The 280,755-nt window shown below is 51.5% G+C and overlaps 17 protein-coding genes and 1 long non-coding RNA gene across 66 annotated transcripts in view; 11 read left to right on the top strand and 7 right to left on the bottom strand.

Moving 5' to 3' along the window:
* LOC122393038 (uncharacterized protein CG3556-like) overlaps nt 1-37,273 on the top strand; it is a 49,020-nt gene extending 11,747 nt beyond the window's left edge. The window contains exons 2-11 of the mRNA XM_043388600.1: nt 4,096-4,149; nt 24,419-24,617; nt 25,540-25,638; nt 26,822-26,925; nt 31,604-31,750; nt 33,261-33,418; nt 34,579-34,756; nt 35,003-35,204; nt 36,022-36,176; nt 36,598-37,273. Coding sequence (XP_043244535.1) covers nt 4,098-4,149; nt 24,419-24,617; nt 25,540-25,638; nt 26,822-26,925; nt 31,604-31,750; nt 33,261-33,418; nt 34,579-34,756; nt 35,003-35,204; nt 36,022-36,176; nt 36,598-36,659 — 1,356 coding nt within the window. The 5' untranslated portion in view covers nt 4,096-4,097 and the 3' untranslated portion in view covers nt 36,660-37,273. The remainder of the gene's footprint in view (nt 1-4,095; nt 4,150-24,418; nt 24,618-25,539; nt 25,639-26,821; nt 26,926-31,603; nt 31,751-33,260; nt 33,419-34,578; nt 34,757-35,002; nt 35,205-36,021; nt 36,177-36,597) is intronic.
* Nucleotides 37,274-53,561: 16,288 nt separating this feature from the next.
* On the top strand, nt 53,562-63,486 carry LOC122393036 (homeobox protein zampogna-like). The gene is made up of 3 exons (XM_043388596.1): nt 53,562-53,819; nt 57,825-58,033; nt 61,983-63,486. Exons 1-3 carry the CDS (start codon nt 53,624-53,626, stop codon nt 62,412-62,414), a joined length of 837 nt encoding a protein of 278 aa, XP_043244531.1. The 5' UTR covers nt 53,562-53,623; the 3' UTR covers nt 62,415-63,486.
* A 25,372-nt stretch (nt 63,487-88,858) lies between these two features.
* Nucleotides 88,859-94,382, bottom strand: LOC122393035 (venom allergen 5.02-like). Its single transcript, XM_043388595.1, has 4 exons — nt 94,078-94,382; nt 93,355-93,442; nt 91,849-91,993; nt 88,859-89,981 (listed from the first exon to the last, which is right to left on the bottom strand). Exons 1-4 carry the CDS (start codon nt 94,357-94,359, stop codon nt 89,318-89,320), a joined length of 1,179 nt encoding a protein of 392 aa, XP_043244530.1. The 5' UTR covers nt 94,360-94,382; the 3' UTR covers nt 88,859-89,317.
* A 5,118-nt stretch (nt 94,383-99,500) lies between these two features.
* On the top strand, nt 99,501-113,095 carry LOC122393034 (sodium-dependent dopamine transporter-like). Its single transcript, XM_043388594.1, has 14 exons — nt 99,501-99,732; nt 103,186-103,320; nt 104,230-104,384; nt 104,792-104,907; nt 105,261-105,399; nt 106,333-106,467; nt 107,934-108,037; nt 108,933-109,057; nt 109,445-109,557; nt 110,240-110,368; nt 110,935-111,034; nt 111,344-111,444; nt 111,667-111,834; nt 112,125-113,095. The coding sequence occupies exons 1-14, from the start codon at nt 99,579-99,581 to the stop codon at nt 112,284-112,286; spliced, it is 1,836 nt and encodes a 611-aa protein (XP_043244529.1). The 5' UTR covers nt 99,501-99,578; the 3' UTR covers nt 112,287-113,095.
* A 4,236-nt stretch (nt 113,096-117,331) lies between these two features.
* LOC122393032 lies at nt 117,332-125,161 on the top strand. Its single transcript, XM_043388593.1, has 8 exons — nt 117,332-118,239; nt 118,729-118,902; nt 120,070-120,289; nt 120,664-120,807; nt 121,357-121,580; nt 123,402-123,530; nt 123,733-123,813; nt 123,967-125,161. The coding sequence occupies exons 1-8, from the start codon at nt 118,010-118,012 to the stop codon at nt 125,051-125,053; spliced, it is 2,289 nt and encodes a 762-aa protein (XP_043244528.1). The 5' UTR covers nt 117,332-118,009; the 3' UTR covers nt 125,054-125,161.
* LOC122393033 lies at nt 125,108-127,284 on the bottom strand. Its single transcript, XR_006258614.1, has 3 exons — nt 126,504-127,284; nt 125,630-125,690; nt 125,108-125,343 (listed from the first exon to the last, which is right to left on the bottom strand). It is a non-coding gene; the product is annotated as an uncharacterized LOC122393033 (long non-coding RNA).
* A 211-nt stretch (nt 127,285-127,495) lies between these two features.
* LOC122393028 (histone-lysine N-methyltransferase, H3 lysine-79 specific-like) lies at nt 127,496-143,843 on the top strand. 2 transcript variants are annotated; one of them, XM_043388582.1, is made up of 16 exons: nt 127,496-127,865; nt 131,710-131,756; nt 132,115-132,189; nt 132,433-132,496; nt 133,059-133,199; nt 133,987-134,172; nt 134,415-134,682; nt 134,975-135,123; nt 135,284-135,401; nt 136,396-136,644; nt 136,786-137,018; nt 137,324-137,530; nt 137,730-137,927; nt 140,238-141,555; nt 141,795-142,274; nt 142,453-143,843. In XM_043388582.1, exons 1-16 carry the CDS (start codon nt 127,770-127,772, stop codon nt 142,479-142,481), a joined length of 3,858 nt encoding a protein of 1,285 aa, XP_043244517.1. In that variant the 5' UTR covers nt 127,496-127,769; the 3' UTR covers nt 142,482-143,843. The 2 variants fall into 2 exon arrangements, with proteins under 2 accessions (XP_043244517.1, XP_043244515.1); XM_043388580.1 differs by having other exon boundaries at nt 131,707-131,756.
* A 91-nt stretch (nt 143,844-143,934) lies between these two features.
* Nucleotides 143,935-177,085, bottom strand: LOC122393029 (vinculin-like). 4 transcript variants are annotated; one of them, XM_043388583.1, is made up of 22 exons: nt 176,745-177,085; nt 163,844-163,951; nt 163,304-163,449; nt 162,012-162,207; nt 156,821-156,971; nt 156,367-156,572; nt 155,357-155,521; nt 154,638-154,862; nt 154,257-154,402; nt 153,551-153,680; nt 152,743-152,895; nt 151,992-152,169; nt 151,697-151,790; nt 151,183-151,286; nt 150,821-150,912; nt 150,440-150,524; nt 149,874-149,993; nt 147,107-147,267; nt 146,706-146,921; nt 146,225-146,315; nt 145,647-145,691; nt 143,935-145,091 (listed from the first exon to the last, which is right to left on the bottom strand). In XM_043388583.1, the coding sequence occupies exons 1-22, from the start codon at nt 176,799-176,801 to the stop codon at nt 144,925-144,927; spliced, it is 3,036 nt and encodes a 1,011-aa protein (XP_043244518.1). In that variant the 5' UTR covers nt 176,802-177,085; the 3' UTR covers nt 143,935-144,924. The 4 variants fall into 4 exon arrangements, with proteins under 4 accessions (XP_043244518.1, XP_043244519.1, XP_043244520.1 ...); XM_043388584.1 differs by lacking the exon at nt 145,647-145,691 and having other exon boundaries at nt 176,745-177,024; XM_043388585.1 differs by lacking the exon at nt 149,874-149,993 and having other exon boundaries at nt 176,745-177,024.
* On the top strand, nt 177,023-189,430 carry LOC122393031 (MAP kinase-activated protein kinase 2-like). 4 transcript variants are annotated; one of them, XM_043388589.1, is made up of 7 exons: nt 177,023-177,064; nt 182,022-182,216; nt 182,731-182,935; nt 183,565-183,672; nt 184,662-184,836; nt 185,300-185,510; nt 187,701-189,430. In XM_043388589.1, the coding sequence occupies exons 2-7, from the start codon at nt 182,061-182,063 to the stop codon at nt 187,938-187,940; spliced, it is 1,095 nt and encodes a 364-aa protein (XP_043244524.1). In that variant the 5' UTR covers nt 177,023-177,064; nt 182,022-182,060; the 3' UTR covers nt 187,941-189,430. The 4 variants fall into 4 exon arrangements, with proteins under 4 accessions (XP_043244524.1, XP_043244527.1, XP_043244523.1 ...); XM_043388592.1 differs by lacking the exon at nt 177,023-177,064 and adding an exon at nt 177,330-177,481; XM_043388588.1 differs by lacking the exon at nt 177,023-177,064 and adding an exon at nt 177,589-177,654.
* Nucleotides 189,431-189,617: 187 nt separating this feature from the next.
* LOC122393030 lies at nt 189,618-194,345 on the bottom strand. Its single transcript, XM_043388587.1, has 3 exons — nt 194,281-194,345; nt 193,449-193,495; nt 189,618-191,923 (listed from the first exon to the last, which is right to left on the bottom strand). The coding sequence occupies exon 3, from the start codon at nt 191,860-191,862 to the stop codon at nt 190,447-190,449; it is 1,416 nt and encodes a 471-aa protein (XP_043244522.1). The 5' UTR covers nt 191,863-191,923; nt 193,449-193,495; nt 194,281-194,345; the 3' UTR covers nt 189,618-190,446.
* A 301-nt stretch (nt 194,346-194,646) lies between these two features.
* Nucleotides 194,647-219,783, top strand: LOC122393021 (pre-mRNA-processing-splicing factor 8-like). Its single transcript, XM_043388540.1, is given in 30 exon segments — nt 194,647-194,833; nt 198,187-198,418; nt 198,615-198,784; nt 199,112-199,276; nt 199,620-199,835; nt 200,114-200,326; nt 200,515-200,640; nt 202,720-202,798; nt 202,800-202,826; nt 207,856-208,384; nt 208,631-208,857; nt 209,088-209,231; nt 209,533-209,715; nt 209,925-210,131; nt 210,354-210,644; nt 210,890-211,085; nt 211,416-211,603; nt 211,945-212,219; nt 212,405-212,666; nt 212,947-213,123; nt 213,390-213,833; nt 214,193-214,402; nt 214,819-215,528; nt 215,814-216,008; nt 216,255-216,406; nt 216,703-216,836; nt 217,107-217,901; nt 218,226-218,405; nt 218,698-218,956; nt 219,197-219,783. Coding segments are annotated over 29 exon segments (7,095 nt in total). The 5' UTR covers nt 194,647-194,833; nt 198,187-198,232; the 3' UTR covers nt 219,352-219,783.
* A 544-nt stretch (nt 219,784-220,327) lies between these two features.
* On the top strand, nt 220,328-227,237 carry LOC122393013 (dnaJ homolog subfamily C member 30, mitochondrial-like). Its single transcript, XM_043388503.1, has 6 exons — nt 220,328-220,369; nt 220,761-220,946; nt 221,291-221,355; nt 221,837-221,846; nt 223,952-224,374; nt 226,417-227,237. Exons 1-6 carry the CDS (start codon nt 220,328-220,330, stop codon nt 226,633-226,635), a joined length of 945 nt encoding a protein of 314 aa, XP_043244438.1. The 3' UTR covers nt 226,636-227,237.
* A 24-nt stretch (nt 227,238-227,261) lies between these two features.
* Nucleotides 227,262-235,689, bottom strand: LOC122393027 (vacuolar protein sorting-associated protein 37B-like). 4 transcript variants are annotated; one of them, XM_043388576.1, is made up of 6 exons: nt 235,665-235,689; nt 235,208-235,320; nt 234,952-235,100; nt 228,774-228,948; nt 228,377-228,450; nt 227,262-227,855 (listed from the first exon to the last, which is right to left on the bottom strand). In XM_043388576.1, the coding sequence occupies exons 3-6, from the start codon at nt 235,093-235,095 to the stop codon at nt 227,478-227,480; spliced, it is 771 nt and encodes a 256-aa protein (XP_043244511.1). In that variant the 5' UTR covers nt 235,096-235,100; nt 235,208-235,320; nt 235,665-235,689; the 3' UTR covers nt 227,262-227,477. The 4 variants fall into 4 exon arrangements, with proteins under 4 accessions (XP_043244511.1, XP_043244512.1, XP_043244513.1 ...); XM_043388577.1 differs by lacking the exon at nt 235,665-235,689 and adding an exon at nt 235,648-235,664 and having other exon boundaries at nt 235,208-235,396; XM_043388578.1 differs by lacking the exon at nt 235,208-235,320 and having other exon boundaries at nt 235,665-235,685.
* Nucleotides 235,690-235,850: 161 nt separating this feature from the next.
* On the top strand, nt 235,851-253,719 carry LOC122393026 (tektin-1-like). 25 transcript variants are annotated; one of them, XM_043388575.1, is made up of 8 exons: nt 235,851-236,147; nt 250,235-250,424; nt 250,604-250,791; nt 251,074-251,197; nt 251,503-251,651; nt 251,958-252,180; nt 252,452-252,687; nt 252,937-253,719. In XM_043388575.1, exons 2-8 carry the CDS (start codon nt 250,257-250,259, stop codon nt 253,055-253,057), a joined length of 1,209 nt encoding a protein of 402 aa, XP_043244510.1. In that variant the 5' UTR covers nt 235,851-236,147; nt 250,235-250,256; the 3' UTR covers nt 253,058-253,719. The 25 variants fall into 25 exon arrangements, with proteins under 25 accessions (XP_043244510.1, XP_043244487.1, XP_043244505.1 ...); XM_043388552.1 differs by lacking the exon at nt 235,851-236,147 and adding an exon at nt 243,315-243,410; XM_043388570.1 differs by lacking the exon at nt 235,851-236,147 and adding an exon at nt 249,364-249,391 and having other exon boundaries at nt 250,211-250,424.
* On the bottom strand, nt 236,955-249,192 carry LOC122393025 (nucleolar protein 56-like). The gene is made up of 3 exons (XM_043388547.1): nt 249,018-249,192; nt 243,301-243,389; nt 236,955-238,771 (listed from the first exon to the last, which is right to left on the bottom strand). Exon 3 carries the CDS (start codon nt 238,760-238,762, stop codon nt 237,218-237,220), a length of 1,545 nt encoding a protein of 514 aa, XP_043244482.1. The 5' UTR covers nt 238,763-238,771; nt 243,301-243,389; nt 249,018-249,192; the 3' UTR covers nt 236,955-237,217.
* On the top strand, nt 239,193-242,584 carry LOC122393024. The gene is made up of 2 exons (XM_043388546.1): nt 239,193-239,814; nt 240,129-242,584. The coding sequence occupies exons 1-2, from the start codon at nt 239,707-239,709 to the stop codon at nt 242,541-242,543; spliced, it is 2,523 nt and encodes an 840-aa protein (XP_043244481.1). The 5' UTR covers nt 239,193-239,706; the 3' UTR covers nt 242,544-242,584.
* Nucleotides 253,648-269,833, bottom strand: LOC122393022 (rab5 GDP/GTP exchange factor-like). 5 transcript variants are annotated; one of them, XM_043388541.1, is made up of 14 exons: nt 269,604-269,833; nt 268,936-269,107; nt 268,534-268,694; nt 265,546-265,747; nt 264,484-264,848; nt 262,505-262,647; nt 261,059-261,179; nt 260,496-260,723; nt 259,985-260,244; nt 259,580-259,714; nt 257,942-258,052; nt 255,722-255,853; nt 254,931-255,613; nt 253,648-254,689 (listed from the first exon to the last, which is right to left on the bottom strand). In XM_043388541.1, the coding sequence occupies exons 2-14, from the start codon at nt 269,094-269,096 to the stop codon at nt 254,353-254,355; spliced, it is 3,039 nt and encodes a 1,012-aa protein (XP_043244476.1). In that variant the 5' UTR covers nt 269,097-269,107; nt 269,604-269,833; the 3' UTR covers nt 253,648-254,352. The 5 variants fall into 5 exon arrangements, with proteins under 5 accessions (XP_043244476.1, XP_043244477.1, XP_043244478.1 ...); XM_043388542.1 differs by having other exon boundaries at nt 269,389-269,820; XM_043388543.1 differs by having other exon boundaries at nt 269,764-269,813.
* Nucleotides 269,834-270,123: 290 nt separating this feature from the next.
* On the top strand, nt 270,124-274,841 carry LOC122393020 (ras-related protein Rab-35-like). 11 transcript variants are annotated; one of them, XM_043388533.1, is made up of 7 exons: nt 270,130-270,178; nt 270,356-270,442; nt 271,048-271,112; nt 271,439-271,613; nt 271,814-271,938; nt 272,279-272,403; nt 273,514-274,841. In XM_043388533.1, the coding sequence occupies exons 3-7, from the start codon at nt 271,061-271,063 to the stop codon at nt 273,640-273,642; spliced, it is 606 nt and encodes a 201-aa protein (XP_043244468.1). In that variant the 5' UTR covers nt 270,130-270,178; nt 270,356-270,442; nt 271,048-271,060; the 3' UTR covers nt 273,643-274,841. The 11 variants fall into 11 exon arrangements, with proteins under 11 accessions (XP_043244466.1, XP_043244468.1, XP_043244473.1 ...); XM_043388532.1 differs by having other exon boundaries at nt 270,165-270,227; XM_043388539.1 differs by having other exon boundaries at nt 270,174-270,220.
* The last annotated feature ends 5,914 nt before the right edge of the window (nt 274,842-280,755 follow it).

Below are 280,755 nucleotides of genomic sequence, written 5' to 3'. Positions count from 1 at the left end.
TCTCATCTGCCCCGGCCATTACCTGAAATAATTGAACGATTCCCTCCGTTTCAAGCCTGGATTTACAAATATCGTTAACGCTTTCTAGGTAGGTCGTTTGACGTTCCAAAGAGACACATGAAGCTGTTCACACATTGACAGAATTGGTTTATTTCTTTTACGGCTTCCACCGGCGGTATGTTGCAGCAAATAAGTTCAGATGCAGGCAATTCAAGTGCACAGCAAGCATTTCAACAGGTAGATTCCCAGTGGATCGAATGATTGTCGAAAATAAGTAATTTTGATTTAAAACTTTTAATTGGCATATAATTGTCCTAAATTATATGTTTGAAATAAATTCAACATAATTTTATTTTAATGGCAGATAAATGCTTCCGATGCCTTAAGTCCCTTTTGTGCCTCGCAATGCAGACATGTGACGCGGTCTGAGGATGTCGAGTCATAATCACAGCTGCAGATTGAGCGTGTTCAAATGTTACTCGTTTCAGCCACCTCCCTTGATGTTTCCTAATTTATGCGCACCTCTGAACGCAATTTCATTTGGAATGCGACGTCTCCATAATAATTATGCGGTTCTATCGACTAAGACGGTGGCGTGTGTCTCCTGCCGAATGCTGATGAATGCCAGCGCACAGCATCGTCATTAGGGTGTGCCGTGTCGCGCGCGACGGCGGCTTTGTTGTCAGCGCCACAGGCGCAGAAAACACGCCGGGTGAAAATCGTCCAACTCTACACTCGAACGGAAGACTTTCACTTTTCCGCCACGCATAGAGAAACGCATGGATAAATTATTGTTTTCTCTTCTATCTCCTTCCCTCTCTTCTTTATGCATTAGGGCTCTAGCACTAGTGAGACGCCTTTAAAATTGCATATAGAGTCAAGCATATAAAATATGTTTTTTTTTTTTACAAAAATACACTTTCTACCTCACCATGAATGATAACCTTGTTTAACAAGATTCCTAGAAGTAATGAATGCAAATATCCTTACGGGAGCGAACCTGTAGCATGTTATTTCAGCCGGTCTAACTTTATAAACCACTGCTCCGCCTCCGCGGCATCAATTAGAGCACATCTCAGCTCTGCATACTCGGCCAGCAATCGCTGTTTTGTACCGCTGTTCTGCCAGTTCTGCCAGCAGTAGTGTACCTGTACGCTCTCGTGTCTGTCCGTACCCCGTCCGTCCGCGGTCGGGCGAGGTCGGCCTGCGTCGGCGCCTGCCGCTCGGCCAGGGAGGTCTGTGGCCCGCCTGGTTCATGTCACCCGCTTCTCTGATGATGGATACCGCGGGTCCGCCCGAAGCATGTCCAGAGCGAGACGGTATCGCCCCCAGCACAGTCGGCACTCGGCACTGCCCAGAGGGCACCGACACGGCCGCATGGAGAGGCGGAGAACCGTTCCCGTTCGGGCTGCCTCAGGGTTCACTGATCGACCCCGTACTCTTTATCAGGCACTCGGCAGAGGGACTGATACACCTCTCGGCCCGTATTATTCGGAGGAGGGGCCACCAGGGTCTGCAGCTTAGGCTGTGGAGCTGTCCAGGGTATATTGAGGGGCGCGTGGGGTGCGAACTGGGCTGCCGCAGGGTCCCCTGGTCTCCGCACTGGCTGGCTAAAGCGTAATCAGCCTTTTGGCCACAGCGTAGTCATCCTCCGGCCCCGTACACCACGTGTACCACTTGGCAGTGCTGCTGCAGTGTGGTCCTCTGGTCGATCACGGCAGGCTCTGCCTCTCGGCCCTGTATTACCACGCAGTGCTGCTGCAGCAGGGTCCTCTGGTCCACCACGGCAGGGCTGCCTCTCGGCCCTGTATTACCATGTAGAGCTGCTGCAGTGTGCTGGTCCTCTGGTCCACCACGGCAGGCTCTGCCTCTCGGCGCCGTATTACTCGCCAGCCGGCGATGGACGGCCGCCGGGATAATGCTCCTCAGCCCAGCGAGGTCACGAAGGCCACAAGTTACGAGCCCGGAAGTTTGCTGATATGAAGTTGCGTTATAGGGTGTGGTGCGACTGATTAGATGGCCGGCGCTGGAGCTATTGAACCCCTGCTTGTATGTGGGAAATGGACGGCTGTCATCATCAGACTCTCGTACGAAATACCACGCCCGCCACGGGTAGTTAGATTGGAATGTTCCTGAATTATTCAAGCTGTTGCTCAACGTTTGGAGAGATAGATAAAGAGAGATAGATACTTTTTAAAGATATGCCTTAAGTTTTTCTTGCGGAATTGTATGGACAGATATAATAAAGTACCACCTTTAATTTCTGGCAGCAAAATTAATTTTTAAGTAAATAATACCAAATAAGAAACTTTGGTGTTATTGCAAAATGCAAAATAATAGGTAATCCAACTCAACCCTTATCACCTATGAGTATCTTTCTTGTGAAAATCTTGCTATTCGCTTAACACTAAAGAGCTGTTTGATTGAGCCGAACCGGTCCTTTATTCATCTTTCTTTTGGTACCTATATTTAGTATAGGACATCCCGAACTGAATAGTTATCCTGAAAATTATCGGTTTTGTATTTGTACTTTCATACATCAGTAAGATCTTTGGTTTTCGTTCAAATTGGAAGCTATCTATGAAGACACTCAGTTCGATTATATTTTTTTCTTTTTCCTTCCCCGTCTCTGATCGTCGCTCCGAAACCAGTTGAGCTCACCTGTGCGCCACGTTTATGAGTAATTCGAGCAGTGGCGCGCCGGGCCTCACTCAATCAATTACGACAGACGTGCCCTGAAAATCCACCTCCTGTCGGCCCAAATGTATCTGACGTGATCAGCATGAAGGCAGGGCTCGGCCGGTCTGCCAGTGAAAGAAGCAGCCACACGCTTTTACCATGTAGCGTTCAGCGTTAAATGAAACGGAAAATGAAATGTTTGCATTGCTCCCTGAGATGACTCGCTTGATTAAAATTTGTGATGTTGCATTAGGGCGAGCAATCAGCATGAATAAGACGTTTGCGTATAGTCATGCCTCAAACTGTGACATGATATTGTGAACCGGCCTGAGGTCAAGGGAGAGGGACTTGATTATGTAAGCATTTGCTCCAAAATCGCAATTGGTTCTCTTTCTCTCTCTCTCTCTCTCTCTCTCTCTCTCTCTCTCTCTCTCTCTCTCTCTCTCTCTCTCTCTCTCTCTCTCTCTCTCTCTCTCTCTCTCTCTCTCTCTCTCTCTCTCTCTCTCTCTCTCTCTCTCTCTCTCTCTCTCTCTCTCTCTCTCTCTCTCTCTCTCTCTCTCTCTCTCTCTCTCTCTCTCTCTCTCTCTCTCTCTCTCTCTCTCTCTCTCTCTCTCTCTCTCTCTCTCTCTCTCTCTCTCTCTCTCTCCTCTCTCTCTCTCTCCCTCCCTCACTCACTCACTCACTCACTCACTCACTCACTCACTCACTCACTCACTCACTCACTCACTCACTCACTCACTCACTCACTCACTCACTCACTCACTCACTCACTCACTCACTCACTCACTCACTCACTCACTCACTCACTCACTCACTCACTCACTCACTCACTCACTCACTCACTCACTCACTCACTCTCTCTCTCTCTCTCTCTCTCTCTCTCTCTCTCTCTCTCTCTCTCTCTCTCTCTCTCTCTCTCTCTCTCTCGTCTCGACGTGCGTGGCGTGACTTGCTTTTTGATTATTTACTCTGGTGGGCTGGGGTAGTGGAATCATTGAACAGTAATTCGCTGGGAGTGAGAGCCACGATTCAATGCTGTTTGGCTCGGCAGAGATTTCCCGTTCCGATCAAAATACCTGCGATAGAGGCACCGGTGATGGTAATAGGATTCTAGGTCGCGTTGTTTTGATGTGTGATTGAATTTCGGAGGAAGCCTGTAAACAATTTAATTTTAAAGCCGCATCAGACTGTTTGTTTTTGCACAAAGCCGATCGTCATGATCTGTTGATTGGATGGCGGGGCTCGCTTTGAGCCTGGGCTGGGCGCGTTCTCGTTGTTTGGGGACGCTCTTTGTTTGTTTGGATGGTGATACCGTCTGTTACCCCACATGGCCGGCTGGTCTGCAGTCAGTCAGTCCTCACTGCCCGGCCAGCTAGCAGGCCGTCTGCTAATTGACGCCGCGCCCGTCTGTTCCAGAGATGAAGGCGGCATTGAGCATCGCCGTCGCCTGCTTGGCCCTCGCCCTCACAGGTGAGTCTCGTGAGCAAGTCATGACCAAGTAATGGCCGTGTAGAGTGAATAATACATGCTATTTCTGGTATAAAACTCACTGCAGTTCAAACAAAACTTATGCATACATATTGTTATCTTTTTCACGCTTAGGTACTTTCGGAGCACTGTGACTCGTTAACTTCTCCCTCAACCAACTCCATTACATTTCAATGTAGAGAATATGGAAGGCATGCATTTAATGGGTAAAGACATAGGCAAGTATTCAAACTGTCAGCTTCCGACTACGCTCTTTACGTTTGTTGTCAAATCCGAGTGTTGCTCTGAGCTGATCCCGAGAGGACGCACTTAGCGAGTGGGCCGCTGAGGATCATATTTGCATGATCGGCTCCGGGCCTGCCAAGCCCGTGTCAGCTAATGGACCAGAGCGGAGTGTTGTCCCGTGACAGAGCGACACACAGTGCCGGCAGTCACGGCGCTCAGTGGGGCGCTCCGGACGCTGTGCCGCTGTGGACAAGCCTCATGAAGGAGGGAGTACCTATCTTGCCGTCATGGTGTGACTCGTGCCTTGATTGACGGCTTTTTGAAAGCGAGTCGCTGTCAGTGCCATTATTGGTGGGGTGACCGGGTGAGTTTATAAGGTATGACACCCAAGCCATCGGTAAATGCCTGCAGTGAGTCTATTCAAACTAGTGATTTATCTGCCGTGAGTCGCCTGACGCGAGTGGCTCTGTATGTGCCCGCCCGCTGTCGTGAGTGAGCGTTCTCCGAACAGCAGCGGTAAGGGAGGTGGATTGGACACAGTCGACTCCGTCACCGCATTGAGCCATCAGCGGCCGTGCACTGCAGTGATGGACGAGGAAGCCAATGCACACAGGGCCGATCGCCAGGTCTAGCACGACATGGGTAAAAAAATCGAACTTTGTGGATGTGCAATGAAACCTATACCAATTTGTTCAAAAATGATCATACTACATTGCTGTGGTCTTTGTTTTCCAACACAATGGCTATTTCATGGCGAAAACTCAGCTTAAACACGAACTTCGGAATCGTTTGGACCGAACTCGTCCCCCGCACTCTTCGACAACGTATCTTTGATCCACGAAAACAATCACAATTTGAGGAGGAATTCCACATTTATGTACATCAAACGATAGCTCCGGGTCTGCAGAACACACCTAACCACATGAAAATGGCGAACTCTTACTTGGTTATGATGTATTGGCACTGCAAAGATTTAAAGACGAAAATATAATTTCACATAATTGATGTCACACACAAATAGACTTTAAAAAAAGTACCGCAGAGTACCGCTTCGAAAATCTCGCTACATGTCAATGATTCATTGCACTACAAGATCCGAAAGTCATTTTTTGCGACTTTTTGCGACTTTGGATGTAGCAGCCAAACATCAACCCGCGCCGGACCGGTGCTCGGCGTCAAACGCGCCGGGCCGGGAGGTGTTGATTGAACACTCCCCTTCTAACTCGGCTCTTGGGCCACATAGCGACACGTAGTAAGTGGCATTCGAAAAAGCGCCCGAAATTCCAGATGGAGTAATTAGTCATTTCTAGGTCAGGTCAAAGGTCACGTCACTAGAGGTCATCAAAGGTAGAATGTTGCATTTATCAACATTTATCGAAAACCGGCTCTTACATCAGGGACCAATAGAGCTACATCGTTGCGGAAAAGTGCATTCAATTGCTCTTTTAGCGGTCTTTCTGAAATAAGCCCTCAGATTTGGCTTAACCCTCGCCCCTAATGGTGTTTTTCCAGCCGCGAACGTATAGAAGGGGTCCGTTGGACCCCCGCCGTTTCGCCCCTGATCGAGCTAGAGCTTCGCGGAAAAGACGAGCGTGTTGCCCGTGACAAGAGGAAGCTGATGATACCCAATTGTAAGGTCCTAGGTCATCGATTGACCTTCCAGGTCAGGTCAATGACCCAAAAGTCGGGAAAATCGGGACCTGTTAGAACGTCGTAAAGGGTGGCTGCTATGGGTTTTTAGGGTGCTGATCACGAATATAATATTATTTACGGTCATAGATGATGTCTTCATACATTTAGGCCAGGTCGGGTCAGGTCAGGTCAGGTCAACTAGTAAGGGTTTTGCCGGGTATTTACAGTAGGTGGCAACCGCCTCTGACAGCTTTGTAACATGTTACGAAGGCACCAAAGCTACATAGTAAATGTTCAAATGGTTGCTAGATTCGAATTCAGCTCCAAAAACTAGCCTAGAAACATGTAAAACTCGAAAAAGTGAACCAAGGTCATCAAAGGTCAATGACCTTACCTGACCTTCTGGTGACCTTGAACCCATTCTAATGCATGGGAGCAACATAATATCCCATGTTTGAACGCTTTAAACCAAGAAAAGACTGCAAACCCGCGGCTAATGCGAGCCGACATACGCTGAATCGCCATTCCGGCCAAACATGGTCTCGAAAGAAGGTCACAGGTCAAAGATCACGAAGGTCAGGGTCATGAAATTTTCAGCTTAGCTGTAAAAGTAGTTATCGCGAGGGTACTGAAAGTTTCGTTTGGATCGGCCGCTTTTTACGTGAATTACTCGCGAAAAACCAAGGGTTCCGTTCGAAGATTCAGGCCCTGTCGCGCTAGAATGGCATATCGGCCCACTGTGCAATTATCTATCTTACTATTTGAGGAGGGTGCGTCTGTCCGTTACCGAGGTCCCGACTTGGTGCTGCTTTGCGTGGACTACAGACCAGACCGTTGCACCGAGCCCGGTGAAATTTGCACAACTCATAGATCAAGGATGCGCGACGTGCCTTTGAGGGGTCTCAGCTCGATCGGGTCGATAGGGAGCGCGTGGCGCGTGCCCAAAAAGTGCAAACTCGCGTCATAGACTTAACATGTATAAATCGGCGTGCGAAATCGGGCAAAAAACGGCTAATTTTGGCCGACACGGGTCCAGTCCCCGTGCAATTTCTTGGTGACCAGGGATCCGACCGGCACGGGAAAAACAGCATCGTGTAGAGAATCGAACGGGCTATTGAATGGTGTGCGGTGCAGGAGATGGCACGCGCCGCGTGCACCCGTAAAGATACTTTTATTGGAAAAATTGCGTTTTTTTTTACGGATTTTGGAATTAATTTTATTTTTAGGTGACCGTTAAATGGAGCGAGTTGAATCAACGCCTGTTGGCAAGAGAAATGTACCGCCTCTCATATAAAAATTGTGAAAAGCTGATTGATCCAAATTAAGGTGGTGCAAATCACGGGAGAAAATGGTGTTTGTCAATGATGTGCCACTTTATTAATTACACGGGTTTTGCTGCATAACCTGATACCTTTGGCAATTGAATATGGTACCATTGGATACAGCATTCAATTCTGTCCAATATTCACTCTTCATTTTTGCATGATGAGCAACAGTATTCTTAAAAATGTAAATGTTCCAAACCATTACATTGTCATTTTTAGCGAAATTCATCGATGGCCCTCAAAAGACTTCACGCCAGTTTTCGAATCATTCTAAAGTAGAACGCATGATAATACGACACGGGCACCTCGATGCGATGTATCCTTTTGTCTTCTTACAAAATGCTTGGCCGTCAAAAAGCAATCGAACGAAATGGATATCTACCAACCAAATCGACACAGACCAACCCAATACCCACGGGTCAAAAAATCCCCCCTTCGCGTTGCGGAGCACGCGGGTAACCCTAGTGGTTCACTAAGTCAGCAGTTTACAGCTATATGCTGTTGACGGTCCATCAAGGTTTTATGCTAACCACACGCGCCTGCTCACGAATACTGCCTCAAAGCCCATTACCAGGCCCCTATAAATTACACAACGCAATGCTGAAACATGCCGGAATAGTTCTAAGAACTAGTGTTCAAACTCTACTGGGCCATCAGGAAACGCCGTTACAGTTTAGGCGTTCAGCCTCACACGAACACGGAAAATAGACAATTGCATGCGAATATGTAAATGCTCAGTTTCGATGGAACCAAAGCCTCCAAGCTAACCCGACACAAGCGAAACAGAATGAATGCACGGCAACGACACGATTTAGTATGGTGTTTCCATCTGGTCAGTGGGCATTCATAAACTTGTGCTCAGAAGTACCAGCTCTGCACGGACGGCCACTGACAAAGGCATGCCCGATGGGTTGAGTTTTGAACACAGCTGTGCTATGAACATTGAACGGTCTGAGAACGGTCACCTCTGACCTTTTATACCGCCCGGGACGGCAGCGTGACATGACACGTCCACACGGGCAGGTCCACCCGCTCAGTGGACGGGACACAGTGACATTAGAACACCGACCGCCTGTAGAGAAACAGAGAAATGTACAGGTGAAAATGTTTTGTTGGAGCATTGAGAGCATTGTTAAAACCTGCATAATTATCGACAAACCAAGCGTCGACTGGCGGTGGGTTCTCTCCGAGATCTGGTCACCCCATGGACGGACAGATATCTCCCCCGACACGATATTGCGCACACTGCTCACTGCTATCCGATGGATGCGGGTAGGAGATTGAGCGCATTTGCCGCCCGTGATTGATGGAATATAAATCCGCCGGTACAGCCGGCGACCGGCCCAGAATAAATAGAGTACCTACAATTGGGAATGCCTACATTCATCCGGGATCTGCGCTTCATGGGTACCTAGTGGAAATGGAACGCTTCAAAAGGCTCACACATGAGTTTTAGGCTCTGGAAATAAAACGTTATCAGTGGAGGATGATTTATGGTGTTGTGTGCGAAAAACAATCCGGTGAACTGAATAGCAATCAGATAACTTTGGTATCCAAACAACCAGGTAGCGCGAGAATCCTAGCAAACTTCGATTTGACAACCACCGGCATCAATATTTCGCCGTGAGCAGTTTCATACGATGTGATTAGCTTAAGTTGTGATACAAAGTCAGAATAGTCTGCCAGCAATGCAAGGGTGTCTGTCTGTCTGACGTGGAATGACTTAGGAGGACATTTAAGTCAACCAGTTCTTCGCCCCTCTCCTGGTACGAACTTACATACCTACTAACAATATAAGGCTTAACCTCTAACGAGGCAATATAAGTTGCAACATTTACCGATGTCAGGCGAATCAAAACAAAATGCCTATATGAGAGAGAGTCAAAGGAAAATAGAATAGGACGTCGTTTTGTGGTCGTTTATCAAGTAGGTAACCCATATGAAAATAATATAAGTGACGTACATCTACCTTATCACCAAGTCGCCTGAAAGCCAGCTAGCGCTGGTCGACAGAGACCCGGCGCTCTATTTCTCGGCGATCCCCGGCAAATGCGGCTGTTTTTGCCCGCAGTGTGGTGCCGGAGCCACCCTATCGGATCAGCGAGCAGCCGCCCAGCTGTTCGGTGTGCCGGGCCGGCTATTTTCCCTAGCACTGGAGTGGGGTGCAGGACACGATCTACCACACCACTCGGTAACTGAATTACAGTGCGGCGACCCGCGCGCAGACCCTGCACTCCCCACTGCGACCGCCACTTCAGCCAGGCGTCGGCACAGCGCGCTCCTCCCCCCCCCCCCCCCCCCCCCCCCCCTCCGCCGCCTCCCCGGCGTACCATCGGTAGCTGTCGGCCGCTGGCGGCCGGCTCAATTCAGCTCGACGCTCGGTCAGATGATAGCTGTGGTCTGCTGGTGGTGTCCCACGGGGGACCTGCGCGGCTGACTCTGCCACGGGCGGCTGCAACATCGACCGCCGCGCGGTGGAAAACACGGCTGGACCGACCGGCGGCGGCGGCGGCGGCGGCGGCGACAGCGGCGACTGGGGAGGCTCAATTAGACGGCCGGCGAGACCACTCGGCGGCGACAGAGGCCAGTCCCCAACCCCCTCCCTCCCAAACACTCGTCCCGGCTGGAGATAGTTCCACCAGCCGCAGACCGAGCCGAACAGAGCCTCATATTAGTTTGTCTAATGTGATGCCGTTATATAACATGGTTAAAGTAAAACGTCCGTCAGTTCAAGTGACGGCACTTTAGAGGTTCTAATTTACGATACCGGGTATACTGTTGTCACTTTTGAGAGCTGGACAATCTGATAAAAAGCAGTCGTCTGGTGACGTCCAGTTTATTCCCGAATCTCGGCTGAATCATGTTTTGAGATGAATAACGTGAAACCTTTCCGACTTCCGAGACGAGTCCCGCCATTAAGCCCACACACATCGTTCGTGTTTTGCAATTAATTAGCAATTTGTCAGCGCTTTTAGCGGTTGCCATTCGCCTCACGCCTTCCATATTCACCTGAGCCAGGCCCTGGAGCTTCAACCGAGAGTCCAGCACCAACGGCATACAAAGGCCCTTCAGTCACGTCACCCTCTCCGCTTAGAAGGCCTCTCTCATCTACAATAGCCTCCCTAAGCCGCCTCACTGCACTGTCTGCTTCCATCGGCATTCGGCATCGTGCCAAGTCTTAGCTACGTCTCCTGGCCTACCCGCTGTCCCGTTCACCTGTTCAAGTACTGTGTCATGACCGCTGTCCCGTCCACCTGTCCAAGTACTGTGTCATGTCCGCTGTCCCGTCCACCTGTCCAAGTACTGTATCATGTCTACTGTCCCATCCACCTGTCCAAGTACTGTGTCGTGTCCGCTGTACTGCCCACCTGTCCAAGTACTGTGTCATGCCTGCCGTCCCGTCCACCTGTCCAAGTATTGTGTCATGTCCGCTGTACTGTCCACCTGCCCAAGTACTGTGTCGTGTCCGCTGTACTGCCCACCTGTCCAAGTACTGTGTCATGTCCGCTGTCCTGTCCACCTGTCCACGTACTGTGTCATGTCCGCTGTCCTGTCCACCTGCCCAAGTACTGTGTAATGTCCGCTGTCCTGTCCAAGTGGCAAGTATTGTGTCATGTCCGCTGTACTGTCCACCTGCCCAAGTACTGTATCATGTCCGCTACCCTGTCCACCTGCCCAAGTACTGTGTCATGTCCGCTGTACTGCCCACCTGCCCAGCTACTGTGTCATGTCCGCTGTCCCATTCACCTTATCAAGTACTGTGTCATGTCCGCTGTCCCATTCACCTTATCAAGTACTGTGTCGTGTCCGCTGTCCTGTCCACCTTATCAAGTACTGTGTCGTGTCCGCTGTCCCGTCTTATCAAGTACTGTGTCATGTCCGCTACCCTGTCCACCTGTCCAAGCACTGTGTCATGTCCGCTGTACTGTCCACCTGCCCAGCTACTGTGTCATGTCCGCTGTCCCATTCACCGTATCAAGTACTGTGTCATGTCCGCTGTCCTGTCCACCTTATCAAGTACTGTGTCGTGTCCGCCGTCCCGTCCACCTGTCCAAGTACTGTGTCATGGCCGATGTCCCGTCCACCTGTCCAAGTACTGTGTCATGTCCGCTGTCCCGTCCACCTGTCCAGGTACTGTGTCATGTCCGCTGTCCTGTCCAAGTGGCAAGTACTGTGTCATGTCCGCTGTCCCGTCCACCTGTCCAAGTACTGTGTCATGTCCGCTGTCCCGTCCACCTGTCCAAGCACTGTGTCGTGTCCGCTGTACTGTCCACCTGCCCAGCTACTGTGTCATGTCCGCTGTCCCGTCCACCTGACCAGCTTCTGTGTCATGTCCACTGTCCCGTCCACCTTATCAAGTACTGTGTCATGTCCGCTACCCTGTCCACCTGTCCAAGCACTGTGTCATGTCCGCTGTACTGTCCACCTGCCCAGCTACTGTGTCATGTCCGCTGTCCCATTCACCGTATCAAGTACTGTGTCATGTCCGCTGTCCTGTCCACCTTATCAAGTACTGTGTCGTGTCCGCCGTCCCGTCCACCTGTCCAAGTACTGTGTCATGGCCGATGTCCCGTCCACCTGTCCAAGTACTGTGTCGTGTCCGCTGTCCCGTCCACCTGGCCAGCTACTGTGTCATGTCCGCTGCCCTGCCCACCTGCTGCTCCCGGCACCTGTCGGTACAGTCCCTCGGGGACCGACTGTTCCTGGTACCGAGTCATAACTCACTTCCTGGACATTGCCGCCGCGCCGAACGTTATTGCATAAATGAGAGGGCCGTGAACGAATCGGACCGAGGTTGTGTCCGGTGAATGACGTGTGACTCGCGAGCCGGACACGTCATCCAACTAAATATTTATTACAGAGCTCAGTGAGTTGTTCAAGGACAAGTCGCAATAACTGTATGCTTGCTGTCGATCCACGTTTTCAGTAATACCAAATGCAATTGCATGTGTTCTCATCTCATATTCGTTGCTGTAGCCAGTAGCCACACTGGCATTTTGTATGTGTCTGGCTGAAGTCTATCGCTGCACGGCGGCGCCAGCCACCGTTGGGCAGTTAGGGCACGTTCTTTTTCAGTCCGCCCGCCGACCGTCCGGACGGAAAATTGCCGCCTGCTCGGCGGAGCAGTGGAGGGTGGGAGCTGAAAGAAACGGCGCCCTCGGTGTCTGGAGTGCGTCAGGCGACGGCCGCTGAAACAATTCGCTCCGGACTGAAATTCGCTACCAGTAATTTATGCTGATAGGCTCGGCCTTCAAAAACAGCCAGCCACTCATTTTCAGTGCAGCTCACGCTGAGTTTGCTGATGAAAGAGTTTTTCCACTCATTAATTACGTAGAACTTTCCATCATTTTACAGATCATTGAATATCTGCATAGTTAATTGTGATTTAGTCCCCAGTGCAGTTACGGATGATTTAAAAATTTTGTTCCAATTTAACCATTTTTCGTGTACTTACAAGATTTGTTCCAGTTTGAAAACACGCATCTGACCAGATAAAGAAAACGACTGCAGACCGCATTACCTCGGGAAAATTTGAACAATCGCCCCTAGTTGTGCACGTTTGCTTAAATGCACCCTCATACTTCGTTGCGTGCTTGCATTGGTTGCTTATAATTCGCTATTGAAATATTGCTGGCCTCGAGGCTCGAAGTTTAGCAAAACCCGACGGGATTTTCCATAGAAATGCGAAAACGGCACTTAAAAATCGCGTGCGCTACTAAGCAAGATTTGTGTAGATTTTCTGTTCTTTTCATCCCTTCCACTGTATTTTTCCGCCGAGTCGATGTTCATGACCCATTCCACAGTCATTCTTTACTTTATAGCCACTAACTTGGAATATCACAGCACATATATCAAAATATATCATCAGTACGACCCGGAGCGCGCGGTGCGGAGGTCACCGCCCCTCCTCTGTGAGCTCCCATCAGACTGAGGTCGGCTTCTGACCTCTGACCTCTGCGCCCTGCCGGTGCCGGGCGGAGCACTGCTGTGTCCCGCAGCACTGCTGTGATCGACTCCAGTCACCTGGTAAAGCCCCCGGCTCGCGGTGTAATCCCGCCCTAACCAGTCGCTGCCGTCGACCGGCGAGTCAGCAGCGACGCGCCGCTACCGCCGCCGGTGCGCCGCCACCGCCGCTGATTGGTTGTGACGCGCCGGCTGATTGCAGCCGTCGTCGACCTCGGCGCTCCTTGGCCGGCGCGTCCTCGCCTCGGCCGCCGCCGCCTCGCGAGTGTTTGACTTTCTCGGCCGACTGGTCTCCAGTTTAATAATCAGCCTGCCATCGACCGGCGCGTGGCCGAGCGGAGACCGGGGACTGACGAGTGGGTAGACCGGCCGCCGCCGACCGACCCTTCTCCCCGAGTTCGCAACCGGAGAGGCGGAGGCTGCACTCGCTCACTGGGCACGTACAGCGCACGGCAATTTTCATAGATGTCGCGCATCTGCTTGCCGTCCACGATCGCCATCCAATCTCGTTCGGCTGAAATACTGGCCGGCTGCTGATTAAATGCGCCGCGCCCTGCGTGCAGCGGCCCGGCGAGGGCTCAGGAAGAGGTGGCGGAGAGCTGTCGGCTCGTTGTCCGGTCGTTTCGCGCGGCGTAGGGGGTAGGGGGTGACAGGCCGTCGGCGCCAACGAAAATGAGGTGGCCGGCCGTCGGTCTTCGTCGCCTTCGACGCAGTTATGTGGCGGGGCGATAGAGTGTGACGAGCTCTAAAGAACGGTGCGTCTCCGCGTCCGCGGACTGTTTTCCTCGAGTCAGTGAAAGCCATTCGGTCAAAAGTACTTACGGCAGCAATTGTCTGCCCGGCTCTAAGGTGGAGGGGAAGAGATCAGCCGTCTCCAGAGTATCAACAAACAGGTCTGCTTGCGAGGAAGTATTGAGCTTTAAATTAAAGTATTGTCTTCCTGAAACCATTTCAACTTTAGTACGTGTTTGCCCCGAATGCATCTGACACATTCAAGCTTTTATCACAAGGAGTCACGCAGAAAAGAAAGCGAAGTTAGCTCTCTCTCTAAAACATGTCCTACCAGACAAGTGCCTTATTTTTCTAATATTATAGTGCCTAGGTAACATAGGACCCCGTAATACGCCATCTGATGGTGTGTTGTCGAGTGTAGCCTACCGCCATCGGCGCTCTCGGATGTTAATCGCTGGAAGTCGAAGACGTTTCTAAAGACGATTATCTTTAGAAGTTGAAGAGGAGGAGATGTTTTTTATTTGCACAGTGCCAGCAACCAGTGGTGCCCGAGACTGTCATCTGCATGATCAGCTAGCTCTTTGGCGTGCACAGTGCACACTGCTTACTGCTTAGTGCACATTGGAACAATATAGAGAATGGACAATGGACAGACAGGCGGTTACGAATTGGCGCCCATGGATAATGGACTGGACAGTGCGGGACAACCGACGACTGGCGACCCTGGACAATGGACAAAGCCAAAGGACAGGTAGGTATAACGGTGACGACCCTGAACAAAGGACAGGTCGGTCCGTCGGTCGGTCGGTCGGTCGGTCGGTCGATTATAGCCCTCCCTTCCCAGGACCCCGCCCCCTGACCACGCCCTCTCCGACGGGTCGTCACCCACTACCCGGCCGTACAGCACTGGCCACGAACCAACTCACCGCACGTCGCCACCACTGCACTCCGTGATAAATGGAAACGGATTGTGCGCCTCCTGTTTGCTTCCCGCCTACTGATGACAGGTCGCCCAACGCGCCGGAAAACTGAATGGATGGTTAATTAACGCTGCCATAGTGAGTTGGCAGGAAGTTTAGCCACCTGCCGAGGAACGAAAATGTTTGGAGAGATTTTTCTCAAACCAGAATCTCTGGTAATGGCGCAAGTAATCTAAGTTTGACAATGCTGATAATTAGGTACCATTCCTGAAAAAAAAAACGAAAGAAAAGCGGTGCTCGAAACGAATCTTGACTGATGTATATTTCCTGATAGAAATAAGTGTGTTTTTTTTTCGCTCACTAGCCCCGACCGCCCTGTCACTTCCAACCCTGTCCCCACCTTCTCCCCAACCTGTCCCCACCGCGCCCCCATCGTCCCCACGGCTGTGTTTGTCACCGCAGGTAGTGTTGGTCCTCAGCCGCTACAAAAGCACCCCAAACTGTCCGTGACAAGAAATGGCGCCATTGTGTGTGTCGCAGATGGCATTTGTCAGCTGGTCACCAGGGAGCCGCAGGGAAAAGTAGCTGAAAAATTGTTCGGTCTAAGAGATCCAACAATAAAAGCTCACCAAGCACACGCAGAGAAGCTGATGTCAAAGGTTTCGTCGTGCGTCTTTCACATTTACACAGTTGAGACTTGCAATAGAATGGATTGTCATGAAATTAATCACAACCTTTCATCTACCTCACTATTAACTGGCGGAAATGCTCTTCAGCCTTTTATCTGTCTTCGAACGTCATTAGCCTGCGCCCGCCGGCGTCACAGTCAGGAGCTGTGGTCTGTACGGTTATTGTTGGTGGCCACGGGTCTGGAGCCACCATATATGACGCTCCCATGTGGCACGTGCCGGGCATAACCAGCTGACCCCGCTCGGCGACACGTTCCTCGCCAGCCGAAACTGCAGCGCCGGCAGTCGCTCCCCAACGAACTGCCTGCTCTGAGACCCGCCGTGCCTGAGAATCTCAAACGCTACGACACCGTGCTCGTGGAAAAGGGGGACTTCGAGGATAAGTGCTCCCTCTCGCAGGTCGCAATCTGCCCTGAGAATAGCGAAGTAGGTTACACTCAAAGCCAGAAAATAATGTTACCAATTTCGAATGCATGTGTGCTGGACATGACTGAACAAGTGACTGTCTGCAATAGGAAGGGCCCCGGTGAGGCATGTAGCTAATTTCGATGGCGGTGGCTTGCCGCTCCTCTGCGGGGCCCTGTGGGATGACATATTGTGAGCCTTATTACCCTCGGTCGGGCCAGCGAACCGCGATTTAGCGCCCGCTTTACAGCCGCGGGACCTTTCAAAGAGCGGATATTAATCTCACGTAATGTGTAATGTTGAGCCGACCCACCAAAGTCGGCCGATCGCTCCTTTCCCAGCGCCGAGAGCGCCCTGTTTTCCAGCGCTAAAATTGAACTGTGGTGGAATTGATAGTTGGAGAGAGTATGCGCCATTTCCACCGTATCGGAGCAGAACGTGCGCTATGGAACGGAACATTTCCGCCGTTTCCGAAAGGCGGCCTGTTTTGAAAACACGGAAGATGAAATGTGGGCGTGACACGACTAAGAAAGTTGTCGATGCGCGAATTCCTACCATGGCACGAGTATGATTGCATCAATTTCGTGAATGCGTGATATGTGTAGCGAGTTGTATAATTTGGTTGCGGCGACTTATACCTGTTCCCGCCAGGGTGAATGGCGCGGCTGCGGCTGAACTGTCGTAGCGTGGGTTGTTGAAGGACGCGGGGGTCGTGAAGAGGAGGAGATTGGTGATGTGGAACGGCGGTGATGTGTTTGAGTGGATAATATAGAGGCTCGCTACCAGAACCAAAGAACGTGAAATGTATCAAGCTGAATCAGCAGTAAACACGCGTGTCCAGAGATCCAAAGAAGAAAACCCTTTACAATGGTGGCAGTCGGTGGGGTCTCTGGTGCGGTGTTTTTGATTGATTGTTTGATCTAAGTGAAGTAACGGACTAGATAATGGCTGAAAAAGATATTGGACTCGAAAAGTTCAGTGGCACAAGCGCCAAAGAATGGGTGGTGTGGTTGGAGGACTACCGCATTTTTGGTGGACTGAAGAAGTGGAGTGAGGAAAAGCTGGTGGCTAACTTGAGATTTTTTGTAACTGGTGAAGTCAAAGACTGTGTGAGGCAGCTGTGCAGTGAGAATCTGCCGAAAGAACTCGATGACCTCGAGTCAGAGGTGTCCAGCTTCTTGGGGGAGCTTTGGATCCGGTGAGTGCTGTGCAGGAGCTTGACAGCCTTGGATATCTGGGTAACGTGAGGCGCACCCTGCTACAAATACAGGCACTGATACCTGCTGCATACCCAACTCTCATGAACAAAGCCGACAGAGATCAGATGTCTCTGCTGCATCTGATGAAGCTTCTCCCACCCTCCTGTAAACATGAGCTGGTCAAGATGGGAGTGACAACACTTGACACAGCTGTCAAGACAGTGGCAGGAATAGAGAGAGCTGAGAGGGCACTGGGAGACCACACTGGTGCTGGTGTTCACAGAGTAGTGGCACCAAAGGACTGTGACAGTGGAAAAAAATCAGGCATGAACTGTTATGTTTGCGGTCTGATGGATCACATAAGAGTGAACTGCCCCTTCAAACATGACATCTGCGGAAACTGTAATAGAAGGGGCCACCTCAGTGTGGTGTGCCGGCAGGGCCAGAGCAGCCGACCCAGTGACATACCTGGCAGAGGTGGCAACAAGGGAAACGGAAGGGGGCCCGCCAGGGGGCAGTGGCAGGCCAGAGGCCCAGGACCTGCCCCAGCACTACAGCCCCTGCAGCCAAGCACACAGCAGCAGCTGCCAGCACACCCGTGGCCTCAGAACCAGTGGCCACAGCAACAGTGGCCGCAGGAACAGTGGCCGCAGGAACAGAGGCAGATGAACCAGTGGCCACAGCAGCAGCCTGCGGGAGGACAAGTGACCCCAGCAGCGACTGGCTCCCAGCAGTAAGGCACGCAGTAACGGGCAGGTATGTGGACATGTTGGTGGGCCAACATGAGGTCACTGCTCTGGTTGACACTGGGGCGGACACTACTGTGGTGCGCAGAGACATGCTACCTCAGAACACTCAAATCCTGCCAGTGACCAAGCCTGTACGCTTGGCGGATAATGCACAGTGTGACAGCATCATTGGGAGAGCAGTGATTGAGGTAAAGATTGGCGCTTTCAGGCAGCAAATGTGTGTGTATATAGCTAGTGCTCTGTGCGAACCGTGTCTGCTAGGTGCAGATATTTTGTCAGCTACAGGTGCAGTGCTAGATTTAAGTAACAGTGAGATGACAGTGTTGGGCCAGAAACTGAAGCTCAAAAGTACTCCATCCACCCAGTCTCATCGCTTTTGTAGTATAGGTAGGGTAGCAGTGTCAGAGACTGTGTTTGTACCAGCTGGCAGTGAGGTACTAGTGCCAGCAGTGGTCGCACTGCCAAAATGCCACTCAGGAAGTGCCAAACAGCACTATGGGATTGTTGAGGGGCATGATGGTTTTGTAAATAGCTCTGATTTGTGTGTTGCTCGTCTGGCAGTGACAGTGCAGGATGGTTCGGTGCCAGTCCGTGTTGGTAATATGTCTGAGGTAGGGGTCACACTGCACAAGGGGACGCACGTTGGTGAATTTGAGGGACTGGATGACAGTGCATTTGGTGCACCTGTGGACACAGGGACACCAGTTCAGGTTGACACTGCTGTTCAGCACCTGGAGGAGCCGCACCGCTCCCAGTTTGCTGATCTGCTCACCAGTTATCAGGATGTGTTCACTGGTCTGGGCAGGACGAATGTAGCAGAGCACACCATTCCCACTGGGGACAGCCAGCCGGTGTTTCAGGGTCCCAGGCCGACACCAGGCCACCTCGCTGACCAGGTCAAGGCTCAGCTGGATGGGCTGGTGGATGCTGGTGTGCTGGAAGAGGTAGAATCATCTCGTTGGGCTAGTCCTCTGGTGATTGTTAAGCGCCCCCACGGAGGACCGGTCAGGGTGTGCGGGGATTTTCGTAGGGTGAACCAAGTCACGGTCCCCTCTGTACAGGTGATTCCCAGGATGGATTCGAGTCTCCAAAAGCTGAGCGGCGCTGTGTGGTTCACGTCGCTTGATCTGGTGCAAGCGTATCACCAACTGCCGGTGGCAGAGAGTGATCAGGAGAAAACCACTGTGGCGACAGAGTTCGGGCTGTACAGGTACAGGACGGCACCGTATGGCCTGAAGGGGATCCCGCATTCGTTCAACAGGGCGATACGGATGGTGCTCGCAGATGTTCCGCCACATACTTACGTGCAGTACTTTGATGACCTGTTGGTGGTAAGTCGAACACTGGAGGAGATGCACACCCGTCTCGAGCGTGTGCTGGATGCACTGAGACAGTCGGGGCTCACCCTCTCCCTGGGTAAGCTAAAACTGTGTCGGAGGGATGTAAAGTTCCTGGGGTTCCAGGTCAGCGCTGCGGGTATACAGTGTGACCCGGATAAGACTAACCTGATCAAGGAGTGGCCAGCGCCCACCTCAGCCAAGGAGATCAGGGTGTTCCTCGGCTTGTGTGGCTATCTCAGACGTCACATTCGCGGGTACGCTCTGCTGGCCAAGCCACTCACCAAATTGACTGAGAAGCACAGGGTCTTCAGCTGGGGCGCAGAGCAGCAGACCGCGTTCGAGACGCTCAAGGCGGCCCTCGTTTCGGCACCAGTTCTCGCATTCCCTGTGTTCGACCTCGCAGCTCCGCCATTCCTGCTTGACACTGACGCGAGTGGGTCCGGGATTGGCGCCACTCTGATGCAAGGGGACCATGTCATCGCGTATGCGAGCCGGGCGTTGACGAAGTCCGAGCGCCAGTACAGCGTGACTAAGCGCGAGCTGCTCGCCACGGTTTGGGCAGTTCAGCATTTCCGATCGTTCCTCGTAGGCCGTCGCTTCGTTCTTCGGACTGACCACGCGGCGCTGCAGTGGCTGTTCGAGATGCAGGACGCCGAGGGTCAGATGGCGCGCTGGCAGTTCTTGCTGCGAGAGTTCGACTTCGAGGTCGTTCATCGCAAAGGTACACAACATGGGAACGCTGACGCCCTGTCCAGGTACCCGCACCCCCTCCAGACAGACGAAGTCAGGTACAGGTGGGTCTGTGTCCCTGTCGAGGAGGACCCGACACCTGAGTCGCGGATGGCTTCTGATGGGTCACATGAGGTGGCGGTGGTTTCTGATATCGCATGCCCGACTGCCGAGGAGGGTGACAGACGAGAGACAGGAGTGATCCTGCCAAGTTAAGCGGTGAAGTCCGTTGATACTGAGGTACCACTGGAAGACCGGGTATGTACTGAGCAGCCGCCACCAGAGTCTGTGGACTTGGCCGCTGCGAAGCTCCCCGCTGACGCGGCGTCCGACAGCGTGTCTCACTGTACAGCTGCGGTGGTGACGGGCCCTGCCGAGGTCGGCGTCTTGACACTGACGATGGCAGAGTTTCACAGAGAGCAGCAACGTGATGACGGCATTCGAGAGATCATGACGTGGAAGAAGCGGCGCGTGCGACCCAAACAGAATCACTTGCATTCATCAGGCGCAGCACAGTTGCTGCGCGAGTGGTCCAGACTGGTTGTCCAGGGGGACGACAAGCCTGTGTTGTACCGCCGAGTGCAGCCCGAGCGGGATGCTCCGATGTGTCTGCAGATTGTGATGCCGCAGCACTTGCGGCGGGAGCTGCTGGAGCAGAGCCACGCGGGCTTCGGCGGAGGCCACCAGGGCACAGCCAAGCTGGAGAGCATGGTGCGCCGCCAGTTCTACTGGCCGGGCCTTCAGGCCGATGTCAAGGCCTTCTGCCGACAGTGTGTGGATTGCAGTCTGCGCAAAGACCCTCCGCGTGCGCCACAGGCTTCTCTCGGGTCGCTCCAGGCCGCCGGGTTCATGGACCGTCTGGATATCGATATAGTGAGCGGTCTACCCGTCAGTGACGATGGATATCGGTACATTCTCACTTGCATAGACGCCTTCACGAGGTTCGTTTGGGCTTTCCCCCTGAAGACGCAGGAGGCGACTGAGATTGTCCAGACGCTCATGGACGGGATTGTGGCGGTCTTCGGTGTACCTAAACGGGTTCATAGTGACCAGGGGAAAAACTTCGTCGGTAAGGTGGCTTCGCTGTTCTACAAACGTTTGGGCATACATCAGAGCACCACTACTGCGTACCATCCACAAGGGAACGGGTACTGCGAGCGGAGTCACCGATTTCTGGTGGACACACTCGCCAAGCTCAGCAGAGACCACCAGCGTCAGTGGCCACGGTACGTCAGTGCCGCCGTGCTGGCGTTCAACGCGAACGCTAGCGCATCGACCGGCTTCTCGCCGTACGAGAGCGTCTTCGGCAGACCTCCGCCGCTGCCCACTGACCTCGCGTACAGTCAGGTGCGCAGTGCCGGTCTGACAGACGCTCAGGCACCGCCTGATACGCTGCAGTACCTATCCAAGCTGCAGCAGACACTGACACGCACTGACCAGCTCGTGATGCAGGCCAGCGTGGCATCACACGAGCGCAACAAACTGAGACATGACGCGAGAATCGTGGAACACACGTACGCTGTGGGGGACCGTGTGTGGATGAGGCGCCGCGCAGTGACAGGCGGTGAGGTGCGGAAGCTGGCTTCCCACTGGGAAGGTCCGTATCGTGTCGCGAAGAAACTCCGGAATTGGACTTACTCGATTGTTAAGGAGGGAGGTTCAGCTGCCATGACCGTCCATCACAACCGGCTGAAACCGTGCCGGACGGCACCAGTTCCCCTCAGAGCGGCTCCCAGGCCGCCGGTGACAGGCGGTCTGAATCCGTCCCGGGCACAACCCGCTGCACTCGGGACGACGGTGAAACAGCCAGGGGCGACCCAGTCAAGGCACCCCTCTGCCTGTGTCCAGAGACACCCCTTGAGACCCAACCCGGTTGGGGAATGGGACCAGTCAAGGCGCGGCCAACCCACTAGCCGTGCCCAGGACCGACCCTCTGCGAGCGGCGAGTCCGACTGGGACCGTGAGGGGCCTCCAAGCAGCGACACAGCAGGTACACACACTGACGAGGACACGGGGCGGCCCACCATCCATGCAGACGAAGGCATGGTGGGTTCTGCAGGGGACCAGGAAACGGCTCCCGAGAAACGTACACGTTCCGGCCGAGTAAGCCGTACCCCTACCAAACTGACAGACTTTGTAGTGGGCTGACGGTGTATGATGTTGCCTGCCGGATGGTGCGTCGATAGGGTTAGCGTTATAGTTTAAGTTGCTTGTTTCAATGTCCATGGTTAGGATATCATTGTTGTCGCGTCGCTCTGCCGTGGGTTCGTGGCTTGGGGAAGTGTTGGTTACTTTACATTGCTGCATCTGTGTGATATTTTAGGGCCCAAAATGTCGCTCGGATACACTTGTGTAAATGGCTTGTAAGTGGAAGAACCGTTTGAACCCATCTTGTAGAGTCGCCCCGCACAATATTCTCCGAACCAGATATGTAGGTAACTTTTGTTGTTGTTTCCGGGGCGGAAACTTCAGCGGAAGGGGGTATTGTAGCGAGTTGTATAATTTGGTTGCGGCGACTTATACCTGTTCCCGCCAGGGTGAATGGCGCGGCTGCGGCTGAACTGTCGTAGCGTGGGTTGTTGAAGGACGCGGGGGTCGTGAAGAGGAGGAGATTGGTGATGTGGAACGGCGGTGATGTGTTTGAGTGGATAATATAGAGGCTCGCTACCAGAACCAAAGAACGTGAAATGTATCAAGCTGAATCAGCAGTAAACACGCGTGTCCAGAGATCCAAAGAAGAAAACCCTTTACATATGCGGTGAATTTGTGTGGGTTTAAAGACGGTTTTACATAAAATTAAAGCAACAGCTCGTATTGCAGCACAGGCAGTCTCTTCATTCGCTGCCGATGACTGTTTTCGGGCGAATAGACACCTTTGATAACCAAACCCCATCCAGTGATGCGGTGACTCATCAGCGTCTCAGTCTCCATGGCCCGGGTGCCCTGCAGCTCATTATCGGTGCAGTTTGGGCGACACTACCCGGTAACTGCGGCGGTGGGCGATAAGCGGCCGCTGCTGAGCCGACAGCGGACCGATCACTATACGCCCGTCCGTCTATCGCCGCGGGGCGCCCCGCCGTTAAACGTCGGCGGCGTGAAATCACGTCAGTCGCGCGCCTCGCGCCACCTAATGGAAGTGAAATAGGGGCGACGGCTGCGCGGTGGGACGCTGTTGTCGGCAGATCGAAGCTGCGATCAGTTAAAGTGGAGCTGGCTAGAGCGGTGGACAAAATGGTCTTTGAGGCCTTGGGTAGCACTCGATGTACAAACGGAGGTAAATAGCGGGGAAACATTTTATCGAAACCGCGGAAATTTGAGACATTGGTGAACGAATTTGAATAGTTACAAGAAAATTAGGGAATTTTAATTAAGATATCACAAACAATTGTAAAGGTTCAATAAATTAGTGCTCACATGCTTTCCAAAAATGATTCTTTTCTGTCTAGAAAAACTCGGATGTCACCTGTTTTGAATGATTATGATATACCTACGAGCAGTAGAACGAGCATATACCTAAGCATATGCCTAGCATATGTACCTAAGGCTAGAATTGACGATACACACTTTCATTATAGATTTGAACTCGTAGCATATTCGTCGGCTATCTGTTGAGTATTCGACGTGCAACGATCGTCTAAGAAATTACGATACGATGCGCTGCAGCGGTAACACCCAGCATCAATAGCTTTCTCTTGCTACCGGGAAGCCTTTAAGGTTTAAGTGCTATAATTTTGTCTAGATCGCACAAAATTATATGTTTATAAAACAAATGCTGGCCTTCACTCTACCAGTGCACTTTATTTTGCATTTGGCAATGCGGGAAAACTGGCTGAATGACATTTCCAAACTGCACAGAGCGAGCATTTTGTCAAAGTTTGGGCGTAAACGACCGTATCTCGGCAAACTTCGCTCGCTCTAACATGAATTTACGTTTACTGCCAGTCCGTTGGTAGCTGCATAACTTTTCACCGCATTGGCACTGAGCATACGTGACTAAACTCTGAGATTGGTGCCTTTTGAGATAGCTCAATATGGGCCGTGACCAGAATGAAGATGCTTCTCGAGCTCGCTTCTGAATTTGGTCGCTATTGATGAAAACGTTAATATACTGCTTGACGCAAGGTCCCAATGACCTGACGGAATACCAATCTGTGTTTGGTTGCCCAAGCAGGTGCACTGAGGAATTAGATTCCAAATCCGAGCTTACACGAATTGATTTGATTCAACCTCACTCAGCCCTGCCCGACTTGATCTTCTGACCTGATCTGACCTGACCCGACCTGACCAGACCTAATCCGACCTGACACTCTGACCTGACCTCCCCGACGTTTCCCGTCCACAGAGGGCTCGGTGGCCGATGACGCGGCCGGCCGGGCGCTTTCCTGGGTGCTGGAGAGGCAGGGCGACGACCACGGCTGGGCCACAGAGTCCTCCAAGGCGGTGATCGCAGTCAACCTGGCCAACTCGACGGCGCTGAGCGGTGTCGAGAGGGAGCTCACCAGCAAACAGCTGCAGATCAACTTCCTAGTGGACATGTGGGGGTGAGTCCGGCCTCTGGTCATTGGCTGACGTCCGCACTGGCATGTGGGCGCATACTGCAGCGTGGATCGACCATGCAGTATGCGGTGTGGGAAGTAGAATGTTTTATGAGAAAGTGGGCAGTAGAAGTAGGTCAAAACACGCTTAGATTAGCTAGCATGCATTTTATCTATGTTGTTTTTTGCTTTATTGTATTGTTGCATTGCAGACTGCATTGTAGTTAATAGTTGCTTTGCATGACGCACGATGGATGTGGCGCACTAATTAGTGACTATGGGCAATAGCTTAACATAAGCTCAACAACAACCTATCTTATCTGATTCTATTAAAAAACGTCTGACTGCTCACATGCCTTAGTTTCATGTATATATTCAGTGAGTACTGAGTAAGACATCTGACAAATGATATTTGTAAATTTAGTCTCAGGTGCCGGTGACTTGACGTCATCGGCTCGAGGTTTAGCCGTCTAAATTATTTCCAGCGGGGACAAAATAGCCCGTGCTGTCGCTGGAATCTCGCAGAGATATCCCAGCGGCGCCCACCATGTAGGCTGGTCCCCTGACGCCAAGGTGGGAGCGGAACACATGGGCCCGCGTGTAGCAGGAGCAAGAGGACACTCATGGCAAAGCAGTGGTGGTGAAAAGACACACTGTTTTGCTTGGGTTTCACTTGTATTGCATAAAATCATTTAAAATGCAAATTTACAATGGCACATTGTTATTGCACCATAACCTCAAAGCATTATATGTGTGTCATACTGGCGTAAAAATGCCAAAGTTAAACCTGGCACTGATGTCTAGACTACTTTATTGGTAGATACCCCTCTACTTTTGACTTATCTGTACAGTTCTAGAAAAGTCTAGAGACTTGACTGTTTAAACGGCAATTATTGCTTTATCGCTACCAGCAATGTCGCATTACCAGCTTTCAGAAGGATGAGAAGAACTGGGGCTGTGGCCCTCGACCATCCAACATGACTGAAAATGGCACCACGACCACCCGCAAACCTTACTACATATGCAGGTAAGCAGGTGTTGCTAACATATAATTACACGAAACGAAAGAACTACATAATAGGTCATGTTACATATCATCGATGAATTTGAATTAATGTTGCTAGATCATGCAGCAACTTCCCAACTTTGAGCTGGCATATAGCTGGCAGTTTACAGCACATCATCGGTGCCATGTCTGAGCTGTGAGGGCACCACTTCCTGTCAGTGTCGGACAATTGTGCGGGAAATGGACCCGGAACTCCGGCCCCACGTCCCGGCTACACTGCAGACGGCAGACGAGCCCCCCGGGTCCAGTCCGGCGGCACTTTATTGCCCATTCCCAGACATCAACCTCACCAAGCGCCAAAGATTTCGGGGCCAATTTTCTGGCTGTTGTTAGCTTTCATTGCGGCCATTCTAACCGGATGAAACTATTAGAAGTCCATATCATTGTGGTTATTCTTGTACTCTGTTTTGGCAGTTGCATAAACGAGTAATAAATTATAGAGGCTGTGAATCTTGCTCAATCTTTATTTTATAAAGATTGATGCACACTTATTTGTGTATTGCTTGTTGTGGCATGTGCACGCGCATAAAACACCCTATGCATGACTATGGCTCTGGGATTTAATGCAGCAATGCTCCGATACCAAAGTTTATACTACCGAAGAAACTACATAAGCACGTTAGAATGTATATATCATTTGCCATGTATTACTTACATAAGTATGCGTTATGCAAGCATGTAACTAGGTTCTGTTGGAGTAGGGTATAATACTATGGTTTTTCTTATACCTCATTTTCTAGGTACCTACCGATTTTTGCCATGACTGCATTCTGTAACGATCCAGGACAACACATTTTGCTTCCACCGTATTTTACTTTGTACACTATTTTTTTAATTTGTGGAAGTACCTTAGTTCTACCTATAAAGTGTCAAATCCGTAATCACGTAACTGTAGCGTAATAAGTGTACCTAATCGTTGAATTCATATATTGCTATGTATTGGGAATGAGATCACTTGTGACATTGAACTTTCCATGCATTGTCCGCTATTTTATGCTATCAGTTGTTCAGGGACATCGGTAATAAGGTTCTAATCCAAAGAGCTGCCCTCTAACGAGTAATCTTAATTTATCGTCTCTCCTCCGTCATTTGGAGGGACTGCACCCATTTATCGACATATTTTAATTGATATTCTCTCCGTCAGTCGGAGGGACTATCCTCTAACGACGGGCCGGATCGCCGAATACGTGCTAGCCTTCGTCAGCCTCTGCTTCGACGTCCGCAGCTTCCACGGCCGCGACATGACAGGTCAGTGCGCAGGTCAGGTCAGCGACATAACAGGTCACTACGCAGGTCAGGTCAGCGACATAACAGGTCAGTGAGCAGTTCAGGTCAGTGACATGACAGGTCAGTACGCAGGTTAGATCCGCGACATGACAGGTCACTGCGCAGGTCAGGTCCGCGACTGGTCATGTCGTGCAGGTCTGGCCCACGGCCGCGGCATGATATGTCATCGGCCATGAGTTCTCAGCACAATGTCCATCAGTTCATTGCGCTGAAGCTGTGACCGGAACAGACCGATGAGTGGGTGTCAGCCCGCGGCGTGATGGGTCCAGCCGTTCAGCCGCTCTCTGCAATACGTATCTAACAGCATAAGTGGGGAATTCTTCTATTATCTGGGCAAAAGATATTTGTCCATGAAACGCAATCGGGTATTCAAGTCTGTTTCTAATTAAATTCATTGGATTGGTCATGTGAGCCTTTGTGTCTCCCGACGTAGACCATTAGAGCTTCATATCAGTTGGGGCAGGCTACTTGGGCTCGCGTCCCAGGTGAGGCGCTCATTTTCAGCCTTTTCTCCGCTCTGACTGCAGGATAATACAGTCGTCTTTTCTGCAGAGACAGCTAATATTAGAGCTGCCGTCTTCCGCGCGGCGGTCCATTAGAGCTGCCGTCTCTGCGGCAGTCCATTCCCCGAGGCAGAATTTACATGCCTGCTGATTGCGTCCCGCCAGACATGGGCGTTTGTCATGGTTAATGGTGTCATTTCGTTAGCGAGATTCCAGGCCTCCCGGCGATTTGTTCTCGTCAAGGTGAAGAATGGCAGAGGCATGCGGAGTTTGGCGACCCAATTTTTCAGCCGTGCTGCCCTTTGGTGAAATTCGCAAATTTGCGGAAACAATAGATTGCATCGTGTTAATGGTATGCAGTGCGGCCGAAAACTTCGGCATCCGGTATCAAATTACGGAACTTCATGTTCGGAAATGTTGTAATTCGTCATGTCACAAAAAGTTACAATACTATTTAGTTATAATGCTGCCAGTGTGTAACTTATTTCCCTTAGCAACGAAGCCCAACCAAACTGCATCCAGAATCAATTCAGACTAATTAAAACCTCTGATTATCTATGCTGAATTGCTGGGCCACCGACTCGATTGCCCTCGGTATCACGCCGGTCAGCTGATCGTTCCTGCCCCTGTCGTGGCCGGTGCGTGGCCCCGTCTGGTATATCGTCCCGCCGATCACCGTCGTCCGCTGTATCTCCGGCTGCTGTGTCTGACCACACGGCGCTCCGCCCTCTCCGTGTGGGCCGGCCGCCTAATCGACCCGTTCGCTGCTCGGTCAGGGGATCAGGGGTCGTCTCCGGTCCGCAGCGCGTGTCAGTGGCTAAATACTGGCCCGAGATGGGCGCGCTAGTCAGCCGGTGATTCGATCTTCACCATCGCTGCGTATGTATTTATGCCACTTCGCTAATATGATAAATGGACCTGGCCTACTCTTCTCCCTATTGTTGAGCTCCATATCAACAGCTGGCCATTTATTGAAAAATGGAAGCCTTGTAAAACCTTAAAAAGAAATATTGAAAGGTATATTAATACACCAGCAACTTAACCCTTAAACCTTAATGGTTGGAAAGAGCGATCCGTTGGGCGGTCGCTCATTAAAACGACGCTAAGCTAATAGCATTGAACCAACTGTTCCGCATCTCCTGCAGAATATCATGCTTTTGTTGCATCTGCCAAACAATGTATTTCTTTGCTTTTCATTATATTTACGTCCATCGTTCCGTCTATCCCGGCCGTCCACACTCACAGTGTCCACACTCCACACTACACACGGTCCACACTCACAGTGTGGACCGTGTGTAGTTGCACGGTCGCCGTCGTGCAACTATAACACGGCCGGCGAACAACCATAGCACGGCCGGTCGTATCTTATGTACAGCCCTCTGCAAACTGCGTGGTAGGTATTCTTTTTTCGACAAAACCGCGAATAACGCGAATACTATGCTAACGGTCACTCGGAAATCGTAACAGCAATACGCGTGAGACTCCGCACCTTAGATTGGGCTTATTTTGGTATACATTTTCCATCTAGTTTGGCAGCAACACACTCAAGTTTATATTTGCCCCCAAAACAAACTTTTGCATTTTGTTGCTACACTAGGCGTATACTTTGTTCAGTGATAGAACCAATCGAATTATCGAAGGAGTGGAGCATGGCGCATCTATATGCAATGAGATCCGACCGACTGATAACATAGCCTTTGAGTTATTATCAGTTTTGTCGAACAAAGAATACCTACCACGCAGTTTGCAGAGGGCTGTACATACATACGACCGGCCGTCGGCGTCTGTCCCGCATCATATTGGTGCCGTCGGCGGGCGGCCAGCACTTTGTCATCAGCTCTGCGTCGTCGCCTTCTGACGGCGCGTGATTGCCCCGAGCTGCAGCTGCGGCGCCCTGGTCGCCGACATATTGAGGGTAGCGGCCGACACGCCCGGCTGGCGTTCAACTGGGGGTTGAGGCAGCGGCACCTCCGCTCGGCGCGGCGACACAGCCCGATCGACCGACCGAAATGAAGCCGCCGAAAACAGGGCCGCGCGATGAATGGGTGAGCTGCCGACTGATGAACGGCTGCTGTCTCCGGGACCGGCGGCGGTCGCCGCTCTGCGGCCAGACCACTCAGCAGGACACGACTGCGGCCTTACGCAGGGGACGCTGCCGAGGCGCGTCGATTCAGGCGGAATGGCTCGGCCTGTACTGGTCACATGAACTCAACTCACTGAGGCAGCGTTAAGGTTAAGCTGCTGAGGCGCCGCGGTCGTGATAGAGCTCCGTGACCGTTAAATGTCTCCGCGGCGGCGGCTGAACAGCACCGGCTCCATTAGGGCTTCTCGGGCCGTGTTCGGCGACACCCCGATCGACCCGGGCCAGCTAAAGGCTTCAGATTTTGTCCCGATGGCTTCACCGCATCAGTTAAACGGATTTTATCCAGTAACACAAAACGTTGAATGTATTTTGCAGTCGGTGAAGCCAACTAAGCCGGTACAAGTCATGTAGCCAGTGCTGTATTTTTTCCTGTATTTCGCTGTTTTTTCTCGTTGTTTGATCGCAGCAAAGCTGTGATTCGTTAGACCAAGGTGAATCTGTTTTAATGTATCTTTCATATCGGCAGGACTACATTGCTATTCTTTTAATTAAATCGAAGGCATTCAAATAAGATTTACAGTGCTCAAATAAATACGATGGTTGTGCAGAACTGCATTTGGACAGGACCGCATTCTTTGTTGCTATGTCGTTTTTGAACACCTAACGGCTGAGCGCTGGGTCTTTCATCACCCGTGTTTGTCGCGCGTTTGATGCTGGTGAGAGTGCTGGGGAATGGCTGAATGCAGCATCGATCATCCGCCGCCTCTGCGGTGCTGCATGTGGGTGTGTGCCGGCATTGATCTTGATAAGCACGCGGCTTACAGTCCAGGCTCCGTCCGGCGATATCGTGATTATTCGTAGATGATTATTATGGCTTTGCCTCGTCGATAACCTGCACAGAAAATATAATTCGCTTTGCAAGCAATTACTTCATAAAAAATCATTGAGTTCAACATGCATATATGCCTCGTAGGCTTTCCTTTTGCCTTATTTTCTAAACCCCATAGACGACCATGTAGCCCAGATATTGTACGTCTTTCTAGAATAGATTGTCATTCGGAACAGAAACCAGTCAGGCTGAATCAGCAATCAACCACACACATCATTCGGAATTGCCGCGAGTTGCTGCGGCCGCCAGCGATAAAGAGCGACTGTCTCGTAGCGCCGGCGTTCGGCCGACTGCTCTGTGTTGTATGAGCGGCGTATTTCGTGGCTAACGAAGCCGGGAAGCGTCTGGTCGCCGGCCGGGCCGCTGCAGTCCCGAGGACGGGGCCGTGGCGGACCGATACGGGGCAGCTGATGACGAGTTACGAGCGCCACACGTCTCAGATCGGTCGGACAGAGGCAGACGGCCCGGCCCGATCGGAGGCGGGATGTGCGGAGACCGCGCTCCGGGTGGCCGGCTTTTGGTAACCGGATGTCCCAGTGACGTATGGCAGGTCGCACCAGACCAACTGCAGGAGTCATTGTAAAGATATTTCATATAATAATAAAGACATTTGGGTGGTCAATTTGCATACATTTAAACATTTTCCTTTACTATTCTGATGCATCTGTTGTGGGGAATTACTATATGAAACTTTGGCTGCCTTCTTGTAATCACATTTCGATTTATATGCAAGTCTTACATAACCTCGTTTGACGTTAGTAGCCATTTACCCAGCGTGGAGCGTCGCGAAAGTTGCCAGAGATAGCCCTGATTTATTCTCAAGAGGCGTTAAATGGCCCATAGTCCCTAACGTTAATCAACACGGCACACCGTGAGATAGCCTTTATCCGACCACTGGAGGGCGCTACAGTGGATTATGCGGTTACCAACCGGAGTCAGAAACGCCGACGAGCAGTCGGCTGCCGCCCTTAAAAACTAACCCACTCGAAACAAAATATCTCTTGTCTCTCATGTAGATTTCTAACCTCACCGGCTGAAGTGACCCGTGGACCGTGGACCGTCTGTTCAGCCCGCCTCCCGTGCCCCGCTGGCCGGACTCCCGGTCCCTCCGTTCCTCCCCGCCGCACCCCAGTGGCGCTGACCAGTACTCTGGTGCTCCGACAGCGATTCTCCAGCACCACCCGGGCGTCATGGACTATGAGTCGGCGTTCGTGGTGCTGGCCACGTGTGCGGCCGGCGCCCCGGTCCGGAGGCGCAGCTACAGCAAGCTGATGACGGTGGCGCACGACCCCAACGACCTGCACGGCACAGGTCAGTCCGCCCGGCACAGGTCAGTCCGCAGCCACCACAGCACTGGTCAGTCAGCAGCCAGCACAGCACTGGTCAGTCAGCAGCCAGCACAGGTTAGAGTCAGAGAACCACAGGTCAGAGTCTGCCCGGAGCTCACGGCCGATAGACGTAACTGGGCGGCTTGAACGCCACCGATTGGTGACCTTTACGGTAATAAGGGTTAGAAGAGCTGTTAAAGGTCGGTGGGCCTGCCTAGAGGAACAGTAACGCGTGTTTCGCCAAAGAGAGAGGGCAAACGTTCTATAAAACGTTTCCGCTGGACCAAAGGGGTCCTAAATGTAAATATTCATAATCTTCTGCTTCACGAGCTCCTTTTCTCAAATTCTTTATCCATGAAGAAGATTTAGTGAACTCAGCTCTGAACCGTTGAAGCAGACGCTGAATCCGGCAGTAAAACAGCCCTGAAGGAATGCTCGGCTATGACCGACCAAACGGTCTTGTTGGACTTGAAACGTCATTCTTTCATAATCCTTGAACTCCTCAGCGAAGTCATATTTCAATCCGCTTAGTGCTGAATATGGATGCTATGGTAATACAGCAGATGATTATATTGGATATGAAAATCAGTGTTCACCGTCCAGTTAAATCAGAATCTAACGCGTGGTAGTGTCATGTGCCATTCGCATTAAATGGCGGCGTTAATCGTGCTTTACGGGCAGGGTGTGGTCTCGTTTTGAACGGGCGTTTCCAGGCTCTGTTTGGATTTGCAATTGCCACTTGCCGTGATGGGGTCACCGACCGGGCCATCAACATTTATAGGGCAGCGTGCCGAATCCAATTCCGTTGAGAATGGTGGTCGCATCTGGACCCATGCGGGCCTCATGAATACCGCTGTGGTATTGTAAAATTTCTCAGACTCTACCTGCCTGGTATATGAAAAGCACATCTGAAAAAGTTTCTGCTTTCATTACATTACGTTGTGTCTGCGGGAGAGGCGGAATGTGACGGAGGGCACATGTCGTTTTCACAAGTTTGAGAATGTCATGTCATTACCTGCCGATCATAACTCTTCTGACATGTATTTCAGTTATGGTGTACGTCAAAGTCTAGTCTCCCGCTGCAGACGCTCTGGCCCTGTCCTTGCTTGCGCTGCGCTGTGTGTCTGTCTGTCCGTCTGTCTGTGTGTCTGTCTGTGTGTCGGTCTGTCTGTCTGTCTGTCTGTCTGTCTGTCTGTCTGTCTGTCTGTCTGTCTGTCTGACACTGTCCTGTCTGCCCTGTCCATTCCAGACACTCTGGCCCTGTCGTGCTGGCCCTGCGTGTCGTGTCTTTCTGTTCCTGTCTGTTTGTCTGACACTATGTATTGTTTCAGACACTCTGGCCCTGTCCGTGCTGGCGCTGCCCTGCGTGTCTTTCTGTTTCTGTCTGTTTGACACTATGTATTGTTCCAGACATTCTCGCCCTGTCCGTGCTGGCGCTGCCCTGCGTGTCTTTCTGTTTCTGTCTGTTTGTCTGACGCTATGTATTGTTCCAGACACCCTCGCCCTGTCCGTCCTGGCACTGCGCTGTGTGGCCGAGACCACTAGTCGCAGTGTGGACCGCCACCTTAGCGGCCCGATTGCCGCCCTGGTCACCCGACAGGAGGCGGACGGCGGCTTCGGCAACTTCCACTCCACCCTGCTAGCCGTGCAGGTGGGACATGGGACGCTCAGTGGGACAGGGGACACACGTGGGACAGGGGACGCTCAGTGGGACAGAGGGCACACGTGGGATAGGGGACGCTCAGCGGGACAGGAGACGCTCAGTGGGACAGGGGACGCTCAGTGGGACAGGAGACGCTGAGTGGGACAGGGGAAGCTCAGTGGGACAGGATCTGCACGTCCAGTTGGAAAGGGTCCACAATCAAGCGTTTTACTTAGCTTCAGTTTTCGACACAAGCTATACTCGTAGTATTTTCATTTCGACGGTGAAAAACCGTGGTCAGTATGCAGCTTGGCGTGCCAAGCTTGTCAGCTAAGTGGTATCGATCACGTTGGCTATCCTCCTAGCTGTTATGGAGCTAGCTTCCTGGCTTTGATAATGATACCCTTGTGTCTGAATCGGGGTTGATAGCGACTTAGGTGTGAGGGCAACCTAAAAGTTGTATGTTAAAGTGGCCATTTGACTGGCAAAACGTAGTAACTTATCATTCAGACGTGCATGTACTTTCGTGATGAACTCAAAGGTATAATCAGAGGATGTTAACACTGAGGGACTCAGTTGTCAAACATTTCATGACTTCACTGTCTTGGTTTCGGTTATATCCGAGAAACTAAACCAGCTTCATTTCCGTTCCTTCGCTTATCATCAATCTATGCATATGTATTTGTTGTCCATGCAAGCCGATCTCCCATTGCGAAATGCCCGGCTCGCGGTCGATGAGCGCATTGCATGGCACTCCACACGCGACACCACCAGTGTTTGGAGTGAGCGTACCACAGAGTGACGCAAGAGTTGACCGTCTTACTGCGCCTGTCCGTTGGGAAACCGACCACCGCCCGTCCCAGCCATAAACACACACGGGCCAGTCGGTCCGCGGAGACTCACTTCCTTGTGGCGTGAGCTGCGACCACATTTCTCCGACCTGCGCCGCTGACTGGTGCCAGAACTGCTCCATTTCGTCACTTGCCGTTTCACGCGACAAAGGCAAGGAAGTGTCAAAGGTCATAGTGACCTGGGCCGGCATTTATGCAAAATATGTATCACAATGAATTTGGGAAAGAAATCTTTGTAGGTGGGAATGACAATTGAAACGTCTTCCCAGCTGATCTCCGCGCCCGAGTCTCGCTCTGACCGCCTCCCCCTGCCGGCAGGCGCTGCGGTTGGAGCGGGAGCAGGGCTGGAACGAGTCGGCGGCCGTGGCCTATCTGCTCTCTCACCAGCAGGAGGACGGCTCGTTCGGTAACCTGTTCGACACGACTCAGGTGCTGCCCGTGCTGCTGGGCCGCACACTGCTGAATGTCACCACCACCGACTGCCACCGGGACGGCGGTGAGAGGGGTGCGCTGGGGGACAGAGTCGAGCGCGCGGCGCCGGCGTCGGCTGTAGCTGGGAGGGGGAGTTCCTGCAGCTGATTAAGACGGGCCTCGGCTGAGTCAGGTGTATTTCTGAGTGCCTATGCGTTAGCAGTATATCATCTGAATGAATGGAGGAGCAGGCTGACGCTATTAGGGCTACGATCTCGCATCAAGTGCCACCTGGCGACCTGACGAAAACGGGCTTGTCTCCTGTCGGCAGGGGGCGCTGAGGTGACGGAGGATCCACCGACGGTGCCGCCACCTACCACTACAGCAGCGCCACCTACGCTGATCAACTTCACCCTGTGGCTGTGGGTGGGCCCCGACGTGAACAAGACGTTCAGTCAGGCGTTGACCATCCCGCAGAATACCAGCCTCTTCGACGCCATGAAACTGGCCGCCGAGCGTGACAGCAACTTCGAGTGAGTGCAGTCAGTGGGGTCAGAGGGCATCAGTTCAGCTCCCGCCGAACTAGGTCAGGTCGAGGTGTCAAAATAAAATTTGGCCGACCTAACGAAAGACAAGTTCTGCATGAATTTCATCACCTTTCGCTACGTAATTTGAAGCGTCTGGTGCGGATCTTTTCGACTTGTTATGCTCAGCTAGAAATGCAGATGCCTAAATATTTTGGATCATTATTTCACCATGATGTTGAGTGTTGACAGTCCTACGCCAAGCCCCATCTAACGACCATCGACAGCGCGGTAAACGTATTTCGACTGGATATCAAATGACCGCTGTTGTTGTTCGAACTCTTTCCTAACATCCGAAAACAAGTGATCGCGGTATTTTACAAGCGGCTGAGTGGCAGCTAATGTGTGCTCTCTCGGCCGCATACTCTCACCCACACCTGTTACTGTTTATCTGCGCTGACTAGCGCCTCAACTGGTAACCTCTGAGGAATGGCAGAGATGCAGGATGTTTTGATACTTAGCGTCTTGCTGGACTTCACCAGGTGCTGCTGAATACGATATGTTTGTAGATACCTACATCCCGGTGCAGTGCCGTTCCCATGCTGAGGCTTGTTGATTGGTGGTGGTTCATTTCAACACCCAACGGGCAGAAATTTGAGTTTATGTGTTTAAAGAGCTTACCCCCTTTACACACATATTTGATATGTTATCATCTCTTGCTCATAAGACCATAGAACATAAGAAGCAAAGGCATAGCGCAATTTCACTACCCTAAAAGGATATCTTTCTCGCACTAATCTCTCCTGCCGCTTCCCCTCATATTCAGGTTTTCTGCCACGGTCTGGCCCAACGGGCACTACATCCACACGATCGGCGGCGTCCACGAACAGAAGGTGGGCTACATGTTCTGGCTGCTCTACCGACTGAAGGCGTCTCCGAACGTCGAGAGCAAGCCGGTCAACACACAGCTCTCCGCCACCGGTGAGGGACGGAATCATAACGCACTCGAGTGCTGCAGGGAGTGTTGGAGGTAGCTACCAACACTTGGGTGACTATAATAGAATAGGTTTTTGACTAGTCTGTGTGTACATTTATTTAATGGAAGTAAATGACAAAAGTCAAATCGTTTTACAAACGGATTGCACTGATAATTTACTGGCTCATGTATCTCCGGTTGTGCTTACCTGTGACTTCTGAAATGTCGTGATATTCAAACATTGCGACAGAAAGCGCTGCATAATTTGCCGACCTAGCTGGTTAACTTTTAACGTTTCCGTCCGCCTATAAGTCACATTGTAATGTGTTGTGCGACATTTCCCGTAACACGCTCGGCACCTTCTACCATAGCATTGGTAGGATGCGTATAACGCTGAGCCGCCGTTCACCGTGTCCTGGTTTGCAGGCGTGGATGACGTGTTCCCCGAGGAGGGCGAACACATCCTGTTCTGGTACAAGAAAATATAACCAGCCAATCTTCCATGGACGCAGCGATAGCCGTGCTAAACGTCGAGCTTCTGTCGACGACTGTGACGAGCGAGTGTGGTTGACGGTCAGCGGTCAGCGCCGGCGGCGGTCGGCCCGCAGGGGAGCCCCGGGTCTGGGGACCGGGGACGTGGGGGCGTGGTACGGACCTGACGCCTGTGTACAGAGTGTGGCAGTGAGTCAGTGAGGCGCCGCCACTGCGATCAGTGTGATGCAGTTGTGATGGGATGTGTGCCGAGCGGTGTGGCCGTCTTCTCCGTGTCAGTCGTGACGAGAGGGCGTGGGATGCGATGGGAGCGCAATACGACGATTTTGCGATACTGGAGGGCGATAAAATTGGCGCGGGCGCTACGGAGGCATAATAGTGGATTGTTTTGTAGTTGTGATGTTTCGATTGTGAAGCGAGCTTAGCTTGACGTTTGGTGAAATTATACGTCCGACTACTATTCAAGTTACTGGAAAATGGTCGCAAAAGGCGAACTTTAAACATTCCTTATTATGTATCTAGCGTGCCGCTTACGTAATATCTTCGTAACTGTTGTTATGATAACGATGGTTGCACTGGATGTCATCTGATAAACATTGTTCATACATAATGTTTTTTATAATCGTCTGAAGAAGAAGCTTACCATGCAACGATTTTCCATTTTTGAATGGCTATTAAAAGATAATTATTAGATAACGCCAGCGCATTACAGTGAGCACGATTATTATCAGAAAGATAGAACAAAAAACGTACGGAAAGTATACAGTAGCCGTTTTTACGACATCTATCTGGTACACATTTGGTGCACATCGGTGCATGTTTGGTCGAGTTAGGTTCATTTTGCTTGTTAAAAGTTAGCAGTCTGGATTGCACAGTTGCTTATATGCCTGATTTTTCAAATTATCAGTCATTATTTTCGATTAAAACACTGAAGTAAATTCATGATATGAGATAATTGTTCGCCGAACAACCCGTCGTGAGAACGGCTAGCGTAAACGGAACGTTGCCAATCTGGCAGATTGTCGCACTGCTACCAGTTCAATTGTTCCAATTTCCAATTTGACACCTATAAGATCTACATATTATGTATATGCTTATATATATGCTCTATATTGTTAACATCACAGGACAAAGACTTTAACTAATGATAATGCAGTTGCACATTTCGACCTGCACGCGAGAGCGTCCGTCGCTGACCGGCGCTCCACCAGCTCTCCCCCGGCCGAGCCACGGCCAGTCGGCGTCACCTTGCCCACGTGACCGCCGCGGGGCAGGTCGGCCGCCGGCCTCCCCACGCGGCCGGCTCGACGCCGGTCGCCGGCTGCCGGCCGCGTCGGCCCAGCGTCAGTTCATACATACTGCACTACAATATCTTTTATACATAAGTCTCTAAATGTAAATATCTACCGAGACCTCAGTTCATGACCAGGAATCACTAATGTGTTTGAAATCGCGGTTGCGTTAAACCAAGTGTTCTTTGTAAAACCTTTTTTCGTTTCTTAGGATCACTTACATGTGAAGGTTTGTTGCGGCCAATCGGCTCCAGAGCTGGATCCAGCCGTGGCAGCCAATCAGTCCCCTCCCTCGTCGTCCGTGAGTCGACCGCGGCCGAGTTGGCTCGCCGAACCATTAGAGGCCGCCGCAGCGGGCGTGGTACGGCCGGCGGCGCCGTCAGGCGAGCGGCAGATAATCCGGCCTTTTGCCGGTCCCGCTCGGCGGCGGCGGCGCTCGGCGGCTCCATTAGGGCGGCTCGCCGGCACGCCAGGTCACCGAGTCACCGAGAGAGGTGCGTGACACGACTCACCGAGCCGAGCGGCTGTCAGCGAGTCCCGGCTCAGACCCCACTGAGCCGCCAGTGCGGCAGAGGACACGTGCCCCACCGGCGCTGCCGCGCTCAGCCGGACTTAGAGCGGAGCGCACAGGCAGTGCGTAATTAAGTTGTCGGCGACGTGAACCGATCAGAGCAAGATCCCGGACCTGCGAGTCATTTACCTGTCGGATAAGAGATATACGTCCCTTAGCAAATGCGCAATAGCCCTCCAAGAAACCTCGCCGGGAGAGCGAGCTTGGCCTGGTGACTGACTCGCTAGAAAGATGGGTCGCGGGTGCTACAGGATGTTAGGGGCGGTGGCTTATTGCGTGCCCACTGACCAATTATCAGCACCCTGCTCATGTAGCCCGGTGCGAAGCCTTCAATCACGTTCCACGAGTGGCACCTCTCGCGCCATCGATCCGTTTCCGCTGGCCGTGGGAACTGCGTCCGTATTCGTTTCCCAGTGTTGCGTGAGGCGGAGGCTGACATGCCCTCTGCCGCCGGCGGCGCGGGACACGTGCGCGCGCGCAGTGCTTACCGCATAGTTAGCCGAGCACGCGGAAAAATCGCAGCCCATCGCGGCGTCCGGGGTCACGCAACAGGAAGGGGTGGCTCTTGGCCTCCACTTTGGCAGTGTATGAGCGTGAGAACACGCGGGGTGTTTATTTGAAATGCTGACATGTTGTTCTAACATGCATGGAATATTGTCCACCTTACATAGCTTAGTGAAACTTCGGTCGCTTACAACCGATCCGCGACACATTGCCGTTCAGTAAATACAAATAAACGCATCTGTTGGTGGCTTTCATGACGGACCTAAGGTCGACATTTACTATACAAACTAACAGGGCTATCTTCATTGAAAAAAGCATACATATACACGGGCTGTTAAGTGTTAGATAGCATTCATTATAAATATTATAGATCATAGTTCCATACATCATACATGAAGCAAATATATATATAAGAAAAGGTTTAGGTGTAGCCTGTTGCTCATAGCATATTGTAAAGTTAAGATGGAATTGATAATTATATTTCGACCACGGGTCCTCATCACATACATGTAGCAAGGCTGTAGAAAGAGTCTAATGCCTGAAACAGACTCTTTCCGCAGTCAGGAAATCGCATGCGAGAGCCTATTCAAATACATGGAAGCACGCTCGCATCAATCGCACGCACCTCCCGCAAGCGATTGATGCGAGAAGAATTATAATGTATTTGAATAGGCTCTCGCATGCGATTTCCTGAACGCAAAAAGAGTCTGTTTCAGCCTTTAATAAACAACGGCGCACATCCGGACTATGTATAAAGAAAACTAAAGAAAAACATTTCACTCCAATTTCAAACCTTTGCTGCCGTAATTTAACCACATCTGCACCAAATAGGTGGTTACCACTAACCAGATAAGATAACCCGTCGGGAAACTGTCCTTAGTCCGTCGCCTCAGCGCCGACGCCTAGGTAGTAGGTAGGTCCTATGTGCAAGTGTGGAGCTTTGCGGCACAGCATATTCAGTCACTGGACACTATAGAGAAGACAGAAATGATTCTCATTTCTCACAGGCGCTACTACCGAACCATGTGGTGCAGCAAAGTGCAAACTTTCAGCCCAGGAGTCAGAATAGGCTGATATCTAGCGGTTAAAAATGATGCTACGGAGCCTTGCGGCACAGCATGTTCAGGCGCTGGATACTAGAGTCATCTATTGGTCACAGGCGCTACTACAGAGCCGTGCGGCACAGCAGGATTTCAGGCGTCAGACTAGCCTGACATCTAGCGGCTGCAGGTGCTACTAGAGTCTTGCGGTACAGTATGATTTCAGGCGTCAGACTAGCTTGACATCTAGCGGTTACAGGTGCTACTACAGAGCCTTGCGGCACAGTTTATCCTTCAGGCGTCGGACTAAGCTGATATCTAGCGGCTAAATGTGCTACTATTGAGCCTTGCGGGCTGCGACACAGTACGCCCTCAGGCGTCAGACGAATTAGGCTGACTGAGCGGCTGCAAGTGTAACTACTGAGCCTTGCGGCACAGCATGGTTTCTGATCAGGCGCTGCACTGACGGACGTCTAGCGGCCACGGGTGCTACTCTACAGATCATAGCGGCACAGCATGAATGGGTACCTACTGGGCAGACATCAACACGAAAATGTCCATCGGCGCAGGCCGCAGATCCTCAAACCATCCACACACAACTGATCGGCTTATGGTATACAGTGTGAAAAGATCAAAGATAAGAATCAGACGCATTAATTTTGCAATTCCGTCAGATACACCGAGCTCATTCCAGTACTCGGAGCAAATCGTAATTCTGATGTCGCTCTATGCAAAACTCGTCCCGAGACGCAAATCCACGCTGCAAAATCTAGGCAAAGCCACGTTGACCCGTCACCCGACTTTGCCCACTCCGGCATTGTGATCTGATTTTGAATGACAGTTACGTATGTATATACCTAAACGTAGCGTAGAAAGGTGCTAGCCGTCTCTTTCTATGTAATGGCTAAATCGTGGCCGGTCCTTCGAGTTAGGAGTGGTTACGCAAGGTTCTGGCTCAGGCAAATTTGAGTCCGTATTATTTCTGTACTGCATTCGCACCAATCAACAGCCGGTATCCACTCATAGAACTGCTGGCGGAGTGTCTCTCCTTGTCTTCCCTCTCCTCACCAGCCTCCTCTCCCGGAGTCGCCTGCGCCCCTCCCCCCCGCTATCACCACTCTGTCCGCGGTGAGGGGGAGGGGACGGGGATGGGCGGGGGTCAGCGCGACTGGTCAGCGCGTTAGCCCGGCCGACATCGCTCCAAGTAATGGGTCATCAGTGTGTTGACGCACGGCGCCGAGTGCTGGGTAATGGTTTTGCCAACACCCGCCGTATACGTCGGCCGCGGCAGATGACTCTGCAAATGTTTGAGCAGAAGTTAGTCGGCACACGGCCCGGAGCGATCAGGAACAGGATATCCCGCGGCCCTGTCCGGCGGCTCGGTCTCTCGTCTGCGGAGGGCAGCAACGGATAAGGGGCCGGTCCGCAGAAACTGGATGGAGACGCGCCATCGAGGTAAATGGCTAAATTTGTGCGCATAAAGTAACCTGTACGAGTATTTTGAGTGTTTCATCAATGCGTGTAAATATATGCAAGTAAAACCTATGATATGATTTCAAGACTTCAGGCTCACGAATACGAACTGCAAGTAGCCATTCAAGTATTCGTGTTCAAGAGTTGTAACATCCTAGAATGATGTTTTGATCAGCCCTTCTTGCACCAGGAGGAAATGTTCTTTTTACTGATTCGTTTTTCAGTACATACGAGTATAAGGCCACTACTGTCAAATCCTTCCACATCTCCATCAGCCTTAGATTTCTAAATCGCACTCTATAGCAGTATCTAAATGGCGGCTGGGTTGAGACGGCTAATTCGCTGTAGAAGCCGCCGATTTGCCAGTGGTCTCATCCCGCGCTGTGGAAGGTGGGGAGGCGACCGGGCCGGCGCCGGCTCCGAACGGACTTCGGACCGGCTCCGGACGGGCTCCGGGCCGGCGCCGGCTCCAGACCAGCTCCGGGCCGGCTCCGGGCCCGCTCCGGTCCGGCTCCGGGAGGAATTCCCGCCGCGTCGCCGGCCGGTGGTTATTCGGCTCCGATTGGGCGCCACTGGACCGGAAGGCGGACGCCAATCCTCCTCTGATTGCTCTTATCTCAACAGGCTTTCATAAGAGCTAATAACGCGGAAAATGGTGGCCAAAAAGGCGGCGTGCTGTGGCCGCAAAATCAGCCAACTATGTGTGCAGCCTCGTCAGCAGAGCGCCGGAGAGCTCAGCTGAGCTGGGAGAGAGCCGGGCTGCCTCTGGGGAGGGACCCAGGGCGATGGCGTCCCAGAGAGCTGGGCTGCCTCTGGGGTGGCAGTGCAGTGGGCCTAGGGTGGTAAAAGAAATGGATGTAGCTTGAGCTGGCTGCGGAATCTAATGATGAATTGAATGTGCATGGATGTTAGCTTTTGATTTTTCAAATATATCTTTGTTTGGCTTTTCATCTGTTGACGAAGCGATATTTCATTCGCTTTCTAAATTAAAGATACCATCATCAAATCCTCAGCATTCTTCGGCATATTTAGTTATTATTGGCACGTACACTGTTTACCTGTAACCTAACCCAAACACGTGTCTTTTCTGAATATGGACCCCCTATTGATACCAACAATGTTTCCTGTTTGACGCCTGTGGTGACTGCCGAGGCCGACCCGCCGTGACCTATAGGTACAGCAGACCACGACGTTTCCCCATCACTCAGACTAACTGCACTCCGGAGCGACATGGCCCGGCCCATAAGGCGCCTGGCAGCCTCTGGCTGGCCGGAAAAGCGCCCTTACCGCGTGTCGACGTGCGAAGCTCATCACGGGGGGGCGGCACGTGCGGGCGGCGGGCCGGCGGCGGCCATACCGCTGCCGTCTGTCTGCGGCCCGTGACGAATGCCCGCCCAGACAAACACCGAAGACGAACCTCTCTGACCTCCCCCTCCCTCTTCCAAGGGAGGTGGGTCAGCGAAACAGGACGACGAAAGGCTGGGAGGGAGCCAGAGGAACGAGGAGAGAAACAGGATAAACACTACTGTACGGCATTAAAATGGAATACGTGTTTTACCGAATATTGTCATTACTAGGACGTGGTTATATCAGTGGAACAATGCAGTAGGGTTTCATCTATCCGTTTCCTTTTGTCTTGTCACTTGCATCGTAGAAGGAAAACTCAATAAATTAAATAGTTAAGAGATGGTTGTGGCTGGTTTCTGGCTTAACAAGACGCTAAAAAGTGAAATAGAAAATTATGTCTTTTCTCCGCACGTTCCGGCGTTGACATCATTACGAACATCTTCCAAAAGTGTGCAATGTTGGGGTCACTGCGAGCAGAGAAGTATCATCCGCGTACCAAAGGATTCATGAATCATGCTTAGCGCAACAATGCTAACATTTCTCTAACCACTAGGTTACAGCCGTGCCGATGGACCCAGAGATCATGGATGTACTTACATACTTGCATCATATCTAAAGAATTTAAATCCGGACAGACTTGACTAAACGGTAACCTACCGTCAAACCCGTCAGTTTACTGGCTTAAGTGTCGGGCGTAGGTTTTTGCATTTCTGCATGTTCATACCGGAATTTCTATGCTGAGGCTAGCGACGCGTTCTGCTCGTTTTTTGTGATCTTTAACCCGCGCATGATTGGGGCAGGGCTCCACAGAGCGCCCTTTCCCGTTTTTCTGCAATATCTTCTGAACCGCCGGTCCTGAAGCTCAGTTGGTAGAGCGTTGGACTCCGCGTGGTGAGAGCACGCGTTCCCGGTTACAACTGTCCGGGTTCTAAGCGCGACGGGCGCTTGCCATTTATGGGCTTCCTGACAGGTATGGTTGCGGTTGGTGGCAGGTCGTAGCCAGGCGAAGTCAGTGAGGGGACCGGCCGTGCGCGGCTATGTGCGCACGTTAAACTTTGGACTCTAAATTCTGCCATAGAACTGGAATTGTGCGATCCGAGGGTAGAGGGCAGGGTCACCACAACAAGCTTTGCTTAGCGGTGGCTCTGTCCTTGTGAATCCTTCCTATCAAAAGTTTCGGACTAAATTTATATATAAAAAAAAACGCTGGACATGTCAACACGAAACTTGCAGTAGCTCCGGCTGCATCCATGTGACACGGGCCCAATCTTACTAATGCGCTAAATAGGATATGACCGCACTGGCTAGAGTTACCGGCAATAATATCAGCGGTATTATTTTTATTTACGCTCAGCTAATCTTGTCAAATGAGTTAAATGACGTGAATGGTTATAAGTGTTGCCTGTACGAATTAATAAGTGAATGTGGAATAGTTGTGAATGCTAGCAAATGCCGTGAATTCACGGCATTTAGTAAGATTGGGCCGTATCCAAAGGAAACTTTCGTAGCTGCCATAGATCGGCCGAAAATGACGTCAGAGTGACGTCATGTCGGCCGATTTTGATGCAAAATTTTAAACTACGGCAATCGCTCCCAAAAGCTCAGTTTTAGGCTAGAGCAAATTTATTTTCATGATAGTACTCAAAATACACAGGGCTATCAAACAGCTCTCTAGGATTTTCAAAATGGTGAGAAAGAAAAACTAAAAATTTCCCTACAAAATCTAAAACCAGTAAAACGCCTTTTGGGCGAAGAACGAGCGAGCGAGATAGTGAGCCCTGCACGTGCGGAAGGGCGAGAGGGTGCTTCCAACGGGCTTGCGCAAAGCACCCTTCTAACTGGTCGCTAGTGGTGTGCCAAATTTGAACGCAATCGGCCCAGCCGTTCCTGAGATCTGGAAGCGGCATTCTGCACGTGCGCACGTGCAAACGGGGTCCAAAATGACTTTTGCACGGCACCCTACTAACTGGTCCCCAACCGTGTACCAAATTTGAGCGCAATCGGCCCAGCCGTTCTCGAGATCTGGAAACGCCCCCTGCACGTGCGCACGTGCAGTAGCACCCTAACCGCAACACATGGGAATGCATTGCCTGGTGGGTGCCTACCTGTATGCCAAGTTTCAGCGAAATCGCCCCAGTAATTACCAAGTTACTGAAATGGGAACAAATTTGACACCTCTTATTGTTGTATTTTGCACGTGCACTGGGGGTGACCCACGTGCATCGAGAGTATCCTATTTTGGGTAGAAGGGATGCTGCTACCCTATAAAAATTACCGCAAGTCAATCGCCCAAGCGGCTGCTGAGATATGAGCCTCTAAAAATCACTACTTTTGCAAAACAGCTTGAACACCCTTGACTTTTCACGTGGCACGTGCCACGACGGTCACTGAGATGTATCAAAAGTAGTCAATTACGGGGTAGAAGGGATGGGGCTACCCAACAAAAAAGACCGCAGGCCAATCGGTCCAGCGGTTGCTGAGATATAAGCCTCTCAAAAGCGTTACAGGCCGGGCCGGGCCGGGCCGGGCCGCTCATACTGAGATTTTTCCGTTATATTGAAAAGACTCACTTCGCTCGCTGCGCTCGCTCGCTCGTAAAAACATATTTTTTCCTTTTTTCGAAAAAAGGAAAAACGGAAAAGCATTTATGACATTTATAAACACATACCGATAATCTACCCTAGAAAGTTTTAGCCCGATATCTTTAAAAACAGCCCCCTACGTATTACCTATAGTCAAAATATAGATCAATTTTTCAGTACGTTTTGACATCTTACACCAATATAAATAGCACCATCGTGTTCTTGAGCTCAAACTGCATCCAATATACCTATGTCTTTTTTTTTAAATAAACCTCAAAAATTGACCTTTTGACCTGAGGCTGAAAGTGACCTGATCTCGGCTATATTCAGCTGAAAATTGCCTGAAATGACACAGACGACGTTGAAATGGATCATAAAACATGTGTAACGTGACCGGCACATGACATAAAATTTCCGTGACCTAGGATGGCCTGGCCTTGACTTGAAAAATTCGAACTTCGAAGATCAACGGTAGCCTCACGGTGACAGTTGGGGCATTCCACGATAGATCGTACCAGGCCCGTCACCCTCATCTCTCAGATTTTAATGAAAATCGGTCCTAGGAGTAATCATAGGCCCCAAAGACGCCTGGCAAAATATCAGGCTTCTCAGATCAAAATTTTTTGAGTTATACTGCATTACATTTTTTTAACTTCGGTATGTAACGGTGAGTTTGATGGCCTATAACTCAAGAACGGGTTAAGCAACCAACAAAAAGTAAACAACATTAAGCTTGCGATGAATCAAAAATTAATATTACCATTTAAAAATTCCAAAGAAAAAATTTCATTTTTGAGCAAATACCTTAATCTTTTTTCATTTGCCTCTAATGACCTTTGGGACCAAAATTTTTCACATTTTTATTTTTTCAAAATAAACTTCATGTCATTGTAAATCGACATGCAAAAAATTAGAAAGGTGTTCTTTCTATAAATTCCTCATTTTCCCGCAAACAAAATGGGTTTCGGAGGGGTTGATACGACCCCAGCACGCCGTTTCGCTTCTAATAGAGCTAGAGCCTCGCGGAAAAAGCGAGCGTGTGTGCCGTTACAAGTCGCAGCGATTGGTACCCGATTTTAAGGTCTCAGTTAACCGGTAGCGTCTGAGGTCAGGTCACGTGACTGAAGTTACGGGCTCGGTTTTTAGTAAATAACTTCGCAAAAAAATGGCCGCAGAGCCGCGATCTTGGCATCATTGTGTTCGCCTAGCTCAGGTGCACCGAATGGTATACTTCTTGCTAGGGTGAGGTCAACTTAAGTAGTTGACCTCGGGTCAAGGTCAGGTCAGAGCCCTTCAGGTCACGAAGCTGGGCAAAGGGTATCATATGGCATATCATTCGATTCGGAAGGTCTTCCCGAGTCCATTGGTGGCTTTCCCGACTCTCTAGCTCCATTTGATCGGGAGTTATTGACGAAAAACTCGTACGACCCTAGTGACGTCATAAATGACGTCACGCAAGGTTAACAATGCAAAAGTAAAGCATTGGACTTTGCAAGGAGTGCATGAAATCACGATACCATGTACGTGGGATAGTTTTAGATCATTCTCGGCGCCAAAATAACAGTTTTTATATTTCCCCATTGATTTACAACAGTGATGTCACGTGACCGACCTGACCTCATGTAACCTTGAAAAATCCCCAGATATACAAGTTGTGAGACCTCTGGAGGACACCATGTATTCGTCCTGTAACTTTCATCTCGGACAGCTATGGTCATTGGCGTCCAAAACAATGTCAGAACCAAACAGCCTTTTTCACCCTCGCGCTTATAGGAAAGAGGGTTGGATGAACCCTCTTTTCGCTTTTTTCAGATGACTCAGACTTAAATGGAAATTTCAGTAACCCGTGATGTCACTAGGCAGCTTTACCACGCCATTTGTAAGCTCCCCTCCCGAAATCAATATTCGAAACCGTTATCGTGACGTAAAATAAGCACATTTATAGAAAGAACACCTTCCTAATTTTTTGCATACTTCTTAACAATGAGCCAAATATTTTTTTTTAAAGAAATAAAAATTCAAAAAAATTTGGTCCTAAAGTCCAAAAATACAAATGAAAGAAAACTCGATATGTCATATATCAAAAATAGGGTATTTTTGGAAATTTCAAAAATACATATTAATCTCTGTTTCATTGCAAGTTCAATGTTATATAACATTTGGCATTTGAATAACACTATGCAACAGTCATTTTGTTCCTGAGTAACGACCGATTTTTTTGGACTCATTGGGTCCCATTATAACCGAAATGGGCATTTTTTTTATCTGAAAATGCTTTTCCGGTTTTCAGAGACGATTTTCGATTTTTGGCCCCGAAATTCGGTTTTTGGCCCACTGTGTCCGGTGTAATTGAGTAATCGACTCGCGGTAACTTTCATCGCCCTTCCTATGCCACAAGCTTTCGAATGATATCCGGTTTTGCAAATTTGCGTGTAAAAATAACGTCATAAATCTATGTTAAAGTAAGAAAATATTGAAATTTTGTAAAAATTTGACTTTTTTCGATTTCATTTCAAAATAGAGAAAAAAACTAAAGGCCCTATCCAAATTCTGAGCCCAGTTCCTTGAAGAGCATTCAATTTCCGTTCGGAAGGTACTATTTTAGTGCATTTTATCGGTTTACTGTGGCGTCCAGATTGAGTCACTTGAAAAACGGGCCCCCAACAGATCAAGATTCTGAGCGACAGGACTGCTCAAAAGTAAGTTCCTGCGTGTGACCCGAGGTCACAAGGGGTCAACAAAATGACCTCAGTTGACCCCTCGTTGATCCTATGGCGTTAACATACGTTATCAGGTTAATGCTATGTGATATGACTTAGGATATGTGTTTAGGTTAACTCAATCTGGACGCCACAGGAATCCGATAAAATGCACTAAAAAAGGTACCTTCCGAACGGAAATTGAATGCTCTTCAAGGAACTGGGCTCAGAATTTGGATGGGGCCTTTAGTTTTTCCTCTATTTTGAAATGAAATCGAAAAAATGTCAAATTTTTACAAAATTTCAACATTTTCTTACTTTAACATAGATTTATGACGTTATTTTTGCACGCAAATATGCAAAACCAGATATCATTCGAAAGCTTGTGGCATAGGAAAGGCGATGAAAGTTACCGCGAGTCGATTACTCATTTACATCGGACACGCTGGGCCAAAAACCGAATTTCGGGGCCAAAAATCGAAAATCGTCTCTGAAAACCGGAAAAGCATTTTCAGATCAAAACTAATGCCCATTTCGGTTATAATAGGACCCAATGAATAAGAAAAATTCGGTCGCTTTCCAGGAACAGAAAATTTTTCATTTTTTGTTGCATAGTGTAATCCGTCTTAGAGTTAGGTACAGCCCGCCAAACTTAGCGCTGCAAAGCAAGATCAAAAAAATGTTATACACCATAACTCAAAAAATACTTGTCTGATAAGCCTGAAATTTTTACAGGTGGATTCAGAGCCCCTGATTACCCCTGAGACCAATTCTTGTCAAATTCCGAGAGATGAGGGTGTCAAATTGGAAAAAAAGTGGTACGATCTATCGTGGAATGCCCCAGTTACCAAGGAAGTGTGCAAAAAAATGAGCCCAATCAGACTTGTTAGCGCGTGGCCATAGCCTTAATTGTGAACAAGCCAAAATGCTGATAATTTTTATTTTTACCTGACCTGTGTCGTCATCAGTGGCCATAGCCATAAGCCATAAGCGTTTATTAGAATTCTTCCACGTGGTGGCTAATACGAATTCGGTCGAGTGGTTTACAGAAAAAGCACAAATGCCCAAATTTAAACGATCCTTAATCAAATATACATGATTAAACGTGCTGTACAAGTTGCGTGTAAAAGACTGGGAATATATCTAAAAGCGACATGGACGACACGTTTGAAACACTAAAATATAACAGCGTTTTAAAATACAACCAAATGCATCATCATCTTGCGCCTATCCCCCTAGTGCCTAATGTGTGCGGCTTGCGCTCCACGCCGACACGGCCCTTTAAGCGAACTCCCGCTGGGTTTTCATGGGAACTCCATTGGCCTCGAGGTCAATGAAATTAGGCTTCGTTCGACAGTTTTTCTAGGGGTATCAGACGCCGTTTCAATTTTGATGATCGGCCCAGTAGTTTCGGAGATAGCAGAGGGCTCTGTAGAGCCCCCCCCCCCCCGTCAAGTCAGCCGCGGCATGGAAAATGCCCCATGCATGCGCGGGTTAAACGAACGGACGCTTAATTCAGACATATAAACTTTAACAGGAACGAGCAAATAAAATGGAACACGTGGGTGCACTCTCACACTATGTATGTAAGAATGCTTATTTTACCGTCCAGCTTATGTGCCAATTGTTCAAATAATGCGTCAAGGTATCGCTCAAATGTTCATGGATGAGGTTTATTATGCCCAAAGCTCTGGTTCGATCAACAAGAGTGGGAAGGTAAGAAGGTAGTGGAAGAGCGAGCCTGTTCTCCGGAAGCCAAACAAGGAGAGCATTTTGGTCAGAAGAAGATGACTAGAGCACTAAGATTTCACGTGACATTTTGGTCGTTGCATGATATCGTAACCGAATGCTTGTTTGCAAGCTACCTGAGCTGCGGTGTCACTAAGTGCCATCCTAGAGAACCTACCAGCTAATACACCTTTTTGCGTTGTTCGATGGCCAATCGTCATAACCACTTCGGCATCAGTTTGGACAAGCGTCATTCAGCATAACCCATCGGCGATGTGCATCACTGTTTGACGGTCGGCAAAACAGGCTGGACTCCATTTAACTATTCTGCATAACTCATTGTCCTTGGGCGGAATGTTCGTCACGGGCAAAACACTTTGTCAGATTGTGATAATGCTTCAACATTTCACAAAATGGTTAATCGATGTGCAAAATTCATCGGTACTGTGCGTAAACAATGACTGTTGATGTAAAACTTTCGTCAATGATCAAAATGTCAATGAGGTAGTGCTTATCTAGTCATATTAGATGTTAAACGTTTATCACACATTCATGGATGAGGCTTGCGACATGTTCCAGCGCAATTTGCATTAATTGGCCTCTGACCAATTAACTAATCAACCATTAGATTCCGAAAAAGGCAGTAGGTATACGATAGCTACGAGGAGACTGCCGATGCAATATCGAGTAGAATGTAGACGGTCGAACGTCAGACTCCTAAGCGTTTCGATGTAAACTACGAAGCCGGCCGTCATCATCGCGTCACTGTCCGAGCGATGTCATGGGACGACGCCTCGGGCGGCCGCGCCGGTCGGACTCGCGGGGAACGGCTGACAGATGGCGAGCCGGGCCCGGCCGGCCCACCGCCCAACACCTTTGTTTGAGGCGGGGTGGACTTATCAAACGCTCTGTTGTTGCCTGTTCATTGTTCAACCAGTCGATATCGTGTCAGCTACGTCCATGTGCATTGTACCTATGGCGCTCATGAACAGCTACCGATTCTTATGTGAATAAATGACCTACGAGTTTCGCCACCTATGCCCAAGGGCGGCGCCACCGTGGGGGCAGTGGGGGCAGACTGCCCCCACTGGCAGGAGGCCGTGGGGGCAAGACTATGTTTTTGCCCCCACAAAATTTGGCTGATGTTGAAAAGGGAACAGAAGACCGGTGCAACATTCATGATAGGCGGTTAATAACATAATAGTACGCCTGTTTTTAACCGTCCCCGTATCAAGTGCATCAGCAAAACGTTCGTTCTCGGACCGTCTGTCGCATATCTCCTACTCCCACTCATTCTTCTACTCTTTTTCATTTGCACCAGAAGGCTGCCCTCGAGCTTGACCTCGAGGAGGTTGAGAGGCAGCTTGTCAAAAGTCGGCCAGAGAAGAGATCTTTTGGGAAACCTTAGACTGAGACTGAGCTCAGGAAGGTATGACAAAATGTGATGGGTATGTATATCCGGGTTATCTGGAAATGTGTGTGGGTCGCCCTAATGGAGCTTATTCTGGTATCAATCGTGTGTGAGAGAATCGCACATACATATACATACGTACTACGGGAAAAAAGAGAACTAGGTACGTACCTACTAACTATTGTTTGGAGGAATACACCATTTTACATCTCAACGAACAACATAACGTTTTCACAGGTTTGTGTCTCGCAATCTAGTTTTATAGTTTTATTTGCTCGCGACCTTTTAACCCGGCCGGGCCCGGGGGTAATCCCAACCACCGCAGCCCGGGGGTAGCCCCCCTCCCCCCACCTGTCTAACTCCGTAAATAAGGCAGCTACGTAAACAAAAATGGTACCAAATGAAAGATATCTACGAGAAGATTCTTGAAGCCCCTAAACCTTTTGACCTCAGGTAAATTTTTAAGGCCAGAAGTCAATGTCAAAGGCAAAAACCGGCACTTTTGTATAGTGGTCTCAAAGTACGTGTTCCAGACAGGGTTGTGCTTGACTCATGAGTCGAGTCAGAAATTTGACTCAACTCTGACTCAAATGAGTCAGATTTGAGTCGAGTCGGATAAAATGTTGAGCTGTTGAGTTGAGTCAGAGTTGAGTCGGACAAAAATATTAAGGCGTTGAGTTGAGTCAGAGTTGAGTCAGTAAAATAACTTTTGACATTGAGATGAGTCAAACATGTAGGATCATGATTCAGCTGACTCAACTTTCCATAAACTATAAGTACATATAAGCTTTTCATCCCCCCCCCCCGCTTAACAACTTAGCCCTGGCTCTGCTGCCGTATTTTTTTCACCCCCCCCCCCCCCCCGCGCTCAACAACTTTATTATCTGAGTCAATTTTGAGTCAAGTAACTTGTCAACAAAAAATTTGAGTCAAGTTTGAGTCGACTCATATTTTCATCGAGCCGCTTATTTTTGGCAGGTGGTTGAAGTTCACGTCTGTGGCGCCGAAGTTTGCCTAGAGAAATCGGCCCTGAGACGTTATCAAGGAGACTATGTCCAATTTTTTTGCTTCAAAAAATGTTAAATTAATGGGTGATAAGGTACAGCAAATTTTGGCTTTCTATCCCTAAGCGTTCGTGAGGTATCTCAAATATTCGCCAGGGGGAGGCGAAAAACGCCCCCCCCCCCCCCCTCTCTTCCGCGCGGGCCCGCGGGGGTTAATGGTTCAGCTCAATACGTATGCATGAAACCTGAAACCATAATAGTTTTGAATAGCAACATCTAGGGGCAAGGTGCTCATGGATTTTGCAGATCGGCGTATCAGACAACAGTCGGGTCACCTCAATCTTGCCCCCACTGGCGAAAATTCGTGGCGCCGCCACTGCCTATGCCTCGCACTGCACTGTATAAACGCGGTCATATTTATACTTGTCTGTAAAGGGGCGATCTGTTTTTAGTTTTGACGAAATGTTATTATGAATGCCGAAATTAGCATGGTGATGTTTTGGCGAACGACGAAGGGCTGTTACTGAATGACGAAGCATTTATCCAAATCGTCAAAGGTTTTGCCGGAATTCAATCAGTTATGGCGAATAGCGAATGTTTTACCAACTGACGAACTGTGGAGTGGGATCAGCATTCCGGTTTGCCCATATGCTGAAGGTTTTGCCGGAATGCCTCTCACTGGCGCCACCTATGTGCTGATCGGACGAATGGGTTTTGCTGATAGGCCATCGAACAACGCAAAAAGGTGTAGAAGCCAATGATGCGACCTTCATGAGGTTTTTGGATGGCGTTGAGCGCTTAAATGGCGTTGAACAGAAAATGGCTTTATAAGCCCATGTGCATTATTCTATGCTTGACACACCTCATCCTGCGGTAGGCAGCTATTGTCACTGATAACCGACAGAAGCGTCGTTCCAAATATCATCCAAACGATCTACATCCGCCGGCTCGCGGTGGAGCTGTTGACGGCTAAATCCGGCGGGTGAGTCCCCCACCGGCGCCGGTCGCTCCGTCACAGCGTCGCGGATAAATGGTCGACGCAGTGAGCAGTGACAAATTGGTCATTAAGCCGTGCGTTAAACACACGGGTCGGCTGCAAAACACTCCTCCTCCGCCCGCGCCGCGCGGCCGCTCCGCTCAGACCGGGCTCTGATTGGGCGCCGCTCAGCTAGGCCCCGCCCCCGGCGGCCGCTCGGGCGACAAATGAGCTGCTGAGCGGCGGCGGCGGCCGCCCAAGGACCGGCTCAGTAGCGCCCGAGGGGGTCTGTCGGCAGCCGCTGTCCGCCGCCGCCGCGACGAGCTCGTGACCATGCTGGCCGTGACGGAGGCGGAGACAGCGCCGGCGCTGCCGCCGCCCTTCTCCGTGGAGAGCATCCTGGGCAGGCGGCCGGAGCGGGCCGGCACGCAGCCTCCGACCCGGGCCGGAGCCGAGCGGCCCGGCGCCGCCGCCGCCGCCGCTGACGACACCATCGATGTCGACATCGACACGGAGGACACCGAGACCGGTGAGACGGGACACCAGAGTCTGACACGTTCCCAATAGTTCCCTGTAGGAACATCAGTTCCCGGGGGTCAGCCGCGCTAAACGTGACAATGATCCGAGTGTTGGATTAGATCTGTGATCTTAGTGGATCTCAAATTTAACGTTAAGATTTATGGTTCTATTGGATCCAGTTTTGAAAAACTAGCCCGGATGTATGATCTCGTGAAATTTGTCGACCGAGCAAGGACAAGAATCTTGTCTGAATCTATCATCTGTATGGATCCCACAATATGCAGCCTGTGAAACCTGATATCTTGTTTTTGACATGATGCGTTTTAATGTTTATTAGCGTCACAAAACTGTGAATTGAGGACTGCTCTTAAATTGCATCCCTGAAACAGAACCGTTGAAACCTGCAACACATGTACAGCCCACCGCTAAAGTAATGTAGGGTTTTACCAATCTCAACGGTTGGCTTTGACTGGCGATTGTTTAATGCGGAGCGATCGAAAAGAAGATGTCAATAGCTGAAATTGGAGCTGCAAGGGTGACGATACATATAAGCTACATTCAAAATTTCATTGTAGTCTGGCTAATCGTTCCTAAGCTTCAGAAGCAGAACATACCCGTGACTGAAACCCCATGTTACTTCTGCTGTGGACTGTACCTATCTTCAAACAGTACTCACGAATTATTTCGACGAAACCTAGACTCAAATTTGGAATCCCAAGAGATTTCAACAAAATAAAAGACGTCCATGATTCCATCGGATGCAAGATCGAAATCCGTGGGATCAGACATAATACCCATATCCTCGGGTCTTTTCATTGCTTATATCTGGTGAACAGATTGTAATTTGTAACGTGCCACGCAGTGCTTCAAGTCTAAAGATCACATAGAAGCAGAACATTCCCATCTGAAAACACACTGTATAATGCATATATCTAGGACCAATTTCACACTGTGACCAGCAGATAATTCCACTAAGATCCTACATTCGTTTCGTACATTTACAACGGTGTTTGAGTTTACCACGCGCAGTAGAATGGTTCCAAGAACTACGTCCAGTGTGGGGGGGGGGTGAATGCCCCCCCCCCCTCCTTTGATCTCAGCTCTTATCGAGGCCAAAAAGACGAAATTTGGAGACGTGGATGGGGTGATGGGAAACTCGGCTTGCGTGTTAATTTCATGATGCTACGTCAATATCTTCCAGAACAAATGAGGTGAAACGGGATCACTTTGCCAGATGAGGGTCTATTTTGTGTTTACACGCCCATACCTCGAAAAGTCAACAAACGATTTTCTCATTTATTTCACTATACGACGGCACATTTATTTTTTAGCAATAATTGCCAATCTAGTTAATTCAGCTATAATAATGGCAATTAGAACTCTGCTAAGGGTAAGATATCTTCCGGTTGAGGCGGGTTGCAGCCGCCGCGGGAAGCTTCAGTCACAATTTTGTGTTTACATACTCGTAAGTCAAAATGTTCCCGGCTGTTCTTCGTGTTTCTTTCACCATAAGATTGCCTGCACGCTACTCAGTCTTCACAAAGATCTTGACGCGAATCGAGCAACAGAAGCGGTAAGCAGCGCAATGCAAAGGCGGAACCGTCCGGCGCCGGCAGCGAGAATCGGCCACCGCTCCGGCGTGATTTTTTACTTAACACCCTTGTAAATTGTAACTAAAGAAAAATGAGGACTGATTTACTTATTGCTTGCAAGGAAAGGTGTGCGATGTCATTTAAGGCGGGTGGTGACAATTTGACGTAAATAGAATGATTATGGCGTGAGATATTAGCGAAAAACAGGAAGGTGGGCCAAATTTGCCCCGCCCCCTATCCTACTGCGCGTGTAAAATGATGGATCTCGATACGGAATCATGCACAAAAGTGGCGACAGAAACGGTCTCTACAAAAGGGCTCTGTATGTACAGCCCGCTCCCATTTTTCTGCAATATCTTTAAAGCAATTAAAGGTGTCGTCACGAAACGCTCAGTTCCTTCACATACATTAATTAAACACATTGTGTTTACAGAAGAAAAAAACTCTTAGCTACCATAGGTCGGCCGGATATTAAGCTAACACCAATTGGTTTGCATGGGAAGACACAAGATACTCAGTGCTATCAAACGTCTATCCAGGGAACAATTTTGACACAACACATAAAATAACAATTATCTTTTTTAATTTTGAGCTATTAAATTAAAGCTTTTCAAAAACAAAATGGAACATTTATGATAGAACACATAACGACAACATAGTCTAGAAAGTTTTAGCCGTATATCGTCACAAATGGCAAAATTATCCAGCTTTTACATCCTACCGCAGTAAATTGGGTAATTTAAGTGCAATTTTTAGTACGTTATAGACATCCTAAACCAATACAAATAGGCTTATTGTGTTCCTAACCTCAAACAGTATCTGACAGGGACGTTTTTTGTTGACAAATTTCAACTATAAAACATGACCTTTTTTACCTGACCGTGGCCTTGGCATCGCTATAATTAGCTGAAAGTAGCTTAAGACGACAAAGGCGACACTATTTTCTAATTTTATAGCCAAAATGATATGTTACATAACCTATACAAACTTGGAAATTTCCCATTTGTGGCCTATGCTAAACCAGCCATGAACTGAAAATACCGCGTACAAACTCGATAACCACAGGCTATCTTCAGCACACATTTGTGTAAACCAAATATGGGCTCGATGTGTTTGTGAAGTATTTGGCGGCGACCAGAGACCGAACTGTGAGCATGTCCAAATATTGCTAGTCTTCACTTTGACCGGACCTGTGACGTCATCGGTGACCTTGAAAGAAGGCCTCGGACGAAAGTTTCTCCAATCTTATCAAACGTCGTTTGAATTTTGACAATCAGACCAGTAGTTTCGGGGATAGGAGCACCCTCCCGTAGAGGGGGAGGGGGGCTCTGTAGTCTCTGTAGAGCCCCCCCCCCCCAGTCAATCGCGTTATGGGATATACCTGGTTAATGCGCTGGTTTATTTAGATATATTTTTGACATGGCTGATACTGGTAACTACACTTTCATTAGTTTGAACTCTTCATTATTTATATCGTAGTTCTTATCTTAAAACAAAAGGTGAACTGCCAATGTCGTTGACATCATCGTTGGCAATGCTGGTGACTCATCATGGCATGTGTAAATGCAAGTGCACAATCAGTCCAAAGTTGGTCCCGCTCAAATAGAGTATTCTGGTAGCGGAGTTCCACTACGAATGAGAATCAATCAGAAAACAATGCACCTCTGCACTGACCTGTTACTGGTTACTGATTAACCAGCCTAACCACCAAACACTGACCACTGACAATCCCCCTCCGCTGACCGCTGACCAGCGATCAGTGGCCAGTCAATGATCGCCACCAGCCCCACTATCTGGTATCACAAACACTATCAGACCCGGATGCTGCCACCGGAGCCCGCGGCACAACAGACATTCCGCGGGGCTGCCAGGTCAGCACAACACTGACCGGCGGCCGGCGGCGGCGGCCGGCAGGCACCCGGCGACCGATACCGCGCCGCACCGCGTCCGACCGTCTGTTTGGGGCCTCGTCAGCACTCTGTGGCCGACACAACCTCACGCTATCAGTGGCCACGTGAGCCGGCCGACACGGCGCTAAGTGGCCGTGGAGGAGGCCTTGTGGCGAGGCAGGTCGCGTGCCGCCCACCGGCGACCGGCCACCGGCGCGGCGAGGACAGGACAGGCTGGGGCAACAAACGAGGCGACCGAGGCCACAGGAGCTTTTGGCATGTAAAACTAGAGCCTTTCAGGGGAAGGATTTTTAAAAGAAATATTGGGGATGCTGATAAACTAACTTTATAGGCTCAGAGATCGTCTGCTACCTCCAGTGGTTGTGCAAGAATTGAATATCCAATTCCATGTCCCAGTGCAACAGATGAGTTACTTGCCTAGGACAACAAAGTAAACAGCCCAAATAGCACACGCTCGTTTGTTGCTGGTGTGGTACTGATCACAATTGATGACGCCAGGTGCTGTTCCGGCAGGTCTGTCGACAGGTCTGGACGCTGTCGGCGAGGGGGACGCCGTGGAGGGAGACGAGGGTGCCGGGGAGCGTCCCAGGAAGAAGCGCTCGCGAGCCGCCTTCTCACACGCCCAGGTGTACGAGCTGGAGCGGCGCTTCTCCCACCAGAAGTACTTGTCGGGCCCGGAGCGCGCCGACATGGCGCAGGCGCTCAAACTCACCGAAACTCAGGTGAGCTGGCGAGACTCATTGAGTGTAAGGGTGAGCTAGCGAGACTCATAAGGAGTAAGGGGGGCTGGCGAGAGTCATAGAGACTCAGGTAAGCTGGTGAGACTCATAGAGGGCAAGGTGAGCTGGCGAGACTTATAGAGAGCAAGGTGAGCTTGCGAGACTCATTGAGTGTAAGGGTGAGCTGGCGAGACTCATTGAGAGCAAGGTGAGCTGGCGAGACTCTTCTCAGAGAGCACGGTTTGCTGGCGAGACTCATAGAGAGCAAGGTGAGCTGGCGAGACTCATAGAGAGCAAGGTGAGCTGGCGAAACTCGTAGAGAGTAAGGTGAGCTAATGGGATTAATGGAGAGTAAGGTGTGCTGTGAAACTCACTAAAACTCAGGTGTACTGGTGGACTGATCGATACTCAGATGAGCTGGTGAGTCAGGCATCACAACTCGCTTCCTATATATTATTTTTTTATCTTTGTCATTTTTCTTTCTCGGTTACATTTCCACTTCTTATCTAACTTTAAAGGGACTATCCCACCTTCTAAAATGTTGTTAAAACCAGTTAAATTGTGCCCGACTTTATAGATTGGATGACCAGGAACACGGTTCTGGCATTTATTTTTCATTAAACATCTTAGGCTTCACATATTCCAAACAAACACAAACTTTCCTTTCAAATATGTGACGTCACAGCCCAAAATTACCTCCTTTCCCAGGCCACATTACTGTCAAAAAGCTGATTCTTTTTACTCTGTAGGCACCACAACAAAGTTCAGACCAAGTTTTAAGCGATTTTTTAACGAACAAACCCATTTAAATCAGAATGACTAAACGAGGTGACGTCACACTAACGGTCGCTCCGTGTTGAAGATAGGGCCTTACACAAGGCCCATTTTCAAATGAAGGGAACGAATTTCTTCAACACCAAGAGGCCGCGGGGGTTGCAACCTAGATAGATAGTGGTTTCTGAACCTCGCCGCAAACTTGGCTATCTCAACTCAAACCCCATGTTAAAGGTGGGGTAGTCCCTTTAACCCGGCCGGGCCCGGGGGTAATCCCAACCACCGCAGCCCGGGGGGGCGTTTTTCGCCCCCCTGTCTAACTCCGTAAATAAGGGAGCTACGGAAACAAAAGCGATACCAAACGAAAGGTCCTTACGAGACAATTCTAAAGCACCTAAAATTTTTGACCTCAGGTCAATTTTCAAGGTCAGAGGTCAAGGTCAAAGGCAAAAACCGGCACATGTGTAGTGATCTCAAAGTAAGCCTTCTAGAGGATGGCAGGATGCATCAAACCGGCAAAATTGGGTATCAAACGAAAGAAGAGAATCTGAGGATTTCGAATATGTGCTCCAAATTAAAGGTCAAGGTCAAGGTCACGCTCACAATTGACCTCAAACTTTGCACTTTTTCGTACATCTTGCGTGCTAACTTCCAAGACGTTTTGAAATGTTTGGAGGCTTATCAGTTCCCTATTTGTGGTTCATCTTACGATACAAGGCTGCTCAAAGGTCAAGGTCACAAGAGTATCCTTGCTAGAGGCTATTTCACTAATTCAAGCTAGTAATAATAAATAAGACAATTTTGCCATCCGGAAGCTCTAAATGAAGGCTTAGAGGAAAATGGATGCCAGATTCGTGATCAGCGGGTACAAGTCCATTATAAACGACCTTTCATGTGTCAAGGTCAACCAAAGGTCATTCGAGGTCACATGAGGTCAACATAAAATTTGACCTTTTCCAAACAAAATATATATCATTCGACGCGGCTTGACACGGCGAATGCGATGGTACCACTGCCGTAGCTCTAGGACCATTTTTGTCGAAGTTATTTGCGAAAAACTAAAACCACATTTCGGGGTCGTTGACCTGACCTCTGACCTCAGGTCACCAAAACTATTTTTCTATTTTTCTCTAGGTCAAACGCTACACAACCGTGCTCGTAATTTGTCTTTATCTCTAAAACTCTATTTTTAGCAGCTATTTGAAGTTCGCGTCTGTGACGCCGAAGTTTGCCTTGCAGGGGTCTAGAAAAATCGACCTTGTGACGTCATCAAGGGGGCTAGGTCAAAAATTTTTACTTCAGAAGATGTCAAATTGATGGGAGAAAAGGTACTGAAAGTTTCGCTTTCCTATCCCTAAGCGTTCGGGAGCTATCGCAAATATTCGCCAGGGAGGGCGAAAAACGCCCCCCCCCCCCCCCGGGCCCGCGAGGGTTAAGTAAAAGAATACAAAAGATGCACTGCAATATTTATCAGTGTACATATATTACGCATGATACTAGTCGTTCAATCACGGCAAAGTTTCCTCGTAGGTATACATAGATCAACCGTATATTAGATCACCAATCAACACTTTACTTTAAAACACAAAGGTGGGCTTTAACTTCATTCCCCTACGCCTTCAATTTGTTGCGTAACTCTGGTGAATATCTCGAGATTAGTGTCATAACCGGCAGCAATTGCATTACCATTGAAAATCAAGAGACGCTTTAAGCGATTTCTTTATTTAAAGCAGACCACAGACATAGAGCCAATAAAAGCGAAGATCTAAAGCATTCCTTGCTTCTGAGAAGAGTGTGAAGTATAAAGGTCTTACAGTCATTGCCCGGCATCATTAGCAATCCATGTAAATGATACTCTTATCTCTGTGCCAGTTCACCCGTGCCACAGGAAACAAATCATGAATACCTGTGGATCAAAGTGCCCTTGTCGAGCACAGAGGGTCATTAATAACGGTCGATGAAGCCGATCATTGTGGCCGACCGGAAGCGGTGTGTCGGGGAAATGGCCGTCACCTGCCGCGGCCTGACGCTGCCCGGTCTAGGTCAGTTGAGCTCATTGGCAGCTGTAGCCTCCGGTGACCCACCGCCGGATTAATCTGGTGAAAGGGCGCCCCGATTCGGCTCAGCGGCGCAGCCTGAACTGAGGATCAGACAGATAGAGTTATTGTGCAGCGACTTTTCGATACTTCATGTATTTATGGTGCAATCGGCGTGTTTATTTTGTCAGGCAAAAGGCAAAACCTATGTCAAGTCTGCAGTTCTCCCCATTTTCGTGTAAGGCATGAAATTCGGAAGAGAAATAATGCCGATCTTTATTGTGTTATTTGGTTTTACTCCATATCCAGGTCGGTTTCGGTCATATGCACTTCCTTGAATCTCTTCCTGTGCTGTTCACCTGAATGGGTATTGAGCTGTATCACAACAGATCACTGAAGGGCGCAATCGATCAATCATTTACATCATCTGACGCGGGTCAGTGTTTGTAGCACAGTGTTTATTCAGTGCAGTGTAAATGACTCCAGCACACGCACGGAGCAGTAGAAGGGCCGCTCGGACAATTACCAATGGAAGGCGCGGCAGTGTCTCCGGCGACTCCGGTCAACACTCGGCGTCCAGACCGTGTTTGATTTCAGCCGATTTTGTGCGGGTAAACACACTATACAGCCCCTCTCAACGAATGAATCGCGTCCTGAAGCGCCGTATGACGAAAAAGTCAATTTAGCTGTCGTAATATTTGATCGATCCCGGGCGAAGAAAACAACACCAGGCACTCAGCCATATTGGGCAAAGCGAACAGGTACATGAGAGGTCCAGCACTGGACGAGCCTCTCCTTTCTGTCTTGTACTTATCACTTTCTATCGGTTTTCCATGTTCAGAGCTACTGCGTTTGTCCATCTGGTAATGTTCATTCCCTTTTTGATAGAAAATTATGCATATTCGACTTAAGATTGCATACGTTAAAGTAATTACCCAGGCAGTTCAGGCAATTTAATCCTACCTATTTATTCACTTTTGCGTTTTAGGAATTAATTGATTTGTTTGCTAATTACCTATCACAAAATCCTTCAAATATGCCTGGGTTCTATGAACCGTCAGCACGTAGAATTTTGTTCTACGCGCAATGACAAAACTAAAGGAGGATTGTTTGCGGACTAAAAACGTTCCGTTCCGTTTCAGATAAAGATCTGGTTCCAAAATCGGCGCTACAAGACGAAGCGGAAGCAGCTGCAGCAGGAGCTGAGCTCTCAGGCGGCGCGCAAGGTGGCCGTGCGCGTGCTGATGCGTGACGACCAGCTCGTGTACGAGCCGGAGCCGGCCGCCGCTGCCGCTGCCGCTGCGGCCGCGGCGGCCGCGGCGCGCTGCCGGCCGTCGGTGCTGTTCCCGCCGCTCTCGCTGCCCAGCTTCCCGGGCTTCTACTACCCGTACCTGTACAGCCAGCTGGGGCCGCACCTGCTGCCGGCCGCCGCCGCCATGAACGTCTACAGCAGCCTGCTGGGCGAGCGGCGCGGCCCGCCCGGCCCGCCCGCGCCGCCCCCGCCCCCGCCCGAGCTCACGGCCGACGAGCCCGCCGCCGCCGTCCGAAAATCGTCCGGCAGCGAGCCCGAGTGAAGAGACGCCGCCGTGAGACACGGCAGTGCGATACCTACGAGAATGAGCGAGGGCAGAAGGGTGGGTACAGGCTGAATAAGAAGGGTAAGACTACTTTTAAAAGGGACACGATTTCATCCGAGCTTGTTGTTATCTGGCCAACAGAGTGGATGAGTACGGGAGCGGAAAAGCTTACTTTATAATGTTTACTTGTCATCTTTATAAGTTTATTCACCCTGTTTCGAATATGTTATTTGAGGGTTATGGATTTTATCAAAGCTGACGAGGTGATTCCTATGTGCCCGACGGAAACCCACACAATAAACTTGACTTTCAACAGGCATTAATTTCATTAACTAGGTATATTCCCTGGTCAGACACATTTGATCGGTTAAAAAATCATTGGCACTGTGTCCATGTCTGCATATAAATGCGTGCGTTAAGTTCTTACCTGAGGAGAGATGTACTGTTTTTGGGACAGTGTTGACACGAGTAGAGATAGCGAAGGCTCGCCCGCATGTCCATGAGGGGCTGCTTGACTACGTGGACATATGCTTGTGTTGTTGTAGCATTCATGCTTCACCCATAGCTGATGGCTATGTTGTTTCACGCTACGAGACATTTTCTGTGTTCGTTGTGCGGTTTAAAGCTCGTCGCTACTTCCTTTACATATCACTTTCGTCGCTGGCTTTTAGTATAATAGCACACTATACATTTTTGGGAGAGCAATGCTTTACATCATTCATTCCTTATGTAAAGAGAGCGATTCTATCTTCTGTCCCTACGCTGTGATGGTTGAGTCATAATGGCTAATTAACGATAGTGTGATTCGTTCTGTCACAATTGTTGCCCAGGTGAGCTAGCTAGATTATTGGCAGAGTATCGGCGGTGTCTAAGGGCAGCGAATCTCACGAATTCGGTCTGGTATGCTATGCCAGGTGCGCCGTGTCAGGTGCACTCTGGAAAACCGTGTATATGGCGTCGCCCAACTTCTGCGGCTGGCCGGAGCTTGGCCTTTGTTATGTTGTGATGACTGTGAAATGTATATGTATTGCACCCGGGGTATCAAGCACAAATATATGTTAATGTAACACCACAGGCTCTTCAAACGTTTCGCTGTATTTCTGTAACCCCTCTACCACAAGTCGATTTATCCATTAAGGTCTTAACTGGCACCACATACCTACTTTGCCTCCATGAGATAGTGCTCTGAGTCCAGGCGAAAAAAAAAACAACAAAGTAGCAGTCGTTCAGCAGTGACGTCGCAATACGTTGAACAATCATCATCATCGGAAAACCGAGACAGGGCACAAAGGAAACTCAAAGCTATCATCGTCCCCTAATCTTATTATATTCTTTCTTACCTAAAAGAAAAATTAATTTTAAAAAAAATATAAAAACGCCGAAAACCATTCCACCATTTCGGCGTTATCGTTGCGTCTTCCAATCAGCACCTGCCACTCGACACCTGTCTTTTGCCGGCTCCGAATGTTTCTATCGCTGTCCGCATCTGCATAAAGAGCGGCCCTTCCGCGCCGGAGAGCGCTCGTCGCCCGTTTCCGGCGCGCCGGCGGCAATCGCGGCTCGTTTGGTGCGCGCCCGCCCGGCCGGCTGCGTGCGTCCAATTTGCAGTCGGTTTTATACAAATCATTGGGTGCCGATTGGGCGAGTCGTGCCGCCCTCGTTAGGGGCCATTGTCGGCGGCAAGGGTCATTCTAAACTGGCTGCCGGCCGTGAGGCGACTGCCGAGCGGCCGCCGCCCGCCGGACAGGGGGAGGACGACTCGGCCGAGAGACGAGACTCGAGAGGACGGATGGGAGTCGGACCAGAGGACGTATAGATGGACGTAGACCGAGAGGGTAAAGAAAAGAGGGCACTTGCATACGACCGGGATGAGAGGAAAACTAAGAGCGGGATTAGAGCACCGATAATATGAGGATAATAGGACCGAGAGGATGAGGATTGATGGAGGAATGAATAATGTCGAAGAGGATGAACAGATAGATGGGGCACGAGAGAAGCGTTGATGGATGGGATTTGGGAATGGTTTGGACTAGGATTGAAAAGGAACAGAGGAGGACAGGATTGAACGGATGCCAGCATATACGAATATGAGAGAGGAAGGAAGTTGCGTCTTTCTTGTAAGAAACTGTGGCAAGTTAAAAATTGATATTCTTCCTCCACTCCACAGTACAATTCAGTCCTCTTTTTGGCTGAGCTCCCTGTTATTTACGACGCCCAACAGTGCTAGATTGTCAATGAATATTTAGCACAGACCGAGCCGGGTCATTTTCACACCGATTAGACTAAACTGACACCTCGAACTTCGGAGCCAGTGCATGCTATTAATCTCTGTTGGTTTAGTTGAATTTCGATGCTCGTTTACGGCCCGTGGAGTCACGCAACTGTTCCGCCAATATTTGAAGTGTGAAGCTTGTCATTGCCGATGGGAGAACTAATAATTACTCACCGTCTAACTGGGGCGTGCTTAGGACAAAGGATTAATTCGACGCGTGTTCTGACTAATCACCGGTGATTTGGCCGGCGGCGGGATGTCCGTGGCGCGGCGGCCTCGGGGAGGTGCGCGGCGCGCCTGTGATCCTCGCTCGCAAGTCGCAGGTGTGAACACCCCGGAGTACACAGCGGGGCGTGTTTCGGCCGCTCGGCTGCCGTGATTATTTCAGCGCCCGGCCGGCTCGGTTGATGTTCGCTCCCGCCGTGTTGTGGCGGCACGGACTCTGTTTTGCCGGCTGTTGACACGGCTAGCCGACCCAAAGACGCGCTGCACCCCCTCCCCCCGGCCGCGCCTCCCCCTAATGTCAGTGGAAACAGACGCCGCTCCTGAAAGGAACTAAAGCATTTAAAAGTTGCTCAAAGCTCAATAAGTCAATAGAAGGGTTAGAAACGGAACGACAGTAGCGATAAGAAATGAGATCAATAGACACGAAAATGGTGAAGCACATGCCCCGAACCATCGTCGCTGAATGTGCAGTAGAAAACACTTCGCAGCTGTCAACAATGTTTCATTTATTAATTAATTTGATTAAGATGAATGGCGAAAAAGACGATTTATCGCTGACAGAGATAAAGAGGTAAGCAAAGTCTGGTGCTGAGTAGCATTCTGTTTTGAGTCGTAAGTCCAATAGGCGATCAAACATTGGAGATAGGAATAAATATTTCAGGTATGAAAGTAGGAGTAATTTGATGCGGTTGTAACAATTGTCAAATGCAAGGCAGCAATCAAAGCAAAGCAATACAATCATGCTGAACGTGAACAACACGCAGTAGCCTGTGGCTTGGACAAATGTCGACTTTTTCGGGGAAGACACAATATCTGCATTAGCTACACATTTCGGTAGCGCCTAACGCCATACAATCGTGTGCCGACCGCGGTGAACCTCGCGCCTCTCTCAGCCGTGACCGGACAGACAGACACGCCGTTCATCCCTCTCTCCCTCGGCGCGGTGTCGGGCGCCCCCGAGCCGTCAGTCCGTCAGACCGTACCCCGCAGCTCATTACCCACCGCCGGGCCGCTTAGCGTTTCCGCTCGAGCCGCAATGTGGCACGCGCTGCGAGAGCGCTCCGGGCGTCTGCGGTCGCCGGCTCCCGGCTCTGTACCCCTCTGATGGTAATGACAGGTTCGCGGCGCGGTGGCGGCCACCCCTCGCGTGACCCGGGGCCCGTCCCCGCCCCAGCGGCGCCCACCGAGGGACGTCTATCGGCGCCCCAAATTAGTCGGAATTAATGAAGCCTGACCCGCTTGTTATGCGTCACGCGCTCGGCAGCGGCTCGAGGGCCGGCAAATATTGAAACGTCGCTCCGCAGTGTCCATGAGCGGCCGCTGGCTGGTATCGGGGGAGAGGAGGCCGGTGTAGAGGCTGGAGACGAGACACCTGGACAGTACGACGGTGCGTTGTCGCCGGTAGCCGCAGGGGATGGGACCGGGGTCCCGGCGACGGGTCGCAGGAGTCGGAGTGGGTTCCTCGGCAGCCGTATCTACGGCCGGCGGATGTGGATGTTTGGTGGGCCGCTCGCGGTGCGCCGCCAGACGGCCGGCAGCCAACAGGCGGCCGCCGGCTTCCTCTCCGCTAATCGCCGCCAGCTGGGCGCTTGTTTAACTCTTCTTTCACCGTTAAAAGCCGATCGGCCATCAGGGGTTTATTAATTCGCCGTCGTCGTCGGCCGTCGTCGCCGGCGGCCGCTGACGGCGGCGGCGCTTCCATCTCCGGCGCAAATAAACGCCGTCGGCGGCGGCGGCGCGCGGCAGAGGCCTGTTTACAGGCCGGCCGACTGGCGGCGCCCGCCCCACCCTTTGTTGTCACTCCGCCTCCTACGAGGCGCAATTAAATCACTGATGTAAGCGTCGCTGTTTATTTGGCCAACAACCTTCGCCGCGTGAGTGCTAGTGGCCGGAAGCCTTGAGTCGAGCGTCGGGTTCGACGCGACGTTTACGGGCGCCGACTCGGGTGTCGGCGGCGGCGCGCGGGTGGTCTGTCGCAGCCGACGCGCCGCGCTGCCCTCTCGGCGTCGGCGCGCGGCGCGTGTGTGGCCCGCAGCGGGCCGGTGTTCACGGCCGGTCGGCGTGGAACATGTGCGCGCCGCTCCCGGCCTCAGCGGGGAGCCGGCCCACCAGATTTGTTTACGGCTGGTAGTCAATGGCGGATTGTTCTTCACTTGCAGCCGCCTCTGAGCGCCTCTGTCGCCGTTTGCTGATAATATCCAGACAGGCTCCACCGAGGTGAGAGCCATTTAGCTTTGTCAAACGCAAAAAGAAATGCGAGAATTGTCTTTCCGCCAAACAGTTAAGTTTACATTGGCGGAATTTATTGGCCAGGTGAAATTTATGGACGTTTGAGCGTCGCACTGTTGAATAACATCGGAGTTACGACTGACGAGCTGCTGCTGTGAGCTCGCCCGGCGTATACGTTCCTCGTTTTGACACGATAATTATGGCCGACCCACACGAATGGTTCCCTGTAGAGAGAAGGGAAAGTCCATACGAACGCTCCAGATATCAGATAAGACGCAGTAAATGAGAAAAAGTGACTTTGGGTAGTTATATGACAACGCGATTTAGAATGTGAAGCAAGCATGGGCCTTCACGAGACAAGGGCTGGTAAAACATCAGTTAGCTAGGCCATGGTATTGAAATAAAAGCGCATTCTGTCTAACAACCATGTAAATTCTTCTTTTATCTTATTTTGATAATTGGAATCGTTAAGCATGCTAAATTTGTTGTAAAGTTTTAGTTCCACCCCACTTTCGTTGTATGATGAATGAACTGGGCTGGCCGGGTTATCTCCCTCACCAGTGTGTGACACCTGACCCGGTGTCCAAACAGCCATCGCCGGGGGTCCCACAAGGGTCCGGCGGGGGTCCGACGGCCGTGGACGGGACCCCGCTGACAGCCAGCGCCGTGTGCGGTACGAGGTCAACCACCACCCGGACTCTGAGCATTGCTCTAAAGTCTAAGCACATCATTACGTGCTTTGTGATCAAAACGGCGTCGTCAGGTCGGATTGTGAGTGTATCTATGTGAATTAAATATATTCAATTGCATATACTTGCATCTACGACAGCGTACACATAAACAATCTGATTGAGGCTCTCAATGCGAAACGAGAATCGCTTTTTGCCAGCTTATGTTCGAGTACGTATGTACTTCTCACCTCTTGCCCTCTTCTGCTCATTCGTCACCACTCCGCTTCATTTCTACATCGCCTTCTGTAAGATGACCACTCTTTTGCAACTGCCGAGCGCCGTCTCCGTATCCGCCGATCAAAGGTGTGCCCCTGCGGCCCCTTACCGCGGCCGTGTAGCTGTCGGCGGCGGCGGCTGCTCGTTAGCGGGGCTGTCGGAGCGCAGGATGGGCTCCATTACTCTCTCCCCAGGTGACGACGGGCCGGCCGTACAGCTGGGCCTGCTCCCGTTTTTACCCACCGCGCGACATACACCGCCGGAGAGCCCCACTCGGCAATGGACTCGGCGGGTGCACAGAACGGCGCTCACTCCTCCGGGACATAGTCTGATCTGGGAGGATGTCGTATCCCTCAAAAATATCCCAAAACGATATCCCCACGAAAATGCATGATAGCCCTAAAAAGAAATACGTATTTGACCACCAGTCACCCCGGTGGCACTATTTCCACTGAGAACCCAGAGCGTCGTGTATCTGCCCGGCCGGCCGGCTCAGCCGCGCCGTGGCCCGGGGTCCCTGTGCCGGCGGTACGGGCCGTGTCACCGTCGCTCGTTCATCCTCTGCGGTCGTCCATCGGTCGGCAGCCCTCGGCGGCCGCCGCTGGCCCTCGTCTGTCCCCGGCGCCAGGTGGCGGGCAGGTCGGCGGCGGCTCCGATTTCGCCCCGGAGAGCCGCCGTCTGCTGGCTCGGCCCGGCCGCGCCGCCCTGATTCACCCCGCGGAGCGCGCCGCCACCGGTGTGGCCCCTCCTGAAACACTACACTAATCCAAACACAGCCCCGGCCCGCGCCGGGCCATTAATACTCGCCGAGTAAATAAAGTAGCCGCGGATCGCTCGAATAATTAATAATTGGCCGCTGGCTGGCAGAGGACAGATGTTTGCGGCTCGGTGAAGAGTCGTCCGGGCGCGGCGGTCGGCCGGGCCGGGACCCACCGCGGCGTGTCGCTCCCACGGCGCTGCTGCCGCGGCCCGGAGACGGGCGGGCGCCGCCGCACCCCAGCCGCCCCCTCCCCGGAGCCGAGCTCCGCCAGCTACCCGTCAGCGCCTATCGGCAGTAAGTGGAAAACAATACGGCAACTGGTCGTGACCATCATTAACACGCCGCAGGCAAATACAAACAGCTGCCCGCTATTCCTGGGCCATTGTTGGTTTTGCTCTCCGAACACACGGCGTGCAAAAACACGATCTGGACCGGCGGAATCCCAGGCAGTCTGCCGGCGCTGGCAGCCGTGCCGAGCGGGCTGCCGGGCCCGCCCCACCGGCACCGACACCTGGCCACCAGCTGAGCCGCCCACGGCGAGCCAATTAAATATTTGCGACCAAGTGGGCATGCAGCACACAGGTTATGATCCATTGGGTCAAGGCTGAGCAGACAGGATACACAAACAGTGCGCGGCAGGGTCCCACACCATTTGTCTCCGGCGGTACTGTGACACTGCCGGTACGGCGTCCTGCGCCACGGATATTCCCAATTCGTGTTCCGGTATCTTTACCCGTGATGCAATTTAGATATGCAGATAGAAGATAGGTATTAGGTACGACGGGGGTAAGGAAAGGGGCCAACGAGGTTAGTTGTGTTGTGGGAGTGTGAATGTAGCAGCTATAACAGCACTGTGATAAATGTGTGATTCTGTGCCCGGGGAAAAACTGTCAAGTTTGTAACAGCAACGGATGCAGCATTACTGGCTACTGCATCTGCTTCTGCCTGGGAAAAACTTGTAGGTTTTGTAGGAATCCTGATTGAATGAATCGTTCATCTTATTGTCGATCTATTAGAAGCCCTTTTTCGATGGTAAAAAATTAAATGCGTGTTCATCCCGCTTTTCACCTGAAACAACTTATATCATATTCAAAAAAGACGAGAAAGGAAGGCCTGTGCTAAAATGTAGGATAGACGAAATCGGCCCAGAAGCAACAAAATTACAGGTACCTAAATACAGGTACCTAAATTACAGGTACAGGTAGAAGCTGTTTAGAAACTCTTAAAAATGTCGATTTTCGTGTATGTGTTACCCCAAACTCCATGTTTTTAAGTTAATACTGCACAGTTCACGGTTCGAGCATCCGCAGTCATTTGTTGCTTACTTGCTTGCATCAACATAAGCAGCCAAACGGGTCTGGAGGTATCAGGTGGGGGGGGGCCAAATGTCCCCTCCCCCTCCCCTCCACCAGCCAGCATACTTCGCAGCAGGTACTGTGGATTACCAGTCGGTGCTAAATTATCGGTGCAGTGTACCATGGATGTCCTATACAGTCCTAACTAGAAATCGATGTCTGGCGAGGCTGTGCCTGTCGTGGCCTAAGGTTTGGCAAAATAACTGCCAAAATTCAAACTTTAAAATGGTCACACCGACGTGGACAACGAGTTTAGCAGAAAAGAATATTTTTTTAACGTCAGACTGAAACCTTTACCGAGCACTGGATGGTCTACTAGTAGATGTATATGAAGTAGTTACGGAGCGAGCGAAGCGAGCGTAGTCTTTCCTTAGATTAACGGAAATTTCTGAGTATGAGCGGCCGGCCGGCCGGCCGTCCGGCCGTGGTCACGCTTTTGCGAGGCTTATATCTCAGCAACCACTTGACCGATTTAAACGCGGTAATTTTTGTAGGGTAGCTTCATTCCTTCTACCAAGTATTGGACTATTCCCGATGCATGTGGGTGACCCCTTATGCACGTGCCACGTGCAAAACGAAGAGGTGTCAGTTTTTTAATTGTTGCAATATCTCGGTAACTAATTGGCCGATTGCGCTGAAAGTTGGCATATAGGTAGGCACCCACTAGGCACTGCATATACATGTGCCAGAGTTGGGGTGCTGCTGCACGTGCGCACGTGCAGGGGTCGTTTCCAGATCTCGGGAACGGCTGGACCGATTGCGCTCAAATTTGGTACACTGTTAGGGACCGGTTAGTAGGGTGCCGTGCACAAGTCAGTTGGGACCCATTTTGCACGTGCGCACGTGCAGGGTGCCGCTTCCAGATCTCGAGAACGGCTGGGCCGATTGTGCCCAAATTTGGCACATCGCTAGAGACCAGTTAGTAGGGTGCCGTGCACAAGTCAGTTGGAGGTACCCCCTCGCAATTTCGCACGTGCAAGGCCCACCCTCTCGCTCGCTCCGTTAGTCGCCCCCAAAGGCGTTATACTGGTAGTATGCGTAGTAGATGATGTAGTAGGATAGTAGATGAGCGATCAGTGGGCAATAAAAAGTTAACGCTCGCTCGGTGGTGTCATTTCTCTCTTATTTTTTCACCTAAGCAATTTTTCTATTAACGTGAGAACTGAGAACAGGCCAACTCTCCAAGTGCAGCGACCTTTTTTAACTCCATGGAGGGCAATGGGTAAAAAGGTCATTCCTGCAAACAACGTTAGATAACTAGTGACCGAGGAAGTGATATTGAGTCTGCTATTCCGGACGATTAATTACAGGAAAACATTCGATTGACAAGAATTGATGCGGTATTGGGGAATGCAGAACCGATTTTGTGTACCGAGTGAGGTAGTTACGGCATGCAGCGAAAACATAGTGCCGCTGTCAACTAGCGTGGGCATTGCAATCAATCGAGAGCTATGGCAGGTACGCTGTAAAAAAGTTCATCGGAGGTTCCGTTACTTACACAAAGCATGGACTGGCACGAAACTAGCCCGAACAGTTGTGCAGTGCTCCTTCAGCCATGCGTGAGATGAATCAGTTGACTGAGTGTCACTTTGTTCGGTTTTAAAGGGTTAGGCCCCGATGAGCCGTTTGCAGAGTAGGAAGGACTATAGGTAGCAATTAGGGGAAGACATTGGTCAGGGCGGACACCCTCATGTTCCGCCGGGCTGAGCCCAGCACGTGGTCCGTGGACAGGCCATCGCCCCACTAACGGTCACCGTATACCGGGTCATCCTGTAGAGGAGCTACCAAGCTAGCTTCGAAGCTAATCTAGCTTCGTTTTACACATACGACTTCGTCCGTAACTGGGTTTGTGCCTGTGGATGATTGTGAAATAAACTAAACTAAACTAAACTAGACTTAACCAACATTAAGTGACCGTTTAGGCCGGATCAGGGGATTGACGGTGTGGAGGACACACATTTGACTGTCCTTAGGCCGGAAAAATGATGGAGCGGTAAGTGTGACTTGTTTGTTTGTTTGTTTGTTTGTTTTGTTGGGTTAGGCCCTTTCGGTCTGGCAAGACCATTTCAGAGCCGGGAGGATGATAGGATAAAGGGGGAGACATTGGTCTGGGCAGGCACCCTAGTGAGTCGCCGGGGCTGAGCCCGTCCAGAGGACAGGCCACCCAGCCCCAAGGCACTCACTGCACCCGGCTACGCACATTGCTCCAACAGACGGTAAATAACTTTTGAAAATACCTATCTCCAATTTTAGTGTTTTCTGAACCAAAATTTTGCGAGGAATCCGATGGTGTGGTCCCTGAAATCTGAAAAATTTCCATTTTTGAGATAGGACCTATTTTTTAAAAGTAAATATTCGTCATGCACAAAAGTCAAATAAATTGAAAATGTAATGAGTGAATATTTATACTAACACTAGAATGTATCGAACATGAATTAGTGATATATTTTAGCTGAGATGATACTATATCTGCTCATACATGTACATGAATTAGTACATTAACTCTCGTCGGCCGAGAAGGGATGGGGCGGATGCCGCCTCATAGGGGTTTTTCGCGATAGCTCAAAACACGCTGAGGGAAAACAGCTGAAACTTGGCATACCTAATTTTTTATTCAAGCTGGATCTTTTGACACAAACTGCGTTTTCAGGTCAGGTCAGGTCACTGACCTATGACGTCATAAATTAACTTCTGCACGGTCCTCAGAAGTTGCAACTTTGCAAAGCCCTCAGTGCCAGAGGAACTTTCACAGGAAGATGAAACTTACAGGACGTAGTATCCTTTAGAGGTCTCATAAATTGTACATCTCAGATTTTTCCCAAATGTCACATGAGGTCAGTTCGGTCACCTGACCTCACCATAATAAGTCAATGGAGGGAAATATGAAAACTGTTATTTTGACGCCGGAAATTGTCTAAAAACTGTCCCAAGCACATGAAATCGTGGTTTCATGCACTCTTTGTAAGGTCCGATCATGAAACCACGATTTCATGTGCTTGGGATAGTTTTAGATCATTTCCGGCGCCAAAATAACAGTTTCAATATTTCCCCCATTGACTTATAATGGTGAGGTCACTTGACCGACCTGACCTCATGTGACATTTAGGTTAAATCCGAGATAAACAAATTGTGAGACCTCAGAAGGATACTACGTCCTGTAACTTTCATCTTCCTGTGAAAGTTCCTCTGGCACTGAGGGCGTTGCAAAGTTGCAACATCTGAGGACTTCGCAGAGGTTTATTTATGACGTCATAGGTCAGTGACCTGACCTGACCTGAAAACGCAGTTGAGGTCAAAAGATCCAGTTTGAATAAAAGATTAGGTATACCAAGTTTCAGCTGTCTACCCTAAGCGAGTTTTAACCCTCGCCCTGGCAGGGGGGGTCGATGCGACCCCCCCCCCCCCTAAGGTTTTTCAAAGATAGCGTAAAAACGGCGGCGCGCAGCGCCGCCAAATTTGGCACAGCCTATGGGGCAACCTTTTTACATATCACCTGAAAATTTCAGGTCCAAGTGACCTTGGGTCAGGTCACCAGGTCAGAAAAACCGGTACAAGGTCATGGTCAAATTTCAATTTTCTTTTTGCACCTGTCCAACTCACAGTTTTCGACTGATTTCTGTCAAACTTTCAGGATGTGCTAAGTTCACCGAGTTGTATAACATATATTCCGGCTTTTTTGAGGTCACTGACCTGAGGTCAGTTAGAGGTCATTACGTCGTAATGTTAAGCCTATGGGAAAATACTAAATTCGGAAAATACTGGAGATATCCGCTTCGTTCTATCACTTTTGTGCTTTGAAACCACGGTACTTAACAGCAGGTCACTTGGTGCTTCGTTGTTTGGTGTACTTATCCATGGGTCAGGTCAAATGAGGTCAACTGAGGTCAAATGACGTTTTTGCCAATAACTTGGCACATAATGACGCTAGAGCTTAAAAAATGGTACCATTGTGTTCCTGGTGATCAGCCGAATCGAATGATATGCGATATGATGCAGTTTGGTTAACTTGAACTTAATTTATTAATTTAAGTTTACTTAAAATTTAAGAAAAACTTTAAGTGCACTTAAGCAAGCTAAAAAGTATATCATTCGACGCGCCTTGACGTGCTGAGTTCACTGGTGCTTTTCTTTTTTCTCTATCTTTATTAGATCAAAAGTTATAAGCGAAAAACTTTTGGCCTGTTTTTAGCGAAATTTTTACATTTATACCCCCCAAAACCCCCCTAAATATTGACCTAGAGCAACCAAATTTGCACAGGGGCGAGAACTCCAGGGGGCCCACCTACCTACCAAATTTGGTGTTTCTAGGTGCCATAGGAGCCAATCGCGAGGGGGGGTCGCATCGACCCCCCCCCCCTGCCAGGCCGTGTTATGAAAAATGCCCTGCCAGGGCGAGGGTTAAGCTATCGCGAAAAGCCCTATGAGGCGGCACCCGCCCCACTCCTTCTCGGCCGACGAGGGTTAATGTACTAGTTCATGTACATGTATGCGCAGATATAGTACCTATCATCTCAGCTAAAATATATCTCTAATTCATGTTCGACACATTCTAGTGTTGTTACAAAAATTAACTCAGTATATTTTCAATTGATTTGACTATTATGCCTGACGAATATTTATTTTTCAAAAAATAGGTGCTATCTCCAAAATGGAAATTTTTCGGATCTTGGGGACCACACCATCGGATTCCTTGCAAAATTTTGGTCCAGAAAACACTAAAATTGGAGATAGGTATTTTCAAAAGTTATTTACCGTCTTTTGGGGCAATGTGTACGGTGTGCGCTCCCTCCTCGGGAGCAGCGGTGCCGCTCCAAGGGAGCAGCCCGCATGAGATAAAGTTGCATGTCCAGCCCGGAGGGGGGTTGCGGCGTGGAGGAGAAGGACTTCAGTATCCTGAGGATAGAAGCACGGAACGGTGGTGAGTGTGACCAGTCAGAACAGGTTATATAAATCGCCCTCGCCCATGAGATCTTTGGTATGCCTGCATCTTTAGCTGCCATCTGGCGATTATTCTGGCGTTCATTACAGCATCGGTTTTTACAGATGTCGCTGCGCGAGCTCGAGACTCGCCGTCCGGCGCCGCGGTGATAACGATCTCAGACTGAGACCATGCTGGGTGGCTGCTTTATGGATTACAGCTTCATTGAGGGAAACAGGATGCTACTGAAACAGTGACGCTAAGGGCGAATATTGAATGCACGTGGGACCACCACGGGGTATTGTGTAATCGGGTCTTCTTGTAGAGCCAAGGGCGCACGCAATGGGGGGGAGGGGCACATGGGCCCATGCCCCTCCCATTTGAATTGAGGGTGGCTAAAATGGGCCCCTAATCTTTACACCGTCAAAGACCGTCTAAAAAGGAGCTGGAATGATGATTGAAAATACCGGGAGGGCCCATCTCGGGACCCAGCAGGCCAATATCAGTCCATACCATGCCCTGTGGGCAGCCATGGGAGAGGAGGTGATATAGGTGAAATTACAACGGCCTCATAAACCCTCAAAAGACCCTCAGAAGGCCTCAAAGGGCCCTCAGTTGGCGTGGGGCCTGGGGGCCCTTCGGCATGGGGCCCAGCTGGCAGGTCGTGCCACCCCCATTCAAGAATCCTGTGTGCGCGCCTGTGTAGAGCCATCTGTGTGATCGTAGCGTGATCTATCAAACGCGAATAATAAAAATTAAATCAGGCTCCTGAGTGCACTCCATTTCTATATGTCTATTTATTCAGCGCACGAGAGCAAACTACCCACTCCGATTCAACCGAATAAAGATACATACATACCTAGTCATCATAGGCACGGATACCACAAAAAGATGAGTCGAGACTGTATATAATGAGATGCTGCATAAAGGGCATGCTAATGACGAGTGTCTTTGTCATCCGACACCGAACTTGATAAAAAAGAACTAACGAAGAACGGCTGCCTAGGGCATAGCTTGGGCATGGATGATAAATTCTATGCATCTCTCGTTGTCTGACTAATCCTTTTTTTTTGTAAATACAAACTCAGCCGGATGCATGTAAATGCCTGAGGAGCCTCATTGGGCGTGATTTCCGCACAACAGTGTCAAGCTTGTCTTACTGCTGATCAGTCTGAAGGCTTATAGAATCTGCTCCACTGCCCCGTTCAATTGGCAGAAGAGTAACTGAACTACCTAAGCAAAAGCTTATAGTAGAGCGGAATATCAACTAAACAGTGAGCAGGACCGGTGTACCCAGTCTAAGTGAACAGATCCAATCAGTCCGGCAGTATTGCTCGGCAGCTATTTGCTGCCAATATAGTGTAACCTCCCACTATTAAGACGCCCAGCAACTTGCCAGTCAGTACCTACATATAGTGCAAACAAAGTAATCTCGCCGCCTACCTATCACGAATACTCCTAACTCTTAAGGTGGGATTGGATGCACTATCTTTAGTATCTAAGCCAGCAGCAAATCACGTCAAATATATTGTTTCTGCGTACTTATCAAGGTACTTATCCAAATGATGCACCGTCACATTCCGCTGTCGATTGTTGGTGTTGGTTACCCCGGCAACGATAATATAAGCTTCAGGAGCTCTCCCGAAGCCGCTGCTACTGAAAATCGTCCAAGGGCACCGTAACTAACAGACCCGTTGAGATAGGTATCCAGCTGAATGCAGATGCTCACACTGTTTTATGTCAAATATGTCTATGGGCGATTACATCCTACATATACCTTTTGGCGGATAGAAGACAAGATGGCAAAGAAGGCAAATGAATTAGGTACGGGTCAGAAGCCGGACAACAGAAAAGGCGTTTCTGTCACCTTTCTAGAACAGGATTAAATTGGGTCGGACATTTTACAGACTAAACAATGACTTGGAAACTCAAAAAAAAAAACTTTAAATCATATATACGGTGTCAAGATTTCCCCGCAAGGAAACAATTTTCTATATATAAAAAATATAGTTATCATTCGACGTTCAACCTAATCATTACCTTCTATGCCCGATATAGATTGCCTCGATATAAGTCACTGATCTGAATTGCTGGTCGTCGTTAACTGCCAGCTATGCCTCGCATATGGTTTACTGAAGAGGCAGTTAATACGGTGTTTAATCTTCAGTATAGCCCGTCCCTATAGATTATCGGCAGTCGAGTGGGCGTCGGCTTAGCAGGCGGGCAGCTGAGACTGCATGCTCTATACGAAACTCGCTAGCGGCTTTATGCGGTTGGCGGACTGAGCTCAGAGAGATCAGCAGTCAGTCGGTGTACTGCATCAGTGGAAGGACCTTGTGGTCAGTGGCAGTGAGGGTTTTTTACTGTGATTAGCGGCGGAAACCCACCGCCGGCGGCTCTGTGTCGTCGGTCGAGTCGGCGGCCCGGTCTCAGAGCCGGACTCTCAGAGCGCCGCCGATCGTGCCGCCGTCCGGCCGTCCGTCCGACATGCTCTCCAACAGCAGCGGCCCGGCCGAGCCGCACGGCGCGCTGCCGGCCGGCTACCAGCTGGGCTTTCTGCTGCTGGCCGCCGTGGCCGCCGTGCCACCCGTGTGCGTGGCGCGAGACATTGTGGCCGGCAGACGCCGCCTCTCGCCCGTCGACGAGATCCTGCTGTTCCGTGTGCTGGCCATCTGTTTCCTGGTGCCGTTCTCGGCGTGTTTCGTGGTGCTGCGGGCGCCGGCGCAGCGCTGGCTGACCCAGTCCCAGCGCCACGTCGCCTGCACGGCCCACAGTCTGGTGGTGGTGACCGCGACGGGCTCAGTGGTAGCCACCAATTTCGTGGTGAGTCTGAGCCGCGCCCAGCAGGTGGCAGCGTCCGGCGTGCCGGCGCTGGCCGCCCGGCTGACCGGCCGCTGGGTGCGCCGCCAGAACCGGCTGCTGCTGGCCCTGCTGTCGGCCGGGTTCGCCGCCCTCGTGCTGCTGGGCGTGCCGCCCTCCTCCTACTTCTGGTGCGCCGCCGTGGCCGAGCCCGCCCGGCCGCCCATGCACCTGCTGCTGTCGCTCAACAGCGGCCTCAACTTCGGCACGTTCGCGCTCTGCGTGTTCCTGCTGCGGACCAGTTTCGGCCTGCAGGCCACGGCCCGGCCTGCCAACTACCTGCCGGCGCTGAGCTGGGCGCAGCTCTGCCTGGTCATCATCACCGCCAACGCACTGCTGGCTCCGCTCAACCTGTCCGACTTCGACTCCGGCGAGAAGACCTTCCTGAACCACGCCTTCTTCGTGTTCCTGTACGGACTGCTGGACCCCTGTCTGATGCTGTGCATGGCTTCACGGTGGCGCCAGCAGGCGAGGGAGCACCGCCTGCATGCCGCGCGGACGAGAATCCCACCGAAACGAAACAACATAGTCATCCCAGTGATTAAATTGGAGCTCATTTGAACTATTGCCGATAAATGATGCTTCAATCAGTGAGCTTGATTCGAAACAAGTGGATAAGTAACAAGCTAGCATTCAGAACAATGTTGCATACCTACCCAATATCCTTTGTGGTTTTGGCCGTTGATGATCACGCTGGCACTCATTGGTAGGTAATGGTTTGGACAATGTTTTGACAGATCGTGTTATTTTAGTCATACCTATATTTTTATAATTAGTCAACATCGTATATTGTAGTTAAAGCTGGTTTGGAGGCATGAATGCAGTAAATACGAATAGGAGCGTGATTATTAACAAGTGATTTAGAATGGCAAAGCGATGCGATGTTTATTTATGTTACCAAACGATTTATACAAAGAATGCCTGCTGTGAAGGCAGTACAGTTGCACACTACCACGAGTGGAAATGGAAATACCTTTTGTTGCCGAACCATAAACGAGAAAATACAAAAGTAATAAGTACGTTAAGCTGTATTCATCACTACCGTTATTTTCCCATTTGTTTTGTGGGGCTTTGCCATTTTGGTCTATTTAGACCACATCCGGGCGTGGGACGGAAGGATGAGAATGAGACCTTGGGAGACACGCATCGGCGTGGTACAGGCCAACCGCACCCCTAAACGGTCAGCCCGAAGGGGTATGATCACGCTTGCGGCTTGAGGCTTCCTCCGCCGCTGCGACGTACTCTGAATGAGCCGTGGCCCGTGAGGGTGCAGGTTACTATCCAGAGTGACACTTGACCACATATTTTATGCCGAAAGACGCTGAAAATGCGTCTCCAATCCAACTCATCCAGACCCCTTTTGACTATCCTGACGCCCGAGTTCACTTCATACAGTGCCGCAAGGCTCTGAGCACACACAGAAAAATATTGACACCGTTAGCGGTGTAATTGCACAGTACATATCTGAGCACTTGAGGAAAGTTAATTTAGTCCCTTCCCCGCTTAAATTACTCGCGCTTCTAAATGAACACCAGGAAGAAGGTAATAGAACACTGTTAGGAGGGTTGGGTGTTTTACTACATGTAGCAAAACACCCAGCCCTCCTAATAGTGTTCTATTACCTTCTTCCTGGTGTTCATTTAGAAGCGCGAGTAATTTAAGCGGGGAAGGGACTAAATTAACTTTCCTCAAGTGCTCAGATATGTACTGTGCAATTACACCGCTAACGGTGTTAATATTTTTCTGTGTGCAGCATATGTAGCCAGTAGATGGCTCTCGCTTCCGACGCCTGAACACGCTGTGCCGCAATGCTCGTATTCACTGGCAATTGTAGCCATCAGATGGCTCTACAGCCAGACAGATGTAGTGTCTGGCGCCTGAACCTGCTGTGCCGCAAGACTCAATAGTAGCACCAGTAGCCGCTAGATGTCAGCCTAATCTGACACCTGGAGGCATACTGTGCCGCACGGCCCGGTAGTAGCGTCTACAGTCAATAGATGGCCCTAGTGTCCGGCGCCTGATCATGCTGTGCCGCAAGGCTCGTATTTGGTAGCGTCTGCGGCCAAGAGATGGCTCTAGTGTACGGCGCGTGCTGACGCTTGACCGCGCGGCTTGATAGTAGCGCTCAAGGCCAATAGGTGGCTGTCGCGTCTGACGCCTGATCATGCTGTGCCGGAAAGCTCTACAGAGTTGCCCGAGCCGGGGCGATTGACTTAGAATATCGTTCGTGGCGCTCGATTTATCATTTATCCGACGCTTGGGTCATTGCATTGACCTGATCTGGAAAGTAAGTCAACCAATGTCCGAGGAATCTAAGGCCGGGTACCATCGGCTTCTTTTCGTCACGAGCAATGTCCGATTTTTTTCCGCGACGCTCTTGGTCAATCAGGGGGCCGAACGACTGGGGGTCCGATCAACTCTCCAATACCTTAGCGGCTCTAAAAACGCCAATACAAACGATGCTTAAAATATCTGAATCATTGGATGGGCTCGGACACTACCATGCCTATTGAAAACGGCCCCTGTGCCACCACGCTGAGCCTATGGTGAGGATAATAATAATCGATGAGCAGTGAGCACTACCACAGAGCCGTGGAGCTGGCATCTGGCGGAGAGTTTGCGATTTACTGGGCGTGGGTACATTGGTACTCGGTGCAGGTGGCGCTGGCAGCCCCACCGTCTGTCACAGACAGCACGCGGGGTCTGACTGACACCTGCCATCCACTGTTTGAGTGTGTGATGGCTAGGCCAGTATGGCTTACGCATTGAAATATTTTAAAAAGATGGCACGTTATTTTGCTGTCTTTTAAGTATTTTATGATTTCCGGCCTCTTATAATAACTGGACAACAGATGGCGATCGCTAGGCTAGCTAAGTAAGACGGCTACTACAATGGAATCCGCTTAACCCTCGCACGACCAGGCCATTTCTCATAACACGAACGACCAGGGTTGTTACGTTGTTACGACCCCCCCCCCCCCCCTGGCGTTTCGAAACGGAAGGTCGTAGAGCTTAGCGGAAAAAAACCAACGGATTGCTCTCAACGAGATCTCGCGATTAGTGGTATATTTTTTGGTCCTAGGTCAACATTTGACCTACTTATGACCGGTCAAAGGTCAAATTTTCCGAAAAAAATCAAACTTTTTCAACTTTCCGCGGCGATTGCGGCAAAACGGTGGGAGATATCGACTTGAAACCTTCATTATCGTGTTCCTTGATTAATTCTCTATCGTTTGGTATGTATTTTGTTTCCCTAGCTCTAAAAATGGCGCGTTGGGAGCGCCGGAAGTCGGCAAGGTCACAGTCGGCGGCAGAAATTCGAAAAATCAAAATTTAAATTTTTGAAATCTGATTGTATTTTTGGATTTGGGAGGTCTATTTGCTCCCTATAGAAGCTAATATTGTTGCATATTCCCATTGAGGTGACAAGAATTAGCAAAATAGTGGTTCGGGCGCTTTTCAAAAATAGTACCGAACGCTGTTCCTCTTGTGACGTCATAGCTCCGTGACCTGACCTGACCCGGTCAATTTTCTTGCACCACACGATAGCCAATGCTTGCCCCAACATGCATGGGAAGTTTCATCATGATCCATCAAACAATGTGGGTATCACCGGCAGAAAACCTAGGGATTCGGCGCACACGTTTGGTAACTGTCGGCCGGAGGCTGTACCTCTTATGACGTCATAACTCCGTGACCTGACATGACCCGATCAATTTTTTTTCGGCAAAAGATGCGCAAAGGTTGCCTCAGAGGGTATTGAAAATTTCAGCCCGCTACGACAAGCCGTTTAGCGTGCACTTCGAAAAAACCTCAGGGGGGGTTGATACAACCCCCCCCCCCCCCTAGGCGTTCTAGGGTTAATAAATCCTCGGATAATAAGTCCAGCCGCTTATTGTGGCCACTTAGCTGTTCACAGATTTTCTCCATAGATGCATAACAGACTCCGGCTAATAAAGCCACCGTAGAATCCGAATCCACCTTGGTGACACGGCGCGGTGGCGGTGGCCTTATTAACTGTAGTCAGTTATGCCTCTATGAAGAAACTCTGTGAACAGCTAAGTGGCTACAATAAGCAGCTATATTCATTATCCGAAGATTTATAAAGCGGATTCCACTGTTAATCCAAAGCATCGTGTCATCAAGGTGGATTTATTAAGCGGATTCTACAGTATTTAGAAAATAGAGGGGCGAGTTGCTTTTAGGCACACTGAGGAAACCCAGAGTGCCCTTCATACGAAATCATGTAAGGCCCAAAAATACTATTCACCTGCAGCGCTGCGGGAGCTGTGACACTGTAGACGTCCATCGAAGATGCTAGTGCAACATGTCGCAAGATGGCACCAAAACTAACTAGTCCTGATATGTAGCATATATCAGACGTTGTTATGTTCAGTCACATCTGACTACAATATCTAAGCAAATATTCTAAATACCCAGTCGTTTCGGCCTGGGGTCCTTCGTCAGTGTTCGTTCGCGCCATCATCACGATGGTACCCTAAGGCCGAAACGTCTAGTTACTTAGAATATTTGCTTAGATATTGTCATCGGGTATGGATAAGCATTACCAGTAAAACGCCTTATAGGGCGACAAACGGAGCGAGCGAGAGGGTGCGATATTGTGAGGGGGTACCTCAAGCTGACTTGTGCGCGGCACCTTTCTAACCGGTCTCTAGTGATGTGCCAAATTTGAGCGCAATCGCCCTAGCCGTTCTCGAGATCTGGAAGCGGCACCCTGCACGTGCGCACGTGCAAAATGGGTCCCAACTGACCTTTGCACGGCACACTACTAACTGGTCCCTAACCATGCACCAAATTTCAGTGCAATCGGTTCAGCCGTTCTCAAGATCTGGAATCAACCCCTGCACGTGCGCACGTGCAGCAGCACCCCAAGTCTGGCACATGGATATGCATTGCCTAATGGGTGCCTACCTATATGCCAACTTTCAGCGCAATCGGCCCAGCAGTTACCGAGATATTACAATCGTTACAAAAATGACACCCATTCGTTTTGCACGTGGCACGTGCACAAGGGGTCACCCACGCGCATCGGGAATAGTCCAATACTTGGTAGAGGGAATGAAGCTACCCTACAAAAAGTACCGCATGTAAATCGATCAAGTGGTTGCTGAGATATATGAGCCTCGCAAAAGCGTTACAGGCCGCGCCGGGCCGGGCCGCTCATACTGAGATTTTTCCGTTAGGGAAAGACTACGCTCGCTTCGCTCGCTCCGTAATAATCCCTCGACGGCACAGGCCATTTTGCGTCCTTCGACGGCGCAAGGGGGAGAGGGTTGGTATGACACCCCCTCGCGTCTGGCCCCTATTGAGCTAGAGCTTCGTGGAAAAAAATAGTCGTGTAGGTCGTCACGAGACGAAGCTAACGGTATCCGGTTTTAAGATCATATGTCAAATGGTGACTTACTAAAGTGTGGCTACTATTGGGTTTTCGGGGTGCTGACCACGCATATAATGTTAGTTTTGATCATAGATGTTGCCTTCATGCAATTAGGTCACGTCGGGTGAGGTCAGGTCAGGTCAACCAGTATAGGGGTCCTGCCGGGTATTCGTAGTAGGTGTCAACCGCCTCTGACAGCTTCGTAACATGTTCCGAAGGCACCAAAAATGCTTCGTAAATGTTCAAATGGTTGCTAAATTCGAATTCAGCTCCAAAAAAAGCCTAGTAACATGTAAAACTCGAAAAAGTGAACCGAGGTCATCAAAGGCCAACGACATGACCTGACCTTCAAGTGACCTTAACACTCACTCTAATGCATGGGACCAACATCATATCACATGTTTGAACGCTTGAAACCACGAAAAGACTGCAAACGCGCGGCAAATGCGAGCCGACAAACGCCGAATCGCGATTCCGGCCAAAGATGGTCTCGAAAAGTTGGCACAGGTCAAAAGTCATTTGGTTCAGGGTCATGAAATTTTCAGTGTAGGTGTAAAATTGAATAACGCGATGTACTGAAACTTTGATAGCGAGGTACTGAAACTTTCGTTACGAGCGGCCGCTTTCTACGCGAGTTATTTGCTGCATCAACCCCCCCCCCCCCTGTGCCGGCGAGGGTAAATGCTCAAAGGGGTGTTAAATTCAAAGTCAGCTTCATGAGCTGCGCTACTAAGTCGTTAAACTAAAAAAGTCGACCGAGGTCATCAAGGTCAAAAGCTTTGACCTGACCTCTAAGCAGCTTTCATAACCACCATAATGCATGGGACAAACGACGTTTCGTATTTTGGCGCGTTTCTAAACACAAAAGGTCCAGAAACGTACGGATAATGTGCGCTAGCATAAGTTGAATCGCCATTCTGGTCCAGTATGGTCTAAAAAAAAACAGACCATAGCTCACATTTTATTCGGATCAGGGTCATAAAATCAATAGGAAACTTAAAAATTATGCTGTAAACAGCTCTGGATAGTTACGGAAAAGTCGCTGAATTCCGCCACTTTTTACGCAAGCTATTCGCCAAAAAAAAAAAAAACACACACACACACACACAGCTAAAGGGAGGTTTCATTAGACCCAATTTAAGCGAAGATTAAAAAGTCATTTTCAAATTTGAGCTTACAGGTCATGACCTCTTCTGAGAGGGCAGGGTTTTACCTATGCATATGAATTGGCCTAATGACGAAAGAAATGATGTGCTACTAAAGTTATGTATGATGTGATATGAAATCGTTTCCGGTCGAACCCCGCCTGAACTTTTCCTCCTACGAATATCGTTTGTGGCTAAATGAAATGTCATTAGGCGCGCCTCGATGTTATAAAACCCGACTGAAACACCAGTGCTGACGGCCACAAAAAAATATGATGGTCTATGTAATAGAACGCCATCATGCAGTAAAACATTTCCGGTAAATGGGACAGGATAATCTTGTATAATCTTTGCAGAAAAAAAACGATTTACAAAAACTCAGATACAGCATTGCACCGGCCATATTGTTAAAAGCACTTATTGGTTTGTGGTAGAAAGGCTTCGTCGGTAAACAGTAATGTCGTTTCGGGAAAGCGGAGCTTCTAGTTTTTCTCCGCTTCCTAAAAATATTTAAATACATTGTGTTAACGGTTGTCGGTTTGTACACTGAACAGTGAGCACAGTGGTCACAAGGTACAGCCCACAGCTAAAGTACTCGTACTGTGCGGTTTTACCAATCTCAACGGATGGCTTTGACTGGCGATTTTTTAATGCGGAGTGATTGAAAAGAAGACGTGAATAGATAAAGTTGCATCTGCAACTTGGGTAACGATACGTGTAAGCTACATTAAAAGTTTCATTGTAGTCTGGCTAATCGTTCCTAAGCTGCAGAAGCAGAACATACCCATGACTGAAAACGCACATTACTTCTGCTGTGGCCTGTACATGTGCCTCGTGATCAAGAAGTCGTGAGAGATTGATCAGACATAACGCTCAGCAGAGAACAGCCATGGTAAAATATCGGCCCGGTAGACCGAGGGTTACGGAACAGACTAGAAGGAGCAGGCCTTAATGGCTAATTGGCTTAGTAGTCTGAATAAAACTTCATCTGCGTAAACAACTAATAAAAATCAATGTCTAAATATCAACATTTATTTACAGAATTCCCTTACTTCTCCATAAATATCATCGCTGAAAACTCTTTCACTAAAAGTGGCTTACATTCTGATAGATTACTCCATATTTTGATTTTACGGTAGGTGTATAGTAGCGCCTATAAAATACGAAGTCATCGAAGTCATCGAAGGTGTGAGAAAGATGAGCGAACCCTCCATTGCGATGTCTTAGATCAGATGCAGTCGTATGATCGGCACAACCGCGTTAGTCTTGCGCGTCTGCCTGGTCTGTGCGTTGTGCAGCCTGCAATCGCGGACCTGCTGGCGCCATCGGGCGGCCATGAATAGCAGCAGGCAGGGGTCCAGCAGGCCGTACAGCACCGTGAAGAACACGTGGTTCAGGTACACCTTCTGGCTGGCGCCGAAGTTGTCCGTGTTGAGGGGGACCAGCAGCGTCTTGGCCACGATGATGACGAAGCAGAGCTGCGCCCAGCAGTTGGCCGGGATGTAGTTACGCGGCCGCGGGGTGTCCGGCAGACCACTGCTCACCCTCCACAGGTAGATGCTGAAACAGAAGTTGACGCAGTTCACCCCGCTGTTAATGGAGAGCAGCAGCAGCATGGGAGGCCGTTTGGGCTCCGATCCGTCCATGCACCAGAAGTAGGCAGAAGGCTGCATATCGGCACACAGCGGCATCGACACGAAGATTATCAGCGAGGCCGCCATCAGAGCGCGGTTCTGCCAGCGGATCCTGTGCTCGGTCAGACAGGCCAGTGGACGCGAGAGCCGCGAGGCCAGCAGCTGCTGGATGCGGCTGAAGCTGAGCAGGAAGTTGGCGATCGACACCAGCCCCACCCCCGTGACAATGCTCACCCCGTGCCCGAAACACAGTGGATGCAGCACGGCCGGCGGCACCGACTCGGGCAGCCGGTCGCGGACCAGCACCAAAACGTTAGTGAGCGGCTTCCAAACGGCTATGATGATCTGTCGCACCAGAAGGATCTCATCGACGGGCGAGAGGCCGCGTCTGCCGGCCACAATGTCTCGCGCCACGCACACGGGCGGCACGGCGGCCACGGCGGCCAGCAGCAGAAAGCCCAGCTGGTAGCCGGCCGGCAGCGCGCCGTGCGGCTCGGCCGGGCCGCTGCTGTTGGAGAGCATGTCGGACGGACGGCCGGACGGCGGCGCGATCGGCGGCGCTCTGAGAGTCCGGCTCTGAGACCGGGCCGCCGACTCGACCGACGACACAGAGCCGACGATTGCGACGCTGACTGATCACTGGAGGCTCTGGTGACTGGTGGTTGACTCGAGTCTGGTGACTGATGACTGGCGATCGATTCCACTGCTGCCAGACGTGTCCTTGGCAACAAAGCTCAACACTTCTTTTTGGAATTTAGGCATGTAAGTGGTACCAGCTGACATTTATTGACAGCTCGAAGCTCTCATTTCCTTTCGAAAAACCATTTTCGTGGCCATGTGACGGTGTGACAAATATCGCTTTTGCGATGGCTTTTTTCGCCTTTGAAATTATTGTCATAGTTCTTTCCATGTGTCTATCCTGTAAAATGAGCATGTGGCAGCAACGCAGCTGGAAACGTCATCAGTGGTAGGATCACCAACCTACAAGCTCATGGCTCGGCCAGCGGCGCCAGCTCGGCGGCAGTTCAGCTACTTCCGCCCTCTGCCAGCCCTGCCGCTGCCTCTCAGTCACCTCCACCACTTCCCGAGCTCGCCCGTGCGTCGGCCGCGCTGTGACAGACTCCGGTCGGCGGTGCGGCGGGTTTCGGCTGCCAGTGACGGCCTCACCGGGCCCGGCCATTCAGCCCCGCCGCGCCGCAGTCCGGCAATCGGTCCCGATCAAAGGAGAGCGTCACCATCGGCGGCGAGCTGACACCCCGGGCCGGACAGCCGTGTCAGAGGCAGCCGGCCGCGCCGACCGGACCTGATGGCCACGTCGGCCGGAGGATCTGACGGCCACAGACCGGCCGGCCACACTGCGGGCACCGGCAGCTAGAAGCGCACACGGCGGCCGTATCTATCTCTGGGTTAGCCACAGTGGCCGTCTTATGTCAATATCAATTTCCACACATTTGGCATGTGTCGCATGCACTGGTGAAGTTTATGGAGCTGTAGGCATGTGCATTCGGTTGAATGGGACTTGGGGCTCTCTGTAGTGAAAATGTGATGGACCCAAATGTCCCTGGCTGATAACGGATATATTTAGAACCTTACCTACATAGTGACCACTGACCAGCAAGAATCCTTCATCCTGAATATAAGCAAAAAACTCGTAGCTATTACATAAGCCGTTTAATGTATAAGCTGCATTTTGCATCATATCTTTCGAGTCACGATCATTGGCAATCTGGCTGCCCTCAGATCCTGACATATCTATTCCATTACAACGCTAAATGCGGTTATCGGTGTCTGTGTCACCTGTCCATCTGAGTAGAGCCCAGCGGCGATATGCCGGTGGAGCGCGAATTGGCGTTCAGTGTCGCCGCTGATCGTATTTGCTCAGCAGCCGCCGCGAGGGACAGTCACCTGAATCCTGACCGACAGCCAATTCAGCACAATAATGACGCGTTAACAGCTCACCATTGTCGCAGCGCAGCGCCGCCGCGTCGCCATGACAACCGTATCTCGTGACCGGTCACAGGTGCATGCCATTCCAGAGAGACGCACGGACGGGGATCGGTCTGCACGTCGGCTCAGCGAACGCCAGAAAAAGAGTAACGCGACAATGGGAATACGACGCAGAAACACAGTGCGAGTCGGATGAACCCCACCGCCCACACGTCATCCGAGCATATCGGCAAAAGATTGAGCTACCTACCTAGGTAATTATTTATCCCTGCTCAGAGGAGGGTGTTAGACTGGTATACAATTGCGTATGTTCCATGCCTATAACAACGCCTGGCACTCCCTCATTTTGCGTCACTTCCTGTTTGGACAAACAAGAGTAGTCTGCAGCACTATGCTTCCTATTTCGACAGTTCCCAGCAAGAACATTCTAGGTGTCAAATTTTCGAAATTGAGATTCTTATACCATTCAACTCAGCTCGAATAGTAAAAAAATTTCAATTTCGAAAATTTGATACTTAGGATGTTCTTCACTAAAGGACATGATGTGAAGTTTGCTAATGTAATAATTGAATGAGGACTGGACCCGAACGATTTCTTGTGGAGTTAAGTCCTCATTCAATTATTAGGATGTTCTTGCTGGGAAATGTCGATTTGCTCAGCTATGCCGAAAATATGTAGGCATGTGGGCGCACGTAGCAGATTGCCTTCTCATTAACTTCTTCAGTGTGTTATACACTCTAAAGCTCATTTCAGAGGTAAACGTAAGTATATTTGTACAATGTACAATAAACGATCACATTCATCACATTCAATACAACACTCTGGCTGTCGATTAAATACCATGCAAGCACTACGTTCAATAGGCACATCCCAATCAAATCAGATTCATTCAACGAATTACACTCACATTCATCTTACAAATGTCATTCTCGCCAGTCACTCATCATAACCATAAGCAAACCTGAAACAATCTCAGTCATCAAGACACTCAACCATTAAATGAGGTCAGGTCCTACCAGTAACGTACCTACCTATAGCAACCAAACAGCTCCAAGCTGGTGCACAGCTCTGAGCTCACTCCGCTTCATAGTTCATACCCATCCGCTGTATAGTCGGCGAAGGGGCACGCACCTAATGCCTCCTCCTTTCCTCTCCTCTCCCTCCCTGTTAGTTCTTGAGCATATTCCACCAGAATACCCTCCGCTGGGCAGTTAGACAAACGGGTTTCTGATAACGACCAGCTTCTCCCTACCCTTGCCACAGAAGATGTAGCCCCTGAACGTGAAACAGCCTGAGTTAGGGTCCGGCTGCACTACGTACACTTCCATGTTGGGCATCAGGGTTGGGCCGGGCAGGTTCACACCGCCGGGCATCCCGGGTATCATTCCGGGAATTCCTGGCATTCCAGTTACCATTCCGGGCATTTCGGGCATCATACTGGGCATTTCGGACATACCTGGCATGCTGGGCATTCCGGGCATTCCGGGCACCATGCTGGGCATGTCGGGCATGCCTGGCATGCCTGGAATTTCATTTATACCCGGCATCCCTGGCATTTCATTCATGCCCGGCATCCCCGGCATTTCGTTCATCCCCGGCATTGGGCCGACGTTGGCCGGGCCGGCCGGGCCGAGCAGACGGGCGGGCGCGCAGAGGCCGCGGTAGTGGCGCGAGCAGGCGGTGCCCGGCGGACACCGGGAGCAGGCCGTGCCGCGCCGGTACACCGGCTGCAGCAGTACGTTACCGGCCGGCCCGTAGTTGCACACGTACAGACGGTTGTCGTGGTTGAACACCCGGAACCGGACGAAGCCGCAGCCGATGTGGCTGGTCCGGGCCCACACCATCTGACTGTAGTGGCCAATGTACCGGCTCGTCCTGCAGCAGAGACAGCAGCCGGTCAGCGGGGCGCTTCACGGCAATGGCATGCTGTCGATGTCGGATCAGTAGCGTCACAGTTGGTTATCAGCGAACAGTCCTAAATTGTCCGCCACCGGCAACGCGGTAGGTAAGAGAGCGACAAGCGAGCATTGTCTCTCCTACATCCATCATTTTCGGTTGCGTAAGCGTGCATATTTCCTAGATCAATGGCGAAACATTATTTTACAGGCCAATTACTTCCTACTTATCGACAATCATTAGCCATGCGAATGGGTCACCCATCGGTACAAAATAAGGACTATGCGCTTGTCTTGATCGCAGATGATTGGTATAATTCCATCATTAGTTGTGGCTGTAAGACAGATATCGAGTACAGGTACAGTCCACAGCAGAAGTAATGTGTGGTTTCAGTCACGGGTATGTTCTGCTTCTGAAGCCAAGGAACGATTAGCCAGACTGCAACGAGATTTTAAGTGTAGCTTACATGTATCTTCACCCTTGCAGCTACAACTTTATCTATTGACGTCTTCTTTTCAATCAGTCCGCATTTAAAAATCGCCGGTCAAAGCCATCCGTTGAGATTGGTAAATCCACACATTACTTTGGCGGTGGGCTGTACCTGTCAAGAAAGCAAATACTATATCCATAAACAAGTAACAACGGCATTTTCTTCCCATGAAGTTGAACGCAGATTTTCTACCATCATGCATCACTCAAGCTTGCGTTGCATTCTGTCAATATACTGTTATATCAATTATCAGCTTCAATCTGTGTACGGAAACGGGCCATTTCCTATAGGTTGGCGAAGTGGGCCGAATAAAAGGACTTTGTTGACAGTGAGGGCCGGGGACGGGACGGGGTGATGGGCAGACAGACAGGGAGGGAGGGGGACAGGGTGAGGGGCAGACAGACAGGGAGGGACGGGGACAGGGTGATGGACAGACAGACAGGGAGGGACGGGGACGGGGTGATGGGCAGACAGATAGGGAGGGTCGGGGACGGGATGATGGGCAGACAGACAGACAGGGAGGGACGGGGTGATGGGCAGACAGACAGGGAGGGACGGGGACGGGGTGATGGGCAGACAGACAGGGACGGGGACGGGACGGGGTGATGGGCAGACAGACAGGGAGGGACGGGGACGGGGTGATGGGCAGACAGATAGGGAGGGTCGGGGACGGGGTGATGGGCAGACAGACAGACAGGGAGGGACGGGGTGATGGGCAGACAGACAGGGAGGGACGGGGTGATGGGCAGACAGACAGGGAGGGACGGGGACGGGGTGATGGGCAGACAGACAGGGACGGGGACGGGACGGGGTGATGGGCAGACAGACAGGGAGGGACGGGGTGACGGGCAGACAGACAGGGAGGGACGGGGACGGGGTGAGGGGCAGACAGACACGGAGGGTCGGGGACGGGATGAGGGGCAGACAGACACGGAGGGTCGGGGACGCGGCCAACCACCGCGGCGGTGCCGACCTCCCATTGCACGGCCGGCCGGTGAACGGTCACCAGCCGGCACCATCAATAGCGAGCGCCGCCGCGCCGGCCGGCCGCGCCCTCCACCAATCCATTATCCGGCGATTGTGTTGATTCAGGCCGTCGGCCAGTCATTACCCCTCGGACGGGCGCGGCAGATGACACGGACAGACTGCCGGCGGCCGGGAGGGAGACGGTCAGCGTCCGACTGCACTCTCACCCGACCCCGGCCCTCGCCTATACTCACCGAGAGAAGCTAGGAGGGAGACTCACTACTTATGGGAGGGGGAGATTCTCGCTATACGCAATGCGCAAAAACTCGCTTCTTACGACGTCGAGCCGGCCGCTTCTCACGGAGCTGCAGGCTCGTTAGAGCTACTCACGGCGGAAAGCTGTCGGTGGCGCGGCGGTCGAAGTCGCTGACCTCCGAGTACCACGCCTCGATGGCTCTCTCCCAGTCGGACTGTGGCTGGCCGCTGCCCGCCGAATGGATCGTGATGAACATGTTCTGACCGACGGTGAACCGAGCTGAAACAGACCAGAGGAAAAATGTAAGGTGAGCTCAACATGAAACAGAAACACGCAATGTGCGTTTAAGCAGGTTTTTTTCTATCGACCCACTTCCTCCCATCAGCCTCGTCCTACGACCACACACCGGAGGAGCCAGTCAGGGGCCCGTTTTCCAAAAGCCCGGCACAGAGAAAGTCTATGCGTGCTGTATACGCGGCCTAAAGCTCGGCCCTTCCCAGTTTCCCCAGCATAAGCAGAGCCGGCGGCTCGGAAAAGGCAGAAAAGGTAGGGAGACGGAGTGCTGTGACAGGCGGACGGACACCCAATGTGACTGCGCCTCTGGAAATAATCAGCGCCGCAGCACGTCACCCGCATGGTGACCGTGCTCAGTGGCAGTGAGAGCACTCGGCCAGGTCTTTTGTGTAGAACGCAGCACTTACATGCATCGGAGTAAGCTGCGCTTGTGGTCCAGCTATTCAGGGTTTTATGCGTAATAAGTAGTTCTGTAAATGCTACATTACATTGTGAGCCATTACGAGCAATCGCAAAAAGTACCTGTACATCGAGAAAAAACCTGCATTATTGAATACCATCCAGCGCCTATACGCCTCGCTTATTCCCAAAGGTTTTACAGACGCCACCAGTTGGGAATACCCCGGGCAGTCGCCGTGTGTGTTACCAGTGGCGGACTGTGCATTAAAGGGACCCTCCCACCTTCAAAAAAGTTAATGAATTGGCATGAAAGTGATGTCACTCGGTTCAGAAAGAGCAAAAACGAATATCTACCAAATTTCATCGAAAAATATTCACCGGTTTTCAAGATATTAGACTTTTACTTTTGTTTACTTTTTGGGATCTCCGCTGTTCCTAGCGACTTTATTTGAAATGGCGGCATTTGTTGCGCGCAAAGCAGCATATACCACCGCGTGCTACAAAACGTTTTAGTCAAACATTTAACGGACGTTCGAAAGCCTGATGACGTCATCAGATTCCCGTAATGGTTAAGAGATAGGGACCACGCTGGTCCCACCCTGCAAGTAAAGGGAAGAAATTTCTTGAACACCATAAAGCTGCGGGGGTTGCGACCAGGATAAATGGTGGTTTCTGAGCCTGGCCGCAAACTTGGCTATCTCAACTCAAAACTAATGTTAAGGTGGGAGGGTCCCTTTAATGATCGCGTCAATGAGTCATGTGCCGTACGTTAATAACTCACGGGTTGTACGTTAATGACTCACGGGCTGTACGTTAATGACTCACGGGCTGTACGTTAATGACTCACGGGCTGTGTGGATCATACGGACTATACGCGTGTTCCACTACGCGTGTTACTGACTCGTGAGCTGTACGTTACTGACTCGCCGTCGGCGTTAGTGACTTACGGTCCGCTCTGCAGGACCCACAGTCGTGTCCGCGCTGGCACTGCTCGGCCCACCGCTGAGCCACCGCCGCCAGCTGATCGTCCCATACCTGTCGGTCAGGTCGGGACAGAGAAGGTCAGGTCAGGTCAGAGGCCTCTTGCACCAAAATCCTCTTGCACCAATGCTTGGATTATTTTGCATCGTATACCCAGTCCAAGTCTCAAATGTAACAATTTGCATGCAAAATTTTGCAAGCACATGTGGGATTACGTATTGGGCTATTGCCAACAAATTTACCACCGTTAGATTAGCTTATTCTGAAATCGGTTTTTCGATTTTACCTAGCTAGGTAGTTTGGTGCAAGAGGCCTCAGATCAGGTTAGGTCAGGGCGACGGCTACCATGACGGACGACAAGCTATGTACGGCAGTGGGTACGTATGTGTCGCGTGTATACGCTGGTCCGCAGGATATTCACTGCTAATGATGATGGTAATTGGAGATTCCCGTAATATGCTATCTATAACTATACCTAGATCTTGCCGGATGTGCACTGTTTCATGAAGATAAGAAACAGGTAGGTAATCATGGAATATTGCTTGGCAATTTGCTTTTGTTTCTGAGGATATATTTGTAAAACCATTTTCTTGACATCTGACGTTTAATGAATAGTGATAGACTCAGTTACGTTGTATTCTGTCTTTTTTTTTCTCACCGAGAAGCTGCCGGTCTATAACGTGGCTCACCATTTGGATCATGTCGGCGGCGGGCGGCTGCGGCCCGGGCGCCCCGGCGCGCTCCTGACCCATGGCCACTCGGCTGCGCAGCTCGTTATGGAGGGTCACCACCAGCCGGCGCTGGTCCGCGCCCAGTCCGGAGGTCAGCAGACGGCCGCAGCTCTGCCGGTCCGGCCCGCTGTACCGGCACATGGTGTGGTTCACCGAGAAGGCGCAGTAGTCGGGACGCTGCCCCGCCGCCACCGCCGCCCACAGCAGCAGCACCAGCACAGTCTGCGGCACACGCGACATGGTGGGGCACTGCGCGGCGGGTCCGACACTGGGCGAGCGGCCGGGGGACGGCCTGATATAGCCTCGGAGCGGGGCTGGGTGATTGACAGGGGCGCCGCCTGCACTGACCCCCGGCACCTGACCACCCCCCCCCCCCCCCCCCCCGGCAGACAGGTGTTGTGACTGGCCAGGGGACACGCCGGCGCGGAGAGGAGGAACGCCTCTGAGACCCTCGGCGGCAGAGCGAATAACGGTCCGATGGATAACAACTCGGCACGCGTGTCGCTTGGGATGTGTTGGACAGATTGAGATCTGGGACAGCATAGGCAGACATCACAATACACACTGCCTGCCTCAGATGATTGACAGGGGTCGCCTACCGGAAAATTGACTGCTTCAGCCGTAAGAACAATATCACGGAATATTGAAAAAGCTGTCATTCAGAAATGAAGATTAGAATATCAGTGTAGTAGGTAAACGCCTACGAGATAAAAAAAACTTTTGAACATTCACTTAAACTTCACAATATCAATCCAATATAAACATAGTAAAACGTTGACTGAATAAACTTCACAGTTCACACTGTCACATTTCATAGGTCGAGGCCATAAACAGCAACACGTCTGAGGCTCCAAAAAGCCATTTTCAAGACGAATTAATTCCCGAATTTCGTTCAGCCCCAGCATTCGTATCTACGAGAAGTAGGATCGCCGTTAACAAGGTCATCCATGAAATATTCATTAAACGCGTCGTTAACGCATACCTTGTCATTATTCAGTCCACCTGGATCACCTGAGTGGGGCTCAATCGACAGTCAAATTAATTATGTACTTCAGTGGGATGTTGTGGCTGTCAGCCGTCAGGTCACATAAAAGTATCCGGCTGGGACTGTGTGGTATGCTTGCAGGTACAAATTAACCCCACATGATGCTTTTGAGTAGGTGTATGGCGTACAAATGTGTCCTAGATTTAATCATAGTTTGGATATGCAACCCAAGTAAAGCCGTTACGAGCAACCGCTATATTGAAAGTAAATGCAGCGAAATGTAAAAACCACTACACTATCTTTTTTTAAACCTTTAGATGACCGACACGTAGCTATGCTGCCCAAACATTATACGTACAGTTACCATAACTCGTAGATTAATGTGCATTGACATTTGACAAATATAAAACCATCTAATCTTCACTACCTTCCACTGCAGTGATGCGAGCCGTTTTCCTGACCTAACGTAACGCACAATGCGCCGAGTCTCTGTGTGTCTCAGATCGGACCCTCTCGTCTCTCTGTGCAGCTCAGATCGGACCCTCTCGTCTCTCTGTGCAGCTCAGATCGGACCCCCTCGTCTCTCTGTGTCTCAGATCGGACCCTCTCGTCTCCCTGTGTCTCAGATCGGACACTCTCGTCTCCCTGTGTCTCAGATCGGACACTCTCGTCTCCCTGTGTCTCAGATCGGACCCTCTCGTCTTCCTGTCTCTCAGATCAGACCCTCTCGTCTCTCTGTGTCTCAGATCGGACCCTCTCGTCTCTCTGTGCAGCTCAGGCCGGACTCTCTGTCCTTGACCGGACCCTCTGTGTGGCTGTGCCTCTCAGACCGGACCCTCTGTGTGTCTGTGTCTCTCACACCGGACCCTCTGTGTGGCTGTGCCTCTCAGACCGGACCCTCTGTGTCTGTGTCTCTCAGACCGGACCCTCTGTGTCTGTGCCTCTCAGACCGGACCCTCTGTGTCCGGACCCTCTGTGTCCGGACCCTCTGTGTCCGGACCCTCTGTGTGTCTGTGCCTCTCAGACCGGACCCTCTGTGTCCGGACCCTCTGTGTGTCCGTGTCTCTCAGACCGGACCTTCTGTGTGTCTGTGTCTCTCAGACCGGACCCTGTGTGTGTCTGTGTCTCTCAGACCGGACCCTCTGTGTCCGTGTCTCTCAGACCGGACCCTCTGTGTGTCCATGCCTCTCACCTCGGACCCTCCCGCGTCTCGCTGTGGTTCCCCGGCCCGCTGCGAGCCCAGTCCGGTCGGCCGGCGCCGGCCGTATTCTCATTAGCTGCGGTGACCGGCAGCGGACCCGGCGGCGCGCTCCCCCGGCGGCGGCGGCAGCGGCAGCGGCACACTGTTGACGGGGTGGGCCCGGCGGCCGGCACGCCACTAATTGGCCGCCGGCCCAGTGTCAATAGCCGGCCTGAAAGAGCGCCGCCGAGCGTGCCGACACCGCCTTCCGACCATCGTCAGCGCCGACCACTGGAGATGGATTATCTTCCGAGGGTAAATAGCGGGCCGCGTCGGCAACACTGGCAACAGTCGACCGGCACCAGCAGATGATCTCTACGAGAGAGCTCACCAGATATTATCAGCACGAGAGCCACACATGGCATTAGCTAACCAAATAGCTAACCAAATTTTCTACGGGTGTATCCGACGAGAACTCCCCAAGCTATGTCTGGGCTTAAAGGGACTATCCCACCTTCTAAAATGTTGTTAAAACCAGTTAAATTGTGCCCGACTTTATAGATTGGATGACTAGGAACACGGTTCTGGCATTTATTTTTCATTAAGCATCTTAGGCTTCCCATATTCCAAACACAAACTTTCAAATATGTGACGTCACAGCCCAAAATTACCTCCTTCCCCAGGCCACATTACTGTCATAAAGCTGATTCTTTTTACTCTGTAGGCACCACAACAAAGTTCAGACCAAGTTTTAAGCGATTTTTCAACGAACAAACCCATTTAAATCAGAATGACTAAACGAGGTGACGTCACACTAACGGTCGCTCCATGTTGAAGATAGGGCCTTGTACAAGGCCCATTTTCAAATGAAGGGAACGAATTTCTTCAACACCAAGAGGCTGCGGGGGTTGCAACCTAGATAGATAGTGGTTTCTGAACCTCGCCGCAAACTTGGCTATCTCAACTCAAACCCCATGTTAAAGGTGGGATAGTCCCTTTAAACGAATTCATTTCTCGACAACATCAGTTTCACATATTGACTTAGATTCTTATAGCCAAATCACATATGCTTTATAAGCGGATGGACCAAACTCCTTGCACTCTACAGACTGAGGATGCCTAATGACTCGCCAGCCATTGGCTAAGTGCTTCAATGAGAGGCCTTTATCTCACACGTCATAAACTGAGCGCCCGTATCGAACTCTGCTTTGTCGAGTTGGAGGGCATTCTGAGCGCGCAAACTGGGGGGTTCAATGACTGTCAAGGCGGAAGTGAGACGATTGCAGCGCGGCGGCGGCGAGTATGGCAGGCGCGCGGCGCGGTCTGACAAAGTGGCGCGCTGCGGCGAATACGGAGCGGGCGGTGACGAGCGACACAATGGCAGCCAGATGGCCTTACCGTGTCCGACTGGGCGCCGCCTTAGAGACGTCATCCGGCCCGTTGTGCTGTCAGACGAATGGTAGCGGCTTCAGATGACGGCCAGTCTCGGGAGACGGCGGGGAGACGGCGGGGAGACGGTGGGGAGACGGCGGGGGGACGGTGGGGAGACGGCGGGGAGAGGTCTGGCCTCGGGGAGACGGTGCAGATCGGAGAGACGGTGCAGATCGGGGAGACGGTGGGGAAGACGATGGAAGACCACTGGGGAGACTAGGGCAGACCACTGGGGAGGCGTTGGAGACTGAGGAGACGGCAGCAGACCACTAGGAAGAGGAGGGGAGACGGTGGGGAGGTGGTGCAGACCAACGGAGACTGTGAAAAACCATCAGGAGAACGGTGGGGAGACAGGAACAGACTGGGGGGACAGTCGCAGGTCGGCGAGGAGAAAATGCCATGCAAGGAAAGACGATAATACAGACCGAAGCCGATCTCCGTGACAGGTGGGGTCAGCGGGAGGCTCTCGGACCTGAAGTACTGCAGTAATGGAGCTCCAAGCGCGCCACGACAGCCGAAACTTTCATGACACAGTCTGATGCTGAGAGCCCAGAGAGCAACAAGTTAGAGCAACACGTGGCATGATGCCGCTACCGGGTCCTGCCCCGGGGGGACCGAGGCTGCAGGTCCAGCAACAGCCGGGAAGAGTTGATATTATTGACTTCTGGGGAATGTTTTGCGATTGTGTTTGTCTGTGTTTATGTAGGTACATTTGCTTCCTCCCGTACTCTCTCTTTCACTCTCTCTCCCTCTCTCTCTCTCTCCCTCTCTCTCTCTCTCTCTCTCTCTCTCTCTCACTCACTCTCACTCTCACTCTCTCTTCTCTCTCTCTCTCCCTCTCTCTCTCTCTCTCTCTCTCTCTCTCTCTCTCTCTCTCTCTCTCTCTCTCTCTCTCTCTCTCTCTCTCTCTCGCTTGATACGGTTGAGTGACTTCCACAACACGCTCTAAAACTTTAAGAGACAAAGTTTACGAAAAACTCAGTAAATTTGACAAAAACCGAGTCACTGATTGAAAAGTGATGTCTTTCTCATCGCTGGAACAATGATAACGCATGTTCATTGCATATGAAGCATATTCGATCGAGTGATAAGACTCGTAACCTGGCTCCGCGGTCGGTGCGCTTGTAAGACTCGGCGTTGAAGTTTCCTCCAGTCGAACCGGCCTACCACAGCTGCAGACCACTGTTCTGAGTTCCATGCCCCATGGTGAGACGGGAAGACACCGTCACGAAGAGAAATGATCACCCTTCACTCTACCCGGAAGTTCGGAAGGTAGAGAGCATGCACCAAGAGGAACAGCAGCCGTCCTGGCCGCAATGGTGACAGCAGAATGTTTTGTTCCTCGGCCGCCAGTTGCCTGCAACGGTATAGGCTGTGCCGTTGATCACAGATTCAGGTCTGTCTGTGCGAGTCCGAGTGCACGCTGCACAGACAGGTGACACTGAAATAGCTGTGTGATAAGCGGTCAAGTCCTTCATAATTCAGCCTTTTAGATCTGAGAACTAGAGAATAAGTCTGAAGTTAACGCTACAAAATGCTGTTATAAAGCGACATCCGTTTTATATGCCCAAATCTAACTGCCCACGCACACGTTTGACGCCAATAAGAGATCATTGCCTGGGGCCGTTATCTGAAGCCGATCGGCTGTGAGGAGCTGTGAGGAGCCGTCGGGGACCGATGGTGTGGCCGTGGACACTGGACAGCCCACTCGGCGGAGCGCAGAGGTGCGGACGGCGGACGGCGGGCGGCGGGCGGCCCGGGCGGCCCGGGCGCAGCCGGCCGGCCCAGTTGGCGGCGGACGGCGGCGGACGGCGGCCGCGGGCGATGCCGGCCGCAGGCCCCGGGTCGCTCGACTGAGCGCACATGGGGAGACGCTCCCTGGTGCCAGTCGCCGACGGCGACCAGGTCCGAGAGACATGGGGCAAGAAGGTCGACTTCCTACTCTCCGTCATCGGCTTCGCCGTCGACCTGGCCAACGTCTGGCGCTTTCCCTACCTCTGCTACCGAAATGGGGGAGGTAAGACCGAGCATGCTTTGTCCAGCTCTCCTGATGACGAAATGGGTGGGTAAGACCGTACATGTAACTTACTAGCTTCCTGCTTACGAAAAAAGAGGTTCATATCCTGTGCAAACCAGCTACCCGCCTGCTGTTACCGGAATGACGAATGTAAGACACTGCGCATACCTTACGCAGCTGATACCCTGGAACGTGGAACTAACCTGCAGTTTCCTCTGGCATAGCCTCCCAATGGCTTTGCTATAGTTATACTAATTATGTTTACTTGTACTCCTATCCAGCCGAAACAAATTTCGAAATCAACGGGAAGTCAAATTAACTTCTGTCGCTTATGGTCATTTTTGTCGGACGCACCCTGAAATGTTCCAATATCTACTACCTAATTCACATTTTACTTTTATATCTTATACTTTCCATCTTCCACTTTTTACCAAAGCTCAACTAGTCAGAAAACGATGAAATGTTAACTATATCAATGGGCTATCGCAAATGTGGCCACAGAGCTATGAAAATCGTGAAATAAGCAGCAGAAAGTTGAGAGGGTGTCTACCTAGCCGTATGTCGTCGGCGGGCGTATTCAGCAGTACCTAGCAGTGAAAGTGATGTGATTGGATACCAAGTAGTTCCCTGAGAGACGGTAGCCAAAAGCTGATCTAATTAGTACGCGCCTACAGAAATTGATTTAACTTGTGCGTAATAGGTGAAAGCTAATCGTAGGCTGACGAGGAATCAAAAGTTGCATTACCGCGTATCCAACAAGACATAGAAGTTTTATTTCTCCGAAATCCACATTTTTTCCGATCCGCAGCATACCTTATATGTTGAAGGACTTTACCCTCCACATAGATTTATCCTCCGATCTATGTAGATCGTTTTCATAATTGTTTTCTTTACACTGAATGTCCTGCAGGCGCTTACAACCAAGTGTATTTCCCATTTTTCACTCACAAATAGCACGCTGTTTAGAGTGCATTTAAAACGAATATCTAGGTCTCGTTAATGAAAAACAATCTCCGTTTGATGTGTATCGTGGGTCGGTGCTTATCACCACATAAATCCTCCAGTCGAGTGTGCCAAAACGTGACTGCGAGTAAAGCAGGCATCGACGACTGAGACGACTGTCCTAAGGAACCAGGGAGCCCGACAAACGAAATGATATACCGTTGAAAGCTCATACCAATAGGTAAGTACTTCCGTAGGTGGTATGCACTGTGTCAATATGAATAGCATATGTAATATGATAAGGGACTACAAATGCATCGTAAGGCAGTTGAATCCAGTAACCGGTAAAATATAAGGGAGGAGTGGGTACATACATACGCATACACACATGAATACCCCAATATGTCAAACAATGGAGCCAGCCATACAATATACGTACGATCCGTCATCTTAGGCTCATATTACCTCCGCCGTAAGCGGCTCGTATCCGGGTACTTCCCGTACGTAAAGGTAGAGGCTAATGTTTTATTGACAACATTTCATAGCTGTATTATTCCAATGATTAGCAGTGTCACACAATTTTTAACCATTTTTCTCTAAACTGGAAGAATGTAAAGGGAATCACAGTTGACATTTGTGATGTGGTTTACATACAGCCCATTTTGGTAGTTTCCCAAATTCTTGAGAATTACTCTGTTCACGCAGCTGCATTTGACCTTTTCATCGCATTTTGTTGCACTCAAGCCTTTAACACTCGCCGGTAAGCGCAGTTCACTTTCAGTCCTGAAGCTTATGCCTTTCAAATGCCCGCAACTTTGTAATGCGCCAAAAACTTATCAATCTGTGCGATCAAATACCTCCTCCGAAGCTGGTCGAACCCCACTGCAGCCCCCGCAGTGTGAGTTCTCTCAGAAGGCGCCGAGAGTCGGGTAGCGCGGCGTCAGCCGACCGGCCCTCACTGCCCCACTGAGTGCTCCTATTGCCCGTGATTTTCTCTCCATTCGTGCTATTGGGGGCCTGAACTCCCTGACTGGTCGCTCCTGCCGCTCGACTGGCGCTGAATACGGCGACGACGACGTGGATTGTCCGCTAACGACTCCGCCATCAGAGGCGGCTGTCAATGGTCGCCTCCGACGACCCGTGATGGCGACATGGCGCTACTTACCGCCTAGCAATGCTCCTAACGGCCAGGGCCGCAGAAACCCGCGACAGCAATCCGTAATATCACAAACCTGGCGAAAACTATTAGCATATGGCAGTATTTATAGTGGCGTACGTGTACAAATCCGCATGTAAGTGTTGTGTGCTTGTGTGTTCCGACATGGTGACACAAGCTTGATGTCTATGGTACAGGCCCGTGCAATATAAACTTTCGACGACTCCCCTGTAATAACTGATACATGTGATGCAGTTATGCACAGGAGACAGTAGGCAATAACTTTCCGGAATGCATCAGAAACTACATACATAAGGAATTCTGACATGAAAGACAGGATCAGCTATGTGGTAAATCCACTCTTTTTCGACTTCCCTCTAAGAGATCAGCGACAAGTGGCCGTGGCGGCCCTCCAGCGACCGTATCTCTTCGGATAGGAGTAGTTGGGAGACGCGCAGCAGCCGATCTCGAGGGGGCTCGGCGCGGTTTAGCGGTCGGCCCGAGCCCCGCGCCTGTCGCCGGTTGCGTGCGACGCAGGAAGAGGCGACGCGATGGGGCGATGGGACCGAGGTCCGTCGGTAATAAGTAGCGGGGAGGGGGGGGGGGGTCTGAGGAGGTCCGGAAGTGGCGGCGCCGTCCCCGACCGCTGCCGGCGCCATCCCCGACCGCTGCCGGCCGCCGCTATCGGCGCCGATCGGAGAGCCGGGCGGCCGACCTGTCCGCGGAAGGAGCACCGGTGACCTGTCCGCAGCAACTTACACAGGCGCTCTGTGAGCGGCGGTAGCACGGGCGCTCTGTGAGCGGCGGTAGCAGGGGCGCTCTGTGAGCGGCGGTAGCACGGGCGCTCTGTGAGCGGCGGTAGTGCAACGGCATGGGCGACCCTTCCGGAACGGCAGGACAGGCACCGTGATCTGACGACAAGCAGCAAGCAGTTAACCGGCATAATATTAATTAAGCCGTCCGTAAGCAAAAGTCGTCAGCGTGTAGCGCTCGTGTGCGTCATAAATCGGTGGCAAAACGGACGTTTTTTTCGGACACAATCAAATAAAAATACAGCTGACATAGACACTGACGTAATGGACGGGGTAATCTCAGACTGACCGGTTCTGCAGACATCCCACATGCCTATGAATTTTGGAAAGGATAAAATGTAAAGTGATTTATTTCGCTTCATGCAATGAGTAAATTTTAAACTCATTTCTGGGGAAACATCGTATTTAGGTACTGTACGCTGAACACTTTCCCTTTTTTCTCGGCTTCACCGGCTGACCTAACTTTTTGCCCCCTGTGGTGTATGTCTTCCAGCGGTGTTTCTGGCGTTCCCTGCTGACGCTTCCACTGCGGTGTTTTTACAGGGGCGTTCTTGGTGCCGTACGGCATCATGCTGGTGCTCGGCGGTATCCCGCTCTTCTTCATGGAGCTCTGCATCGGCCAGTTCAATCGCAAGGGGGCAATCACCTGCTGGGGCAACCTGGTGCCCCTCTTCAAAGGTCAGCTCAATCGATCCAAGTGCGCGTAATCGATGCGCAATCGGCTACAACAAAACACGAGCCTTTCCTGCACTAAAATAGTCATGACGTGAAATGTTCTCGGCGACCCACCTTATGATTTTGAATCTGTATAGTGTAGGTAGGTACACTGATATCCTGTGAGATACTCACAGTGCATGACTCCTTGCCACCGTGTGACTCTGATCAGTGAGACTGTGAGTGTGTGACTCGAGTCACGACTGCGTGAAGGAACACCCTGAGCTAGAGTACTCCGTCGCCCAGTCCCAACCCAACTCGTACGATGTCGTCCCCCGTCCATTGGGCCGCGGTTCCCGGCTCTGCCACCGTCCGGCAGTCTGTTCGGACTGTTGTCCGGCGCTCCCCAGGGGCCTATCGGTTCCTATCGAGCCGAGACGAGATCCGCCAGATTAAATATCGACAATGTGATTTTATCCTTCATCTGGAGCATTACAGCCAATCAAATTACGGCTAGGAAGGCCGCGTCCCCGAGCTACGTCACATGCCACTCACACGCGCGAGCGCCTGGAGAGAGAGAGAGAAAGAAAGAGAGAGAGAGAGAGAGAGAGAGAGAGAGAGAGAGAGAGAGAGAGAGAGAGAGAGAGAGAGAGAGAGAGAGAGAGAGAGGAAGAGGAAGAGATGAGGGGAAGGACGCGAAAGGAGAGTCAAAGAAGAAGACAGAGATTAAGATATAAGTGAATCCCTTTTTTTCTGACGTGACTGTTTCAATGGTTGCGGCACCATTTAGCATAAGCGACATTGGCCATTGTCTATAGGTACACACAGGCAGTTTTAATGCAGTAGATTATATTTGCGAAATTATTTCGATAAAACTATCAATGTGTGTACACCAAACGTTTGTATATAATCGTGTCTTTGTTTTCGTTTCAGGAGTGGGCTACGCCGTCGTGCTAATCGCTTCTTACGTTGATCTTTTCTACAACGTGATTCTGGCCTGGTCTCTGCGTTATTTTTTCTCATCGTTCACTTCTAAGCTGCCGTGGACCAACTGCAACAACACTTGGAACACTGATCACTGTGTCGAGGTGAGCCGGAATTTCAACGTCTGGTCTTTATTTATAGTGATGAGACACTGCATGTGCCGAGACAAGTGACAGCATGATTGCTTGTAAAGCGGCTTATGAAGGATGCATATGTAGGATTATTTAGGATGCTAAAGCTGTTTCTTATTAGAAACAAAGTGTTACCTAAACATACTCGTATGATCATAACGAACCACCCTCCGAGATATACAGAGGGCTCTATCACGAATCACGCACTTACAAATTGTGCGAGCTAATAAAGATGACAAATACAGCATCAATTGTGAAGGTACGTTTGCTTATTAATTTATTAGTTATTAAACTTAGTTCATTAATTTATTACTTATTATGCAAACACTGACCAGTTTGTAAAGAGCCGTTTTCTGTCATGAGCAACTCTGTGCTGGCAGGTGGGGAAAAGTTACCCCAACGAGACAACGATAGACAGCGGCGGTAACATCAGTCTGGCCGAAATCGATGACGGCGAGGACCACAACTTCACATCGCCGGCAGAGGAGTACTGGATGTGAGTCCGGCCACTCGACACCTAATCGAGGGCAAAGGGTGCGCTTATTGGGCATGGGGTTGTAGGAGCGTATAGCGTATTGCGTACGTCGTAATACCGTTGGACGTTGGTGATCAAAAGTACACAAAAAATATGTCCATCATTATATTTATAGTCACCGTGCATCATTATAGGAAGCTCGCATGCATGCTCCGATAAGGCTTAATATTCGCTCGTTTTACGATATCGCTTGTTAGCAGATTGTCATTACCGTACTTAATACGGCACATTTTCCTCATCAAATACTTATCTCTATTCCACGTGAACGTCATACGTTTTTCATTGCGAAGCTGACCGCTCGGCCTACCGTTCAGGTATAACGTGCTGGAGATCGACAAGAGCGGCGGTATCACCGACCTCGGGGTAATCAAGTGGGACCTGGCGCTCTGCCTGCTGGCCGTCTACATCATCTGCTACTTCTCACTCTGGAAGGGAATCTCCACCTCTGGAAAGGTGAGTGTCGGAGGCGCGGAGCGTCAGTCTGGCCCAGGTGACTGGGGAGCATCCGGTCCGGGTCCTCCCTGGGGGGCAGCGGTCCGGGTCCTCCCCGGGGAGCAGCGGTCCGGGTCCTCCCTGTCCCTGGGGAGCAGCGGTCCGGGTCCTCCCCGGGGAGCAGCGGTCTGGGTCCTCCCTGGGGAGCAGCGGTCCGGGTCCTCCCTGTCTCTGGGGAGCAGCGGTCCGGGTCCTCCCTGTCCCCGGGGAGCAGCGGTCCGGGTCCTCCCTGTCCCCGGGGAGCAGCGGTCCGGGTCCTCCCTGTCCCTGGGGAGCAGCGGTCCGGGTCCTCCCCGGGGAGCAGCGGTCCGGGTCCTCCCTGGGGAGCAGCGGTCCGGGTCCTCCCCGGGGAGCAGCGGTCCGGGTCCGTCAGTCTGGCCCAGGTGGGGAGCAGCGGTCCGGGTCCTCCCCGGGGAGCAGCGGTCCGGGTCCGTCAGTCTGGCCCAGGTGAGGAGCATCCGGTCCGGGTCCTCCCCGGGGAGCAGCGGTCCGCAGAGCGTAGCCCGGACGAGTTCCGGAGCCTGTCGCGCTCCGGAACTCGGTCTGTCACCGCTGTCGCCTCCGTGAATGGCCTCAAAGAAAGTCATCAATCAGCCGCCAAACCAATCAGCGGCGAAGAGTCACGGTGATGTTATTGAGGGACTGAGGGTCGACGATGCGGGCTGTATTGGATAAAAAGCAACGATGATGCGTCACATGCATGCTGAAGGAATCTGGTATACAGGTCTTTATTCAGCGGGATGCAACAGTCGCTAGGTGCATTCAGTGACAAAACAATTTTCTTTTCTTTTCTCGTTCCCTGTACCAATATGCATACCGCATAGCATCAAAGTCTTAGGTGCGAAGTGCGGTCTTCTGTTCTTGTAGTTGTGCCCACTGTATGTTTGTTTGCAGGTGGTGTGGTTCACGGCCCTGTTTCCGTACGTGGTGCTGAGCATCCTTCTGGTGCGCGGCGTCACCCTGCCCGGCGCGCTGAAGGGCATCCAGTACTACCTGTACCCGGACTTCAGCAAACTCAACCAGACCAGCGTGAGTGACGACCCGGGCCGCACGCGGTGCCTACCACCATGCTGTGCAATGATCAATGGTTAATTATTGCCTTTTCCTTGCTGCGTCATCTATGAATTTATTCTAGTCAAACTTATTCAAACTACGTTCTAAATCGCAACAAGTGTCGAGTGTTTCTGAGTGGTTCCGGGCGGCCGCAGTTGTTTCGCCTGGAAGGATAGACTATCCCGGCGAGCTCCACCGAAGCCACGGCGCCTGAAATGTAGACTGTCCCGCCGGACTAGGCCGACGCCGCGGCGCTTGCTGCCGGGCATACACTGTTCGCCGCGTCTCGCAGCGGGGCTCCAGCAGTGCAAATCCGATGCTCGCGTGGCCGTATCAATTGGCGGCTCATGTTTCCTCCATTCGTCAACGACGTGCGGCCGGCAGGAAGTGCCTGGTGACGGTGCCGAGGGGCGACACAGGCCGCAGTACGCCGCGCCGGCGACCGCCCGCCGGCGGCGACACGGAACAGCCATCGGCGGCTGAATGGGTGCCGCCGCGGGGGCCAGCCGTGACTCGGGTGGCCAATCGGCGCCGTGATTTGTGCCGCCGTAGCTCACGGGTCGGGACTCACTCGGCGAACGGCGTGCGGCCCGGCCGTGCGGCTCGCTGGCCGGCTGGGCCGACACACGGGGCACCACTCGCCGCCAGCGGACGCAGATAACAGACCCCGAGCGGCAGTGAGGGAGCCGGATTAGCGGGGCCCGGGCACGGGGTGACGTGGGAGGGGGATGCTGACAGGGGCCCGTTAGGTGGAGAGTCGGATCGACTCCCGGAGATTGACAGGTAGATGAAGATGGTTCGACCGTCTGTCACTCGGCTGAAACGGGCACGCGACTGGCTCCCTAATGTTTCCATGTTGTCATAACACAGGACATTTAGCCTGTAGTTATGTCATCTTGTAAGCCAGTAAGCAGATTAAAAAGCGCGTACTGATGCTTTTGATAACGGTGACATTCACAAATTGTCTTATAATGCATAAGTTATGTCATATAATTTGTGGACATCTTGGGTAGGTAAGCTAAAAACTTGTGCGACCCATTGGTAGATAGGCAATTGATATTTATTCAAGTCCAATAAAGCTTGGAAATTGGAATCCTGTATCGCTATGGAAACTACTAGGCTACTAGGTTTACTAGGTTTTACAATTGAATATTTTTTCTGAACAGTTGACCTTCCTCTTAATTAAAAAAGAAAATATTTTAGTACAATTAGGTGTCATTATACCAAGCCCATTTCATTTCAAATAACTTGGCTATTTTCAATTTACTTAGTATAGACTCAAAAATATTCATAGACGATCGACACAGTGGCGACTCTAGCCAGGGCTAACAAGCACAGCTTCAAAAGAGAGGGCCAACCGATGGATAAAACTGGACAAATCCCCGTGTCCTTCCATGAAGAGCACAATGTAAGCAAAAAATAATTGAAAGTTATGTTTTCAGGTTTGGGTAGACGCAGCGACGCAGATATTTTTCTCGCTGGGACCGGGCTTCGGAGTTCTTCTGGCATTTGCTTCGTACAATAAATTTCACAACAACGTCTACAAGTAAGTGAAGCCATAATGCTTTTCGCAGTACGGGGGCATCTGTCTTATCGGCCAAAATCAATCTTCCCAACTGATTGCTTCATCTGAATGTGATTACGTCCCCGGCTGGCCGCTCAATATTTCGCCGCATCCATTTGAGCGGAAAAAAGGCGATAAATTAAAGCCTCGCCCCGGCAGAGCATTGGGCTGAACATAATACAGAAACAGTCTTACTGTCGCAATGAATTGACTTCTGTGAGGCGTGATGCTTCCGCCTTAGTTCTATTTCAGAACCAAATTAAAAAGTTGAACGGTAGGTATTTAGATAGGTACTAATATTGATATATTTCGAGGAGGATATGTTTGGGAGCTTAAAGCATTTAACATTCAAAGAATCGGTCAATTGGTCATCAAATATATAGCTTGCGCACATCAACAATGTCATTCGAGTAAAGTAAAGGCCTGGCTACACTATGCGTTTTCTGCGTACCTACTTTATGCGGGTTTGCGGATTTTGCGTAATATCGTTATAGAAAAACTAGCGATATCACGTTTTTGTGTGATATTTTCTATACTAAATTTTAGATAGTATAATAGCTATATTAACTTTTGTATATAACTAATGTAAAAATTATATTATTTATAACTTTTTTCTAGAACGATATTACGCAAAAACCGCAAACCCACAAAAAACGTAGGCAGAAAACGCATAGTGTAGCCAGGCCTTTGCTTTAAAAACTGGATATTTTTAGCAAGTGCTGATTTTCTAACCATTCATGTTAAAATGTATTGATTGTGAAAGTACCTTCATGTTTTCCAACACAGCTTTACCAGAACGGGGTCTAGCTGTGTCCCGCCGCCAGTGTATCCTCCCCACGCTATTTCTCGGAGGTCACGTGTGTGACCGTGCTTGCAGGGACGCCATAATTACCAGTCTGATCAACTGTGGCACGTCATTTGTGGCCGGCTTCGTCATCTTTTCTGTGCTCGGCTACATGTCGCACATCTCCGGAAAACCCATCGAAAGTGTCGCCCAAGAAGGTGAGTTCTCATTAGTCGGATTTATGCAAATTTGGTGTAACACAGAAACCAGTTAGGAAGTTCTGAAAACATGTTTGCTTCTCGATAGTTGGATGCAGAGATTAATTTGACGCGGGGTTTGCGATGGTTTCGGCTTTTTAGAACATCTGCGACGGGAAATAGCAGAAATATTAGGAACGTATGATGGTCGTAAGGACAGCTCCGTGCCTCAACCTTTGAAAGACTTTGTTCAGTGAAAAAAATTGGCACAATTTTTTTCGCAGGTCTGCATCAATATAGTGCTGTCAGTGCGTTGGGAGCAGTTGCTCGTCTCTTCCTGAGTTCCTGAAGCCCGTCTCTGATGTAGCGCGCCAGTGCAATTACCCGCGTGTTCCTGTGCTCCCACAGGTCCGGGACTGGTGTTCATCGTCTACCCGCAGGCGATCGCTACCATGCCGTTCGCGCCGCTCTGGGCTATCCTGTTCTTCATGATGCTGCTGACACTGGGACTCGACAGCTCGGTCAGTGGTCCGCGCTGCGCTGTTACAAGTCCCTGAAGTTCCTTAGTGCGGTAAAGCAGCAGCTCCCGTCTGGCATGGCCGCCATCGAGCATACTCGGTATCGGTGTCGATCGGTATTCGGTGGGGACGATGAAATGCATAACATCGGCGATATTATTCTTTGATTATTTTTGGTTCCTCACAGTTGTGTTTTCTGAATTACTTTTTTGCTGCTGTTCTTTACAGTCCACGAAACCCAATCGAGTGCAGTAACACCCACATTTATATTGATTACACGGGTCATAGACCACTATATGTATAGATATATAGTGGTCTAAGCACGGGTATAAATTATACCTAATTAAAAATGTACCACATACAAGCACCTAGATAAGAAATGTGAGGCACTGACCATGGTTTTAGGAGCGAGCGATGAGTGTGTTTTCCAGTGTGTTACCTGAAGCTGTGCGTTGCCATTCTGTGTCGCCGCACGGCCCGACTTTCCCGCCCCTATGTCTGTCCTCCAATCTGTTGCCTGTCTTCTCGTCTTTTTCCTCTCCTCCCCTTTGTCTGTCCGTCCCTCCCATCCCTCTGTGCACCCCTCCCCGTCTCCTCGCCTGACCTCCCCGTCTCTCCGTCCGTCCCCCGTCTTTCTGTCCAACCCTCCCGTCTCTGTTTGACCTCCCGTCTCTGTGCCGGGCAGTTCGGCGGCTCCACAGCAGTCATCACTGGTCTGAGTGACGAGTTCCCCATCATCCACAACAACCGGGAGATCTTCATCGCCATTCTATTCACGTTCGACTTCCTGATCGGCCTAATCTGCTGTACTCAGGTACAGGCCTTCCCCGACCCCGACCCTCTCCGTGGGGAGATGGGATGGGGAGGCTGGGGACGGCAGGCACAAACAGCTTTACAGTTTGGTAGGTGATTTGTACGGGGACTCGCACAGCAAGTGGTTGTGAATGTAAAAAGTTGTGACCAAAAGGCTGCATTGGTTGAAGTTGATGAGCAGTAGGTCCTGCAGGGATATGGTTTTGTCCTGATAGCATTAAAGTGCAATTTATCGAACACGAATTCTTAGATTGCGTAAGTGTCGTTGAGTGAAGAGCTTATATCTAATGTAAGACATTCCAATGAAATATTTGTTTTTAGATTTTGACCTTTTCTAATCGGATTTACTTCCAGCCTGTTGAAATAAAGTGCCTCTAAGGAACTACCCCATCGCAAACAAAAAGTAGCGTGTGCAGGTGTAAGAGTTAAGTAGCAATACCTACCTACCCACTTGCCAGTCCCTTTTAGGTGGCGATTTGCGTTATGTAAGTCATCTGCGGCCCAACAAAAGGTTAACTGTTCGCTGACGTTCTCACCAAACAATTAAATTAATTTATCCATTTGCAGGGTGGATTCCTTGTCTTCCAGCTGCTCGAAAAATATGTGTTCGGTTTTTCACTTCTCTGCGCTGTCTTCTTCGAAGCTATCGCCGTGTCCTACATTTACGGTAAGTCGCAAATTTATTCACTGAGTGCCGATCACAAGACATTCACACAAAAGAGCACGATTTTAGGTCGCTGTAATGCCTTACGCCCTGCTGGTTAGCGTGTCACTAACACGGAATAAAGTCGCAGCGGATGAAAAAAAAAATCATGTCCGGTCCATAGCTTACCGACAAATGTAACTAAAATACCCAGCTTCTAATCTGTCTCCGTTTCTGCGTCCTTCCCCCTCTCCTTTTCCTCTTCTCGCGCTCCTCGTTCCTCCCTTTTTCTCTCCGGGGTCGCGCTGTGACTGGGCTTGGCGTCTCCCTCAGGCGTCGACCGGTTGGTGAATGACATCAATGAGATGATCGGCTTCCGACCGGGCCTCTACTGGAGACTCTGCTGGAAGTTCATCGGGCCCATCTTCATCTGTGTGAGTGCATCATCTGCGCTAATCTGCAGCTGCGAGAACGATTATACCACCAGCGCCGTGCTGAAACACCAGATTAGCTGACGTGCTTGAACATTGCTATTTTCCAGACGATTTGTTTACACATTCAGATCTTAATCAGAACGTCTGTAGAGGTAGTTTGGTTTTCTTCCAGCTTCAGTGTTCTTTGTTTGAGCCCGGTGTCTGCCTGTGGCTGTGTTTCAGGCGATGATAATATTCACGCTGATCGGCCACCAGCCGCTGGCCTACAAGGGCTACCACTTCCCGGATTGGTGTGACGGCGTGGGCTGGCTGTTGGCGCTCAGTAGCGTCAGCATGATACCGGGAATGGCCGTCTACCAGATCGCCATCACGCCCGGTACACTCTACCAGGTACAGTCGGGTACAGATCACACCCCGCGCACCCTGTACCCGGTATAAACGAGCCGCGGGACACAGGCCATACCCGCTTACAGCTACATACATCTGTCCGGGCTATTCTTCTTAGAACTTATGTAAGCCAAGCCAACATTTGAACAAAATAGGATAAGTTTCCCAGCTTAGCCTACCTTTTTATTATTTACGACTGCCGAGCAGAAATAGCGTCGAGTAGGAATCTGAGGATACCTTGCTGCGTAGCAGTCACGTCCTGACTCACTGACCGCTCGCCGTGCCTCCCACAGCGGATTAAGATCGCCATCACGCCAGCCAAAGACCTGGCGGCGGCGGGGGCGGGGGCGGGGGCGGCGCCCGGCGCCCTGACGAACGGTGTGTCCGGCTCAGAGAGCGGCCACACCATCAAGATCTCGGACGGCAGCATACCGCCCGGCTCGACGGCCGTGTAGACGGCCACCGGCGTCAGCGTGTGTAAATACGGGCCCAGCTGAGCGCCGCGCCGGGCGGGTTCGGCCCACGGGAGGCGGCCGGCTGCGCTGATCGCTCGGTCGCTGACGCGTTCGTTCTCGGTTATCTGTTCGCCGCGCTGTTTGGTGTGACGCTGACCGGCGGACCGATGGCGCGCTGTACGATGGTGCTGTGTGTGTGGGGAGGGAGGGGCGACTCGGGGTACCGTCCGCTCGGCCCCGTCTCCGGCCGGAGCTGGCCCCACTCGACATCACAGACCGGCCGGAGATCGGGAACGGCGGGCGGCGGCGGCCGACTCCGCCGGAGCAGACGGTCCGCTAGCTTTAATTAATTAACCGCCGTCATACTGATCCACTGTTGTGCGCGAGAGTGTGTGCATTAGGTGTTTTAACTAGTGCGGCACATTGAATGACGACTACCAGACCATCCAGTGCGAGTGCGCGTGCTTGCTGAGTGTTTGCTGTTGGATGCTTGAAGTCATGTCGCCCGCTGTTGTCATGCGCATATTGGCAACTGTAGTTTTGCGCTGTCGGTCGCCCAGAGGCGCAACACAGCAGCCATTGTTGCGCGTCTGGGCTTCTCGACGGCGCCTACTCCTCGATGTCAGTTCGCTTCCTGTTCGCTGAGACGCTTACAACCGTTCACTGTTTATATGAAGTTGGTAGAGTAGCAATAAGCATTAATATAACGAGCGGCTCCCTGCGAGGCCGCCATAGGATAGATCCGCCGAGGCATGGCACGGAACTGAAACCAAATAGAAATCCAGGTGAAATAAAGGTTACGTCCACGACTGGCTTTTTACGTTGTGCCTTCAAACCAGAGCAAACATAAAAAATATAGGTACGTACAAACAATCATGCAATGAACGAACTATTTAAGCTGAACAAACTCGTAACTAAATATTTCAACAATGCCGACGCAATGAGCACTGAAAAGCTCTCCTTCCCCATAAGCATTGTTCTCAGTTCATCTATTTACGGTAACAGCGAATTTTCCAGTCTGTCGCAAAATGTATTGCGATGCATTGCGATGCAACTTAGATTATCAAACTGGAGACGAGCTCGGTTGACCCCAGCAACTGCTATCGGGTCCGCTATTTTCAGAAACAAGTGCAAGAGCAAGACTCGTTTTACTGATCAAGAGGAGCTCAATGTTTCGCCTTCAAACACTCGTTTATTAGAGTCTGAGTTGCGTGATTCAACGAATTACAGCGTAATACAATACAAAAACACAATTCTAACGAATAGTGTTTAATGAAGAAACAACCTGCGGTTACAGACATCTGCTTTATCGTCCGATCATTAAAATCATAAATCATTTAGGGTAAGGTGCCTAATTAGCGACCCTTTCCGATTTGCGACCTACCTCCGTATATACAGAAAAACTGGGAGGAGAAAACGGGGTAAAAACATCGTCAAAAGGTCAGCCATACTTTGGTTATCAAATTAAATTATTTTCCGGTCGTCGATGTTTCTGGTGGAACGTTTCAGGTGAGTTTAAATGAAAATGACGAGTTTCTTATCCAAAACGTGTGTGTTTGGGCCCTCTCTGATGAAAAGCGATGCACATTAGTATGATGCACCTTTTTTATTCTGAATCGACATTCCTTTTTTAATTGATTGCCGTTTTCCCATAGTGAATTGCTCAACTGTGCACAGCATGGCGGTTAAAAATGTGTCGTAGCTCATATTTCCTATTTGCGCCTGACATGGTCGCAAATAGCTCAAGAAGGGAAAGAAAGGGGAAAAGAGAGAAATGAAAATGAGGTGTTGCTGAAGCTTGCAATGTGTGGCAGGGGATGCCAAATGTCGTCACCGACTGCAGGGGTGCCGAATTCAGGGCGGACCTCGAATATCATACAAGATAGCCCGCAAAATTTGGGTTTCCGCCTTCTTTTCGCCTTCGGTGCATCACGTGATCAGTTTTTACTCACGTAACTCCAACACGAATCCGACACTCTCGGCCCGTATATCGCACTGGCCGTCACTGGCGCGCTATGAACATGTCCGATCTCATCACTGATGTGCGTAACACGGACTGGCATGTGACCGTGCGGCGTGACGACACGTGTGAACGTCAATGGGAGTGTTTCAGTGACCAGGTGAACCGCATCTTAGATATGCATGCCCCCATCCGACGTTTCCGTGTACATAACCCCTCGCCACCGCCCGTCAGTGACGACACGTTAGAGTTGATGGCCCAGCTTAGAGAAGCGAGGCGAGACGGGAACATGGAAGCGTACAGGCGACTCAACATTGCTGTCAAAAGGGCCATTAGAAAGGACAGACGCGATGACATCTCACAGCGCGTAAGAGGCTCCCCTCCATCGCAGCTGTACCGCCAATTACAGCCGGTGATTGCCCCAAGGCGCGGACCACCGACGCAGCCTGTCAACCTCACACCCGACCAATTGAATGCCTACTTTACATCCATTGGCACAGAAACCAGGGACAAGGTCATGAGTGACTACACACAATCAGGGAGACAACCACTAAACACACGTCTCCCTCGAGTCAACACCGGCAAATTAAACTGTGACACTCGACCAGCTGCGACGAGTGCTTTTCTCTCTTCCAAACAAATCAGCAGCCACTGACGATGACATACCGATAGCTATATTGAAGCAAACATTTAGTACTATAGGTAGAACACTTCTCAGAATTATAAATAAAAGCATAGTCTCAGAAACCGTGCCCGATTCCTGGAAAAGGGCAGTAGTATTACCCCTCCATAAACGAGACGATCCCGCTGTCGTTTCGAACTTCAGACCCATCACACTCACGCCGACCATATGTAAGCTTGTCGAGAAGCTTGTTCACGAGCAACTTGTCTCATACTTAAACGCTGAAGGCCTCATAAACTCTGACCAGCATGGATTTTTAGCTAAACACTCAACCTGTACGGCGCTTTTAACAGTAACAGATGCGATTTTACGAGGCATGGATCAATCAGAGGTGACGATTTTAACATTGCTAGACCTGAGCCGCTGTTTCGATGTGATTGACCATGCCAACCTTTTGACAAAGCTACAGCAACATCAGGTATCACCCGGCTGGTTCAAAAGCTACCTGGGAGGTCACACGCAGCGCGTAAGGGTTGGTGATACACTGTCGGCGCCTCTGAACATTACCATCGGCACTTTCCAGGGGACGTGCCTTGGAGCGCTACTGTTCAACATCGCGTCCAACGACATTGCATGTCATGTCCCAACCGAGCTCAATGGTTTCCGTATAACATTTGTTAGATATGCTGACGACACTCAGATCGCAATCACAGGACCCCGTGCTAGGATTTTAGATATGAAAACCTCTCTAGAAAGTGTTTTAAATGTTTTACAAACATGGTTTATGCAAAATGGAATGCTTGTAAACGCGAGCAAAACTGAGATTCTTTTATGCGGGGATAGGCGCCAGCTCAGAGCAATTAGCGTGATTCCCACAATTCGTTTCATGAACCAGGAGCTTCAATGTTCATCCAGCGTTAAGAACCTCGGCGTAATCATGGATCAAACTCTGTCCTGGGAGCTGCATGTGACTCGTGTTACCAGCCGATGTATAGGTATACTCATTGCTCTTTCACATGTTAAACATATCTTACCGCCTGATGTCTTACCTCGCCTGATCGACGCGCTCGTGTTTTCACATATCCGCTATTGTGTACAAGTTTATGGCAGTGCTAACCTGACTGTGATTGCGAAAGTACAAAAAGTGTTTAATCTCGCCGCTAGAGTGCTGTCAGGCCGCCGCAAATACGATCACATATCAGATGTACTTCGCGATTTGGAATGGCTAGATGCTCAACAGTTTGTGAAATTCTCTGACATATGTTTGCTTCATAAGATTTTGACGAGCGGTGAACCATGTGCAATTCGATCTAGTCTTTCATACAATCATGAGACCATCCATCGTACAACTCGACAGTCAGATCACTTGAACCCAGGACGTGCTCATAACAACCATGGAAAGAGACTTTTTACATATCGTGCCGCTAGCCTATACAACCAATTCGTTATCAGTGAAAACATCGATGTCACTTCAATACGCATGCTTAAACGCCAGGTTCGTGCCGCGATTTACCGTGTGTGATTATCCTGTATGACGACGGTCTATGAATAGCCCTGTACTGTGGAATGACCGGATTATGTGAAATAAATAAATATAAATAAGTAAATGTGTTGGATAAACGTTCCTGTTCGAGTGATTGAGTGCTTTGCGTATAGGTTATCTTTTTTAGATCATATTTCATCTTTTCCGGCGACGCATTTTTTTGCCATTTTTAATATGGGGAAACCCATAGACTTATTAGCGACCCTCCCCGGACGCTAATCGGGAAGAGTTCCCTATTAGCGTTTTTTTGCAATGGTTTGCCAAAATGCTCACTACAAATAAGTTAGTGAATATTGGGGCAGAAAATGATTATATTTTAATAGAAAAATGAACGATCTCTCCGAAAATCAAGCCAGTAACACAGTGGCACCCACAGAGCGTGAGCAATGACGGTTCAAATTAAGGGGGTCGCTAATTAGGCACCTTACCCTGCATTACATTCTTGAGCATAACGATGGCTGAAGGATACCTAACGAGCTCATTCATAAACTGTGTCGAATTCTCCTCAAGTATACGGAAGTCGGAAGGTCTTCATACATAATACGATAGCATCTGACAGTACGTTATATCTGTGAAGGGACCATGCAGTACACAGGTAGAAAACATAAGTTTACATTAACGTCTCACCAAATGTCTTAAAATACCCGCTTCTTTGTCAGCCGACCGTTTATCGGTTGTTAACGGATTACAATGCATTTATTTACACTATAAGTCAATAAAACTGGATGAAATTGTAAATATTACGCTGATCCAAATGATAATCAAGATACCTGTTTCTCTTTGAAAGTGAATTCAACTATGATCCTCAGTGGAAATGCCACAGGTCAGTGGATAAAAGCGGCGCACTTTGTTAGGAGTATGCTAGATCCAGCAGCACGTTCTTAGTAAACGGTTCTGATAAAATAACGAAAAGATAAAAATGAGCGTTCTTAAAAAAAGCAGCGTGGTAGCGGCCAAGGCGGCTTCCCCTAAAAAAAGATAGCAGAAAGCTTAACCCCTTTGACGTTACAAAACGTTAAATATTATGTGCCGCATCGTGTAAGAACGAGAGCAGTAATAGCAATATTACGTCAATACCAGGCAAATTCGTTCCACAGTGAGATATCATTTTGCCATAGTGATACAATACCTACAGTTGACTTGCGCTAAAGCTCTCACATACCTAGCTTGTGACAATCCTGGTATATTACGTTCCAGCCAAAACTCAGTATCGATCGAAGGTGGTTACCACGGACCATTCCGGACATATCCTGGAAATATTTACCGGCTGGCTGTTCTGGAAATACCTATCTCCTGCGGTCACATGCCAAAAGCAGTAAAAAGAAGCGCAATGCAGATGGAAATTGACAAGAACACACAGGCAATACGAACCATTGTACTGTATTAATGAATATAAGATAGCCCTTGCCACTTATAGCACAAATGATGGGAGCAAGATGCATTACCCTTTTCAGTGCCATGATAACATGCAGTTTCTGTTTGTTGCAAAATAGCAAAACATAACGATGTAGGAACATTCGTAAGCACATGAAAACTTAGCGTTGTTTTAGTTAGTAACTTGTCTGCGAAACGAAGTCAAGTAGTGTGGCAGTGTGGTGATGCTCAACCAAACTAACAATCACACTGCTCTGACGATGTGGACTTCAACCGCACCAAGCCACCGGGACGCCATGAAGTATGAAGGCGCCTTCCAGCGCCGGATTTATTGGGACCTCAACAAGGCCATTATAATGCTGGTCACACTGGTGACGCTCGTCCTGGGTGTGGCTGGAAACGTCCTGGTTCTCCTGACGGTGTGCATCCGCCGACTGCTTCATAACCCGATGAGGTAAGCTGTTTGGATGAAGTTGGGTAATCAAGGGACCAAGTCCTTCCCTAAATATAGCAGCCGGAATAAAATCTCTCATATTGGACAACTTCATGCTACCGAAAGCGTGGGAACTCTCCAGTGCCGTAAAAATATGATTTATGAAAACCGTATGCATGTCATGGCCCGATGTAATCTATCAAAGTCAGTGCTCTAGCGAAGCGGTACGTATCCTAAAACTGACCGCACTGTGGCAAGGACTACGACAAACATGATCATTATGTTACTCAGAAAAATATCCCTAACATCCCGAGCCTCCGCCTTTGTCTGGTCAGCCTAGTGGTAATGCATACGATCCCCTATACCTTCCAGTCGCTGAAATGACCTCATATCCACCTAAGCCATCAGCTACTACGTGGCGCGCCTAGCGGTGGCGTACACAGTTCTCTATCCCTTCTGCCATTGTCAGCAGTACTGTATTCCTAGTCATACGAACATATGCCGCTGCAGCTACTACGTGGCCCACCTGGCGGTAGTGCACACGCTGCTCTCGCTGGTGGTGTGTCCGTTCCTGACGTTCCACGTGCTGCGCGACGCGCACTACCGTCGCGAGGTGTGCGCCTCCTTCTACATCCTGCTCTACTCGCTGGCGCTGCTGGTGGCGCTCGGCGTGCTCACCATCGGGTCAGTGGGACAGTAGGGGCGGCAACAGGTCCGCGGGGGACGGGATCGCACGGTCGGGAGACCATGGGATCGGGTTGGCGGGGCTGGGAGAGCAGGGACCCTCCTGGCAGGGCTGGAACAGCAGGTCAGTTGCTCAGCACGGGACCAGGATGGCAGCGCTTGGACATCAGGTCAAGGAACAGGGGATCCGTCTCACATGCGGCTGGAACAGCAGGTCAGGAGAGAGGCACCCGCCGAACAGGACTGGGATAGCAGGTAAAGAGGCAGAATACCTGATTAACAGGGCTGGGACAGGGAGGTAGCAGGTGTGAATGAGACTGTCAAACAAAGGTACTTCTAAAAAAAATAATTAAAAATCAATGTTATTTGAGCTGGCCGATTACGTCATTTGGAGCGAAAAAAAAAACATATGTACTGTGTTCATCTCGAAGCGGAGGTATCCAGTGTCGGTGTGTGTTATTAGCGGGTGTTGAGCCCGCCCACAAGTAGGAGGGTGTGATGACGCAAACAGCCGCAAACACGAGCCCCAACAGACTGAGCGAATATATGGGAACGGGTCGGGAAAGATTGCTCCGTGTCGGGTGCTAATGCTCTGCCCGTAATGACCTGAGGGTATTACTGCCGCGTCAGAATAAGGAGCGGTAGAAAAAGCACCGGCTGATGGTATCTGCGGGGCGCCGGGGCCGGGCGCCGTGGCCGGGCGCCGGGGCCGGGGCCGGGGCCGGGCGCCGCGGTCGGCTGCCCCGCCGGAACCGCCGCGCCGCCCCAGGGTCGGGGCGGGGCGGGACGGGCAGGGGTGGGGGACAGAGTGGATAGAGGAACTGACAGCAGCCGGTTCAGGGGCATACCATGGACTGAGGAGTTACCAATATGAATGAGTTAGGTCTGTGGTTTGTTTCTCACCGCTTACAATCATTATATGGTGCGGTATTCACCACTTACAAACTGTGAGGGAAGAATCTGGGAAATAAATTGCTTGGTAATTTGTAAACATGCAAGGAGACCTTAGCCATTGCAGACCTTAGCCGATAACTGCAGAATTCAAGTAAAGCGACATAATCTTTATCAAAAGAAGCTTCAGAAGTAAAAAGAACGAGCAAAAATCCTTCACAACTGCCTTTGACGCCTCTAACCCCTCTGTCCGCCGCTGTGGCCGTCGCCGCTCAGTGTGGACCGGCTCTGGAAGGGCCGCTGGAGCTGGCACTACCTGAGCCGCCACTCGGGCCGACTCGCGCTGGCCGTGGTGGCCAGCTGCTGGGTGGCCGCCCTGGCCCTGGTCGCCGCGCTCGAGCTGACCGGCAGCGTTCGGCACCCACTGCGCACCCACATCTGCTCCGACGACAGAGAAGGAGGTGTACCGAGCCAGCGGCTTACGAAGGCGGCGCCGGTCAGTGAATGGTCACAGGCCACAGGTCATCTGTCGTAGGTCAGTGTTTGGTCACTGATCACAAGTCAGAGGTCATCGATAAGAGGTCACAGGTTACCGATCAGAGGTCACCGGTCATAGGACACCAAGCAGAGGTCATAGGTCAGCAATTAAATATTTTAGGTCATTGTTCAGGCCACCAAGGTCACCAAGGGTGACAGCCGACATGTGACCTTGGTGTCATCGGTCAGGTCACCGATCAGATGATACAGGCCACAGCTCACCGGCCGTTACCGGCTGACACAATAGACCTGAGCTCCCCGATCTGCGGTCGGAAACTAAGCCAAGCGTGCCTCTATGAAAACGACCGCCCCGCTGATGACGCGTATTTTCAGGGCGACATAGCGATGGAGGTGGTTTTCTACCTATGCTACGGCACTGCGTTCGTGTGTCTGGTGCTGGTTCAGGTTCTGCACGGCCGTCGGGCGCGCCGAACGGGGCACCTGCCCGGCGCCCTCACCGGCGACGCCCTGGTCAAGGTGAGAGGGGTGTGGGCAGGCTGGGCTCCTCGAGGACACGCTGGTAAAGGCGAGGGGTGTGTGTAGGCTGGGCATACCTCTCGGGAACACTGGGTTTACCGCCGAGACCTCAGTGTTGGCAGGCGGACTCATTAGCCGCTCTGCCCTACGGAGACCAAGTCCCGGGTCCAGAAAACTCAGTCCTGTCATTTGGGATAATTCGTTACAAAAGCTCCAGCGCTCTGAAGTCGGAATAATGGTCTTTTAGTCACTTCAGCGCCACCTATCGACTGTCGGTGTAAGCTCAGTTGACTGTACGGTCCGCCAGGTGCCGGAGAGTGGGCCGCCGAGGTCCGCCAAGTGCCGGAGAGTGAGAGCTCAGTTGTCTGATCCGTCCGCCAGGTGCCGGAGTGTGAGAGCTCAGTTGTCTGATCCGTCCGCCAGGTGCCGGAGTGTGAGAGCTCAGTTGTCTGATCGGTCCGCCAGGTGCCGGAGTGTGAGAGCTCAGTTGTCTGATCGGTCCGCCAGGTGCCGGAGTGTGAGAGCTCAGTTGTCTGATCGGTCCGCCAGGTGCCGGAGGGGGAGGCCGCCGAGGTCCGCGCTGCCGGCGGCCGGCTCACGCCGCGCCTCGGGAAGCGTCTGTTCGAGGACGGCGACCAGGAGGCGCGCTCGGTGCGCACCCTCCTGCTGCTGATCGTGCTGCACTCGGCCTGCTGGCTGCCCTTCTACGTGGTCTACTCGCTGAACGCGCACGTCTCAGAGAGCCTCGTGCCGTACAACATTGTCGAAATTGTGTGAGTGGGGACAAAGTGGGGATAGCGGACAGTTGGATTCAGTTCAGAGCAGAATAAGCAGTTGAGTGGTCCAATGAAATAAAGACAGCATAGTGACAAATAGTATAACGAGCGGCCCTGGTGGCGCAGTCGGTTAAGGCGTCGACCCGCGGTGCGGGCGGTGCCGGGTTCGGGTTCGATTCCCGGTTCCGCCCGTTCCGCGGGCGTCGTCCCCGGCTGTGTCACCAGGTGTGGGGTAGGCTCCCACTTCAGCCCTAGCCTGGGGGGTGGGTAATGAGGGTCGGGAGGAGGAGTAGCCCTCCTGTAATTGGGACTACAGGGTGTCTCAAAAGTTCGTTCACACATTTCCCATGCCAATAAAGCATATAAGAACCGGCCAAAAGTATAAGGTTTTGGTGTCTGTGTGTACACTAGACAAATATGTATGCTTTGACAACTGATTAAGAAGGTTGGAAACCAACCCCTTTGCTGTATCTCCAAAAATATTTGCCCATACCGATTTTTGTTGCTCCGTCAGCTGCCGGAGGCTGATAAAAGGTTACCAGCTTTCAAGCTCTTGCAAGGGAATCCCCTGCAGTTTCTGCGTCGGATTTAGTTTTGACTAGCTCCCCGGCAACATTTGACTTTCCCTGAAAGCTGACAGCTTGCATCGACACCATTCTTGAGTATTTTGTAGGCATTCTTTGGCGCTAACTCCTTCATGAATGACTGGCGCCGACATCCCAAGCGCCATTTTCCTTTTCAAAACGACCCCAGTCCTGAACAAACGGGAAGTACCAGGAGTAAATTTTTCGCATCATATGGTAGCAGAATGTGTCGGACGTCTGTTTCTCAGACACATTGTGCAAATTTTGCAAATTCCAAGCGCTCGTCATTCCCCATGCCAAGACCTTCGCTCGGTTGCGGAGTGTTTTCCTCGGGAGATGTTCTGCTTTGTAAACGGCCCAAACCTGTCCATCGTGTGGTTTTATCGGGATTTCGTGTTTAAAAGAAAATTATTCGCTGCAGATCTGCCTCTTGAAACTTCGTTAGATAAAATTTTACAATAACTGACACTTTTGGAGGGTCAGGTGTCCTTGGCATTGACGATTTTTGTGCTATTGTCCCCAAAAATTAGCGTTATAGATATTATAAACAATTTTAAATTATAATTTGTCTTTATTTTACTATGACCTGCACTTTTTGAAAATGGGTAACCTCTGTCTGTGACCTTCTTGCCAGTTTTCAATAGTTATGACCGCATTTTCAGCTGCTTTCCGGAACACGAGTCTGCTGTCGTGCGAGGGTCGTTCAAAACGCCGTTAGTCTCGCATGGTTTCGTCCTTCAAAAATTTTAGCCACCGTTTTTATGAGATGATCATCATGTTGCACTCATCCTCGCCGACACTTAGCCATGTGTCATTTCCGACTTAACCATTCCCATTACTCCTGAAACAGAGAGTTTCACAACATACCCGACTTTGCAACCTACATTTTCGTGCCTGACCCATGGTCAGAGGTGAACCCTTTTTGTGAGCTCATGAAGGGTCGAATGCACTTGAAAACAATGAGACTGCTTGAGGAAGGTTGTCACCAATAGCCATGCAAAATTTCGACTGTTAATTTCTTGTTGATTCAGAATTATTGACAAAAAAGCATGGCTGGTACCTGTGAACGAACTTTTGAGACACCCTGTATATGAGCCCGTTGGAGGGAGGCCTGAATAAAAAAAAAAATAAAAAAGGCGGAAATGTCTAATTACACGTTTAAGCACATTTGTGTGAGCGTGTCCTCCGCATCTTGTAGACGTCGTGCTGACTTTCCCTTCCCTTTGTCCGACAGGCACTACCTGGCGCTGCTGAGCTCCCCTCTCAACCCGCTGCTCTACTACTTCTCCAGCGTCGAGTTCAACATGATGATGCGTCAGCTGCTGCGGAACATGTGCTGCCGCGCCGCCAGCGTCTCATCAGGGTACGACCGGGCGATCGCAGACGGTCAGGAAAAGGCTAGAAAGAAGTCGTTTATCGTTCACCCTGGTATGTCTTTTGTTTAATGACAGTGGAAAGTCAACAGGGCGTCCCGGGAGTGTGATTTAAGTCCAAAACAGTCTATAGTGTGGACTGTGAGAGACGTTGTGCTGTCGCCTCCCTGACACAGCCCCGCTCCGCCGCAGGTCCACCGTCACCCTGCAGTGGGAGCCGCTCCACGCCATTTCAGACGACCAGCTGGAGGCCTTCAACGCTGACGCAGACCGGTAAATAGCTCAACAATTACAACCACAGGGAGACGGTCACAAAGTCAAACCAATAATGACAGTCCAACCCTGTCCTGTGCTCCTCTGGTGACAAGTGTGGCCCGTGACTGACGACTGTACACCGTGACTGACGGCTGTACCCCGTGCCGGCAGGATGAGTGTGAGCAGGCTGACGCCGGTGCCGTCCGCCGGCCTGCCCCGGCTGATGAGTGACGTCGGTATCAGCGTGGGCAGCAATCTGGGCCAGCGCAGCAGCATGCTGCTGCCGCTGCGCGAGCTTCGAGAGGTGCAGGACACGGGCGGACCCTCGGCGCAGCTGTACGGCCCCAACAACCTGCCGCCCATCTCACCGAAACGGGCCCACCAGCGGCCCAGCGGCGCCTCGCTACTCAGGGTGGTGGACGCCGCCTTCGGCACGGACACACCCCAGCAGATCGCCGTCGGCAGCAGCCCGTCCCCGGTGATTGTGTCGCCCCAGACGCTCGCGATGACGCCGCCGATGACGCCCTCGTTGTCGGACGCGCCGTCGCGGGGCAGCCGCTCGCCGGGAGTCAGTCCGGGCGCCAGCCAGCGCTCCAGTCACTCACACGGCATCATCAACAGCCTGCGCAACCTGTTCCGGCGCGGCCGGCCCGGCTCGCGCGGCCGCTCCGACTCCAGTCTGACCGACTCGTCGGCAGGCACGCCAGAGCGCGCCGGCAAGCGCGGGTTCGCGGCGCGCGTGGCGGCGCTGTGGCACCGCCGGCGGCGGCGGACCGGGCCCGGCCGGTCGGAGCGGACCTTCTCCGAGGAGTCGCTGGTGCGCCGGCTGGTGCTGGCCGGCCTGCCGTCGGGCGTGGTAGCCGCCGACCGGCACCGGCGGCTGTCGGGCGTGTGGCGCTCGCCGGGCGGCCGGCTGCACCGACTCGACCCGACCTCGGAGGATTATCCGGAGCTGCTGGAGCGGATAGCCGCCTGCGACAGCGGCTACCGCTCGCCGGCCGGACAGCGGATCCATCACGTGTGCGCGCGACACCACGTGCACGGCCGCTGCCACCACCACGACATGCGCAACCAGGTGGCGCCGCCGCCGGAGGGCGCGCGACCGCAGGCCTCGCGCGGAAACTGGACGGCCGAGCGGCCGGAGCCGGTGGCGCAGCCAGCCCGGCTGCTGGCGCCGCCCGACAGAGCCGCCAGCAGCTCCGGCGGCTCCGAGGGCTCCGAGATTGTGCAGAGGGTCAGCAGCCCGCGAGTGCTCTGACAACGATACCACCCCACCCCGCCGCCTGGCTGTGACCCCGAGAGACGCGCGTTCTGTGACAAATGACTTCTGTATTGAGACGCGACATGAAATATAAGACAGAGTGGACGCGCGCGTTGGTGGCAGAGTGGAGCCGCGGTGGTGCGGTGAGTCTCACAGGGCGCCCACCTGCGGGCGGCGCCGGTCCGCTGCCGAGCCGGGGATGATGAGACGAGACGACTACTTCCGCCGACCTCCGCCCCAGCCGCCTCGGCCGCGGAAGCCGCCCGATCGGCCGCGGCCTCGAGCCGCTGAAACAGCACAGAGTTAGTGAGACATGCTGGGACAAACCAGAGATCATCAGTCAGATGGGCTGAAACAAGCCAGACAGCATGATCAGTAAAGTCCCCTTTTACAGCTTTGTAGCTTACACTCTAACACAGCTTGGATAGACAGATATCTGTATATATAATATGATCCAGCAGACCACTCAAGAAAGGATAATATGCCATCTTAAGTGGTCTGTTACACATCATATCCACAGCCAAAGGCCCTAGGCAGCACATTGAGGCCTTGGTACCACAGCCATTCACGTACCTTGTGCTCTGAGAATTGCTGACTTTCCTCTTCCAGCACCACCGGTGGGTCCTTTTTGGCCCTGAAAAATAGAATGTGGTAGCTATCATATCTGTTCCAGTGGCTGACAGCTATCAAACCACATTTCCAATGCTTCCAGCCTGATAATGAGGCAAGCACTTTGGTCTTATTAGGTAAATGTTTATAATGAAATATAAAATGATATATAAAACATGTTGATAATGGTTGGAGAATGGATTTATCCAATTATATCATAAAATTATGCATCATTTAGTAATAGTTATATTGTTATTTGGTATTCCCATGAAGATAATGTGATACAGACTGACACTAGGCCACTGGCATAACAATATCATGCACAGTTGTATGTCGATCCTCCTGCTTAAATTTGTAAGACTTCCTGATCCTGAAAGAATAATACCACCAAATTGAGTTTGGTGCAATTTTTAACAAGCACTTCTAGAGTGCATTGTGCAGACTTGAAATGGTTCCTTATTAGACCCATTAATCTGCTGATAACATATGTTTGATTCCTGAAGCATTCGAGTTGTTAAAAAAGAGTTGACTCCTACAGTCAAATTCATAGGTATGCCATAAAATTAAGTCTGGTACCATAGATACTGGTACCTATTTTTCATTGCCATACTTGACAGCCTGTTACACAAGACATTATAATTTCAACTAAGTCTCATGGACAGCCCGCAGGGGTTTAGCACACTGCACGAGCCATCACAACAAGCATCAGCATTTCCGTTTCCGAGCAATTAGCTTGACATTGAACAACAATTTAACTGCTTCTTCCTATGGCTTCTTTCATCATAGGTACATCATCATAAAAGTATATGAATCCTCCCTTCAGCACCTACTAACTAACCTTGAAGTTCTTGAACATTGGAGCATTCTTCAGCATGTCAGGTAAGATAAGAAACCGAACTTTGGACCCTCTGATGTAAATGTTCTCTAGTTGGGCGACTCTCCCATCTCGATAGGTGACTGTAATATTGGACATTTGACAGTTCATATTGTCTTCGGCTTCGATCAACTTCCCTCGGTAAACTTCGCCGGTATTGCTCTCCAACGTGACGATGTGACCTTCAGCCTCATGAAGAACTTTTATGGGAACACCAATCGACATCCTGGGTTCTTGATAAGGACGTGAAAATCTTGGGCAAAAATCTCAGAACGTATCACACTAATAACGTTGGCGTGGGTAATTATTTAACGTTACCCTCACACGTGCCCGCACCACACGCGCCGTCTCAAACGTTTCGAGGTTTCGAGCCAAAATTTGACGTATACTGCGCACTACTGATTTTCAGCAGAAACCTCTTGAAGTCGCTTTCGCTACAACGCACCAATTGCAACAGAGGATGACTGTTGAGTAATCTATGATTGGTGAATTCGTGCTCAACCTATGCTCGATAGCATTATAAAGGACACAAACTGAACATGTTTACTTTCTTGTTTCGTTGAAATCTTGGTTGAAATCATTGAAAATAGTGTAAAACAAAGACTCCTTTTATATTATTCGTTGAATATTTTTCCTCATCCTGAGGGAACAGCTAGAAGATAAGATTTCTCTCAATTTTTAATTAATCTACAATATTTTTGCTCTTAGCAGCCTTTGTCAATTTTTGCTTCTTTTTCCCTCTTTTCTTTACGATCAAGAAAAATACTTTCTCAATCACAAATCTGAATATAATTTTGAATGTGTAAATGCAAAACCAGCGTCAATTTCTTTCCTCATCAAAAGTATCAGACTGTTCTGACAATAAGCTATGAACTCATCTACAGTAAAAAACGAAATGACTTTGATTATTTGTAGATCTGGTAGCGATTTTCCCCTAACAATGGCGTCCGCTTCCCACTCATCTCGGCTCCGTCTTCACGCTTATCCGCTTATCCGCTTGTTTCGTCATCAGTCATCGTTCATTGTCCGTGTGATTGGGTGAATCGGGGACGAGAAAGATTGAATTTCTTTATGTGGTACAGGTGCATATAAGAAAGCATACGAAACATGTGGCTCATGGTCATTTAGTGGCAGGGCATGTTTCTATGTCGATGTGCAATAGCCTATGGATGTTTTTACTGTAAACGTGATTGAAGCTGAGTGCCACAGTTTTATATCAAGCTTGAGTAGATGAAAATGCCAGAGTCTGGGCTGGAGCTGAAGCTCCATAGCCCTGCTGGAGCGGAGCCAGCTATATTTACCTGGCCTTTACCCACAAGTACAACGGTAAGTCGAAGTTCACCCCCGTGCAGAGGGCTGTTCACGGACCCTGTGTGCGGTCGGACCGCACACAGCCTCCAAGCTCCGCCCACTGCGTCCCTACGTCAGCCTTGCGTCACCGCACACAGCGACCGCTGTGGCCGGTCGGGACTGGCCACAGCGGACCGTCCACCGCACGCAGCCGTGACGTCAGAGCCGCCTACCCATCCCCTACCCCCACGCCTGCTGGACGTACCGCACACACCGCACGCAGCAGTGTGCGGTGCCCGTGAACACCCCTCAGGGGTCAGGGTAGGTACTAGGTAGTGCAGTTGGCTGATAAATGTGCCCACTTAATCATGTTTTTGGGAATCAGTTTTCAGTTTTTAATTGATAGTTGATTTCTTTTTGAGTAGCTATGTTATATATTCATGATGAAATTAAGAAAAAATACTAATTTTCTTTGTGATGTTGAGCTTTATGTATTGTTATTTAAACATACCATCTGCCTGTCACTTGGTAGGTAGGTATGTCAAGTTTGCAATTTTACTGTTGACGTACAAGTTGGTGGGCCTCTGTCCTGTTGTCCCACAATACAAACTGTGATGCAAGGTGGTTATGAATTCAGCTCTCCCCATTGAACCATTTTGACAATTTTTAGAACAATGATTGCTATGCAATAACTTACCAATGTTTCTTGATGGTCCTGTCTATTATGCTGCCATGCTAACTGGCTATCCAGTGTTTAAGTATCTTAACAATTTATTTTATGTTGTTCAAACATTGCCACAGGAGAATCCTGCCTCAGTAGGCGGAACTATGGTCAAGCGTACCCATTTTCTGGAACGCATTTTCGTTCCCATGTTTGGGAACGATAAACCCAAATATGGGAACGCCATGTAGGCATTATTTAAAACAAGAAAAAGAACCGTTAAATGACGTCCAAAAAATATAAAACGATCGTGAACCGCCTGATATTTGTCTCAATATTGTTGGGAAAGAGTTTGATATTGTAAGGCCCATCGTAGTTTCAAATTGTTCCCCTATTTCTAAAGCAGTCCATCATCCGGGGCGCGAGCCCAAATTTGGGAACGCTCTCGTACACTGGCGCTGCAAGCGTTCCTTATTATGGGAACGGCGTACCCAAAATTGGGAACGATTTCACCGACGCCTTTTAGGGGCTCTTTTCATTAACAAGCATCACGTCCAACGCCGCAAATTATTGTTAACGCAACAATCATCAGATGACCTTTCCGGCAAGACCGTCGCATGTTTCGCCCGGTCTTCTGCGCTTTTATTCCCGTCGATCTCGCAGCGGGCACGCCCCCCTCTGCAGGATTACGTAATTCACAACGCTCAGCGATGTTCAACAAGGTCTTCCATACCTATATCCACCGTCCGCGCTGAGGGTGGAGACATGTCAAGCACCTGTCTGTTTATCACCGATAGTTGACGAGTGCAAGGAAGTATCCAAAAATGGGAACGCTGAATATGTTACACCCTCAAAACACCTAGTCCCAATGAAAATCTAGTTTTTTCCTTTCTTGATGAGTGTAAGTGGCAAAAGGCCTGGTAGGATGGGCACGAGGAATTATCGAAATCAGCATAAAAATTATAAATAAGCCACACAGAGCGAGCTATATACCGAGTGTTCACTAAAAAATGGGACAAATTTGTTTCGTGTGTATTTCGTGAAAAAATCACGCCAGTGAAACAAGTTCAGCACCACTACATTATCCTTCTTCTCCTCTTTCGAACTCTACAGCTCTCGAAGGCCTGTGTTCCCCTTGTCTGCCACAAAGCGGATCTTTGTCCGCGTGCGCCTCCATAGCTTTTGGCACGTGTCTGCCGTAATGGCAGCCATTTGGCGGCGGATTCGCTTGGTCAGCTGCTTCTTGGTCTCTGCTTCATAACCACCAGCGTACACACGTGACTTCAGGAGAGCCCAAAGTCGTTCGATGGGGCGGATTTGTGGTGCCGCTGGTGGGTTATCCTCCTTAGCCACAACAGGTATTTTCAGCTCTTCGAGGGTGGCAAGGACGTCCTTCTGGTAGTGCGCCGGAGCGAGATCTGGCCAGAAAATAACCTTTTTACCACGGTAGTTGGCATCTACAAACTCCTTGAGCCTCGGTAGGCACTGGGTGCGGTAGATGTAGGCGTTCATTGCACCACTCTCCATGATGAAGGGCTTGCTCAGCCCGTGTTCAGAAAAGGCCACCCAAACCATGACTTTTGGCGTGAACTTCTCCACTGTGGCGAACCGCACACCATCCCCGGCTCCAGATGCATCATCTGTATAAAATCCAACATTTCCCGGCTGACTGTGACCTTTCATAGGGAAATATGACTCATCGTCCATGATAATTTGAGTTTTGTTGGTGGGCTTCATAGCGCTCCTTCGAAGCTTGCCACACCTGATCTTCTGCTTTATTTTTTGGTCCTCTGTGGCCGCCGGAACACGCTTTCGGCGTCTGTAGCGTAACTTCGTCTTAGTGCTAAGTACTTTGCTGATGTAGCTGAGGCTTACACCAAACTTCCGTGCAGCCTTTCGCTGTGAGGCGCCGATATGTTCCTTCATGTACCTTTGTAGGTTTAAGATCTCTTTTGGGGTCATTTTTTTCGCCGTCCGACCACTTCCCGGCTTCCTGCTAAGGGAGTCCCGGCTATATCAAGCTTTTCCATGACGCGATACAGTGTTGTTTTCGAAATTCCCATCTTTTGGAAGTGTTTGTAAGTAAATGACTTCCCTTTGGACCAGTGCTCTTTATAAAAGGTGCCAATGAGCTCCCTTCGCTGTCTGCCTGTTAACCCGTCCATTTTGTCTGGGGGCTGATCAAAAATGAATTCAAGCGCGGTCATGTGTTAAAAATGTTGTATTTTCCACGTGCACTAAAATGCAGTAATCTATCCAAACGCACTTTCAACTGAGAGCGCACAGAATATTGTCCCATTTTTTAGTGAACACCCTATAAGAGAAATTCCCCCAAAACGATCACGCTTAGAAACACGGAAGACAAAAACCACGCTCATGACGCTCCTTATAAAACAACTCTAAACAGCTAGCATCCAAATAAAATATGCCTTTCCGGGATGATAAAATACAGCTGGATAATTTTCAACCGCTTAAACTGAGTTTACAACAGTAGCTCGGTAAATTCACTCACGTTCCACGCGGTCGTCCGCCCCGACACAAAAGTCAACAATATTACCTCGGGACCGTCCGCGTCTTCGCTTGCATTTGTCAGCATCTGGTGTCGATAGTATGAAAGTTCATAACCAGGCGAAAATTATTATACTTTACCTCAAACTAAAAAATGCTTCATTTTCCTTAAAATTGCATGTTAAATGTCGTATAACCCATATTTCCACCATTCTGTCATTTTCAAAAAATCATTAAAAATATCATTCCACGGTCAATTTCCTTGTTCCACGGTCAGATTAAAGATAACTTTATGAAGATTTAGTAGATACTTAAATCAGCGTGCACTTTTTTGAGACGTGATGCACTTTTGAGTTTTAGTAGGAGAACGGCCGAAAAATTGCCTTCCGTTCTCATAAATGGGAACGCCCGTTCCCATATTTGGGAACTCCGTTCCCAAAAATGGGAACGTTCCTATATTTGGGTACTCATGACCATAGTTCCGCCTACTGGCCTGTGTTATTTGGTTAATATGTGATTGCACATTTGTGAATCGCCTTTAAAGTTATGTAGTAACTAGTAGGAGGTACAAATAGCATTACATTAGATTCTTTTGGTATTTAAGCATTGTGCCCTGCTTAACATTTGGCACATGGTAGTCCCAAAGCCAGAGATCCCTGCTTGGGCTTTCATCATTCTGAAATTTCAACTGTTGCTCTTATATTGCAGAAGAAAGGGAAGGAGCATGATGGAGCAATGGAGATTGTTGAGACCATCAGGTATGTGGTTGATTGGATTGCCCAAAGGAAGTAAAGTCAATTATATTCTTAGTGTGAATGCAGCTTCACCTGAGTTCTAGACATTCCTATTGCTGGTGTGAGGTCTTTCACATCTTTGATCTTAGCACATTGGGATCTGTCAGTTTTTCATCTGCCCCCATTTTTCATTCAAAACAGTATTAAGGAAGTGAAAATTAAGGAAATGTACAGAAGCATTGGTAAATTAAGATTAAAATGTGTTACTTATTCAGTAATCAATTAGAAGCCTATCTTTGTTGATATTTATATTGTTGCAGATTGTAGTAAATAGGTTTGATTCCTTTCCAAAGCTGCTGATTTACTATGTTTGCTGTTCCAGATTTGTATGTAATGACATTCCTGAGCTACAAATGGCTATGGAAATGAATGTTCTGAATGGTCATAACACCAAAAGGTAAGTTGTGTCATCAGTGAAGCAGCAGTTTGTAGAATTAACTTGCTTATCTATTTGCTCACATATAAGTTTTTTGTTAAATTATAGATGATGATGAATTATTAAGTCAAAATTACAGCTGATAGGTATTGAATTTGAGCTCCATTGACAATAGCCTTTTCCTTGAACAATGTAGGTACATGATTCCATAATTAGTACATATCATGGGTGTTGTGTGCCTGACTGTTTGTTCTCTTCTTTCAGTTATGAAAGCATGAAACTATTATGTGATCGATACAATAGAGCAATTGATAGCATACTTCAACTGGTATGTATCATGACTATTCTTATTTAGGATTTTTTTTCTTCCCTTGCTGCTCTAAGGTATTTCTGATTCTGATTTATCAGTGTTGAATACTACTGTCCAATTGTTTAATATATAAAATAGGTATTTGCTTTTAAAAGGTGTTTTGCACCTTGATCTGTTAAAAAGTTGTTATACTGTATACCATCTTTTTGCTGACTTTCTATTCCAGCAGGCAACATCTAGATTGCCTGCCATACATCTTTTGTGAGACTTTTGTGAGGCCATCCTGAGTGTATGCATGAGTGTATATGTTTACATCAGACAATCAGTCCATGAACTTATGTTCATTGTTGTCAGCAATCAACACATTACATAATTCATAAAACAGAATGCTAGGAATCAAACACCACCATGCAGTTATGATCACCTTCATCTTGCATCTGATCATCAGTCACTAATTGTTTTGCCAGTGGGTACTTATGAAACTCCAGTGTACATTATGAGCGCCATTGGTGTAGCCCCGTCCACTATGGGCCAGTGTAGTGACAGTTGCTTGCCCGCCCTCCCCCCCCCCCCCCCATAGGAGCGCGGCACATCGCGGCCGGCCCAGCGGCTTAACAAGCGCCCGGGGATGGCTCTGCTGCGGCACATCATCCAGCAGGTGTATAACCAGGCGGTGGAGGACCCCGACCGGCTGAATCAGTACGAGCCCTTCTCGCCAGAGGTGAGCCGCGTGGGTGCTGCGCCGTGTGTTACCGGGGACCGTATCCTCGTCCGGCGGAACACCTGTGACCATACACTCGTACAGTGTGTTACCGGGGACCGTACCCGCGTCCGGCGGAACACCTGTGACCATACACTCGTACAGTGTGTTACCGGGGACCGTACCCGCGTCCGGTGTCCGACCCTCGTCCGGTGGGGTATCGGTGATCGTACCTTCGTTTAGTGACCGTACCTTCGTCCGGCGGGTACCAGCAATCCTACCCTCGTCCAGTGCCTGGCGAGTGACCATACCCTCGTCCGGTGACCGTACCCGCCTACCTCTCCTCAACTCTGCTCTCCTCTCTTGCTCTCTCCTCAGCAGTGATGTTCATGTTCAATGGAGTTATGACTCTATCAGTTTCTGTTGTGTTGATGAGGATGCCACTGCTGATTGTTATGAAACTGATTTTGATGTAATTAGTTCTCATGAATGTGGACAATTAATATATGTGTACTTGATGTAGCCTGAGTCATCCAGGGATCTTTGCAATACCAAACTGCCCTGTCCTGCCCCTGGTGCCAGATGTACGGCGAGACGTCGTTCGACCTGACCTGACCTGCCCCCTGTGCGCCAGGTGTACGGTGAGACGTCGTTCGACCTGACCTGACCTGCCCTGCCCCCCTGTGTGCCAGGTGTACGGTGAGACTTCGTTCGATCTGACCTGACCTGACCTGCCCCCCTGTGCGCCAGGTGTACGATGAGACTTCGTTCGATCTGACCTGACCTGACCTGCCCCCCTGTGCGCCAGGTGTACGGCGAGACGTCGTTCGATCTGATCTGTCAGATGATCGAGCAGCGTCCACTGACCGAGTCGGATGTGTTCATCGACCTGGGCTCGGGCGTGGGCCAGGTGGTGCTCCAGATGGCCGCCGCCACCGAGTGTCGGCTCTGCGTCGGCATCGAGAAGGCCGAGACGCCCTGCCGATACGCCAAGGTGAGTGCCAGTTGGGCCAGGACGCCGTACCGATGCGCCAAGGTGAGCGGGAGCTAGGCCGAGATACAGTGAAATGCCAAGGTGAGCAAGGGTTTGGCCAAGATGCCGTGATACGCCAGGGTGAGCGGGGGTTGGGAATTCGATAATCAAACATCCTATTGTAATTTACCAGTCTGTAAGTTCATTAGGCATCATAATATCGTGTTAGTGGATCTTTACATAGTAACCGTTGGGTCTGTCAGGAACTGGATAAGAACTTTCGTCGGTGGATGCGCTGGTACGGCAAGAAGCACAGCGAGTACCAGCTGATCGAGGGCGACTTCCTGAAGCCGGAGCACCGCGAGAAGATCACCTCCGCCAACCTGGTGTTCGTCAACAACTTCGCGTTCGGCCCCACCGTCGACCACCACCTGAAGACCATCTTCCAGGACCTGAAGGACGGCGCGCGCATCGTCTCCTCCAAGGCGTTCTGTCCGCAGAACTTCCGCATGTCCGACCGAAACCTCAGCGGTGAGTGAGGGATGGATCAGCTGTATGTCAACGCTGTTCACTATATTTCAATAAAATGTCACCAGCTTCTGAGACAGACACCTACCGCATTGCACTTTGCAAAGAAACTGGTGACAGCTTGGCTGTCTTAATCAATGAAGCAACTACAATGTAATTTATTTGTTATGTGTCTGCCAGGAACTGAGTATTACGTGGCCCGAAGCTATAACAAACCTCTGACATGTCACGAACTGGCTTCTGTCATTCAGTGTCGATGTTGTTGATGACCGTTCTCCGTGCCGTCCTCGGGCAGATATCGGTACGATTATGCACGTTACCGAACTGGACCCGCTGCACGGCTCTGTCTCGTGGACCGGAAAACCCGTCTCCTACTTCATGCATGAGATCGACAGGACCAAGCTGGAGCGCTACTTCTCCAAACTCAAAAACCCACTCACACGGGTAAGATATAGGCAGTGTGCTGAAGCGTCTCAGCATCCCGCCTACGAAGTTTCTATATTGATGACCTCGGTTTCTGTATTGTGTGCTATTCAAACTTACGGGCGTTTCCGTTAGTTTGCACTGTTTCCGTCGACTTATCCGTTGGCTGTGCGGCCTGCAGGACGACGACTCTGGCGGCTCGTCGGGCCGCAGCAGCCGCTCGACCAGCCGCCGCTCCGACACCAAGTCTCTGCTAATCGACTCGAGCAGTGGCGGCGACTCGGACGCCCGCGACGCTGGTAGGTGTGACGACGAGCCGCCGGCGCCGCCGCCGCCGCCGCCGCCGCCGGCCGGGCCGACCACGCGGCGCGCCTGGACCTCGTGGGTGTCGCGCCACCCGGGCTCGGCGGTCAGCTGCAGCAGCTCAGCGCCCACCTCTCCGCCGCCGGCGCGGCCGCCGCCGCCGCGCTCGCTGCCGCCTCCGGAGCCGGACCCGGAGCCGGAGCCAGCGGCGGCGGCCGAGCTCGGCTCCCCGGCGCGCGCGGCCTCTGAGACGGACGCGGCCGAGGAGGCGGAGCAGGACGGCCGGCCGGGCCGCACGCGCCCGCCCGGTGAGTGTAGGGACGGTGTGCATGACGGGCCGCCACGGCCGGCCGTAGCTAGACGCCTCCCGTCTGTCTCTGTGGTTTGCTCTCTCAGTTCGGTCTGCACACGGCCCCTACGCCGCGCGTGGCGGCCGTCCCGTGTCCGTCCGTCCGTCCGGCCGGCGGCGGCCCGTCGGTCCGTCTGCCTGCTCTCTGACCCGTGCCCGTAGCGGCGCAGCGCGGCCGGCCCGAGGAGGCGGCGGCGGCGGCGGCGGCGCCCGGAGAGCTGCGTGGCCGAGGCGCGCCGCGGCGGCACCTCTTAGTGCATGGCAGCGGCGGCGACGGCCGTGACCGTGCATCCAGGTTTGACGGCCCGGCCCGCTCAGTCTGCCGCGAGCACCGGGCAGACGTAACAGTCACCCCTCTCCTCTATGTGTGTGATGTAGAGAACAGCATGAATTAACAACTTTTTTACTCTGAACAAATCAAATATTTTTTCTAGTTTTCGGGCTTAGCTTGTGAATGCGTCCCGAATATGTATTTTTCGACTTTGTACATAAATTATCAACTGTCATGCCTATTACAACAGTTGCCCGCTTAGCTAACGATGCTATGATCAGATAATTGTTATTATTCTCTCTTGTATTGCTGTCTGATTGTCTGCCCCGTGCCGTGTTTGACCTCTGTTCACCTGCCGCTCGCGCCGCAGCTAAGGAAAGGAAGCCGAAGCGGCGGCTGACCAGGAAGCTGCCGCGCGCGAGGCCGCAGGTACGCGCCGCGGCTGCAGCGGCCGCCGCCTCTGCGGCCGCAGCCGCCGCAGCTGCCGCCGTCATGCCGACTGTGCCGCTCAAGCGAGCCGCTCCCGGCAAAGGCAAGAAGCCCGGCCGGAAGCGCAAGTACAACATCTCCGGGCTGGATGTGCTGCACGACGAGACACTGCGCAGCACCACCAGTCTCGGTGAGTACGCCCGGCCCGTCACTCGTGGCGCTGAAGTCGTGCGAATGGGCTGAGTAGAGTGTTTGATCTGGCTGTGGATGCCCCACTCTCGCTGTCGTTCCACCGACCTGGTCGTTGACCGTCCCTCCTGTTTCCGCTCAGTGACGGCGCCGGAGCAGGTGGCGCCCGGCACGGTGGACCAGAAGCTCTCCTCGGTGGCGGTGGGCGCCGTGCTCAGCCACGACGAGCTGCCGCCCGAGATCACCGCTGGCGAGGTGCCCTACGGCCTGCAGCTGCTGCTCGACAGCATCCGACAGCAGTACATGCAGTTCATCAAACACATGCAGACACACGAGTTCCGGCTATCCGTCGAGAGGGACATCGAACAGGAGCGGGTCAGTGCGAACGGGAGAGGAGAGAGATGGTGCAACTGTGGCATGTTTCTCTCGGTGTACCATGTAATCTCACACGATCCATAAAGTACCTGGCGTAGCTTTACAATTTTGGTGGCGTCTAGCACCTCGCATGTCTAAATGAATAATTCTCGAGCTTTCCTTTTACACTGTAGCGTTATGTTAGACTCTTTCCAGCTCATTCTAGCCGCGTGCTGGCCTCACCGCCGTGTGTATAACAATATCCTGTCAGACTCCCGCCCGCCGCGAACAGTGCACTGACGCCGCGCCGTCTCCGTGCCCTATAGGTGCGGCAGCGCGAGCTGAAGGGCCGCACCAGCCAGTTGGAGGCCCAGATCGACCACCTGAAGGCCGAGAGCCTCGGCTTCCTGAAGCAGCGCATCGCCGAGCTCGGCATCGAGGCCAACAAGCCCGAGGAGCTGATTGTGAAGGCCAAGGAGATTGTGATGAAGCACCGCGAGCTGCAGGAGCGCACCGCCGCCATGGAGTCCGAGGTAGGCGCCGCCGCGGGTCGCTATGAGGCAGTGGTGGATGGCAGTGACGCTGCCGTTGTACTGGGGGTAGGGAAGGGGAAGGTTGCCGGATTTAGCTCATTTGGTAAGTGTAGACATATACACGTCGTGAGTGAGTTTCTGTGAGTGTTCATGACTGTTGTTTTAATAGTATTCGTGTGTTTTTACCCGTGTTCGCCAGGTCGCCACCATGGAACACCATCAGCAGCAGCAGATTCAGCTCCAACAACAACAGCAGCAGCAGCAGCAGCAGCAGCAGCAGCAGTTGCTCCTGCAGCAGCAGCAGCGGCAGCGCTACCCGTCTCAGCCGGAGGTGGAGCGGCCGCCGCCGCCGCCGCCTGCTCTGCCGCAGCAGCCGCCGCCGCCGGCCGGCAAGGAAGTACGTGGCCTAAAGCGCGCACTAACCGGGGCCGAGCACTGACGGTGGCTGGAGGACCGGGAGGGGACGCTTTGGGCTCCGCTCCGGCGCTGCATCGGGGTAGCGAGGGGTAGCGCTAGATCGCGAGCCGCCTGACATACAAACCGAGTACGGGTAGAAGGGATGCACTCTTGCTTACCGCATGTGCCATTGAAGTAGACGAAATATGTAGCCACGATGTACGTTTTTAGCCATGAACCTGTACCCCATTTGTGCTTTCCCGAGTCTTTCATCGACCAATGGGACATGTCATTCAAGTACCGACAACGAACAATTTTATCGACCCCCTCTGGTTCGAAGCCTTGTCCCTGATACTGAACTTTGAGACCGCGCCAGTCTTAGCTGACAGATGACATTGGCTAAGTTTTTTTTTGTACAGCCAGCAGCTAGTACAAAGAAGACGTTTTTCTGATGTTTTGTTTATCACTTCCAGCGCATTCATCGCGTCAGCACAGTTGTCGATTAAATGAAACCTGTCTTGGCTTTGTTTCTTTAATTTATGCATTTGGTTCTGTCACCTTTCTGCTTGTCGGCGCACTCCTTTTGCACTCAAGCCACTGAACTAATTCACGCACGCTTCTGTCACCAGCTTTTTCCTTTGCGCGTCTGATGCTTTTGCACCCTCTTGCATGCACAATTCGACTGGCATTTTAATACATTTTGACTGTACGCTGTTTTTGTTTTGTTGCGTTCTGTTTTGTTCGTGTTAGTGCCGTGTTGAGGTATTGGTCTCCCCGCTGACCTGACTCTGAGCAGCTTTGGTGACGGTTTGGGCTGTGTCTGTGATGGTGGCTGGCTTCGGTGCGGGCTGATGATCCGTGGTGGACGCTGTCTGCGAGAGAGACGCCGAGCCAACAGTGACGTAGCGATGCTGCTTCGGTCTTTGCTTCAACTTGGAAGGGACTACGCATCGATTGCTAGCTAGATAAGCTAAGTATACATTTTGTCTGTTCGATAACTGAACAGTTCAAACATGGCTACAATGACGCTAAAATCAGCTACTTATTTCAGACCGGACCGGACTAGTTAATGTTTGTGCTGATTGGAAGGGGGATGAACCTCGTCCATATGTGGGCTAGCTCAGACCTGACCCGTATTAACGCCAAACGAGACGAGTAACAGACCCCACGGAACTATTGTCAGCTCGTTTACTAATTGACACGCGGCGGCAGACCATTGAACCAATCGGTTCACTCAGGAAGATACGAGATAGGCATCCAGGGTTAGGGCGATCAGATGAACCAACATCTTCTTATCTTCTCTTACTACGCCACATGTGCTTCATGAGAGGGATATGAATAGAAAGATGATGTCTAGTAGAGGCCATCAAAGGTGTTTTACAGATAAATCGACAAAAAATAAATCGCACATTATAGTAATTAGTAAGTGTTATAAGTCGCCCACCCAAAGTGATTCCGCGAATTGTGTGATGCTTACAGGGATGCATACAGCGATGATTACAGGACGTATTCGATGATAATACGCCAGCGCTACAACCGCCGGCTATAATTGAGTTGAGCACTAAAAGTCAGTGGAGTGGAACATAAACGGATGCCGTGTTCGGTTCTGGTTGTTGACGGAACAGCTAGTTTGCTTGCTTTTACCGGCTGCGTCCGCGTGCACTGTTTGTGCAGTATGTAACTACTTTGGAAATGACCGTATTATGCGTCGTCTGTTGCCTATGTTTGGTTTACTAACGAGTGAACTTGATGCATATTGAGCCTGGTAGCCCGGTGGCATATAGATATTGCTTTGAAATTCACCCTGGGACTACCAGCAGGCTCTGCGTCGTAGGTGGAATGCTCACTTTCTACCCGGGCGATTGTTCATTTGATTGAAGGACGGAGCAAAGGAAATCTACATATTCCGATTCTCAAGAATGCCCTGCTTATTGCATATCCCAGTCTTCCTTAGCATTGGAAAAAAGTCATACTTTTTAATGGAGACATAGAATATAAGCCATTTCAGAACCCACAGCAGTAAGCAGTGCTTGTTGCGCAGGTCCTGACCTCTACCGCCCGGTAGGAAAATGTGCACACGGCTGAATTTGGCGTAGAACGGCTAGATTTTTCATTGAGTTGTGTACGGGTAGTTGTCTTGGCACCGATTTCTGAATTCGAAGTTTTCTGAGGGATGATTACTATCTGACGATTAATATGAAGATGCGAAGTGTCCATGATACCGCAGGAGTTTGTACAGTGGTTCTTGTCCAATGTCCCGCCGTATGTAGTCTGACGGTCCGCCCCGTATGACTGACGGTGTGGCCGGCAGGGCGCCGTCACCCAGGAGATGGTGATGCAGGAGATATCGCGCACGTTTGCCGCCCGGCGCCGGGTGCAGGGCGAGATCCGCCAGCTGGAGACCGAGGTGCAGATGCTGGAGCGCGCCGCCGCCGAGAAGCAGGCCGCCGCGGCCGCTGCCGCCCAGCAGCAGCAGCTGCAGCTGGCCGCCACGCCGCCCGCGGCCCAGCACCAGGCGCTGGCGCCGCCCGTGTCAGCCGCCGCCGGCCACGGCGGTCAGAAGGCGCGCCACAAGAGCCGGAACCAGGAGTGGCCCAAGGTGCCAGACATCGGCAAAATCCACGAGAAGAACCCCGAGCTGCTGGCGCGCAAGATCCTGGAGACGGGCCGCCAGATCGAGGCCGGCAAGATCCCAGTGATCCGCAGCTCGCCGGTGCCGGTCCAGGAGGTGCCGCGCGCGCCGGCCGCGCCGCCGGCCCGCCGCGAGCCAGAGCGGCGCGGCCCGCCGCCACAGCGCGTCCACGAGCCGCCCAAGGTCAACAACTTCGAGGACCGGCTCAAGAGCATGATCACCTGCTTCCTGAACGAGGACAAGCCGGCCGAGGAGGGCGGCTACCGCGGCGGCGCGGCGGCGACCGACGAGGGCGGCCCGCGGCCGTTCGGCCGTCTGCCGGCGGCCGCTCACCTGCCCGACTACACGCAGTTCTCGCCTGCCAAGCTGGCGCTGCGCCGCCACCTCTCCCAGGAGCGGCTGGGCTCGGAGGCCGAGCCGCCTGTCCACGTCTCGCAGCGCAGCATCATCGACGCCGCCGTCGACATGAGCTTCGGCGGTGGCGGCGGCGGTGGGCCGGCGGTGGGCACACTCACCTCGCGCGCCATCGAGGAGGGTGTGCGCGGCACCGGCGCCGGCCGGCCGCCGGTCGAGCAGCGCCGCGTCGTAGCGCCGCCGGCCTACTCGCCCATCTCGCGACCGGGCAGCACCGAGGCCGCCTCTGTGCAGCTGGAGGGCCTGGCCGACCCGGCCCACTTCCGCGAGCTGAGCCGCGCCTCGCCGGCGGCGCCGTCGGCGCCCTCCCCGGCGGCCTACCTGCCGCGCGCCCGGCCGCCGTCCGGCCCGCCGGCGGCCGCGGCGGCCGTGTCCAGCGCCGCCCTGCCGGACGGCCTGGCCGGCCTGCCCATGGAGGGCCTGGCCGCCTCGCTGCATGCCCGGTACGTGCGGGACGAGCCGAGCGGCGTGAAGCGGCCGGCCGGCGCGCCCAGCACCCCGGAGCCGGGCCCGTCGGCCGGCAAACGGGGCCGGCCAGAGGAGCGGTCCGCGCCCGGCGCCCACCACCGGCCGCACGACTCAGGTACGCATCACTACTGCGATATATCACGGGATATCGTATACTCTTACGGTAGAAAATTAATGCGGTAGATTGTAGAATGCTCAATTTCTTTAAATCTGGCTTCGGCGTGTGGAATATCACTGATAAGATCTGTGAAATGTCATGTTGAATTTTGGAGGTCTTATGTTCTCTGCTGTCGTCTGACTCGCCTGTGTTACCGGCGTTTAGCGCTGACCCCCGCCGTGTCTCCCCGCTCGCAGACCGCTCCCAGTCGCCGAGCGCCGCGCAAAAGGACATCAACATGGACTTTGAGCGCATCTTCGCCGTGGCCGACGAGATCAAGCGGCGCAAGTCGACGGACGGCGCGTCGCCGCGCTCTGCGGGCGTGTCGCCGCGCTCGACGGCCCTGTCGCCGCCGCGCGCCGCGCCCTCGGTGTCGGCGGCGACCGCCTCGTCCTCGGCCGGCCACGACCTCACCATGGCGCTCAAGTTCAAACGCTCGCTGCCGAGCCGCGCCGAGACGCCCGAGCTGCCGTCTGCCGGCGGCGGCGGGGAGGACGACTCGCACCAGTACGACCACCACTTCCGTAAGAAGTTTCCGCACTGCCAGAGCCGCTACTGGCCGCGGCCGGGCGCCGCCGGCGGCGGCGGCCACTCGGTGACGCTGCCCACCATGGCGCCGCTGCCCAGCTTCGGCTCACAGCTGGGCGCCGAGCTGCCGCACGTCAGCCGCGCGGACGGTGAGTGCTAGGGGCGGGACAGGGCACGGCGCGGCGGCGGCGGGCTATCCGGATGGTGTTCCTCAGTTCCTGGGTGGGGTTGCGGTTACAGCTGGTAACATTGGGATAGTTATTGCACCATTATTTAATTTGACGAGGTTTTCAGTCCGCCTAATGTTTCCTTTTCATCTTTGTCCAGGTATCTCCAGCGGCCGGCCGGCGCAGTGAACCTCCCCGGCTATGGGACGGCTGACGCCACTCTTCTGCGCGGTACGTATCAACGATGAATAAGGTGTGGAACCACGCCGGTGGACCACCTCGCCAAGGGCGTGCGACTCGGGCTGGTCCCGCTCGGAAATAAGCGGACCGAGCTGTTTGGGTCCGCGCGCCAGTGGTCTGCTCGGTCGGGCGGTGGCGCGGTCCCCGGGCGGGTCTATCTGTCCGCGGGGACGGAGCCGCGGCCGCCCGCTACTCACTGCCACTCTGTTACTGGTGCGGTCGGCCGGCCGGCCGGCGTCCGGTCGCACCGGCCGGCAGCCCGGCCCCTGCGCGACGGAAGAATGGCAGAACGCATGCTGTACAGTGCGAATCGACTGTATGAAGTTATGCAAGGCACGATGCATTATATGACGCATGAATTGCGGCCGGTGAATATGCGGGTCTGACTGGCAGCCAGTGTGCGCGCCGCTCGTCGCGGGCGCGTCGGCGGCGCGTGGATGGATGTCGGCGCTCGCAGTGTTTTTTACCTCGGTGTCGCGCTCCCCTCGTTTTTCGTTACCTCAACGCTGTTGATTTGGGCGCTGGTCTTCGCGAAGCGCCACCTGCGGCATTGTCTCTGTTGCCAACTTTCGGTTCAAATACGGCATTAGCGGTTGGTTTTCGACGTGTCCCCGGGCGTGGCGTGTTTTGGGCGGCCGGCGGCGGTGTAGTGTCGTGGGCGCGGCTCTCGCTCGGTGGCCGACCGGTGTGTGTCCCGGACCGCCCGGTCGGTCGGTGTAGTGTCGTGGGCGCGGCTCTCGCTCGGTGGCCGACCGTGTGTGTGTGTCCCGGACCGCCCGGTCGGTGAGTGTAGTGTCGAGAGCCGGCCGCCCGGTCTCGGTACGGGCGGCGACTCCGCCGGCGGCGCCGAGTAGCGGAGGTCGGCCAGGGTCAGAGAAGCGCACCGCCGGCTCTGCCCTGCCCCGACTCCGGGGAGAGGGCGAGGGCGCGCTGTCCGCCGCGTCTCACCGGCTGTTGTGTGGCCAGACTCGATTGCGGGCTTCATCTGTTGTGTGGCCAGACTCGATGGTGCGCGCACATCATCTGCCGGCCGCCGCGCTGAGCCGGCGCCCATCGGTTGGTTTGCTCAGCCGCGCGACACACACGTCTACTAACAGTACAAAATCCATCGGCGGCGGGAGGGCGGGCGCGCGGCTCTTTTGTTGCAATCGTAGCTCGGTGCGGTGATTCGGGACGGCGAAATGGGGGCGTGAATTTTAGCGCATTGACCTCTCCACCACTGCCAGGCGGCGAGACGTCCGTTCGCGCCATTTGTTGTTTATATATTGATGTACCATTTGTGGATAAATAAAGTACCATCCAGCCGATCGATCCTACTTCGTTTAGGCTGCTGCAATGAACAGAGTCGGTCTGAGAGGGATCACTGCTCCGCACCACTCTGGTGCACAGGAGACAGACGGGAGATAGTCGTCAGCCTTTATTGGGCGCCGATTTCCAGCTGCCAGTTGTTAGGTTCTGTTTTATTGTCAGACGGGCGGTGACACGGGGCCAGAGAGAACCCGAGCTCGGCGCGGCCTCGGCACTGTTACAGACGTCAGACGAGTCCACACGTATCGGGCAGGCCGGTGAATTACAAACCAATAGGCACTGGACGGTGAAGGCACCACATGCGACTGGGGGCGCACCCCGCCCGTAAGGCAGCTTTCCTTCACAGGTACAGCAGGCGACAAAAGACTAGGACTGGCGCGGGAAAAAAGTGCGCTGTTTTCACAAACAACTGTAAAATGACTGGGGGTCGGGTCGGCCCACTTCACTGGCCAGTCTTCAAAAGGCAGCATAAACAGACGACAACACGGTGTTACATCGTTATAACAAATGTAATTACCGTCAAATCGCTCCGCTTAACCCTGATATTAGCAACATTAGTGTTATTGACAGGCCATTCAACACAGGGTCAGTTATCTAAGTAGTTGCATTCTCTTGTGACTGTGTTAAATAGCCTCGAATAGTCGGTAAACACGACCATTCTGACACCTTGTCCGCATTAATTGTTCGATAGTTGTCACATATTGCACACCAGTTGCAGGGCGCAAAACGCGCGACCTAAAATCGCGAAATCGCTTCCGACGTAAGCTCGATTACTTTACTGACCTGATTTATGCTATGTTATAACGCCAACCTTAGGTATGGCATATTGTGCCATATCTGATAAATTTTTTAAAACATTAACATGCGATTAATGACATGTTCCACAAAACAAATCCAGTAAAGGGCAGTGTATGGAGGCAGGTCGAGCTGCTCAACACTCGACGTTTCACGTCTCTGGCCAATGACCTCCAGCGCCACCGCCGTGACTAGTTGTAACCTCTGCAACAGTCGGTCAGTGACGTCATCAGGCGGCCGGCCGGGCCGTGGTGACGTCACCGGCCGGTCCGCGGCGCGTTATGGGCGTCTACTGATACCAGGGCGACTTGCGGACCCAGCGCAGCTGGATGCCGGCGTCCGTTCTCATCTTGATGCTGGCCGCCTCGGCGGCGCGCACCGTCTCCTTCACCGACTGCATCAGGTTCTGGGCGTTACCGACCAGCATGTCGGTGGCCTCCTGGTCCTCCTCCGTACCTGGCGGCCGCGGGGTGTGTCAGTCAGTCAGTCAGTTCGCCGGCAGCGGCGAACCCTGTGTCTGTGAACCCACCCACAGCTGGCAAAGATGCAACAAACGACAGAAAATCAGCGAGTTCTTCTACACTTTTGCGCACTCCCTACCTGTCTCAGTTGTAGACCCATTCTGGGTGCAGTACCATTTATGTCAGCCACGACGATCCGCATCGAAATGATTCCAAAGGCACCGATATTTTAGAGGAAAAAAGTAATATGTTTGGCGTAAGTAAGTAAGCTCATAAAACCGCATTGGTCAGCGCACCGAAATGGAAGCATTACCACACCGCCAGTAAACTACAAGCAGAAACAGCCGGGTTAGCGAAATCCGCGCTGGGACACCAAAGCGGCTAACTACTCACTATCCACCAGTTTCTACTAAAGGAGCGGTAAAAGGCGGTGGGGCGCTCAGCAGATAATATGATTAAGATGTGAAGGTCCAACGCCAGCTAGAAGTGGTAAAAGCGGGGTTATCTGGTTAGGTTAGTGGTCAAACTAGTAGTTATCGTTTTGAGTTACCGCTGGTCACTATGCCATCAGCGCGCCTGTCCAGCTTGTCAGCTCCTAGGAGGGACACGGGAGAGCGGTCAGACCAGGCTATATCGAAAGGTCGGTCCAAGACAGCACTCAAATGGATCACGGACTTTGTCCCACCTATATATTCTCAGTAGTTTTCGGGAACACAAGACGGCGGCCGTCACATCGGAACAGCCCATCAGAATGGAGGGATCGCGTCCCACATGAGCTGATAGGCTTCGTTGACTAAAGGCACGGAAACTGGCCGCGATCACGGACTTTCTTAAACACTAGACAGACCAGCGAGCTCCAAGGTAACCTGAATGGTCCCTAAAGGGACTAAAGACTAGACGAAACTGGACTAAATCCCTATTGACTAGCTTAGTGCGGATATCCCTTATCGACATGACAGCTAATCACAATTCAACTATCCCTAAGTTATCACCCTCTCACCCATCCTGGCACCACTCAGCTGTTCTGCCCTGTGACCTCCCAGCCCTGTGGGTCGCCGCAGATCAATCCACTCAGTTCTGCCCTGTGACCTCCCAGCCCTGTGGGTCGCCGCACATCAATCCACTCACCGTGGGCTCCCAGCATGGTGGCCTTGACGGTGGAGAGGATCTTCAGCTGGGTGCCGATCGTGGGGATACGCTCGCACACCTGGAGCAGTTGCTGTGGGGACAGAGGTGGGGGGACGGTCAGACGGCGAACGGCAGGGGAGAGGGAGCAGAGGGGCTGCAGATAGTCGGGATACACTAGCACACCTGGAGCAGTAACTTTGAACCGAACGGCGTGCGGTACGGGCAGGTGAGAGGACGGATTCACAGCGGTCGTCAAAACGTTTGCAGTGGTCCAACGATTGCTGGATGGTCTCAACAACCATAGGGAGAGTGGGCGATGGAAACAGTCGTATCGCCACATATCGACGGTCATCCTCATCATATCATGAGTGTTGATTTGGATTCCACCATAGGGATTGACTTGCACATCTCACATTTCCACATAAAACATTCCCTATCGATTCAGCAGTCAGCGTTTTTCGCTCCCGTGGCGGCGGCTCACCGTCCTCATCCTCTTGTCGGTGCACTCCTGGCCGAGCTCCTTGGCCAGTCGAGTGACCTCCTCCGACGCCTCGGCGATGGCCTTGGCGCAGGCGATCAGGTCTCGCTTGGTGCCGCCGCCCTCGCCGCGCACCAGCTGACTGAGACGCGCCATCAGCTGCGCCATACGCTTGGCGGCAGCGATGATGTCGTTGTCACGGCTGCTCCACTGAGCCACCTGGGAACCCGCGCGAGGAAAGGTTCAGTTTTAGAACTGCTGCACTTTGATTCCACTATTAGGGAATGCTTCACACACTCCTCGACAAAGTTGACAATGACACAGTTCCCGTGGATTTAACAAATTCCCCGTGGACCTGACACTGCTCCTCTGTAGCTATTCGCCCAGGACCCACTCATCCCCACCTCCTGATGGAGTCCGTGCGCGGCGGCCATGATGGGCTGGTTGGCCGGCGGCGCGTGCCGGAACACGTGGCTGTCCTCCTCGTCATCGGTCTCCGGCGGCGGCGGGGGGCGCGGCGGGGGCTGGCCGCCGGCCGGCAGCGGCGGCCGCGGCGGCGCCGTCTCTGGGCAGGGCAGAGGGACGGGACGTCAGGGACATGGCGCCGGGCACCACGAAAGGGACGCATCTCTGAGGTCACGGTATGGCATCAAATTGCGAAGACGAACGCCAAACCGAATCAGGATTGTTGGCAGCGACACAAAGAGCCAATACACCTGTTCGTAACAAGACAAGCGTCAGTCGGGGGCTGTGAGCTGGGGCACGCCAGTCCGCTAACGTCTGACCATAAACATTGGAAGCCCTGAGCTCTGTAGATAGGGTAATAGACTCAAAACAATTACGAAAGATCAGTCAGCTCGACGCTCCAATTCGGTTCACCTACTCGAAATCTCGCAAAGCACTGTTCCTGTGGCGAAAAACAACACCTAGCGCCAGTGCGGCAAGAAGGCAAACATATGACTGTATTCCCGCCGCTAGATGGCAGGCATAGTCGGCGCCTGAAGTTAGGCTGTACCGCAACACTCGAGGTTGGCCGGATCGGTAATATGAGCATGGGATGAAGTGATACGAGTGAACTTCATGATACGAGTGACAAGCGACTACCGCCGGGAGGGCCTTGTCATAGGAAACCACCGCAATTAATGGTGCTCGAAGCTATGTATTGGGTAGCGCTATACTGGTAACTATTCATGTTACCTCAGCGACTAACAGTGCTGTTAGTCGCTTTGCTCAAAGAGGTCGACAGACGACCGATCGGACTGAACGGCAAGTGGGTAGCGCACGCCTAAAACAGTTGTGATACAATGAACATTAATATCCATCAGTCATTAATTATTAATTAACACTCAACAGGCCATGCTAACGGAAACACAATTCAGTTATCCACACTTACGAATATGATCTCAGGCAGCTTTTGCCAAATTGTCAGGGAACTCAGATTTGTTTTTCAATAGAAAAAACACAATTCTAAAGAATAGTGTTTTAACTATTGACAACAAACCTTCGGTTAATCAGCCAACACAGACATGCTTGTTATAACCAGTAAAACGCCTTTTGGGCGAAGAACGAGCGAGCGAGATAGTGAGCCCTGCACGTGCAGAAGGGCGAGAGGGTACTTCCAACGGGCTTGTGCAAAGCACCCTTCTAACCGGTTGCTAGCGGTGTACCAAATTTGAACGCAATCGGCACAGCCGTTCCTGAGATCTGGAAGCGGCATTCTGCACGTGCGCACGTGCAAACGGGGTCCAAAATGACTTTTGCACGGCACCCTACTAACCGGTCCCCAACCGTGTACCAAATTTGAGCGCAATCGGCCCAGCCGTTCTCGAGATCTGGAAACGCCCCCTGCACGTGCGCACGGGCAGTAGCACCCTAACCGCAACACATGGGAATGCATTGCCTGGTGGGTGCCTACCTGTATGCCAAGTTTCAGCGAAATCGCCCCAGTAATTACCGAGTTACTGAAATGGGAACAAATTTGGCACCTCTTATTGTTGTATTTTGCACGTGCAGTGGGGGTCACTCACATAGATGAAGAGTATCCGACCTTTGGTAGAAGGGATGCAGCAACCCTATAAAAATGACCGCAAGACAATCGCTCAAGCCGCTGCTGAGATATGGGCCTCTCAAAATCATTACTTTTGCAAAACTGCTTGAACACCCTTGACTTTTCACGTGGCACGTGCCACGGCGGTCACTGAGATGTATCAAAAGTAGTCAATTACGGGGTAGAAGGGATGGGGCTACCCAACAAAAAAGACCGCAGGCCAATCGGTCCAGCGGTTGCTGAGATATAAGCCTCTCAAAAGCGTTACAGGCCGGGCCGGGCCGGGCCGGGCCGGGCCGCTCATACTGAGCTTTTTCCGTTATATTGAAAAGACTTCGCTTCGCTCGCTGCGCTCGCTCGCTCGTAACCACCAATGATGCGGCAATACCTACAGAACGAACTAAATCAAACAACATCAGAAGCCCATAACTGATACAAATAATACATTTATAACTACAAATACAACGGCCGATTCCTTAGGTGAGAGAAAGCAACAGCTGCACTTAGAGCGTTCTAATGCGATGAAATTACTGCTAAGCGTCATTAGAACTACCGAGCTATCGATAAGAGTTCTATTACATGTAAAGTAATGGTTAGACCAACAAAAATAAACCAATTCATTGTTTAAATGGCTCAAGGCTCCCCAAGAACATGTATAACAGGCCAGAATAGGAAAATATTATTCCATAGTGTTACCAAGCTATGACGTAAATGGTTTTGGTCGTTCTAATTAAATTTAGACAGTCAAAAATGAATCGAGTGTCTCCTACGCGCCAAAAAATGACTTGTTCGTGTCATGAATAGAACTAAATAAAATGGGCAGTGATAGGGATCGACAGACATTATCGCATATCGATGTAACCAGCATTTAACCGCTGAACTTGTTTGGGTTAAGGAGAGTTGTGAACGTGACCGAGATAATCAAACCAAGCATTCCATACAATGCACATCAACTAACACTAAGCTGGAACACATCGGTTCACGCTAAATAAAACGAGGGTGCCAGCGGGGCAAAACCAGAGCAGGCTGCGTTACATCAGCTCACAGCACACCAGTGTCTGCTGTTATCAGGCCCGGGTCACGCTGGGGTCACACCGGGTCACGCAGAGGTCACACCGGGTCACCTGAGCGGGGCGGCGCGGCGCTCAGCTCCGCGGCGTGGGCCGCCTGAGACACCTTCTCCATCTCTGCCAGGAGGGCACCCAGCTCCTCCTCCCGGTCACGCTTGTCGCGGCCGATGGCATCTAGGGGGCAGTATTGGTTACACGGTCCCGCCCCGCGCACAGCACACTCATGGTAGGGAGTTGTTACCCGTGGAAGGGTCCACGGAACACTACGCAGGACTGGCATGTAGTCAAGCAAGTCAATGCTTTATTGCCTATGACACATTAATGAGTCAATTTAAGCTTGGAGACTTTTCGTTTATGCGTAGTTACATTTTTGGTAGTCACATTTTACTCGGGTTGTCTAGTCACAAGACCTAAATTAGCCACAGTCGCACAAAAAAAAAAACTTTGAGGGGACATTATATCAGCTATCGTGAGTCATGTGAATTATGCATACACCTGCCCCACAGCTAACATGATACGTACAATAGCACACATTGTCCACCACATCCATGGTAACCGCCGCGGTTAACATGGGTGTTTGGATAACTCTGGGTATCTGTGCTGGTGTGCTCACTGCTCACCGTTCAGCTCCAGCTGCGACATGCCCGGGATGAGATCCACATCGGATCCGACCGCCTTCCGCACCTGACCGACGGCATCCAGCAGCTGGCGGGGGCGCGGGGAGAATGTCACGTGATGGGATAGGGTTATTAGCAGATATACAGAGAGTGGGGGTCACGTGATGGGACAGGGCCACGGCGGCGCTCTCTCTGACTGGCTACAGACCGTCTCACCGGATCGGCCGGATAGAACCGTCTGCGTCCCACTGACAGTACGTGCCTCTGATGTAAATAGCTTCCTTAGAGTGACTGACGAAGAAAGATGATACGCATCCTATCCAGATACTGAGGTACCAGCTGTGCATCGGAACGTCCACGGACCATGCCTGCGACTCTCCTTACCTCCTGGTTGGCCCCTCGCCACCGGGCGGCGGCGTTCTGGTCGGCGGGGTTCTGGGCCACCGTCTTGGCGCTCTGCACCATCGGTGTCACGCCTGGGGTCACCCGGGTCAGGGGTCAGTAACCTGGTATATCCCGAATTGACGCCCATCAGTGCCTCCAACTGACGAGCGAGGTCAGTGCCATCCAAGTGATCGGTATTGTCCTGAGTATGCCTGAGTCAATGGCAGAACCACTTCAAAATGGGACGCTGCACGTATGTGTCAGTGGTGCGAACTGAGGCTAGCCACCATCGTTCGGGATCTACCCGTGTCTCCTAAGTCTCCATTTTGACGCGGAGACCCCTCAGAGACGCCGACACTCACTGCTCTGTAGCCGGTCGACGGCCGCCTGAATCTCGGTCCTGAACCGGGGGTCCTCCGAGTTGTCCGCCTCCTTCTGCGCCACCATCAGCACCCGGTTGGCCAGCCTGACGCAGAAGATAGTGAACGTTAATAACGTAACACTGGAATTCAATGTCAGCCTATGGTCGGCCAGTCTGATGTAGAGCGAAGCGTAGGAACTTACGTGAATTTATCGATGCATATTTCTATCGAACTTGGAATGGAAACGACCGCTGACAACTGCAGGGCTGGAGGCTAGAAGTCTAGACAAGAGGTACTGAAAAGTCGAGCAAAGTAATGCAGCAGACTTACTTGGCGAGGGCTGAAATGTTGTCCACCACGCGCTACGAGTAGAGATAAATTTATGAAAGACGCGTGTGTGCGGGTGGAGAGCGACCGTCTCAGATTTACCTGGCGACCGCTAAGGTGGTGTCGAGCACCTTGCTGCGGTTCGGGGTGTGGGTGGGTGAGTGGGTGACGTGTTGTTCGGACTCACCTGGCGATGGCCGATGTGTTGTCGACCACCTGCTGCGGGTCCCGCCGCTGTATCCCGTCCTCACACTGGCCAGTGTGTTTCCGCATCAGCTCCTCTGTAGAACACGGAATAACATGGAACTGGTTATCATACTGCGGGTAACCGGGGTTATCGCTGGACGGGGAGCAGTACCATCAAATCATCACCGAAAAAAACTTCCCGCCAACTGACGTCCTGCCCCTTCTCCTCCCCACCCACCTAACCTCCCCAGTCCCCGGTCCCCGCGCTCCCACCCACCCCCTCCCCGCCAACATACCGGACTGTCGGATGAACTTGGCGGCGTCGATGGCCTCGTCGCTGAGGTCCCGCACTCGGCTGATGGACTCGGCGTACTGCCGGCGCAGGTTCTCAAAGTGCTCGTCGGCGGCGCGGTTCTGAGGGTGCTGCAGACGGATACTGCCGGCGTTCACCAGCTGGGGCGACAGGCTCTCCACCTGCGGCAGACATGGCAGGTCAGAGGTTAGAGGTCACAAAGGCCAGAGAAAGTCACAAGAGGTCAAAATACTGCGGCGATAGGGCGTTTTCGTGCAGCGAACACGGAGAGATCAGCTGGTGGGGTCGAATGGATCAGACAAATCAACAAGTCTAAATGGGTGGCACTTGATGAGACGGCTCCGAGTGCGTCGAATATGTAACGCGGGTACGTCACGTACTTTCCGATGGTGCCCGTAGTGCTTAGTGCCTATCTTCTAGGACCGAACAGTGATTATCCGCGACTACTGCCTTGTAGACCATCCCGGCAATGTTACAAACGTTTCCCAACCGTACAGTCCACAGTATAAGTAATGTGCGGTTTCAGTCCTGGGCATGTTCTGCTTCTGAAGCTTAGGAATGATTAGCCAGACCACAATGCAACTTTGAATGTAGCTAACCTGTATCGTTACCCTTGCAGCTGCAACTTTATCTTTTGACGTCTTCTTTTCGACCACTCCGCATTAAAAAATCGCCAGTCAAAGCCATCCGTTGAGATTGGTAGAACCGCACATTACTTTAGCGGTGGGCTGTACCTCATTAGCGGAGGCCTGCAGCGCCTCGGAGAGCTTCTTGTTGCCGGAGGCGCCGGCTGAGGCCACCATGCGGCCGGTGCGAGCGGCCCGCGTGCTGAACCGCTGCAGGTTGTCCGCCTTGTCGGAGAAGTTCTGCTCCCGGCCCGGGGTGCCCTGGGAGCAGAGGGAACATATTGAAACGTCACCACTGTGTTAGAATGGCAGGAGAGAAAACGTGTGTTCTAGGCAGGTGTCGGTGAGGTCATAACAATGTCCTATCGAATGTATGTGTAACTAGACAGGTGCTGCGGATTTCATAGGCTTCCTCGATTGCAAGGTCAGGTAAATAATGTCACATGGAGCAAGACTTATCCATGAAGGCTAGACTCGGAGCTGTTAAATGAATAACACATCAGCTACAATCACTACAAAGTAAAGGCATGTGCCGGAAAGGGCGATCCACGCCAACGATAATATTCCGAGTATATATCAACACCGGGCGCCATTGAGGTTCCGTCACGGACTGAACGCCAGCCAACAGTGCCACTGGGTATGTACAGTCTGTCTTAAAAGTACCGCGCAAAGTGACGGTGGATCCATCAAGCCTGACCGAGGAAGGGCCTGCTATAATTTGAAAGTCACCGAACCAATGGAGCTGGGGAATGGACGAGAATGTCCATTGCTTCGGTGACTCAAATTTGGCAGTCCTTCATCGGTCAGGCTTGATGGATCCACCGTCACTTTGCGCGGTACTTTTAAGACAGACTGTACAACTGGTCTCTGATCAGCGGCGGCCTCCTTCCCTCGACAACAGCCGTGTGAGACCCACCTCGGGGGCCAGCGTGGCCTCGGTGAACTGTTTGAGCGGCGTGCAGATGTCGACAAAGTCCTCGACCACGCGGCCCACCAGCGCGTTCTGGATGCGGTCCTTCAGCTGCTGCAGCTTAGCCGAGAGCTGCCTGTAGAGACGGGAAAGGAGCGCGGTTAGTCTTAGCCGAGAGTTGCCTGTAGAGACGGGAAAGGAGCGCGGTTAGTCTTAGCCGAGAGTTGCCTGTAGAGACGGGGACAGAGCAAGCCGTTACTCTTAGCCGAGAGCTGCCTGTGAGGACGGGGACGGGGCGGGGTTAGTCTTAGCCGAGCGCTGCCTGTAGAGTGTAGAGGACGGGGGACGGGGGAGGCGGAGAGGGGTTAATCTTAGCCGAGAGCTGCCTGTGAGGACAGGGGAGGCGGAGCGGGGATGGTGGTCGGTGGTAGACCGAGCTGTTTGTGATGGGGTAGAAGGTGGGACGGCTTTGACAGCCGCTGGAGTCCAGATGAAGACCTCATATTATCAATAGCATTCTACACAGCGATTGGTAGCAATTACTTACAGCAATTTTCATCATAGCATTTTCATCGTTATTTGGCATACTTCAAGCAAATTTCGCTATTTCAATTTACTGGCATCTAGAAACTGTCGGGAGCTTTCGAGCAAAATTATCCCACATTCTTCTAATGTCGATACCGCCACGCCACAGGCGAGCGTTTCGACTCACTTGGCGAGCGCCTGCGCCTGGGGCGTGTTGCCCTGTCCGCGCCGGACGAGGTCGGCCAGCTGCCGAGATAGGCCCTCCACCTCGTCACAGAGTGAGAGCACCTGCTGCCGCGGCTGGCCGCTCAGGTTATCCGCTGCCCGTCGACCCTGTGGGGAGGGTGGGCCGGGGAAGGTTAGCGGGGATCAGGGAAAACGGAACAAGGAGGATGGATGGTGTTCAGAGGGTACCGTGTGACCTACATACGGGAATGGGGATCCTCAATAATAAAATTATACATAAACAGATGACAATATAAAATATGCAAAGAAGATAAGATATCACCTGCATTAAATGTGTGAAATCAATTTATTACAGGCATCACTCATTTTCCGTCCTTCGTACCTCTTCGACCACCAGCTGTATGGCGCGCTGTCCGAGCTCTCGGTCCGGCCCGTCGGGCGTCTGCAGCCAGCGGCGCGCCTGCTCCAGCCGCCCTGCCAGCGTGTGCGCCGGCTGCCGCACCCCGGCCCGCTCCACATTGGCCACGGCGCGGCGCACCAGGCCGTGCAGATCCCCCAGCTGACCCTGCAGACTGCGGGCCAGCCCCTGCGCCTGAGGACTGGTGCCCTGAGGGGAGAGACAGAGAATCAGCTCCCCCAACTGCCCCTGCAGGCTGCCGGCCAACCCCTGCGTCTGAGGGCTGGTGCCCTGAGGGACAGAGGGATAAATCAGCTCCCCAACTGACCCTGCAGGCTACGGGCCAACCCCTGCGCCTGAAGGCTGGTGCCCTGAGGGGAGAGACAGAGAATCAGCTCCCCCCCCCCCCCCCAGCTGACCCTGCACGCTGCGGGCCAACCCCTGCGCCTGAGGGCTGGTACATACCATGGGAGGACACGGACAGGCCAGACAGTGGAATCAGCTCACATACACATATGAACGTAATATACAGAGAGGGAAGCATTTCACAGTACATAAACCCGTATAAGGACACATCGGCAGTCAGCTTACACAAAAATCTCAGCCTTCTGGTCATACCATCGGGCAACACATATTTTGTAGCTTTAATCAATCCCACTCAAGTCTACCAAACCCACAGACTTCACGGCTCTCCCGGCTCTCACCTGGCCGCTGGAGCGCAGCTCACAAAGCGCGTCCGTCATGGAGGTGACGTCGCCGGCCATCTTGTTGATGGCGTCCCGGTCCTGAGGCAGCGCGCGGTCCGCCACCCGTCCTGAGAGCTCGACGATCGAGCGGAGTGACTTCTCCCCGACGCCGCCGCGCACCGCCTGAGAGGGCAGGTCAGGTCAGGTCAGGTCAGGGTCCGGTCAGAGAGAGGTCCGGGCGCGGGTCAGTCAGATTGGATTTTGGTCAAACCAGAATGGCAGTAAAGATCAGGTCAGGTCCGAGTAGAGTCAGGGCACTTAGATTCAGATCAGATCACAATCTGACCTGACGTAAAAACATACCAACTTTCTCAGCATCGTAACAAAGTACCATCCCAGATTATGTCACCTCATTTTAATGGCCAGGTCGGGTCAGATCAGGTGAGCTCTTTGGTTGGAAGGAGAAGAGTCAGCATACCAGTTATACGTCGGAGAAGGTGCAGCATAGTTGAACTGTAGGGTGATCTCTGACAATACGAAAACAGAGGGATTTAAGCGGGACCGGGGAGAAGAGGAAGGCGCCATCACTATCGGTTAACGCTACTGGGTTAGAACAATTGAGATTGACGAGACGCAGACAGCCGCAGCTGACAAACGATACCAATCAGCTTCCACTGAAGTGACTCAGAGTTTCTTACTTCCCTAAAAACACCTCTACGGTGGACGTATGCGATGTGTCTTTTGATTAGCATCCATTTGTTTTCATCATCAAGTCATACGCGGACCAAGCAGGAGGGCAGATGATCGTCAGCCAGGCATTGAGTACGTGGTCTTCTGAATAATCTCAGAACCGTCTTCGCAGTTTCACCACCGATCCCAAACCTACACTGGACGTCCCACGAACTGTCCTCAATCTAACGTCATCGGCTTCACTTCCACTCACCATTTCTTGCCACCTTCCAACCCACCCCATTCACAGCTCCCTAACCAGCCCGGTCATCTCTTTCCCTTCCCAGCCCGCCGCTCACCAGCGGGTCCTGGAGCCAGTCGGTGGCCGGCTGCATTTTGGCGGCGATGGCGTTCTCGGCCCGCCGCAGCGCGGTCAGTACGTCGGCGTCCCACTCGTCCTCGTCGTAGGTGGTCAGCTGCAGCACGCGGATGATCTCGGTGATCTCGTCCCCCATCCGGCCGACCAGGTAGTTCCGGTTCTCCGCCGCCTCGCCGGAGCCCTTGTCTGCCGGAGACGAGCACGAGTAGGTGCGGGGTGGCAGCGGCGGTAAAACAAGCGGTCGTAACGGCACACTGTTCGGCGATCTTATGCAGCGATGGTAACCAAACGGCGAGGGAATAACTGAACTTTTTGCATATCACAAGGTTAATTTACACCTTGTCTCCGCTGTCCTCTATTCTTAATCGTCAGATGACGGGTGATTAAACTCTATAGGCCTATAACCCTCTCATTCCCTCCCGCGTTTCACGCACTGTTGGGGTGGCTGGTCAGCTGAATGTAGATCTTCATGCTGCAGATGAGGATGGGAGCCAGCGTCTTGACCTGTTCCAGGCAGCGAATCAGCATCTCACGGTGCACCTGATGGGTGAGCTCCTTCTCTCGGGCGTCCACGTCACGTGACACCTGTCAGAAGACACGGCCGTCAGTCACGTGACACCTGTCAGAGGGCACAGCCGTGAGTCACGTGTTATTTGTCAGAGGGCACAACCGTAGGTCATGTGACACCTGACAGAGGGCAAAACAGTGTGTCATGTGACATCTCACGGAATGACACACATAGGAATGGTAGTTCCGGGCGCTCCCGTCTGGTCCTCATCACTCGATATCGCACAGACACGTGGACACGCACCAAAATCCCCCGAACTGAGACTCCCGTCATTTGTTCAGTTCCCAACTTGGAGTTTTTTTTATATAAATTGAACTCGTATAGCTCCAGACTTTTGCAGGACATAAGCAACAATGGAGACGATAGCTACATGGAATACGTCCGCTCGAAGCGGCGATCATCATCGTTACGTTCCCAGGAATGGATCGTTCCGTTCCGGAGCTGAGGAGTGTGCCGAGCGATTCGGAGCGTCCCGCCGTATAACGGTTGGTTTCTCCCGACTCGGCTCCAGTCGTGGAGAGTCTGCTCGCCGGCTGAGGGGCGGGCTGGCAGCTGCCCCGAGCTGTCCCTGCCGACAGGGCGCGGGCGCGGGCGGGGGCGGGGGCGGGGGCGGCGGACTATTTCCGATAGGTGACTCAGCCCTCTCTCCGGTAGTGGCGGGCCGGTCCGAGCTGCCGCCGGGGCTGACGGGGCCGATGGGACGGGTGTCTGTCAGGGCGCCCGTCCGATGATGTTTCAGTCGAGCGCGCGCGCCGCGGCGCCGGCAGCCCTGCGCCAAGTCAAACAGGTGCCGCGCCGCGCAGAGCACACAGCTCGGTCTCCTCTCCCCGCCGCGCCGAGCCAAACTCGCGCCGCCAAAGACCACCTGTCGCCGGAGGCCTACCATACGCGGCGGCACGCGCCCTCGCCCCGGCACGCATAACACTCCGAAACGAGCGTGTGCATGCGTGCAAGTGAGAAACTGTAGGCCTATCGCGTATATACCTATAACAGGCGCACTGAACTCGTGGCAAATTTTGGGAAAATAATTAGCCCAATTCGCTCACAGATGAATGCGTGGAACAACACAAGATACCTATAAGAAACGAACAACACACCTGGGGCATTCCACGATAGATCGTAGGTACCAGGCCCGTCACCCTCATCTCTCAGATTTGAATGAAAATTGGTACAAGGGGTAATCATAGGCTCCAAAAACACCTGCCAAAATATCAGACTTCTCAGATGAAAACTTTTTGAGTTACATTGCATAATATTTTCTTAACTTCAGATTGTAAGGGTGAGTTTGATGAGCTATAACTCAAAAACGAGCTAAGCAAGCAACAAACGGTAAACAGCTTTGAACTAACGATGAATCAAAGATTAATACAGTATTTTTAAAATTGGAAAGAAAAGCTTTACATATTGAAAAAAGTCTATTTTATAAAAAGTAGTATTTTTTAAATTGTCTATAATGGCCCTTGGGACCAAAATTTTTGCCATTTTTATTTCTTCAAAATAAACCTCAGGTCCTTTAAAATCGACATGCAAAAAATTAGAAAGGTGTTCTTTCTATAAGTTCCTCATTTAAATGCCTATACAAAATGGGTTTCCGGGGGTTCGGTACGACCCCAGCTCGCCGTTTCGCCTCTAATGGAGCTAGAACCTTGCGGAAAAAACGAGCATGTGCGCCGTTACAAGATGCATCGAATGATACCACATTTTAAGGTCTCGGGTTCATTGGTGACCCCTGAGGTCATTTCAAGTGACCCAAATTACGGGTCCGGTTTTTGATAGATAACTTCGCAACAAATGGTCGCAGAGCCGCGATTTTAGCATCTTTGTGTTTGCCTAGCTCCGGCGCGTCGAATGGTATACTGTTTGTTCTGGTGAGGTCAGCTTAAGTCGCTGACCTCGGGTCAGCACACTGCCGTGTATTTGGCTCCGCTCCCCGACCGGGCGGCCCAGCCGGCAGCCAGCCGCCGGGCATCACGTGACCGCCCCGAGTCCGCGGCAAAGCCAACCAGCGCGGCGCTGGACAAACAGCGCCGCCACAGAGACGGTTAACAGACCGGTCAGGCCACGAAGCTGGGTGAATGAGATCATATGGCACATCATTCGATTCGCAACGTCTTTCCGAGTCCATTGGTAGCTTTCCCGTCTCTCTAGCTCAATTTGATCGAGAGTTATTGACGAAAAACTCTTATGACCCTAGTGACGTACGAATGACGTCACGCAAGGTCAACAATGCAAAAGTGAGGCAAAAATGACTTCAATTGAACTTTCAGTAGCCAGTGATGTCACTAGGCAGATTTACCACACCATTTGTAGGCTCTCTTCCGAAATCACAATTCGAGACCATTACGGTGACGCAAAATAAGTACATTTATAGAAAGAACACCTTTCTAATTTTTTGCATACTACTTAAAAATGATCCAAAAATGTTTTTAAATAAATAAAAATTCAAAAAAAATTGGTCCCAAAGGCATAAAAATGCAAATGAAAAGAAACCCGAGGTGTTATATATCAAAAATAATATAGATTTCAAAATTTTAAAAATGCATATTATTCTTTGTTTCAATGCAAGTTCAATGCCGTATAACATTTGGCATTTGGATTATCCGTCTTAGAGTTACAGCCCGCCAAACTTGGGGCTGCAACGCAAGATCCAAAACATGTTATACACTTTAACTCAAAAACCACTCATCTGATAAGCCTGAAATTGTTACAGGAGGATTCAGAGCCCCTGATTACCCCTTAGACCAATTATCGTTAAAATCCGTGCGATGAGGGTGTCAAATTGGAAAAAAGTGGTACGATCTATCGTGGAATGCCCCACCTATTAATGAACTTTATTCTTAAACTGAACTGGAAACTGCTCTTGCTTACTCTTCCTGTTTACTATACATCCTGTACGATACATTGCAAGACAATTACGAAAAATTAGTGTAAAATAATAATCGACCCAAGTGGAGATGACAAGTGCATGCCAGAATGGAATATCCTCTCCACACTGAATCTGAGGTTCTAGGACTAATGGTAACTGGCCAAGATCATCACGCATGCTAGGCTCATACGGCCCTGATTCGCGTTATACGTTTGTTTTTCTTTCTGTGGTTTGGAGAGCCTAATCATGCCGCCGTTCCCGGATAGCTCAGTGAGGCTGAGATGCATTCATTTATCATGACGTACCAAGAAAACATTAATAATGATTAAACAGGACGGTTTACTTTGGACGTTCTTGATTGAAACAGATTCTGTTGCGCTCGGCGGTAGTGCGAGCATATCCACTGCCGCCCTGTACAGTGATTGGTGCCTCGCCTAGAACCTACTGGTCAAGGCCCTACTACTGGTATTGTCCTAATCTGACTTGCCATTGTGCTTAGATCACCACACAACTATAACTACGAGCGTCGCTAGACGGTCGGTGTGGAGTAGAGCTACGCAGTTTGTCCGCGATAATAGCGGCATTATTTGTCTGCATTTATTGTCAAAATCCTAAAGATACAAAAACTGATCAATCTAAAATGAACCTGCCTATGGCACATTCAGTTCATCAGTTGCCATTACGGGCATGGACCTGATGTCTCTGATGCATTGAGTTGCCCTTTATCGTGGCAGCTGGCCGTCGGTCAGGTCACGGCAGGACGCTGGCAGGCCGCCGTCTATACCTGACGACGGCCGGCGTCCCATTCGGCCGTATATCAGCTAATGGCAGTAGCCGGTCGGCGTCAAACTTTGAGCACGAGCACGTCAGTCTCAGTCAGACGAGCGGGAGATGAACTTGTCAGCCGTGACGGCGCCGATGTGTCGGGAAGCTGAGCACTTCAGCGGGGCTCCGAGACGGGGCGGGCAGTTTGTTGGCTTATTTCGGTTATCTGAATGAGTAGAAGGAAACGAGTCCCCCGTATCCGTTCACAAAAGCATATAGGCAATGGTCACGTTATTGGTATCGAGCCGGTATCATCTCAATGTCAAAAACGTGTCTGACAGTGAGTGAAGCCAGCCAGTAGACGTATAGTTAAAAGCTCCGAGTTGACCTGGCTCCCGAGTTGATCACCACCGGTGCGTGTCGGTACCGGCGTGTTCGGCAGCTCGACATTAGCCCGGGCTGCGACCACTCTGTCTGAGCAGTGAGTAATGGTGGCGGCCGCGGCTCGCCGGAGCCCCCTCTCCCCCACCCCTCCTCCCCGCCCCCAGTACACTTGGCAGCTGAGCCGCCGCCGCCCGGAGCTGGCAGCCGGGCCCGCGGGGAGGGGCGGAGGGGCACCGCCGCCCTGTAGTGGCCTGTTTTCGACACACCAAGCGATCGCCGACACCCCGTACACAGGGTCGAGGCGACGGCGCAGTGTGCCTAGCCCAGGAGCTGGGTGGCTTATGTTCTGGAGTGGTTCAGGGGGATGCATTCATAATGCATCAACACTAACATGATGGGTAGGATCAAATCTCGGGTATTCAGAAAGTTTCACGTAGCAAACTGAAATCAGCCCAAATAGACAGATAGCCCCTCTGTCATCAGTTATACTAACTACGATCATAAACAAGTCACAAGCAATCTGATGAAAGCTAATCGAATGAAATTCCCTAATGCAAGCTTGTCGTAACATATTTCAGAAACGCCGTAACAGCTGGACATTCCGACATGAAACTCCCATCGAGGTCGTCCGTTTCTGATCGAATACCCTCATCGAGTGGGATTATGTAACCGGAGGCTTTCAGCTGATGAGCCAAACTGCTGGCAAGCCGTGCCTTCGGAGCCGCCCACATTTCATTGGGCGAGATTATCCCCTACAATACCCCCCCCCCCCCCTCCCGTCCACAGCCCGTCATCCGAGACGACCTACCCATCGGCCCCACCACGTCCAGCAGACACGTCGGCATCAATGCCATTCGAGACGACCTCCCTCCTCCCTCCCCAGCCGACAAGCGCCTTGTCATTTGAGCCCGATCGACAGCTTCCGTCTGGCCAAACGACGACCGTGCCTCACTTGACAGGACAGAGGTCACGGCGGTGCACCTGAGCCTCACCTTGATCAGACAGGGCTGAGGTTCGTGGCGGGACCGGGCCGCAGCCTCACCTTGGTCAGACAGGGACTGAGGTCCTTGACGAACTGCACCAGGTCCTCCATGGTGTCGATGACCTCGGCCACGGCCAGGTAGTCGAGCACTCGCTTACACTCGACGATGATCTTGCGCACCTCGGACTCGTCGAAGCAGAGCAGCAGCGAGGAGGTGCCCTGAAGGATGCCGCGCGAGCCGTCGATCAGCTTACCCCTGAAAACGGTAGTGACGGTGACGGGATGGCAATACGGTGTCTGTTTGTTTCATTGGGTTAGGCTCTTTTGGTCAGCGAGAACAATTCAGAGCCGGAAGGATGACGGAAATCAGAGGGAGCATTGGTCTGGGAGGGCACCCTGCAGACTTGTCAGGGCTGAGCCCATCATGGGGACAGCCCCCCTGACGGTCACCGCACCCGGCTACGGGCCTGCTCCTATGAGAGCTACCCGCATGGGATAACTTTGCCTGTCAGCCCGGAACAGGGGGTGGGTGGGGCTTGGAGGAGGATTTGATTATCCTATCCTGAGGATGAAAACGACGGAACGGATGGTAATAGGGTGGTAAATTGGCACTAGCGGTAACACAGTATTTTTCCTTATCGATGCAGACGCGGCCACCTTGGCAAAGAGCTTAGGGGCATGCCCTTGCCTGATACGAATCAGTAAATGATCCGTTATAGTGACCCTTGACTAAGTCGGACAATCATTCTTCGTTCCCTGAAGCCCCGATCATCCGTGACATTGACTCCCTGGACAGATTCCTCAGTAGTTCACCGTCCCCTATCCAGAACAGTGATCAGCAGTGACGTCCTCGCAGGGCGGGCCCGCTGCTCTGCACGCCCCTCGCCCCTCTCCCCCGCCCCCCGCATCTAACGAGGTGACTTCATTGTCCGCCACAGCGCGATGGGGCGGCACGGGCGCCCGCCCACAGCAGCCGCCAGTAGAGGCCCGGTCCTGGTCCCGGAGGCGGCCAAAATGGGGCGGTCGTAGGCCGCGGTAGTGGCGAGCTGAGACCCCGCCTAAATGCGGTCGTGTGCACACCCGTCAGGGTTTCGCCGATTATCATGGCGAGACAATTACGGTGAAATTTAAAGGCAATTAAAGGGTTATGCCGACATGGCAGGAGATCTGTTGTCACTTGCCACTACCATCAAGTCTCACAATACACGAATTTGACCTTTTATGTGCGTACCCTAGAGACCGGACTGTTAACTACGCAAACCAATCGCTCAGGTAATTTCGCCATAAGTGTCGGAATTTTCTAGCGTTTTCCGCAGTGGGCGGTGGCGGTCAGTCCGCCCCGCCCGACTGACCTGGCGGGCTGCGAGTACGGGTCGGCCTTCAGCATGGAGGAGGCCTCCTCCAGCAGCCGGCTGGCCTGCTCCACGCGCACCAGCGAGGCCGGCATGTCCTGGCGCAGGATCGGGTCGTCGCTAGAGTTGATCGTCTCCCGGCCCACCTGAAATACAGGACGGCCCACACACAGATCAATCACCGGCGCGGCGTCCACACCGTGTGCGTCACTCGGCGAACGAGAAACGCAGATGTAACGCTTGACGTAGAGACGATTAATGATGCTTTCAAGGGCGAGCTTCTAATGACCTTATACCCCGTCTGGCTAGCCGTTTTTAGTGCTAAGCTTCTCCCGACAAGACCATTTCCAACGAGTTACGAAAATGGAATACTTTTATGTTTTTTATGAGCTCAATGCCATTCCGAGTTTCATATTGAAACCGTTTGAGAGTGTCGAGAGTAAAGAACGAAGAAGTACAGTTCACTGGCATTGCCTGGACAGAACCAGCAGCACCAGTAGCCACTGCCAGCCAGTAGATCACCCAGCGAAGAGAGCCTACCTTGACCAGGTTGCTGACGGCCCGGGAGACGGCCTGCACGGGCCGCTCCAGGTTCGGCATGGCGTTCCCATCCTCGGCCTCCTCGTGTAGGATCACCAGCCGGGACACCTGGACGGCCAGAGAGGGACAGCGGGTCAGATCGACCAGTCGGGCCAGGCACATAAGGCAATGTCAGACAGGGACACATGGACGGTCAGAAAGGCACTGCAGTGTCAGATCGACCTGGCCGGTCAGACACCTGCGGTAATGTCAGAGGAGGACAACTATCGGGACAGACAGGCACAACAGCGCCGGACCGGGATATGTCTCTCCGGTTAGACATACGGCAATGTCAGAGCTGGAACACCTGACCTGTAGACACGTGTCATAGCATCCGATGTTTAGTCAGCATTGACAAGCCAGGGCACTAAGCCGTCCTAGACTGATTAAATAAGTTCACCAGCGTCTGCCCCCACACAGTCTATGTGAACTTCACTGCGCCGCCGTGTAGCGTGTCGGTCGCTGCAGCCGCTGTCCATATTGTCTGACCCTGTCTGCCCTGCAGTCTGCTGATAGGGCCAGCCGGCTCTCGGCCGCCAGTGTGTGGGCCTATCGATCAGCTAACCTGGCTACGGGCCGCTCGGTGTCGCTGACAGACCCCTCTCCCCGTGCCCCAGCTGAGACTCGGTGTAAACCATTGAGCCATGCAGCTTTAGGAGAGCATTATGATTGTCTAAAGTCTTGACCTTGAGGCATAGTCCATAGTACGTCTGCCCTCACGACTCGCCTGGACATTCACGCTACACTCGAGTTGAATGAAGGATGAAAGAATAGGGAGGCAAGGAGGACCGTTGACCAGTCGGCCACAATAGTTCAGTCCCGTGCTGTAGGCAGCTTGCAGTTGGACAATAGTCGCTTCATGCTCGTGGGTGGGTGAAACGGTCGTTTGGCAGTGGAGGCCATGTGACTAAAAATGTCACCTGTCGACTACGTGTTGTGCCACAGCCAACACCACTACACAGAACACACGTAAGGCGCGCTGAGGGAGGGCGGGGAGGGAGGTGGGTGGTGGAGCGGCGACAGACGCCCCGCGTACCGCGCCTTCCACCCACACACCGCGAGTCGAACAGTCACCGCGACCGCTGCCGGGCCCAACCGCCGCCTGCCAACGCGAACTCAGATGGAGACCTATCCACACCATGGAGCCAAAATCAATAACGGCATGTCACACATGTGAGGCTCGAGCATGCCTCAAGGCGCTTCGCGGCGCGCACTGCCATTTAATAAATCGTAAATAATTGTCATTGGGTCGGTTACACCTGCGGTCGGTCGGATCAGCTCCATAACTGAGCGAGCAACCACGGCCAAAGTCAACAGGATAGTGGGATTTTGCCTCGCTGATCGGCCCGCTGAGATCACCTCGGCTCCCTCCCTGCCGAGTCGGCCCGTTCAATCTCGGCCGCGAACAACAGATCTGGAGGAGGTCTGAGCCAGCGGCGCCTCACCAATCATCACATCGTGTATCATCTCATCTGGACCGGCGATAATTGCGCTGCCCGCCCACCATCGCCCCCGTGCGTCCGTCCCGCGCCGCCCGGCCAGGTCACGGTCCGGCCCGCTGACCCGTCTCCCCCCAACCCACACCCCTGCGCGCTCCCCGCCCCCAGCAGCGGGCCTCGGCCGGGCGCCCGCCCCGGGGCCGGGGCCGGCTGCCACCCGCGGCACGCGCCGCCCATGCGCACGGCTAAATTTAGCCGGCCCGCCGCCACTGACTGCAGTGAGCGGCTCGCACAGCTCGACTATCAGTCAGGCGAGCTGAGAAAAAGATCAGCCCACTAAAATGTTAAATGCCTCAAGGATATGCAGCCTATCAATAAGCGGCTGTACCTAAATATTCTTAGGAAAAGTGTCACGAACGTCGCAAATAACTGCAATTCATTCGGGATCTTTAATTCTACGAATAAGACAAGAGGCGGCGGGCGCTACTGTGACCATATTTACGATTTAAAAAGCAGGCTTATGATTGATTTGTGCTGATAAATCTCTACATGGTCTCAAAGTGACGGAGTGGTACGGAGCCAGGTGAAAATGGGAGCACGCGCTACTGAGGCCGCCCAGTTTGGTCCGGTGACACACATCTGTCGCTCCTTTTGGGGCCCGGCGCATAATTACCGGTCGGGCGTCCACCGCCTCAGCAGGGCTATCGATCCAGACAAAATCGGCACTGGCGACTGGGCCCCAAGTCTCAGACGCCTTCACTTCAGTCAGATTTCTTAACATCTTGCCAACACCCGACCTGACCCTGGGTTTTGGCCACATGGGCGTCATCAGGCCACAGCTTGAAAAGGTAGGGGTATGGATATGGGGTAAATGCAATGAGGAATGGTAAGCTTACAAGGGCAATAGGCCATAGGCGGCGGAACGGGGAGGGCACCGGGGCACCGTGCCCCATTTGATTTGGGCATTTTAACATTGGCCCTATGGGCGTTGCATGGAAAGAATGGGACCAAAAGTCGACAGTGCCCCCCCCCCCCCCCCCCACACCTTAATTGAAGGTGCTCCGCCGCTACTGCAATAGGCGTGCACTATACATAAAAAGATTACGGGCGTGACATGGGTTAGAAAAAAATAGTCGGGCTGAGCCCCCGCAATGGAACCACTCGGTTTTTAGTAAAAAAAAAAAACTCGCGTAACTAAAGCGGAGAATCGCGACGAAACGTCGCTTTACATCGGGTCAACTAATTTTGCATCTAGTCTGAAAATTTCCTGACCCTGACCCAAATGACCTGGCTGACCTGCAACCTGTTTCTAGAGACCATGTTAGGCCAAAATAGCCGAAAACGGCGGATCGCGGCCGGCGGCGATTCGGCGTAGGTATGCCAGCGCACATTATCCGTGCGTTTCCAGGTCTTACTGTTATAGTTGTAAACGTTCCAACATGTGAAAAAATGTTTGTTCCTTGAATAATAGTTGGTGCCAAGGTCACGTGGAGGTCAGTTCAAGGTCACTGGCCTTAGATGACCTTGGTTCACTTCGAGTTTTACATGTTAGAAGGGTAGTTTTTGGAGCTGAGTTCAATTTAGCACCCATTTAAACATTTGAGAATAGTCTCTTTGCCTAGGTCCCACATTATGAAGCTGTCAGTGGTGGTTGACACCTACGAGTACTATGGATAGCCGGCAGGACGCATAGGTACTGGTTGACCTAGCCTAACCTGACCTGACCCGACCTACCCCAAAGGCATATCATATTTAATTAAGCATATCATATTTAAAGGTAGTGTGCCACCTTTGAAAGATTTCCCATTTTATTTTTCCTAGGATAAGAAGCTTCTGTTTTTACCTAATATCGCAAAAAAAATCAAAAATGGGCCTGGAATAGTGCCCTTTTCGCCTAAAAGTTTTTCGGTTTTTAGATATGTATAACAACTGTAGTGGGCTCACCTGCAAACAGGCGTCGGGCAACAATCGCGAATGCGGCGCACTTGTGACAATAAGCAAAGGTCATTATAGTGTTACGACCATACGACGGACGGGAATGAGTTATCAGCTGTCTAATCGTAGACAACACAATGTCGAGCCTTAAACTGTAAGCCCGTATTGGTATTGTTTCTTTTATTTGGCTGTCGAACATTATTTATGGTTTGAAATATGATTTTATGTAAAATAATTGATATGAAAAAGCCGTCTTATAAGTTATGACCCCATTTCACCACACGCAAGTGGCAGAAATGACAATGATCAGCTGACGCATTTTTCTTGGCCGAAGTCAGAGCGCGCGGCCCGACGCACCACGCGTATTTGGAAATTCCGACCTCGACGAGCATCAGAAGCCACCTAACAGGCGTGTTCGAAACCGCAGGAGATGATGATGAACGGGTTTATCGAAACTTGATTGGATGAGCATATCGGTAATAGCGATTTCAGTGTGTGCATTTATTGTTCATAGTGGTGTGAAATGTGGTTGGGGTACGACCGACAACCCGTCGGGGCGAATTTCGCACTGGGGTACTCAAAATTTGAAGAATTTAAGACGTTTCCATGAGTTTTGAAGGTATGGATAAGTTCTAAAAATCCGGTTCTCCTTATCTGGGCCATTAACTCCATACGGTCCAAGAAAGCTGGCACACTACCTTTAATCAAAACTAACATGAAATTCGTAATGAGAACCCCGAAAAACATGACCTCACTTTAAAAAGTTCTAGCAGGTCCAGATTTTCAAACTGTTTTGGTCATTGACCTGACCTGGAAGAGCCAAAAATCTAGGGTCTTAAAATTGGGTACCTATCATCGGCTTTTTCGCGTCACGAGCAGCACACTCGTTTTTCCGCAAAGCTCTAGCTCGCTCAGAGGCCAAACGGCTGAGGAAAATCCAGCGGATCCCATCCCCTGGCCTAAACCTTCGTTAGGCGCTGTACACTCGGGGGCAGATTGATATTCCACCACTCCCTTCCCATCGGGCTCCCATGACTCAGCACTGGCTGCTGCCAGTGGCAGCACTGGCCATAGGCGCGGGAGCCGGGGGGGCAGTGGGGGCAGCTTGCCCCCCCAACTCTGGGGCCGTGGGGGCGGTGCCCCCACAGCTTTGAGACGGAATACCACACTTTTTTTGCAAATGTTTTCTTTTTTTGTTGAAAAATCCGAGGGGTGAAAAATAAGTGGCCTAAAACCGGTGAGAAACCTAGATTTGGGGGTACCCTAGGTTAATCTCTATTATGGTGTGCCCCCCCAGTCGGAAAGTAGTTCCCGCGCCCCTGGCACTGGCAGCACTGGCACTGACAGGCAGTGCTGAGCAGTGCTGAGGGCAGACAACACTGGCAGCAGCCAGTGCTGAGCCATAGGAGCCCGATGGGTAGGGAGTGATGGAACATCAATCTGCCCCCGAGTGTACAAACTACAAAGCCGGTAAAACCAACCCCGCGTTCGATGTCTCTCGGACGGCGAAGATTCTATGTCGTCCGGCCAATCCCGTCCAAGGTCAGCGGGGGCTCGGCTGCGGTTATGGAACGTGATTGGCCGGACGGCGTAGAATCTTCGTCGTCCGAGAGACATCGAACGCGGGGCAAGACTGCATGCGTCGCGTCTCAGTCTGACGTTTCCTGGGGGCTGCGCTAGCCGCTAACGTTTCTCCACTGTATCGAGGGACGTGTTTAACCCGCGCCCCGCTGGGCTATTCAGCCATACGCGCCCTGCTGGGGGGGGGGGGGGCAGCAGATTCTGCCCCCCCCCCCCTGTCTAACTTCCGAACCGATGGTCGTAGAAAGACGGGGAAAACGGCAATCGAAAGCTCTCAACAAGGCGGATCTAAAGAGCCCAATTTTTTTTGCTTAAGTAGGTCAGAGGTCAGGTCAAGGTCAGGTCAAGTGTACAAAATGCAAGTTTCTACAGTATCGGCCTTGCACCGTAGTTGCCGAAGAATGGACTGAGACTGATTGCCCAAAACGTGTTCTTAGACTACCAAGACAATATTCGTTGCATACAATGTCATTCAAAGGTTAAGGTCAAGGTCAGGTCAGCCGTCATCGGTCAGGTCACCAAAAACAAAATATAGAAAAGGGCATGTGCGACACACATTTTACTCATAGAATTCAATAGGCACACTCAATAAGTGATATGGACCACCTCTGGATGAATTTCAGGTCGAGGTCAGGTCAAGGTCAGGTCAAGTGAGGTCAAATTTAGAAGTTGGTTGTTAACCCTCGCCCGTATTGGTGTTTTTCCGGCCGCGAACGTATAAGGGGGGGGGGGGTCCGTTGGACCCCCCCCTTGCCGTTTCGCCCCTGATCGAGCTAGAGCTTCGCGGAAAAAACGAGCGTGTTGCCCGTGACGAGAGGAAGCCGATGATACCCAATTTTAAGGTCCTAGGTCATTGGTTGACCTTGCAGGTCAGGTCAATGACCCCAAAGGCGGGAAAATCGGGACCTGTTAGAACGTCGTAAAGTGTGGCTGCTATGGGGTTTTTCGGGGTGCTGATCACGAATATCATGTTATTTTTGATCACAGATGATGTCTTCATGTATTTAGGCCAGGTCGGGTCAGGTCAGGTCAGGTCAACCAGTAAGGGTATTCGTAGTAGGTGGCAACCGCCTCTGACAGCTTCGTCACATGTTACGAAGGCACCAAAACTACTTCGTAAATGTTCATATGGTTGCTAAATTCGAATTCAGCTCCAAAAACTGGCCTAGAAACATGTAAAACTCGAAAAAGTGAACCGAGGTCATCAAAGGTCAATGACCTGACCTGACCTTCAGGTGACCTTGACACCCACCCTAATACATGGGGGGCAACATCATATCACATGTTTGAACGCTTGAAACCACGAAAAGACTGCAAACGCGCGGCTAATGCGAGCCGACATACGCCGAATCGCGATTCCACCCTAGGAAAAAAACCATCAGGATTTTTCTGATGGTCTGATGGTTTCTGATGGATTTGGCTGATGGTCTGATGGTTTCTGATGGTTCTAGCTAGTGGTCTGATGGTTTCTGATGGTCTTCCTTGGTGGTCTGATGGTTTCTGATGGTCTTGTGTGATGGTCTGATGGTTCTGTGTGGTGGTCTGATGGTTCTGTGTAATGGTCTGATGGTGTTGTGTGATGGTCTGATGGTTTTTTTGTGATGGTCTGATGGTTTCTAATGGTGTAGCCTAATGGTCTGATGGTCACCCTGCTGACCATCAGACCATCAGAAGATGCATGCGCTGATGGTCTGGTGGTTTGACTGATGGAAAGTCTGATGGTTTGATGGTTCAATAGTTTAGGCCTTATATCAGAAAAAGATTTCATCAGAAAGCCTTATAGCGCTTCGGGGCCGACATCGCGAGTGCTGAGCTCTAAATAGCCAAATTTCTTTCAATAATTTCTCGTGGTCCCCAACAAACACTTTAAACAGCTACCGGAAATTCCTCTAGCGAACAGCGTTGCCAGTTCTCAGAAATAAATTTATTCTAAATGCATGACGATGAAAAACGACACACTAAAATAGTGACTTATAATTAATAAAAATTTATTTTGTTTTAAAAAGAAGGGAATAGGAAATATAACTTGCCTTTCTCATGCATAATTTCTCGTACTTTCATGACCAATGAAGTTATTTAATTGCCAAAATCGGTTAGAAGCTTTCTCTGATAGAAAATAATATTCTTAAATCATTAAGAAGTGATACTTGTAAAAATTATTGGGATATTTGTTCTTTTAAAAAGCGATGAAAACAAACATATTTTCAAAAATGCCGGCGCTGCGTGAAACGCTGCGTTGTTGTTGGCGCTTCATTGCGGTTGATATGTACGCCTATGTACATTTCCAGTTCCTGAAGGATGGTGTGAAACGTGTGGTGCATAGCAGTGACATCAAGGACTTTTTCCCCAAAAATGTGCAAGATTTCGACCCAAGTCTGCCTGTGAAGGTCCTCTGGAGAGGTTTCCGTGATGAGATTCCGACATCGTCTGCGGAGAGATACAAGGGGCTGATCCTGAAATTAGGAGGAGAGGCAAAATAAAACGAAATCGGTAAAATTTTAGGGGGATAAATTATTTGTCAATTGGTGGTGGTATAAATATATTGGTGTTCATAATCGTACCTTTTATCACCAGGATCACCACGGGCTCAGAAAGTGATTGAAAGGGAGCGCCTCCAGGATCAACAGGAACCACAGAACACCGCCAAGGAGCACAGTGACTATCAGAATTCCTGAAACAGTCGCGCCATCAATTGATGGCGCGACTGTTGATCAGAACCGTCAGACCATCAGAAACCATCAGACCATCACAAACCATCAGACCATCACAAACCACCAGACCCCTGAACCATCAGAAGCCATCAGACCATCAGAAACCATCAGACCATCAGACCAGTGGGCATGGGTGTAACTTTGTATACTTTCGAGGTCCCATGTGGGACCCCAATGCGAACATTTGGGACCCCAATTGTCATTTTGGGACCCCAATAGTGGAGGCCCCCGAGACGCATCAGCTTCGTTGCAAACGGAGGTCCGATATTCATATAAAAGGTTCTCTGTTTAAATAGGAGGCCCCTTGAACAAATCGGAGGCCCTGTTGGACAAATAGGAGGCCCCCTGAACAAGTAGGAGGCCCCCTGAACAAGTAGGAGGCCCCCTGAACAAGTAGGAGGCCCCCGGAAAACAGGAAGTCCCCTGGAGAAATAGGAGGCTCTCTGGACAAGTAGGAGGCCTCCTGGACAAATAGGAGGCCCTAGACAAATAAGAGGCCCCTAGACAAATAGTAAGCCCCATGGACAAGTAGGAGGCCCTCTGTACAATTAGGAGGCCCCCCTGCAAAAATAGGAGGCCCCCTGGACAAATAGGAGGTCCTAGACCTAGACAAACAGGAGGCCCCTTTCACAAAAGGAGGCCCCTGGACAAATAGGAGGCCCCATGGACAAGTAGGAGGCCCTCTGTACAAATAGGAGGCCCCTGCAAAAATAGGAGGCCCCCTGGACAAATAGAAGGTCCTAGACCTAGACAAAAAGGAGGCCCCTTTCACAAAAGGAGGCCCCCTGGACAAATAGGAGGCCCCTTTCACAAAAGGAGGCCCCTGGACAATTAAGAGGCCCCCTGAACAAGGAGGCCCCCTGGATAAAGAGGAAGCCCCCTAAAAATAGGAGCCCTCTGGATAAATAGGAGGCCGCTTGGAAAATAAGAGGCTACTTTAACCAATAGGAGGCCCCTTGGACAAATAGGAGGCCCCCTGAACATGTAGGAGGCACGCTGGACAAATAGGAGGCCTCTTGGGCAAAGAGGCCCCCTAGAAAAATAACAGGTCCCTTGGACAAATAGGAGGCCCCCTGGACAAATAGGGGACCTCTTGAACAAATAGGAGGCTCCATGGACAAGTAGGAGCTAGAGGCTCTCTGTACGAATAGGAGGCCCCCTGGACAAATAGAAGGCTCCCTTAACAAAAAGGAGTCCCTTCAAAAAAAAAGGAGGCCCCGGGACAAGTAGGAGACCCTTGGACAAATAGGAGGCCCCTGCACAAATATGAGACTCCTAGTCGAATAAAAGACCCCTGGATAAATAGGAGGCCCCTGGACAAATAGGAGGCCCCTGAACACGTAGGAGGCCCCCTAGATAAAGAGGAGGCCCCCTGGAAAATAGAAGCCCCCTGGATAAATAGGGGACCTTCTGGAGAAACAGGAGGCCTCCTGGACAAATAGGAGGTCCCATAGACGAATAGGAGGCCGCTTGGACAAATAGGAGGCGCCGTTAACCAATAGGAGGCCCCCTAGACAAACAGGAGGCCCTCTGTAACAGTAGGAGGCTCTCTGTACGTACAAGAGACCGGCGCTCGACCTGTAGAAGCTTAGCCGTATGTACGCTAGGAGGCTCTCTGTGCAAGTAGTCGAAGTAGGAGGCTCTCTGTACTGTACCTACAATTACAAATAAGAGGCCCCCTGGGTAACTTAGATGCAACACAAATCGGAGGTCACCTATAAAAAAGCGGGACTCTGTTGGAATACCTGATTTAATAAATTATTTTCCTGATATTCAAATTACTTAGGTAATCCTCGTCCGCACATGGGGGGGGGGGGCAGTGGTTGCCACACCCCCCACCCCGACCTAGGTAGTTTTTTCTGCTCTGCACTAAACATTTTGATTGCTAGAAGTCGGATATTTCGTATAGCTGCTGCTCTATCCTTTTTTAGCGTCCACTGAAAATTTCAAGTTTCTGTGGTTTTTGGTTTCGGAGATATGACCTTATTCTTCAGGTAATGTCATAACCCAAATGACAAATACCCAATATCTTGCGTTGGCGTTGGGTCTTGTGAGCTTTTGACACCTTGATTTCGGCCTTTTTTGTCAGTCTTACCTCCCACCTATCATGGAACATGTTGTTCAATGATGTAGAGATGCCAGGGTCAGGGTCAAGGTCAACCTAGGTCGTCTAAAAATATTGCGTTTTAGGCAAGCTGAATTTACTTTCGTGAAGTTTCTTTGACTGTATTTTTGGCAAAAGCTTCTCAGTTCATGATCTCATGTAATATGGACACATTCACAGTCGGTGCACACATCAGTATACTCGTACACACAGACACACACAGACATACAAACACATGTCATTGACCTTGAGCTAACTTGACCTGAAATGACCACAGCCAGCAAAAACCTAGTCGGATAGTGTGACAAAGAGGTTCTAGCTGGCTTGGCACCACAATACGGCAGCGTCATCGGTACATGATGAGCAGCGCACGTGATATTCCAACGGGCAACGGTGACCCCAAACAGCAACATTCTTTAGTTTGACCTGACCTGGAAGGTCAATGACTGACCTGATGAGGTAAAATTGGTATCATTGGATTCGTCACTTCCCAAAGAATCTGTTGCTCTTGACCGCAAGGCTTAAAATCTTGTAAGAAAAAATTGTGGTGATGTCGAATAAGATACCTACACAAGCAGCGGGCCAACCCATCATATACCGATGACGCTGCCGTATTAGTGCCAAGCGAGCTAGAACAGCTCTTTGTCACACTATCCGACTAATTTGCTGGCTGTGGTCATTTCACGTCAAGTTAGGTCAAGGTCAATGATATGTGTTTGTATGTCTGTGTATGTCTGTGTATGTACTGATGTGTGCACAGATCGGTTTGTGTGTCCCTATTACACTTGATCATGAAGTGAGAAGCTTTTACTAAACATACAGTCAAAGAAACTTCACGAAAAGTAAATTCAGCTTGCCTAAAGCGCAATAATTTTAGATGACCTAGGTTGACCTTGACCCTGACTCTGACATCTGTACATCGCAGAACAACATGTTCAATGATAGGTGGGAGGTAAGACTGGCAAAAAAGCCGAAATCAGCGTGTCAAAAGCTCACAAGGCCCATAGCCATCGCAAGATATTGGGTATTCGTCATTTAGGACATGACATGACCTGAAGAACAAGGTCATATCTCCAAACCCAAATGCCGCAGAAGCTTGAAATTTTCAATGGACGCTGAGAAAAGATAGAAAAGCAGCTATACAAAGAAAATCAGGTTTCTAGCTTTAAAAATGTTAAGTGTAGAGCAGAAAAACTAACTTGGGGGTGGCGACCCTCCCCCCAGGTGCCGGCGAAGGTTAACCCTCACACTTTCTGGGGTCGGCTTACGGCTAGATTCCTTGCGCAATGCTGTGCCGTTAATTTTTTTTCTATTATAAAGGCATTGTGTTTTATTGTCAAAAGTGAAAAAGCCAGAAATTTTCGTCGATTTCGGATGCCGCGGGGGATATTTACATACAATGTCACCCTGCTGGCCTGGATCCACCAGTAGGGTCAGGTGACCTATCATTTCTTTATCGATATTAAAAAAAATCATGGCATCAGAGCTGTGACGAAAAATAAGTGGCCTAAATCCGATGAGAAAACTGGATTTGGGGGTACCCCATGTTTGGCTTCTGAGCCTCTGGTCCCCCAATGAAAATTTCTTAGAGGAGGCCCTGGCGTGGCTCGTAAATTACCGCTTCCGCAATTGGAGGCCCCTAATTGCTTGGAGGCCCCCACTAAATGGAGGCCCCCTTGGACGTTTGGGACCCCAATGGTGATGTCAAAGTTTCACCCATGCCAGTGGGCCAATTTCCATGCACCATCAGACCATCAGAAAAATCCTGATGGTTTTTTTCCTAGGGCAGCCAAACATGGTCTCGAAAAGCACTAAGCAGGTCACAGGTCAAAGGTCATTTAGGTCAGGGTCATGAAATTTTCAGGGTAGGTGTGAAATTGATGAATGCGAGGGTACTGAAAGTTTCGTCGCGATCGGCCGCTTTTTACGCGAGTTATTCGCGAAAAACCATGGGGGGTCCGTTCGACCCCCCCCCCCCCCATACGGGCGAGGGTTAAGGCCTAAAAAGGTGTCTATCTGATGCAGTTTTTTTCACGGCGAATAGAATGGTGCTATTTTTGTTTCCGTACGAGGTTTGGAACTTCCAAAAAAATCATTTTTCAAAATTTTTGTGTGTCGTGACGTCATAAATTTTTGAATAACTCCCACATTTTTGAACCGATTCTTCTAGAAATTTGTAAGTAGTGCACATAGACCACTTCTCTGACATATACTCCGGTTTTTGCGATACACTCAAAATTTTGGATTTTATAATTATATTCCCAAAAAGTCAGTTTTTTTTTAAATTGGGAAAAAAATCCAAAATTTTCAGAAAATCAAGATGGCCATTTGATAGACAAAGTAGAATCACGTATAATCTTTTTTTGTTACGTCTTGATTCCTTTAAAAATGAAGACGTTAGCGGCGTTGGAAATTTTGCCGTTTTTGAGGCGAAAATGGCAAACATGAAGTCACTAAAACGTCAATTTCTCAAACATTTTCCGACGGATTTCGCTCAAATTTTCAGGGAACGTGTCAAATTGATGTATGATAGGGTACGGAAGGCTTGACGTCGCTGGCGTAACGCGTTTAGAAGTTATTGGCGAAAAACGGGAGGGGGCAGATTCTGCCCCCCCCCCCCCAGCGGGGCGCGGGAATGCACACCAATGTAGCACGGCGCCATGCCTTCCAGTTGGACGCAAGAGCCAAGTTGCTACGGGCCCTTAGCCCTATACCACAACAACAACATGCCTTCCAGACGCACGCACGGCGGAAGTAAATGCCAATAGTTCATTACATAAACGATTGACTGATAGGTACACTTGTCATTCATTCGTTGGTTCATTTATTCAATCAATTATTCATTCATCATCATACATGCATCATTTCACTCATTTAGAGATTCATTCACCAAACCATTCATTCATTCATTCAATCATTCATCCACCCACTTTTCATTCATTCATTCATTCATTCGTCCTCTTATTCAAGGATGGTAGTGAGAGAACGACGAGCGGTTTTCGAATCTTTTGACTTCCCGTAGCTCAAGCTAAATCCACCCCGGCAATCGGCATCATTCGACAGGTGACGAGAGAGAGACGAACTGAACTTACCTGATGAGCTACAGGCTCCAAAATGCTCTCGATCGTTTTCGTGTGAAACACTGGCATTTTCAGTGCCTCTGGATGGCGGATAAAGCTACAGCACTACGCACAGACACCACCACTGACCACAGTCGGTGTGATTTCCGGCCTCGAGGGCGCACACCGCGCACGGAGTACCTCCTCCGGGACGGCCTCCACGCGCGCCCCCTCGCGCGCGTACTCCGCTCAGGAGGAGCGACGGCCAAGGCCGTGAGAGAACCAATGGGTGGCTCGGTACTCGGAATCTGCAGCGAAGCTCGCGAATTTCTAGCCAGAGGGGCTCCTTCGCGGTAAGATCACCAGTAGATGACAAAAGAAATGTGGTCAGCTGAGCGTTGGGATTTGGTAGCATTACCTTGAGCATGTGTGCGAATTTGACTTTTTTTCCATAGATTAGATCTAATATAATTTACTCGTATACATTTGCATGTCATTAAAAATTAATTGAATATCATTTTGAGTTCTCTGACACGATTGGAATCAATAAAGACAATGATTCAAGCAATATTTTTAGATAGATTTGGAAAATTGCTTCCATATTCTTGTTGAGAGGCGTTTATGGCGCGTCAGTCTCCGAACACCCCACTCATTTATTTCTTTTCACTTGGCTGCCTTGTGTGTGGAGTGGTTTTTTCGGTCAGCTATATTTTTGGGTGCATTAGAACGGTTATATAGCCTTGATTAGAACCGAGAATATCTTCAGCAAGGTAAATACCTAACCCTTCATCTGATGTCTCATGTAATATTCCTCAATTTTCATTCATTTCCTTTGAGAGTAGGCCCTCGATGTCTCGTCTGTGGTCTCGTCTGACCACGGTATTGCCACTGGATAACGATGCAGATTGAGATGGGTGGTTCCTTTTATTGTTTCATTTCCTGCGTAAGTTAGTCATTTGTGTACCCATCATTGTTAATAATTTGATATTCATATTTGTTCTGTAAAATTTAAAAGGAAATTTTGTCAACTTTCAGAGTTGAATGATTGGCATTGAAAAAAATGAAATGATAAATTATTTGCATTTTTGGCTATGAGACTCCATTTGAATTTATATCATATTATGTATAACACTTTGTTGTTATTGGTTTTTGCTGTCTTCTTAAATATGAATTCATGAATTTGTTTGCCATAGGGTCTGTTCCAATGGTAAGTCAAAGTGGAACTATGTGATTGATGAGCGTCGACGAGAGCCATTTAAGAGCAGCCAAGGGAACATTTTTGTGAGGAAATCAGCTGTTTGCTGGGCTGGCTGTAATGGCTGTAATCCCAAAATCATTTACAATTCCACATCACTCAAATCTCACTTATAAGCAATTCAGGATTATATTACTAGGCTTATATCACTTTTCTGTGGGATGAGGGAGGAGGTAAATAGTGGTGGCGAGATGTCAAATTGGGATGAGCTTAGAGGAGCTTAGGGGAGTGACAGGAACAACTTTTTTAAATGAGATAAGGTTAGAGGAGCTTAGATGAGGCTGGAGGAACCACTGGAACAAGCCCATAGCAATAGCATAATTAAACTGTCCATATTTTTTGCAGTGCTTATAGAGCTCAAAAGAGAGTTGTGTGATGTGTCCAGTTGTGTCCAGTGATGTGTTCAAACCAAGACTGTTATGCATTAACAACAGTTTGATAGGATAATAAAATGGATATTAAATAAAAGAGTGGCTTTGAGGCTCATGGTGTAATAGACAATACAGTTATATGCTTTATAAGTGTCTTCAGTTGACAGTTTTTGAAATCTTAACCCTCGCCCGCACATGCTATTTTCCCATCCTAGAACGCACATGGGGGGGGGTGGTTGCCACCCCCCGCGCCATTTCGTTCCTGTTGGAGATAGAGCTTAGCAGTAAAGACCAAAAAGATTCTTTGAGAAGAGACGAATCCAATGATACCCAGTTTTACCTTCTCAGGTCAGTCATTGACCTTCCAGGTCAGGTCAAACTAAAAAATGTTGCTGTTTTGGGTCACCGTTGGATATCAAGTGCGCTGCTTATCAAATACCGATGACGATGCTGTTTTCTGGTGCCAAGCCAGCTAGAACCTCTTTGTCACACTATCCGACCAAAATTTTGCTGCTGAGGTCATTTCAGGTCAAGTTAGGTCAAGGTCAATTATATGTGTTTGTATGTCTGTGTGTGTCTGTGTGTATACTGATGTGTGCACCGATTGTTTTTGGGTCCATATCACATGAAATCATGATCTGAGAAGCTTTTACCAAAAATGCAGTAAAAAAACTTCACAAAAAGTAAATTCAGCTTGCCTAAAACGCAATTATCTTAGATGACCTAGGTTGACCTTGACCCTGACCTTGACCCCTGTACATCGTCGAACAACATGTTCCATGATAGGTGGGAGGTAAGACTGGCAAAAAAGGCCGAAATCAGGGTGTCAAAAGCTCACAAGGCCCATGGCAAACGAAAGATGTTGAGAATTGGCCATTTGGGTCATGACATGACCTGAAAAACAAGGTCATATCTCCTAAACCAAAAATCACAGAAACTTGAAATTTTCAGTGGACATCAAGAAAGGATAGAGGAGCAGCTATGCGAAAAATCAGCCTTCTAGCTCTAAAAATGTTGAGTGCAGAGCAGAAAGACTACCTGGGGGGGGGGGGTGGCAACCACCCCCCCATGTGCGGGCGAGGGTTAAATGTAGAGCTGGTGGCATCCTTCATAAGGGCTCACAGTCATCCATGAAACTATGCATGTTTTTGCTAAATTTTCAGCTATCTACATGCCATTGGAGTGAATGGTGACTGGCAAAATACTGGACTGCAGTTGATAATTTTGGTATCTGTGCTACTATGGCAGCGGTTTTAGCATCTTTATTATTGATCAATGTTTAAAGTTGGTCCTGTGCAATGTCTGGACCATGTCTAATGTGTCCAAATGAGTTGAAATGCATACCATTTGTCAGAAGGGTTACCATGGTGCTTAGAACAGCAGGTCCAGAAACCTGAATGCCTGTGATAAATACCTTAAGGTATTTAAGCAACAAAATGTTGTTGCTCAGTTTTTTATCTTTGCAAGAATTTACCTTTGGGTTAGCTTATTGTGCATAGGCTACCTACCTATTTTAATTGCAGTAGTTTTATTTGCTCATATTTTATAGTTTCATTCTTTTGCAGATTTTTTGTTTTTTTTTCATAGAATGATTCTGAGAGATTTATACATTGCCAGATGAACATGTTATCACCAGCATTCCAAATTTGTTATCCTTTTTCATGCCTGATATGTTCCAGTGCAATATTATAGTTGAAAGCTGCAGTATGTTCAATTGAAGATGATTTGACAGTGAAATGACAATGCATTGTGGGATACTGACCTTTCACACCATCTTATGCAGTTCTTGTTGCCATTGTTACAATCCACTTCTTCCCCGATCGAGTATCTGCGCAGTCTGCAGGAAGGGGCTGGTAACCTGACGCCCTCTTTTAGCTCCAGTCAGGACTAGCGAGGGATAGACCCATGGGCTAATGAAGCCGCCTGTGCTGGCTGAATCAATAGGGGGCAGAGGCACCACACCGGATGTGCGAATCGCTCCGAGGCGACGTTCCATCGGAAAATAATCGGGAAAGATTTTCTGGCATCGTTGAATTTGCATAAAAAGTTTGAATATTTCCGGACCTCCACGTACGCAGCGTGCAGGCCTGTTTCTGGTAGGTACTCTCCATGTCTACATTTAGCGCCAATGAAGTATAGTCATTAGTCAATGGAGCATGCAAATTACTGGTCAAATCGCTGTATGATTTAATCCACGATCTATTTAACCTTTATCGGCAGTTTGAACCCAGGGTTTGAACCGGCATAGAATACTTTTGGCACACTCAGCACAATGCTTAACTTGCGCTCTTTCTCTACGTCATACTTTTTTTAGAGAACACTATGTTCTCCGACGTGCTTGCGTATATCACAATTAGCCTAGGTCTAGGCGTATAAGCGTGGGTAAAATCGTTCATGGTTGGTTGTAGGGGAGACCCAGGAGAGTGGGTGGCCTGAACCTCCCAGTTAAGATGCCAGAATGCACGTAGCATCTCAGCTCATAATCTTGCAAGAAAATTTCAAATTGTCTGCCTTGTCTTCATTTACATGCTTTAAACTTTATGTTATAGGTGATATGACATAATAAGACGAGTCTGGCTCACATTAATCACGAATTTTCTGTATGTACCGTATTTTACTCGAAGAGGGTAAAAACGCTTTTATCACCGCTCATTGCCAAAGGAGACTGAGGAAGATTTTGGAAATCTCATGGGTTGTATAACGAAATGGCTGCTACCAGTTTACGTGGTCAAATGTGTAAAAATACGCATCACTTCTTCAAAACTGCGATGGCTCATACCATCCGGGTCTCCCCTTTATAACGCTTATTGTCTCCCACTTTTCCCGATCATTTACCCTGATGTCATCACTGGACATCGGTGATTTGTTGATAATGACGGCTCTTTCAATCTACAATTAGAATTGTACAATTTATCCAGTTACGTGACTTAAGTGGGCATAGGCTTTTTTCATAAATCGACGTATATCATTAGTCATAACGAGATGCTTCCTATGTGTACCGCACTAACGTGACAGACACACGCCTGCAAATGGCCCATATGCCGCAGCACTCTCCATTGGCTGGCCGCTCTGAACTCTATAAAGCTGGCTGCTATGCTAGCACTTGCATGCTTTGTGGCATTTGAGTGGAAAGCATTGCTTTTTTGGCACGTGCTCTCTCCAAGGTACATCGCTTTTTGCGCCCACTCGGTGCTGATAAGTCACGCTAAGTTACCCCACCATAATATTTACGCCCACAGTGTCACGTATCGCACCTCCGCGTCTCTGTCGTGAAACATGTCATACTGTGACAGATTCGTGGAATAGACTGAGTCAAGGGATGAGAGTTACACGAACAAAAAGGAAGATTAATGCTCATACCATGACCGTGCCGATGTGTTCATGCTGACTCGTGCCTTTAGTTAGCCTACTTGATGTTCATTGCCTATCCATTGAAACTTGTGTTTAGAAAAAATGGCCTGCTATCGATCGGCCTGCTGCGTTACTGTTAACATAATATGAACTTCCGGGTACATAATGTTTTTTGTCTGTTATTTTGATTTTGTTTCACAGTTCTACGTAATATGTCAGTAATTTGTTTCGTATTTACCGCATACGTTTGATTCAGTTGCCAGTGTTTCTGTGTGTCTCGCAGATAAGCCACGCTACTCCCGTGCGCTCACACAGGGTCTGTGGTTGTTCCAGAAAGGGTGGTGCCGCCGCTGCTGCACCCATTAGCACGTTATGAATATCACCTTTCCCGTGCGCGAGCCGCTGGTGCCCAAGAAGCATGCCATCAGCGATGACTACACGCTGTCCAGTCATGTGCTCGGGCTCGGCATCAACGGAAAGGTGCTGGCGTGCGTCCACAAGGCCACAGGAAAGAAATACGCCCTCAAGGTGAGCTCTGCCGGCCGGATGAATTGAAGCCGGTCGATGTCTCCTACGTCTCCAGACCTAGTGCTCTGAGCTTTTAATCGCTGTTTTGCATTCTCGATAGTTTCCTAAAAGATTATCAAAATCTTGCAAGGGCGATTCCTATGTACGTTTCTGATGCGCTTCTTATGCTTCGTGGTATTTTAAGGGTTAATTTTCATGGAATGGTCTCGGTTCTTCCTTATTTGTGCTGGCATTAAAGTACCGACCTAGGGATTACGTCCCGCCCCCGCCCACCTTTCATTTCCGATAGCAGTCGTTTATCGCCGTCGTGGAACACTTCACCGGCTGTCTTCCCCGCTGAGTCAGCCCGTGTTTGTTGACCGTTCACGGCATGGCTGAGAGTCGCCGCTCGGGACCATCCGCCTCCCGCTGGTACCGGCCTGATACCGGCGGCGGCCGGAGGGTGACTGCTGACTCCCTGTTGGGTACACTGCGGCTACTGACCGCCCGGCCCGCCCGGCCCTGTGTGCGGCAGATTTTACGCGATAACCCCAAGTCGCGGCGCGAGGTGGACATCCACTGGCGCGCCTCGGCCTGCCCGCACATCGTCAACATCCACGCCGTGTACGAGAACATGCAGGGCACTAACCGCTGTCTGCTGATCGTCATGGAGTGCATGGAGGGCGGCGAGCTGTTCCAGCGCATCCAGGACCGGCCCAACGGCGCCTTCACCGAACGCGGTACGTCAGCTGCGCGCCAGATCCTCATAGATTAGCCCGCATATACGGGAGTTGCGTGAAGGTACCTACTTAATCCAAAGAGAAGTCATTTACACACAGGCACAATTTCGTGAATCTGTTCCACAAGCGGTTTGGGGAATAATAACCTATTTGTGACTTGTCTGGCGTTCTTGTTGAAATGTCCCGTTGTTGGTATTTATTGATCGGAAACTTCCGAGAAGGTGACATTTCCTATAGCGTTTGTGTCCGGCTTCCCCGGAAATCGGACGATTTATCTTGTTATCCTCATACGGCGTCGGATGATTTATGTGTTACGTATTTATCGGTATTGTGGCGTGTGTGTGGCGTGGGCACTGTGTGTGTGGAGTACGCAATCCGACCGCCGTGCCGCCCTTGTGGATCGGTCCTGTACTGCATACTTTGGTGTTCCTGTGCCGCCCACACTGCGAACTGGCTGTCAGTGCTGCGGTGTTGTATCAGCCGCATCTACCGGTGGGTTTGCGGCTAGTGGGGGGGGAGGGGGGGGGGGGGCGCCCCTGCAACTGTGGCGGCGCTGGGCCCGGCTGTCGGCTGTGACGGCCGTGCGTGACGTGTCTATGTGTGACGTATGTTACCCTCCTGTTCCGCAGAGGCGGCCGAGGTGGTCCACTCCATCTGTATGGCCGTCTATCACCTGCACTCTGTCAACATAGCGCACCGCGACCTCAAGCCGGAGAACCTTCTCTACACCACCAAAGGTACGATGTTTACCGGCCTTTATACCCCACCATCCCCCTACGACACCAAAGTTACGGGAGTTTGCCAACGGCAGCGATTATACCAATCAACTCTCTACACCGCCAAAGATACGATAGTTTACCGATGATTATACCCACCCCTCCCCTAAACCACCGAAGTTAGGCAAGTTTGCCGACGATTACATTCACCGCGCGCCTCCGGTATCGCTGCTGATTCCTATCGGCCATATTAGTGTCATTTTTTAGCGCTCGCTCGGCAGAGCAGAGGTCCGGATTAGCTCGCCACCCGAACAGATCAATATTTACGGCCGGGCCGCCGACTGTCACTGCGGCGCCCACCTGGGCTGCAAGATATCGATAGTTGTGGGAATTCAGGTTTTCCTGGATTGATACATGTTCAATCAGGTGGGGCGTGATTGGTTTCAAACAAACTACGTAGTTGGCGTCGATGTGTTAGTGGGTAACAATGAAAATCAGCATCATGCTACATCACAAAGTGATCAGTCAATACGTTCGTTCTACTTTTGACCATCGTGGCGCATTATTTCCGGTAAAATAAAATATGACACGCAGTACTGTTTCTGTTGTGCAAGGTTTCCGTTGTACGATACAGCATGATCACTGGAAGCTCTATTCTATAATTCGTCACTCTGGGTGCCTGCAGTGCAGTGTAGCCTGCAGCGACTTTGTTGACGTGTACATTTCGGCGTTTTACATTAAATGCTTGTTCGTGACCAGCGTTTCTAGGTATGAACACTGTGCTAGCCAACTCGGCGTTATTTCTGTCCGCTGCCAGCGTTTCTGGCCATGGTCCGTGACTGTGTGTGACTATTTTGGCTGACCACTCTCTGGCCATCGTTCCACGTGTTCCTGTCTCCTCGTTCCATGACCAAGTCTCGCCACTCCATATCTCCTGCCTCACCGCTCCGTGTCTCTGCCTCACCGCTCTGTGTCTCCTGTCTCACCGCTCCTCCATTCCCTGTCGTCAGGCGAGGACGGCGTGCTGAAGCTGACCGACTTCGGGTTCGCCAAGGAGATCCTGGCGCGCGACTCGCTGCAGACGCCCTGCTACACGCCCTACTACGTGGCGCCGGAGGTGCTCGGCCCGGAAAAGTACGACCGCTCGTGCGACATCTGGAGCCTGGGAGTCATCATGTACATCCTGTGAGTGCCCGGCGACGGGACGGTCAGACGAAATTCGCCAGCAGTGGGGGCGGTGCCGCGAGCTGTACCGTACTCTGGATGCAGGGTGTGGGCAGGGCGCCGACCAACTTCCACTAACGGGTCGGCCCGGTCGGTTATTGCCGGTGAATAAGTTAGTGGTGGTTCGGCACCGGGGCCGCTCCAAGATCGATGCACTCTAAGATAGACCTAATGTCCACGGACCCAGGGGAGCAGGTTTCATCTGTGAGGAGTATTGACCCAGACACTTCACTGACTCCGACCGTTATGTAACCACTCTGACCTCGACCCGGCTCGTCAGTGCCCGGCCCTCTAACCCGTCCTCTGACCTGCCCCGCGTCATGCCGTCTGACCCGCCCCGTGCCCGGCCATCTGACCCGTCCTCTGACCTGCCCCACGCCCTGCCGTCTGACCTGCCCCCTGACCACCCCTCTCCTCCCGGCAGCCTGTGCGGCTTCCCGCCGTTCTACAGTAACCACGGCCTGGCCATCTCGCCCGGCATGAAGAAGCGGATCCGCGCCGGCGAGTACGACTTCCCCAACCCCGAGTGGCGCAACGTCAGCAAGGAGGCCAAGGAGCTCATCAGAGACATGCTCAAGACGAACCCGCAGCACCGTCCCACCATCGAGGACGTGATGCGACACAAGTGGATCGCGGTGAGTGCCACGGCCGGGCGCGCCTCACGGCCATCCGACGGGCGCGCCTCACGACCCTCCGACGGGCGCGCCTCACGACCCTCCGACGGGCGCCCCACGACCCTCCGCCGGGCGCCACACGGCCCTCCGCCGGGCGCGCCTCACGGCTCTCCGCCGAGCGCCACACGACCCTCCGCCGGGCGCCTCACGACCCTCCGACGGGCGCGCCTCACGACCCTCCGACGGGCGCGCCTCACGACCCTCCGACGGGCGCCGATGGGTAATGCATGGGACCGGGGACGGGTCGCCGCTAACGGGGCGGCTGTGGCCGCGATATTGGATTTATGCACATTGATATTGGTGATTTGTGAGCCGAGGTGTGTATGATGATTCGGGGACCAATCTGCTGAGAGTGCTGGGACGGCGCCGGGGCCATTGAGGGTGAGATAAAGGCAGCGTTCACGCCCGACGGGATCGGGATATATCTGGACTGGTCGGATGATTTATTCATCAGTCTTGACGGGTTATATTCATGGGCCCCAATGCATCTATCAATATACGGGAAGACCATGTCGTATCTAGAGCATTATGTAATGCTCTTTAACCCGCGCCCGGCTGGGGGTCCTGGATTTCCACGCCCTGCTGGGGGGGGGGGTGTTTGAACGCCCCCCCCCCCTTCTAACTGGGCTCCTGGGCCACGTAGCGATACGCGGAAGGCGGCGTTCGAAAGAGCGTCAAAAATAATGACGAAATCACTTCAGTCAATTTTTTGGTCAGGTCAAAGGTCAGGTCACCAGAGGTCATTGAAGGCAAAATTTCGTTGATTTCCAGGTCGAATGTCGACAATTTCCAAGAAGCCAGCGCATAACTTGGGAACCAATAGAGCTACAGCGCCACGGAAAAGCGCATTCGATAGCCCTATTAACGCCCTTTCTGAGTAATTTTCTCAGATTTGACCTAACGTCAACGGTTTTGCTTGCAGGGGGCAAAAACTGCAAAAATAGCCGATTTTTCGGAAACAGTTTTTCTGCAATAACTTTTGACCCAAGCCTTGTACGAGCTTACTTTTACCGGCATCGTGTTTCTCTCGTCAAGACGCATCGAATGAACTATAACTTGACCTTGAAAGGTCAACTTGAAAATTTGACCTCAGGTCAAGGTCATGACCTGACCGGAAAGGGTCATGTTGCATATCAGTCGATTCGTATCGTCGAGCTGAACACATCTAAGGCGTTTTCATCGCTCTAGCGTGCCTCTATCAAAAGTTATTTGCGAAAAACTGTTAGATACCATTCGTGACCTAAGATGACCTCAGGGCATAAACAGGGGTCACGGACACCATTTTCATGTTCAGTGTGTCTAAACCACTTGTAATTCAGTGTTTGGGAGTGTTTATAATTTCTTTCGTCCAAAAGACTAGGCGCATTTCAATTTTCTCCCATTGACTTATAATGGGGAGGTCGCAAAATTGACCTGACCTTAGGTCATCGATATCAAAATTCTGAGATATACATTTTGTACATGCTATTGTTCTTAGCAATCGCTGAAAGTTTCAAAGCGATCGGTCACTCGGTGTAGCTATGACAGACATTGAAACTTTTTATGAGGTGAGGTCACTTCAAGTGACCTGGTGACCTGACCTTGAATGACCTTGGTCTGAAATTTTCACAACATGTGTAGAATTGATGTATGATAAGGTGTACCAAAAACCACAAGGGGGGGGGGGTGTTCAAACACCCCCCCCCCCCCCAGCAGGGCGCGGGTTAACACGTAAACATAAACTGGGGTACATTTTTTTCACACTTGGTAGAATGAAATGTGCTTACTGCTTTTCGTATACGAACCTCGACCACTCGAGTTGCCTCTATTGTTTCATTCTTTGCCATTCCGTCTTTCGCTTTGATAAGACATGATCCACTTATCAAGTTGACCTGTTTGATGCGCGCCAGTGGACTGCATACTGCATAGGACTGCATAGTGAAAGACACAGGAGTCTCCTTCACCATGCAGTCCTAATGACGCTAAGGTATATCCTCTTTGCACACTTCCTGCCTATTGTCCCTCTGTCCGGCAACGGCCGGCTGGTCTTCAAGCTCTATTTGTATCTGTGCCTGCAGAAATACGCCGAGGTGCCGCAGACGCCGCTCTGTGGCCCTCTGACCTCCGTCTGTGTGTCTGTGCGTTCCCTGACCTCTGTGTGTCTGTCTGCAGAAATACGCCGAGGTGCCGCAGACGCCGCTCTGCACGGCCCAGGTGCTGAAGGAGGAGGAGGACCAGTGGCCAGAGGTGCAGGACGAGATGACCCGCTCGCTCGCCACCATGCGCGTCGACTACGACCAGATCAACCTCAAGAGCATCGCCAACTCGGACAACTCGCTGCTGGCCAAGCGGCGGAACCGGGCGAACGCGGCGGCCGCCGAGCAGGCCGCCGCCCAGCCGATGCAGATGTGAGAGGCCGCGGCGAGCGCGCGCGGCGGCTCACCGCCAGCGCCCGTCTTATTTTTGGATGTCGTTTTACCGTGAGTGGACGGCCGAGGAGAGGAGCGGCGGTACCTCCGCGGCCACCGTCGGAGGCCGAGAGGCGGCTTCCAGAGGGTCCGGCGCCCGGGTCCACTTCCCTGACCACCTGGCCCGCGGCGGGCCAGGCCCAGGGCGTCACGAGGCCAGAGCAAGTCACCCGGTCGCGCTCGTCTCGCATAATCTGGAACTGGTGAGCGCAGTGGTGCCGCGACTGAGCAGTGAGACTGAGCTGCACTCGGCTCACCACAGAGACAGAGCGGCCAGAGATTCACCCTCGGGGCGGCGGCCGGTGAGAGGCATTCTGAGCCTGTGAGACGTGTGAACGTGTGACAAGGGACTGGTGTGAACGTATGTGTGTGCAGAGTGGCGGTGAGCGTGTCACTCCCGGCCGGTGGAGACCCCGCCGTCCGCCGGCGTCTCACAACTCGACTGCGCCGCTTTAGTCTATGCAACTGATCGACGTACTCCCGTATGATATAATGACGCGCGCGACAACGTCTGAGAGGGGGGGGGGGCGAAGAACGGTCTTAGTTGGTGCGTACGGCCTGTGGCGACTTCCCCAAAAGCCACGACTGCATCAACAGTCGACTCGGAGACCGCTCGCCTGGGTTGTGTTGACCCTCCCTGCATGGGTTAGTGAAGCGGCCGGGGAGCGCTGCGTTGTCCGGCCTCGGCCTCCGCCGGAGGATTCCGGCGGACGATGTTGGCGTCGTCCCCAGCTGTTCGAGTCGTAGTTCGCGTTCAGCGTTTAACCCGCGCGCCGGGCGGTCTAACCGACTCGACGGTATAACGAGATGTTCGGAGCTGTGTGGAGTGAATGTTTTAACGGCTCGACCGTGTTTAAGTGAAACCGTGAGATCATAGAATTCGTGCGACAGTGAGGTCTGCGGAGGGCCGGCTGTCTGAGGCGCGGCCGCCGTGGTATCTGAATCAAATGTACCGACAACATCAGCGGACTCAAATCTGCCGCATATGAGTTTTTTGGTTCTCTAGAGATGCTTGAAACAAACCTCTGTCCCTCACGGCCAGCTTACAATCACGCTCGCGCTCTACCGCCCCCTTTGTTTGTGATATGTAGCAATGAATTATGCAGACTCTATGACGATCACCTATGCAGCGGGTGCGCGGGACTCCCGCTCGCGCCCCGCCCCCGCCCGCGCGGCCCGCAATCACCACGGTCCGCGAGCCCTCCGCGCGCGCGTCGACCGCAGTCGGCCCGGTGGAGCCCCGGCTGCAGTCCGCCGGCCGCGCGGCCCGTGAAGTGCCCTTACGGGGACCGATGGGGAGTGTGCCAAACGCGGGGCGGGTGAGCGATCGAGGCCGTTTTACTGTAAATAGTCTTAATCTCCAAAGTGGCGGGACGGAGCGCGAGTTGGCGCCGTTTTCGGTGCTGCAGGTGTTAATACAAGGCCTCTAACCGACTCGCGAGTGCGCGACTCTGACGGACGGCCACCCGGAAGGAAGCCGCCAGTCTCAGCTGGGGTACTGCGATAGCCCAGTTCGTGCCGCCGGTACGTGGCTCGCCACAAAGCACATGCAATGCCCGGGAAGTGGAGGATCACGGTTTGATTGTCGCGACTGATGGGCGTTACAGTAGCCACAAACACATTTTTACATAACTAGACTTTATCCATACCATAAACAGCTCGCTCCTACTATACTCATAGTTTACGCACCTGGCGAGCGTGCACACGCGCAATAAGTTCGTTCGAAGTTCGTCGTAGGGTGACGTGATTGCCGACACTGTCACACGCTCGCTACATTCGCCCTAGGCATGGCACTGGCCTCAGTGGGAGTCATCGGGTGCCCCGTGTGGAATGCAAAGGAACATCACATCACCGCAGTGGAAGACGGCTATGTAGGCCGAACCCAAGGCATCCGCACAGTCATTCCCCGCAGCGTAAGTTAATGACGTGGCGAAATACGAGTAACACAGAATACTGATGAGCGTACATCTAAACAGGCCACTAAGGGGCGAGGAGTGAGCGATGGTAGCAGATGGTAAAAATGAGAAACAAATATCGTGCCAAGATCACTAGAAGTTGATTCCATTATGACACAACACTTCCTGAAAGTATTTTGTAACACAACACTGATCATGATGTGCGTTAGGACTCCGCAGCACCCCAAATAACAGCTCACTTATATTGCAAGTTCCTTTCTTCGTAAGGTGTTAGCTTCAAAAATAAAATCATATTCCATAAAACTCATTCACGCTAACAGATAAATAACAAGTTGGCGCTTCGCAAAGCCCTGCGCTGCATAGCTCCCGACCCATCAGAGCAACCAACACGGCACGCAGGAACGATCGCGTCTGCAGTGATTGAGCGTACCTCTTCACCAGCTGCCAGTCAGTCGGCTTGGCGCGTGCGATCAGCGCTGGCCATCCTACACCTCTGGTGCCGCGGTCCCGGTCGGCCGGGGCCCGACGCGGCCGTCAGTTGTAGTTGTAGCTCTTGTGGGCGCCGGACATTTCGAGCAGATAGCGGTCGGGGTTCTCGCCCCACTCTGTGTCCGCCATAATGTTCACCTTCCGGCGCTGCTCAATGGCCGCCTGGTCGCGCTTCTGCGACTTGATCTGCTGGTCGCGTGCGGCCGGCGCGCCGCAGCCCCACACCTCCAGGCCCTCCAGCCGGAACGGCGCGCCGCGGCTCGAGCACATGCTCAGATCCTTGTCGACGGTGACGGCGGGCGTTTTACGGTCGGCGCCGACGCGCAGTCCGGACGGCAGGCCGCGCGCCGACTGGTTGTAGAACATGACGTCGGCCTGGTGGCTGCAGAGCACCTGGTACTGCGGCAGCAGCTGGATGGCCATGCAGTCGGCGCCGCCCCAGTAGTGCGGCGAGTCGCGCCAGCCCACGTCCGCCGCCACACAGAACAGGCGGTGCTCCTCGGCGCGCACCAGTGTGATGGTCGGCCCGCGGTACGAGAGCACGTGGTGCTGCAGCCGGCTGGCGCTCAGACCCTGCTCGGCCGAGCTGTACAGCGACACCCAGTGTTTGGGCGCGGCCGCCTGCGCCAATCGGCCGATCGCCTGGCCGGGGTCGAGCGCCGCCAGCGCCGGCAGCGAGGGCAGGCTCTCGGCCGAGCTGGGCCGCGTGTAGCACTCGGGCAGCGAGCACATGAGCAGCCACACCAGCGCCGGGTGCACGCCCGTCAGACTGGAGGCGGCCGCCCTCTCCAGCACGCACGTGCCGCCGCCGGGGCCGGCCGCCGCCGCCGCCTCGTGGCCGCCGGTGTCGCTGCCGGCCGCCGCCAGGTCGGCGTGTCCGGTAGTGATCCGGTGCAGCACGTATTGGTGCAGGGAGCGCAGCAGACGCGGGCAGTGCTGCAGCACCCAGTTGCGCGCGAACGCCACGCCCACCTCTGGTCGGCCGTGCAGCACCGACTCGGCCACGCCGCCCAGAATCTCGTCCACGGCCAGCGAGCCGACCGACACCGTGTTCGGGTGCGCCCACATGGCCGCGTCGTACGCCTGCAGCACGAGCTGGCGCAGCCGCTCGGCTGACAGCGCGTCCTCGCGGTCGGCAAACGCGCGCAGGTGGTACTCCACCTGATCGTGCTCTGAGATCAGGTCGCACACTTCCGCGCAGCGCGACACAAAGTCGGCGGGCGTCAGCGCCTCGCCCGTGGAGGCCGGCGAGCGGCGCACAAAGTGCTCGAACAGCACCCCGGCTACTGTCTCGTTGTTCGGGAAGACGAGCCCGAACAGCTGGCGGGAGACGGCGCCGTCCGCGGAGCGCGCCACCAGCGCGTCACGCAGCTTGGCCAGGAACGAGGGAGTCGTGTCGACCGGCGCGGCGACGGCGGCGGCGGCGTGGCCCTGCCGGTGGTGGCTGTGACTCTGACCCATCGCTGATGCTACAGCAGGGCTGAGCACAGCAGTCACTGGTGGAGCAGCTCACTTGGGGAGTCAGTAGGCGGAACTATGGTCAAGCGTACCCATTTTCGGGAACGCATTTTCGTTCCCATAATTGGGAACGATAAACCCAAATATGGGAACGCCATGTAGGCATTATTTAAAACAAGAAAAAGAACCGTTAAATGACGTCCAAAAAATATAAAACGATCGTGAACCGCCTGATAGTTGTCTCAATATTGTTGGGAAAGAGTTTGATATTGTAAGGCCCATCGTAGTTTCAAATCGTTCCCCTATTTCTAAAGCAGTCCATCACCCGGGCCGCGAGCCCAAATTTGGGAACGCTCTCGTACACTGGCGCTGCAAGCGTTCCTTATTATGGGAACGGCGTACCCAAAATTGGGAACGATTTCACCGACGCCTTTCAGGGGCTCTTTTCATTAACAAGCATCACGTCCAACGCCGCAAATTATTGTTAACGCAACAATCATCAGATGACCTTTCCGGCAAGACCGTTGCATGTTTCGCCCGGTCTTCTGCGCTTTTATTCCCGTCGATCTCGCAGCGGGCACGCCCCCCTCTGCAGGATTACGTAATCCACAACGCTCAGCGATGTTCAACAAGGTCTTCCATACCTATATCCACCGTCCGCGCCGAGGGTGGAGACATGTCAAGCACCTGTCTGCTAATCACCGAGAGTTGACGAGCACAAGAAGTATCCAAAAATGGGAACGCTGAATATGTTACACCCTCAAAACACCTAGTCCCAATGAAAATCTAGTTTTTTCCTTTCTTAATGAGTGTAAGTGGCAAAAGGCCTGGTAGGATGGGCACGAGGAATGATCGAAATCAGCATAAAAATTATAATTAAGCCACACAGAGCGACCTATATCAGAGAAATTCCCCCCAAACGATCATGCTTAGAAACGCCGAAGACAAAAACCACGCTCATGACGCTGCTTATAAAACAACGCTAAACAGCTAGCATCCAAATAAAATATGTCTTTCAGGGCTGATAAAATACAGCTGAATGATTTTAAACCACTGAAACTGAGTTTACAACAGTAGTTCGGTAAAATCACTGACGTTTCACGCGGTCAATCGCCCCGACACCAAAAGTCAACAATATTACCTCGGGACTGTCCGCGTGTTCGCTTGCATATGTCAGCATCTGGTGTCGCTAGAATGAAACTTCATAACCAGGCGAAAATTATTATACTTGACCTCAAAATGTAAAAAATGCTTCATTTTCCTTAAAATTGCATGTTAAATGTCGTATAACCCATATTTCCACCATTCTGTCATTTTTAAAAAATCATTAAAAATATCATTCCACGGTCAATTTCCTTGTTCCACGGTCAGATTAAAGATAACTTTATGGAGATTTAGTAGATACTTAAATCAGCGTGCACTTTTTTGAGACGTGATGCACTTTTGAGTTTTAGTGGGCGAACGGCCGAAAAATTGCCTTCCGTTCTCATAAATGGGAACGCCCGTTCCCATATTTGGGAACTCCGTTCCCAAAAATGGGAACGTTCCTATATTTGGGTACTCATGACCATAGTTCCGCCTACTGGAGTGTCTTCAAAACTGTTCCATTGCCCTGCAAATGTGGCAATGGTGCTATCTGAAAACAAAACATGCACTGACAATATGAAGGTTATGAAAAATGCTGCATCAAACAATGAAGGTCATATATTACAACATCCTAGCAGTGAAAAATTGGAAGATTTTGTAGAGGCAATAGTGACCACTGAGTCCAGAGAACATTGTCCAGGGCTATCATATTCCAATTTTGAACCTAAGCGAGACATACTCTTCCCAGCTGCAAGCCAAGGGAAAAAAGATTTTAATTGGAAAAAGTAGGTAGGTACTAAAATTAATTAAAAACTAGTATCTAGAGGAAATTGCTGGAAATTGGACCAAAAATATCAAATCCAGTATTAGTGAAATGGTGATAGAGGATGACACCTGAAATTAGTGCCAATGGTGCTACACTACAATAACCTCAGCGAAAAGCACTTTGGGACCATACAATGTCACTGACCCTGTTCCAGAGCTATTGGGAACATACCGATTGGGAACAGGGTTTTGATCTGGGTCACTTAGTCCAAATTGTTATTCCATGGCCTATATAGGTGCCTTAAGCACCCGACTTATTCACTGCTTGGATTTTCATATCAAAGCATATGTATGCATGACTCAAAGTCCTGACAGACAATAAAAAGGAATCCAATATGAAAAACCAGAAGCATTATTGATCAAATTTTGGGTTCAAGTTACAGAATTAAGAGACAAAATTGAGCTGCAAATAACAAAAATAAACTGGCGAAAAGTTTAAACGAAAATTGTACCGTTGTGGCTGAAATTCCAGCCACAACGGTACAAAGGTGCAGAATACCACGAAATTACCTTTCTTGTCAGCAAAATGCAATTAAATTGATTCAATTCAATTCAATTATGCAACAGGAATTACAAACGTTTCCCGCGTCAGTTTTGTCAACTCAATAACATCCTTAATTTGGCAGCTCTAAAAGTAGACGTCATGACTACCAGGAAATAGCATCTTTTACATCTCTGCAGCCTGTGTTCCGGTTATAATGGCAGATTTTATTCAGAAAAAAAAGAAATAACATTCCATTTTGTGATAATTGGTTGCTTAAACGCAAAGGCAGATATTTTCACTGGCTTCAATTTTTTTTGTGAAATGACGTCATTGAGCGAAACAGCTTCCATAAAAATACCCTCCCGCATAACAACGTGCAAAACATGCGTCACTTTGACTGAAGCACGCTCTTTGCTGAATGAGTTTTGTGTGACCGGTTGGAATTTAAGTCAATTTCACGTGAATTTAATTCACGTTGTTCACGTGCCTGATTTAAGTGCTATATTCTTGATATGAACCACTTGATTTACTTTTGACTTGGGGAAGACATGCCATAATTTTCTTCTACATCATATTCAGGTGATCTTTCAGCTACTTTTTTATGGGTTGTCCTTTGCCGATTATTTTCAATTTGAAGGTTCTCTTGGCATTGGATTTTTCACTTTCTTTTCCTGTTATTTTTTTTTCAAAATATTATCATAGGGTACATAATATTTAAGGTCATTAGATTTCTTCGGCTGCATCTTGTGGTGATTGTTAAGCAAATGATGGGGCTGTACTCCAGTGCTTTACCCCGTGATTGATGTCTCTCGGACAACATAGAATCTTTGCCATCCAAGACATCAAACACAGGTTTAGTTTCATGTTCCTTTGTTGAAGGTCAAGGTTACAGTGAGTTAGATGTCAATGTGTCTGTGCACTTGCATTTTGTTGAACAAAGCGGAATTTCAAAGTCAAGCATATGCATGATTAGAGTGAATTTTTAGAGTGAGTGCCACTACACACACCACTGAAAGCTTGGATCACCTCACATCCAACTCCATCATAATTGGTAAACCTTTTCACTTTGATGATAGGTCATTTTAATTTCAGTTTGTCCCTAAAGTTAGAATGGACATCAGAATTTGGTGATTGTAAGTATTCACCATAAATAGGCTGTTAGGTGAGCCATTTTGTATTAATAAGTAGGTAATTTTAACTTCACAGTAACTCTGAAATCTCTCCTGCTTTAGAGTGTTCATAAATATTTCTGGTTATTTCTGTGGCATGTGTGACATGACTCCATATGACTTGAGTGATATTACCTTACCTTACCTTCAATTACCTCGAGCTGTGAGCATCTTCTTTTGTAATCAGTGTCTATAACCTGTTTTGAAGGATTTCATATGCTGTAATGTGTCCAACATCTAGGGGGATAGTTGATAATGGATATGTCAGCCTATCAAATTTATTACCTTCTATTTGAGGTAAGTGTGAAGATGAAGTCCCAGAAATAAAAAATATAAGCTGTCCTAACCTTACCTACTAACCTACTAACCCTCAACCTACCAATCTACTACCTATAACCTACAACATAGGTACCAACCTACCAACCTATGAACCCACATTATACACACCACTTGGACTTCATCTTCACACATGTCACATACCCTAGGCATTTAACCCTCGCATGTGTAGGGGTGGGGATCGGATGGACCCCCCCCCATGGTTTTTCGCGAATAACTCGCGTAAAAAGCGGCCGATCGCGACGAAACTTTCAGTACCCTCACATTGATCAATTTTACACCTACCCTGAAAATTTCATGACCCTGACCCAAATGACCTTTGACCTGTGATCTCTTTTCCGAGACCATGTTTGGCCGGAATCGCGATTCTGCGTATGTCGGCTCGCATTGGCCGCGCGTTTGCAAGCTTTTCGTGGTTTCAAACGTTCAAACATGTGATTTGATGTTGCTTCCATGCATTAGGGTGGGTGTCAAGGTCACCTGAAGGTCAGGTCAGGTCATTGACTTTTGGTGACCTCGGGTGACCTCGGTTCACTTTTTCGAGCTGTACATGTTTCTAGGCTAGTTTTTGAAGCTGAATTCGAATTTAGCAACCATTTGAACATTTACGAAGTAGTTTTGGTGCCTTCGTAACATGTTACGAAGCTGCAGAGGCGGTTGACACGTACTACGAATACCCGTCACGACGCCTACTGGTTGACCTGACCTGACCTGACCCGACCTGGTCTAAATGCTTAAAGACATCATCTGTGATCAAAACTAACACGATATTCGTGATCAGCACCCCGAAAAACCCCTCAGAAGCCACACTTTACGACTTTCTAACAGGTCCCGATTTTCCCGACTTTGGGTCATTGACCTGACCTGGAAGGTCAACCAATGACCTAGGACCTTAAAATTGGGTATCATCGGCTTCCTGTCGTCACGGGCAACACGCTCGTTTTTTTCCGCGAAGCTCTAGCTCGATCAGGGGCCAAACGGCAAGGGGGGGTCCAACCGACCCCCCCCCCCCCTACACATTAGAAGCTGGCAAACGTCGCACACATGCGAGGGTTAAACCATTAGATGAAGTGCCCACATTGACTAGATACGCAATTACTTGTTGGCCTACCCACCCATGATTACAGGTTTCCTCCTGAATATTTTTATTTATTGGAATTTTGGAGCTTTTACATAATTTTCTGTTGTAAGGTACCTCCACTTTTACCTCTAGCTCAGGACATATACCTTTGTAATGTTGTTTTCAATGTTTACCTTCAAAGAATATAAATTCATTTAAGTTGCTTACACACAACTGGAAATCTATAGTGCAAGAGTGTTTGCAAACAAAGTCATGATCTGCACTACATGCAAAAACTTTTGACTAATATTTTATGTTTGCTAGCCCTGATGGCAATGTCTATAACTACATGTCACTCCATTGAGACCAAAAGTTGCAGTTTGGTACTCTATGGGATGGGATCCCATGAGTAGTTTGGTTATCAGCCAACTCATATTGCACCTAGATCCTTTTTTAAGAATATATAAGGCAGAAACCCTTCTTTTGCACTAGTGTTATGCTCGACATTTTTTAAGTCTGAACTTGAAGACACTGAAGAATGCTCATACTGTAAGTTAGAACTCAATTTCTGTGTAATTTGTTTGTGAGCCATGCATAGTTGCAATATTCAGCTTTATAGTTCTATCTAGCAGTGTCAAACCAGGGGCCACCAATTATCAAACTGACTGCCTTATTAATTGAATTTTTTCTGGTAGATTTTTATATTACTTGGATGGTAAAACATAGCTGAACTAAGTACTATTGCAAACACAAATGACATGTAATGTTAAAGCATTTAAGTACTCACATTATGACCATTTTCCATTAAACGAAGTTTGTCATTTCAAACAAGGTCATATATTATTGTGAACAGAATGTGTTCTCACTTGTGGTATCTTGAGTAGATTGCTGAGGAAAATGGATTTATGAGCAGGCAGACATTTTCTAACATGCACTGATCTTGAGGCACTGAGCAGCCCTACACCAAATAAAGCTAAGCTGCCAAGGGAACAATAACTTAATGATCTGTATACTGTTTGTTAATGGTAATGTTCGACATTCTTCACCTACCCGCCATTTGAAGGTCCTCTATATTCTTAGGTAAAGGTGGGTCTATCAGTCTAGCATCATGAAATAGCCTTATTTTTGCCCCCTTTTCATTTGACAATTGATGAATGTAGAGAGAAAATGTGAAAATCACAAGAGTTGGCAGAATGGGATCACTCCATTTCTGCCAGGTACCTGTCGTTTTCTTCCTCTCTGTATCCACATCCAATTCAGGATGGCATCCACATTGCACAATCCCCTTTCCCAGTGAACCACTATACTACATTATCTGTGTTCACAATGATGAATGATCGCTTTATAACCGTTGTGTCTGGTTTCAGTCGCATCCCATTGTGCGTGTGAGCGAGTGAGCACAGCTCGGTGGCCATGGCGCTGCCGCCGTACCTGATCCCGGGCAACCCGTGGGCGGCGGTGCTGGCGCAGCAGCAGGCGCAGCTGGCGCAGCACCAGCACCACGCCGCCCAGCAGCAGGCCCAGCTGGCCCAGCAGCAGGCGCAGGCCCAGCGGCAGGCGCAGCTCGACAAAATCACAGAGGAGAAACTGCAGGAAAAGGTACGTGCGTGGCGCCCATAATTGGCATTGCTGAGTGAAACCAGATGATACAGTATTTCATTGATATCATGCTATTGTTTTGGCTGTTCTATCCATGCATGCATTTCACCATGACTGGTTCCTTATTTGGGTTGGCAGCACGGCGATATTCTGGGCAGCGTTTGACGTGTTCCGTATCGCCCCATGTCGTGTACAGGCGCGCAAGTGGCAGCAGCTGCAGAGTAAGCGCTATGCCGAGAAGCGTAAGTTCGGCTTCGTGGACGCGCAGAAGGAGGAGATGCCTCCGGAGCACCTGCGGAAAATCATCCGCGACCACGGGGACATGAGCAGCAGGAAGTACCGGCACGACAAGCGCGTCTACCTCGGGTGAGACTGAGAGGGGGAGAGTGGTGACGGGAACGGGAGAGAGAGAGTGCGGAGGGAGGGGTGGCGCAGATAGGACTTCGGACACACGCTACCGAAAATGTGCTTCATAACAAATGACGACACTGATGTTGATTGTGGGCAGTTGCTGCTTGTGATATCCCTTTTGATAGCTTTATTTCACCGTTTATTTTTAATCGAGGGACCGCTGGAAAGCTGCTTACTTAGAGCCTAATACCGTACCAGTTCCATTCAGCGGTTTTATGTTTTTTTTCGTGTATTTTAAGAGCAGTGGCTTTATTATTGGTGACATTCAATTTCTGTTGATAGTGCGCTCAAGTACATGCCGCACGCGATCCTGAAGCTGCTGGAGAACATGCCGATGCCGTGGGAGCAGATCCGCGACTGCCGCGTCCTCTACCACATCACCGGGGCCATCACCTTCGTCGACGAGATCCCCTGGGTCATCGAGCCAGTGTACATCGCCCAGTGGGGGTGAGTGTCGAGCCAAACAGTCTCATTTCATAACAGTGCTCAACATCCTGTCTTAGTTTTTGTTTATGCTCCGATCTGTTAATGAAAACGCTGTACTAAAATATACGAACAGTGATGCAACAATGACAAATGTGTCCCTAGAACAAGTGAATACCCTATTGATGGGCAGTTTTCGTAAATTATTTCTCATGAATTATTATTTTAAATTATTTCCAGTTACTTCGTGCTAACGTTAAAGCAGATGAAATAAATACACTGTTGTCACAATTACTGCGAGAACACTCGTGGTTACTTTTCAGCCCCATGCGGTAACGCTCCTGACCTCCTCTGACCCCCTTCGCAGCACGATGTGGATCATGATGCGTCGCGAGAAGCGCGACCGTCGCCACTTCAAGCGGATGCGTTTCCCGCCGTTCGACGACGAGGAGCCGCCGCTGGACTACGCCGAGAACGTCCTGGACGTGGAGCCTCTGGAGGCGATCCAGATCGAGCTGAGCGAGGAGGAGGACAGCGCCGTCAGCCAGTGGTTCTATGACGGAAAGCCGCTCGTCGACACAAAGTGAGCAAGGGGAGGGTGTGAGGATGGAAAAGTGAGAGTTTTTAGAGGTGATTTGATGCGGTGGTTTTGTGAAGGGGAGATTTGTGCGGAGGATTTGCTGCTTCGTTTTTCTTTTTACGTAAAAATCATAGTATCGATTGGATTCATGTGGGGCATGTTTTCAATCTAGGCATTGGATGTCTGTATTCTTATATGAGCATTTTCAGCTGTCTGTTGCTGTAGTTTGTGAGCGCACCCTGTGTTCTGTGTCGTTCTGACAGCGTTTCCTGTCCCGCCAGGCACGTGAACGGCTCGACGTACCGTCGGTGGCAGCTGAGTCTGCCGCAGATGGCCACCCTGTACCGGCTGGCCAATCAGCTGCTCACAGACCTGGTCGACGACAACTACTTCTACCTCTTCGACCTCAAGTCCTTCTTCACCGCCAAGGCGCTCAACATGGCCATCCCGGGCGGACCCAAGTTCGAGCCGCTCATCAAGGACACCAATCTCGGGTGAGTGGACAGCTCTGAGCTGGCAACGGGAAGGGCTGCGCGGCGTGTCGGTTCTTCAGTCGGCTGTGCTGCACGTCTATCGCAAAATTCAATGCTGGTGAACGAGATGTTCGTTAGTATTCAAGGGAATTTGACGAGTTGACATGGACGCTGAATGGATGAACCATGAACCCTGCTGCCCATTTCAGTGACGAGGACTGGAACGAGTTCAACGACATCAACAAGATCATCATCCGTCAGCCGATCCGGACCGAGTACCGCATCGCCTTCCCCTACCTGTACAACAACATGCCGCAGTTCGTCCACCTCTCGTGGTAAGTACCTCAACACCCACTATAACTGTAGTTAGGTATGTATGTTTTTACGAGCGAGCGAGCGCAGCGAGCGAAGCGAGTCTTTTCAATATAACGGGAAAATCTCAGTATGAGCGGCCCGGCCCGGCCCGGCCCGGCCTGTAACGCTTTTGAGAGGCTTATATTTCAGCAACCGCTGGACCGATTGGCCTGCGGTCTTTTTTGCTGGGTAGCCCCATCCCTTCTACCCCGTAATTGACTACTTTTGATACATCTCAGTGACTGTCGTGGCACGTGCCACGTGAAAAGTCAAGGGTGTTCAAGCAGTTTTGCAAAAGTAGTGATTTTAAGAGGCTCATATCTCAGCAGCCGCTTGGGCGATTGACTTGCGGTAATTTTTGTAGGGTAGCAGCATCCATTCTACCAAAAATAGGATACTCTCGATGCATGTGGGTCACCCCCAGTGCACGTGCAAAATACAACAATAAGAGGTGTCAAATTTGTCCCCATTTTAATCACTCGGTAATTATTACTGGAACGATTTCGCTGAAACTTGGCATACAGGTAGGCACCCACCAGGCAATGCATTCCCATGTGTTGCGGTTAAGGTGCTACTGCACGTGCGCACGTGCAGGGGGCGCTTCCAGATCTCGAGAACGGCTGGGCCGATTGCGCTCAACTTTGGTACACGGTTGGGGACCAGTTAGTAGGGTGCCGTGCAAATTAAGTCAGTTTGGACCCCGTTTGCACGTGCGCACGTGCAGAATGCCGCTTCCAGATCTCAGGAACGGCTGGACCGATTGCGTTCAAATTTGGTACACCGCTAGCGACCGGTTAGAAGGGCGCTTTGCGCTAGCCCGTTGGAAGTACCCTCTCGCCCTTCCGCACGTGCAGGGCTCACTATCTCGCTCGCTCGTTCTTCGCCCAAAAGGCGTTTTACTGGTGTTATGTATTAGTCAGTTATGTACCTACTCTTCTATGTAGAACACAGAGCAACATGAAGAAAGTGATATGTTTATAGTATTAGATTCTAGGGGTTGTCTTTACAATTTAACCCTCGCCCATGTAGGGGGGGGGGGTTGGTGCAACCCCCCCCCCCCCCCCCCTGAGGCTTTTCGGAAATAGTGCAAAAACGGCGGCGCGCAGCGCCGCCAAATTTTGGGTACCTTATGGGGCAAACCTTGCGCATCTTTTGATAAAAAAAAATTGACCGGGTCATGTCAGGTCACGGAGTTATGACGTCACAAAGGGAACAGCCTCCGGCCGGATTTTCACAAACTGAGTGCCAACGCCCGAGGTTTCCTGTCGGTGGTACGGACATCGGTTGATGGATCGTGATGAAACTTCCCATGCATGTTGGGGCAAGTATTGGCTATCATATGGTATAAGAAACTTGACCGGGTCAGGTCAGGTCACGGAGCTATGACGTCACAAGAGGAACAGCGTCCGGTACTATTTTTGAAAAGCGCCCGAACCATTATTTTGCTAATTCTTGTCACCTCAGTGGGAATATGCAGCAATATTAGCTTCTATAGGGAGCAAATGGACCTCCCAAATCCAAAAATACAATCAGATTTCAAAAATTTAAATTTTGATTTTTCGAATTTCTGCCGCCGACTGTGACCTTGCCGACTTCCGGCGCTCCCAACGCGCCATTTTTAGAGCTAGGGAAACGAAATACATACCAAACGATAGAGAATTAATCAAGGAACACGATAGTGAAGGTTTTAAGTCGATATCTCCCACCGTTTTGCCGCAATCGCCGCGGAAAGTTGAAAAAAGTCTATTTTTCCGAATATTGACCTTTGACCGGTCAAAAGTAGGTCAAATGTTGACCTAGGACCAAAAAATATACCACCAATCGCGAGATCTCGGCGAGAGCAATCCGTTGGTCTTTTCCGCTAAGCTCTACGACGCTCCGTTTTCAAACGCCAAGGGGGGGTCGCACCAACCCCCCCCCCCTGCATGGGCGAAGGTGGCAGATCGGCGTTTACGGGCGAGGGTTAAGCTTGCACTTGTTTCATGAAGATGCTTTGTAGGATTGTGCATTGATGATGGGCTAAATGCATCGATGTCTAAAGCGCTTGCTGTTCCGCTCAGGTACCACACGCCGAACGTGGTGTTTATCAAGACGGAGGACCCGGACCTGCCGGCCTTCTACTTTGACCCGCTGGTGAACCCCCATCTCTCACCGGCACGCCGTCAAGGTGAGCCTGGGGACCGTCCCGCCCCGTACCGCCCCGGCCGGCTGGCCGCCGGGGCCAGCGTCTGCCGGCGGCCGGCCGGCGCCGGGCCACAGCACGGCCCTCTTCGCCGCGTGGCTGGATATTGGCCGGCAGCAGCAGCTCCGCAGCCGGATGCTAGCGTCACGTCCAAACCTTGACTGTTTCTATCACATTTTGGAGAATATTTCAACGAATAGGATATTTACTAGGTCACCCTCCCGCGCCTACCGGCGCTAATTGTAATCGTCGTTTGAACATCTACAGGGTGTTTCACAATTACCGTTACAAGAGTTCCCACTCAATTTTGGTGCACTTAAAGGTGGTTTTTCTGAAAACACTATACACCATTGGAAAGAGCACATAATTCTGGTCCTGGTTAATTGCATTTTGAATGCCCTTTGGACAGATAATGGGTGTAGCAGATGAAAGACTGATCCAAATGAGGTCCGAGTCTGCGATTATCTCGAATATCAGGATTAGAGCCTGTGTGATAAGCTTGTTGCTCGCGGACCTGTTTGAAGACGGCTGTACATGGCTGCGTGGTGTAGTCAACAGGTATCTATTACGCACCTCCTGTATGAATTTCAAGTCTTCAACGCACAGGCTTCAATGGCAATGACGTCATTTCCTACCTCGTGACGTGTTGTAGGACCTACCTCCGACGCGGTTGTGCGTGCCGCAGTCCGTGACTTCAGGAGACGGTTGGCTGCCGCTGTGAAGGCTGGAGGCGGCCACTTCGAGTAGCACTTAAGGATGTTGGTCTCTGTGGTTTTGGGTGCATATGGTGCAATTTTGGCGGAAATAAAGTCATTATGCCCAGAGATATTGAGCTTTGATCTTGTAACGTTAATTGTGAAACACCCTGTATATAGAAATCCCTGCCCGTCCCGTCCAAAATCCCGTCCATAATGCCCGCTTTCTCTCTCTCTCTCTCTCTCTCTCTCTCTCTCTCTCTCTCTCTCTCTCTCTCTCTCTCTCTCTCTCTCTCTCTCTCTCTCTCTCTCTCTCTCTCTCTCTCTCTCTCTCTCTCTCTCTCTCTCTCTCTCTCTCTCTCTCTCTCTCTCTCTCTCTCTCTCTCTCTCTCTCTCTCTCTCTCCTCTCTCTCTCTCTCTCTCTCTCTCTCTCTCTCTCTCTTCGCTCTCGCTCTCTCTCTCTCTCTCTCTCTCTCTCTCTCTCTCTCTCTCTCTCTCTCTCTCTCTCTCTCTCTCTCTCTCACTTTTCCTTTTCCTTTCCCTTTCTCACTTCCTCCCTGCCTCCATCCCTCTTCCTTCCCTCCTCTCCGCTCTCTGACTTTGTCGATCACTGATCCAATCGTATGCTTACTTACCTCTCCCCATCCGTCTCTCTCCCTCCTCTCCCCGTCTCCTTCATCGCACTTCTTCTCTCCCCCCTCCCTCCCTCCCTCCCTCGATTTCCTCCCCTTCCCTCCACTCCCTCCCTTCCCCTCCTCTCCCCTCTACTCCAATCCCCTCTTGGTACTGAAAAAAGTACTGGCTAGTGGCTTCTTCCCCGCCCGCAAGACCTAGGTCACCCTCCCGCGCCTACCGGCGCTAATCGTCGTTTGAACTATTTATATACACTGTGGGTTGAACATCTACCTATATAGAAATCCCTGCCCGTCCTAGGTCACCCTCCCACGCCTACCGGCGCTAATCGTCGTTTGAACATCTATATAGAAATTCCTGCCCGTCCCGTCAATAATGCCCGCTTTTTTTTCTCTCTCTCTCTCTCTCTCTCTCTCTCTCTCTCTCTCTCTCTCTCTCTCTCTCTCTCTCTCTCTCTCTCTCTCTCTCTCTCTCTCTCTCTCTCTCTCTCTCTCTCTCTCTTTTCCTTTCCCTTTCTGACTCCCTCTCTCCCTCCATCCCTCTTCCCTCCCTCCTGTCCGCTCTCTGACTTTGTCGATCACTGATCCAATCGTATGATTACTTACCCCTCCCCATCCGTCTCTCTCCCTCCTCTCCCCGTCTCCTTCATCGCACTTCTTCGCTCCCCCCGGCCCCCTCCCTCCCTCCCTCGATTTCCTCCCCTTCCCTCCACTCCCTCCCTTCCCCTCCTCTCCCCTCTACTCCAATCCCCTCTTGGTACTGAAAAAAGTACGTAATGGCTAGTGGCTTCTTCCCCGCCCGCGCCGCAGATACATATACGTTTTTATGTCCCAGTTCAAGACGCTATACGTATATTGGTACGCTCGTAATACTAAACATGATCGCTATTTTTTCAGTATTTTGTGGAATTCTGTAACTAACCTATCCCATATCTGAGTGACTCGCCCCGACCCTCCCCCGCCTTCCTCCCTCTGCACCCCCCCCCCCCTCTCCCCGGGACCCATCCACTCACGATCGGTAATGTTTTCAGTGCTAAAGATATAATTATGGCTGCTCTGTTTCCGTCTCCGTCTTCCCTCTCTGCCTTTGTCTCTGTATCTGTCTCGTCTCGGATTCCATCCCCATCTCCGTCCCAGTTCCCGTCCCAGCTCCCATTCCCGCTCCCGCTCCCGCTCTCTTTGTCTCCGTCTCCGTCCCCGCTCCTGCTGGCCGCTACATTCTCCGTCTCCGTCTTCGTCTCCGTCCTGTCCCCGTGCCCTTCCCTGTGCCCTTCCCCGTCCCCACTAAACATAATCGATAATCTTGTCAGTATTTTGTGGAATTCTGTAATCAACCTATCCCAAATCTGGGTACCTCGCCCCCCCCCCCCCCCCCCCCCCCACCCCCCGCCCGCCACTCAGAATCGGTAATGTAGTTATTCGTAGCGGCCGAGTGCTGCAACTAAGCTGTAAGTGCATTTTAAAAACGTCTTTCGGCTCCATCCTCTGTACTTGTTCTCTCACCGACTCAATCATTTGCACACTTGCCCTTCCTTCTCTCCCTCCATCATTTCTTTACCCCCCTTCCCATGTCTGTATCATGCCGCATTCCCGCTGTCCGGCAGCGGCCGCTCTGACGGCACCGCAGTTACCGCACCAACCCCTCTGCCCACTCGCCCCACACTGCGCCGCCGCCGGCCCGTGACTGCGACCGGTCGGTCACGTGGGGACCGCAGCGACCTCTACGGGGTCGCGACCCTAGCGGCCGGGTACTGCAACTAAAGATGTAAGCACGTTTTAAAAACATCCCGAGCTGGAATCGAACCAGCGACCCACACCACAGGAGTCCACCACTCTACCAGCTGAGCCATCAAGGACACACACCGCACCGCTTTGAATAAGCCTGGGTACCCTGCAAGGGTTGATGACATGGTCTGGTGCGTATTGCGGCGTTTTACGGCAAAGTGGTTGGGAGGAAATTTGGTTTTAAATGAAGGTTATACGCCATGTTTCTTGACCAAATTTTCAGAACAAGAGGGCAAAAGCAAGACAGTACGCTGGAATTGGTTGCCCAGCGGCGACATGCACGTTTTATGATTGGCGATCGCCGGTCGTGTGAGCTGACGTCACGCAGACAGTCAGCGCCATCTCTGGAGCGTCGGGCGACATAGTCGAGGGGCCGAGTTTGGCTATTTGGGGGGTGCAAATGCGATTAAAAATGTGCCGCGCACATAGCCACGATCGAGAGCTGTCGATTGGTGGTTGAATCGTGTCTGTAGGTGGTGTGGTTTGGGCGGTTATCCCAAAAAACTGAAACGCTTCACGTATTATTTATTGTCGATATGTATTTTTCACAATTTTAATCATTGGATATCAGCTATGCACGTTATTACGAGCGAGCGAGCGCAGCGAGCGAAGTGAGTCTTTTCAATATAACGGAAAAATCTCAGTATGAGCGGCCCGGCCCGGCCCGGCCCGGCCCGGCCTGTAACGCTTTTGAGAGGCTTATATCTCAGCAACCGCTAGACCGATTGGCCTGCGGTCTTTTTTGTTGGGTAGCCCCATCCCTTCTACCCCGTAATTGACTACTTTTGATACATCTCAGTGACCGTGGTGGCACGTGCCACGTGAAAAGTCAAGGGTGTTCAAGCTGTTTTGCAAAAGTAGTGATTTTGAGAGGCTCATATCTCAGCAGCCGCTTGGGCGATTGACTTGCGGTAATTTTTGTAGGGTAGCAGCATCCCTTCTACCCAAAATACGATACTCTCGATGTGTGTGGGTCACCCCCAGTGCACGTGCAAAATACAACAATAAGAGGTGCCAAATTTGTTCCCATTTCAGTAACTCGGTAATTACTGGGGCGATTTCCCTGAAACTTGGCATACAGGTAGGCACCCACCAGGCAATGCATTTCCATGTGTTCCATGTTAGGGTGCTACTGCACGTGCGCACGTGCAGGGGGCGTTTCCAGATCTCGAGAACGGCTGGGCCGATTGCGCTCAAATTTGGTACACGGTTGGGGACCAGTTAGTAGGGTGCCGTGCAAAAGTCATTTTGGACCCCGTTTGCACGTGCGCACGTGCAGAATGCCGCTTCCAGATCTCAGGAACGGCTGGGCCGATTGCGTTCAAATTTGGCACACCGCTAGCGACCGGTTAGAAGGGTGCTTTGCACAAGCCCGTTGGAAGCACCCTCTCGCCCTTCCGCACGTGCAGGGCTCACTACCTCGCTCGCTCGTTCTTCGCCCAAAAGGCGTTTTACTGGTAATTACTTTGCAGTTAATCACTGCCTGTTGATCTGCGGCCGGAGTGCTGTATGCCGATTAAAACATCTAGTCTCCGTCTCCGTGTGTGACTGACTCTGGTCTGTGTCGGACAGCACGAGGAGGACCTGCCCGAGGGTCTCCGTCTCCGTGTATGACTGACTCTGGTCTGTGTCGGACAGCACGAGGAGGACCTGCCGGAGGGTCTCCGTCTCCGTGTATGACTGACTCTGGTCTGTGTCGGACAGCACGAGGAGGACCTGCCGGAGGGTCTCCGTCTCCGTGTATGACTGACTCTGGTCTGTGTCGGACAGCACGAGGAGGACCTGCCGGAGGGTCTCCGTCTCCGTGTATGACTGACTCTGGTCTGTGTCGGACAGCACGAGGAGGACCTGCCCGAGGGTCTCCGTCTCCGTGTATGACTGACTCTGGTCTGTGTCGGACAGCACGAGGAGGACCTGCCGGAGGACGAGGAGGAGTTCGAGCTGCCCGACTACGTGCAGCCGTTCCTGCAGGACTCGCCGCTCTACTCGGACAACACGGCCAACGGCATCGCGCTGCTCTGGGCGCCGCGCCCCTTCTGCCTGCGCTCGGGACGCACGCGCCGCGCCCTGGACGTGCCCATCGTCAAGTCGTGGTACCGCGAACACTGCCCGGCCGGCCAGCCGGTGAAGGTACGCGTCAGCTACCAGAAGCTGCTCAAGTACTACGTGCTGAACGCGCTCAAGCACAAACCACCCAAGCCGCAGAAGAAGCGCTACCTGTTCCGCAGCTTCAAGGCCACCAAGTTCTTCCAGCTGACGTCGCTGGACTGGGTGGAGGCGGGCCTGCAGGTCTGCAGACAGGGCTACAACATGCTCAACCTGCTGATCCACCGCAAAAACCTCAACTACCTGCATCTCGACTACAACTTCAACCTCAAGCCTGTCAAGACGCTCACTACCAAGGAGCGAAAGAAGAGCAGGTTCGGAAACGGTGAGTTCAAATTATTATCCGTGCGTCTTGATCGGTTGTCCTGAACTCCTGGGTCTTTGCTAACATCGTCTTACAACGTTTCTTCACGCCGTTCTTTGCCCCTGAAATATCATCTAGGTATCACGTCACCTGTCTAGACTTACCTTATTAGAAAATATTACTCCTTACCCCAGCTTTCATTGAGCGGTTGTAGTCGCCGCCGCGTGCCACCTCATCACCTGACCGTGTGCCCGCGCGTCTCGACAGCGTTCCATCTGTGCCGTGAGATCCTGCGGCTCACCAAGCTGATCGTGGACGCGCACGTGCAGTACCGGCTCAACAACGTGGACGCCTTCCAGCTGGCCGACGGCCTGCAGTACATCTTCGCGCACGTCGGTCAGCTCACGGGCATGTACCGCTACAAGTACAAGCTGATGAAGCAGATCCGCATGTGCAAGGACCTCAAGCACCTCATCTACTACCGCTTCAACACGGTCAGTCTTGGAAGGCGACCGGTTAACTTTTGTCCCTTTAAGGAATGGGTCACAAAGCTCATGAATGACTTGTGTGTTTACTCATTTACCTCTGCTTGTCTTTCGAGTATGATTGTGTGGGCTAAATCTGGTATTGATCCAACAGCTCCTGTCTGTTGTTTCCTTCCTGCAACACCTCTTACAACTTTCCCTTATGTACCTCTAACAGCGCTGTTCCCCCGCGTTCGCAGGGTCCGGTGGGCAAGGGTCCCGGGTGCGGCGTGTGGGCGCCCGGCTGGCGCGTCTGGCTCTTCTTCCTGCGCGGCATCACGCCCCTGCTGGAGCGCTGGCTGGGCAACCTGCTCAGCAGGCAGTTCGAGGGACGACACTCCAAGGTGAGCTAGTTGTGCAGAACTTGCAGATCTTCAGGACGTTCGCTCGTGAAACATATTGGGCGCAAGCAAGTCATTTGCGACCGAGTTTTGCTCTGAGACTATGTAAAATGCCCGCCATCGAAAGGCAGTTGATCAGTTTCACAATGTACATATTACTAAAGTTTTGCGTTAATTAGCGGGAAGTGTGGCTATTCGTCTTCTTACTTTCGTCGTGCACTCGCTATGTCGCGTACATTCAGTAACAGTTCAGTGTGCTATGGCTGGCTCGCCAGGCGACTGACTGTCGTTCTGCCGTCCCCAGGGAGTGGCCAAGACGGTGACGAAGCAGCGCGTCGAGTCCCACTTTGACCTGGAGCTGCGTGCCTCCGTGATGCACGACATCCTGGACATGATGCCCGAGGGCATCAAGCAGAACAAGGCGCGCACCATCCTGCAGCACCTGAGCGAGGCGTGGCGCTGCTGGAAGGCCAACATCCCCTGGAAAGTGAGTTGTGAGCTGGAACATCGCCAGCTGGTTACGGGCTTATCACTGGGCTCCGATCCGTCCGGGGTGATGTCGGACTTTTGGGATTGTGATATACATAGATTCATTTGGTAGTGAATTTTGTGCCGTTTTATGTTTTCTTGTGCTAGGTTTTGGTATAATGTCACGGTCCCCGCTGGTGACTTAGTGTAACCCCGCCCATCTCTCAGGTGCCTGGCCTGCCGACGCCGGTCGAGAACATGATCCTGCGGTACGTGAAGATGAAGGCCGACTGGTGGACGAACACGGCGCACTACAACCGCGAGCGGATCCGGCGCGGCGCCACCGTCGACAAGACCGTCTGCAAGAAGAACCTGGGCCGCCTGACGCGACTGTACCTGAAGGCCGAACAGGAGAGGCAGCACAACTACCTCAAGGTGCGCGGACCGGGACGCGGTGGGGTGTATAGTATGATATGGTTCTTCCTCGACACCTTTGTTTTGTTAGTTTGAAGTGACGGGCGCAATATGACTCCTGTAGTCGACGCGCCCTAAAGCCGGCCAATAAGCAAACAATGTCCCGCTGTGACCTGCCGTCTCCCGTGTATGTCCGTCGCCGGTTCTCTCCCTGCTGACCTTCGGTCGCCGTCCCGCTGCCAGGACGGTCCGTACATCTCGCCCGAGGAGGCGGTGGCCATCTACACAACCACCGTGCACTGGCTCGAGTCGCGCCGGTTCGCGCCCATCCCGTTCCCGCCGCTCAGCTACAAGCACGACACCAAGCTGCTGATCCTGGCGCTGGAGCGGCTGAAGGAGGCCTACAGCGTCAAGTCGCGCCTGAACCAGTCGCAGCGCGAGGAGCTGGGCCTGATCGAGCAGGCCTACGACAACCCGCACGAGGCGCTGTCGCGCATCAAACGTCACCTGCTGACCCAGCGCGCCTTCAAGGAGGTCGGTGACCGGGAAGGGCTGGTTTTGTGTTCAGTCATTTGGGTCCCATGCCCGAGTAATCTTCATGTTCCTTTTCAAATTGTGATGGTTCGGTTCTGAAGACTCCCGTTTTGTTTTGTCGCCAAAAGCTACATTTCATTGCTAGCATCTCCGCCTTTATATCAAGATACAAAAGTCATTGTGTGGGCGCTCACGCGCACGCTGCCTGTGCTCCCAATGTGAACTATATATCTGTCCCACCTCAGATCGGTATCGAGTTCATGGACCTGTACAGCCACCTGGTGCCCGTGTACCACGATGTGGAGCCGCTGGAGAAAATCACGGACGCCTACCTGGACCAGTATCTGTGGTACGAGGCCGACAAGCGCCGCCTCTTCCCGCCCTGGATCAAACCGGCCGACACCGAGCCGCCGCCACTTCTCGTCTACAAGTGGTGCCAAGGTACGTGGGACGCTTCAGGGCGCGGGATGTGTGTCACTTTATCCAGTCTGTCTTACGATTGTTTTTGACCGTGCGTTGTAAACATGCTGTAACTTATCTGTTGGTAAGTCTGTGTCTGACCTTTCAGCGTGTGTTACCGTGTTTTCACCTATACGACCTCGGACCTCGCCATGTTTAACCTTTTTATCCGTGATATCGTTTATTTCCTTACGATAGCGCTGATCTCACTGTAACCTGTGTGACTCCTTCGTTTACGCAGAGTGGCAATGCTATGTATATGACCCCTTACCTCTTCTTGTGTGACATCTAACTTTCCTTCGTCGTCGTCAGGCGTGAACAACCTGCAGGACGTGTGGGACACGGCCGAGGGAGAGTGCAACGTCATGCTCGAGTCCAAGTTCAACAAGCTCTACGAGAAGATCGACCTGACGCTGCTGAACCGGCTGCTGCGGCTCATCGTCGACCACAACATCGCCGACTACATGACGGCCAAGAACAACGTCCTCATCAACTACAAGGTGGGGCATTTGGAGGGCTGTGGGGAAGCCGGCAATGAGGCTAGCTGTTTTTGGTTGGGTTTTCCACAATTCATGGCCGTATGCTGCGAAACGTGCGACTATCTTCTGTGCCTTCAGTAAGTGTCTATTCTTTTCGTTTGTTGGTTTTTTAGAATTCACTCGTTTTTAGGCTGAATCCGCTCGGATTCTTCAGTTATTTGTCAGAAATCTGTGTAGCGTTGAAAATCGGATTTCTGGTGGACATGCCTCTGATGACTTTCCCTCACATCCCTGCATCTGCCAGTGTGTTCCTCGCTTGGCCAGTTCCCGCTCTGACCGGCGCCGTCCGCCCCGCTCCACAGGACATGAACCACACGAACTCGTACGGCATCATCCGCGGCCTGCAGTTCGCCTCGTTCATCGTGCAGTACTACGGTCTGGTGCTGGACCTGCTGGTGCTGGGTCTGCAGCGCGCCTCCGAGATGGCCGGCCCGCCGCAGCTGCCCAACGACTTCCTCAGCTACCAGGACACGGTGACCGAGGTGGCCCACCCCATCCGGCTCTACTGCCGCTACGTCGACCGCATCCACATCTTCTTCCGCTTCACCGCCGAGGAGGCGCGCGACCTCATCCAGAGGTGGGGCACGGCACGGCACGGGAGAGGTGCTGCGAGAATGTTTCATTTTGTTTCTTTGAGAATACGCGAAATGTCATCGCACATAATGTAAGGCTATGGCGTGGCGCCTTTACGAGTATATTGTGTCGCGCTGGCGATGCACAGCTGTAAGGCGTTCCGCTGACAACGTCCCCCTCTTCCGACAGGTACCTGACCGAGCACCCTGACCCCAACAACGAGAACATCGTGGGCTACAACAACAAAAAGTGCTGGCCGCGTGACTCCCGGATGCGTCTGATGAAGCACGACGTGAATCTGGGCCGCGCCGTGTTCTGGGACATAAAGTCGCGGCTGCCGCGCTCCGTCACCACCATCCACTGGGAGGACAGCTTCGTCAGCGTCTACAGCAAGGACAACCCCAACCAGCTCTTCAACATGGCCGGCTTCGAGTGCCGCATCCTGCCCAAGGTAGGACGTCGGCAGTGGGACCAGGATCTAGAACGAAACAGTATAACTTAATAGTCTCTCTTGAATGCTCCCATGACTGCTTAGAATGTGAAGAATGTGCTTAGAAGACCAATACCCATACCTACCAATACCAATGTCAATATCAAGACCAATACCTTATACCCGGACCATTAGAGACCAAGAGCTTACTTTCTTAGCTGTTCTGTGCCGCTGTCTGTCCGTCTGTCATGTTCCCGCGTATGACTCGTACCGTAACGTACTTCTCTCTTCTTTACTCCAGTGCCGGACCACCAACGAGGAGCTGAAGCACCGCGACGGCGTGTGGAACCTGCAGCACGAGCTGACCAAGGAGCGCACGGCCCAGTGCTTCCTGCGCGTCGACGACGAGTCGATGCAGCGCTTCCACAACCGCGTCCGACAGATCCTCATGGCGTCCGGATCGACCACGTTCACCAAGGTGGGTGCCGGGTGGGCAGACTGTTTGAAACCTGAGTGGGGTGACGGTACGGCAGAGAACAGAGACTGGCTGATGGATATTTAAGCATCCGCTGGGCCATTTTATTTGACGTAGGTAGAGCAGTTTGAAACAACCATGAGAGAAGGCCTACGCCCTACAGTCTTCATGATGACGTTTCGCTTAACGTTCCATGCTGTCCAGTATTGAGTGCTGTCCTGTCTGACTGTTCTCACCCGTGGCGTTGCGTTCTGTTCCTTCGTCGCCAGATCGTGAACAAGTGGAACACGGCGCTGATCGGCCTGATGACCTACTTCCGCGAGGCGGTGGTCAACACCCAGGAGCTGCTCGACCTGCTGGTCAAGTGCGAGAACAAGATCCAGACGCGCATCAAGATCGGCCTCAACTCCAAGATGCCCTCCCGGTTCCCGCCGGTGGTGTTCTACACGCCCAAGGAGCTGGGCGGCCTGGGCATGCTCAGCATGGGCCACGTGCTGATCCCGCAGTCGGACCTGCGCTGGTCCAAACAGACGGACGTCGGCATCACCCACTTCCGCTCGGGCATGTCGCACGACGAGGACCAGCTGATCCCCAACCTGTACCGCTACGTGCAGCCCTGGGAGTCCGAGTTCATCGACTCGCAGCGCGTCTGGGCCGAGTACGCGCTCAAACGCCAGGAGGCCAACGCACAGAATCGGCGGCTCACGCTCGAGGTGGGTCACGGCGACGGGGCTCGGCAGAGGGAACCGAGAGTAGGCAGGCAGGCCTTGACAATCAGAGTAGCGCCCAGTGAGCTGACCAGTCTCGATGAGGGGCATAATGCTTTGCGCCAGATTGGTTTTTCGTATCGTCGCTAAGACGTCTTACTGAACGTTCGCTTATCGCCTGCGATTGCTATAAGTAATTGATCTTTATTGTCAAACATATCTTGGCAATATTTTTATGTTCGTCAGTAGGGGACCAAACCCGTGAAGTGCAATTGTTTTCACACAGTTAACTAATATCTACCGGTTGACATATCACGGTTGATATGAGTTTTGTCGCCTGACGTCTCTCCGTCCGCCCGCCGCAGGACCTGGAGGACTCGTGGGACCGCGGCATCCCGCGCATCAACACCCTCTTCCAGAAGGACCGGCACACGCTGGCCTACGACAAGGGCTGGCGCGTACGCACCGAGTTCAAGATGTACCAGGTGCTGAAGCAGAACCCGTTCTGGTGGACGCACCAGCGCCACGACGGCAAGCTGTGGAACCTCAACAACTACCGCACAGACATGATCCAGGTGAGACTCCGGCCGGCCGGCGGTCGGCGCGGCCGCGGGTCCCGGGCTGCGCCGCCGCGGGGCTACTGGGAGCGGGTGGCGAGACTTTGTCGAAGTTAGTCTCTTGGTTTGCCAAAGAAGTCTTGCAATTATTGGCTGCTGCTGGTGATGAAATGCTTTGCTCATGTCATTAGGCAGATATTCTAGTTGTCCTTTCGTCGTTTCCTTGTAATTATCCCCACTCCATTGTTTATGTTATGTGATGTCTTTTTTCGCTAGATGCAATATCGACCTCTAGTTCAAAAGAACTTACCCTACTGTTCCTTCGGGAAAAAAATGTCTACAGTATTTCATTGTGCTCTGCATTTTTTCGTTACTCCGCGCCGTGCAGAGAACCCTGTCGTCTGTCACTGACCCCGTGTCTCTCTCGGCGGCAGGCCCTGGGCGGCGTGGAGGGTATCCTGGAGCACACGCTCTTCAAGGGCACCTACTTCCCCACGTGGGAGGGCCTCTTCTGGGAGAAGGCCAGCGGCTTCGAGGAGTCGATGAAGTACAAGAAGCTGACGATGGCGCAGCGCTCCGGTCTCAACCAGATCCCCAACCGGCGCTTCACGCTCTGGTGGTCGCCCACCATCAACCGCGCCAACGTCTACGTCGGCTTCCAGGTGCAGCTCGACCTGACGGGCATCTTCATGCACGGCAAGATCCCCACGCTGAAGATCTCGCTGATCCAGATCTTCCGCGCCCATCTGTGGCAGAAGGTGCACGAGTCGGTGGTGATGGACCTGTGCCAGGTGTTCGACCAGGAGCTGGACGCCCTGGAGATCGAGACCGTCCAGAAGGAGACCATCCACCCGCGCAAGTCGTACAAGATGAACTCGTCGTGCGCCGACATGCTACTGTTCGCCGCCTACAAGTGGAACGTGTCGCGCCCGTCGCTGCTGGCCGACAGCAAGGACACCATGGACAACACGACCACGCAAAAGTACTGGATCGACGTGCAGCTGCGCTGGGGCGACTACGACTCGCACGACATCGAGCGGTACGCGCGCGCCAAGTTCCTCGACTACACCACCGACAACATGTCCATCTACCCGTCCCCGACCGGGCTGCTGATCGCCATCGACCTGGCCTACAACCTGCACAGGTGAGACGGTGGTACAGCGGCGGCTGTGACTGCGGCTGACATGCGCAGAACTGTGACTATAGAGGCTGTGCTCCGTGACTCTAGCTGAGAAATGGATAATATCTTGTGGTAACATGTTCAAGCAAATGTCTGATCAGGATTTTAGCACGGCGTCCCTTGTTGCTTTTCTAACGTCTGTTTCCTTTCCTCCATGATAGTGAAGCATCCCATGCTGACTTTTTGCTGGCTATCTATATTTGTTCTGTTCCCCGTCTCTCCTCTGACGCTGGCCACCGTCCGTTACAGCGCCTACGGCAACTGGTTCCCGGGCAGCAAGCCGCTCATCCAGCAGGCCATGGCCAAGATCATGAAGGCCAACCCGGCTCTGTACGTGCTGCGCGAGCGGATCAGGAAGGGCCTCCAGCTGTACAGTTCGGAGCCCACCGAACCCTACCTGAGCTCGCAGAACTACGGCGAGCTCTTCAGCAACCAGATCATCTGGTGAGTAAACTGCCTGCCCGACGGACTGTGCTGGCGAAACGCGGTGTAGTGTCACAACAGCGAAGGATGGAAGTGCTTTCGTTTGTTCATTATTGTTTTGTTTAGCAATCATAAAAGAGACTTAGGTTCAGACGACCAAACGTGTAATTAACAGTTGTTTCTTGTACACTTGATGTAGGAATGGTTGCGTGCCGACCCTCCCCTGCGCGTGCTGTTCGATTCGCTGACGGCCGTCGCGCTCCTCAGGTTCGTGGACGACACGAACGTGTACCGCGTCACCATCCACAAGACGTTCGAGGGCAACCTGACCACCAAGCCCATCAACGGCGCCATCTTCATCTTCAACCCGCGCACCGGCCAGCTCTTCCTCAAGATCATCCACACCTCCGTCTGGGCGGGTACGTACGCAAGATCGGGGCAGCTGCGCTGCTGGCCGCGAATATGCGGGTCACAACAGCGTCGGCTCTTATGGATCGTACTGACATCGTTTCATCATTTCTCAGAGGTCAATTAATATTGCTGACGCACCGATCCATACGTGTACACATCGATAGATATTCAGTATTCACCATCTTTTCATTGTATGATGGCCACAGCTCGTCATTGACGTTCTGAGCTCGTAGCGCCTCGTTTGCTGGATGTGTTTATGTACATTTACTTGCCACGTTTCTGACTGTCTGGCTGCGTTGTACAGGTCAGAAGCGTCTGGGCCAGCTGGCCAAGTGGAAGACCGCCGAGGAGGTGGCCGCGCTCATTCGCTCGCTGCCCGTCGAGGAGCAGCCCAAACAGATCATCGTCACCAGGAAGGGCATGCTGGACCCGCTCGAGGTAAGAAGAGCGCTCCTTTACTGAAAGCAGCAGCTGGCCTCTGGCATTCTGAATGTTATTCTGGGCAAGTTGGGTCCGAAAGCTTCCATGTTGTGATGATGAACGCTCGTTTTCGTCACTCTCGTCTTGCGTCTGATCGCCTGGATCAGACGATCATATCAGGATTACTTACACGAGATTCATGAAGGCTGCTCATTCTGTATATGATCACGATATTATTGCATTGGTGTTGTCCTCCCCACCCTGACATACCTGTCTCTCTGCCCCCAGGTGCATCTGCTCGACTTCCCCAATATCGTCATCAAGGGCTCGGAGCTGCAGCTGCCCTTCCAGGCCTGCCTCAAGGTGGAGAAGTTCGGCGACCTGATCCTCAAGGCCACCGAGCCGCAGATGGTGCTCTTCAACCTGTACGACGACTGGCTCAAGACCATCAGCTCGTACACGGCCTTCTCGCGTCTGATCCTGATCCTGCGCGCGCTGCACGTCAACAACGATCGCACCAAGGTGATCCTCAAACCGGACAAGACCACCATCACCGAGCCGCACCACATCTGGCCCAGCCTCTCCGACGACGAGTGGGTCAAGGTGGAGGTGCAGCTCAAGGACCTCATCCTGGCCGACTACGGAAAGAAGAACAACGTCAACGTGGCGTCGCTGACGCAGTCGGAGATCCGCGACATCATCCTGGGCATGGAGATCAGCGCGCCGTCCCAGCAGCGGCAGCAGATCGCCGAGATCGAGAAGCAGACCAAGGAGCAGAGCCAGCTGACCGCCACCACCACGCGCACGGTCAACAAGCACGGCGACGAGATCATCACCAGCACCACCTCCAACTACGAGTCCAACACGTTCAACTCCAAGACGGAGTGGCGCGTGCGGGCCATCTCGGCCACCAATCTGCACCTGCGCACCAACCATATCTACGTCAGCTCGGACGACATCAAGGAGGCCGGCTACACCTACATCCTGCCCAAGAACATCCTCAAGAAGTTCATCGTCATCTCTGACCTGCGCGCCCAGATTGCCGGCTACCTGTACGGCGTGTCGCCGTCGGACAACCCTCAGGTGAGTGGTTTGGCTGCGAACTCTCCCGTCTCAGATTGTCGTAATCAAACCAGAACCTTGTCTACTCGATGCATTCTCGTTTTGGCTCTCTTTGCTTCGCCATTTGCGTGAACTTTAATTCCCGACTGAAAAGGCGCCTGCATGTTGAATAACGCTGCACGTCTGCCCAACTGACAAACCCGTGACCTTCCTTATCTCTGACACCTTGTCCATTTGTTGTATGACCGGATAGCGCCTTCAGCCGTGTCGTCGCGGGCCGGCGATGTTGTACAGGAGTCCGCACAGTCTCCCCCGTGTCACGTCCCGCGCGTCTGTGGCCACCAGGTGAAGGAGATCCGCTGTATCGTCATGGCGCCGCAGTGGGGCACCCACCAGACGGTGCACCTGCCGTCGGCGCTGCCGCAGCACGAGTACCTCAAGGACATGGAGCCGCTCGGCTGGATGCACACGCAGCCCAACGAGCTGCCGCAGCTCAGCCCGCAGGACATCACCACGCACGCCAAGGTGCGGCACCTGGGGACGGACGGGGGAGGGGGCACCGCGGTGGGGGAAGTTAATCCGCGGGATGTAATGGCCAGTCGTGGGCCAGTTGAGACGTCTAGTTGCGCTCCTTCAATTAACTTTTTCTCCGCGTACCTCACTACTTTTAAATGATTCTAATATTATGATGGCGTATTTTGTCGTACTTTTTTAGTCAGCTACCCCTTTATTGGTATTCACATCCCCCAATAGATGTGCACTGCCCTCTCCTGTCACGGGCCCCGTAGCACCCCTCTGACGCGCGCCCCTCGCCCAGGTGATGTCGGAACACTCGAGCTGGGACGGCGAGAAGACGGTGGTGATCACGTGCAGCTTCACGCCCGGCTCGTGCTCGCTGACCGCCTACAAGCTGACGCCGAGCGGCTTCGAGTGGGGCCGCCAGAACACGGACCGCGGCAACAACCCCAAGGGCTACCTGCCCTCACACTACGAGCGCGTCCAGATGCTGCTCTCCGACCGCTTCCTCGGCTTCTTCATGGTGCCGGCGCAGGGCAGCTGGAACTACAACTTCATGGGTACGTGGAGTACACGGACATATAGCTGTCAAGTCCTCACAACTGGTTGGCCATTCTTCTAACCGTCTGCATGCGACTATGAATGGCTGTGATTCTTCAGTAGTAACTTTGATATGAATATTAATGTTATTCGTCTGCTGCTTCAGCCGGCCGATGGGTGATGTTTTGTGTATGTTGTCTCACGCCCTGACCGCTCCGAACGCCCACCGCCAATGACACTGACACATTCTCCGTCCGCAGGCGTGCGCCACGACCCGAGCATGAAGTACGAGCTGACGCTGGCCAACCCGAAGGAGTTCTACCACGAGGTGCACCGGCCGTCGCACTTCCTCAACTTCGCCTCTCTGGAGGAGGGCGAGACGGCAGGCGCCGACCGCGAGGACGTGTACGCCTGAGCGGGCGCTCCGTCCCACCGCGGTGCGCGCGGAACTGTGTGTGCGGTCGGGGCGGCGTCTGCCGGCGTCAGAGGGAGGCCGGACCGCCAGTGGACCCGAGCGGCGCCGCACTGCTGTGAGCTGGTATGTGACTGTGAGACGGTGTGACTGTGGTGTCCGATCGACTGTGACTGTGAGGCGCGGTCCGGCTCTGCAGACACGCGATCGGAGCGTCCCGGTGCTATGGTGTGTGTCTGTGTGCCCGATATCACTCCCGTCGGTCCCGGGGTGACCGGACTGGAGCTGTCTAGAATGACGAGTCTCTCACTTTCCCGAGACCAGCCGTGCGGCCGCCGCCGGCTCTCATCACTTCACAGAAGTATGTGGCGTTTTTGTCGCTTTTCAGGAGAGAGACAGATAAGCTGAATACATCGTCGTACAGACCATATTTTACCATTTTGTTTGTGTGTGGTTCAGGGTTGCTGGATCGGAGAAATTTGGATACCTTTTGTGGAATACTACAGGGTTTGTCGTTTGAAGATGTGGATAGCAGTGTTATGTTTGGTCATTCTCCAAGACAGCTCACATGATCCACATGATAACCCACATGTATCAAGACCAATTCATTGAAGATTACGATTTGTTCTCTTGTTGGCCTGTCACCAAGAATATTCTCAGGCATATTACCAAACCTAAACTTCACAGCCACTCTCATTCCAGTTTTGTGAGGTTGTTTGATGGGGTTGTCACGAGCGATGGGATTGCATTGTGTGCTTCTGAAAATATGTACATGGCATCATGAAGCATCGGTGAGTCATGTTTAAATTCTTACTGTTCATGGGACTAATGTTTGTTAAAATCGATCTCTAGCTAGTTATTTCATTCTTGTTCTGAAACACTGGATGTAAGTCACGATGGGCAAAGTACCAACAGCTAGTCGCAAAGCAACATTCACAAGTCAGGAAGTCGTCGAGACAAAGCAGCAAAGTCGGAGATCATGCCGCCGGTGATCGCCGTCCGTTTCCGAGCCGTGTACTCTGTGAGAAGCCGCCCGCAGTGTGGTGGCCGACGACCGCGTCAGTGAGGTGACCGTACTCGAGCAGCTGTCCGCCCGCTGCTGACCGTACTGGAGCAGCTGTTCGCCCGCTGCTGACCGTACTCGAGCAGCTGTCCGCCCGCTGGTGACCGTACTCGAGCAGCTGTCCGCCCGCTGGTGACCGTACTCGAGCAGCTGTCCGCCCGCTGCTGACCGTACTCGAGCAGCTGTCCGCCCGCTGGTGACCGTACTCGAGCAGCTGTCCGCCCGCTGCTGACCGTACTGGAGCAGCTGTCCGCCCGCTGCTGACCGTACTCGAGCAGCTGTCCGCCCGCTGCTGACCGTACACCCGTGTAGCTGCGGTGGCCTGTCAATGCCTCCGCCCCGGTACCAGTCGCCGGTGACGGCGCCCTGCGCCTCCTGCGGCCGCCCATTCGTCGATGGACGGCGTCAGGAGCACGAGCGTATCTGCGCGCGACTGGCCGGCCGGCGGCGGAGCGTCTACGACTCTCAGCGGCACCGGCTGGCGGGCACCGAGCACGGGCCGCTCTACGCCAGAGCGCGGCACCTCCCGGCTCCGGTAGGTGGGCGACGGGCCGGCCGGCTAGCCAACGAGGTGCTGAGCGGGCCAGAGGGTAGTGTTTTCTTGGCTCGAGTTACGTGCGGCTTATAAGCCGCACTATAACTCGATGAACTATAGTTCATACGAGTTTCTCCTACATGAATAAGATGTTGTAGACCCATAGCGAAACTATTCCGAATTCATCTCACGCCCTATTTCGCTTGGTGTGGAGTCTACTCGTGTTTGTAAGTGTTCGGAATTGATGACGTATCGCAGATCGCTGTCGTGTCAATGTGATGTAGTACAGTGGGACTCGTCAGAGCTCGATCTTCATGGGCGCGATCCCGTCCTTCTGTCGTCAGCCGGTGAGGGAGAGCCGGTGGCGGCAGCGGCACGAGGAGCTGGTGACCGCCGTTCGCGCAGCGCGGCAGGCGCAGGCCCACCTAACGGCCGGCGGCCGGCCTCAGGACCTGCCGCCGCCGCCGCCGCCCTCAGACTATTCCGACTACGTCCAGTGTCCGCACTGCCAGCGGAAGTTCAATCAGACGGCAGCGGAACGGCACATACCGCGATGCCAGTTCTATGAGCACAATAAGCCGGGGCCGGCGGCGGCAGCACGGGACCGGAGCGCGGCACGGCCGACCCGTGGAGCTTCCTGGCAGGCCAAGCCGATACAAGGCCGATATAAACGAAAGAGTAACGGCTAAATGCTTTGAAGATTGGAATTAGAAAAATGCTCATTAATTCAGCCGTAAGACCTTTGTCTGACCACCCTTTGCTGCTTGCAATTTTCATGGCAATTGCATGGACCCTAAATATTATGTAATAGCATGAAGGGATTTGGAATCATGAAGGGATTTGGAAGTTGATTCATATAATACGCGACAGTTTCGTTTGTGATTTTCCAGTTCTCATACGGTGTGATTTTCTCGTAGTAGAAATTGTATAGGGCTAGGGCGATTTCTTTTTTATTTTTCATATTTTGCGTTGGTTTAGCAGTCAAATATGGTAAGGTGTATTTTTCATTGATAGCAAATCAGTTGGGCAAACTAGACCTTTGGAATCAAAATATGGAGGCATCAAAAGATTGATTCCTTGTGACCATATTTGGGCATAAATGCAGACCATTTCTAACTTACCAATCACATAAAAATAAGAGAGTGTTTCCAGAAGGAGCATGCCTGATCTTGAACAGAAATGCTGGAACTATCTCCTAAGCAAAATAATATTACTCCTATCATAACAATTTGAATTCTATAGGTAGTGAAAGGCAATCAAGGAATTGATTCACTTTAAACAGATAATCATAATATTGATTCCCTATCAGCTGGCTAATCATTATTTTGATTCACAGGTAATGTTAACAGATAGGCAACAATGACTTGCAAGAATACAGCATTTATCTTGCTATTATTCTCATTTAGTGGTATCCTCAGCACCACAACAGATACCTATAGCATTGTTGTACTTTACCTTCACTACATTTGATAACAATTCACAATTTTTAAATGTCAAGAATGCAAAAACTGAAGCAACAGGTAAAACCCATATAAATAATATAAAAGCACTACAACAATGATAATTAGGGGTTTAAAAATTTCATTTTGCCATTTTACACTAATACTGATTGTTTAGGATGTGATTCATGATACAAAAATAACATACAGCGTGATTTCCTCAAAACAGCTTTACGTGATGGACAGTGGCTCTGTCTTTTTCCCATTCACAAGGCCAAAGGGACAATTTCTTAGCTTTGAGGTAACACTTTTTGCAAACCTACTACATTTTTCTACCTTTTTAAAGAAAAATCTCACCGTCATGGGCCTTTTTTCAACCGTAACGGTACATTTGAAGTAAAAAGTGTACCCAAATGAATCAAAAAATTGATTCCATGCCCATATTTGGTCATGGCTCCTCCCACCAGAATCAAATTATTGATGCCTCCATATTTTGATTCCAAAAGTCTAGTTTGCCCAACTGAAATGGATTTACCTCCTCATAGCCGCCCAGTTCACTCACTTCAATTATCCCATCGTATTCAAGATGACTGATAAAATAAAGATTTACATCCGCTGGAATTGAGATTTGTAATATATGATTAATGAATGGCTTAAGCTATGTTAATGAAATATTGTGCAATAAATATGGTTCAATGCTGTCAACATTTCTTGCAACACTTCAATGTACTGTGTACATCTCATGCTCCTCCCATTTCCCAAGGCTTGGAACACCACTCCTCCCTTGCCGGTATTGGTAGAGATAGAGCAGACGTCACATGAAGGTTTTCCAACCAAGGAGAGGCGCCATACCCGGTGGTGCTTCTTTCGAGGAAAACCTAAACAAACCTAACCTAACCAGACCTAACCTAACCTAACCTACAACCTACAACCTACAAACCTACCCTACAACCTACAAACCTGCGCCTCTCCTCGGTTGGAAAACCTTCGTGTGACGTCTGAGCTCTACTAATGCCCCCTTGAGCTCATCTCTAGAGCTCACGAAATCACATCACCTTGACCTCATCCTGACAATTGCTCAAACATTTTGGTTTGTTTTTCAGTATTCCTGCTCATCAGGAGGTTTGGCTGAACAGCTATTTTAAGTTCTCTCGGAATGGCTCAATAGGCCTCCATTCTCGAGATAATAGCATCATTAGATGGCTGTTCCATTGCATCAATGGAGAAAATCCTCCTGCTTCTGGGTATGGCACTTGTTCTACATTCTTCTGAATCTGTTTTGAATAACAATTGAGTCATGAGTGTTCATGAGACTGTTAGTAATTCAGAACTTTCGTAGTTCAATGCATGAATGCTTCTAACACATGTACAATTGTACAACATGCTAACAAAGTTACCTTTTGTCATTTTTAATACAAATAAGCTACTTTCACAGGATATAGGTACCTATTCATAGTCACTACCTACTCACTATGTGTTGGTTTTCTTTTTTCATTTGCACAAAACTATTATCATTCTAGTGTTAAGTGTTAATTTGCTTTTAACACTGACTTCCTGTGCTGGCAGCTGTGTGGTTGGCGACTGCTCCAGAGGCCCGGCGTACTCACAACACCAGCCATCTGTGGTGGCAGCTGCCAACGTGACCTGTCCTCAGCAGAACCAAATTTTTATGATGTGCTGGGTGTGACACCACGCTCCTCCTCCAAGCATATCAAGGCTGCCTATTTCCGTCTCTCCAAGAAGTACCATCCAGATCGGAAGAGCGGCAACGCCATCAAGTTCCAGCAGATCAGCGCCGCTTACGAGGTGCTGGGTAACCGGCACCGGCGGCGAGTGTACGACAGCGGCCGGCACCACGGGCACGGGCACCACGGCCACCAACGGGGCCCGGCGCGGCACGGTCCCGACTTCCACGCGCCGCCGGCCGGCCGCTCGGCCACTCCGCACACGGGCCGCTCGGCGCACTTCGACTATGACGCCTGGTCACAGGTGAGATCACTGTCAGATTTTGATGGTGTTAGTCCGTTTTCCCACGCTTTTTCTCTCTATTCCAATTCTTATTGGATGAGGAGTATCTAGTGTATCCCTCCCGAGTTTATCTTGCGAACTAGGTAACCGATCTGTTCCATTGACCCATATAACGGGAACCTTGATGATTGCCCTCCCCCATCTGCAACATACGCAGAGTTGTGCTAGACGTCCCGCCCTCCAGAGTCCAGCCGCATCTGATTGGCGCGTTCCTGGCGTCTTTAAACGCACTGCATGTGGCAGAAAGGCAGACTGTCGTGTTTTTTTCTTTTATTTTACTGGTGATAAAGTTGTGTCAATCACGGTGGCTATAAATAGTGTCAATGATGTTTCATGATTAAGATTTAAGGACCTTCGGTCGCAGCTAGTGGCAAACGGCGTTGTCAAGACTGCTCTGCCCAACGCATTACGCAGATAAGTGTTTGGTGCCTGAAGCATACAATAATGTCACACACATATAATGTCGGCAATGCAGATTCATAGCTTTATCCACAAAGCTCTCATCAGCTCTGAAATAAGTTTTGCTTTGTTTGACGGTTTATGGGAGATAGTTAGACGTTACACTACTACCTCGCATGACTTCATCATAAACTTGTACTCATCGCTTCATTCATCATTCCGACAAAAAGTAATACCGATTGGAGTTAGCCAAGTGACCAGTCTTGGCAGTCTTGGCAGACCATTTCACAATATTTGTACGTCCCTCTTGGCTGCAGTTCAGGGCTCCTCAAGCATTCGTTTAATCTTCTTTGCATTCCTTTGCGTCCTTTGCGGAATTCCAAGTAGGGTGCGTGGCTTTTATGCTGTGAAGAATTGTGCGTTTTCTCAATAAGGTATGGCCCACTCCTGTTTGTCGCTTTCATTTGCGATTGACTTTTTTCCTGTTGAATTTGTGGGGCGTAAACCAAGTGAGTGAAGCTGCGTCTTCTCTCGCTGTGATGCACCTGCCGGGCTCTGCGACGTCATGTCGGCACACACCTGTATGACGTCACACGCTAACTGCCCGAAAGGGCGCGGTCCCACGATCGAGTCAATCTCAATATGGCGTCGGCCATTTGAGCAGGGGTGCGCTGGTCGAGTCTGGACCGGTCTCGGGCGTCGCAGTTCCACCAGGCGGCATGGTGATGTTGGGATATTGCAGCGCGGCGGCAAGTTTGTGAGAGTTGAGAAGCTTCTCGGTCTGTCGGGCGAGCTGACTCCTTTTATTGGCGCGCCGCCAAGACAGGTCACGCTGTTTCCGGGTCCGCTGGGTGGGCAGTGGCTGCGCGGCCGGCTTGCGGCGGTAGCTGCGGCGGTGGTGGCAGCGGCGACGCTGTGGTCCGCCAGCAGCTCTCTGCCGCACCAGAGGCGTCGGCGGCGGCGGCGCCGCCTCACGGCCGGCGGCCTGCTCACGCGGCGGCCCGGTCGCCCCGGCCGGCCGCTGCGGCGCCTGCCCAGCGGTCCCAGAAGCCGGCGCGGCGCGCGATGGACGGCCACGCGACGGACGGCCACGCGACGGACGGCCACGCGACGGACGGCCACGCGACGGACGTGATCTCTGCACGGCGGCCAGCAGCTGAGGTTCGAGGAGCTTGGCGATCCGCTGGGCGAGCTGCTCAATTCCTGGAGACGTATCAGCACTGTCCCTGCAAAAGACACTTATTCGAACCGGGCATGTGCACTGTGCAGAGATACCCACGGGACAGCCCACTGGCTAGCATAGGCACAGTACGTTGTCAAGGTTGTAGTTACGATGTCTAGTATCATATCCGTTTTGCAATGGTTTTCGTTAATGAACAATGAAATGACATTCATCCATGTTCGCAACAAATCATGAAAGTAGAAAGTATAAATGAAAGTGATTTGCAAAATATCCTTACGTCGCCCATTGCAATAAAACGGCAGATGCTCCCTTGCAAATGAAATCATGTAGCTAATATAGCAGCAAGCCATGCGCTGTTTTCCTTTGGGCGTGCATCATCGCTGCCCTGTGAAAATGACTGACTTCTGACCGCGTTCGGCAGGCCCACTACCAGGAGCTGCGCTCGCGGGAGACCAAGTCGCGCGAGGAGTACGCCATGGCCGCCGAGAAGCAGCGCGACCGCCGCGAGGAGCGTGTGCGCGGCTTCGTCGTGTGCGCCGCCATCCTGGCCATGGCCGCGTATGTGGGTCTGCTGACGGACGACGGGCTGGCGCGCGGCGGCGCTTCCCCGGCCCGGCCGCCGCCGCCGCCGCCGCCCTGACACCCGAGTCAGTAGATAGCTGGTCTAGCCACGGGGAATAAGTCGCCTTTTGACGGACTTTAGACGCACCGCGGTAAGTGCGCCGGGTAATTTCTGTTATTGTTGACTGACTCGGTGTTTTGGGTGGACTACGCGAGTGACCGCCGGTACTAAAGATGGCGATCGTGAAGCGCAAAAGCGGGGTGGCTGAGCATATAGCTGTGGGACTGAGCTTGTGGCTGTGGCACCGTGCGACGTGCAAATGTGCAAAAAACAAGCCGGCGAGTTACCCAGCCCTACCGCCTGTCATAACCGACAGAATTAGTAACTTTGTCCCCCATCAAATAATGTCAAAGAAGTACTTATGGGAAGGATGTCCGACAACTGATAGTGATCGCATTGCTATCCGCATATCGGACATTTACCTGTAACAGGACGTATGAGACGTTTGTTCCTGCCCTTCGACCGGGCTGACGCTAGATAACTACCTGACGAGTAGCGCGATACGACTGATGAATATGAGCTGATCCCTACTGGACGAGGAAGCTAGCGGCACACTCTTGCCATGTAAATCATGCCCGCGTGTAACCTGGTGCAATAGAGAATACAAGAATGATACTATCGCAACAGCACTTGCAGCACTCGCCTGGCGTTTCCGTCATATATTGACATGCTGCATCTACCATTCATCGGTATAACACTCGGGCAAATATCGATATCAGTCGTGCGACGGCGGAGCCCCACACCATGCGTGCGTGCCGCTGTCACTCAATATAAGTGTGATCACATGTTGCAAATAGCGCAATAGGAAATCCAGCCGATCCATGCGGTCCCCCGCCACACCAAAGCTGCCTGACGGCGGCTCAGTACCGCGGCAGAGGCATGCCTCCGGGCACGTACGGGTACGGCATAGCCGGCGGGGCCGGCATGTACGCCGGGCCGGCCGGGTATGGGCCGGGAGCGCTGCTGGCCGGGTAGGGCACGCCGCCGCCGTACGGCGCCGCCGGACTGGCCGGGTATGGCGTCGGCACCGAGCTGGGTGGGTAGGGCACCGAGCTCGGCGGCGGTCGGTACCGCCCGCTGGCGCCGCCGCCGCCCCCAGAGGACGCCGCAGACGGCAGCAGCTCCTTCAGCTTGTCCACTTTGACGCGACGCGCGATGGCCGTCTGCCGCTTGGGCAGGTAGAGCTCCAGAAAGTTATCGATGGACATTTCGCCACGGAGCATCGATTGCACCAGGTTCTGTCGGAGCAGGTGGGTGGCGGTCAGTCCCGTCAGCGAGCCGTCAGTTCCGTCAGCGAGCAGCCAATTATGCTAGTCTGACACAGAACGGCGGTCTGTCTGTCTCCGGCCTGTCTTTCTATCCAGTCACCAATTTGTGTGTCCTCGGTCTGTCTGTCCGTCTGTCTGTATGCGTCTCCAGTCCGTCTGTTCACGGCTGTCTCCTTTTTGCTCATCACCTCAGACTCCTCGGCCTGAGCGGCGGCCGTCTGCCAGTCTGTCCGCGACTGTCTCTCACCTCAGACTCCTTGGCCTGAGTGGCGGCCGTCTGCCAGTCTGTATGTCTGCCAGTCTGTCCGCGACTGTCTCTCACCTCAGACTCCTTGGCCTGAGCGGCGGCCATCAGCCAGTCTGTCTGTATGTCTTTCTATGTGTCTCCGGTCTACCCGTCCGCGACTGTCTCTCACCTCGGACTCCTAGGCCCGAGCGGCGGCCGTCTGCCAGTCTGTATGTCTATCTGTCTGTCCTCGACTGTCTCTCACCTCGGACTCCTCCTCGGCCTGAGCGGCGGCCGTCTGCAGCAGCGCCAGCGTCGTGTCCAGTGGCTGGTCCACCACTGCCGGACAGGGATAAACAATCATCATACCCACTACACCATTAACGGCTGGTCAACCACTGCCAGAGAGGGACAGACAATCATCGTAACGTTACAGCAGCGGCCAGTCAAATTGGGCGAGTGGGACGGACTGGCCCAATGGTCATAATCACTGGTCAGATGTCACTCAGGCTGGTAAGGATCTGAACAGTTGGCTTCAGTTTCAGAAGTACATCCAAACATTCAAACCAAATCAAAAACAAAAACCAAGCTGAAAAGGTGATGACAGTACACAGGTAAAAACAATGCATGGTGAACAAGCCTGTCACTCAAACTTGACTGACCATTGAGATTGTCTCGTTTCTCTCGGATCTGCTGCTCCTGGCTCTCGGCTTCCTCTAGCTGCTGACGCACAAGGCTCTTGAGCTCCATGATACGTGGCTGGCGTGACAGGTTGTACTCAGCCAACGACTTGTTGCCAGCCACTGCAAAGTCACGCTTGTTGCGCAATGCCTGGATCTGAAGCATGTACATTAAACGGAGTTAGGAATATTTTCTTAAATTTTGCAATGACTTTGGCAAGCAGCTGCTATGAATGGTAGGTAATTACAGAATAGAAAAATGCTGCTGAGTTTATGTACCACCAATGGAGTGCTTTAAATTACACTTCCATAAAAATGGACTACATTGGCTGAATATCTAAAATTAATTGCGTAGGTGTTCAGGAAATAGTTTAAAAACCTTCAAAAATCAACAAAGCATTTAATGCTATTAGTAGCCTGGCGTCACACGAAGATGCCAGATGTCGACGGTTGAGAAATTCCCTAGATATCTAGAGATATTCCTCGGAACGCTGTGTACGCTAGTTCGTCATCATCATCATCATGTATTCTTATGTTCGTCCACATTCGATGGCTTTTCGGAACAAGTGTCAGGTTTACATAAAACCAGGTACCTATTAAAAGTAAAATATGCAGCATAAAAGTAAGATTGCACCCTACACTAAAATATTAAAATACACATGAAACACGCCTAAAAGTTATCAACACCATTTAAAAAAGTATCAGTGTCCTATTTAGGTGGAGGTCGTCAGCCACTTTCTCGCCCTTCTCCGACAGACTCTGGCAGAGCGGGACTCTCTCACTTCCGCAGGAGCGCGGTTCCAGAGTGAGACAGCACGACAAAAGAACGACTTCCGTGCGTGTTCACTGCGCACTCGAGGGATCTGCAGCGAGCCGGCTAGAGAGCCCCTCGTGTCCCTGGTGGAGACGTCACTGCGGTGTGCGATTTGGGCCGTGAGGCCGGTTGGCGCTTGGTCGTTATTGAGCAAGTAGTGCATTTGCGATGCGTCGCGCTCGGCCACAAGGTTGTCGAGTGACGGCCACTCCAGTTTCGCTAACAACGGCGTGACATGGTCGCGTCTCCTCGCCCCCTTCACCACCTGCGCACAGTGGTTTACCACTTTCTGTAGCCGATGGCGCTGGGTGGCGTTGCAACCAGCCCATACAGTAGAGCAGTAGGCGAGATGTGGAAAGATGAGCATTTCTACAATCATTTTCTTTACAGACTCCGGCAATTTGCCAGCCATTTTTGATAGGCCTCCGAGTGTGGCATAGCAGCGTCTGACTGTGCCAGACACATGCTTCTCAAAAGTCAGCCCTGCGTCTACATCCATCCCCAGCACTTTCACCGTTGAAGACGGTCTGATTGAAGCATCGCCAAGTTGAACAGAAAATTCAGAGGTTAACAACCTCCTGTTTGACTTGATAAGAATAAGATCCGTTTTAGTGGGGTTAATTTTTAGACTGTTTTCGTTAAACCAACTGTGCGCGGTGGCTACGGTGCGCTCAACACTCGCTTTCAGTTGAGACAGATCGTCGGGTCTACTCCGGTGCAAAAACTGGACATCATCGGCGTACATGACTATTTTGGACTCCTCTGTGTCTATGTAGGACACTAAATCGTTTGTAAAAATTAAAAATAACACTGGGCCGATCAGGGACCCCTGCACCACGCCATGCGTAATGGGCAGCGTGTCACCTGTACCACCTCTCACAGCCTGTCTGCGCCCGCCGAGCCAGTTCACAAACCAGTGGGTATCAATCCCGTACCAGCCGAGCTTCTCCAGGAGCCGGGGATGCCGAACGCTGTCGAACGCCTTGGACGTATCGGCCGTGGTAAGGCAGCCAATGAGTCCACGGTCCATCCCGTCCATTAAATACCCAACAGCGTCCAGCATCGCCGACTCCGTGGATCGGCCCGGCCGGAACCCATGCTGTTCATCGCAGAGTATGTTGTGTGACAGTAGATACGACATCAGTTGGAGACAGACAACACTCTCTACCAGCTTCGCGACAGTCGGCAAAATTGATACGGGCCGGTAATTGCTGGGGTCTGCTGTACTCCCTGCTTTATGGATGGGAGAAACTGTTGCGATTTTCCACGACACTGGCAGCTCTCCCGACACAATGGAAGAGTTCACGACACTAAGTAAATGCGGCCCAGTCACTTCAAATGTCATGCGCAGCATCTCAATGGTAATCCCATCATCCCCGCTCGCCCTCGAGGTCGACATTCGCTGGAGCGCTGCTGACAGCTCCGGTAGAGTTGCCGGTCGCACCTTGAACGCACCGCTCACCACGCGGGAGGGGCGCGGGGGCAGTCGGTCCGCCCCATTCCGAGTCTGCTCCAATGCGTTCGCCACTCGAGCCCCCACCGTAGCGAAGTGCGCGTTGAGCTTCTCAGCCCACTGACTGCCACGTTCACACGTGTCGGTGCGGTGTGCGCCTCCCCTCGGTGCGATCAGATACCGCCTGATGTCAGTCCATGTTGTCCGCCTCGCGTGACGGTAGGATGACAGAAAGAACGACGATCTGGCCTGACACTGCGCACTCTTCACCCGGTTGCGGCACACGGTGCAATAGTTACTGTCCGATTACCAAAGTTAAGGTCTCAAACGAATCCTCGATTCACGGACTACCTTCACCGAGGTTCACGACCTCCAAGGTCATGACCTAGGTCAACTTCAAGGTCAAATGACAGAAAACGCCCTACACACCAAAGTCACTGACCGATTACCAAAGCTAAGGTCTCAAACGATTCCCCGATTCACGGACTACCTTCGCCAAGGTTCGTGACCTCCAAGGTCATGACCTTCCAGGTTAATATCAAGGTCAAACGACGGAAACCGCTCTGCACGCCAAAGTTAGCGACCGATTTCCAAAGGTAAGGTGTCAAACGATTCCCCGATTCACGGACTACATTCACCGAGGTTTTGACCCTCAAAGTCATGACCTTCCAGGTCAACACCAAGGTCAAATCACAGAAAGCGCCCTACACGCCTAAGTTACCGACCGATTACCAAAGTTAAGGTCTCAAACGGTCTCAAACGATTCCCCGATTCACGGACTACCTCCACCGAGGTTCATGACCTCCAAGGTCATGACCTTCCAGGTCAACATAAAGGTCAACCGACGGAAACCGCTCTGCACGCCAAAGTTAGCGACCGATATCCAATGTTAAGGACTCAAACGATTCCCCAAGTCACGGACTACCTTCAGCTCCTCCGGGTCCTCCTCCAGCTCCTCCTTGTCCTCCAGCTCCTCCTGGTCCTCCTCCCCCTCCGGGTCCTCCTCCAGCTCCTCCTTGTCCTCCAGCTCCTCCTGGTCCTCCTCCCCCTCCGGGTCCTCCTCCAGCTCCTCCGGGTCCTCCTCCAGCTCCTCCGGGTCCTCCTCCAGCTCCTCCTTGTCCTCCAGCTTCTCCTGGTCCTCCTCCAGCTCCTCCGGGTCCTCCTCCAGCTCCTCCTGGTCCTCCTCCAGCTCCTCCGGGCCCTCCTCCAGCTCCTCCTTGTCCTCCAGCTCCTCTTGGTCCTCCTCCTGCTCCTCCGGGCCCTCCTCCAGCTCCTCCTTGTCCTCCAGCTCCTCCTAGTCCTCCTCCAGCTCCTCCGGGTCCTCCTCCAGCTCCTCCGGGTCCTCCTCCAGCTCCTCCAGGTCCTCCTCCAGCTCCTCCTTGTCCTCCAGCTCCTCTGGGTCCTCCTCCAGCTCCTCCGGGTCCTCCTCCAGCTCCTCCGGGTCCTCCTCCAGCTCTTCCGGGTCCTCCTCCAGCTCCTCCTGGTCCTCCTCCAGCTCCTCCGGGTCCTCCTCCAGCTCCTCCGGCTCCAACATTTCCCAGGAGCATCCGCCCACGGTTATACTTCCTCTTGCCTCGAAAAAGACTCTCGTCTATTTCGACGATGTCACCTGGGCCTCCCATAGGACCGGCCACGTCCAGTGCCGTCACGAACAGTTCGCGAACGTAATGCCGCCAGTCGATGATAGCGACTCTCGATATCGGCATCACTTGGCGAGAGTAGTGGGCCGTTTGGGTGACAGACATGCCGTTCGCCATCGCATATGTACAGCCCACCGCTAAAGTAATGTAGGGTTTTACCAATCTCAACGGTTGGCTTTGACTGGCGATTGTTTAATGCGGAGTGATCGAAAAGAAGATGTCAATAGCTAAAGTTGCAGCTGCAAGGGTGACGATACATATAAGCTACATTCAAAGTTTCATTGTAGTCTGGCTATTCGTTCCTAAGCTTCAGAAGCAGAACATACCCATGACTGAAAGCCCACATTACTTCTGCTGTGGACTGTACATTATCCACAACACCGCCCGTTTGGACAGTTTTACGTTCGGCCTGCCGGCCGCATCCAGGGAGGCGAACCAAGTGCCATGGTGAGCGGCTGGGTTCACTGCCCTCATGCCGTGCAATTGAGACAGCTGTTTTCGACATTTTACGCACCTGAACCGAGGCTTTGGCCCATTTCGAAAGTGCCGTATCGCGGTGGTGACCCTTCCGTCAAACTGTGGCAGATTTGGGTTGAAGTTCAGCTCTCCACATATCCCCCAGAAGTCCTGAATGAGCCGCTGCGGTCGGGCCGGATCTCGAGGAACAGGTTGAGGAGCTGGAATGAGTCCTGCCCATCTGCAAAAGTCTATGGCATCATCCTCACTAGAAATATCCCGGATGAACTGGAACATGTCGGGATCGGCCATACCCGCTACCCAGCGCGCAACTTGCACGCAACTAAGGAATGAGTCGGAGCGCGCGCCGGCTGGCGCCAAATAAAAGGCGCGCCATAAAACACGTGATTTAAACCGCTCCGCCTACCTCCTTTTTACTAGGTACCGCATATGTACACTTTATGTACAGGCTGGGGCATGATCGCCGCTCGTTTCGCTCGTATGTGACTTAAAATCAGCAAAGTCCCCCCCCCCTTCTACAAGTTTTGTGATCCTGATCAATATTTAGAGTACTTTGGGAGTTAAAAGTTTTCGCGAAAAAAAAGGTTTTTGACATAACTTTGGGAATCGTTTGAGACCTTAACTTTGGTAATCGGTCGCTAACTTTGCCGTGCAGAGCGGTTCCCGTCGTTTGACCTTGTTGTTGACCTGAAAGGTCATGACCTTGGAGGTCAAGAACATCAGTGAAGGTAGTCCGTTAATCGGGAATTCGTTGGAGACCTTACCTTTGGGAATCGTTCGCTACCTTTGGCTTGCAGAGCGTTTTCCGTCGTTTGGCCTTGATGTTGACCTGGAAGGTCATGACTCTGGAGGTCACGGATCTTGGTGAAGGTATTCTGTGAATCGGGGATTCGTTTGAGACCTTAACTTTGGTAATCGGGCGGTAACTTTGGCGTGTAGGGCGCTTTCTGTCATTTGACCTTGGTAATGACCTGGAAGGTCATGACCTTTGAGGTCATGAATGTTGGAGGAGGTAGTTCGTGAACTGTGGAATCGTTTGAGACCTTAACTTTAGTAATCGGTCGCTAGCTTTGTCGTGCAGAGCGGTTTCCGTTGTTTGACCTTGATGTTGACCTAGAAGGTCATGACCTTGGAGGTCATGAACCTCGGTGGAGGTAGTCCGTGAATCGGGGAATCGTTTGACACCTTAACTTTGGAAATCGGTCGCTAACTTCAGCGTGCAGAGCAGTTCCCGTCGTTTGACCTTGATATTGACCTGGAAGTTCATGACCTTGGAGGTCACGAACCTTGGCGAAGGTAGTCCGTGAATCGGGGAATCGTTTGAGACCTTAGCTTTATTGATCGCTTGGTAACTTTAGCGTGTAGGGCGTTTTCTGTCATTTGACCTTGAAGTTGACATGGGAGGTCATGACCTTTAAGGTCATGAACCTCAGTGAAGGTAGTCCGTGACGTGGGAAATCGTTTGAGTCCTTAACTTTGGATATCAGTCGCTAACTTTGGCATGCAGAGCGGTTTCCGTCGGTTGACCTTTATGTTGACCTGGAAGGTCATGACCTTGGAGGTCATGAACCTCAGTGAAGGAAGTCCGTGAATTGGGGAATTGTTTGAGACCTTAACATTGGTAATAGGACGACGGACAGTAACTTTAGTATACACAGCGTTCCGAGGAATATCTCTAGATATCTAGGGAATTTCTCAACCGTTGACATCTGGTATCTTCATGTGACGCCAGGCTTACTAATACCCATTTAATTAAGATGTGCAATTCATACTCACAGCTCCAGCATCATTTATCTTGTCATTTAGCTTGTCATCTTCATTAAGAAGCTGTTTGAGCTCATCCGTGCTCAGCGAATGTAGGTTGAGTGAGCTCAGCACTGACTGGATCGCCGACTCCACCTCACTTGGGGCGGAGTACATGTTCGCTGCACGGACAAAAAATATATTTAACATTTAATTACAAATTGATAAATGATGATGAGAATTTCGTCCAGAAAATGTTAATTAAATATCAATTTAGTTTAGCCCTTACCTTATGACTCAGACTGAATCGCGAACGTCACAGATGCGTCATTACCATGAAGAAAGAAATATAGGCACATCAATGCGAATCAACTCGTGTTGCATTAAAATCCTTATTTTTTTCTGGAAAATAAACAATGGAAACTGCAAGTTAGACTTATTATGGATGAAAAAGCGAACCACACGACCATAAATACAGAGGGGTGTTCACGGGCACCGCACACTGCTGCGTGCGCTGTGTGCGGTACGTCCAGCAGGCGTGGGGGTAGGGGATGGGTAGGCGGCTCTGACGTCACGGCTGCGTGCGGTGGACGGTCCGCTGTGGCCAGTCCCGACCGGCCACAGCGGTCGCTGTGTGCGGTGACGGAAGGCTGACGTAGGGACGCAGTGGGCGGAGCTTGGAGGCTGTGTGCGGTCCGACCGCACACAGGGCCCGTGAACAGCCCTCAGGAGCAACAGGAACCAACAAAACGTTTCAAGGTCGCGTTTCCAGCTACGTTTCACCCTGCGTTCGATGTCTCTCGGACGACGAAGATTCTACGCCGTCCGGCCAATCCCGTCCAAGGTCAGCGGGGGCTCAGCTGCGGTTATGGAACGTGATTGGCCGGACGGCGTAGAATCTTCGCTGTCCGAGAGACATCGAACGCGGGGTCAGTGTCATAGTCGTCCATGGTGTCATATACATTATTGGTGGTCTAAAAAGCTACCAAAATCTCCTCTATCTTACAAAAACCAGTTACCTCAAATTTTATGAGTTAATTATGGCCTCTTTCAATCACTTTTTCAAGTTTATTCCCACACTTTGATTTTAATCGCTACAAGCAGGCATGAAACGAGTAGACCATCAAATACCTAAAAAAAATACTGGACAAATATGCTGCAAGACTGATGCTCCAATAACGATTCGGACAAAATGCTTCGGCCTTCGAGAATGCTGCCTCAGCCCTCAAGTATGCATTTGTGTGCTTTTCTGACTTTTCTGCGATGGTCGTTTCTTTACATAAGAGAGGATCAATAGCCACGCTGCTAAATGCTACCACGTTGCTATCGCATTTCGCAAGGTGACGTCACATATTGTGGTAATGTTGAAGATACCGAGCTTGTTGATGTCCCCACGGAAACCCAATTTGACAGGTGTGATAGCACTAGCAGCGCGCTGGTAGCGGCCGTATAGGCGGCGGAACGGGGAGGGCACCGGGGCACTGTGCCCCCCTTTGATTTTGGCATTTTAACATTAGCCCTATGGGCGTTGCATGGAAAGAATGGGACCAAAAGTCGGCAGTGCCCCCCCCCCCCTTAATTCAGGGCGTTCCGCCGCTACTGAGCGGCCGTGAAACAGGGCTCCGACTTGCTGCACCCGTTTACGTATGTTACTTGTCAGGAGGGCTGCTAGCAAACTCGATACGTGCCAGTGGGCTTCTCATTAGAGATGGGAATCTCGGGGGGGGGGGGGGGGGCTGAAAACGAAATACTGCTCTTTAAGTCAATGGTACTGCATCCAGCCCGCCTCCATCTGCCCGGCCTAGACCCCCCCTCCTGAAATATTGATATCTCCACCCTTGCTTCTCATGTCACATTTGATAACAGCATTGACTGCACTTATTTCTAGTAATTATTGAACGGGGCGGATGCTTTAGCGCTAGCGATGCTAGAAACGGGAGGCAGTCAAGCAGGTAAGCTTATCATTTACAGAGGCATCAACCGAATTGCAGAATTGACACATCATCCTTGTGACATCACTGACTCAAAAACTGCACTCTGACGCCTTCACTTTTATTATCCCGAAAAAAAAAAACGCGAACAACGTTTATGGTTCAAAAATAAGCGTGGCAGCGATGTATCCACGTTCCTCGCGATCAAAAGCGCCATCTTAAAATACCACTCGTCTAAGACCAACAACCGCATACCATTTCGTCTGCCAGACACTTTTACCCGTCTGACCCAGCCGCACGGCGTCAATAGCCCCCAGCGCGTCCAGTAAATGGCCCACTGGACTGGTCACGAGCGGATGTCGGCTTCTCTACTCGCCGTATTCCATCTCCAGCTCCTTGTTCTTCTTCTTCTTTTTCTTGGGAGTGGCCTCCTCCTGAGTGTCATTTAGCTCCATTGTCGAGTCCCCGTTCACCTCATCCAGATGCTTACGCTTCTTTTTCTTCTTCTTCGGCTCCTCAGCATCTTCAACTTGTGACATATCCAGCGTAGTGTCACCATTTTCGCCGTTCTCACTCTTATTCTTCTTCTTCTTTTTCTTCTTCTTTTCTGACTTGGCCTCCACCAGGACGCTCTCATCCATGGCTTCCTTCATGACCTCGGCGTTCTTGCGTGGGATCTCGCCAGTCTCGTAGAACTTGAGTCGCTCCTCAACCTGTTCGCGAAGCTTCTCACCAAAAACGGTGTTGGTTGTCTCTGAGAAGCAATCGATACGGCTGGCGATGCTGCACTTGTTGGCGAGATAGCGCGAGATGCGTCCCTTGTTTTTGGCACCGGCGCGTCCGATGAAGGTGGAATGGAAGAGAAGGCCGTATTTGGGCGTGTTACCGCGTGTCTTGAGCGCACGGAAGAGGGCCTTCTCGGCGCCCAGAATCTGCACCGTGGAGGCCGGGTACTTGGCCAGGTTGGTGAGCGATCCGGCGTGCGAGATGAGGCGCGCGGCCACCGTGTCACCGACCAGCTCGCCCAGGTTGGGCGCCACCGCACCCATCTTCTCCTTCAGGTAGTTCTGCAGGCTGGTGCGGTACTCGGACAGCGCCACCACACGCTTGGCGAACATGTCGATGTTGATCAGGTCCAGTGGGGAGATGTCCATGCCCATCGACGACTTGGACGCCTCGTAGATGGCCTGCGCCTTGGCCGAGTCCATGAGGATCTCCTCGAGCTGAGGGATGATCTCCTCAGTCATCTCCTTGCGGTTGCGGATGAGCTGCGTGCAGCGCGCGTACATGTAGTTGTTGGGCACGATCTTGACCAGTTCCGGGAAGTGATACGAGTACCACTCGCGGATGCGCATCGAGAACGTGTTCACGTCCTTGTCCAGCTGGTCCAGCAGCGCGATGCTCTGGATGATCATGTTGTCCGACTTGTTGACGTTGAACTTGACCTTGGCACGCGAGTAACTGTGGCCGAGACCGAGCTGCGCCTTGCCCGAGTTGACCAGTGTGAAGCCCTTGACCATGTTGTGGACGTGCAGCCGGATTCCGCGCAGGATCTCGGGCACGGCACCCGTGTGCTGGCACTTGACGCCGAGCGCCTCGGAGATGGCGGCGCCCAGCTTCGGCTCCGACACGCCCAGGACCACCTTCTTGCGCTTGCTGGGCAGGTTGGTGTCCAGGAACAGCTGCAGGTCCTCGGTGGCGATGCCCTCGGACACGGCGTTCATGTTCTCCAGGGCGTTGGCGCCGGTCTTGAAGGGCGCGAAGCCCGTCAGGTGGACGATCGAGTTGAACTTGGCCAGGTCGGTGACGGAGGCCTCCACCTCTGGCAGCAGCATGCCCGTCTCCTCGAACTCCTTGACGCCGAACAGCACGTAGCCGGCGGCGTGCTCAAACAGCACCTGCATGCCCGCCATGGTGGTTCACTGCCGACAACGGGAAGGGTGGGGAGTGCACATTGTTAGACATTTGGTACGCTCCATTTGACATTTGTTGTAGTCTTGTTATAACTTTCAACAACATTTTTTTTCTCCCAAATATACATAAAAGAATAAAATTCGACGAAACAAGTATCGTTATTATTCATATCATTTCAGCATAAGCGTATTTTTATACTGCATTTACTCGTGATGAACCTTTCCGTAACAGAGCCAATATTTGACGCTTCCTGTGCAAACCCCGATGTCCACCGACCAATGGCAATCGGAGTTTGGGAAATTTCGGAAAGGTAGCATAATTGAATTTAAGCTTCTGGGATATCACCGATTATGGCGATCTATAGGCGGATAGTATCGGTCATCGGTGCCCAGTGGTAAGTACCACCATAAGATCTCTATGAGTACCACAAAATGTCAGTACAACAGAAAAGCGCCAAAGATTTGTGTCACGTGCAAGACGCCTTCTTTCTTTCAAATACCAGTCAAATACTGCCTGAAAACTGAAAATGCTCCTTCATTTCTTCATTTGGTCCTGGCCTAGAAGCAAGAATTTATGTGAGGTATTTAAGGTGGGGATTATCCAGGGTGTGGGGTTAGGTTAGGGGTGGGTCTATTTTTTCCAAGCTCATGTCGGTTTTATCAAATTGCCACGTAATATCAACTTCAACAAGAAGCATCTTAAGACAGCAAGTGTTATAACAGTGAAGTGAAAAGTGAAGCAGCAACTCCCTTACTAATGCTCAATCCTTATTACAACATTTATCAGCCTTAGAAGAGATGCCAAGGTGAAAATGATAAGTGCGCCGACCACCGGAAGGCCCTGGTAACACACAGCTACACAAATGGAGCGTGACGAAAGCACAAAACACAGGAAGACCGTGTCTTAAGACATCATAGATGTAAACTTTTATAATGTCAAGGCTATGCCTCATAGACGGCATCGAGTTCGAGTGCACGTCCACAATCGGTATGTGAGGACACAGCCCGCCCAGCAAACAGGCTGCTGCAAAAAGCGATGCAAAAAAGGATCGGTAAGTAAATGAAGGACGCAGACACCTGTGAATGAACAAATGATAAAAATAAGCCATTCATCCAGACTAACACTAAATAACAGCTCAAACATGGGTAATAAAAGCCTCCGATCCTGCCTACGTTTAGTGCCGCTGCATAAACAACACTATCGCAGTTCATTCTTATGTTTCTCACGGTAACTTAGTCATCAAAGGTCAAATTGGAGTTCTAATCGAAAGGCAGTGTAACCGCTACTCAAACCCAACAGCGGTTATCGCTGCCGGCCGACTACCCCGGCGGCGCCGACCCCGCTGAGTTACGCCCGTGTCGCCAGCGGTGCCGGCGTGGCGGAGACGCCCTGTACCAGCCGGAGGGCAACCCATGTGACCGGCCGGTGGGCGCCGGCGTCACCCGGAATGGACAGCAGCAGCGGCGCGGCTGCCAGCGCTTCCACTCGGCCGAGGAGGTGTGTCGCCGGGGCTGCGGCCGGAGGGGCGGCCCGCGCGCGGACACAGCGGCAGCCGAGGACGGTCGGTACGCCGGGTACGAGTCGGACGGCGGCGGCCGGCCGTGCAGCCGCTCCGGCCCGGCCCGGACACTAGCCGGCGGCTGCGACAAGCGGGCCACCGGCTCGCGGCCCGGTACGCCCTGCGAGCGGTTCAAGTCGGCCGAGGAGACGTGTCGCTCCTGCCCTAAGCGGGGCGGGGACCGACAGCGGTACGGAGACCCCGGAGGGCGCAACTACACCGTCTACACGGCCCAGGTGCAGCAGCCAGAATTCGCCGGGAAGCAGCTCTCTGTGCAGGCCTCCCCAGACGGGCCAACCGCAAACCAGCCAGTGACGGTCCCCTGTGGACAGGACACCAAACTCCCACACTGTCCGGATCCAAACGAGATAACCGAGGAGATAATCCATACACGGGAGCACCGCTGGCACATCCCGTCGGCGGCCCCGGCGGTGAGTGACCCGTGTGCCTCGCCGCCGGGGCCGGGGCGGCGCGGCGGCCCCGGCTCCTCGGACGGCTCGCTGGGGACGGCGCCGCGCTCCCGGAGGGCGCCGGTGCCCCTCGGCGAGTCCGACTCGGACCGCGGCCGCCGCGCGCCGCCGTCCGAGCCCGGCGTGCGGCGCACCCGCAGCGAGCTGCTGGCCGGACGGCAGCTGGTGGCCCGCATCGCGCGCCAGGTGGAGCTCGACGACGGCACGGCCGCCGAGCACCAGCTCGTGTACCGGCTGAGCGCCCAGTACAGCCGACAGTTCGCCGACTACGACTCCGGCTCGGAGAGCGACTCCGAGAGCGAGCGGCGGCCGCCGGCGTCCGAGCCGGGCACGGAGCGGACCGGTCGCTCCAGCCGCACGGCCGACACGGTGCTGCGGATCGAGCGACTCCGGCTGGAGGAGGTCAGCGGCACGCCCAGCTCGTCCGACACCGGCGGCGCGCCAGCCGGCTCCGGCAGCCCCCGGCCGGCGCCCCGCTCGGCGAGGCTCGCCGAGCCGCCGTCCCCGCTGCCGCGCCGCCAGGTCACCTCTGAGCCGACCCTGCCGGCGCCGGCAGTGCGCGCTCCGGCCCCGGCCACCAGGGCCACCCGCAGCCTCGACTGCCAGCCAGTACCGCTGGACGGCAGAGAGGGACGCACTAAGAGGCTGCGGACCCGTGGAGCGCTGACTCGACTTCGGCAGGCCAGTGTCACCAGGCTTAACGAGGAGCGACAGCGACAGCTGCTCAATGAGCGCACCATCATACAGAACGAAGTCCAGCTGGCGGGGAAGCCGTCACCGGACCAGCCGGCGGGGAAGCCATCCCCCGACCAGCCGTCAGACGGAGCAGACGACGGCGGTCGGCGGGACATTACCGTGCTGCACGCGCAGAACCTGCTGCCGGCCGACTACCAGGGCCCCGGCTCGCGCGGGGACGCCGCCTCCGCCGCCGCCGAGCCCATCTACCAGAACGTGGATGCGCTGTACGACGGCGGCGCCGGGAAGCCGGCGGACAGTCCCGGCGGATTCTCGCCCGTGCAGCCGGAGGCGGCGTCCCCGTACCTGACCCGCGCCGACGACCTGTACCAGCCCGACCAGGCGCGGTACAGTGAGAACGGAAACTACGGGGAGTACGGCGCCGCCCGGTCGCCCTACCTGGACACGTCACCGGCGGGCCGCTCGGGCCGCGCCCGGTTCGACGACGACGACCATCTGGGCGCGGCGCTGTACGAGCAGCGCTACCAGCCGCGCTGGGACAACTCGCCGTACCTGAGTCGGCCCACCGGCGGCCCCGCGCCCGCCGCCGCCCCCGGCACCGACATCCGGGCGGGGGCGGCGCCGACGGGCGCCCGGCTGCAGCGCCAGGGAGGCCAGCAGAAGCTGGGCGTCGGCCGGCGCGGCGTCGGGCTCGGCCAGCGTCTGACGAGCGGCTTCAGCTCGCTGCGCCAGCGCGGCGCCGCGCTCTACCGCCGGCTGTCCGGCGGGAGGGGACAGGCCGGACGGGGACGGGGCCGAGGGCGCGCCGCGCCGGCCCGACCCGCGGCCAGGGGCGCGGGCAGAGCCGGCGGCCGTCGTCCGGGCGGCAAGGCTGACAGCTGCAGCTGCTCCGACTCGGACAGCAGCTGCGGCGCCGTCAACTGCTCGTTCCTCTTCTACTTTAACGGAGACGGCGGGCCGAGTCCGTTCATGTGCAACATACCGGCTGCCATCACCGGCAGCGGCGCCGGAGGAGCAGGCTCCATGCCGAAAAAGTACTGTGGAATGTGTGACTGACACCAAAACAACAACAAATATACATAGTGCAATAAAAGCCACCAGTGTAATGAAACTGCCCTGGGTAGAACAGGACTGGTCACCGGATAATTGCAATGCTCTTGTTGATCTAAGTTGACAAGCAGTAAAATATCAGCTGAAGTCACATCTACTCCACCATTGCAATTGGTTCATGGTAAAGAGAGAGAGAGAGAGGGGGGGGGAGAGGAGAGAGAGAGAGAGAGAGAGAGAGAGAGAGAGAGAGAGAGAGAGAGAGAGAGAGAGAGAGAGAGAGAGAGAGAGAGAGAAGAGAGAGAGAGAGAGAGAGACAGAAACATAGACGAAACAGAGACAGAGATAGAAGTAACTAGAATAGTTAGGTATTGATTAATTGATCATGGCTATGCTGTATAAAAAATTTACTGTATGCCTGGCCTATTCAAATACATTAGCCTGAGGGGTGTGGTAATAACTGGTGTAAGCAAAGTGACCACGGTCAAAAACGAATTACCAAGTCAACATTTTGGGGTGTCCTCGTTCAAAAAACGGCTAAGAGCTTCGGTCTAAACAATTATTTTATCGTTGGCATACAGTAAAATACATACCAAACTCGGCCGGTGATAAATTTTCAAGACCTCAGTCCTTACTGATTTTTGAACTCGGCCTTCGGCCTCGTTCAAAAATTCAGTAAGGACCTCGGTCTTGAAAATTTATTTACACCGGCCTCGTTCAGTATTATATAACACATCAGCCAGACCCGCCTTTTAACACATCTTACCTCAAGCAGTGGGCTGGTGCAAGTATTATCTGAATTCTGATGCTCTCTGCCACCAGAAAGTCTTTATGTTACCTTGTGAAGTAAGCTTTCTGTGAAAGAAAAAACAACTGGTAAGTTTAAGTGTAATGTAACCATAAGGCTATATGGGTGGGCTAAGGTGGGTTGGTATGTAATATAATGTGCAATAAAATGTTCTCAGTTAGGTAGGTAAAGATCATTTTTCATATTTGTTAACCCGCGCCCCATAGGGCTATCGGTGGACCCTGCCACCCGTAGGGGGGGGGGGGCATTTCGGCCCCCTAAAGGCCGCCCCACACTGGAACTCGCATGCGGGTTTTGAGTTTGCGGGTTTTGAGTTTGCGGGCACAATACTAATTCATAGTGATTAGACTGCTCCCTTATGGTAGGTAACTTCATGAATGCAGTGAAGCCGGTACACCTTCAGAAACTTGCATATATAGTCGCAATACCAGCAAAACGAACCAAAAATCGACTCCAACGATAAACCCGCAAACCTCGCAGACCTCGCCGGGCTCGCAGCGAGGAAAATCGAAAGGTGACTCAAAATCAACTTTTGGAATGCGATGCAAGGTCGCTCGCAAGCTAAAAACATGCAGACTCGCTTGTTAGATGGTAGTGTGAGTCACTCTGTTTAGATCGTATTACTTGCTTTTGAAGAAACCCGAAAACCCAAAAACTCGCAATCCGCATGCGAGGTCCAGTGTGGGGCGGCCTTAAAATGACCATCCCACCTTAACATTAGCTTTGAGTTGAGATAGCCAAATTGGTGGCCATGGCATGAAAATACCGGTTTGGGCACTCACCACATCGAAATTTTAGCTTTAATTCGGAGATATGGAATTTCAAACTTGCAGTTTTCGGATTCTCAGGGGCTAATGCATTGGTATGCCCCCTTAGAATTTGTGACGTCAACGGAGATCTAACGATTTTTAAATCTTTTACTAAAACGTATGGTAGCACGCCGTGGTATATGCTGCTTTGCGCGCAACAAATGCCGCACTTTCAAATAAAGTCGCTAGGAACAGCGGGGGCGTTCCACGACAAATCGACAAATAAAAAATTAAATTTGCACCCTCATATTTTATTTTTCGTTGAAAACTGGTGTAAGGGGTTGTGATGGGCGGGGAAGCCAGCTGTGACAAGGATTTTTTTCTCCGAACAACGGTTTCCGAGATATAGCCTCGGGCAATTCCTGGAGGTCGCGCTGCAGCCCTATGTTTGGCGGCCTATAACTAAAAAACTATTGGTTTTCTACGATAAAACCTTTATATGGTTCAACTCACAATCAGCCAACAAACATTTTGGCTATCTCGGATTTTCATTTTTTGAAAATTTTGATCACGTGACCTTTTGACCTATTTTTCGAAGAGTGACCTTGATATTTTCCCCACTGAAAGTTGCAATTTTGTCTGATGACGATTAAAGCCTTATCGATTGTCATTCATATGCGAAAATAAAAAATGTGGATATCGCCCTGCGTTGACCTCAGGTCAGGTAATTTTTATTACCTGTCCATTATTACGAGCGGGAGCGACAGCGAGATCTCGAGAATAAAGCAAGCTAGCGACAAGCGGTAAACGGTGCAGGGTACACACGGATAAGGTCTATAATTTTTACTGAGGTCATTTTCAGGTCAGGTCAAAGATGACGTCACAGGAGCAAAAAGGAAGTCAAAATTGCAGCACTACATATATATGAAGTTTTTCTCGAATAACTTTCAAGGTATCCCAGCTAGGAACAAACCAATAGCACCATCGTGATCCTCTCGTCGATCCGCATCGAAACACATGTATGTTGACCTCGAAAGGTCGAAAGGTCAAAAGTTGACCTTAGGTCACGTGACGAGCGGGAGCGACAGCGAGATCTCGAGATTAAAGCAAGATAGCGACAAGCGGTAAACGGTGCAGGGTACACACGGATAAGGTCTATAATTTTTACTAAAGTCATTTTCAGGTCAGGTCAAAGATGACGTCACAGGAGCAAAAATGAAGTCGAAATTGCGGCACTACATATATATGAAGTTTTTCTCGAATAACTTTCAAGGTATCCCAGCTAGGAACAAACTAATAGCACCATCGTGATCCTCTCGTCGATCCGCATCGAAACGTATGTATGTTGACCTCGAAAGGTGGAAAGGTCAAAAGTTGACCTTAGGTCACGTGACCTAAGGTCAACTTTTGACCTTTCGACCTTTCGAGGTCAACATACATATGTTTCGATGCGGATCGACGAGAGGATCACGATGGTGATATTAGTTTGTTCCTAGCTGGGATACCTTGAAAGTTATTCGAGAAAAACTTGATATATATGAAGTGCCGCAATTTTGACTTCCTTTTTGCTCCTGTGACGTCATTTTTGACCTGACCTGAAAATGACCTTAATAAAAATTATAGACCTTATCCGTGTGTACCCTGCACCGTTTACCGCTTGTCGCTATCTTGCTTTATTCTCGAGATCTCGTTGTCGCTCCCGCTCGTAATAATGGACAGGTCATAAAAATGACCTGACCTGAGGTCAACGCAGGGCGATATCCACTTTTTTTATTTTCGCATATGAATGACAATTGATAAGGCTTTAATCGTCATCAGACAAAATTGCAACTTTCAGTGGGGAAAATATCAAGGTCACTCTTCGAAAAATAGGTCAAAAGGTCACGTGATCAAAATTTTCAAAAATTGAAAATCCGAGATAGCCAAAATGTTTGTTGACTGATTGTGAGTTGAACCATATTAAGTTTTTATCGTAGAAAACCAATAGTTTTTGAGTTATAGGCCGCCAAACATAGGGCTGCAGCGCGACCTCCAGGAATTGCCCGAGGCTATATCTCGGAAACCGTTGTTCGAAGAAAAAAATCCTTGTCACAGCTGGCTTCCCCGCCCATCACAACCCATTACACCAAGTTTAAGCAAAAAATAAAATATGAGGGTGCAGGGCACTTGTCGATTTGTCGTGGAACGCCCCAGCGGAGATCTCAAAAAGTAAACAAAAGTAAAAGTCTAATATCTTGAAAACCGGTGAATATTTTTCGATGAAATTTGGTAGATATTCGTTTTTGCTCTTTCTGAACCGAGCGACATCACTGTCATTCCAATTCATTAACTTTTTTGAAGGTGGGAGGGTCCCTTTAACCCGCGCCCCGCTGGGCTATTCAGCCATACGCGCCCTGCTAGGGGGGGGGGGGCAGATTCTGCCCCCCTGTCTAACTTCGGAACCGATGGTCGTAGAAAGACGGGGAAAACGGCAAGCGAAAGCTCTCAACAAGGCGGATCTTTAAGAGCCCATTTTTTTGCTTAAGTGGGTCAGAGGTCAGGTCAAGGTCAGGTCAAGGGTACAAAATGCAAGTTTCTACAGTATCGGCCTTGCACCGTAGTTGCCGAAGAATGGACTGAGACTGATTGCCCAAGACGTGTTCTTAGGCTATCAAGACAATATTTGTTGCATACAATATCATTCAAAGGTCAAGGTCACGTCAGGTCAGGTCACCAAAAACAAAATATAGAAAAGGGCATGTGCAACACATGTTTTATGGGTCATTTTATTCATAGAATTCAATAGGCACACTCAATAAGTGATATGGACCACCTCTGGATGAATTTCAGGTCGAGGTTAGGTCAAGGTCAGCCGTCAGGCCAAGTGAGGTCAAATTCTGAAGTTGGTTGTTAAGGCTAAAAAGGTGTATAGTTGATGCAGTTTTTCACGGTGAATCGAATGGTGCTATTTTTTTATTTCATACGAGGTCTGGAACTTCCAAATGAATCATTTTTCAAAAGTTTTATCACTTTTGTGTGTCGTGACATCATAAAATTTTGAATTACCGTAAAATGGGGTGTTAAGGGACAGTGGGGTGTTAAGGGACAATTGCCTGGGAAAAACTTTGAGTCATATTAACTTCCTAATTTGAGAAGGTTCAATAAAAACTTCAGTGTGGTAGTTGACACTGTTTTGCTCTTGACCATAGGAGAAAATGGTATGGTTTTTCATGCAAGTGATTTGGTTCAAAAATGGATTTGAAAATCATGCTACATTTTCACAAAATTGAAACACCTCCAAAACTCTGTGTGTACCACATAAACTAGTGGTTGTACAGGGAAAATGAATGCATAGGTGTATTGTCACATGTATTGCACATGTTTCCTGAAAAACTTGTGCAAATCCACCCATTCATTCATCATCCTCTTCCTCTTTTCCAGATACATGCATATTTTGAGGTCGATGTGGGGTGCTAACGAACAGGGAAGAAAAAATAAAAAAAAATAATATCTAAATATAATTTAATTAAGTACGCATGGAAAACACCAAATTTCACATAAAATGCTGGCAAGTTCATGCTTTTATCTCGAACACATCTTAAGTTATGTAACAAAACATCTCAACACTCTCTTTTACAATGATGGGTCAATGGAGACTGATGTAAGTAAATGTAATGTCATCATAAAAAGGCTAAAACAAAGAGGTCAACATAATGACAAGTGACAAGCTTCAACATGGGTTTTATTGATGACAGAAGATTACTTTTTGGTTCTGTTTACCTTATAATTAGCACATTTTCCACAAGCGTAAACCGCATTACACGTAATTGGCTAAAAAGGTCATTAGTGGTGAATGAACCTGACTTGTTTTGTGACAGAATATGCGAAACATTTCAATAAATAAATTGTGTGCCCTTCCACACCCCAATTGTGGGCATTTGATGACCATTTCTTGGAATAATATAGGTGTCCCTTAACACCCCACATTGGGGTGCTAAGGGACAGTGATGAAAAATAATAAAAAATAATATGCAGGACAAATCTTAAAAACTTTAATGTGGCAGGCATGTAAAGCACCAAATTCCACATAAAATGCTGACAATTTGATGCTTCTATCTCCAACCATTCTTGAGTTATATAACAAAACACCTCAAAACTGTCCCTTAACACCCCATTTTACGGTACTCCATTTTTTTAACCGATTCTTCAAAAAATTGGTACCTAGGCGTGTAGGTGCACATAGACCACTTCTCTGACATGTATTTCATTTTTTTATACACTCCAAATTTTGGATTTATAATCATTTTTCCAAAAAGTCAGTTTTCTGAGAAAAAATTGGGCCAAAATAAAAAATCAAAAAACTGAGATAGCCGTTTGATAGACGAAGTAGAAACACGTATAACCTTTTTTGCTACGTCTCGATTCCTTTACAAATAAAGATGTTAGCGGCGTTTGAAATATTGCCGTTTTTTAGGCGAAAATGGCGAACATGACATCACTTAACGTCATTTTCTCAAAAATCTCCCGACGGATTTCGCTCAAATTTTCAGGAAACGTCTTAAATTGATGTATGATAAGGTACTGAAAGTTTGACGTCGCTGGCGTAATGCGTTTAGAAGTTGTTGGCGAAAGACGGGAGGTGGAGGGGGGCAGATCCTGCCCCCCCCCCAGCTGGGCGCGGGTTAAGATCTTGGAAAGCCAGCTTTACCATTGCAGCATAATGTTTCCCCATTTTTCATTATCTTTAATGTATGAAATAATGTCGCACATAATACCAAACTCAAATGTCAAAGCTGGTGCCTAACTGACCAACAAATGATCTGAATTAATTCGACAATCTGAGCGGTGAACTGGAAATTGAAATGGAACCCAGATAGAGTAACAACTTCACCAAAAGCATTCTATGCTATTTGGCTCAATGTACACCTAAAAGGAAAATTGCATTACCTCTGCTGGGTATCCTGGAAATCTATGACATTTTTCCTAAATCTATACGATTTTCCCAACGAATCTCACACTCGAAACAAAATGTCGCAAAATGCGACCACACACGTGTTTATCGAAACCGATACAAAACTGACGCAGATATGGAATGTGACGCAGTAATGGGAGGAATAATTATAGGAATAATAGAAAAAGTAATACTTGTTAAAGTAAATGGCTAAAAACATAAAAAGTCAGACGTAATTTCATTTCAAATTTAAATGAAACAAATTGAGAAAAATTTTAAAAAACAGCGGAAGAACTCTTATTTTGAAACTCTTGGGGCATTGCTGTTTCCATAGCAACCATCGATGCTGCGTACTAATTTGTTTTGATGTGTTTGTCATCATAAGTCATCATCGTATACCTCTTTCGACATTAGTTTAAGAAATTTTTGAGGAGTCACATTGCTGGTTTGGGTGGGATACTAGAGATATTTGAATTTCATTTCCATAGCACCGTAATTTAACCCATACAAATGCTACGTCAACGTGGGTCTCAAATTTGGACGTTGTTACCCGCGTTGCTGAGGCATATTCGGATCCCTAACGCCGTAGCGTAGCATCGGAAGACACGTCCAGAGCGGGTACCTATAGCATATAGGGCCTTGCCTATAGCTTGGGACATCGTGATGAATTTTAATGTAACGCCTCAGGCCTATAAGTAAAGTAATCTTGTCTCAGGCCCACTGTCACAGGCCCTAATCCTGAGACAGAATACAGAGCTGGTAGGTTAGGTACAGGTCTCGCGGGTTTTAGCGATAGGTTTTGCATCTAGAAAAGTTTGGTGTACTTCAGGCTATGTCTTCGTCGTTTTTTCGTCGTTTTAAGTGTTGAAGATGCAATCGACTTGTTGGTTCACAAACCGGCCACGATCGTGTAAAATGGCCTCATCGTAGATCGATTAGTTTCTGAGATATAACCGGAAATGTAAAAGTGCAAAACCTACCGCTTAATTTCGCGAGAGCCGTACCTACCAAACACCTTGAGGCTGAACGGTAACGTTTGACCCATCACCCAAGGACCCAACCTCAGCTTTGCATCTGCAGGACCTCGAAGTTCCCAGGTCATAGCCATTGCTTGGACACAAGATGGTCATGCTGTGCACTGTGTAGTAGCTGGGTAACCGGAAATTACGATGATAGTGGCGCGGGGCAGAGGACCATCGTATTTATTTTGCAGGTGACCGCTGACCGGCTGAGCCATGCCGCGGACCGTGGCCCGACCTCCGCGGTTCACACCGCAGGAGTGGACTCTAGCAAATAACATCAAGTTCCACAATGCCGAGGCCAACTCCAACACAGCCGAGTCGCTCATGGCCGAGTGCAACCGGCTGCGCGATGAAATAGTCGTTCGCACCAAACAGTCACAGGTGGGCTAGTCGGCAAACCACACTCCTCGGTGACCAAAGTCATGCTAAAATGGGAATGCTTATGCAAGTATACAAGGACGCCGTGTACCTATGCATTTGAATTTTTACGTGTCATTGATCTGGTAGAAGCGTCGCCTTAGGGACATGCGCGTGTTTGGCTGACTATTAGATTTGTTCAGGACGAGGCGGACAAGCGGCTGGACCAGCGTGTGGAGCAGCTCGAGTACTGGAAGTCGGAGCTGGACGGGAAGCTGGCTGAGGTGAAGCAGCGCATCGACACGATGGACGTGACGCTGGTGCGCGTGATGAAGGCCGAGTGTGACCTGCAGGACCCGCTGCAGCGCGCCAAAGACTGTCTGGAGATGAGGTACGGCGACCCGCTGTTCTAGGACCCGGTCAGACCGACACACGACACACGAGAAGAGCTGGCTGGCAGTACCTGCTATATACTTTCTTAGTCTCAAAATTGTTTCATCCGTGCTGTTGTTAGTGAGTGACGCATAGGTCATGAACCTACCTGCGATACAATCATAGTCCCGATACGGCAATAAGTTTTTCCTGTGAGGTCCATCGGTAAAGTTACATCACCGACCGCTCAATGACCCCGCCCACCACATGTCTCTTCCTCGCCGGCCCGTGTTGGCCGCAGGGAGCGTCGTCTGGGCGTAGACCGCGTGCACGACGACCCCGAGCGGCAGCTCATCAAGGAGGTGGAGGTGATGGAGGGCGCGCTGGAGATGCTCTGCCGGTCCCGCGAGCAGGCCAAGGAGCAGGTCAGTCGAGCGAGGGGTTCCGGAGCTGGCGGAAAAGTCACACGAGTGGGAGATTGCGAGCCGGACTCATCACATGCTATTATTTTTCACAAAGAGTCGGATGCTAAAGAAAATGATTGAAAATCAAGCTTTCAGTGCATACGAGTCGCATACGAGTCGTATATGCTGAGATGCTGGGACCCAAGGTCCATTAGGTTCATGTACGAGCAGCATAGCCTTCTATAATTGAAACATCGTATGTTAGTGTTGATCCGTCGTGAGCAGCCAGTCTGTACCAGTCACACCGCACGTGCCGTGTCCGGCAGCTGCGGCGGCTGCGAAAGGCCAAGTACCAGCTGGAGCGGGACATTGAGCGCAAACAGGCGGCGCTCGACATCGACCGGAGCATGCGCGATCTGAGCCTGCAGTCGGCCGGCATGGAGCTGGTGGCCGGAGACGTCAACATCGACACAGAGTAAATACGGTGACCATACGGAGTGTCTCAGCAGGGACAGTTTGTCCTCCGGTCCTCTTACCATGGTCAGTTTGTAGTTCATGGCCCACGGACAGATTTCAGACCATGACATGTGCGTGCTTTTTATTGTGTCGGGGCCGGGGGTAAGGCAATGAACTGTGCCGGATTACAGGGAATTAGCTTTTTTCATTGTCGGGGCTGCTTGTAGACTGACTGGAGCATTTGCCAGTTGTTGATTTCCTGTGCTTCAGCAGCTGTCCTATGTCTGTGTCTCAGCGGCAGGGCTACCGGTTGTCTGTGTTTCAGCGGTCTGACGGTGGACTCGTGGCTGGAGAACGCGGCCGACCTGCTGGCCTTCGCCACCCGGGAGGTGGACATTGCGCGCACGCTGCAGTCCAGTCTGGAGGCCATGCTCAAACAGGCCGAGTGTGACGTACGCAACCAGGTGGAGAGGACCAACCGGGCGCTGGACACGCGCGTACAACAGACGCGCACCGCCAAACAGACGCTGGAGGACAAACTGTCCATGGTGAGCGGGCTAGCGGACAAACGGTCCATGGTAAGCGGGCTAGCGGACAAACGGCCCATGGTGAGCGGGCTAGCGGACAAACGGCCCATGGTGAGCGGGTTGAGTGAGCGGGACACAGAGCTGGCCCCATATGCCTGCTGCTGCCGGTAGTGGTGATCGGGACGGAGGCCGCTTACGGTGTCCACTGATCAGTTCCCTGGATGACGATAGGACGGCAGGGCCACGCTACCACCAATACTCCTGACCTGGGCTGTATCTCCGCGCCGTCCAGGTTCGTGAGCACATAGCCGCCGTGGAGCGCACCATTGGCGAGCTGGACCTGGCCGTGCGGAACCTGCGCACGCCACTGGCCAAGGCGCAGACGCGGCTGCGCGGCCGCACCGAGCGGCCCTGCCCAGAGCTGACCAACGACCGCGCCCAGCGACAGCTGGTGATCGAGGTCAAGGAGATCCAGACCAACGCCGACCGGCTGCGCAGAGAGCTGGCCTCGGCCCAGGCGCAGCTCAGGTGAGTCGCCGACCGACGCCGTCAAGGCAGATGAGCTATCGCGGCGGTGTATTACCGCTGTCGCTTCGCAACAAGGAGAAGCTTCGATGGGTTGCGTCAGTGTGCTTCAGTAACATAATCAACTTGCTTACGTACGATCAATAGAGTGCACTTATGTTCAAAGCAGCACATGAGTATCCCACTCCGGGTCAGATTTGCCCCGTACACGGCTCGCAGAGTGTGACTGACTGAGCCGGTCGGCCCTCGCAGGAACCTGGACCGGGAGCGGCTCATTCTGGAGGAGGACATTGACGTCAAGACCAACACGCTGCACATCTGCGAGGGCCAGTGTCAGGTGCACCGGCAGGCGGTCATCATCCAGCACTTCTAGTCGCCGTCCAGCACCGAAACCGACACCGAGACCGACAGCGACACCGACTCTGGGCGGCGAGTTCAGCAGTGGCCGAGCCCCCAACGCCATCGCACCGCGGCCTCGCTCAGACGCATGGACGGGTCAGGCAGGTTCGATATTGTTTTTCTCAGTTTTATCCCACATTGAGGTCAGCTCAAATTCACAATCCAACCCACACAAGGCGTTGTTGAGATAATTGTAGACATTAAACGGTCGCAAACAACTCGCGTCATGTAGCTCTTTTCCCTTGCCTTCTAGAGCGTTTTATTATTTCTTCGGTGAGTTTTATGGTTTCGAGTAGATTATGAAGTTGTGTAAACCGGTGCTGACCAGCGCATTTAGCGCGTTATGAACACTGCCAGTCCCCTGCCATCGGGCCCAGACAGGGTCGAGGATCTGCATTTTTGTCCGTGTTATCATGTGCAATGATGTGAAATTGGTTGAATGTCCACTGTCTAGTCCGCGACTTATAAAGCATGACCACAGCTGCATTTCGTTTACATTTAGATTAAAGCACCAAGTCCTCGGTGTGCAATAAACGCCGTTTCGGACGGCCTACACGCACAAGAGACAAATTGCTGTTTATTGTTCGCCTCGCGTTACATGCACATGTAGTAAATAATAAAATCAATCAGCATCCACGTCCTCACAGTCAGCTATGTGGAACTCTGGCCACCGAAGCAGCCCGGCCATAAAAAGGCGGATAACCCGCCGCGCGATAGGGATGTACTACTCCAATTCTCCCAACAATATACACTTCACAATTCAATATGCCCATATACAACAATTAACAACGCTTATGACTACCCGGAATCACATTTCGCGAATCAGCTCCCCATTGTAGCTCGCTGTCGCTCAGCGCCATTCAGTGATAGATCCCGACCAAGAGATGCATTGCATATGCCCTAGCGCGGCGGACCAGCCCCTTAGGAGTGTCGATCGTTCCACGGTACCCCAGGCGTCGAGTCAGAGATGGTTTGTTCAGCGGCTGAGGAGGGCGACACAGAATGGGAGACGATACGGTTAACAATATTAGGCCTATCTCGGCACATGGACATACGATCAATCCCATAGAGCGGCAGCATAGTCGAATCGTACCCGCATTCTGCTGCCAGCCGCACGGTATTCGGACTAGGATGAATCACTCGGCTAGGCAGTGTGACAGCCACACTGGAGCTCCCCGATTAAAGCCAGTACGTGGGTGCCGCCGCGCCCGCTCACCTCCAGCCGTCTGCGAATGGTCCACCGAGCGGCGCCGCCCGCCCGCCGCGCGCTCAGAAGTTGTCCGTCAGACTGAAGATGCCGCTGAGCACCTTGACCAGCTTGTCGCCCTTGTCGGAGGCCTTGGGCGGCCGCTGTTTGGCGGCCTCGCACTCTGCGCTGAGGACGGCCGTGGCGTTGGCGGCGGCGGCGGCGGCGCGCTCCTGCTGGCCGGGCGCCTGCACCGAGTAGCGGCGCTCCATCTCACCGCGCACCGAGTGGCGCTGCTCGCGGCGCTGCTGGCGCGACCACTGCCAGTCGTCGGCGGCCGCGGCGCTGAGGTCGGCGGCCGCCGGCTGCTGGAGACGACTGCGCACGCTCTCCGACCGCTCACACCGCGCCTGAGAGTGCCTGCAGACAGAGCGCAGAGCCCGCCGTCAACCATCAGCGGCCACGGGCTGCGACAGAGCAGATGATTCCAGGGTGAGCGCCAGCGTTGATTCAGGCTCAGCTGCCTGGTAGTAGCTAAAGCTGACTTTGACTCTGACTCTGACGCATGACTATTTCAACAAGCAGCCAAGACCTCCCGTGGGACATGTCACCATTATCAGGTCTCGCAGTGTCCGGTGTTCAGCGTTCGCTGCGTCCGTACCTGAATGCCTCCTGGGCCAGTGCCTCATTGCGTGTGACTGAGACGCGGCGGCCGGCGGGCGAGGTGGCCGCCTCCTGGCCCGGCTGGAAGCTCAGGGAGCGCGGCACCTCGCCCTGCCGACCGCCCAGCTCCGAGGTGTGGCTCAGGGAGCGCGGCAGCTCGGCGGGCCGCCGGCCGGGGCTGTAGCCGGCCTGGCGGCGGCTCGGCTGCGCCGCCCAGCCGTCCGCCACCGGCACCGGCACCGGCACGGCGCCCGTGCTGCACGGAATCGACGGGATGTTGCGCACGGACGGCGTGAGGCCGCGCGGCGGCAGCTCGGGCGGCGGCGGCGACGGCGCGCGCGGCCGGCCGCCGACCGACGGGCTGCCCGAGCGCCCCGGCCGGCCGGGCCGGCCCGGGATCGGCAGCGCCCCACTGGTGGCGTACGGCGGGGCCGGCGCCGGCTCCGTCGGCGGCCCGTCCAGGCCGCGCGGGCCGCTGTCGGGCCGGGTCGCCGACTCCAGCGGCAGGCTGAACGGCCCGCTGGCCGGCGCCGGCTGCCGGGGTGGGCCGCCAGCCGGCTCCAGCGACATCTGAGACAGCGAGAGCACCGAGCTGAGGCTGTCCTGGGCGTCCGCCAGCAGGCCGGGCGGCGGCGACGGCAGCTGCACCGGTCCGGCGGCCGACGGCGCGGCACCCACCACCTGCCGACCGAGGGGGCGTCAGCGCACGGCCGGGACGGACAGCGGCCGCCGGCACCACATTCACCGACCATCGCACCAGCACGGGACGGGACTGTCAGCAGCACTGACCTGGGGTGTCAGCGGCGTGGGCAGGCCGTCCAGCCCGGAGGAGGGCGAGTCCAGCTGCGCCGGCCGGCGCGCGGGCCGCAGCGTGAGCGGGTTCTCCGCCAGACACTCGTCCACGCTGTTCGTCACGCTCTCCTGTGGGGCAGACGTGTCACGGGTGAGTCAGTGCCTCCCAACACAGAGTCCGTCCCTCCCCACACAAACACCGGCTGATTCAGCGCCAGGTGGGGCGGTCGGCGTATTTACAAACACCGCGCGTACAATACTGCGCCGCGGTCGGCCGCGGGGAGGGAACGCTCCGCAATCGGTCATCCGCCGCGCGCAGCTGGCTCACCTGGGACACCGCTAACAGCGCAGCTCAAACGCGCAACGCAACGGAGCGATCGTAGGCGTAGAACGGGATGAATTAGACTGTGTGATTGGTTTGGTTTAAAATCAATGTTACTGTTGCTAGACCGCAGATTGTGTTTCGAAATTGCATCATAGATTACCGAAATTAAAATTAAGCCAAAACGAAAGGGAAAAGATTGAGCCAACTATGTACATCCAACCAGCATATCTTCGGGAACAACGTTAAAATGCTCAAAACCCGAACATCATGTCAAGGCCTCTCAGGACACCGTCTTTGGTTTGAGTGGAGCTGGATATCCATTGTCCCCTGGCCCGACCGTGGTCAGTGTCGCCTGTCCTTGACCAGTGACCACGAGTGACCATTGATAGGAGGTGCGTTTGAGGCGGCTATCGTCCACACGCGCACAAAACACACACAGACCTGGGGGAGGGAGGGGTCGATGTGCGAGTCTGGCCCCACGGCCGCCCAGATAGCCGACACAGCGTCCGGCGGGGGCAGAGGAACGAACCGAGGCCGGCCCGGGGGCGGTGCTGAGCTGACCACGAGGCCCGGGCTGGCGGTGAGTGGGGCTGCCTGGCCAGGTACGAGGAGAGGTATTGGCTGATGTGTGACCGCAACATTAGCAACCTTCTCGTGTCAGTTGCGCACGGCCGAATGTGTAAACAAACCACAGAAAAACGGCGAATGTAGTCGGCTGTCGCTATTTAGTGTTCTAGAGCAGAATTCAGCGCTAGCGAAGAAGTGAACACACTAAATTACTGATTATTCTACAAAGTCGCGAAACCCAATAGTGGCGAGGAAGGGGAATGCGACTTGGAGTTTGTCCTCATGCCGTAGCTATAGTTCGTTTTTTTTTTTCAAAAGGACTCTGGCTCCAAGTACGTTTTTCGAAAAAGCACGCCTTTTAGCGAGCAAAACGAGCAAAAACTGAACCTGAGAAATTCGAACGTCGCCTTATTTTAACATGTGAAGTATTCCCAATAATTTCCATACGTGCATTTTGGAACCAGATATGAGAACAGTGGTGACGTCATGCTGTCGAACTTGTATTGCAATGTAACGAATAACTATCATGGACGAAACCGCTTACTCGATTATAACCTCGGCCCCCAATTCGTTTCCCCCAAATTCGTCGAAACTTTGTCCCATCGTACGGACATTGGGTGCCTGCTGCCACCAGTGACGTCATCATGGTATGCTAATTTTTCAAGACACAATTTCCGGGTACTTACCGTGCAAAATTTGAAATCGAATATTTTTTGGGTAAGAAATTCTTGGCCAGACGCTGAAGCTGCCAAAACTCACGTGAGAGCTTCGATAAGGAACTAGGAGCCAGCGCCCTTTTGAAAAAAAAAAAACGAACTATAGTAGCCAATTTTCTAACCCGGGGCAAAGATTTAGGGATAAAGTGGAGCAAAAGCACGCCAACCTTTTTGGATGACTGCGTTTCACATATCAAGCATGTCCGGACACACTAGTGGGAGATATAGTGAGTGTGATTTCGATCGATGTGTGTTTTACACTTTGATAAGATGAGACCATAGATATTCTGAGGTGTGTCAGGTCCTTTTGGTAAGCATCGCTCGTGCTGGCAGGTTTTTACCTCGCTGTGCTGCGATAGCGGCCCGCGTGACCGACTGCAGGGCCGCGGGAGGCGGTAACTCCGAGGTTGCAGCTCCGGGCGGCAGTACCTAGGGTGAAGGTAACTCCGGGCGCCGCCGGGGGAGGGCCGGCACTCACCGAGAAGCTGCTCATGTCGTCGCTGAGCTGCTGCTCTAAGGAGGGGAGGGGAGGCCGGCACTCACCGAGAAGCTACTCATATTGTCGCTGAGCTGCTGCTCTAAGGAGGGGGAGGGGAGGCCGGCACTCACCGAGAAGCTGCTCATGTCGTCGCTGAGCTGCTGCTCCTCGGCCAGAAGCCGCGCCTGCCGCTCCTGCAGCGACGACAGCGTCTCCGTGTTGGACTCCATTACTCGCAGCGCCTGCAGACCGGGAGAAGGGTCAGACGGGTCGCGTGGGGTCACGGGTCACGCAAGTCATCGATCAGGTGGGCCGCGAGTGGGACAAGCAGGTCCTGGAGTCCCGGTGTTACGTTTTCTAACATAAAGGACATCCACAATATGTTTGCGGTACCATGCAGTACCGGGGCATGTGAGTCATGCAGCAACAGCTTTGTGCCACGGCGGCCAGCGCACTGTCACGGGTTCCGGTCGCAGTGGAGATATCATCCGCACTCGCAGGCTAGTGCAAACTACCCGCTGCAACGTCCCTTGCGCAACAAAAAACAACGAAAAAGTGAGGCCTTCTGTTTCGTGGTGAGTCAGTCAAGGTACTCTGGCGGGCTTGAAACGGGCGCGTCGTCGAAAATCATTACCGAATACCGAGTATTATCATCGGCCAGGGCAATGACCTTCCGAAGGCTTTTGCTCTTTGGGCAGCATGTTTACCGTTCACTCTGAAATCCTCAACCTCTATTGACTTTTTGAAGCTTTGACAAGATGTAGTTGCTCTATTGCGCAGTATCTGTATCAGGTGACGCCGTAAGTGCACAAAGCCGCGATATGTGCCGGGTCATCTGGAGCGGGTCGGTGACATGTTGCGCCTGGGTGGACGTCCCCGACGGAGTAGTGACGGTGAGTCACCGCCGGGGGCCTCTATCTGCAGCTACGCACCGGCCACCCCTCCCCTCCCTCGGGCGCACTCTAACCAGCGGCGGCGTCCGACCTATTACCGCACGGCGCACTTAGTCATACTACTCAGCCCGGCGTGCAGACGGCCGGCACAGGTGGGCAGGCCGGCGCCGAGGTAACGGCTCGGCCTCTGACCTCGACCTCACTACCGACGTACGAATGGAATCTGCACCTGCTTTGGAAATCAACTAGCCGAGTCTAGCGCTTTAAACAGGCCGGGTGCTCAGCGCGTGATCAGCGGTCCGTAACACAGAAGACACGCCCATCAGCATTGGATAGCGGCGTTCAACGGAAGATGTTTTCCTAAAATGCAGTTATTCATAAAATTGCATCGGCGTAAATCACAAAGATTTGATAAGCGCTCGGAGTTTGCAGTGTCCTGCTGGCAGCTCCGGATCACGGCGCCGGCACCCGGCGCCGACTGGTGTTGCCGAGCGGATGTAAATCGCCCTCAGAGCCGCGACAGAGCCGAACAAACGACACCAGCTGCGCATCCGGAGCTCACTATCGCGGCTGGCACAGGGCGGCCTCATGACAATGAGTAAAAACCCACCGGAAAACGGAGACCGAGCAGACGTTATATCGACGTTCTTAAATGCATATATGATTCAGCAGAGCTAAGATGTTGAAACTGGTTAAAAAAAGAAAGACCAGAAGCACAACCTAACAGGCATAAAAAACGGAAGCAAATGTACTCCAGCACCTCCGCAAACGGATCCCCCTCCCCCCCCCCCCCCCCAACGCACACATACACACTGACCTGACAGCGGTACTGGCCGCTCTCCCAGTGGTACCCCTCCCTGTACCCCCACCACTGACCTGACAGCGGTACTGTCCGCTCTCCCAGTGCGCCGCCGGCGGCAGCACCTCTCCGGACATGTACCGCTCGTACTCCTCGGCCGTTAGACCCAGAGAGTCGGCGCCCATCGACTCGATGAACGACACGGCGCAGCACTGACGGCGCAAAGGGACATTAACGTCAGCATTAACACGCGGACATACATCAACACACATTTATCAAGGCATAAACATCACTCAATGACAACGAACACAGACAGTGAAGCGGACAATCCGATGGATCTATCGCTGTAAATTGGCCTCAAAACGGCATCATTCAACGCTCAACACTGTCGTCAGCCTGACACATTAGCCAGCAGCAGCAGCCGGACCATGAACAGTGAACACCCTACCCCACCGATACTGTGTGCCGTCGCGGGCTCTCACCAGGTTGGTGAAGTCGTATCCCTGCTGTCCGGACATGATGCGCTGCTGGCTGCTGAAGCGCGTCACGTACTGCACGTTGCTCTGCAGCCGCGGCGGGTTGGCGCGCAGCACCACAAATATGAGCGCCGGCAGCAGGTCGTCGGCGCTGGGCGGCTCGCCCTGGCGGCCCACGCACAGCATCTCCAGCAGGTGACTCACGCAGGCCGACACACACGTCAGCTTGTCCTGCGGCGTACGCTTGCTGTCCATCTCGATAATGTCTGCGGAGGGGTGAGACGGCGCCGTGGTTAGGTGTTTTGCATAGCTCACACGACAGTGTTACAGTCCAGAGTACAATGCCAAACCTACCCGACTGTGCAAAATAAGACAAGCTTGCCTTCCAGCACCGTCCACACAGGCCATCACTCTATAGTACACCGTATATACGGTATATCAGTGCCATATAACGGTACCATTAGACACCCACCGTGCCCCGTACGTCACCCGTTAGCGCCAGCGTCGCGCGTCTCACCTGTGATGGCCCGCTCGACCAGCTCTGTGACGGCCGGGTTGGTCTCGTCGATGTTGAGCTCCAGCAGCTCGACCCCCACCCAGTAGAGGGATCGGATCCGCTTCTGGACGGCCAGGTCGGCCTCCTCGAGCTCCTGCGACAGCGGCGTGAAGAGCACCCGGTAGAGCCGGGTGGTCAGGTAGCGCTCGGCCAGGTCCTCCAGCTCCGAGCGACGCTCCGGGGAGACGCCTGCAGGACAGAGTCGAGACCTCCGTCAGCTGCTAGCGCACACAACTATGTATGTACACACACGGCGCCCGGCCGGCCTCCAGACATCCTGGTCGGCCGTCGGCGTACAAACACGACACGAGACAGAACAGCACACAGCAGGACGTGTTAGGAAAAACAACGCTGTTACTGCGATAGGTATTAGGTATCCCGCATCGAGACGAGAGGTGCAAGCATTGAGGGCACTGCTATTCAGCCTTAACAAATGGCCCATGATTATCATCGTACGGTGATACGTCCGACAAAAGCAGCGCTCTTAGTTTTAAATACGTGAGGTGTGAATCCAGGATACTCACCGTAGTAGGCCGAGTGCGAGTGCACCCTGTCGTGGAAGGTGTTATAGAAGTGCTGAACGATCTCAGACATTTCGTCCGAGGAGGCGGAGTCGGCGGCGCTGATACAGCTCTCCATACTCGTCTGTGGACAGAGCCAAGCTACTAATTAGGGCGCGGACAACCATCATGCACGAGGAATGGAAAAAAATATAGGTACCTCATAAATCATCAACTACCATACCCGAACCTTCAACACACCAACGGAAATTCCGTTTCCAGAAATGGTCAAAAGACTGGCTTTTTACAAGACAACTACAAACACCTTAAAGGTAGTGTGCCACCTTTGAAAGATTTCCCATTTTATTTTTCCTAGGATAAGAAGCTTCTGTTTTTACCTAATATCGCAAAAAAAAATCAAAAATGGGCCTGGAATAGTGCCTTTTTCGCCTAAAAGTTTATCGGTTTTTAGATATGTATAACAACTGTAGTGGGCTCACCTGCAAACAGGCGTCGGGCAACAATCGCGAATGCGGCGCACTTGTGACAATAAGCAAAGGTCATTATAGTGTTACGACCATGCGACGTACGGGAATGAGTTATCAGCTGTCTAATCGTAGACAACACAATGTCGAGCCTTAAACTGTAAGCCCGTATTGGTACTGTTTCTTTTATTTGGCTGTCGAACATTATTTATGGTTTGAAATATGATTTTATGTAAAATAATTGATATGAAAAAGCCGTCTTATAAGTTATGACCCCATTTCACCACACGCAAGTGGCAGAAATGACAATGATCAGCTGACGCATTTTTATTGGCCGAAGTCAGAGCGCGCGGCCCGACGCACCACGCGTATTTGGAAATTCCGACCTCGACGAGCATCAGAAGCCACCTAACAGGCGTGTTCGAAACCGCAGGAGATGATGATGAACGGGTTTATCGAAACTTGATTGGATGAGCATATCGGTAATAGCGATTTCAGTGTGTGCATTTATTGTTCATAGTGGTGTGAAATGTGGTTGGGGTACGACCGACAACCCGTCGGGGCGAATTTCGCACTGGGGTACTCAAAATTTGAAGAATTTAAGACGTTTCCATGAGTTTTGAAGGTATGGATAAGTTCTAAAAATCCGGTTCTCCTTATCTGGGCCATTAACTCCATACGGTCCAAGAAAGCTGGCACACTACCTTTAAATATTCACAAATAGCTGCTATCAAGCATCAACACGTCATCGCCTCATTCGGTCAATACCATTTAACGCCCGTTAACGTTGCGTTCACGTTGTGTACTAGTGCAGTCATAATGCACATGTTTCCTCACATTGCCAATTGCCATGGAGAAGTGCTGACAAACACACAAACAGACAGACAGACAGACAGACAGACAGATAGACAGACAGACACACAAACACAAAAACAGACAGACAGACAGACAGACAGACAGTTGCTCGCCGACCGTCTGCTCTGACCTGCATCTGTCGTCGCACGTCCTCGGCGGCCGGTTTGGACAGGCCGGATAGGAACTCCGTGAGCACCTTGTGGATCTGGATCGACTCCTGGCTGAGGTTCGACGTCCGCGGCAGCTGCTGGCCAGAGTCGGGCGGCTTGGCGTCTGCGGAACAGACGAAACAAATCACAATTTGACTCTCGACGGGGGAGGAGAAGAGATGCAGCTATGCATTAGTCGAGAAGTATAATCGGGCCCGAAACTGCTTAAAACAACAAGATAAATGGTCATGAAGACAATACCAGCAACAGCCTATCGCAACTCCCGCCCATCTTCCCACCTCCCTCCCCCCCCCCCCCCACCCACACACAAGCACCCGCGCGGGACCTCCATCTCCGTGTCGGTATCAGCCCACTAGACACGGACGGACGGACGGACCGGCGACCCCGCGTCGCCCCATCCGCCGCCGTCCACCACGTGCCGGCGCGGGGACGGCCCGCGCCGGTACCGAGTACTCACGGGAGCGGCCGGGCCGCCGGAGCCGGAGCCGGCGCCGCTCCCGGCCCCGCTCCGAGCCGGAGCTGGCCAGAGAAAACAGCGGCAGCAGCAGACACATGAACAGCGCCAGCATCTCGGCGGCAGAGACCACCGGAGAGAGATAACTCCAGACGGGACTGGGCGAGCAGATCAACTGCGGACCGCGCCGAGCCCAACTGCAGACTGGACTACCGAGCAGAGCTCACTGCAGACTGGACTACCGAGCAGAGCTCACCGCAGACCGGAACACCGAGAGGAGCTCACTGCAGCCTGGACCACCGAGCAGACCCAACTGCAGTCCGGGCCGAGAGAGCCGACGCAACTGACCACAGTGCGGTCGCCGCCGCGCCTCGTGGTTCGCAGTCCCCTCCCGCCCCTCCCCACAAGTGACGGGTGGGGAGGGGCGGCTGGTGTCAGTCGTCGCCGCCGACAGCTGGTGCCGCCGACGGCCCATCGCCGACGGGTCGTCTGCGGCCGGTGCGTGGCGCGGCGCGGCCGCTGACTAACCGGAGGCCGACCACAGGTGCTGGTATACCGCACACAGGGGACTCTGACCGCGACCAGTGACTCACAGTGACCGGCACGGGACCGGCCGTGACCCAGGGAACAACGGGTGACGGAGCAGACCCCCAGTAACAACGGAACACGAGGCAGCAGTGCACCTGGTCACACCCGGTAGGGAAAGAAACGATCCTCTGCAACAGAAGCTGCTGCATTCGAGATCCGAGGAAAAACCGAGGACGTCTCACAATAACACGCATGGGTGGCCTGGAGTTTCTCATTGACCACTACGCATCAGGCGGCATCATACCTGTTCAGAACGACAGCCGACACCTCGGAGCTACCTTAGAAGGAGAAGCCAAGTCCCAAAACATTTGAAAAGCGTTGGTACTTATCAAGACGCAGTCAGACATCGACGAAGGTCTGCGAAATGTGACTAATTGGATGTAAATTTAGATTGGAAATGGTTCCAAAACAACCAAACATGCAACATGCATAAAAGAAGGGAGGGGTGGAGTCAAACAAGGCTTCGACTGAGGCAAGATCCCTTATTTATAAGAAAGTGCACGGGAGTACCAGAATAATGTGGATATACCAACAATGAAAATGGACATCGTTCCCCTACTACCTACAATCTTAGGCTGATCACTCCTTTCATAAAGCTACCCAAAAGGTGAAATATATGTATGTGCTACTTATTGCGCCAAAACTTCAGCTGGACGAGGCTGCAACTGACTTCAAGGTCGTTCGGTGACATTTTGAGACCTAGAGCTGCATTTCTCTGTGACGTTCCACGCGACAGGAGACCGCGTGGCACGCTGAGTTGCGGCGATGACTGATTGCTGAGGTTAGCACGCGCAGCGGAGGACACATTGCGAAACGTCCCGGACACTTCCGACATTGGTCTGACAGGTCAGGGGACACGTGCGGCGCCCACGCCCGCCCAGCCGGCGGCTCACTCACACTTGAGGTAGAGGCAGAAGGGCGGCTGGAGGCAGGTGACCACCAGGTCTCGGATACCGCCCAGTTCCGGGGTGGCCAGACAGCGGCGGAGCTCGGTCACCGGGGAGGGCACACCGCCGGCCGCCCCGGGAACCGGTGGGCCGCCGTTGGACGGGTCAGGAGTGGGCGGGTCAGGAGCGGTCGGCGCAGGAGCAGCCGGATCAGGAGTGGGCGGGTCAGGAGCGGTCGGTGCAGGAGCAGCCGGACCAGGAGCGGTCGGAGCAGGAGCAGCCGGTTCGTGAGCAGTCCGCCCCAGCGTGGGTGGTTCAGGAGTAGTATGTCGCTCACGAGCAGTTGGTTCAGATGAGGTTGGTTCAGGAACAGACCTGCCACGGCAGATACCGGGATGCAAGGATCAGTGCACCATCAGACAGTATCAGGATCAGGTCAGTCTGGTGATCGTGAACAAATGAGACGGTTGAATACAAACTATAAGTTAGCACGTGCCGTCTCAGTCTTATCGAAACTAAGTAGTATCTAATCATTTACATTTGATTTTTACCGAATAAAGGACATACGAGAAGATTACAATACTTGTAATAGACCATTACATCGCGTTTTTCAAGTTCAGGGCACGCCTGCGACGGTTCGAGACATCTTCTCTGCCAGTCATCCCGAAAAGCATCGGTCGAACGCTTTGCCTACACTCCAGGTCGGCAATCGAGATAACACGAGATGAGACCCGTCCTCGAAAGCTATCTATTCATGGCCAAGGTATACATACAAGGTAGGTGTGTTCACTATCTGTAAAATACATGGAGGATGTAACAGCCCCTCCAGATAAATTCATTTTCCGAAATACAAAAGTCGATACAATCATTCTTCTCGTTACGTTACAGCTGCAGGAAAACACAAATAAATAAGCAAATTGTAAAACGCATATGGTAGCCAGACTATAAAAAAACGCAGCGACAGAAAGCACCCAGGACTAACTCAATATATTCGCGGGGCAGACGCGGCTAAAATGTGCCAGGATAAGAAGGTTAATAATTCGGGTAGGGGCTGACATCCCGGGTGTCTCACCTGGCGGCCAGTGCTGGCGGCGGCTCGGGGTCGGAACAGAACTCGGCCAGAGCTGGCGGCGGTTCGGAGCAGGACCAGGACTCGCAGCGGAGGGCGGTACAGGAGCCGGGCGACACCGGGACAGAGGGCCCAGGAGGAGACACCGCCTCCGGCGCCGGACAGGCATCCACAGGCCAGGATTCGGCGTCATCCAAGGCACCGTCTGCGGCAGGCGATAGGTGTGTGGTATGAAGACAGGTGGTTAGGAATCACAATACAAACGTACTTCACACGTAACCCATGTTTTGTTTGTTATGATTGCATCCAATGGTTATTCACGTATAGAAAAATCAGAGTATTGTTAAATAAGAGATAGTATGTGAAAAAGATCGTGAAAATTGATCGGTCTTTTGAGAGCACTCCTAGCTGGAATCCATGCAAAGCTACATCGCGCATCTAGAACTCTCTAAGGATCGACAGTTGTCATCCACCGCCGATTGTCAAAATGAAGACGCATCCCGGCTCATGTAATTTGAGTCACGACGCCTCCGCCACAGTCACGCAGCCTGCGCGTCAGCTGGTCAGGTCGGGTGACTATCGCGGTGTCGGCTGACAGCTGACTATCCCTGCCTGCTGCCGACTGAACGTCAGGTGGTCAGATCAGGTGACTATCACGGTGTCGTCTGACTATCCCTGCCTGCTGCCGACTGGACCAATCAGCGTAATCGGACACTGGTTTGGACGACACTGCGTCGCAGACACTCTGTGCTACTGCGGAGGGACATAGGTGTGCGCCACACTGCCGCTGCGTGCTACTGAGTCACTGACTACGGCTGACGACAGGCAGAGTCAGCCGACAGATCAGACTCGCCTAATTGGACGACTCTACCAGCATAAAAAACTTGGGACAGGCACGGGCCTGCGGGCTTGACCTATCATACCCATGACAGATGTGATCCGCGATGGCCAAAACCATGCTGTCATTTTTTGTTTGTTAATGCCATCAATTCCACGAAGAAGTGCTTCAGACGATGTTGACAGCAGGTACCTACCGCTCACAGTTCACACTTCAGCCTTGCCCAACACATACAGAAAAAACAGCAACAGCACGGGTGGAGTGGTAATTGGTTATCTATTGACATTTCAGCGGCGTGGTAAGACGAACTGTTCCCCTTGCATCTCCAAATATCACACCTTGTCTAAATATATGTACATCTTGCCGGTTGACTCTGAGCTGGTGGTCACAGCCCTAAAAAAAATTACGGAGATTCCAAGTTCTACAGAGAAAGTTCAACAGAGATTGTAGATTCCAGCCAGAATCTTTGAACTCCATCTGCATCTCTTTGAACTTCGGTGGCTATTTTCTAGTGATCCTGGCAATGTGTTCCTGTTTCACCGATCATCAACGACATTTGCGCATTCAAATGGAAAACCAGCAAGGGTCCAATCTCGTTTATATGGCACGTTACAAAAGCTCGTGACTCATGGCTGACGGGCTTTGGCAGAGTTAGGCACTAAGAAGATGAACTATATTTGGGCTGCTTAATGCGCACATTATGTGCACTACGACTAGGTTAGAGACGAAATTCGGAGACAAGGCGGCGTTTAACGGAGTTGGCAATTAGCTATCGAATGCGTTTTGCCCGCTCTACGTCGCCCAATCGCCGGGGCATGATGTTATCCACAAATGTTGAAAAGAACTTTGAACCACTCTCAGCATATTCAACCCAAATACACAAGCTTAAATTTCAATCTATGGTGATCTTCTCTCGAATGGAACTAAATGTAGAAGCAAGCCCATTGAGGGATATTTTTTGGCTTTTGGAAACTGAATATCGATTAACTGCGATGAATTTCAGAGAGCTCCGCGCTCCTGGGGCAAGTGGGTGCATTAGAAAAGTTATCTTGGGCGGGTGTCTGGTGTCGCATCTGGAGCTGGCCCGGCGTGGCGAACGGCGCTCAAACCAAAAGGAGCTTACACTGACATTATCGCTCAAATACGTTGACATCACGGTCATCACGGAGCATCTAAACTTCATTGCCCGACCAGGTGCGGTGGACAACTGACACGGTGGACGACTGGACTAGAGTTGCAAAGTTTTCCCAATGGGCTGCTACCGGCACCGCCCCGCCCCACAAAAATTTTCTGGGATACCGGCATGCTACCACGCCCCAAGCAAAAAAACCGCCAAATTACCGGCATACCGGTAATTTGGCGGTAATTTTAATACGGCATATGGAACTTTTACCACAAAATGTATTTTGCAGTGGCTAAGATTGCTGTTATTACAATTCAATAGCCTCTTAGTGTCCAAAGTTTGAATCATATGCTGATAATTTTTTTGTGTGCAAAATCAAAAATACCGGCATGCTACCGGCAAGACATGCCAGATACCACGAAAAAACCTGCGGTAGTGAAAAATTACCGGCGTGCCGGTAGTGCGGTAGGGAAATTTTGCAACTCTAGACTGGACAGGGACACCTATCAGCTGGGAGCCGGGTATTGCAGCGGATCGGCCCAGTATCCCCACCGTACTGGCCATCCCCACCGTACCGGCCGCAGCCCAACAGAGGACGGTCCGGACTTCAGCGGGCCAAACTGCACAGCTGGGCGCCGCCTGGTGTGCGATGACGGAGTAAATACCCCAACGCGCGTACTGCCCTGCCCGTGCCCCTTAGATCCACTTCTTCTCTCTGAGCAGTATCTACGCACGCCCAACGGTTCTACAGCGCGACGAGGCCACGCAGTGACTGCCTTAATCGCCTGATGACACCACTTTTTCAGAAAGAAATGCTACGACCCGGACTGTTGACCAGAGCCGAAAAGAGCAGCCGACCACTGACCAGTAACAGCTCGACTTAGGAGTCGAGTTGCGTGGGAAGCGAGAGCGATATGTGAAACATGACCAATGGGCCTGTGAACACTGGACATGTCTTTTATTGTCTTAACAACCCCTGCGAAAAAAAGCAGACCAATACAAGCAAAAAGATTACTTCATTTTGACCTACCTGAGGAAGTGTGTTTCATTTTCTTCTTGAAGAATCCCATTTTCAGTGACTTCTTTTTCTTCTCCTCAAAGCCACTGAAGCCTTGACCAACTGACATAGTGGGCGTAGGGTCAGCAGTAGAGGTGACTGGCAAAGTCGGCTTGCTGGCATAACTTGCAGCTCTGCAAATCCAAATAAAGTGTGAGCAAGTGAATAAGGCATGCATATTGTACATCTATGGTACAAAATTGTCATGATTCATCATGAATTGCATTTCAATGATAATGCATCATCTATAATTATGTTAATCAATGATTATGCATCTGGAAAGTCAACTAGTGTGGTTAGTGTCCAGTGGAATGTCCCAAATAAATTGTCTGAGGTGGAATGGCATAACTGCTGAAGACATCATCTGACACCTACCCATTATAGGTTGCATTGGAAGGTTGGTGAGCAGATCTTGACTGTATTAGTTCCTTGTAACACTTGGAGCAGAACCCGCCCCATTGCGGGTTTCCAAAGAAACCACAAAGGTTCTTGCAGAACAGGTCATTCCGCTGGATGTGAAGTTTTGGTCGGGACATGGTGGCTTAGCCTGTGAAGAAAAGCATTAATAAATATGACTCAAAACCAGGTGATTCAACACTACAATAAACAATAGATGCACAAAAGCAGCCTAATATTCTCATTTTTCACTATTTAATGCTGTTCTAATAATTTATTGAGTATGATTTTATTGAAATGGATGACTACAGCCTACAGGCACATGTGCCCACTAAGGCTAAGCAAAGCTTATTCCTTGGCACCAAAGACACATCACCTAGCCACACAGCTCCACAGTTCACTGGTGATTGTTCAGCTGTAGGTCCAGCATACCAAACATAGATGGTGACTCATCAGTCATGATAATGTCAGTGACTGCCAGCTCAAGCTAGCTCCAAACATCCTCCCTTCCTCAAATTGAAATTTGCCAGGCCGACAGACAGGACACTGACAGTTTCTGTCACAGACAAAGCAGGTCACTTCAACTTGGACTCTTGTCATGCTGCCTCATTTCTTATAGCTCAAGCTCAAGCAAGGCTCAAGCTTACCTTTCAAAGAAAAATGAAACATGTGCTGGTAGTTGGTACCCTAATTCAACTTGAACTAGTTGAGGTAAAGGTAATACAAAGACATTCAGAATCGGAAGAGACTAATCAAGCCCGCACACTCCGTCTCCTCCCACTTTGATTTCTGTCTCCCACAACACACGGTATATTCGGTATATTGATATAGAGAACTCCACAACACAGCCACCACAACACAACAACAAGCTACACACACAAACAATTCAGCGACGGTTTTGAGACAATTCCTGGCGCACAATATGCTATATTTTATTTTGTTTTCGTCTATAATATGACGTCAAAAAAACTTAGAATTGTTTTTTACCAGTGAGATCTCAAAGGACAGAAATTGTTTTTTAATACAAAAATCAGCCTTCAATTTTCAAATATTGAAATTCGTTTGAATCAAGGCTTTCTTGCACCGAACTCCGATCGATTGAAAAGTTTTCTTCACACGGCGTCAAACATATGTGAGATTTTATGACATCATAAAATTATTGCTCTTGAATTTGTTTCTGAATATGGGCGGATTATTGTTCACAAATCACTGCCACCTTGGGGTGTGGAAAAAGATAATTTATTGGATTTATTGGGTCCCCCAGGTTCAAGGTTGAGTGTTACTTTGTACAGGACAAGATTCTTGGTACAGGAATCAATTTCAATTTGGTATATTGATATCGTTGATAAAATTGTTACCGTACTATGCATGTTACTTAACTCCCAAAGCTCTTTTCCAGCCACTAATAAGACTGAATTTCAAACTGGTGCCTGTATTATCAACTTACTGAGTGTGAACAAGGGCTTGATTTGTCCAATAAATCAAGGTATGTAAGTCAAAATACAAGGTAGGCATGGAATATGGATAGCTCAATCAAACGCAAAACTCTAAACCATAGGTAGTGCCTTTTTACTTAATGGTTTTTCCATATTTTGTATCAATGAGTATCAGGAATAATTACTTGAAACTTCATGCAAGAAAAAATTCAAAGAAAATATTGATTTCAGTGAATGCTTCATAAAAGCCTTGTTGAAGTTAGAATATTTTTGTTTAGCAGTTTTTCATGTGTAATGTTGCACTGCTTTTTTCTGCCTATTATAGCTTATAGGAGTGACTTAATTGCATGTCAGCCTTTCATTGGTAAACAGTGTGCCTTATCAGATGGTTGCTAATGAGATGCTGAAAAGCATCAGCAAGCTGGCAGCATCCCAATGCACAATGGCTTCCCACCTACCGACCAGCACTGGCTGCTGGGATTTGTATATGGCAGGTTTAGTGCAGGGTTTTAAAAGCTGTGGAGTGTGAGCTGAGACAGTGCTTGAGAGTTTGTATGGTGCGGTGTGGGTTGAAAAGGTGCAGACTGCAGTTTGGTGTAGAATTCTGGCATTTTTGTGTTTCATCTAAATCATTGATTCTGTTTCCTTGTTTCAGCATACAGTGAAACATGGCCCGTGAATATGATCACCTTTTCAAACTTCTCATCATTGGCGACAGTGGTAAGGATTGGTCAGGGTGAAACAGCTTGGCCTAATCTCCATAAGGCCTGCTACATCAAATAATTCATACACTCTCAGTTCTTAAGTTAGTGAGTTCTATGACTACATGTTCAAAAAGTGTTTTTACATCCCAAAAGCAGCTCTTGGATGTAATCGTAGTTCTAAACCATGGGAGATGATTGAATGTGTCATCCACAAGAGTCAGCACTGCTGCATTTGCTCCCTTGTTGCTCAAAATTCGTTTTACTGGTAACACACACTTATTAAGCTAGAGATACACCATTGTTGTATAGGTAGTCTTCAAGCTCTCTGGAACTTGTTCACAGGTGTCGGCAAAAGCTCCCTGCTTGTACGTTTCGCGGAAAACATGTTCTCGGGCAACTACATCACGACCATTGGGGTGGATTTCAAGATACGGACGATGAACATCGACGGCCAAAAAGTGAAACTGCAAATCTGGGATACTGCTGGCCAGGAGCGGTTCAGAACAATCACATCCACGTGAGTAATACAGTCACTCCATGTGGCATCCGTACGGAATTAAGCTCCCGCCCTTGTACGTGATTTTGTTTGCGATCAGTTGAGATAAACGTCTCCTTTTTCGGATTATTGACGCCGGCAATAGAAGCTGTTTGGGCTGTAACGTTTCGCTCTGTATTTAACAGCCTCCCTGAGACCTCACTCCATCTCCGCACCCTCAGGTACTACAGGGGCACTCACGGCGTCATAGTGGTCTACGACGTCACTAACGGTGACTCGTTCGGCAACGTCAAACGGTGGCTGCACGAGATCCAGCAGAACTGCGACGTCGTCGACCGAATACTCGGTGAGCCCGTGGGGCCAGCAATGAGCCAAGCAGGCTGATTGGGCGACGCTGCTTTACACTGGACGTGGACGCTGCCTTACACTGGACATAACACGCTTTAGGTGACGTGCATGGTGATTGTGTTGTCTTATTCAATTAGACTCTTGGTGTCCTGTTATATGACTAATCTAACGTCATAATATATTTGTAACTCGAAATATTTGAGTCATGAAATATCGTTTCCTTTTAATAGGCCAGTGGTATATGTGTTCCTAAGTGTAATGCCTCTGTGCTGTAATGCCCAGCGGCGTATGTGTGCTCTGGCTAACCCCAGCTCCTGTCCCGTCCCGTTCGCCGGCAGTGGGGAACAAAAACGACAGTCCCGACCGGAAGGTGGTGCTGACCGAGGACGCCCAGCGGTTCTCCGACCAGATGGGCATCCGACTCTTTGAGACCAGCGCCAAGGATAACATTAACGTGGACGAGGTGAGTCACGTGAGGCGCCGCGGGCCGGGACCGGCCGGCCCACCCCGCCGTCCTCCCTCCGGGCGGCCATCCCGCGTCCTACCTGGAACGGGGTGAGGGGTACCGTCGCTTTTCTTTGTCCGTCGCAGATATCTCGGAAATCAGCGACGCTGCCGTTTCAAGCATATTTTAATCGTGTGTACAAAGATGGTTGTCCTGCCTGAAGACCATATCATCAGGAAATCATTAGCTATCGGATTGCTTCGAGATAATGAAACGCTACTGCGCGGGCTTGACTAACACTTTCGTACCTCCATTGATAAGGCTGTCGTGATGTACTTGATGTATGTCTCAGAGTTTCTTCCTGTTGTGCAGTATGCATTCAGACTCTCAAAAACCTATAGCGGTTGGTTTTATCGAGACCTACCACTTATAGGTGGTCAATGAAAAAACAACAATGCCCTCGTAACACGCATCATAGGGTCAGGTCACGTCTTTATGGGTTACTAAAGCATATTCTTCGGTTTCTTTTCATTGAGATTCGTTGCAGACGACACAGACACAGAGCTTATGGAAAAGTCATAGGTTGGTTTGTAGCGCTTTAGTTCATCTAGGTCATGATTGATGTCATCACTTGTCGATAAATATCCATTGAAGCAAATTTTATCCTTGCTGACGTTGCGACACCTCGACTTAAGATTCATTACGAAAATGTCTCCATTGAGTTTTACATAGTTATTCTCAAGCAAATTTATTCGCGATCGCCACTTTTCGCCGCTTGATCAATGAGGAGGCAACTTATGAAGGGAAGGATATTCTGAAGTTCGGTGGTTAGCGCCACCTTCCGGCCTGACGCGGTCTTAACGGTCTTACGTGACCTTTGAAGCTCTACCACGCCAGTGACATGTCAGGCCTTCTTAACTTTAAAGTTTTATCTCAAATCTGTGCGTTTTCCGATACGCTCACGCATAGATAACATGAATGGCTCACGCTAACAACACTATACACCAGCTTAAGTTGCTCGATGTCCTTTTTATCATAGACATTTTATGATTGATTGGAGACTGCTGTCCTTAGATGGCGCTTATTAGATGGCTAGTTCTCTTTGCTAACGTTTGGTATCCATTTTAGATGTTTGAGGCCATCACTAGGCAGGTGCTGGAATCGAAGAAGCGGCAGAAGGAGGAGCAGTCAAACGCTAACAACGACACCATCAACATCAGGAGGCAGCACACCAAGTCCAAGAAGAAGTGCTGCTAGCCGCGCCGCCGACAGTCAGCGCCGCCGGTCGGCCGGTCGGCCGCCGCCGTCGTTAGTAGGTACTCAAGTCATTTTCTCTGGGCGTTATTGTGGGCTGCGGCTGTCGATGGGACGGGGCCTGGCGCAGAGGTCAGACCGCCACCGCCGGGTCGGTGGAGGCCGCCGCCGGCGCTGAAGACAGCGGCTCGCCCCGCGGGACCACGCCAGTGACGTGCCAGAGGTCGGGTCGAGCGCGCGCCCGTGCGGCGGGCACCCTGTGTAGAGGCGCGCGGCCCGGGTGGGATGGCCCGGCCGGAACTCGCTCACAGGGGTGCACTGAGACCCAGTGTGGAGCCGCGCGGTCCTGGGGCGGTGACCCCGCCGGTAAACGCTCACACGGGGAGCGCCGTGCGCCCGTGCAGCGCTCATGTGATTGGGAAACGTGCGTGTGCGGTGGAGCGTGTGCGATGTTTGGCAGGGATGCGCTCGGCGCCGGGAGAATGGCGGGACGAACCGCTACTGACCCGGCTTTGAGATGGTATTGTTCGCATCAGCTAAACCGACGGAAAACTGGCCCGTGTGGGCCACCCAGTGTTGGCTCTGCTGATGCTATGAGAGGACGATTGTGTCGGGGTTTACTACTATTTTTGGACGGTTTCATATATTTTTGCCTATAGCTGTATTCGGCATCCTATTGCTATGAACCGTTCAGGCCTATCGGACAAAGTCTGCTGAACGTGGGGCCAGCGCAGTTGGTGAATCACACTGTGAATACGAGTATGGAATGGGAACTTCCATGACGCGGGCTGCCCTACTCGGAGAGTATCGTGACTTCGAGACGTGTCGAATTCGCGCCCGGTGGACATTTATTACCATCACGGCGAATCATCTATGTATCGTACCAAATTCAATGACGAGAGAATCATGCGGCTTAGTGTATATTATGCATTTATGTATTATGCATGTGAAATAGCTTGCAATGTGATTGGAAGGCCATCAACGGCTGTTGCATCGTGCGATGAGTATATGAGCGTCTGAGCGGGGCGGGGCGGCAGGTCGTGAACGCTGTCTGCTCTGGCTAATGGTGAGCCGACCGGGCCCGCCGCCGACCGCCCGCCCCTACCGTTACTATTTTACCTTGTTTGGTGCTCCATTCCGATGCCCGGTGTTTTACCTTCGCTGAACGTGAGTAAAGCAAATACATTTTCGATGAGGAAAAATTTTCAGGAAAGTGAACGGCATCTGAAAAGCATAGTGAAGGGTTTGACGTATTTAAAACTGATACTGACCAACTATAAAAATGTGTAATGTACAATATAAAATATTTCTATGCGCGAAATCTACAAACTTTTAACCGGGAAATTTACAGGGATGACAAAAACAGTCTTAGGTATCTCATACATACACAATATCCCGTATATGAGATATCTATGAGAAAACTGCACCAACGCAATTCTTTTAGTTGACTGATCTCACTCGACACTCGACAGCTTGATCTGAATCTGACCTTATGTGACAGTTTATTGATGTCTTAACAGTTGACCTTATGTGACGGTTTATTGATATTGATGTCTCAACAGTAATACCACCTTTTCTGCTCACGCTTCAGAGGGTGGTCCTTCAGTCTTCGCCCTTTGCCCTCGGTTGCCTATTACCAATAGGCAACCGAAGTTCCTACTCCACTCCTACTCCAAAGTTCGCTATGAGTAGTGAGAACGCGTTTGACATTATACCACCGTTCCGTGCTTCTATCCTCAGGATACTGAAATCCTTCTTCTCCACGCCGCAACCCCCCCCCCCCCCTCCGGACTGGACAGGCAACTTTATCTCATGCGGGCTGCTCTCTTGGAGCGGCACCACTGCTCCCGAGGGAGCGCACCCCGTAGCCGGGTGCAGTGAGTGCCTTGGGGCTGGGTGGCCTGTCCTCTGGACGGGCTCAGCCCCGGCGACTCACTAGGGTGCCTGCCCAGATCAATGTCTCCCCCTACATCCTATCATCCTCCCGGCTCTGAAATGGTCTTACTGGACCGAAAGGGCCTAACCCAACAAAACAAACAAAAACAAGACATTATACCTACCCCGGCCACGTGAGCCGGCGCGCCGTTCATCCGCCGGTCCGCAGTGTCGCCGCCGGTCCGCCGTCTGGAATCGATGGCGGTCTGCCCGGGGTACGGGCGGTCTGTCCGCCCCCGCGGCCTCCGGGCGGCCGCCGGGACGGTGCGGCTCGTGTTGCCGGCTTGTTACACCGGTGTGCCATTAGTGGACGGAAACACGGCGGGCAGGAGACACGGCCGAGAACAGAGGGAGCGTTGGGGTGGATCGAGACGGAGCGGAGACCGGCGATAGGGAGACGGCGAGTTGAACGGGATACGACCGCAGACGGTCACCTTTCCAGTTGACGCCCTGAAGAGTACTGCATGCGTCTGAAATAAAACAGGGTTCTTTAGCTTCTCTGAATGGTTACAGCAGCATAGATGCATCTGCATTCTGCACATTGATGGTGGTAAGTCTGTAGCGCAATACAAGCACTTGATGGTTAGGCTGTAGGAACCACGCTACACGCACCTGGTGGTTAGGCTGTACCGCAGTACACGTGACTGGTGGTTGGCTGCACCGCACTACACATCAGAGTTACGACTCAATACACAATGGGTGGACTTTACCCCAGCATATTTGATGGTTAATTGCTGACTGTTGCAGTGTAGCCATACCGCCCTCTCATCTACCAATTATCACCGCCATGGTTACGCTCCATTGAAAGTTCGTGGAAAGTTCTATGTAGTTTCGTGACTGCGTAGCTCGTGCCCATGTTCTTGTCGTCGAAGTTCTCGGCGGCTGCGTGTATTCTTAAGCAATAACATCGTGATAATTAGTGTTGCTCGCCCAAGAATACACGTAGCTCTGCCGAGCCGGGTGCTCAGGTGACCGCAGGCCGTCTTCCGTTCGGGTCTCCCATCGACTTTCGAGCCACCGCTGCACTTCGAGTCCTCCAGACAGATATGCGGTCGGCTCTACGACATTGTGACATGCTTGCTGCATGCTCAATCTGTAAACATGACATTCGCTCCCTGCCAGCAGGGCTGGAAATCCTCAGCATCCAAAGTCTCCTGTATCCAGTAGACACAAGACAAACATTATAGTGAACCTCAAACCTCTCTGACCAGTGTAAGGTCCTCTTAGGCTAGCATTTTTCCATTCAGAGACCTGCATGAGACCTCTGAGGCGCGGCGGATCACCCGACACGAGAGGGCCCTCTGAGGGCTTTTGAGGCCCTTTCAGAATATTGTTGGTCCACCCATTAGCGTCGCCACGGGGGGGGGGCAAGCGGGGCAGCTTGCCCCCCCCCCCCAACCTCGGACCGGGCACCCCCTGAGATCGATACAAATCCGATGAGATTTTGGAGTGGGGGAAAAATGGGGGTACCTTTCTGAGAATGCCTGTGAGGTCAGACTCTGTTGGAGCGTGCAGTTCAAACCAAAGTCAGATTCGCAGTCGCCAAAATCTTCAAGACTCCGACTCCAGACTCGGAAATGTCAATGCATGCCATGTTCCTAGTTGGTTCTTTATTACATTTTGTAGCTGATTTTCATAAATTTTGGAGTGCTGACACATAATTTTCGTTCAAAGCGTGACACGAAATCTTCGGGGCCCTTCTCAACTCTCGTCAAATGTCTGCGACAGGCACAAGCACCGTTCAAGTGCCGCAGGGCTCATGAGCCTGCTTTTCACACAGGCTCCTAAGGAGCTCCACTGAGCTCTAAGAAGCTTTCGAAGGGCCCAAACCGGTCTCTGAGAGTCCCACTGGTGTCCATGTTCTCTAGAGGGCCCATACAGGGATCTTTGAGGACATTATACATACGTAGACCTCTGAAGGGCCACACGAATCTTTGAGGATGCCTTCGAAAATTTCTGAAAACCTCAACTGGCCTATGATAGTTCAGCCGAACTTTTGAGGCGACAGACTTTACTAACCCCAACCCGGCATCTGAGGGGTCACAACTCACGTGTCCCTCTGAGGACCGCAACACATGTTTCTTATGTCCCTACCAACGTAGGGTCCTTAAGGATTCGACACAGACCCCGACGGTTCACACTGTTATTCGAGGGCTCCAGGCTCACCCTGGGCCTAGTCTCTTAGCGCCCGCCGCCCACACTGGCTTCTGAAAGCTCGTGTGCCCTAAGGGCTTTCCGGGCCCACCTTAGGCTCGGAAAGCCCTAAAGCACCACATACACGTAAATATTTGGGGTGACCCACGCCGATCTCCGGGATCCTAAGCAGGCTTCTGAGAGTCCACACTGCCGACCCTGAGTGGCGTGAAATGGCCTGGAAGTCGCAATCCTATCTCTAAGCACCCTTGCCGTTATGCCGTGCGTAACTTTTGGCTCCGTTAAATATTTTTGGTCGCGTTTGCAGCGCTTCCCTTCACTCGAAAAACCAGAAACTTTTTGTTCACACTCGAGTGAACAAAACACTTCTTCTCACTGCAGCAAGGATGAATGATGTACTTCCGATTCACACTTCCGACATTCTCTCTCACTCTCCGCCGAATGCCCAATTCTTAGCTACAATTGGCGGCTGGGATAAGCCCTATGCATTTCACGTAAAACCTCGGCATGCATGCGTGAATTGAGGTTTTAGCGAGGTGATCCGATTCAAATGGACGACATTCTCTCTCACTCTCCGCCGAATGCCCAATTCTTAGCTACAATTGGCGGCTGGGATAAGCCCTATGCATTTCACGTAAAACCTCGGCATGCATGCGTGAATTGAGGTTTTAGCGAGGTGATCCGATTCAAATGGAGCATTTTTCACCTTCTTCTGGGTAATGATCATGAGCGACGAGAGTCTGCACAGGGACCCTCTGCAGTGCGTCGGCAATCGCAGCCACTGTAATTCTAACGGTCGTTTTTGTCCAGAAATTTCAAAATTTTGATTTTTTTTTTGTAAAAAAATACATGCTATAGCTAGAAGGAAAACTTTGTCACCATCGGATTCCTCGCACCATTGCGCGTCGAATGATATGTAAAACAAGTGAGTAACGGCTGGGGAAAGGCAAGATTTAACACAAAACTTGATTTTGCCCCCCCCCCCCAACCGAAAATGTCTGGCGACGCCTATGGGTCCACCTCCCCCCAAATATGGGGCACATGCTTTTGTAGGCCGCAAGGTTAACCCTACCAAACCTTCCCCAGCCCCGTTTGCTATATCAAAATGTATCATGAATTTATTTATTTATACATACAACAACATCCACAAGCATCGTGGCTTTTCAGTTGAGGTGATTACGAGGTGATCCGTAAAATACTTTGGCAAGGATACGGATAGGATACGGGACGTTGTGATAGGATTGTGCAGGACTGCGAGTGCTGCTACTGCCCAGTTGGCGCTGCGCACATCTGCAGCCTGGCAAGAAGGATAAGTATGAGGATATCACCGGGGCCCTAAGAAATGAAAACTTGACGAAAGAAAAGCTGATGAGTGCATGAGCTCGTGGATCGTGGTCGTAGTCGAGTTTCGTAGAAGTTCACCGATTTGTAAATCTTGCTTCCGTTCAAAAGTTCTCACATTTCTCGATAGCATCTTGGACACTGGTCTTGATCACATGTCGCTATTTATTTATCATAGCAGGATAAATAACCAAACGTGTCTTGATACCGCATTATGCGTTATCATATCTGAATGCACTCATTTGCATTGGAGCCGTCTCTTCGAGACCTAACTGACTCTCAACATGCGATAATTTTGATTATCCGCATGCACGGATAAGTTAGATATATAGATAGATAAGCAGATAAGTTATCCGCGATTCGATCTCTTGTAATGACCGTAAGCACTAAATAAGGTTGATCAGACCGGTATTATTAGATTACATATAGGCAGTATTTATAGGAATGACGGCGCGGATACAACAACTGCGAACTCCATATCTGGCCAGAGGGCTGACCGTCTCTTCATAGAGGGGGACCGTCTCTCCAGAGAGGGGACCGTTCCTCCAGAGAGGGGGCGTCACTGCATAGAGGGGGAACGTCTCTCCAGAGAGAGGGCTGCTCCTCCATGCGAGGGAGGTCTGTCCCTCCATAGAAAGTCCCGCCTTTCCAGCGAGGGAGCCGCCCGTCTTTCCAGAGAGGTTTCCCGTCTCTCCAGAGAGGTGGCTGTCCCTCCAGAGAGGGCACGGATGTCCTCCACAGAGAGCGACTCGTCCCCCAGGGAGCGGGTGTCTGTGAGGGGGCGGGGTTCTCACCAAGGAGGTTGACTCGTCCCTCTGCACTCACCCAAGGCCCTAAAACATACACTCACCTGCCGTGGCGTTGGCGCTCGATGGAGCCAGTCCGACCTCAGTCGTGTCACCGTCTGCCGTTTCCGCTGATCTCGCTGTCGGTCAGGTCAGCGGGGTCAGCTGCCGGCCAGCGGTCAGCTGCTGCGCCCCGGGACGGCCGTCAGCTGGCGGTCGAGTCTGCGCCGGCTCGGAGCGCTGCCGGGGGCGCCGGGCGCACGCGCGCCGGCACCGCCAATCGATCAGACCCGACAGCGCCGAGTAGGGCTGCGCGCTTATTCACAAAGTACAGCGAAGGCACACGACAGACGACATTGTAATAATAAGGCTGTGGCACATTGTAATAAAATGGGACATTTTATCAATGAGGTTCGGTAGGCAGATGCTGACTGCAGCATGGTCCGTTGATTATTTTTACTGATCGCTATTGAGGGTTCTTTGATCATTATTGTCAGCAGCCTTTTCTATTGGACGCGATGCGAGTGCGACATTTTCTTCGGTCATTTAGCTCATCCAATTTTAACATTCCATTGCCGACTGAGCGGATACTGGACAATACATATTGTCGTCGGACGTCTCCCTTCGCTTCTAGCTGACCATATTGACGCTTATATAACTGTGTCTATCGCCTACACTCCAAGAACAGTGGCGGTGACGTCCGGATCGCCATCTCAAAGTCGGTGCTGATCGGGTGGGCGGCTGCGAGTCTATCTAATAGACGTTTTTATGAACGATAAGACACTCTTCACGTCACGAAAAACTAAGTTGCAACGTAAAAGAAAAACATTCGATGGACGCACCGTCTCAAACTGTATACCTATTCCGGTGCTACCTATGATACAGCTACATACGTAGGCGA

Source organism: Amphibalanus amphitrite, unplaced genomic scaffold (assembly GCF_019059575.1).
Source record: "Amphibalanus amphitrite isolate SeventyFive unplaced genomic scaffold, NRLGWU_Aamphi_draft 000512F_arrow, whole genome shotgun sequence".
Lineage (NCBI taxonomy): Eukaryota > Metazoa > Arthropoda > Thecostraca > Balanomorpha > Balanidae > Amphibalanus > Amphibalanus amphitrite.
Note: the sequence above shows the minus strand (reverse complement) of the source record. Positions and strands in the feature narration are given on the sequence as shown.

Excerpts from the sequence above, each read along its gene's own strand:
- LOC122393013 (XM_043388503.1), top strand. The coding sequence starts at position 220,328 with ATGCCGCCGGTGATCGCCGTCCGTTTCCGAGCCGTGTACTCT. Across the intron at positions 220,947-221,290 it reads CGCGGCACCTCCCGGCTCCG|CCGGTGAGGGAGAGCCGGTG; the intron begins GTAGGTGGGCGA and ends TTCTGTCGTCAG. Across the intron at positions 224,375-226,416 it reads ACTATGACGCCTGGTCACAG|GCCCACTACCAGGAGCTGCG; the intron begins GTGAGATCACTG and ends CGCGTTCGGCAG.
- LOC122393035 (XM_043388595.1), bottom strand. The coding sequence starts at position 94,359 with ATGTCGCGTGTGCCGCAGACTGTGCTGGTGCTGCTGCTGTGGGCGGCG. Across the intron at positions 93,443-94,077 it reads CCGCCGACATGATCCAAATG|GTATGGGACGATCAGCTGGC; the intron begins GTGAGCCACGTT and ends CCTGACCGACAG. Across the intron at positions 91,994-93,354 it reads TGGGTCCTGCAGAGCGGACC|CTCGGTTCACCGTCGGTCAG; the intron begins GTAAGTCACTAA and ends GGTCTGTTTCAG.
- LOC122393036 (XM_043388596.1), top strand. The coding sequence starts at position 53,624 with ATGCTGGCCGTGACGGAGGCGGAGACAGCGCCGGCGCTGCCGCCGCCC. Across the intron at positions 53,820-57,824 it reads CACGGAGGACACCGAGACCG|GTCTGTCGACAGGTCTGGAC; the intron begins GTGAGACGGGAC and ends CTGTTCCGGCAG. Across the intron at positions 58,034-61,982 it reads TCAAACTCACCGAAACTCAG|ATAAAGATCTGGTTCCAAAA; the intron begins GTGAGCTGGCGA and ends GTTCCGTTTCAG.
- LOC122393024 (XM_043388546.1), top strand. The coding sequence starts at position 239,707 with ATGCCTCATAGACGGCATCGAGTTCGAGTGCACGTCCACAATCGGTAT. Across the intron at positions 239,815-240,128 it reads AGCGATGCAAAAAAGGATCG|CGGTGCCGGCGTGGCGGAGA; the intron begins GTAAGTAAATGA and ends CCGTGTCGCCAG.
- LOC122393022 (XM_043388541.1), bottom strand. The coding sequence starts at position 269,096 with ATGTCCCGACCAAAACTTCACATCCAGCGGAATGACCTGTTCTGCAAG. Across the intron at positions 258,053-259,579 it reads GCGGACAGTACCGCTGTCAG|GCGCTGCGAGTAATGGAGTC; the intron begins GTCAGTGGTGGG and ends CCCGGTCTGCAG. Across the intron at positions 255,854-257,941 it reads ACGACATGAGCAGCTTCTCG|GAGAGCGTGACGAACAGCGT; the intron begins GTGAGTGCCGGC and ends TCTGCCCCACAG.
- LOC122393020 (XM_043388531.1), top strand. The coding sequence starts at position 271,061 with ATGGCCCGTGAATATGATCACCTTTTCAAACTTCTCATCATTGGCGAC. Across the intron at positions 271,939-272,278 it reads CGTCGTCGACCGAATACTCG|TGGGGAACAAAAACGACAGT; the intron begins GTGAGCCCGTGG and ends GTTCGCCGGCAG. Across the intron at positions 272,404-273,513 it reads ATAACATTAACGTGGACGAG|ATGTTTGAGGCCATCACTAG; the intron begins GTGAGTCACGTG and ends TATCCATTTTAG.
- LOC122393034 (XM_043388594.1), top strand. The coding sequence starts at position 99,579 with ATGGGGAGACGCTCCCTGGTGCCAGTCGCCGACGGCGACCAGGTCCGA. Across the intron at positions 108,038-108,932 it reads TTTCACAACAACGTCTACAA|GGACGCCATAATTACCAGTC; the intron begins GTAAGTGAAGCC and ends CCGTGCTTGCAG. Across the intron at positions 111,035-111,343 it reads CGCCGTGTCCTACATTTACG|GCGTCGACCGGTTGGTGAAT; the intron begins GTAAGTCGCAAA and ends CGTCTCCCTCAG.
- LOC122393027 (XM_043388576.1), bottom strand. The coding sequence starts at position 235,095 with ATGTACTCCGCCCCAAGTGAGGTGGAGTCGGCGATCCAGTCAGTGCTG. Across the intron at positions 228,949-234,951 it reads AGATAAATGATGCTGGAGCT|ATCCAGGCATTGCGCAACAA; the intron begins GTGAGTATGAAT and ends TACATGCTTCAG. Across the intron at positions 228,451-228,773 it reads GAAACGAGACAATCTCAATG|TGGTGGACCAGCCACTGGAC; the intron begins GTCAGTCAAGTT and ends CCTGTCCGGCAG.
- LOC122393032 (XM_043388593.1), top strand. The coding sequence starts at position 118,010 with ATGCTCAACCAAACTAACAATCACACTGCTCTGACGATGTGGACTTCA. Across the intron at positions 118,903-120,069 it reads CTCGGCGTGCTCACCATCGG|TGTGGACCGGCTCTGGAAGG; the intron begins GTCAGTGGGACA and ends GTCGCCGCTCAG. Across the intron at positions 123,531-123,732 it reads GCCGCCAGCGTCTCATCAGG|GTCCACCGTCACCCTGCAGT; the intron begins GTACGACCGGGC and ends GCTCCGCCGCAG.
- LOC122393025 (XM_043388547.1), bottom strand. The coding sequence starts at position 238,762 with ATGGCGGGCATGCAGGTGCTGTTTGAGCACGCCGCCGGCTACGTGCTG.
- LOC122393028 (XM_043388580.1), top strand. The coding sequence starts at position 127,770 with ATGAAAATGCCAGAGTCTGGGCTGGAGCTGAAGCTCCATAGCCCTGCT. Across the intron at positions 131,757-132,114 it reads GAGATTGTTGAGACCATCAG|ATTTGTATGTAATGACATTC; the intron begins GTATGTGGTTGA and ends TTGCTGTTCCAG. Across the intron at positions 135,402-136,395 it reads CTCGGACGCCCGCGACGCTG|CTAAGGAAAGGAAGCCGAAG; the intron begins GTAGGTGTGACG and ends CTCGCGCCGCAG.
- LOC122393029 (XM_043388583.1), bottom strand. The coding sequence starts at position 176,801 with ATGCCAGTGTTTCACACGAAAACGATCGAGAGCATTTTGGAGCCTGTA. Across the intron at positions 154,863-155,356 it reads AGCTGCGCTCCAGCGGCCAG|GGCACCAGTCCTCAGGCGCA; the intron begins GTGAGAGCCGGG and ends CTCTCCCCTCAG. Across the intron at positions 150,913-151,182 it reads CGTCGACCGGCTACAGAGCA|GCGTGACACCGATGGTGCAG; the intron begins GTGAGTGTCGGC and ends GGGTGACCCCAG.
- LOC122393030 (XM_043388587.1), bottom strand. The coding sequence starts at position 191,862 with ATGGGTCAGAGTCACAGCCACCACCGGCAGGGCCACGCCGCCGCCGCC.
- LOC122393026 (XM_043388575.1), top strand. The coding sequence starts at position 250,257 with ATGCCGCGGACCGTGGCCCGACCTCCGCGGTTCACACCGCAGGAGTGG. Across the intron at positions 250,792-251,073 it reads AAAGACTGTCTGGAGATGAG|GGAGCGTCGTCTGGGCGTAG; the intron begins GTACGGCGACCC and ends TGTTGGCCGCAG. Across the intron at positions 251,652-251,957 it reads GACGTCAACATCGACACAGA|CGGTCTGACGGTGGACTCGT; the intron begins GTAAATACGGTG and ends TCTGTGTTTCAG.
- LOC122393031 (XM_043388589.1), top strand. The coding sequence starts at position 182,061 with ATGAATATCACCTTTCCCGTGCGCGAGCCGCTGGTGCCCAAGAAGCAT. Across the intron at positions 182,936-183,564 it reads CGGCGCCTTCACCGAACGCG|AGGCGGCCGAGGTGGTCCAC; the intron begins GTACGTCAGCTG and ends CCTGTTCCGCAG. Across the intron at positions 184,837-185,299 it reads GGAGTCATCATGTACATCCT|CCTGTGCGGCTTCCCGCCGT; the intron begins GTGAGTGCCCGG and ends TCCTCCCGGCAG.